The sequence below is a fragment of the Phyllostomus discolor genome, chromosome 6, assembly GCF_004126475.2.
Source record: "Phyllostomus discolor isolate MPI-MPIP mPhyDis1 chromosome 6, mPhyDis1.pri.v3, whole genome shotgun sequence".
NCBI classification, from domain to species: Eukaryota; Metazoa; Chordata; class Mammalia; order Chiroptera; family Phyllostomidae; genus Phyllostomus; species Phyllostomus discolor.
This window is the reverse complement of record NC_040908.2, coordinates 30,217,373-30,483,385: the sequence shown is the minus strand read 5'-3', so window position 1 is coordinate 30,483,385 and position 266,013 is coordinate 30,217,373. Positions and strand designations below refer to the sequence as shown.

The following is a 266,013-nucleotide window of genomic DNA, read 5'->3' as shown; positions in this document are numbered from 1 at the left end:
ACTATCTTGGTTTCATTACAAACTATATAATTATCTATCCATTATTTATCCAAATGATGCAAAAATGCATCATTTCTGGTGCATTTTAAAGTAAGTTGCAGATATTAGTACTTGTCATCCCTAAACACTTCAGCATGCACGTCATTAACCAAGGTTCAACATTTGTTTACATTTTCAGGTTAAATTTCTATATGGTAAAATGGACACATCCTAAGCATACCATTTAATGAGTTTTGAGAAGTGAATATACCCATGTGGACCCAAAACCTCTATGAGGATATAGAACACTATTACCCTCAGAAAGTTCCCTCATGCCCCTCCCTAGTTATTCCCTCACCCCTGCTCCCTAGAGGTAACAATAATTCTGACTCCCCCCCCACCGTAGGTTAGTTTCATCTATTGCAGAACTTCATACATAAATGGAATCATACAGTATATACTGTTTTGTGTAAGGCTTCTTTAACTTAGCCCAATGTTTTTGCTATTCATCCATGTTATTGCCTGAATCAGTAGTTCACTCCTTTTCATTGCTGAATAGGATTCCACTATATAAATATAACAATGTTTTCCATTCTCCTCTTAATAAATAACTTTTCCTTGACATTTTATTAAATAAATGTACAGTCATAACTAGACTCTCTACACATTTAGCCTGCTTTCAATCTTTATGCCATTGTGCAGTGACCCTAAATAAGTTTATAAAAGATTACAAATGTTACAAATATCACTTCTCTGTAATATGCTTTTCACATTTCTGACATTTTTACTCCATAACTAGTTACATTTCTTTACTCAGATTCAGTCCTTTCTCTTGTAAGCTAGGGTTCTAGAATTTATCTCAGTGATGTGAGAGAATAATAATTAGACATGTTGCTATATACATATACAATAAACTTTTTGATTCATACATAAATCCCAGAACCAAAACAACTAAGTAAACAAAAAGCAGAAATTGAAACAAAAGAAAAAAATAAAATATATCATTGTGGAGACACTACTTAAATTACTTACTTTTAAATATTGTTTTAGCCCAAGGTGATTGTACACATACTCTAAAAATAACTTGTATGTCCTTTTCCATAAATATTAATCTTTATTTTCAACATTACAAGGTTTTTAAAAAGATTTTATTTCTTTTTAGAGAGGGGGAAAGGCAGGGAGAAAGAAAGGGAGAGAAACATCAATGTGCGGTTGCCTCTCATTCACCCCCTGCTGGGGACCTGGCCCACAACCCAGGCATGTGCCCTGACTAAGAATCTAACCAGTGACCCTTTGGCTCCCAGGCAGGCACTCAATCCACTGAGCCACACCAGCTGGGGCTCAACATTACATGTTTTAACATATGGAGTTATAGTTTATTATCTCTCTCATTCTCATATCCTTTCATTCACTAAGACCTACCAGTTATTCCTTTGAATTATATTCCACATCATTTCTTCATTTTGCATTCCTACAGCCACACCCACATCTCAGGTCATTTCCCCTTACCTCTGGAATACTACTACATCTCCCTCACTTTTACTCATATTCCATCTTTCCATGTCCACACACTTATACTTACCACCACTGATAAATCTGCCTAAAATTCTATTTCATCTTATTACACACTGGCCAAAAATGCTGAGTGGTTCATCAGTACCTATAAATAAAAGTTTTATCTCCTAGCCTGATATTCAAAGAGCTCCAGAATCTACCCTCAATATGCTTAACTTTATCTCCTGTTTTCCTAAATGAAACAAATTGTTCCACTTACTTTCCATAGCCATGCCCTGTGCATCTCCATTCTGGTGCCCATGCCACTCTCACCAGGTGGAATGCCTACTTGCTTACCTGTCCTCTTTCTGTATTCTTTAAGGCGCCACTAAAGGTTTATTTTCCTTATCAAGCTCTCCTTAATACCCCCCCAATACACTATAGTTAAGACACCTCCTTTACCTGAAATAAAGTAGGTCATAAATAATACATAACCCACAATGGCTTCTCCCTTTGGACTTCTTTAGCACTTGTCATCTCTATTATCCATTTGTCTTTTATTGTACACTGCTGGATATTATTATCTTTACATATACTATATATCTATTATTTCACTTATGTTGTAGATTTCTTTAGTAGTACACTCATCTCTTTTTTGTTTCTCCTACTATATCTACCCTAAAGCCTTACACGTGGTAGGTAGTTAATATTTTTTTAGATGATTCACTTTTATAACTGAAATATAAAACAATCATTCCCCCTAAGATCAGGAACAAGACAAGGGTGTCTGCTTTCACCACTTCTATTCAACATAGTACTGGAAGTTCTAGACACAGAGGTCAAACAGCAAAAAGAAATAAAAGGCATCCAAATTGGAAAGGAGGAAGCAAAACTGTCATTGTTTGCAGATGACATAGTAGTGTATATAGAAAACCCTATAGACTCCACTAAAAAACTACTCAACCTAATTAGTGAATTTGGCAAAACAGCAAGATACAAAGCCAATATTCAAAAAATCAAAGGCATTTTTGTACACTAATAGTGAAATACTAGAAACAGAAAATAGGAAAAAAATCCCATTTACTATAGTAACAAGAAAAATAAAATACCTAGGAATTAACTTACCCAAGGAGGTAAAAGATCTGTACTCAGAAAACCACCAAACACTGAAATTAAAGAAGACACAAATAATTGGAAGCATATACCATGTTCATGGATTGGAAGAACTAACATCATTAAAATGTCCATACTACACAAAACAATCTATAGATTCAGTGCAATCCCTATCAAAATATCAATGACATATTTCACAGATCTAGAACAAATATTTCAGAAACATACAGAACTATAAACAACCCTGAATAGTCTCAGCAATTCTGAGAAAGAAGAACAAAGTAGGAGGGATCACAATAACTGATACCAAACTATACTCCAAGGCCACTTTAATCAAAACAGTCTGGTGATGCTGGCATAAGAACAGACACATAGGCCAACAGAACAGAATAAAGAGCCCAGAAATAAACCCATGTCTCTATGGTCAATTAATATTTGACAAAGGGGGCAGGACCATAAAATGGAGTAAAAATAGCCTTTTCAATAAATAGTGTTGGGAGATCTGGTCAGGTACATGCTAAGAAAATGAAACTAGACCACACACTTACACCATACACCTAAATAAACACAAGATGGACAAAAAGCTTAAATATAAGATGTGAAACCACAAAATGCCTAGAGGAGAACATGGGCAGGAAAATTTCAGATATCCCAAATAGCAATATTTTCAACCAACACCTTCCCTAGAGCAAGAGATAAAAAGGAAAGAATACACAAATGGGACTACATCAAGTTAAAAAAGCTTCTGCACAGCTAAAGAAAACATCAACAAAATGAAAAGGGAACCAACCGTATGGGAAAACATATTTGCCAATGATACCTCAGACAAGGGTTTGATCTCCAAAATATATAAAGAATTCACATGACTCCACTCTAGGAAAACAAACAATCCAATTAAAAAATGGGCAAAGGACCTGAACAGACACTTCTCCAAGGAGGACATATAGAAGGCCCAGAGACACACGAAAAAAATGCTCAACATCACTAGCCATTAGAGAGATGCACAAATTAAGACCACAATAAGATACCACTTCACACCAGTCAGAATGGCCACCATAAACAAATTAACAAACAACAAGTGCTGGTGAGGTTCTGGAGAAAAGGGAACCCTAATACATGGTTGGTGGGAATGCAGACTGGTGCAGCTGCTGTAGAAAACAGTATGGAATTTCCTCAAAAAACTAAAAATGGAACTGTCTTTTGATACAGTGATTCCACCACTGGATTATACCCTAAGAATCCTGAAACACCAATCCAAAAGAACCTATGTGCCCTAATGTTTATAGACAAATGCTAAAAACAGCCTAAGTGCTCATCAGTAAATGAAAGGATCAAAAAACTGTGGTACATTTACACAATGGAACCTATCAAACCTATACTATGCCTATACCTAACAACCTATACTATGCCTATACCTAACAACCTATACTATGCAGCAGAAAGAAAGAAGGAACTCCTACCCTTCATGACAGCATGGATGGAACTGGAGAGTATTATGCTAAGTGAAATAAGCCAGGTGGTGAAAGACAAATATCATATGATCTCACCTATAAGTGGAACCTAATCAACAAAACAAAGAAGCAAGCAAAATAGAACCAGAGACATGGAAATAAAGAACAAACTGACAGTGACCAGTGGGGGTAAGAAAAGGGGATATCAGAGGAAACAGGAATAGGGGCAAGTCAAAGAACACATATAAAGGACTCAATCAATGGATAATTGAGTGGGGATTGACTGTAGGAGCAGGGGTGGGGGGCAGGGCAGGGGAGAGCAAAGGGGGAAATGTGGGACAATTGTAATTGAACAATAAAAACAATAATAATAAAACAATCAAAGGGAAGCCTTTCCCTTATGAGATGTTCTTATAGAAAGCATGTGCTATTATTAAGCTATATAATCTCTCATAAACAAATCATAAAAATATCAAATGCTCAGAAAACTTATATTTCTTCCTTGCATTTTTTTCCACAATGTTTGATACTATCACTGGTAGGTAACAAAATAACTAAAAAGGGTTAATCAATCTGGAAGAACTCATCTTAACTTACATTTTCAAAAGGTATTTCTGTCCTCCATTTATAACACTGTTTTAGTTTCCTCAAAAATGTATTCAGTCTACATGTAAATTAAGAATCTTTATGTCACAAAGATTTTAATAAATGTGTTCATAATTAAAAAAATCTTTTCTTTAAAAAGTACAATATTTTATTAATATTGAGTTTCTTCCTAAGAGTTATTGCCATGGGCTTATGATTTATAAGTTAGGTTTCTTGTTATAAATCACAAAGTTCCCACCTGGCTTAGAGTACATTTACATGAAAAACTACATAATATTAACCTACTAGCATGAGTCAAAAAAAAATCCCCCACTAAATTCCCCTGCTCACCACTCCAATTAACTATTGCTATTCAAACTAAGGCTATTAGTTTTCCTACACAACTTAAGTGACTAAAACTGAGTGCCTCAGCCAGAACTGGAGTCTCACTGACCTATGAAGTCAAGGCTATGCATACGATTATTTACACATATTATATAGTATATTAAATAAAATAGGTAAGGAAGGTATTCTAGGCAAGGCCAGTTGGTCAGTCCCTAAGACGCTAACTATGCAAATTCAGTATGATCTTCTTAGCCTACAGGGATAGGTGGAAAGTATATAAGAAAACACTGTAGGATGTCGGCATAAGAAAAAGTTTGAATTGGGAATTATGATACATGATACTTGCACAGATTTCACTTAACACAGCAAATTGTAACCTCTATAATTAGAAGTCTACCTATAAAAAGGTATTGGACTACATTTGACAAGAAATTGTATTTGTAAGAACTCAGAACCTACTTTTGACATTTTGTTATAATATGCAACAAGAAATGTTTAGCTTGGACATGGTGAAGAGGTTTCTAAAAGGAAAAGTAATATCATAACAAAGCTAAGTCTTGGATAAACTCCACCAACTCATAGGGCTTCAAGAGTAATTTTCTCTTTTGGAATGAGATTTGTCTCACTCTATCTTTAGCACATACATTAAAAATATCTTTTAACTATGAATCATGACCCATCAGTACGTAGTAAAATCAATTTATTAAGTCAATACCATCATTTTTAAGTGCAATAGAACAAAATCAAGTAGAAAATATAAGATGCTATCTTGTGCTAGAGACAAGCATGATTTTCTGAAATTTTTGTTTCATTGGTTATGTGTATCTATGTACATGCAAACATATACTTGTTATTAAAGTATATTATATAACAATTGTGAAAATCACTCATATAGACAACTTCTCAAGAACCAAATTTTTTTCTAGCATTATTTGAAAATAATAAAAGCATATGATGTCCAAAGCATATGATGTCTACATAAAAAGCAAAAAGAGGGTGCTTATTTTTCGTGTCTATCCTTGAAAGTAACCCTGCCAGGGCTGAGGATTACATTTTGTAGTCTGTCTTCTTCCCAGGCTCATCCAGCTACTCTGTATGTGCTTTAGGTAACTCCTGTTACCTGGAGTAACAGGTCTTCCTGTTGCAGATAAGATTAGGCAATCTCATCTGCTCAAAGCAGAGGAGTGCGGTCCTGGAGAGCACGGTTTTATGCATCATAAAAGCATATGATGTCCAAAACAATTGAACAACTCCCTCTCTGCAATCACCATGAAAAGTATCATATATATTAGCATGCAAGGTTAATTATTATTATTGGACTTTGTTTTATTTTGTGGTAATCCAACTTTTAAATTGATTTTTTGTGTGTTTTTAAAAGATCAGAGGCATGAAGGCATGCAGAGACTCAAATGGAACAACTGTGACTTTTGTCTCTAGTGATAAAATGCACCACATAAATAAAGACAACCTATGTAATAGTAGTATTTGTAATATGCCACTAAAAAAAAATCACTGAAGCAAAGTGTCATTTTAAAATCCACGCTGGAAAAAAGGAAAGGAATTTTAGAAACAACCATCACTGCCTTTCTCAAACACTGAAACTAACATATTAAAGGCCAATTCCCAAGTGAATTCACCTTGTCAATAAATTCAGTCCTTAATTTACAATAACGTTTGTCTAAAGCACATACAGAGTAGCTGGATGAGCCTGGGAAGAAGACAGACTACAAAATGTAATCCTCAGCCCTGGCAGGGTTACTTTCAAGGATAGACACAAAAAAAAGCACCCTCTTTTTGCTTTTTATGTAGAAAAGATGACCATTTCATAGTAGGCAACATCCAATGAGAACCCAGAGCACCTGGAAGTTCTCAACAGATAGAGAAGGATTGGGAATAGCAGTGGTGGTAGGGTAAAGAACAATTGTGCTGAGGATGAAGAGGACACAGCTGGAAAATCTGGTTAGGGGACCAGCTTACTTACTAGTACAAACTGAACCTCATGCAGCTGCCAACTTCAGACCAAAGATAGTACCCCACATATGTTGTCCATGACCCAGAGAGATTTATCCAGATTTTTAAATGATCTGCCATAATAGCTGAGTCCCTTGGGCAAAATAAAACAAGTGCTACAATAAATAAAACTCTCTAATTGGGGTTGCCTTTGAAAAGGAAATGGGGAATTCACCCTGTGACCTGCCAGACCCAGGATCCAATCCTTAGGACCTTTCACAGACTATAACCCACTCATCCCAGCACTGCTTTGTGTGTGAAGAGTGTGGTCCTGGAGAACACCGTTCAGAGCAGAAACTAGGGATCCTAACTTTAGAGAACATGTATACTCTACCCCTTAAGAGAAGCTGAAGGATGAAGAAAATATTCCTTTGATGGATTTGAATCTACTAAGGGAAAGAATATTACAGAATAATTTGGGAGACAATTTGCTTTGTTTTTATCAGTGCAGGAAAATGAGAGTTGTTTGTGTTTTACATTTTTTTTCTATGATTTTAAAACAGTTATCCAGGTCTTCCTGTTGCAGATAAGATTAGGCAATCTCATCTGCTCAAAGCAGAGGTTCCTGAAGAGAATGTCTCTTCCTGACTGATGTTTTAGAAAGCCTAACCTCAGTTAGGAGGGAATTCCCCGTTAGAAAGAAGGAAGAAAGGGAGTATCTTTGAGAGAGAAATAGTTTGCAAAGGGGCTTTGCACTGTAAGAAAAATAGGACAAGATTAAGAAGAGAGGGAAAACCCACCCTGGCTAGGAAGAGGACAGAAGTGTGAGGTTTCAAGAAGTAGAACAGGAACCTAATCCATTCCTCCCTCATAATTCCCCAGAGAAACAGGAGGATACAAGAATGACCTGGGTAAGCTCAGAGAGGCTGACTCTTAGATCAGGAACCCTTGCCTCAGCAAATTTACAGGTTCATGTATAGTATGTGCTTAGAAGAGGCATCTGCCTCCAAGGGACCATCTGGGCTTGCTCAATCAGCAAATCACTAGCAAGGAGTGTAGACTAAAAGACCCAGACAGGTCTTCTTGAATATCCTGCTACTTACTTGGTGGGAGGCAAGAGGAACACTGGCCCCAATCTAATAACTGACATTGACTTCACTATGAATGGGATTTAAATTTTACTTCAAGATGAAATAAATGTGACATTTCTTCATGCTCCATCACACCTAATGTATCTATATGCTTTGTAATGGTACAGATAATGAGGGTTTTTTTTTAAAGAAACTTTTAAAATTAGTAAATGAAACAAATATAAAACTGAATATTTATATCTGCATCTGAATTACAACTTTATTAAATTCCATACAGTGAACTAAATATTTGAGCAGCTCTGTGGACTATATTTAAATAAAAATAAGTTTCACAATACATAATATAGTCCCACTGATGTTTATGATGTATTGAGCTCATAAATTTTACCACTCTGCATCACCAATGGCTTTTGCAAACACATAGTCTCTCCCTCCGAAACACATAACACCATCTTTCAAATAAAATTTCCATTTGTTCTTGCTTCGGTGAATCTGGAGGGAGAAAAATAGCCTAAATTAATTAAATTTAACGTCAGAGGATTATTTACATTTCATTGACTATCACGTGATTATTCTAACCCTAAATGGGAATTCTTTAAAAATAAGGCCTCCTCAAGAGAGTTCGTTCATTCATTCAGCAAATATTTGAGGTTCCTATGTGTCAGATATTGTTTTAGGCACTGGGTATATCAATTTTTAAAAAGATATGTGTGGATATATATATATTTTTTTTTCCATAAACAGAAAAGAATCCTATCTTTGAAAAGTTTACATTTTAGTTAGGATGGGAGAAATAGAAGCCTAATAAATACATAAATTGTATAAAATATTAAAAGGTGATAACTGCTATGAAAAATAGAGCAAGAAACAGAAGATCACAAATACTAAGGTAGGGTTATAGTTGAAAAAAAAAAAAAAAAGAGTGGGCCTAACCTATTAGGTAACACTTGAGCAAAGACTTTCACAAGGTGAGCGATAAACCAGGAAGATACTGACTGGAGAGCACTCCAGAGAGAGTACAGAGAACAGCAGAAGTCCTGAGCAGGGGCACGCCTGGATTGTTAAGAACAGAAAAGAGTTCAGGATGTATGCAAACGAATAAACAGAGAAGATGTAGTTAATATTTTGAGAAATTTTTAAAAGTCGTGTTTCATCCTGAAGAAAAAGGTCACAATACAGCACTGAGCAAAGTCAGAAGATATAGCTCATAATCTATTAGATTCTATCAGCTGTTATTTGAATTTAGTAAGTCAGCCTAGATACAGACAAAATAAAAACTAGGAAAATCTACTGTTTCAAGAGGTAAGAAATATAAAATAACTGTTACCCCTGAGTAAACCGCAAATGACTACATATTTTTAAAACCTTAGGCATGTGTGATTTGAAATCAAGGTTAAAAATTAAACCTAGTTGTTGACCGCAAGTAGTCAAATGAAGAAAGAGAAGTCTATCACTACTATTCAGATGCATTTTGCAAAAGCATAAGAAAATGCAAAAGATAAACCCCTATTTTGTGTTGGGGGAAAAAGTCCTAATAATGGAAAATTTCTTCTCAGAGACTGACTCCCAAATTTTCACTTGCATGTATGTATGTTACAAAGTCTCAACATGATAGTAACAACTGAATCCTGAACTCAGCAATGGTAATAAAATTCAACCAGAATTAGGAGAACAATAGCAGTAACAACTCATTCAAGTTGCTTTATCAAGACTACATTTATTCTAAAAATGCAGCACAGGTTCAATATTAGAAATGTATTAATATAACAAGCATATTAGAGACAGACTCATAGATAGAAAGTAGGCTGACAGCTCTGAGGAGTGAGTTAGGAGGTAGAAGGATCAAGTAAAAAGGAAAAAGGACTCATGGACATGGTCAATAGTGTGGTGATTGCAGGATGGAAAGGGAGGATAAAAGGGATAAATGGTAATGAAAATTATAATAAAAAATAAAGTTTTTATAAGAAAAACTATAAGCCCTAGCTGGTGTGGCTCAGTAGACTGAGTGCCAGCCTGTGAACCACAGGGTTGCTGGTTCAATTCCCAGTCAGGGCACATGCCTGGGTTGCAGGCCAGGTCCCCAGTAGGGGGTGTGCAAGAGGCAACCACACACTGATGTTTCTCTCCCTCTCTTTCTCCCTCCCTTCCCCTCCCTCTAAAAATAAATAAAATCTTTTAAAAAATAAAAAAACTGGACTTCCGGCAAGATGGAGGAATAGGTGGACGCACCGTACCTCCTCGTACAACCAAGAACAGAACAACAATAATTTACAACAATGATTTGCAGTCATAATATCAGAACTGTCAGAGGATTTATCTAAATGGAAGTCGGACAGCCAAGAAGTTGAAGTAGACCCGTACATCCAGACTGGTAGGGGACGACGAGCCGAGCAGGCGCGGGGCTGGCGCGGGTCGGCGGCGCACATAGGTCAGGGGAAGTTTGGCGCAGGATCGGCACGACAGTCATCCGGGGCGCAAGAGCACAGCAGTGATCCCTGAGTAGGCAAGCAGCGGCTAGGGGAATCAGTGGGGCAGCGACTGTGGACCAGGGCAGAGCTCATGGCCCAGAAGCCCAGGGAAGTGTCTGACTCCAGGAGAACGGAACTGTCGCCATTGATCCCTCCTGTCCCCGCTCCCGCCCCCACCCCCACATATAACGTCACAATCTAGCGACTGGGGCGCCCAGCCCCGGTGAACACCTAAGGCTCCGCCCCCCACCGTAACAAGAGCGACCAGACCGGAGAAAAAAAATAAATAAATAAAATAATAGGAGAGACAGGGAAAGACATAAGATATGTTTCCAGCAGAACAGATCAGTCCCCCAGGACTCATCCTTTTGAGTGACCAAGAAATAGCCAATCTATCAGATGCACAGTTCAAAACACTGGTGATCAGGAAGCTCACAGAATTGGTTGATTTTGGATGCAAATTACATGAAAAAATGCAGGTTACCATAAAAGAGATGCAGGAAGATATACAGAGGAGAGCCAATAGTGAAAGGAAGGAATCTGAGTCTCAAAACAATACAGTGGACCAGAAGGAAGATAGAATCAACCAAGCAGGAAAGCATGATGAAATAAGAATTCATAAAATTGAGGAAAAGATTAAGAGCATCCAAGACACCTTTAAACGTTCCAACATCCGAATTATAGGGGTACCAGAAGGGGAGGACCAACAAGTGGAAAAGTTATTTGAACAAATAATAAAGGAGAACTTCCCCAAACTGGCAAAGGGAACAGTCTTCCAAGAAATCCAAGGAGCTCAGAGATCCCCAAAGAAGTTGGACCCAAGAAGAAACACACCAAGGCACATCATAATTACATTAGCCAAGGTAAAAACGAAGGAGAGAATCCTAGAAGCAGCAAGAGGTAAGGGGACAGTCACCTACAAAGGAGTTCCCATCAGACTGTCAGCTGATTTCTCCAAAGAGACCTTACAGGCAAGAAGGGGCTGGAAAGAAATATTCCAAGTCATGAAAGACAAGGACCTACATCCCAGATTGCTCTATCCAGCAAAGCTCTCATTTAGAATGGAAGAGAAGATAAAGTGCTTTTCAGATAAGGTCAAATTAAAGGAGTTCATCATCACCAAGCCCTTACTTTATGAAATGCTAAAGGGACTTATCTAAGAAAAGAAGATAAAGAAAAGACATGTATAGTAAAAGGACAGCAAACTCACAATTATTAACAACCACACCTAAAGCAAAACCAAAAGAAACTAAGTAAACAACTAGAATAGGAACAGAACCACAGAAATGGAGGGCACATGGAGGGCTAGCAGTGGGGGGGTGGGAGGAGGAGAGAGGGGGAAAAGGTATAGAGAATAAGTAGCATAGAATGTAGGTTGAAAATAGATAGGGGGAGGGCAAGAATAGTACGGGAAATGTAGAAGCTAAAGAACTCATAAGTATGACACATGGACATGAACTAAAGGGGGGGAATATGGGTGGGAGAGGGGGTACAGGGTGGAGCGGAGTGAAGGGGGAAATGGGACAACTGTAATAGCATAATCAATAGAATATATTTAACAAATAAATAAATAAAAATAAATAAATAAATAAACTATATTTCTAGAGCTAAGGAAATAAATCATATAATCATTTCCAATGATACTGAAGAAGCACTGGATAAAACTCATGAATTTTTTTTAAATTTTTTACTCAAAATAAGAATCAAAGACTGTGTTCTTCTCTCCTCTCCCCTCTCCCCTCTCCCCTCTCCTCTCTCCTCTCTTTCTCCTACTTCAGCCTAAAAGCTGTTGTCTTAATGCTCAGAGGGGAAAGCCTAACGGTATTCCCACTAAGGTCAGGACATTATCAACGATACCCACTATTATCCTACTTTTCACTCTAGAGAAGCATCTTATTGCCAGTGCAATAAGACAAGAGGAAAGTATAACATACTAGCCAATGCAATTAGACAAGCAAGATGTCAAGATATAAAAATTGAGAATGATGGAATAAATTTGCAGGTGCACTGACCACATGTATGATAAACCTAAAATAATCAATTTCCAAAATAACTATATATAAGAATTCAATACTGAATACTGGGGACCTGGCCTGCAACCCAGGCATGTGCCCTGACTGGGAATTGAACCAGCAACCCTGTGGTTCACAGGCCGGCACTCAGTCTACTCAGCCACACCAACTAGGGCTTATAGTTTTTCTTATAAAAACTTTATTTTTTATTATAATTTTCATTACCATTTATCCCTTTTATCCTCCCTTTCCACCCTGCAATCACCACACTATTGACCATGTCCATGAGTCCTTTTTCCTTTTTGCTTGATTAATTTTGAATACAAAATTAATGTACAGAAATTCATAGCCTTTATGTATACATGTACCAATTTAAAAATACAAAGAAAGAGCCCACTTACCACAGCAACAAAAGACATAAAAGAGCTAGGAATAGATTTTTTAAATAATTGATCTACTGGCACCATTTAACACACTCTCTTCTTTGAAATATTTACCTCACTTCACTTCTAGAACAGTCCTGGCTTTCCACCTAACTCTCTGGCCATTTCTTAGCTTTCTTTACTGATTCCTCTTCATCTCTCTTACCTCACAATTTTAGAATGTACCAAGACTCTTATTTTGTTTATATTCACACTCTTGGTGATCACAATTCATCTCATGGCTTTAAACACCATCTATATTCTGATGACTCCCCAAATTTATATCTCCAGTTCATACCTCTCCCCTAAATTCCAGATTCTTATTCAACTGCTTCAACATCTCTTCCTGAATGTTCAATAGACATCTCAAAAAGTTTAAAACTAGGACACTGATAACCTCACCCCCAAATCTCACAATCTTCTCCATCTCAGTGGGAATGCCCATGCATTCTTCTAAGTGCTCAGGCCAAAAATTTTACAGACATTCTTTATGCCTCCTACTCACACCCTATGTCCAGATCCATCAGTAAATGTTAGTTCTACCTACAAAGCATATTCACATCTCAGCCACTTCCACCAGCTCCACTACTACTACTATTATTCTTGTCTAAACCACCATCCTCTCTCACCTGGATAATATATGCCTTACTAGTTTTCTGGTTTTCACCCTCATCCCCCTTCAGTCTACTATAAACATGGTAGCCAGGGGAGGTCTTGTTAAAAATATAAACCAGATGTCATTTCTGTGCTCAAAACTCTCCAATGACTTCCCATCCAAAACCAAAAGTCCTTGAAATAGACAAAATCCTGCTCTTCACCTCACTTACTGCTCTGACCTCTTCCCTGTTCCCTCTGTCTGAAATGCTTACATCCAAGGAGCCTCATGGTTCCTTCTCTTACTCCCTTTTGATCTTTACCCTGTCATATTCTTCAGAACGTCCCATCTTAAACTGCAACCTATTCCTTCTTAATTAATATCATTAAAATACCAAATTCTAATCATTTAATGTGATCTCAAGTAAAATACCAACAGGGTTTGCTCTGAACATACAGGCTGATTCTAAAGTCAGTACAAAGAAATAAACGATAACATCAAGGAAAATTCTGGAAAAGGACATCATGAAGAAATACTAGCCCTACTAGATACTAAAAACCTCAATACCTTAAATAAATGTACTGCAGGCCAATGAACAGCCAAGAAAATATAAAATCAAAAAGTAGACCCAAATATATACAGAAATTTAGTAAATGATAAAGAAAGCATTCACTTATCAGTGTAGACAAGATAAACTTTTCAATAAATGTTAGGAAAAATGGGTAGCCACCTAGAAATAAAAAGTTGGAACCTTATGTCAAATTATACACTAAGATAAGCACCAAATCAATCAAGACTTACATGTTTAAAAAGAAACCAAAGCAATACTAGAAGAAAACATGGGTGACTCCCTTTAAAATCTTGAAGTAAGAAAAAACTTTCTATTCATGACTCAAAATTTAGAAACCAAAAAATAAAGATTGACAAATTCACATCTGCTTGAAAGAAAGTATTGAAAGCAGAGGGGAAGTATTTCTGCATATAACAAGACCATTTTCCCTCAAAATAACAGTGCTCTTATAAATCAATAAGCAAAGGTTATGAACAAGCAATTCACATAAAAGTAAATAGTAGTGGCCCTTAAACAAAAAGTTAAAAATGTCACCAAGATATCATTTCTACTTTTCACAGTAACAAAGATCCAAATGTCTTATTATACTCAATTGACAAGGCTGTAGGAAAAGAAAAGCACTCTCAAACACTGCAATGGAAGTATATACTGGAACACCCTCCAGGAGAGCATTTTGGCAAAATCTAACACATGCATTTGCCTTTGACCCAGTAATCTCACTTCTGGGGATTTATTTAGTAGGTACAACCACACATATGAAATGTCTTATGTACATGGTCATTCAACAGCAAACAACTCAAAAATAACTCAAATATTCATCAGTAGGGGATCAGTCAAATAAATCTTAATAATTCTACAATAGAATATTATACAGCTATAAAAAAATAATAGCACAAAGATCTCCAAAATATATTGTTACTCTCTTTAAAGGACAAGGTGCAAAATGCAGTGTCGCCTGTGCTATCTTTCAGGCTTATACTTGAATAAAGAGACTCTGTAAGTATATTAAGAAACTAATGTAACTAGTTACTTCTTTGTACACAAGTCAGGGACAGGGAACTAGTGGTAGGAAGTACAAATGGTAAAAGTAGGAACCAGATTTTTCATAGTATACCTTTTATAGTGCTTTGTTGTTTTTAACGATGTATATGCTGTATCAATTCAAAAAACACACAGGAGAGAGAGATATTATGCTACACAATTAGCAATTATTCATTGTACTAGCATCTAAGGGACAAAGCCAGCCATAAGCAATAGTTTGATACTGTTAAATGAAGATGCAACATATTCAAATAGTTTCACATTTAACTGTAAACAGTATCCTATTTATAGCATAAAACACTCTCATCTATAGTAAAAGGTTTCATTTCACCGTTAATCTTCCCTATGATATCCTTACTACTTTACTCTTTATATTAACCTTAGACATTCCCTAGACTTCTGAAATAACATGTCCATACACTTTAAGTAATTCTCACTCAGCATGTTGACCAGTAACCTTCATTTAACCTTTTCTCATTGTACATCTTAATATTTGCAAATTATTTTCCCAATTGTTAACTTATAAATTTTAAAGGTAAGTTCCATATGTTAACCAAAACCAAATATATATATATATTTTTTTTAAAGTATTCCTCGAAGTCTAAAGAGCATGCACATCACCAGGGGAATCCTGTTAAAATGCACATTCTGATCCAGTAGTGTAGGGTAAAACTCAAAATGCCTCATTTGTGACTCCCAAGGGGAACTGATGCTATGAGCCCTCAAAACACACTGAGTAGTAAAGCTTGTAAAAGAAAAGTCTGAAAAGTCTGTTCACTTGAGTCTTTCAATACTACCTGAAACAAGCCAACTAATGACCAGAACTGGGAAGTTACTCTTTTATAAAAACTCACTTCTACAGTGGTCTTTCCCAGTCCAACCTCAGAGATACATTCTCTTTGCAAGCTATCTTTTGAGTTCATCACTCCCTTTAAAAAACTTTTCAATGACTCCCCAATGCCCTTGGCTCCCATTAAAAATTTTAGTACTTAAAATGTTAATTAATTGAAGAGTACCCTCAGCCAATTAGCCTTGTTAACACTACACATCTAAAATCACTCCTCCCATCTACCCCACAAGGTTGTGGTAAGAAACAAAACAAAACAAAAAAAGTATAAGAAAATGCTCTGAAAAATACAAAGCACTAGGTAATTAATTACAGGCTATTCACCATGATGAAGTACAGCAAAGAATACTCTACCCATAATGGTCTAGAAATTGCTCTGTGCCTCTATGGAAGGCACATATAATTGCATGCCTTATAATGTTTTCTTCACAGAAGGCAATATATTGTTTATAAAGAAGTAAACTAAGTTTGGTCCCTTTTGTATTACCTATTCCTTCTTGTGTTTCTCTTTACCAGCATCTGAATTGCCATTTTCTATCTGTATAAAATGTTATAGGGTAGAAAACAAACTTATTTTCAGAGAAAAGGACTTAGATTTTCAATTCTAAACACCATCCTGTTTCATCTGACTATATTGAAATTGTTAACAAGGAAAAGTCAAAGATGTAAACATGCATTAGTGATCAGGGAGATGCAAATCAAAACTTCATTGAGGTACCACTTCACGCCCACTAGGATGGCTAAAATCAAAGTCAGGTTACAAGTGTTAGTGAGAATATGGAGCACTCTAAACCCCCATACACTGTTGGTGGAATGAAAAATGGCACAGCCGTTTTGGAAGACAATCTGATGTTTCCCCAAACTATTATCACATGACCCAGGAATTCTACTCTTGAAGAGAAATGAAAATATACTTTCACACAAAAACCTGTAAGCAAATGTTTATAGCAGCACTCTTCTTAATAGCCAAAAGATGGAAACAACCCAATGTCCATCAACAGAAGGATGAATAAACAAGATGTGGTATATCCACTCAATAAACTAGTATTCAGCAATAAAAAGGAAGGAAGAACTGTTATATGGTACAACATGGATGAAACTTTAAACATTGTATGAAGAAACCAGTTACAACAGACCACATAGTACATGATTCCTTTCATATGAAACCCCAGAATAGGAAACTCTAAAGAGAGAGAAAGTAGATTAGTGGTTCCTCAGGCCTAGTCACGGGGCTGGGAGGAAATGAGTAATAAGAACTAATGGGTATGGAGCTTCTTTTTGAGGCAATGAAAATGTTCTACATTTGACTGTGTTAATAGTTGCACATATCTATGAATATACTAAAAACCACTGAACTGTATTCTTTAAATAGGTAAATTGTATAGTAGGTAAATTGTGTAGTATGTGAATTATATCGCAAAACTTTCAAAAAATAAATATGTAAATATGCATAAATAAGGACAAAAACTGGCCATTCTACTACATAATCACAGTTAAGTGTCCTTTAAAAAAGAAAAAAAATACATATTTTAGTTGCTAAAATTAAAGTGCTACTAACTTAATTTCTAGGCTTGAAACCTGAGAGACACCTTCAACCCTCCCTTGTTAATCATTCTCTAAAATCCATCTAATCACACTAAGTCCCACTGATTCTTCCATCACAGTCTCTGAAGCTTCTGTGCTCTACACTGCCATCCTTAGCCTGGGCTCTGGTTACTTCATGTCTGTACTACCCCTGTTCTTACTGTTTTCCTCTCTCAAATCAGTAAGCACTTGTAATTGCCAATTACAATTTTCTCAATAACATTCTTAGAAGACTAATGTCCACCAAATCTGGATTTCTCCTACCAGGATTCTGGATTTTCCAGTCTGCTCCCAACTCCATTCCCTACCCAGCCTCATTTCCTGACACATCCCCAAAGAGAACAGTTCAGTCAAGACAGAGCTATCTCTTCACTGTCCCTTGAACATTCTACATGCATCCACTGTTCTACCTTTTATTAGGCTATTCCACTGTAAATACCTACTCTCCACACTTATCTATATCCTACAAATCATTCAAGACCTATTCCAAAGCCCCATATCACCCATGAAGGATTTGTGGAGAGCTCTAACTACAAATGATTTCTTGTATCTCTAGCCACTTTTAGGACATATTTATATGTGCCGCATATCTTAGCATTTGATTTACATGCCACTCATCTCAGCATCTGACTTACCTGTCACATATTTCAGCTTTTAATTTACCTACCATCTTATTGTATGAAATTCTATTATTCCATACAGAAAAATCTTGTTTCAATAAGACTGTCACCTCCTTGAGACAAGGACTACCACTCTTCTTGTATCACTGAGACCACAGTATTATACCCAAAATACATCCCCAAAATTTATACAATTAATTAGCTATTTCAAAGATTTAACTAAGATTAAGTTAAAGATTTAAGATTTATTTAACTGTGAACTAGAACTTACCATCATATTTCCCATCATTTTACACACTTTCTTACTGTTAATGCAATTAATAAACCCACAGTCTAAAAGGGGAACACAGTACCTTGTCGTACTGACAGACAATCACATTGTCCGTGTCAAACAGGTCTGGCACGTCCTGCTCACTCACATCATCTCCAGAATTTAAAGGGTCCTAAAGGCAAAAGATGGTCACATTAAGGAATTTGATGATGTTTTCAATTTTTTAAAGGGAGGCATACGTAAATAATGGGACTTGGAGAGACAGAATAGCAGTGTACTTAAAAGTCAAATAGCCTGAGTTTGAATCCCAACTTGGCCACTTAATAACTACTGATCTTGGGAACAAGTATAAAGGACACATGGACAAAAACAAGGGGGGTGGAAACAGGAGGGAGATTGGGGAGGGCTGGGGAGTAGGCTGGGATGGGAGTAAAAGGAAGAAAACTGTACTTGAACAACAATTAAAATTTTTAAAATAATTTAAAAAATAATTACTGATCTTGGGCAAGTTATTAAACTCCTCATATCTCAGTTTTCTCATCTAAAAAAATGAGGACAGCAGTAAGACCTGTAGAGCAGTGGAAATGTCAAATGTAAGGCAGGTAAGACTTAAATATGGTAGCTGGAACATATGTAAGGACACCATAAATGGTAGTTAATACTACTTACATGCTTCTTAATTACCATATTCCACAAAGATCTTAATATATTTATTAGGATTAAAGTAGATGCTATATGCCTCTACCCTAGCTGCCTCCTTCCCATATGCTAAACTTCCCACAATCTTTAGTTAAGACCAACAAATAGAGTAGCTAATTCCTAAATAATTAGTACTGGTTCAAATTACAGTTTAAGTTTAAAAGTTTAAATACTAAAGTACTAATAAGACTCTATTAGTCTTATTAGTACTTTACACTAAAGTACTAATTTTAACACTAAAGACAGAGTTAATCTTAATTGTTATTCTTCTTGGTTCCAAAGTAAAGTACAAATGTTATAAATTTAATAAAGAAAGTTTCAGCTCAAATGTAATTCCCACCTCTTCCACAATGTCTATTTGAGGGTCTTCATTATCACTGCTGTTAACAGTTGAATTTCCACTTGATATATTGTCGACTTCTCCTGCAAGTACCTTCAGGTCTCCTCCATCAATAATCCCTAAAAATTCATTCTCATCTACATCCCTTGTACTTCCTAGTTCATCATTGGAAGATGTATCACCAGTTCCATCTATTTGAATTATTTCATTAATATCATCATCGGTTACTTGAATGCTTATACCTGTCTCAGAATTATAATCCTAAAATGAAAAAGAAATACAATAAAGTTTTTCAAGTAAAACAATGTATAGAAAACACTGAATCACACAAAATATAAAATTACTCAAACATCTCACAAGTGGTCACTTAAAAGTGTTTCTTTCCTCTAAGATCATGTTCCCTAATTTTGAATTTTAAGACACCCCTAGCATTTTTATGAAACATAGAAGTAATTTTAAAATTATAAATAAAGTAAACCCACTTATAGTCATACATAGACAACAAATGAGTTAACTGCTTTAAGATAGTATTTACCAGTGTTTATATACCTTAAATGCATAGAGTACCTGTTAGATTTTAATTATTTCATATTATTTTAAACAATAGTTGAATGAAATGGAAAAGGACAAGTGACATAATGCTTAATGGACAAATAAAAAATATAAAGAATAGTAACAACTGAAATAAGCAAAATAGGAAAGGATAAATATAAATCAAAACTGATGTAACTGAAAAGAAACAGACAATCCAAAATTATAGTTGGAAAATCCAACATTCTTTTTTCAGTAATCAAAAAAAAAAAAAAAAGACTGAAATTCAGTAAGGATGTAGAAGACCTGAACAACCAAATTAACCAATTTAACCTAATTGACATTTATAGAATACTTCACCCCAAAATGGCCAAATTATACATTCTTTTAAAAAGCATATTACAAGGGTGTCAAACTCATTTTCACCAGGGGCCACATCAGCCTCGCAGTTGCCTTCAAAGGGCCAAATGTAGTTTTAGGACTGTATAAATGTAACTACTCCTTAACTAAGGACAAGGAGCTTGGCACTGCTGATTTCTCAACAGAAAAATTGCAGGCATTGGCACAAAACACTCCAGATATGAAGAACAAGGACCTACAACCAAGACTGCTCTTACCTAGCAAAGCTATCATTTAGAATTGAAGGACAGTTAAAGAGTTTCCAGACAAGAAAATGTTAAAAGAATTCATCACCATCAAACCAGTATCATATGAAATGTTACATGAACTTCTCAAAGAAGAGCAAAATGTGAATAAAGTGGCAAGAACTGCATACCTATCAATAATTACTTTAAATGTAAATGAATTAAGTGTTACAATCAAAAGATACAGGATGGCTGAATGGGTAAGAAAACAAGATCCATACATAGGCTGCCAAAAAGGGACCGACTTCACATCAAAAGACACACACAGACTGAAAGTAGAAGAATGGAAAAAGATAATTCATGCATATGGAAACAAAAAAAAAAGCTGTAGTAATACCTACATTAGACAAAATAAACTTTTAAACAAAGGCTATAGCAAGAGACAAAGAAGGACCCAGCAATTCCACTTTTGGGTATTTGACTTAAACAAACCCAAAACACTAATTCAAAAAGACATATTCAGCCCTATGTTCACTGCAGCATCATTTACAATAGCCAAGATATGTAAGCATCCTAAGTCCATCAATAGATAAATGGCTAACAGAAGCAGTACATATATGTGATGGAATATTATACTACCATAAAAAAGAATGACGTCTTGCCATTTGTGACAATATGAATGGACCTGGAGAGTATTATGCTAGGTGAAACAAAGAAAAATACCATATGATTTCATGTATATATCAAATCTAAAAAAGTGAACAAACAAAACAAACAAACTCATATATGTAGAGAGTAAATTGGTGGTCTCCAGATGGGCAGGTGGTTGGGGAGATGGGTACAACAGGGGAAGTGATTAAATGTGCAAATTGCCAGCTTTAAAATCAGTCACAGTTATATTAATGTCTAATCACTATGTTGCACACCTGAAACTAATATAATATGGAATTTAAAAACTAAAAAATAGACTTCCAGCCAAGATGGAGGCATAGGTAGACATGCTACGCCTCCTTGCACAACCAAAAGGACAACAATAAATTTAAAAACAAAAAACAACCAAACTGACAGAAAATCAAACTGTATGGAAGTCCAGCAACCAAGGAGTTAAAGAAGAAATTTTCATCCAGACAAGTAGGAGGGGCAAGATGGGCAGCCAGGCAGAGAGGATTCTTGGCAAGGCAAGGTGGCAGCTGGAGGACCCAGTGAGGCTGTGGCTTATGACTGGGCAGGCCCACATTAGTGTGCAGATAAACCAGGAGGAACAACCGGGGAGCAAGACAGACCATGCAACCCAGAGTTCCAGTGTGGGGAAATAAAGCCTCAAGCCTCTGAGTGAAAACACCTGTGGGGGTTGCTGAAGTGGAAGAAACTCCAAGCCTCACAGGAGGGTTCATTAGAAAGACCCACAGGGTCCTAGAACATACACAAACCCACCCACAGGGTATCAGCACCAGAAGGGCCCAATTTGATTGTGGGTGGCGGGGGAAGTGGCTAAAAACTGGCAGAGAACTGAGCAAGTGCCATTGTTCCCTCTCAGACCCTCCCCCACAGACAGCATCACATACAGCCACATGGGTTGCTGTGCCCCTTACTACTAACAGGCACACTGAGACCAAAAAAAAAGAGAGAAAGAGAGAGAGAGAGAGAGAGAGAGAGGGAGGGAGGGAGGGGAGGGAGGAGGGAAGGAGGGAGGGAGGGTAAGTAAGGAAGGAAGGAAGGAAGGAAGGAAGGAAGGAAGGAAGGAAGGAAGGCCGGCCAAATGAAAGAACAGCTCAAAGTTCCAGAAAAAATACAATGAAGCAACAAAGAGATAGCCAACCTATCAGATACAGAATTCAAAACACTGGTAATCAGGATGCTCACAGAACTGACTGAGCTCAGTCGCAAAATGAAGGAACAAATTAAGGCTACCCAAAGTAAAATAAAGCAAAATATACAGGGAACCAACAATGTTGGGAAGGAAACCAGGACTGAAATCAATGGTTTGAATCAGAAGGAAGAAAGAAACATTCAACCAAAACAGAATGAAGAAACAAGAATTCATAAAAGTGAGGAAAGGCTTAGGAACCTCCAGGACATCTTTAAATGTTCCAATATCCAAATCATAGGGGTGCCAGAAGGAGAAGAGGAACAGCAAGAAAATGAAAACTTATTTGAAAAAAATAATAAAGGAGAAGTTCCCAATCTGGCAAAGAAAACAGACTTCCAGGAAGTCCAGGAAGCTCAGAGAGTCCCAAAGAAGTTGGACACAAGGAGGACCACACCAAGGCACATCTTAATTACATTAGCCAAGATTAAAGATAAGGAGAGCATCTTACAAGCAGCAAGAGAAAAGGAGACAGCTACCTGTAAAGGAGTTCCCATTAGACTATCAGCTGATTTCTCAAAAGAAACCTTGCAGACAAGAAGGGGCTGGAGAGAAGTATTCAAAGTCACAAAAGGCAAGGACCTACATCCAGTATTACTATATCCAGCAAAGCTCTCATTTAGAATGGAAGGGCAGATCAAGTGCTTCCTAAATAAGGTCAAGTTAAAGGAGTTCATCATCACCCAGCCCTTAAATGTTAAAGTAACTTATCTAAGAAAAAGAAGAGGAAAAATATGAACAGTAAAAATGACAACAAATTCAGTTATTAACAACCAAACCTAAAAAAAAAAGCAAACAACTAGAACAGGAACAGAATCACAGAAATGGAGATTACATGGAGGGTTATCAGCGGGGAGTGGGACAGGGAGAGAGGGGGAAAGGTGCAGAGAATAAGTAGCATAAATTGTAGACAGAAAATAGACAGGGGGAGGTTAAAACTAGTATAGGAAACATAGAAGCCAAAGAACTTATATGTATGAGCCATGGACATGAACTAAATGGGGGGAATGCAGGTGGAAGAGGGTGTGCAGAGCGGAGGGAAATAAAGGGGGGAAATGGGACAACTGTAATAGCTTAATACATTTTTTTAAAAAGATGAAAAAATTATGTGTGTGTGTGTATATATATATAGAGAGAGAGAGAGAGCGCGCGCGAGAGAGAGAGAGAGTCTCTCCAGAAGGTATCCAGTCACTTACTATGAAAAATAGAGACATTTATTGAAGAAGATACAGGATACAAGGAACATTGTACATAGGACAATGATGACTCACTCCCCTTCAAAGTAGGCACCTTGGGACCTGACACAGTTCTCCCAAATGCCAACAGCTGCCCCGTCATATTTTCCTGAATCTCACTGATAGTCTGAAATCTCTTCCCTTTCAAGGGTGATTTTAGTTTTGGGAAAAGCCGGAAGTCACAGGGCACCAAATCTGGGCTGAAGTGGAGCTGAGTCACTTGGGTGATTTGATATTTCACCAAAAATCTCTGCAGGAGACATGATGCGTGAGCAGCCATGTTGTCATGATGAAGCTGCCAATCACCAGCTGCCCATAGCTACACCTTCCCAAATCATCCAAATAGTTTCCACAGAGGAATGTTCAAGCTTAGCACAAAATCTGATGCAGATTCATTGCTCTACTCTTTCAGTCATTTTGAATGTGATGGCCACAGAGTACACATGCTCATTCAACAGTATCTACTGCCCCCCACAGACTAGTATAGTGAAGTAGCCACTGTTCACACATGCACATTTCAGTCCACTCTCCTCGGCTGCCAGCTTACATCAATGTCATGCAAACCATTCTCATTATATTAACAATTGTTGGACTTTTCCCAGGTATCCAATTAACTGAATTCTGAATTCAAATAACTACTGATACGATATTTTACCTTTTAGAGGAATATAAGAATGGATTTAAAAGAAAAATAAAAGCTCTTACTTGAAGTTATATATTCTCTTATCCCCTCACTCCATCCATTTCTCATTCATATATTGATTTTGAGCTACAGAAGTAGTTCTTAATCTTCACTACATATTACAGTCACTTCAGAGAGCTCTTAAACACTGAAGAGTGGAGCCCACTCATGACCAATTATATCTAAATCCCTTGGGGTAGACTTGAACATTATATTTTTTAATGCCTCAATGCTTCTAACATTTAGCCAGGATTGAGAAGTACTGAGCCAAATAAAGAATCATAAATCCTGTTCTTTTAAAGCTTATATTCTAGCATACACAAATGTGTATATATTTTTAAGTGTTAGATATTCAGATTAATAAAATGTACCTCTTAATGCAAATAGGACATTTTAGTGTATATCTTTTACCTGCATTATAACAGACACATGCTTAAGTTGCTATAATAACATAGAAGAGATGCATCCAATCCACTAACGAAGGGAGAAGGGTAGATATTGAAGATTTCTGGAGGAAGTAATAAAGGGATAAGTAGGAATGGACCAAAGGAAAGGATGGCAGGAAGAAAACCCAGGCACCAAGCAGAAAGAATAGCAGAAGCAAAAAAGAGAGGCAGGAAGCAACAAGGTTAACACAGAGATTTGCTTATAGTTCATTTGGTGTTCCCAGTAAAGTAGCAGGCATAAAATAAAGGAAGTGCAAGTAAGAAACTCTGGCTGAGAAAGAACACAGAAGTCCTTGCATTCCACATTAAGGAGCTTAAACTTTATCCTGGAGGCAATGGGTAGTCAGTGATGTATTAAGCAAACTGCTTTTTGGGTAAATCTCTGCTAACCATGAGGAACAGAGACTAATAGCTAACATTCACTGAGCACTTACCATGTGCAATGCACTTGGTAAGTGCTGCTGAGCACTTTACACTGATTATCCCATGTAATCCTCCCATCACCACAACTCTGTGGTAGATACTATTATCTTTCTTTTACAAATAAGGGAATAGTAGCTTGTCCAAGTCACATAGTTATTAAGGAATAGAGAAGGGATTCCAAGTAATTCTGATCTCTGAAGCTTAACCTCTTGAATGGATGGACTGGGCCAAGCAGAATGAGAAACAGCAAAAACGATGGGCTAGTAACGTAGGAAACTATTATGTTACCCCAAATGAGAAACAATTAGGGCAATGGCAGTAGGCAGGAAGAGGGACCAGATTTCAGAAATATTTAGCTTTAGATGTTATCAAAATCACATGATTCAGCCTTAAAAAAGGAATTAAATTCTGACATGTACTACAACATGGAAGAACCTTAAAAATATTATGCTAAGTAAAATAAGCCAGTCACAAAAGGACAAATATTGTATGATTCCACTTATAAGGTACCTAGAATAGCCAAATTCACAGAGATAGAAAGTAGAACGGAAAATACCACAGGCAGAATGGACAGGGTAATGGCGAGTTACTGTTTAATGTGTATAACATCTCAGTGTGAAATGAAGAAGTGCTGGAGATTGACCATGGTGATGGCTGTACAACAATGTGAATGTCCTCAATGTTGCACACCCAAAAAAGCACTGAACTGTACAGCTAAAATGGTTAAAATGACAAATATTGTGTTATATATATCTTCCAACATTTAAAAATAGTTGTTAAAAAGCCCGTGATATAAGGAGAACGAGGAGGAAAAAAAAGAGACAAACGGTAATTGTAGTCCTTAGCCTGCAAGAGAAGGTGGGCAGCGGTACCAGGCCGTATCTCTCATGAGGAACAGTGAATTACTGTGATGTTCTGGTAGATCTATCTAGAAAGCACATATGAGCATGAAGCTCACAGGAGTAATGGGGTTGAAAGTGTAGTCATCAACAAATAGGTGGTAGTTAAAATTATGATAATACATGAGATTGTCCAGGGAAAACATGGAGAATATAAAGGAGCTGAGGATGGACCCTTAGGAAACAGGAGGGGCAGATATAGAGGAGGAGCTGATGAAGAAGTTATAAGAATACAGTCAGAAAGGCAAATACTTAATATAAGGCAGCAGAAATGACAATATCTGGAGTTGGGGCAATGAGAATGGTTTGGGGGGGCAGGCAAGAAATAAAAAGGAGTTAAAGATATGCTACCACACCCACTTCTCTCCCACTTTTTGGAGTTCTAATAAAAACCTGAGTTTCTAGTTCTCTGTGGCTTTATAAGATTAAAAAAAATTCCTATATTGAGGAAAAACTTAACATAGTAACATAGACTTTAAAATAGGAGCACATCAAAAATTGCCAGGAATATATTTTATGACACAGCAAGACTATCTTATGGAAACTTAAGATTTGTGCTAGTCTACACAGGAAAAGTAAACAATTATAGCTAATTGTAAATTGCTTAAAGCAAAAAGACTTTCTGAAAAGCTATTTATAAAAAAAAGCTATGGTATTTATAAATTTTTAAAATTATATCAGTACAAATGTTACCAGATTAAGAAGTATTTTAAAGATATCCTACAGTAAATTAATTTTAAAAATTGATAAAGTAAGTTTTGAATGTTTGGATTATGTTTTAAATATAGATCTATTTTAATTCTAACTGACAAGTTATATAAAAAGTTACCCATTATATCACATAAAGCATAACAGCACTACTATAAAGCTTATTATGGCACCAGAAGCTATTAAAAACTCTATACATATCATCTCTGATAATTCTAAAAAAAAATATGACATTGGTCTTATGCCCAGTTTACAGAAGATAATTTTAGAAGTCAGTAACATTATATTGCTTGCTTGTAAGTAGTGAATCTGGAATTTGAACCTATTATGGCTCCAAAGCTGAAGCTCTCAACCACTATCCCCTAAACAATCCTTGATTAATCCCCCTTAACTAATCTACTTCCCCATATCAGGACAAAGTACAAGGTGACATCTAATAAACAGTCAAATGAGTCCTTGAATCATCACACCAAAAATCTGCAAAGTTCATACAGAGTCCAGGAGAAAAACACCTCCAAAAATTCCAAGTGATGAAAACAAATACTTACTTTAAATGTACAGTTAAAAATAACTCAAAACCAAATGCTTCATAATTATTTTAGCCTACATTTCTTATATTTTGTGCATTATTTGGGAAATACCAGAGTACTCAAAAAACATTTTAATCTTAATACTATATACCAAAACTAAACTAGAAACAGACTAGCTAAAAGATTTTGAACAAGCTTCATCAAATATCTGAAACATTTTAAAACAGGTCAAATAGTTTCTTACAGTCTTTTTCTTTGTTGGTTATCCTTCACTGTGGCCCACAGACTTCCCCCTCTACCTATGAAAATGTTCAGGTGGCACTTAACTATCCATGGTGACAAATCTGTACAGAAGTTCTAAAGGACCACTAAACCATTTAGCTTGAGATACAAACCTTTCATTATCTGCCATATGTCACTAAAAAGTGGAGAAATGGAGTTAACTATAAGACATATTTTACATTTGTAAAAAGGTAACATGATGTTTTCTGTTTTACTATCCAAAATTCCCAATAAATTTTTCTGCCATCACTATGAATTCCCTGGAAATTAATAATTAAAGCCTATTTTCAATATGGAGAGTTAATTAGAAACTATTTTTTAGTGGTTTTAAATTCCAAAAGAAATTATGTTAACTAGTATTTTAGCAAACAAGGAGGAACAAAATATCTATTTGAAGGTAATTCCTCATGTAGAGAAAATTTTCATATGGGAGTTTAGGAAAATTAGGTAGAGCAAGAAAAAAAATTTTGGACCTCTTTTATATATTAAGTATGACAATGAATTTACCTCAAAATATTCATTTAATTACTAGGATGGATTTCTGGGTCTTTTATATTTTATCTGCAGACAAAAACAATTCTCACAATGTTAAAGAAGAGGTAAAATGGATTACCTTAGAACAAATGCATTTTCTTTAAAGAAATATTCTAATTCATTAATTGAAATTAAAAGTTTAGAAATGCTGAGCATGAATACTTTAAAAACTGATAGTTACAGTAAAAACAATTAAAAAAATCTTCTAAAGGGAAAATCAAAACATATATACTTTAAGTAGCCTTACAGCTTAAAAAACAGAATATCTAATTACTGGCCATTATTTATCCCTAATACCTTCTCTGAAACAGGTAAGCTGCTGGGCTCCTCTATCCTTCTTGACTGCTTTACAGAATCACATCCAAACATTCTATTTTGAACAAAAGGAAGTTGAACGTCAGACTTGTGCTGGTGCTGAGGCCCCTGAAGGCCCGTGGAGAAGGGTCCATGCAGGTTTTGAGTTGCGCTCCCTGAAACACTGCGCAAAGTCTCCGCGTTATCATTCGTTTGAGAAACCCGTGCAGGAAATACAACACCTGGAATACGGATATACTGAGAGCTCTCTGGCTGACTCAACAAAGCTTCGGACGTGATTTTATGCTTATTTCCAGGAGGTGCAAGTGTATCGCTGGTGGCATTTTCTAAATGTTTCCTGTCCACTGTTACAGAATGAAGAACTGGGGGTTGTTGGAGCACAGTTTCTGTTCCCTGTGACTTTTCGCTAGATGCCTGAAGAGAACCTGGGCTCGGTCGTGGAACACTGGTCTGCATCACTGAAGGCTGCCCAAGCTGCTGAAATACTTGCTGAATTGGATGCTGAAGAACACCTGTTCTTCCAGAAGTCTGTGTCACCATAATTGGTACATTGACTTTATAAAGGTGACCTTAAAAATGAGAAATCAAAACTGTAAGAACAATATAATACCGATTTCCTTTCAAATAACGTCATGTACAACAGGATCAAGGAAAATATGTCTGTGTGTCATTAGTAGTTATCTCTAGGAGATATTTTCTTTTAGTCTTCTGATTTTTTCTATTTTCTAAAATAAATATGTATTACTCATTTTTAAAAATTAAATGTCTTGCTTTAACTTTAGTTTTTTCCCACTGTTGCTTATATAGCACATTTTGAGGTACATATAGGCCACCAATATTTACTCCATAAATCTCTCACAGTTTGATAAATTACAGTGTTACCAACCCAAATTTGGGATTTTAACAAACATAATCATGGAGGATACATTCCATATATTTAAAATATAAGATACTACATAACAACTATAAGACAAGGCTATGCAAAAAGAGTTTACTAATTTTAAAAGTTACCGAATTTTCCCCTTCCTTCCTTTAAAATAAAATCATAAAGACAAAATTTACTTTTTGAGCACTGTGTTAGCTGCTCTGCTTAAACTTTGCAACAACCCAAAGAATAGATATCATTCTCTTTCAAAGTAAGAAACAGTCCTCTTAAAAGCAGAAGTTGGTTAATCTCTACACATTTTGGATATTTTTTCTATTATGCCATACAATCTCCAATAAGAAAGGAGACAAAAATTGATCAATCTAATCTTTAGTTCTTCTTGATTAGAGGGACACAGGGATGTTATTTTGTATTCATCACAATTTAGAGAACTGACTTGAATTAGAGTAAACATATATGTAAAGTATCTTAGGCAATGTTGGGGAAGAGAATTGAGAATGAAATACAGGGCAGGGTCTGTCATGGGAGACTGTCTCCATAATAATAACCACCATTTATCATTACATTTATATTAAGGTTTATTAAAAAGTTCTTATAACTTCCGGCATGATGTTTATTAAAAAATCATAGAAATTAACATCCAGAAGTGAATGCCAATGCTGAAAACAAAACATCTTCAGGCTATATTCTTACCAGATGCAGTCTGTAGTGTCACACCTGCTGGTACATGAATAGGATAAGCAGGAAAAGTAAAGTTTGCACTGGAGTTTGAGGTGCTCTAGATATGAGAAATTTGTATTAGAAAAAGGCTTTACTTGGATCTTTTTTTCCCTGGTGATCTTAGAGGGTCAAAAAATCTGAGTAAGGACACCAGTTTGATAACACGTACATTACATTTGAGTTCTTTGAATTAAACAGCCTTTTTATGTTTGATTCAAATAATCTCATTATGACAAAAGTAATTCTGTTCTCTGGCTATTAGCAATGAATCCATTAAGTCTTAACAGTACAAACAATGACTCACAAAACTTGCTCACTACATAGCCTTGCCTGGGCCACTGATCTTCGAGATGACAAATATAAGAAACAGTCGTTTATAGGAATCCAATAGTCTGTAAGTTGATCACTAATGGTATTTTAAAGTAGATAATACAGCAATGTATATTTTTATTTTGAAATAATTAAACCATAGTTTTAAATTTTTTTAAAATACTAAATCAAAGACAAAGAAACATTTTTGCCTATCAGACCTGCAAAAATTTAAAAGAGCAATTAGTAACATTCAATGTTGGAAAGGATGTGATTAAAATCAATTCTCTCAGACCACTGCTTATATGAGTATATATGATATAATTCTCTTGAACAATTTTGCAATTTATATCAAAATTTCAATGTATACCATGCATGATCTTTGTCCCAGAAATTCTACTTCTAGAAATTTATCCTGATTACCTGATTATCACACAAATATACAAAGACATATCTACAAGTATAATCAATGCAATGTTATATTTTTAAAAAGCTACAAATAAATTAAATGTCCATCAACAAGATTGATTAATTAAACTGGGATATCTTTACCAAGGCTAATCAATATTTTACTGGCATTGAAAAGAATCCCTCCATATTGTTAATTTTTAAAAAAGTAAACTATAGAAACAATACAGAGAATGATCTTACTTTTACTTTGAAAATTAATATTACTTTCATAAAAGAAATCTAGATGGTATACGTTAATTAAAACAGTTATCTTTGGGGTATATTACTGCGTGGTCCTTTCACTTTTTACTTTATAGATTTATTTTAACTTTTTAAAAGTATATTATTTCTTTAATCAGAAGAAAATTTATTTCTAAGAATTTCAAAGGCAGAGATATTTCTTCATTGGTCTCCTATCAAAAACAGCACCATTCTTCCCAAAAATCCTAGAAGGGATATGGTTATTTGTTGAAATGGAATAAATAGCCCACTAAACCTTTAATCCTAGAAAAGTAGCTCATGGGCTGAAAGAAAATGAAAATCAGTGGATTATATACCATTCGTATATAAGGAAAAAAGGCAAAAGAGAAAAAGTGCTATTTTCCCCAACAAAAACTATTCAGTTTATACATATTAAGTTTTTAATTTTTTTCTTCCCTCAAATCCTATGTGTGGGGAATCTATACTTTAACCTCTACTACACAAAAGTAAAAAATGACCAAAATATTTTGCCTAAATAAAAGGAATAGCTATGCTGTGGCTCAACTCTGGGGAGAGCAAAATCAGAAAAAATACCATATCAAAATTATATATTTAGAATCCACTAAGTATATAACATTATACATCATATTAAAACTCCATACAATGTAACTTCAAAGATTTTATAGTCTTGTAGGTACAGTCTTGGCAGACACTAACAACTGCTATGAAAGAGAAAAAGTTGGTAAGAAAATGTCCATTTTGTAACTCCTGAGTTTTTGCAAGATCAACGTTACAGAAGCTATTTTACAGCAGCTATTTACAGAAGCTGTTTCCCATCCTTTACCACATCTTTCCTATTCAACTGGAGCATTAGGAATTACATTTATGCCCAGCCTTCTGTTATCATTCACTAAGAGTGGGGCATATCTTTTAAAATAATATCTTAAATAAACTACATACCAGTTCTGCTGAGGTAAAACTGGGAAGACTTCTACCAGCAGGGATAACTAACGACGCTGCATAGAAAACAAAATAATTATACAATTCATTAGAATTTACCAATTGAATAAAATTCCTAAGTATAGCTTATTTAAAAAACTGGTTTCCATCACTCACTAACATGTTTGACCATGGTGAATTCTAAACTGCCTGATCCCGAGAGGTAAAAGTATTTAACTAGATTTTTTTTCCCAACAACTTTAAAGAATTTACAACTAACCTACTTTAAATTCCAAAAGAAAATATTTCATTGTAAAAATGTATACTATATTATAGAAGTCCATAATAAATACCTAGATTGTCTTCAGTAAGTCAATGCAGCACTAAATCTACATCACAACATTTCACAGGGAGAAAAGGTAATATTTGTTAAAGTGCCTATTTCCAAAAGACAATACTATTGAGCAAAAACATATAACCCAACATAAATCTTTCTAAATTTTACAGGTTCAAAATAAATTTCAATTCATTTTATGAAAAATTATTTACAGGACTTTAGCCAAGTAAGGCAAGCACAGCTATACAGTTTCAAAAATACATGAATAAGAATATGCCTCCTGATGCCCTGGTCAGTGTGGCTCAGTTGGTTACAGCATCAGCCCATCAACCAAAGGTTGTGGGGCTGATTCCCAGTCAAGGCACATGCCTATGTCACGGGTTCAGTCCCTAGTTGGGATGCAAACAGGAGGCAATCGATTGAGGTTTCTCTCTCACATTGATGTTTCTCTTTCTCTCCCTTCACTCCCCTCTTTCTAAAATCACTAGGCATGTCCTTGGATAAGGGTAAAAAAAAAAGAAGAAGAATATGTCTCCTGAAGTCTTTGCATAAACAGGTATAACTGCTTAGAAAAAATATAAGAACAAATTAAGAGAACACCAACTCGACCTGTATTAAAGCTGCAATCTCATACCTTTCCTTTATATCTACCAATTTTCTATGCTATCATTCCATTTATAATATACCTAAAAGGCTGGCCAAATAACTGTAAACATAATCAGTAAAAAATCAGTTTAAAAAACAAAGACTAACTCCTATAATCTTAATCCTTAAACCTTACCTCAAGGTTCATTTTACCTAGCTGAACATGACTGTAAACTATCATTTTGCTGTTTCTTTAATAAAACAAGAATGTTCAGCATGTTCATGTAGCACATAGGTATTAAATGTAACATTTACTGTGGCCTTTTTCACACACCACATTAAGGAATATTGTCCCAAAGATCTGCTTCTGACACTAGAATGGTTCCATCATATACAACAAACAGCTAAGAGCAAATATTTTTTAAACCATTTTTCCCACATTAAAACAACAGAAGTGAGGCTACCTAGATTGATGGCTAATGAAGCACAAAATTATTTTTATCCTCTGTTCATCTATGGCTTTGCTTACTAACAGGCATTCTTTTAGAAAGGCTAAATTGGAGAGAATTGAAGTGAAAAGAACACAATGGTATTAGTCTTAATTAGCTGAAGTGAGCAAAGCTTAAGCTGGTACAGCTTAAGCCATAGCCTGAGAAGAAACAAAAATATGTTAACACACTATCTGAAGAAATTAAATGAACTAGTTGAGGGAAAACAGCAACAATGCTCCTCTTTTAAAGACTTTGCAATAAATCCTAAAGGATAATTCCCTATAGTTATATAAATCAAACAGAACTGTATGAGTTTTAAGGGTTTCTTTATAGCCATCAGAATAAAAGCATAAACAGAATTTTATAGTAAAGTTTCATGCAGCTCCTTCTCAAGATTGATACTAAATTCACAAATTACATGCACCATTTATATATGTTCATAAATTTTATTTATACATACATAAATATACCTAAAACACATTTTTTATTTTTTTAATTTATTGATTTTAGAGAGAGAAAGGGAGGGAGGGAAAGACACACACACACACACATCAATTTGTTGTTTCACTTATTTATGCATTCATTGGTTGCTTCTGGTAGGTTCCCTGACCAGAAATCAAACCCACAACCTTGGCGTATCAGCTGATACACCAACCGAGTTATCCCACCAGGACCCTGAAACTCATTGTTCAAAATATTCAAGATGGTTTCAGTAACCAATTAAGTTTTAACTGAATAAATGTTTTTACATAAACAAATTGTCAGAATTCTGGTCTTCATGTATATATCCTAAAATATGAAATTTCACAACAAATAGGCTTTAGAAAGAATTCAATCCTACAACTGTTCTAAAAAAATTAAGTCTTAAAAAAAGTAGGTTATAAATTATATATAATCACCCTAAAAATAGAAGAGTTCTCAAAGTGTAGTGTGCAAACCCCTAGGAATCTGAGACCCTTTCAAGGTGTTCACAAGGTCAAAATAATTTTTTATAACAGCAAGGCAATATAGGCCTTTTTCATTTCTCATTAAATATTTTATTGATGTTTGCACTGATGGCACAAAGCAATGATGAGGAAAACTGAAGGCACCTTAGCACTAATTAAGGTAGTATAAACCTTAATAGTGGTTCCTGTATTTACTCTCCATTGCCACTCACTCACAATGGAAGGAAGGAAGGAGGAAGGAGAAATGGAAGGGAAGGAGGAAGGAAAGAACAGCAACAAAACTGTTTCACTTAAGATGGTCCTTAATGTAACTACAAAGAATTATTTTTACTAAATTTCAACTCTCAAGTATACTTCCTTTTAATACCCTGTGATGAAGTGGGAGGAGCACACAAAGCACTTCTGCAGCATACAGAAAGAAGTCAGCACAAGGAGTATGAGGAATTGGTGCTACTGTTGAAGTTGGGAGCTGACCTAGCCTCTCCATTCAAGAAACACTATTTTTACTTTAAAGAATAACTGACAGAAACTATGGTTATTCGGAATATTAGGTTATTGGCAGATATTTTTTAAATGTGTCCACCACTTCAAGAAAGCAAACTGATAGTTGTTTGGCAATGATAAAATTCAAGTTTCCAAGCAAAAATCAGATATTTGGAAACTTTATATCTACCACAGTGGGCATAATGGCTTTCTAATGCTTTTCTGATATGTGGTGATATTTATGAATATGATTTTTTAATCTTATATAATGAATAATGTATGAACTACATAATTCAGTGACCCAATATTTTCCAAATATCAACATATGTCATAAAATTACAGATGGGTTAGAGTCATTCAAAGTGCAAAACACACTAGTGAACTTGAACATCACAAAAAGTCCACTGCTGTGGTTTCAGACTCCACCTCGTACTACCTCTCAGAAACTACCACTTGTTGAGTTTTAGTGTAATATTAAATTATCTGAAAATGCTATTAAAATACTCCTATTTTTCCAACTATCTATCTGTGTGAGGCCAAATTTTCTCCATATACTTTAGCCAAAACCACATAGCACAACAGATTGAATCTAAAAATAGATACGAGAATCCAGCTGTCTTTTACTAAGCCAGACATTAACAAAATTTGCAGAAAGGAATGTAATGTGACTAATCTCACAAAAGAATTTTTGCTCTGGAAAAGAGCTTTAGTGATATATTTTAACTCCTTTTAACAAATATTTGTCATTATGTAAACATAGTCATTTTTTAAATTAAACCAACATTTTTTTAAATTTCTCAGCTTTAATTTCTAATATGGTGAGTAGATACTTAAAATCAACATAAAAGAAAGCACTTTGAGGTCCTCAATTTTTAAGAGTGTAAAGAGGTCCTGAGACCAAAAAAAATGTTAGCAACTGAAGATATTATTAACAAGAGTTAACAAGAAATTATTAAATAAATGGATAATACAGTCTAAAACTATAATAGCGCAAACAAGTTTTAAGGGCGGGACAAAGGCAAAGACTTATTCCATTGTAGATTGAAGTTGTTTTCAAGGGATAAAAAGGTTGTAGAAGTTAGTTTAGGTTGTTTTAATCAAGCTTTTAAAAGTATACAATGAAGTACATCAATTTTATGATGCTATTTGCTTTAAGAATCTTATTTTAGGGTACCTAGAAATGAAGAGGAATAGGAATAATGCCTAAATGCATTTTTAAAGGATATATATACTTTCTCTTAAACCACTTCATTATAAGTGATGTAGAAGAGAATGAGAAAATTGTCTTGTTTAAATATAATTGTTTCTATTATTCTCACTTCTAAGACAGAGAATAGAAGTGCTGAGTGAAAGCCAACTAGATATATTAGTTCCAAGAGTATTTTGTGGTTTAAATCACTGGGAATATTACCATCTTGCGGCAAAATCAAGTATTGCAATTTTGAATAACAAAGAACCTGAAAAGTGTTAAATATACTTTTGGTAAAAGACAAATATTTTACCCCTCTCACACTTGCCACCCTCCAAGCTGTTCCTAAGTAAAAATCTGTAAATTCTTTAATAAAGAAAAAATTCAAAAGAATGTCACTTAAATAGAGAAATAAAAGGGATATCCTAATAAAATAGGAAAGTTAAAAATCAAATCAGCTAAAAATCCAACAACTGATGGAAAATGTTTCGATGCTATCAACTTAGTAATTAAAACTTCCATGGCTAATTCTTATAGAGAAGAGTTAAACAAGCATAGCATTAAATAAAAGTTGTGTTTGGTAATTCAATACTCATTGTTAATTTATTTCATTTTTATACACTATAATTGCTGCCACACTTAAATTCTCTCATTTTGTAATAAATGAGGTACTAGCCTCCTTACCAGTTTTCTCTTCACCTTGGTTCATGTGATTTTCATGTGAATGTTCCCAACTATGCAATGAAAAATCTAGTTAATACTGACAACCTGATCTAAAATCAATCCTCACCTCTTGCAAACATTAATCTGCTGAATTTCAGCTAAACTCAATAAAACTCATAGGTGTGTGTGTGACTACATATATATGTAGTCTGTGTACATGCATGTATGTGTATATATGTATACATATGCTCATGCACGTGTATGTATATACATGTGTGTATATGTGTGTAACATTTATATATCTACACAGACATACACAGAGACACACACAAAATGGAGAGTTAACAAGAGTATGGAGATTAATCAAGATACCTCACTGTTTTGGATTTATACCATGATGGCTAGAAATATACACATTAGGGGAGCATAAAGATTATAAGAATCAGGGCAGAAAAGAAGGAATAAAGGCCAGAAAAATATAACAGAATAGCTTTATCATTCATTAACTAGTCTTTTCCAGTTTAAATTGGTATAAATAATACAGATGAATACAAGGGGCACCCCCCCGAAGGAATTTATTTATAAAAAATTGTGCACTTATTTTTACATGTTTAAACTTTAGTCATCTTCAAAGTACTCTTGATTTGATGCAATACACCTATCAAGATGTTTTTCCCACTGCTCAAAACAGTTTTTGAACTTGTCGATTTTGATACCTTTAAGTGCTTCTGCCATTTTTTAAGGATTCACTCTGAGGACTTCTTTCATCAGGGAAACAAAAATGTCACTCTGGTGAAGATCCAGTGAATAGGGAGGGTGGGGCATGGGGTCACGGCATTTTTTTTTTTTGCCAAAAACTGAACACTCAACACATTATGGGCAGATGTGCTCGTAAATCACCCATCATGAAATAGGCTAATGCATTGAGTCTTCAAAAAAATTCAATAAAAAAGCCAAACACAGCCTCTCACAACAGCTGATACACTGATACACATGGGTTCCTAGAACACTCACCTAGCGGGGTAAGCCTGTGCTACAATGCACCCACCCTCCAGAAGGTAAGTCTGGGTTTTCTGATCCCTCCCCCCCATATTTCTCTTAAAAGTAAAGGTCTAGATTCAGGAAGTCAAAGAATAAAGATTAAAGACATATGGTCAATTTCTAGCCATCATCGCATTTTTCCAAAACAGTGAGGTAGCCTGAATAATCTCCATATTCTTAGTAACTCTCCATTGTGCTTTCCTTTCTAAAAATTTTTTTTATTGTTCAATTACAGTTGTCCCCATTTTCCCCCATTACTCTCCCCTGCCCTACCCACCCCCACTATTTTGCTTTCAATACAGTAACAGATGTATAATATATACAGAAACCAAGAGAGAGAGAGAAAGAATGCACAAGTATGCAAGCATGCTCTGCTTCTTCAGCAAAAGTGGCTGGAGTACTCGACTAGACCTAACCAAATTCTCTGAAATTATCAACGCACAATCCCAGTAGCCCACAAATTATATAACTTGTTCCTCTAAAGTAAGGCTTTGTCACCTTTGTGAGCTTTAATATTTTAAAAACTAGTTGAATAACCCAATTATTTGTCAATAGTTACATGGAGTAACTGTGTTCACTTAATAGTAGTGATTTTGAGGTCCAAACCCTCTCATCTTAAGAACATTACCCTAATTCAAAACCACCATCACATGAGAATTTGTTCTGAAGATCCACATGGTACTAATTTACTAACTGTATCCAACCTGCTGGTGATTGCAACGTTTGGTGCAAGCTGTGTGGCAACTGAAGGGTGAACAGAGGTGAATGGATGCTATTTCTGAAGAAGTCTTCTGTTGCTTTAGACTGCAAAACCTTTGTCTCCCAGAGCTGCAGACAAAAGAAAAATTTGCTTTTTAAAAAATAAAATAAAACATTTTAATATTTATCTCTATTTTTTACTTTTAAAAATTAAACTGTCAGCAGGTGGCACAATGAATGTATTAAACTGTAATTAAAGAGACAGAACTATAATCTATCAGTTTTATAAGGTGAAAAACAAGACAGAAACACTTGTATTGACAAACCTGCTTCAGGTCTTTTAACACTTGTTCCTCTACACCCTCTTCAGCAAATAGATCCCGCACTCCCTCAATCACATCTTCAATAACAGATCTGTAGAGTTTAGGCTACGTAAAAGCAATTGTTAAAGTTTTAAATTCTCAAGTTTGAATGTATTCAGCCTTGAAAGACATGCAGTATACATTTTCCAATCCTACAGTTTAAAGAAAACGCACCATATGAATTGTAACTAAGTGCACCCTACTGCTGGTATATATAGTCTTCGTTTTCCATGTATTATTTACTTCAAACCTATAGCCTCAGTCTACCTACAAGGCTGAATTACAAGACTACAATAAAATGTGAGATAATATTCTTATCAAGATGCATGGTTACTGTTAGGTTACTTGGCTTTTGTGTCAATATTTAATCTCCCCACTCCTTTTAAAAAGGGAAATTAATTTAAGGCCAGTGGAAATGAACCTGTTTTTAATTTACCTTTTTCTCAGAGGCCAAAGGAGCTTTTTTTTTTTTACAGTTCACTATATTAGTTCCACAAATGTAAGTAAGTAAATTACAAGCCATAAAACTGGGGCAAGCACTTACAATACAGTAGCCAAAGCCTGTCCCACTTCCAAAATAGACAGAGCCCAGAAAAATAATCTGAACCATCATCAGGTGAAAATACAACTGCACCAAAATGGACTAACAGAAACTAAGAAACGAATGAATCTTTTATGCAATCTGCATACCGCAGAGACTAAGCAACATCCTAAAATGCTCCCTAAGAAAAACATGCCATGACAATAATATTAAGCAGATTTTCTACCCAGATTAAACTTTGGTCATTATCAATAGAAAAAATAGCCCTGTGAGATAAACTCAGCCCTATAAATTTATGTAAACTGTGCTCCACTCTCACCCCAGTGTAAAATGGCAATGCTAAGCGTGGTGACAATACCGACATAGTGGAAGTTCCACTAATAAGGAATGGCAAAACAGGGATTTAGTTGAGTTGCTCTTACTTCAAACTGTTTAATCGAGCCAAAATGAAAATTGTGGCATTCTAGGATTGCTCATTCATATTACTCAGTAAGTACTCGAAAAACTCCTGCTCACAAGAATAGCCAGGTTTTAAACTTATTCTTCTAAAGATCCAGGGTAAGCCTATGAATAGGTCAATTAGTTATATTTAAATAATGTTATTCACAAGCATATCCATTAATTAAGGTTAAGTGCCCTAGATTAGTTGCTTCTTCTAAAACAGTTTACCCTGATAAAGGCATACTAAACGGATGCTTCAGTGTGATCACATTTAAAGCTGAAGGAGAAAACTCCCAGGGCTAAACACATCTTTAAGATCTGCCCTCAGAATATAACAGCAGCCACCAACAGTAACCTATTGGAACACAATTTTTCAAAAGTCTAGTAGGCATTAAACATACTTTCTGTTCTAGGAATACAGTCAGCCTTTATATTCTTTCCCTATCTGGTATCTTTATTAAAACTACGTATAGTCCAGGAAACCTATCTTAACTTCTTCTCTATGTAAAACACACACACACTCTTTCTCTCCTTGGAGTGCACCACTAGATAAAATAGTATACATGGTAAGCTCATACTAAGGTAAAGATATTTTATATATCTTAAAACGTTATCATAAACCACATGCACATTAAAATGTCTCTAAAAGTAGACCCTTTCATACTGCATATGCATACATGGAACTCATAAAGTAACAGATGTGGACAAGCACACAGCCTTTCACGAAATGTGAAATCTGTTGAACTGAAAATGAAAGTGAATCCTTGATTTTTTTCTTAGTTCAGGTTTTTAAGATTGACAGAGGGTCTCACAAGTGCCATTTCACCTGCCAGTTCCCATCCTGAGACCTAGGAACCCCCTTAAGCAGAGCCATGTTTGTGTTTTCCCATTCCAATGGTACAGTTAAGTATAACATGCACCGTTTGGAGAAGTGAGGGTGGGGGCGAACTTTCAAAATATGTGGTGGGGTAACATGAAATATCATGTTACCTGTTACTTTGTGTAAATATAGCTTAGAATCAACAATAACTGTACTTAAGAATTACAACTAGAGTAAAACTGAACTCGGGAACTTTCTGAACGCAGGCAACTGGGAGGGTTAAGCTGAGTGCCACCCTAAACCCTCCTAAATGTCTCGTTCCAGACGACCTCGGTCGGGTGCGAAGAGAGGCGAGGAGGAGGGGTGGGTCCTCTTCCTCTAAGGTGGGCTATGGGCCCTCCCACTTCCGCCCACACAGAGGACAGCCAGAGCCCCTACAGGCGAGGGTTTCTGCGAGTCTGGACGCCAGGAGAGTAAAGGGTTTGCAGAGTTTGGCTGCCATGAACGCGGAGCAGCACGCCCTCTACTCAGAGCCCAGGCCGGAAGGCCAGGCTGCGCCTCCTTACCACCGAGTTGACACAGGCCATGGCGCCCGCCGCAACGCCTCGCTCCTCGCGCCTGCGCAGCACGCGGGGCCCTGAGGACGGTCCCCTGCGCGCTTCCGCTGGGCTCGCGGCTCGCGCAGCTCCGCTCGGCCCACCGAGGGCAGTAGAGGCCGGGGTTGGGGGACAGCGGGGCTCTGACTGGAGCTGCGGGTGCTGCAAATGTGGCGGCCTGCGTAAGCAAAGAGCCAGCTGAAATGGGAAGGTTAAATCGGATCTAATCAGGTTTAGACTGTTCACATGACCCCTGATTTTCTCAATCTGTGAAATAAAGACTTAAAATAGGTGAGGGGCAATGCAGTGGTAGGTCCCAGTACACCCGCAGCCTTCAAGGGGGTTGGGCCTGGAAAGAGGGGAAGCTAGTGGTATCTGTTCTCTCCTACCAGTTTTCATTCCTCCCCCTCTGCCCCACTTGCAGCTGAACTCCAACAGAAATATAACAAGAGCCAGACTCTTCTAAATTGGTTCTCAAAGTGTGGGAGCATCAGCATCATCTGGGAACCTGTTTAAAATGCAAATTAATGGGTGCCACCCCATCAGACCCACTGAATCAAACTCTCAGGCAGGGGGGCCTTATATTAACTTTTTTTTAACCCTCATGCAAGGACATTTTCTTTTTCATTGCTTTTAGAGAGAGAAAAACAACAATGTGAGAGAAATGCATCATTTAGTTGAGTCGGGTAACTGAAATCGGGGATCTCAATAGTCGCCCATACCGGGATCGTGGGAGTCTGGGCAGGGTTCGTGGGTGCCTGCATCTGGACGCTGGCAGGGAATGGAATCCGCAATCAGGCATGTGCCCTGACTGGGAATCAAACCTACAACCTTTCTGTTACAGATGATTCTCCACTCCAGCTACACTGGCCAGGGCCCTTCTGTAATTTTAACATGCTTTTCAGGTGATTTTGATGGGCACTGAAATGAGACAAAGATTCTCAGCTTTGGCTGTATATTGAAATCACCTGGAGAACTCATTAAGCTTTGGCACCTAACTCCAGCCGAAAGAATCTATCATGCAGCCAAGGTGGAGAACCACTGCTAAAATAAAGTCAGTACCCGGATACCACTCAGGGTCCATTCTTCCTCAGGCAGATATCACTGTCTCAATCTACAATGACTCCCTCGCTCCACGGAAGGGTAGAACACCTACGGAAGGGTAGAGCATACCTTGCCTAGGGCAGAGGCTAGATGTAAGAGCAAATAATCTGCTTGATTAGAAAAGGGAACAAGTCATCCATTGCCACTACTCTGACTACCCTATTAAACAGCTTTCTAGCCTAAGCAGATGGCTTATTTAATGATTAAAAATCCTATTAGGTTTAAAATTGGCTGTTTATTTATTTATTTGTGCATGTAAGTTCATTAGAGCTATTTATGCCCTACCACTTTTTATTTGCTTTATCTCGGTCAAGTGCCTTACGGTTTGTGAGTTTCAAGCAGCTGATTTATATGAAGCCCCATGGAAGACTTTCCTAAATTGAATACTATCTGGAATTTCTTTTACAAAAAGCCAAGGATTTTATGTAGTAATTTTTAATTATTGTATCTCTACCTGGTAATTTACTACCAGAAGTATTCAAAGTGACTTATCTTTCACCCAAAATAGAAAAGCTAGAAGCAGGCATTGATTCCTACTGATATTATAAAATCCAATGAAATTATTCAAGCTCTAAAATAAGAAAGTTTAAAGGTCTCTTGTTTTCTATCTTTTCATACCCAAGTTTTAAACCTTTATTCCTAAATGCACAGGATTGGTAATCACCTAACTTTTGTGAGAGCATACTATTTTATATTACTTCATTATATATTTTACCCTTCTAAGGCTATACTGTAAACCAAGCACACTTTTGAAATTAAATTTGGACCTTGGTACCCGTAAAAAGTGTGACTGAGAGTTAAATTGTTACTGAATATACTTAGTAGTCTCAGGTTATATAGAGATTATGTAACTTTGGCAAAGCGGTGTCAGGACACTAGAAGACTTAGATGTAATTTCTTCCCAAGAGTAGACAATGTCTTTTAGAAGACGTATACTTTAACCCACATTCTAGGTGAATCCAAGTTGCAAATCTGCTCTGGACCTATGGTAGCTAGGTTCCAGGATGATCCCCAATGATCCTGACCTCCTGGTATTTACAACCTTGTACGGTGCCCTCCCACATATAGGATAAAGCAGAAGTTATGGTGTATCGCTTCCAAGACTGGCTTATGAATGACTTCCTTCATTGAGATTCCTTCAGATGACACATTTCGGGAAAGAAAAAAAGCTGTCATGTTATGAAGACACTAAGGTAGCCTATGGAGAGGCCCATATGGCAAAGAGCTGAGATTACAGCCCATGGCCAGCAAGAATCAGAAGTCTGTATAGATGGTCACATAAATAACCTTGGAAATTGATCCTTTCCCAGATGGGCTGTCAGATCATTGCAGTCCTGAATGGCAACTTGACTACCTCCTTTTGAGAGGCCTTGAACTAGAATCACCCTCCAGTGATGTCCCAGATTCTCAATTCTCAGAAATTGAGTAAGATAAGAAATATATCATTTTAAGCAGTTAAGTTTGGGGATAATTAGTTACAAAGCATGAGATAACTAAGTCAGGGCCCATGCTCTGATTGGACTGGCACTAGTGAAAGCATGGTTTTTTCCTCTTTGTAATCTCACCATCTTAAAGTTTCTTGAATACCTTCATCTATCACAAGAGCATTTGAAAAGTATGTAAAGGAATCCTTATAGACTATCATTAGATAGCATTGACATCAGACTATCATCATACAAGCAGACAGTTGTAGTCATGTAATGGGCAAATTTCTATTGTCAATATTTCAAACTCAATTAAATTATGAAATTTAAAATATAAGGGAGAAAAAGTGTGTTGCATACACAAAATACGTTTGATACTAAAATTGAAATATCAAGATATCAAAGCCTCAGTAAAGCAATTTTACAGTGACTGTTTTTTTATGTTGGTAAATAGAGAATAAAAAAGGAGTGCTGAGTTTTGGGTCCTGCTTTGAGTACTCAGTTCTTTGAAATTAAACCTGTGGCAAAGCACAAAGCTCTTCCCCAAATGCCCATCATAGTTCAGAGCATCAGATTTTCATTTCCTCCTGCTTTGTTTAGAGACTACAGTGTATATTTAATATATCATTTATAAGCAATACCAGTTTTGTAACATTTAAGCAAACCTTAATAATCAAATTAATTTCTTTGCATTCTGTATATTCTCATTACTTTTGCCTGGAGGTTACAGTGATACCATTACAAAAGTAAAGAAACAATTTCACTTTGCTTATTGTGAGAAAAGGCCATATGCATGAAGTCCTTTCTCTGAATAAGAATGTTTTTTTTAATGTATTTTAGAGACAACCCATTATCTTTTACATATTAAATTTTTTAATCAGAGCATTTCAGTAACTGTAGAGACTCTCTATAATATATTTATCAGTAATGAAAAATACAAGTTAGTGTATGAACATATGGCTTAAGGCAGCAAATATTCATAATTAGTTTCTGAACATTTTGCAGCCAGTGCACTACACCCAGCAGTATTGTGATTCTCCACCTTTGTTTCATCTTTCACATCTTCCAGGAAATGAAAATCCAGATAATTTCTGCCTCACCTTGTAACTTTGAAATAGTTACAATGTTAGTAGTTCTGATTTATTTATACTCTGCACTTTTGTAACATTTTCCATTTTCTAATACAACTGCAAAATCAACTGACATTATCTGAACATCAGATACGATTTCACCACAATGAATCCCTCCTCCTCCAGCCCCAATAGGATTTCCATTAAAATGAACTTGTGACACAACAGGTTGGCTAGCTGGCAACCTTACCATACAGGAGAATACTCTTAATGATTGCGTTACTGACTATTTTAAACTATTTTAGTATTAAATAGATGTATGCATTGTGTACATATGAAAATTGGTGATTATAATTAAGTCACTTATTAATTATAATAAGTAATTATAATTAAGTAGGAAGGGTGACTTCAAACACAATTTTCTCCATGGCCACTTTTTCAATATTCTTCTCATCAGGGTCTTGATAAGGGTTCAGTAATTTCCTAGCTAACAAATTATTCCATTTCATTTCTTTAATCACAATGTGTATAATTATACATGAGCATGAAATATTAGTAAGGATAATGTCTATTGTCTCCAGTTAATTTTTCAATCTAAATTTTTACTTAGGAAAGATAGAGGTACAGACCTGGAGAGAACCAACCAGCTTAGTTCTCACAATAATTGTACTCTACCTTTTTCCTACCTGGTCTCATTCTATAAGAGGTAAACAGAAGCATCTTGCATATTCTACATCTTAGGTTGTCTTAGGTGCTTTGAATATCAGGAGAGGCAGGGACAACATGGAATAGATGCTTCTTCCTATCCCTTCTGCTAATTACAGCTAAAAACTCTGGATAGTACACATAGAACAATCATAAGACAACTCTGAAAGGTGACGAGAAGAATATAGAGCCGTTAGGAACCTTACAACCCAAAGAATGATACAGCAGTGAATCTCCTGGTTTTCTTTTTGCCTCATATATACTAGACTGAGTGCTGGTGAAGCTGGCAGCCCAGACACATCAATGATCACAGACCAAAAAAAAAAAAAAAAGAACAAAAGCCTTTTTCTCTAGCCAAAGAATCCAGAAAGGGGCAGCAAGACAGAAAGCTTTGAGACAGTATAAGTGTTCTACTCCAGTCCAACACCACAGAAAGAACAGGCCCCACCCAGCCCTGTCAGCAAAGGCAGAGTAGGGAGTTTAGAATTCAAGTCTCACTCAACTGCTATGAGGGGCAGCCATCCCCACAATGTCGCAGGAGAAGTGATGTCTGGATTTGCACTCCACTCAGCTATACTGAGGCATCCTCAGGCACCCCGTTCCGCTGGGGTGGTGTCAGAGAAGGCCAAGACTCTCCTGTTGGATGAGAGTGAGACATTCCCCTTGCAGTGGCAGTGGAAGCCATGTGAGAAGGAATAACAAGTTACCTCGCTCTGTCTTAGCCAGGGTGATGTCAGTGAAGACCTACTGGGGGGTGGGGGGGGGCTGAACTTCCACCCTAACCATGGTAATGAGGGGGTCCTCCCTCCCCTAGGGCATAAACAGACACTGAGCCAGACACCTGGCCCTTCGCCTCCACCTGGCAATGACAAGATGGCACTTTCACCATCTCCACTGGCCTGGTTTCAGAGAAGATCCCCTAAAACAGAAGATTTAAATAAGATACAGAGTATCATCATAACCAAAATGTCCAGGATGCAACTGAAAATCATTTGTCATACCAAGAACCAGGAAAATCTCTACTTGAAGGAGAAAAAAATCAATGGACACCAACACAAAGACCACTAAGATGTTGAAAGTACCTGACAAACACTTTAAAGCAGCCTAATCAAACTGTTTTGATGAGCAACTAACCAAGCAATTTAACAAGCACTTTAAACCAATGAAATAATAGAAAGTCTCAGCAAAGAAATAGAAGATATAAAGAAGAATATAAAGAAGAACCAAATCGAAATTATATACTGCAAAATTCAATGACCAAAATTAATCATTCGATGAATGGGCTTGTTATGGGTTGAACTATGTCCTCCCAAAAAGGTACACTGAAGCCATAATTCCCAGTACCTCCAAATATGGCCTCCTTTGGAAATAGGGTCTTGCAGATGTAATGAGCTAAGATGAGGTCGTACTGGAATGGGCCCCTAATCCAATGCGACCAATGTCTTTATAAGGAAAGGACAAAGATACCAGAAAGACAGCCATGTGACAGCAGAGGCAGGCATCGGAGCAATGCATCTATCCACCAAGGAACGCCAACGATTGCCAACGAACCCCCGGCGCCAGGAGTGGTGAGGCAGAAGTTCTCCCCTGCAGGTTTCTAGCCAAACTTCAGACTCAAAGCAGTAAGTCTCTGTTATTTTAAGTTACCTAGTTTATGGTAATATGATATGGTAGCTCTGGGAGACATACAGGGCTCAACAGCAAAATGGAGATGGCAAAGGAAAGAATCAATGAATGTGAAGACCAAACAATAGAAATAACCCAATCTGAACAACAGAGAGAGAAATAGACACTTCAAATATAAGTGGATTTCTCATCAGGAACCATGAAGGCCAGAAGGAAGTGACCTAAAAGAAAGGAACTGCCAACTCAGAACCCCATACTCAGTGAAAATATCCTTCAGAAAAAAAGGGGGGGCAGGGATCAAAACATTCTCAGATAAAACAAAATTAAGATTATTTATCATTAGCCAAATCACTCCAGAATGACTTTGGAATTTTTGAAATAGAAAAGAAATGGTAAATGAAGAAATTATCAGGAAAAAGTAAAGAAGAAGAAAAAATTAAAATGTGGGCAAATATAACAGACTTTCCTTCTCTTGAGTTTTCTAGTGTGTCTGACCATTGAAGCGGAACTTACAACATTGCTTCCTGCTTCTCAAATTCTGATATCAGTCAGGGAGGCTAACGTATGATGAGGTTTCTTCACTTCACTGGAACTGGTAAAAATGCTGACTCTGATAAGTTATGTATGTATAATGTAATACCTAAAGCTACACAAAAATACACTAAAAAATACTACAGATAAATCAAAATGGAACTCTAAAAAAAATGTACAAGTAACCAACTGGAAGGCAGGAAAAAGAAAAGAGATACAGAACAGAGGGAACAAACAAAAAACAAAAAGACAGGCACAGACCAGTGTTGGAAAGGATGTGAAGAAAGTGTAAAGTTGTGCAGCCACTTTGGAGGACAGTTTTGCAGAGTTTTGAAAATTGAAACATGAATTTACCATATGACCCAGCAATCCCACTCATCCCCAGGAAATGTGAAAACATGTCCACACAAATACTCATACATGGATGCTCATAGCAGCCCTGTTGATACTAGTGAAAAAAGGGGGGAAACCCAAATGTCCATCAACTGAGAATGGGTAAATAAAATGTGGTGTGGTGTACAATGGAATGGAATGTTATTTGACAATAAAACACAATAAAGTTCTGATGTATGCATGAGCCTAGATGAATATGGATGAACAATGTGGATAACCTCAAAGACATTATACTAAGTAAAAGGAGCCAGAGACAATGGGCCCCCACTGCGGAATTCTATTTATATGAAAGGTCTAGAAAAGGTAAATATAGAGAGAGAAAAATTAGATTAGTGGTTGCCTGGAGCTGGGATGAGAACAAGGAGTGGCTGAAGATGGACCTGAAGGATCTTTTGGGGTACATGGAAGTGTTCTAAAGTTGACTGTGGTGATGGTGGTACAATTGTATGAAATAATAAAAACAATTGAATTGTATGTGTAAAACAGGTGAATTCTGTGATATTAAATTAGTCTTCAACAAAGCTGTTAAAATGTCAAAAGAGCCTCTCTTCTTCAGAGTAGACCTAATTTTTTTAATTGTGGTGCAATACATAAAACTTGGAATTTGCCATCTTTACCATTTTTAAGTACAGTTCAGGGACATTGAGTACATTTACATTGTTCTGCAATCATCATGACTATCCACCTCCATACCTCCTTTCATCTTGTAGAACTGAAATTCTATGCCCATTAAATAATAACTCCCCATTTTAATCTGGAGTTACATCTCCTCCTTATGTGAACAAGGAAGTGAAGCACCTTCTTCAGCTACAGAATGGGTCCAAAATACTTTTAACAAAAGACAGATGCTCTCTTCCTAGTGTTGAGTTGTGTAAGTTCTTTAGATGTATTGGAAATTAACCCCTTATCAGATGTATTGTTGGCGAATATGTTCTTCCGTGCAATGGGTTCCCTTTTCATTTTGCTGATGGTTTCCTTTGCCGTGCAGAAGCTTATAGTTTGATGTAGTCCCATCTGTTTGTTTTTTCCCTTGTTCCCCTTGCCTTAGGGGACAGGCTGGCAAGAATATTGCTACAAGAGATGTTTGAGATTTTACTGCCTAAGTTTTCTTCTAGGATTTTTATGGTTTTGTGACTTACATTTAAGACCAGTTAAAAATAGTCAAAAGACCTAAATAGACACTTTAGGTGTCTATTGGAGACAAAGAGGACATACAGATGGCCAATAGACATGAAAAAATGCTCAACATGACCAATCACCAGAGAGATGCAAATTAATGACTCAATGAGCTATCACTGCACACCTGTCAGAATGGCTACCATCAATAAATCAACAAACAACAAGTGCTGGCAAGGATATAGAGAAAAGGGAACCCTCATGCACTGTTGGTGGGAATGCAGACTGGTGCAGCCACTGTGGAAAACAGATGAAATTTCCTCAAAAAATTGAAAATGGAATTGCCTTTTGACCCAGAAATCCTACTCCTGGGTATATATCCTAAGAATCCTAATACATCAACTTGAAAGAATATATGCACCCCTATGTCCATAGCAGCATTATTTACAACAGCCAAGTGCTGGAAACAACCCAAGTGCCCATCAGTAGATGAGTGTATAAAAAGTTTGTGGTACATTTACACAGTGGAACACTGTGTGGCCATAAGAAAGAAGGAAATCTTACCTTTCTCAGCAGCATGAAGAGACCTGGAGATTATTATGCTAAGTGAAATAATCCAGTCAGAAAAAGACAAATACCATATTATCTCACTTATATATTGAATCTAATGAACAAAATAGAAACAGAAGCATTAAAAAAACATGGAGCAGGCTGAAAGCTGTTAGAGGGGAGGGAAGAGGGAGGGCCGGATGAGAGAAGCTGAAGGGATTAGCCAAAGAACCTATTTGTATGACCCATAGACACAGACAACAGTGGGAGCCAGATGGAAGGGGGGCGCTGGGTGGAGGGGAGTGGGGTGAGGGAGAATGGGGACATCTGTAATGTCAACAGTAAAAATAAAGTAAAAAAATATATACTATCATTTCATAACCAAAAACAACACTGACTTTATCAGATGTTAGGTGTTAAATGAAAAAACACTATCCCTGGCACATAGTAGGTGTTAAAACGCTAAAGGTGTGTATTCTTGACTTGAGTAGCCTTCACCCACAAGATTAAATCAAATGTAAAACAAATATTGTAATCTTTTCAACCCCTTGAAGATTTGTGTGTGTGTTTAGTAAGGAAAAGTATATTTGTAATTGTGTGATAGATTTTAAATTTCTTAAGGACTGAGTCTGTGTATTATTTATTCATCTTTATATGCCCCCTGAGTTTTTAGCACAGTTCTTCCAATATAGAAAGCATTCATTAAAAGTTATTGATTTGAATTTATTGTTTAACTGCTATAAAATGGAATTTCTAGCCCATTTGTGCAGAAAAAAATTAGAGACTGAGATGAAATTATCCTTCAGAGAAGTTGTACATTGATCTAAATTCACCCTGTCATGTATTCATCCATTCAATATTTTTTACCTGACATTCATGCCATAAGCTCTGGCCAAGGGATCGGCCCTGTAGCACTAGCATCGATACTGCCACCACCTCTGTATTTGGGCCTCTTCCCGGAAAATGGGAAATCACTGTGGGCAGAGCTACCCCACTCAAAACTCCAGATGGGGAGGAGGAAAAGAAAAATACTCAAGCAATTACCATATAATGGGATTAGCACTAAAAATCACTTAGAGGGGGCACCTAATCTGAATGGGGAGAGTCTGGGAAGGCGTTCTGTGGTGGGATCCCTACACTTCAATCTGCAGAATGAGTGAGGGACAGAGGAAGGGGCCAGGAAGAGTGTTCCAGGGAGAGAATGCTGAACAAGACAGAGCTTAGGGCACGAGAGAGAACTTGTTGGCTTGGAGGAAATGAGAGCAGCTCGGTTTGGCCAAAGGACAAAGAACCAGGCAAGTGTGACAAAGCTAAGGATGGCCGTGCCAGGTGCCTGACTGCAACAGAGCAGGGATTGGAGGATGGCCATGTCAAGCAAAGAAGCAGTAGGAAGCCTGTGGGGTGAGGAAGCATCAGCAGCCCTGTATGAAGAGCCTGCAGCAGAAGCAACATCTCCAGGGAGGAACAACAAGATCTACGTTTCAGATATGTATCCTTTCCTGGCACTCAAACAAATAAGGCAAACAGGAAGCAGGGGTAAGACCCCCAAGGGACTTGAGGAAGTTTGGGCTGGGTGGGGGAGGGGGTGGAGGAGGGAGGGGAAAAGGGATGAAGCATCCACTGACGGAGGAAAAGGCAATGAAAAGAAGGTGACAAGCATCATCCTGTTCACAGTTTTATCCAAGGCCACTTCTGATCACAGTGTGAGTTTAATATAGAATCTGTCCTTTTCCACATTGAGTACTTAGCAAAGCCTTTGAAAAGTGTTTCAGAATATCTCAAAATTATCCACTGGAGAGGCAGGCTCTTGGCATTTAACAATGCCACTGTTCAAAGATGCTCTTTCCTTGTCCTTTTCATGGCACTTGACCTTTCAGTGGAATTCTCTCTGAGCAGTGTGAAAATATCAAAATCAAACCCTACAGAAAAGGACAAGCACTGCAACTAGGTGTCACCTCCCACCCACCACACAGCCACTCACAGACTGGCAGTGTCTCTCAGAGAGGAGAGGCAGAAAAGAGATTAAACTCTACAGTGTCCTCAAGTGGGTTTCCCAAATCAGAACATTCATTCTCTGTTTCAGGGAATTAACAACCACCCTCCCAAAATCCCAAGAGTGTCTTCATGTGGGTCAGTATAGTTGATATTCAATCAAGCGTTAGTATCAGTAAAGAGCACATAAATTGAAAGACACGACCAAAGTATTCAAGAAAATAAAATTAAAGTCAGCCACAAAGGGTCCTTAAAGGGAGCCCACGGACACCCACCCTCGGTGAGAGGGTGAGAAGTCTCTGAATCCAATTCCATTTCTGGAAGAGAAACTAAGATATAATACCTTGGATGTATAGGCCTGCCTGCATCTGTACCCATAAACTTGTCTTCCCTCCTATTGCAATGGGTGAACTTTTCATGCCCTTGTCTAAATCAGTCCCTCTGTTAGCACCTCCGATCCCATCCCCTCATCTGCACAGAGATATAGCCCTAGTATTTTCTCTCTCTGTCTTCTGCATCATCAGTTTTCCTTTTACTACTGGATCACTGCCAACATGCAGAGAGAGTCACCATCCAGCGGTATACAAGGATGGGTGAGGGGCAGTCGGTCCTGGGTGCAGGTAATGATGGTATGCATTGTCTGTTCAGAACTTAAACACAACAATGAAACTGACTAAAGTCAGTCTGCTTTCTGTAATCACCATGTGCTGACAGTTCTAAGCCCTGTCTGAAGTAAAATGCCCCGCTTTTTAATTAGCATAGTGTTCTTTCTTTGTCTATTTATTTATTTATTTATTTATTTTTAGAGAGGGGAATGGAGAGAGAAAAAGAGGGAGGGAAACATCAATGTGTGGTTGCCTCTCACATGCCCCCCACTGGGGACCTGGCCTGCAACCCAGGCATGTGCTCTGACTGGGAATCGAACCAGCGACCATTTGGTTTGTAGCCTGGCAATCAATCCACTGAGCCACACCAGCCCGGGCTAGCATAGTGTTCTAAATAATTGCTGAATTACTGTTGAGTTTCAACAGTGCACATGTAAGCTTCAAATATCACATTTTAATGTCTCATCATTTAATAAACATTGTCTTCTACCCAGAAGTTAATTTGGAAACTCCCAGTTACACAGTTGAACCTAGGATGTAGGTGGATTCAGACACACACGTGCATTGGGGAAGTACCTAACAGTCCAGGGTTGCTCAGACTTGTTTCAGCTGCAGTTCTTCTCCGCATCCCCTCTGCTACTTCATGTTCCTGGGTTTAAACCATGGATTCAAAGTAAGCAATGATTACAAACACAAGAAACAGAACCTGAGTTACTTCAACTCTGTCATTCTATGTAACCATTTGGAGTTGCTATTTGTGTCTTTAAATTTTTAAAAAGTAATTTTCTCGCCTATGTTCTCCTCTAGGAATTTTTTGGTGCTGTGACTTACATTTAAGCCTTTTATCCACCTTGAATTTATTTTTCTGTATGGTGTAACTTGGTGATCAAGTTTCATTTTTTTGCATGTAGCTGTCCAGATCTTCCAACACCATTTGTTGAAGAGGCTATTTTTACTCCATTTTCTGCTTCTTCCCCCTTTGTTGAATATTAATTGACCGTAGAGACTTGGTTTTATTTCAGGGCTCTCTAATCTGTTCCATTGGTCTATGTGTCTGTTCTTATGCCAGTACCAGGCTGTTTTGATTTCACTGATATGTCCCCTAGAGCAAGGGACATAAAAGAAAAAATAAACAAATGGGATCTCATCAAAGTAAAAAGCTTCTGCACAGCTAAATAAAACAGCATTAAAATGAAAAGAGAACCAAAAGTATGGGAAAACATATTTGCCAATGATACCTCAGACAAGGGTTTGATCTCCAAAATATATAAAGAACTCATACGACTCCACTCCAGGAAGACAAACAACCCAATTAAAAAATTGGGCAAAGGACTTGGACAGACACTTCTCCAAAGAGGACATACAGAGGGCCCCAGAGACACATGAGAAGATGCTCAGCATCACTAGCCATCAGAGAGATGCAAATTAAAACCACAATGCGATACCACTTCATACCAGTCGGAATGGCCACCATAAACAAATTAACAAACAAGGGCTGGTGAGGTTCTGGAGAAAAGGGAACCCTAGTGCACTGTTGGTGGGAATGAAGATTGGTGCAGCCACTGTGGAAAACAGTATGGAATTTCCTCAAAAAACTAAAAGATTGAACTGCCTTTTGATCCAGTGATTCCACTGCTGGGACTACACCTTAATCCTGAAACACCAATCCAAAAGAACCTATGCATCCCAATGTTCATAGCAGCACAATTTACAATAGCCAAGTGTTGGAAGCAACCTAAGTGCCCATCATTAAATGAATAAATCAAAAAAACTATGGTACATTCACATAATGGAATACTATGCAGCAGAAAGAAAGAAGGAGCCCCTACCCTTTGTGACCACATGGATGAAACTGGAGAGCATTATGCTAGGTGAAATAAGGCAGGTGGCAAAAGACAAATACCATATGATCTCACCTATAAGTGGAACCTAATCAACAAAACAAACAAGCAAGGAAAATATAACCAAAGACATTAAAATTAAGAACAAGCTGACAGTAACCAGAGGGGAGGAGGGAGGGGAAAATGGAGGGAAAAGGGAGAAGGGTTTTCAGAAACAGCTATAAAGGACACATGGACAAAACCAAAGGGGGGTAAGGATCAAGGGTGGGAAGTGAGGATGGCTGGCATTGGGGGGGGGGGAATGGAGACAAGTGTACTTAAACAAGAATAAAAAAATAGAAAATAAATAAATTTTTAAAAAGTGAAATAGAATATGAAGGGCAAGGTGTAATATTTTTGCCTGGTAAGTTTTGTTTAGTTACTTTACAATGAAATACTCATTGTATTTGAGTAATAACATTTTTAAATTTAAATTATATTCTTCCATTTTAATCACTGTTTTAAAACTAAAGAAGGAATCAAGAAAATAAAACATTCCATTAAAGTTGCTTAAATTGTACCTTTTGAATATATTTTTATTTTATTAAAATGCAGTTATTAGCCACTGGGCAACTATTTATATAGAATGTTATTACACCAAACTGTAGCAAAGAACCGAAGTACAAACTGTTAGGTAAATATAAAAGCTATTGAATAAATAATTGTGGTTTTCTTTTTATCCTGCAAAAACTTGGAGGAATTTGCAAGTGTTTGCAAGATTGTGAAACCAGCAACTCGTTCATAATTATTCTAAATTTTGTAACAAAATCTAAAGTGAGACCTCCCCACCAACATGAAATGACATTGACATTATAAATTTTTTCCTGGTGGAGCTCTACCAAGAAAAAATTTCAAGGCAAAACAAGAGGTGGTTGAAGCAATGGCTGAACTTGTAATTAATGAAAACTCTGAAGAAACACAAGCTGGCACATCCAAAGCACCTATGATAGAAACAACACAAGATTCAGATGACATGAGACAGAAAGATGACATAGTCCCATTTTCTGTAATCATTGACAATGAGGAAGAGAAGGGAATGTTCAGCAGGAGTCAACATCAATAATATTAAAAGGAAAAAATGGAGGAGAGACACTAGTAAAGACCAAGACTTTGATCTTAAGCAGGGGAGGGATGTTAAAAAAGATCTCATCCTCACCAGCTACTGTCCCAATATTCGTGTTTACAATAAAGCCCCTCAGAAATGCCATCTACTATCTTCACACCCGCTTGAGTTGTCTGTCAGGGTCACCAACGACTTGCATGTTGCTAATTTCAGCAGTCAATTCTTAGTCTTCCTCTTGCCCCATCAGCAACAGTTGAGGCAGCTGATTACACTTCAGCTAGCTACTCATCTTCAGTCTCTTTTATTGATCATCCTCCTTTTCCTGACCTTTACACTTCAGAGTCCAAAAACTCAGTTCTCAGACCACTTCTGCTCTTTATATGCACTCAGGTGAGCTCATTCATTCTCAGTTTTTAATACTTATATCTCTAAATGCTCCATCTCCAGCCCAGCCCTCTTTTCAATTATACACCCAATTGCTACCTCCTGTCTCCTCTTGGATGTCTAATAGGCATCTTAAAGTTAACACATCCAAACCTGAATTTCTGACTTTCTCCCACAAACCTGCTCTTACAACAGTCTTCCTTTCTCCATAAAAGATAGCTCCATTTTTTAGTTGTTCGGGCCAAAAATCTGGCAGTCATTTTTGGTTCCCATATTTCCCTCATTCTGGAAATCCCATCCAATCCATCAGCACGCCTATTAGCTCTGTATTTCCAGTGGGTTCTGAGTCTCAGCATTTTTCATCTCCCATCACCATTCCTAGTTACCATCTCCTCTCACTTGAATGATTGCAATTATTTGCTATCTGCCCTCTGTGCTTCTGTTGCTGAGCCCCTTCTGTGGCCATGGGACCATGTTAACATGTAGTTCAGTTCATGTCACCCCTTCACACAAAACCTTCTAGTGATTCCTATCTCACTTGGAACAGAATCTAAAGTCCTTACCATAGCCTACAGAGCCCTGCGTGATCTGCTTCCCTCACCTACCCACAACCTGTCTAACGCTACCTCCCAACCATCCTCCTTGGTTACTCTGCTCCTGCCACCCAGTCGCCAGTCTGCCCAACTTGCCGTTCCTCTGATAGGCTAAGAGCACTCCAATTTAAGCACTTTTGCATTAGCAGTTGCCTCTGGGACACACTCTTCTGTGTGTGTCCTTGGTGGCTTTCTTTCTCACTTCTTTCAGGTCTCTGCTAGAATGTCATCTCATCAGAGGACTTCCCTGACCAGCCTACCTAGAATAGCACTCTTCTGCCACTCTGATGCTTACTACACCACCCCCGCCCCCATCGCACCACATTACAGTCTGTCTACTCATTTGACATCTGTCTATTGTCTGACTTGCTCCACTAATATATCCTCTACAAGAATAGGAATTTACTGTTTTGTGATTGCTTAACCTCAGTACCTAGGAAAATACAGGTGCATAGTTGGCACTCAATAAACATTAGAATCAGCAAGACAACTAATTGGAACAATGCATTTTAAGGTGATTCAATTTGGCCAAATAAGGCAGCCAATATCTTAAACAAGCTCCATTCTTCAGTTTGGAAAACACCTTTGGGAGTACCTCAGGTGTCTAGCCACATTCACAGACTTACTCATGCTAGAAGATTTGGGGAACTATATTATTCTAACAGTCTTTATAAAAGAGGACAACGCCCAGCCGGAAATATTTCTGAGAAGACAGTGCCGATCTTGAAAAGACAATGCCCATTTACTGATTTCTAAGGACTAAACAGGGTGAGAAGCCTCTTTCCTGAGTCAAGGTGGCATGGAATATTCTCTTGAAAGCATGTATATGCTTGTTCATACCTAAAAATCTGGAAGAAGAATCCTAGGCTGAAGTTTTTGAGAGACCACATTGACCCTGATACACACACCTGAAGCTCAGAAGTCAAACAGGATGGATTCATTATAATATTTTACAAATCTTTTCAAGTAAGCTCATTAGAACCAGTTTGTTTGATACCTTTTAAAGGTACTATTTTCCTGTTTCCTAGTACTTAGAAATGTTTAGAGACAAGCATGGTTATTTAAATCTTCAGGACGCGTAAAATTGTAGTTAACAGCATTTTTAGACAAAGCATTAAGAACACTTTAAAATGTTTGTCTAGTGCATTAATTTTAATTATACTCCACTGGACTCAAAATGCTTTGAGATGCTTTACACATTGCCCCCAAGATCTTGTATTGATCGTAATACAAGCACCACCTAATTCAAATGCGTTTCTAAAACTAAGTAGTAGCAGCTTGCGTGCGAGCGCCCTCTTCTGTTTCCAGAGTATACTGCAAAATACCTTATATAGAATTCACAGCAATTCTGGGTAGTACAAAATGGGCTTTTCAGGACAATGCCCACACACACAATTAAATTCTTTATGTAAGTTACCCTCCCACCTGAGGTTTGGAAGGCTGTTCTAGAGAAGATACAGGGGGGAATATGAAGGAAAAGTTGCAATCCCATAAGTCTAATTAATGGCAGTTTGCTTTTCTTCCCCAGGAAGTCTCATAGAAATTAACTTCAATCTTTTAAAACATAAATTTTAGGTGGTGAGTATGCAACAGAGTAAACCAGCGATTTTCAACCAGTGTGCTGCAAGAGGCACACTGGAGTGCAGCAAGGATTTTTACAACATGCAGTACCGGACTATTTAGTCAAGCGCACTTTCCTCTTTTCCCTTTGTCAAAAAAAATGACAAAAGTCAACACAATAGCCTTCTGGTGTAAATGAATCAAAATTATACCTATTTTTAAAATCAGATTGCAAAAAATATGTTTTTTGGTATGCCACAGGCACCATGAGATGAAATAGGTTAAAAACCGCTGGAGTATACAGATTTTGTATTATAAAGTCAGACCCCTAAAATCTCTATAGTTACTAAACAATGTTACCACAATGAATTTTTTTAAATGCGGCAACTAGTTTAATCTGTTTTCCTTTTCCTTACAAATGGAACATGATTTTAAAGGCATAATAGAATTACCTGCAATTTTTATCTAAGTTATTTTTTGTAACTCAACTATTTGCTTTCTGACCAACAATTCTGCCTTGCTTTAAAAATTAATTTACAGCCAAATTCATATTTAGATGTCAGTTTGAAGCAGGAACTTTTAAATACAATTGTAACAAGAAAAATCTTTTGTTTCATATACACTGGGAAAATATGCAGGTACTTGCATTGTGTTCCATGGAATTGCCATCCAGAAACTGCCATCATAAGGTTCAATGCAATACACCCAGCCTTGTGCTGTAGGACCCTGGCTAAGGGTGTAAAAGATCCCTGGAGTAGCTCCAGGGAGTGGGGAGGGGTGAGGAGAGAGCAAAATCTAGCAGAAACACCACGTGTACACAAAGTGGGTGAGGTTGACACAAAACAGAAAAGAACTGGTGGATGAGAATTTCAGGAATTTTTTTTCAAATATGATCAGTTTATGACACTTAATCCTTTACTGTTTCTTAGGAATTAGAGCCAAGCCCTGTTAATTCCAATAGTAGCTAAAATGATGCTTAATGATCTGGACTCTATGAAGTTTTATTTCCTGCTGCAGTTTTGAAATTTAATTTTAATAGCTTGATAAAAGTTGAATTTCAACACTTGGCACTGAGAGGAGCAGAGTTTGCTACCCCAAAACATGCCTTTTGGGAGGATATTATTTTAAGCTGGTTATTTTTAAGACGTAAAAGACTCAGGAATAATCTTTGACCCTCCCCTTGCCTAAAATAATTTAAATAGAGGACCTGCTCCAAGAAGGGAACTATCATCGTGTAGGAGGGTACAGCCAGGGGACCCCCAAAAGAAGAATTTGTAATGGGGACCAGAACTCAACATGTCCAGGAAATATTAGAAAGATATATAGGGTGTCCTCATCACCACCACTACCCCCCCTACACACACACAGGTGTGAGTTGGGGGAAGGGACACATGGAGCAGAGCCATTGTTTTGCATAGCAACAGCTTTGCAGCTAACCTCTGGCATGGTTATTTAACATATCTATAACCTTTAACTGGTTTCATGGATATGTTAAATAGCTGTGGGCTTGCTATGAGCCAGGGAGTGACTTCCACCCAAGATATAACTGGGAGGCAACTCCCCCTGGTTACAGCACCTGCGTGGGAGCTTGGAGATGATTGGCTCCACACCATGGGACCATGCCTGCCCAGACTCACTGTGGTAGCCTAGTAAAGCTGGAAGGATATGAGAGTCCTGGCAAGTGTAGCCAATTGTGGGAGGAATTGGAAATGGGGCTGCAGAGAAAGATTGGCAGGGGAATTTAAACCCAAACACAGCAGCCATTGAAGAGAGGATCATGCAGCTGTGGCCGTGAAAAGAACCAAGTGCTTTTGACCCCCACAGCCAAGAGAAGAATCACCATGCAGCTTTAGCTAGAGATCCTGGTAACCCAGCTGATGGTGCCGGTAACCAAGGGAGGCCTACCAGCTGAGCACAGATTACTGGGAAGAACCAGGGGGCTGCCTGAGCCACGGACTCCTATTTCTTTTCCTGAGATACAATACCCAGACTGGGCAAAGGAGGGAAGGACTGTGTGTTTTTGTGGGTGTTTTCAGGGACTCTGGGATTTTGATGAAGACATTAAGTCATTACTCTTAAGTCTGTATAACTTGAATAAATAACACCTTTCCTTTTCACCAATCTTTAACATGGAGAGCTATAATTCTCTGGTGGAGGGAAAGGTGAACCTAGTAGAGGGGGACCCCAGGAGAAGCGGGGAAGGGGGGATCAATTCAGTAACATTGTGGGACCCCCTTCCCTGGCAGCCAATCTGGGAAAATCATGGGAGACCACATGTGCAATAGCTTTAAAGTAATACAAGTACTTGTACTTGTATTACAGTACAAGTCCTGTACAAGCGCAGTAAAATCCTGCCAAAACTAGCCAGGAAGAACCTGCCCTGTAAGAATGGAGTCCCTCCAGCCCATGAGGTCAATCTCTGCTTGGAGTTGGCCTGCTCCCATGTTCTCTGCTATAAACTCTGGGTGTTCGGTTCAATTCTTTGTCCCAATCACCAAGAACCTGGTTACCTGTGCCCACCTGTGACGATCGTAGATAACTGGAGTTTGACTGAACTAAGTGTGATGAAGAGGGAGGAACCCACCAAGGCCCACTGGATCCCAGTCCTCTGTCCACCGTTAAAGATGGCCCAGCAAACACTTGTTTACTAATGTTTCCTTTTTATTTCCATGTGAATTACCCTCCTCCAGTTTGGAATTCCAAACCACTCCCTCCCCCACTTACAGAATTGCTGCATGCACATATGTGATAAACTCGGTTGTTTTCTCCTGTTAATCTGCCTCATGCCAATTTGATTAGAACAACTTAGAAGAATAGGGAAAATTATTCTCCCCCTGTCCCCACAGGAGCTTTCTCATAAAAACAGTGGGTAGAGAGGTTTGTTAGGTTGGTTGATACTAGGACTGATTTATCTTCAAATCTCTTATGGCCTCTCCCCTCAGCACACACACCTATCTGAAATATATTCTGTACAATTATATAAAAATAGTTTTCTAAATTTTAAAAAATTGTGTTACATGTGTATCATATCTTTACTACTAGTTGCCAACATTTGAAAATTCCTTAGGATTCTCATGCAGACAAAGTTTGTCCTACTGTCAAAAAAAATTGTGGAAGACTGAGTAGTAGGTTTCCCCTCAGCTCACATGTCCAGGTTACCAACACCTTTCCTTGTCCTTACCTTATGCTACAACTCTGTAAGTTTAGAAAACTGGTGACACACATAATACAAGTCTATACAAATGCACATTAATCGTGGGGCAGTAGGGGAAATTGATTATTGACCATTGCCTTGTGGATAGATCCATTTTACATGTATTTGTAAATTCATTTCAGAATTCCTTATTTCTCGCAATGTCTCTCTGCTCTTCAAATTCTCCTTGGAACCAGTTGTAACATCTTAACCAATTCTTCATTAGTTAATGAGTTCAGTAAAACACTGGGCACATACTCATATTATTCCTTTAGGAGAGTAATGATTATATCCTCTTTTAAAAGTCATCCTTTCACATCACAAATCACAGTGTGGTGGTGTTATTCTTCTAGGACATGTCAAGCTGCCATGTTCACTGACTCAATAGTGAAGCAGCATACATTTGCCTGACAGAGAGTCGATTGTTTAAGGTTATTGAAATTGATTTCACACCTTTAAAGAATAGCCCCAGACCTTGCAAAAGAAGATGTAAGTCCATCGCACAGCCAGAATCATTTGAAATACATCTTTAATTTTTAAAAACCAATATGCAATCTACCAAATACTTTGTTACACAATTATTAAGGCTCAATCTGTTTTATATTTGTGTTGCTATGACAAAGTAATATTTTAAGTGCGATATAATACTTCATCATTATTAAGGAAGGCCTGCTAACTGAATTTATAAGAAAAGGGTACTATCATACACACAGCTTCAGAATGAAGGGACTAAACCCTAGAACTAATATATAAATCAGGTTTTCAAAACACATCCAGCCTTTATTTATGTGCTGAAAAGTATTTGTTCATACCTTTTTAAATGAATACGCTATTTCTATTCCCATAGAAAAAGAAAATGTCCTTAAATTCTGATCTGTACAATTGATCAGGTAATTAATCATCAAGCCATGAATTCACTTACACAGTTAATATGATCCTTTGACTGGTAAGACGACCAGACCTGAACAACCGGAGCAGGTCAGCTAGTCAGACACTGGTCCAGTCCTTGGAAGCAGGCCATGCGTCAGTCACATGACTGGCCCCTGAATGGTCAAACTCAGAAAGGGTTCATCTACATTACCTAAACTAAAATCCTGGAAAGGAGTAGTTCCTCCTTCACTCTCTTCTGTCCTTCCCAACCTTAAAAGCAGGGGTTTATGTTATTGTAGTTGTTGTCTCTAAGATCATCGTTTACTTTCTAGCAAAGGAGAGTCTACTTCTTAATGTGTAAGTCTAAGTGGACCCTACCTGATTTTTCACTTATAGCACATTTGACCTGCCATTTCTGAGGTCAGAAGAATTGTATAAAAAAGCCTCTCCTCCCTTAAAAGAATGTTAATTTAACGTTAAGTAATGAATATTTAAGGATCCTAATAGATGTGCAAATTAACAATTATGCCATAGTACCCCGCTGTTAATGCTATCAACCTCTGCATTGCAGTGGAAACTCAATTTGGGCTTTAGTCAGCGGTTTGTTACTGTGTTTCCAACAGTGAATCTTGAGATGCTCCTGAAACCTGGATGGCTGAGAAGTAAGTGACCCCAGCAGTGAGGCAGCCACAGATACCAGGCAACCTGTGCAGCATGAGGGGTAATTAATTGAACCCTTGGCTGAAATTATTTTGAGGTGTAAATATTCATTAAGTTCAAGTGAATCAGAGTCTGAGTTGTTTATAGGCAGGATGCCACCAAACAGATTTGAAAGCAATGGCAGTAACTAACCCCGCTGACTTCCCTGGGAGCTGGAGCAGCATCACCTCCAGACATCTCCGTGCTTGTGTTGAGCAATGAGCAAACTGAAGTCGCTCCAGAATGTGCTGCAGCGGATGATGGAGAAAGATGGCAGATTTTTTTTAACATAATGTACATACAGATGTGCCCCTCTATACATCAACAGTGAGTCTCAAGCATATGATATTATGAAGAATGCATCAAGTAGAGTTAAAAAGAGCAATAACAATTCATTTTAACAGTCAACTTTTGCATTCCTTGCTGTTACAGCAAAATAATGAAAAGCAATAAAATCTGCTGATTGATACAAACCATCATACATGTTTGCTTTAATCTGGTTTTGGAACACAGTACAATGAATGTAACACAATATTAAATAAAACATAAGACATAAACTCTGGGCTGACAAATAAATGTTGTTTGGGAGAACATTATTATATCAGGTTGATTCAAAACAAATCTGGTAAATAGAGAAAAATACCTCCTAATAATATTTTAGAGTCAACATAAACTAAAGGTGTATTAATACCAAATGGAAGACTTTGTTTTTCAGGCTAAGAAATATCTAGAATATAGATTTCATAAATTTTTTAATTTGACCTTTTGCTGTAAATATTGAAAGGAAATTATAAGCAGAATTATAACTGTGAATGCCATTGGATTTTCATTAGAAACCAAGCATTTAGCTAACTGAAGAATAAAATGTCACTTCTTAAAAATCTAGGGAAAATAATCTCGTGCCTTTCCTTTTTCTTTTAAAGAAAAATACTCTAAATTTAGTAGAACTAGCTTAAAATAATCATAATATGAGTTAGACTTCTACTCAAGAAAGGCTTGTGTTAATCACAAATAAAACTTTATCAAAACACATTCTTAAGAGTCTGTACTTTGGGGAAAGATTCATGAACTTTAAAAACTCATCTTTAATGTACATAAATATTTTAACTAGTGTCCAATACTGAGATTCCATTTTTAAAGAAATCTGTCTTAGTGAAAGGCAATAGGTCTTAGTGACTTGTACTAATATATATATATATCAACAGAAATAGATTTTTGCAACACACATCAGAATACTAATACATTTTTTAAAACAATAATACCACAAGGGAAAGACAGGTACCAAACACAGCTGATGATTACTCACAATGTGGTAAGAGGACAGGAAGATAATCATTCAAAATCACAGACACTGCCACATCTCCTCCACTTTAGCTTGTGGTTTCAGCATCATTCTGCGCCTAGCCACATTTCAGAGACGAGCAAGAGGGAAAATTCAGTATTGTGGTTTGTTTCCTCTGATTGGCTCACCCTCCAGGACAGGTGCGGACATAGCAAGAAGAAGTAGGGACTACAGGATAATAAATACGACACCCGGGTAATCCAGAGCACAAAACAATCAGCCACTGAGTAATCAAAACCCAAAAACCCTTTAGCCAAGCTGGCTGTTGGGCCACACATTGAATAACAGCACCTTTGAGTTTCAATAGGAAGCAGAAACATCACACAAATTATAGACACAATTTAGATCAAATGTGTGGGGCACAAACATATCAAAAGCAGAAAATATGTTGTTTGGTTTCAGGTCTAAACTTCTCTAAACACAGCCACTGGACCTGTCCTTAGCCCTCTATTCAGAAGTCATTGCCACTATGCGGCAGCAGAACTGTGTGTGGTTTCTGTAAATTAACTGTATGAAAAGTGGGTCGTCATCATTCACTCTTGCTACTCCTACTGAGTTATGCAGTCACTGGCTTTATCTGGGTCTTCTCCGTCGATTTTAATCCATTTCTTTTCTATTTCAACCTGTTATACAAAAGCAAAACATGGGCAGCATTAACAAATGCAACACAACTTGAACACGTGCTCTGTCCCGATTCAAATGTGAGGCAAGGACGGTACCCACAGCGCCCTCTGCAGGCAGACACAGCCCTTTGCCTTCTCATGCGAGCTCCACAGTGCGGCAATCCCCTCCACTTTCAGGCAACAGAGTCCCCCACCCCAAATCCTTCCCTCTAGCGTCAAATCTTGAAAAGAACTAAAACTCTCCTGTCTTCTAAGTCAAACATAGTTTTTATAAAATGTATTCAGAATACATATATTGATAAGACAGACACCTGGCTATGTATGCGATCAGTGCCAATTCACAGCTCCAGGCTTTGACGCACCTGAGGTTCTTAACCCCCCACCCCCGAATCATCTTTCTGATAAACTAAAACAAACTAGTAGTTTACAAACTAGTAAACCAGCTGGGCCAAATCATCTGCCTGCCCCTTATCTTTCCATCTCACCTCAGGTGTCACCTCCCCCTGGAGGCCCTCCCAGAACACTCCTGATAAGGAGGCCCCCCATCACTCTCTATCCTACTTCCTCATTTTACTCTCTCCTTAGAATCTGTCACTATCTGAAATTATATTACTTACCTGTTTGCTAGTTATTTTTTGTTCCCTCACTAAAAGGTGAGCTGCATGAGGACAGGGACCTATCTCTCATTCACTCTTGTGTCCCCAGCATCTACAACAGCACCTGGCACTTTGAAATTGCTCAATAAACACTTATTAAATATAAGATGATGTTCTGAAACTGACTGCCACCAAGTGCAGCTCAATTAGGAAATGCTATTAAAGCTAGGGACTTTGTTACATAATTGGAGCTGCCCTCGAAAATTATGTGAAACTGGTGCATCCCTTGAATAGGAAAGTAGGTAGGTATAAATGAAGACTCTGTGTGCACTTGACCCACATTTCAGCCACACCTAGTACTTATATACCCAGTGATACAGTCAGGTTCCCCAAATGCAAACTCTGAGATGGAGACTGGTGTGCAGAAAGTTTACTGGGGAGTGCTGTTGGGGTCGACACCTGTTGAGGAAGGGGAGGGAGAGAAACACCAGTGTGTGGGTGTCTCTCACTTGCCCCCTACTGGGGACCTGGTCCACAATCCAGGCATGTGCCTTAGACTGGGAATCGAACCAGTGACCCTTGCGTTCACAGGCCAGCACTCAATCCACTGAGCTACACCAGCCAGGGCTGGAAATATTTTCTAATGAAATATGTTTGTAAACAAAATCAGTAACATGTCACCATTTCAAGATATTATGGGAAATATATGGCAGAGGTTATCTCTACATCTATTAACTTTGAAGATGAGAAGGAAAGCCAGGTTAGAAACAGGTGCAAATGGATGTCACTCTTTAATTCATCTGGCCGAAGAATGCAGAAGCAATGATGGTGAACATTTAAAATTGTCGCAGTAGAATACAATTCCAGAAGATGCCAACACATATTTAACCTAATCCACAAGTTGGGGTAAACTGGGTTAAGGTTAACAAGTTTCTTTAGTGCAGGACTTCCAGAGCCTTCATTTAACATTAATTTTATGTACGGCATTCCCAAACTTATTTTTTTCTTGGATACATGTTCCACAGAACACATATTGGGAAATGCTATTCTAACATAATTTTTAATATAAATATGCTTCTGAAATGTGAATTCATTTTTAATATCCTGTGTTTCATTAAGAGTTGAATTAAGTATGTGGCACTGTGTGCTCGGGCTCCTAATATTCTCTAAACCTGAGGGGATAAACTAGGCTCGCTAGTGACCCTCAAATTTCCATGGTCAAGCTCTTTTCTAGGTCAAAAAGATACCAACACACACACACATTCACACACATACATGGTCACATAAGAGAGCAAAGCAAATATTCAAACCAAATCAGGTCACAGCTGTAGAGGCCCCAGCACAAGCCAAAGGGGCTTAGGGCGTACATACCTGGATGTTGTAGCAAGCTCTCTGATGAACGTGTTTCTGCGGCTGGACGTCACTCTCCACCCCCAGAGACCTGACCTCCGTCCTCGAGGCAGAGGTGTCAGGTACCCCAAACTGAACAGTAGCAAATGGATACCAATCGGAGGGGATTTCTTGGTCTGACCCAAGTTCCAGTTTGTATGACAAACAATGGGGATGATCCGGGCCTTGAAGAAAAAATCACACTGTCAGTCGAAGCAGTTCAATGGCCACTGAACATTTCTCTCTAATGTGAGAGGCACACATCCGTCTCTTTAATAAGCAATTCCATTAGCACTGGGGCAGTGCAAATTCCATTTGAACAAAATACCATCAAAATCCACAATTCTGTACTAACTAGGGGAAAATCTGAGATTTTTAAGTACTAGCTTTAAAATAAATACAGTTTTATTACTGTGTACATACATATATTAATGCCTAAAAATGTTTTTAGTTAGAAGTATGCTAAGTTTCTTTTTAAAAGGTAAGTAACATTTATGTTAAGTATCATTATTTGGCTACAGTGTGTGTAGGATCAGTACCAAAAAAACTCTTAAGTAGACTGAATAAGCTTTTACAATAATTCTTAACTTATTTTCTTACCACTCTTCTATTGACAAGTTAATGCAAAGGTAAACTTTAGCCTAAAATAGTTCACATTGTAAAAAATTGATAGTTTTTTTAAGACTTTATTTATTTTTAGAGAGAGGGGAAGGGAGGGAGGGAGGGGGAGAAACACCAATGTGTGGTTGCCTTTCGCACGCCCCCTGCTGGGGACCTGGCTGGCAACCCAGGCATGTGCCCTGACTGGGAATTGAACAGCAACCCTTTGCTTCACAATCTGACACTCAATCCAGTGAGCCATACCAGCCAGGGCAAAAATTCTGATTTTTTTTTAAAGTTAAACTTAATGAAATTTTTATTACATTTCAGAAAATATTCTAGGCCAAGAATTCCTTTTTCAGTAGAACAGGACTAAATCTGTATTTTAGTGCATTAATTTCCACTCACCCTTCTTAAAGCTTTCATGGAAACAGATGTACAATGTAGAAAAGATGGTCTTATTAGTTTTCAATGACTCAATCTAATGCTTGTTTTCACTTAATTCAATCTGTCATTTATTGAGCATCTACTCTGTCAGGCCAGGCTCTGTGCCAGACCTAGGGATATCAAATAAATGCAAAAATTTTAAGTGTGATCATGTAATGTGTATGTGTGTGTGATAATTGAGTTTAAAAAAATATTTTCACTGTAATCACCGTAGTAACTCTGAATGTCCCATGATTCTGTGGCATTTTGCACAACATCTACATATCCGATGAAGCTATCTTTACTTCAATAAATGTATGAGGTGACAGTAATTTCAAAGCCATATTAAATTACCATAGCACTGACATAGCTTCAGAAAGAACATTTCCATCAGAATATAGCTTTAGGCACAAAAACAAGAGTTTAAAGGATTTCACTTAATTCTTAAAAGATAAATTGCCTTTCATTCCTTACAACCTGTTTCTTGTAGAGAGACTAATAGAATTCTAAGGCTGTAAAAGGCCTTGAAAAGTCATCAATCAATTAACCAACAGAGGCTCATTACCATCTCCACTACTTACAGGTAGGGTAGGACAACAGCAGCCTCTGAGGTGCTGTAAAGCTACCCAGATCACTGCAGGCAAGGGATAACTTTATTCTCACACACACACACACACACACACACACCCCCGGGGAGATTCCACAATCCATTACCATTTCTAGTCTTCAGCCTACAGTAAGGATACATTAAGTTCATGTAACTTAATTCAGAAACTCTTACATCCTTTTAAGACATACAGTGCATAAGAATCAAACACTGAACCCAGGTTGCCAAGAGTCCAGTCCCAGTTGTGCTGCTTAATAGCTGTGTAACCCCAGGCAAGTTATTTGATCTGAGCCTCCATTTCCCTACCTGAAAATGGGGGTGATGGTGCTGATAATAATAATATAAACCTTACAGGGTTGTTGTGAGGGTTAAACAAAGCAGTCAGCAGACCCAGAGAGCAGTGGTGCACTGTTGAAGTGGTATAGATGGATGTCTGGGAGACATGATTACTTTGCAAAATTAACCCAATTAGATTATAAATCCAATTTGTTATTTAATTACTATAATTTTGCTAATGAAGAGACTGAACTCTACATTTTTAGAGCTGAAAATTATATTGGAGATGGTCTAATTTGATATTCACATTTTAAAGGCAAAAAACTCTTTTGGAATCTTTTGCAATCAAAATTACCCAAGTTGAAGACCTAATATTTTACAAAATATTAGAAACAAAACCCTTCTACTTGCTTTTCTAAATAACCGCTCCTTTAAGTTTTCTAGCATATTTTCCCTGGCTTTTAAAAACTCTAAATACTCTACAGTATTTGATAACACACTCCCTCTTTAGACTTGGATCTATGAGGAGAGGTATCAGGTCTATCTCTAGGACAATGTCTGGCACATTTGGAGCTCAGCCAGTATTTGACAAATTTACAAGTAAATGAATAAAACACAGAGGAAAATCATGTAATTTATCTCAATACTGACCAGCAGGGGGCACTCTTGGGCTTTGGTAATTGTTATTCTCTCACCATAATTCTCAAGGGAGGAGGGGACGCTGCAAATTACATCTGCTTAGGTCTACTACAGTAGAGATCTGGTCTCTCTCTAACCAATGTATTTCACGTCTGAAACAGAACAGTTGAGAGCTGGTGGGTATGAATGGAGAAGGATACAAGTGGAGGAGAAAGCAACCAATGTGCTGGTGACAGAAAGCAAAGAGAAAAAGTAAAGGCAAATTACATATACTAAAAACTGGTAAAATTGGGAAAGCAAAGATATATTTGTTAATTGACCCTCTACCACTCTCACTCCCCTTTCTAATTGTGTCACCATCTGCACCTCCCTTGACTAACAATGCTTTCGTTCATTCCCCTCTTTTCCTCTCCCTTTCTTTCCCCAACCCCCTCTTTCCCAACGCCCCCACTCCTCCCACCCCACCCCTAACCCCACCAAAGTCTGTCCCAAGAAAAAGCTCCTCTGCTCCTTTGCTGTCCTTCACACCTTAGTCTGAATGACCTATCCAAGCTACCCGCCCAAGCCCACCTTTGCTGTACAGTGAAAGACCCGCTCACTGTTAAAGGAACACTGTGCTAGTAGGAGACATTTAAGGGGCCAGCAGCCCCTCCCACCTCCCTTGAAATCATGTGTAAGTGAAAAAGAAGTCAATCCTGATCTCAAAAATCCACAGGAAGGCATAATTTTTTGTAAATTAGCACCTAGTGCACTAGTTCTTATATTCTCTTTCATTTTCCATGCTTAAATATTTTTTCTAACAGTATAGGTTTTTCAGGAACTAACTTGGTAAGCATAATATTTTAAAGGCTTTTTAAAAACCCACTGTTCTCTAAACACTCAATTGATTTAAAAATCACATAGAAAAATAGAGATGCAGTCTCAGACCCTGTTATTCTGCGTGTGGTCTGTGGGCCAGCAGCATTGGTATCACCTGAGAACAGGCGGGAAACACAGCTATCAGGCCCCACATGTTGAATCACAATCTACATTTAACAAGTGATTCAGGTACACACACAAGTTTAAGAAGCACTGCTTAGGACAAAGATTTCCTCTGCAGCCCAACCTATTTCTATGCTTCTCCAGAGGCAAGTGGCCAGGCACCCTCTCACTCTCTGCACTCACTCCCCCACCCCCACAGTGGTGAAGCCACAAGACAGGACCACGGGATCCCATCCGCCCTCAGAGCCATGCTGTGCTCTCCAGACTCTACCTGCCTTTTCCCTGAGCCTCCTCTTCACAGGCAGACCTGATCTGAACAAAGCAGCTTTGATCCCAAAGCATTTGCTCTGTCAATTATCACTGGAATGCTTGCAAAATGTTGTTTTGTGTGGGCCTGATGCTATGAAAGTCTTTAAAAAGAATCCTAAAGACCAAGATCAAGTCCAGCCACCTTTCCAGGAATACCCACTATTGTAATTGTTCTTAGTGAGCTCATCTGCTAGTAAATACAGGCATGAGGGCAAAACAGAGTTCCAGGAGACACAGGGATAGACAGTGCTGGGTGTGATGATCTCTGCCTAGGGGACCATAATAGGCTCCATAGGTCAGTAGTTCTCAACCCCAGGTCAGTAGTTCTCAACCCTGGCTGCCTGGGAGAGCCTTGCATTAGCACCCATACCTGGGCCTCCCCCTACCAGACAGTCATGGCTGGGAGGGGCCCTAAATATGGGTATGATGATTTTAAAGCTCTAATGATACTATGGACTCTTGACAGGCAGCAGGGCTGGGAAACAGACAGATTTTAAAAAGAAGAGTGATGACAAGGATCCCAGGCCACCTCAGCTAATGGCACCATTGCCCACCTATTCCCCAAAGCCAGAGACCCGCCTCCTCCTACCCCCTTCCTTTCCCCCAGGCCCACAGGTTATCTGTCATGGTCTTGGGGGCACCTCTTCTGAATTTCCTCACCCATCCCTCACCTCCCCAGTGAAAGGCAGTCTTTTCACAAACAACCCAAAGCAAAACTAAAGGAAGAAGAGGTACTGGCTAAGAATATGGATGACAGATCTTTAAAGGTTAATTAGGGAATCTGATGTGAAGAAATGAACTACAAACTTTCCCTTGGTGCCACCCTAGCCTAGGATGATATTTATGATATTAAAAAAAATTTAAGTTAACTTATCTGGTAGAAAAAAGCACAAGAGGATGCAATAAGCCAGCTGTTTAACTAAATGTTCCATTTCCCACCAAGCAATGTATAAAGTATGTCCTCAGCTGACTGAAGTTACCATCTGTCTCAGCCTGGTTTCAATCCAAGGAGGAGGGTGAAAACACTGAAGCTATTTTACATAAAAATCAACTTGGGGTGTTGAATATTTACTTGAATGTTTATCAGGAAGCCGGTCTATCTTCCATACCACGGCCCGGTAGGCACTCTCATATTTTGCTGACCCCAAGGTGACCTGGATGACAGGTTCAGACTCAGGTTCATGCAAACTCCCCAGACATGCCCGGCGGTTCATTTTGGCTTTCAGGGACTTCTGCCTCTGGAGGTTCATAGTCCAGAGAGCCTTGATCCACTGTGATGGGACAGGAAAGTGTATCATTATGTTGTCACAGGACCTCAAGGAACTGGCCTGGGATGATCTCTGAAGCAGGGGGGCCATGTTGACAAAGGCCTGAAGCTCCACATATGCCCCCTGGACAACCACTACAGACTTCAGGGAAAACGGGAGATCCTCCCCGCCATACAAAGTCTTGAAGCGCATCAGCTCGAACCGGCAGGCATCCAGGGGTACAAACTTAATGATTCTCGATTGCTCAAATTCTTGTGCTTTCACACACTTATGAAAATGATATTCCAGAATATCAATCCCCTTCTTTTCTGGGTCTGCTTCAAAATAGTGTTCATTTCGCTTCTGCAACTCAAGATCATTCAACGTTAAAAAGCATTCCGTGTTCCCATTCACAAAGCAGAGGCAAGAGATTTGAGTTATCACAGCACTTTCAACCAATTTTCCTTCTTCTTTGGTGATTTTACCCCAAAAGTTGTCCACAATTTCAAGGGAAATTTCTTGTTCCTCATAATTCTTTTTTGGTTTTGAAACAGCTGGCAGCTTCACCAGCTCCTCCTCCACAGTAGTCAGAAAGTCGAGGAAGTCATGGTACTCTGTGGACCCCAACTTTAGCATCTGTTCTATGTCTGGCTCGTGAACAACTTCTGTCTTAGAGTGGTATTTTCTTTTTTCTGTGTAAGACACATGTTCAATCTTCACAGTATGGATTTTTCCTGTTACACTAAAGTTCTCAATTTTGTGTTCAGAAAGTCTGCACTGTGGATCAAGTTGTAACTCTTTAAATGGTTTTTCTAACCCCTTCTCATAATACATTTGCAAAATTCCTCCAGGCAAGACTTTTAAAAAAATTGGTCCCCACTGACGGGAGGACATCATGTTCTTCTTCTCAGGAATTCTCAACATGAAAGACCATCCAGTTTTGGGCTGACTCCTGAAAAGAGTGAGGGGAACAAAGGAAGAGGTGGTGTCTTCAGCATAGAGACATTGCATGGACAAATTTCCAAATGAATCTTGGTTCTCAGCTGATTGCAGATGTTCAAGCTTCTTACAGATGTAGTTGAGTGAACACTGGTTTAGGCTTTTTTGATCGATTGTCATTTCTTTGTCTCTTGATGGGAACCCCTTTCTGCTTCCTGGAGGGTCAAAGGTGAACTGAGAAGCACTGCCTTCTTCTTTCCAAAATGGACTTGAAAAGGCACAGTCTTCCCGGAAATACTGAAACTGGAGAGCATCACTTTGGAACCCTAGGCTTTCAGTTTGCGGAGAACTGACTTCATCTGGAAGACCCACTTTGGGAGCTGGATGTGGACATGAGAGGTCACTGGGAAAGGGAGCATGTGATAAACAGGTTGGTTGAGTAGGCGATAAGGAAGAATCTGCTCCAGGTGTTGTGAGTGGACTGTTTGAAGCTAATTCTGGAATAGGATAGAGCACATGAGTCCCTGCTTTAGGGATGCCAGGAATTCCTGGGAAGTCTTTGGTAGGTGTAGAAAGAGGAGAGTTACTTGGAGGTCCTGGACTGAAGTAAAAGTCTATGATGGGTGAGGGGAGAGGGGTACTACTGGTGGAGGAAGATCCACTGGGAAACTCCTTAGGACCAGAAAGGTTCAGCTTAAGTCCATTTGGCCTACAGATGCCTTGATTTTCCAGAGGTAAATTCTTTGACCTTTGAGAAGTCTGAAATTCGGGGTCATCATCAAATGTGACCCAGTTGCCTGGGTTTGTAGAACACATCTTTGAAATCAGATTGTGATCTTGTCAATGAGCCAGATATGTTGTCTCTGTTAAAGGAGAAGAAGAAAATAAGAATATAAAATGAGGGAAAAAATTCAAGTGGCTAGCGGTCTTTAGTGCTGAGAAATACTTGGATTTAAAAGCACCCAGATTTACAGATTAACTGATTTTAAAGAAATGCTTTAAAACTATAACACTTTTGATGACTGAATGGATTTAAAATATAATATCTAACCATATACTGTGACAAGAGACTCATTTTAGATTTCAGGATACACAGGCTGGAAGTAAAAGGGTAGAAAAAGATATTTTATGCAACTAGAAATCAGAAGAGAGCAGGGATGGCCATATTCATATCAGACAAAATAACTCAAAGTCAAAAACTGTCATAAGAGACAAAGAAGAACATTATATAATAATAATAGGGTCAACTCACCAGAAAGAGATATAACAATTGCAAGTATATATAAACTTGACACCAGAGCACCCAAATATATAAAGCAAACATTAAAAAACTAAATGGAGAAATAGATAGGAACATAATAATAGGAGATTTCAATACACCACTTTCAATAATGGATAGGAAATCCAGACAGAATATCAATAAGGAAATAGAGGACTTGAACAACACCATAGATCAAATGGATATATCACACATATGCAAAACATTCCACATAACAGCAATAAAACATATATTCTTCTCAAGTATGCACAGAACAATCTCTAGGATAGATCACAAAATAAGTCTTAACAAATTTAAGATTGAAATCATGCCAGGTATCTTTTCCAACATAAGAGAAACAAAACTACAAGTCAACAGCAGAAGGAAAACTGGAAAATTCACAAATATGTAGAAATTAAGTAATACAAAACGTGTCAAAGAAGAAATCAAAACAAAATTAGAAAATAAATATCTTGAGACAAACAAAAAATTAAAACACAATATACCAAAACTTATAGGATGAAGCCAAAGTGGTTCTAAGAGGGGAGTTTATAGTGCTAAATGCTTACATTTTTAAAAAATTTCAAAAATAAACTAACTTCTATAGTTCAAAGAACTAGAAAAAAACAACTGAGCTCTGAGTAAGCAGGAAGAAAAGAATAAATATTAGAGCAGAAATAAATGATACAGGCCATAGAAAATAGGAAAAATATCAATAAAACTAAGAGTTGAATTTTTAAAAAAAATCAAAATCAACAAAATTGACAAACTTTTACCTGGATTGAGGGGGAAAATACTCAAAATTGGAAATGAAAGGAGACATTACAACTAATGTCACAGAAATTTGAAAAATATCATTATGAGACTATGTGAACAATTATATTCAAACAAGTTGATTATCCCAAAAGAAATGTATAAATTCCTAGAGACATAACATCTACCAAGATCTGACCAAAAGAAATAGAAAATATGAGCAGACTTATACCTATAATTAGTAAGGAGGCTGAATTGGTACTCAAAACCTCCCCCAAAAGAAAAAGCCTAAGTTTTACTGGAGAATTCTAATTAAACATTTAAAGAATTCTTACACTAACTTGTCTCAAACTCTTCCAAAAAAAACTTCAGAGGAGGAAACATTTCCAAACTCATTTTATAAGGTCAGGATTATTTTAATACTGAAGTCAAAGACACTACAAGAAAACTACTATTTATAATATAAATGTAAAACTACTCAACAAAATACTAGCAAACCAAATATAGCAGCAGATTAAAAAGATCATACACCATTATCCAGTTGGATTTATTCCTGGGATGTTCAATACACAAAATATCAATCAATGTGATATACCACACTAACAGAACAAAGGATAAATATCACATGATACAGAAAAAGCTTTTGACAAATTTCAACACCTTTTCACGATAAGAAACTACTCAACAAGCTAGGAATAGAAGGAAATTACCTCAACATAATAAAAATCACATATATAAAGCCTACAACTAATATAATATTCAATGTTGAAAAACTGAAAGCTTTTCCTCTAAGGCCAAGAACAAGGCAAGGATGTCCACTCTTGCTACTTCTATTCAACACAGTACTGGAAGTCCTACCCAGAGCAATGAGGCAAGAAAAATAAAATAAAAGGCATCCAAATCAGAAAAGAAGTTACATTGTGCCTGCTTGCAGATGGTATGCTTCTTTATACATAGAAAACTCGAAAGATTTCACACACACACAAAATGTTACAATAAATGAATTCAGCAAAGTTGTAGCATACAAAATCAATATCCAAGTATGACTTGCATTTTTACACACAAGCAATTAGCAACCCAAAGAAGAAATTAAGAAATTTACCCCATTCACAATAGCATCAAAAATAAATAAAATGCTTAGGAATAAACTTAACTGAAGAGGCAAAGGACTTGTACATTGAAAACTACAAAATATTATTGCTAAAAAAATTAAAAACACAAATAAATGGAAATACATCCCATGCTCATGGATTGGAAGACTTAATATTGTTAAGATGCCCATACTACCCAAAGCAATTTACAGATTCAATGCAATCTCTATCAAAATCCCAGTGATATTTTTTGTGTGGAAAAACAATCCTTAAATTAATGTGGAATCTCAAAGGACTTTGAATAGTCAAAACAATCAAGAAAGAAAAACAAGCTGGAGGCCTTGTACACTTTGAAAAGAAAGCATAGGGGAAAAGCTTCATGACATTGGTGTCAACAATGATTTCTTAAATTTGACACCACAAGCACAAGCAACAAAAGCAAAAACAGACAAGTGAAACTACTTCAAACTTAAAATCTTCTGTATACCAAAGGAAAGCATCAACAGAGTGAAAAGGCAACCTATGGAAAGGGAGAAAATATTTGCAAATCATATAACTGATAAAAGGTTTAATATCCAAAATATATGAGGAATTCCTACAATTCAGTAACAAAAAAAACAAGCAAGTAACCCAACTTAAAAATGGGCAACAGACATTCCTCCATAGAAGACACACAAATGGACAACAGGTACGTGAAGTGATACTCAACAGCACTAGTCACCAGGGAAATGCAAGTCAGAACTCTCTTTGCATCTATTAGGATGGTCATTACTGAAAAACAAGAAAAGAAAGAAAAACCACAAAACAGACAAACAAACAAACAAACAAAATCCAAGTTGTTGGAAAAGATGTGGAGCAACAGCAACCCCTATGACTTTTGGAAAATGAAAAACCACACAGAGGTTCTTCAAAATTTTTCAAATGGAACTGCCATATGATCCAGCAATCCCACTTCTGGATATTTACCCAAAAGAATTGAAACAGGATTTCAAAGAGATATTTGCACTTCCATGTTCATAGCAGCATTACTCACAATGGCCAATAGGTGGAAACAACCAAAATGCCCATCATCTGATGAATGGATAAAGAAAATGTGGTATATATACATACAATGGAGTATTACTCAGTCTTAAAAAGGAAGGAAATTGGGACACATGCAACAACAGGGATGAACCTCAAACAGAGACATTATGTAAAATAAGTGATGTAAACCAGTCAGAAAAAGACAAATATCGTATGAGTCCACTTATGGGAAGTATCCAAAGTATAGTCAAGCAGCACATACAACAATTTTTCAGTCAATGGCAGATGACATATATGATCGTGGTGCTTTGATGGAGCTAAAAAATGCCTAGCGATTTGGTAGCTGTTGCAACAGATTATAACAGATCACCATGTGTTGGTGGTGATGCTGGTGTGAACGAACCCACTGTGCTGCCAGTGGGATAGCACATACCATTATGTAGTACAGTCCATAACACTTAATAATGACGAGGAACAACTATGTTATTGGTTTATGTAGTTGTTGTCCTACACTTCTATCATTATTTTTGAATGTACTCTTTCTACTTATTAAAAAATGTTTATTGTAAAACATGCCAGCAGCAGGCTCATACATCTCCGATTCACCATGACTCTCGACTGCGTGATTTTCTGTCGCGCCTGATTTAACCCTGTGTTGTTGTGTGCGGAAATGCGCCGTACAACCCTGCAGTCTAGCAGCAGTGGCTCCACCAGATGGTGCAGGGGTGCAGTAGGCTGTATCATCCAGGTACTTGTAAGTACACTCTACGATGTTCACACAACAATGAAAGCACCTAACATTTCTCGGAACACATCCCCATTGTTAAACAGAGCATTACTGTAGTCCAGTTTACAGAGGCAGCGAGTAGAACGGTGGTTACCAGGGGCTGGGGGTGGGGAGAGGAAAAAGGGATGTTGCTGTTCAGTGAATATGAAGTTTTAGTCATGCCAATATAAAAAATGTAGAGATCTGTTGTACAACAAAGTGCATCTAGTTAACAATACTCTACCATACACTCAAAAATCTGTTTAAAAAATTGTTTTTATTAACTGCAACACTTTTAAATCACTTCAGAAAGTCTTATTTGAATGATTATTATGTAGCCAGACCTTGTTAGTGCTCTAGAAAATATAGGAGGAATAGGTAAAACCCAATGTATATGGAACTTTAAACCGCTGACAGCCACCAAGTATGTGATATTTATACTTTAAAAACACTTTTAAATTAATGATCTCATTTATCAAAGCAACCCTGAGAGGTGTGTATCATTATTCCGATTTCATAGCAGAGATTACTTGGGTTTAGAGTCATTACCTAAAGTCACTCAACTGGTTAAAAGGCAGAACTAAGATTTTTTTTTAAGTAACAGCTTTATTGACATACAATTCATATACATTAAATTCACTTTATTTTTTAAAGATTTTATTTATTTATTTTTAGAGGGGGGGAGGGAGGGAGAAAGAGAGGGAGAAACATCAATGGGCGAAAGACACATGAATCAGTTGCCTCTCCCACACCCCCAACTGGAGACCTGGCCCGCAACCCAGGCATACGCCCTGACTGGGAATTGAACCGGTGACCTTTCAGTTCACAGGCCGGCACTCAATCCACTGAGCCACACCAGCTAGAGCTAAAATTCACTTTTTTTTAAAAAAAGACAATTCAGTGGTATTTAACATTAACAGTTGTGCAACCATCACCACTATCTAATTCCAGAACATTTTTTATCGCTCCCCCCCAAAATCAACCCTATACCCATTCGCAGCTACTCCCCATTTTCTCCTTACCCCAAGCCCTGGAAACCATTAATCTACTTTATTTTTCTGAATTTGCCTAGTCTGAACATTTCACACAAATAGACTCTCTACAACATATGGCCTTTTGCACCTGGCTTCTTTCACTTAGTGTAATGTTTTCCAAGTCCATCCATGCTGTAGCACATATCAGACAGTACTTCATTCCTTTTCGTGGCTGACGAAACTTCATTGTGAGGATACCCCAGATTTTGTTCATCAGTTGATGGGCATTTGGTTTGTTTCTATTTTTTGCCTATTATAATACTGTTATGAGCATTTGTGTGTAAGTTTTTTGTGTGTAATTGTTCCTCTAAGGTATATTTACCTAGGTTTGGAAAGAACTCGAATTTGAACATAGGTCACTTCATGCAAATCTAATACAACATAAATTATTGAAATTATTCTACTGACATCGGAGGTGATGAGCTGTACAGAACCAGCAGTGACCCGGGTCGGGTATGACCCAAACACTGGGCACTGCCCTGCCACTCGCTCCGGACATTCAGTGATTAGACTAGAATCATCTCTGAGTTTCTCTCCAATTCCACAGCAACTCTACAGTAATTGGCATCCAGTTGAATTTCTTTCAAAAGCAGAAATTGTGTTACCACTGGGATTTTTTACCAAACTTCCAAACTGACAGAAAGTAAAACTCCATAAGATCTACTGGTATGAAAACTCAAAACCTGCTGGAATAAAGGCCATGAGAAAGGCTGTTTTTCTCCCTCCAGCCTGCCTTCTCGCCTCCCCCTGTGGATAATGAAGGCTCAACCAATGCAATCATTCAAGCTTGGAAAAGAGCCAACACAAAGGGAGGGCTGGGGAGAGGGCTTGTTCAGTGCTGTCATTTGCTAAATCCGCACATTCCTGAGGGCACAAAAGCACACAGTGGAGCAGCAGCCCAGGCCAGCTGGCTCTCCGGAGGGCATTTCACTGTCACTGCCCTGGGGCTGGAGTTGCCATAAAGCACTTTCCCTTCGGGGCAGGAAGAGCAGTGAGGAGGGGACTCTGCCAGCAGCCTCAGAGGCTGGAAATCAGCAGCAGTATGTATTAACCCATCCCATCTCACCCTCTTCAGAAGAAATCCAGCCAGAACAACTCTTCATATAGGACAAAATATCATATAAATGTTTCCTTTAGGTGGGAAAAAGAAAAAGAATTAAAAACCAAGAGAAGAAATAATGCAGCTTCAGACTGACTCCTGTTCTGATCTATACCAAACATTTTACCCCATCTTTTCCATTGGCAGCTTCAAAATTTGGAGTAGGGATATTGGTTTCTTTGGGGCTTTTTCTTATTATGAGAAAAAATGATTTCCATAAACCAGATAAAGAAATCAATCTCATTACTTTTTAAGTGACCCCTGAACTTTAGAAAGCACAACTTGCAAAATATCTCCAATCTTGAGTGCAAAAACCTACGCAAAGCGCTCTTCCCCCTTTGCAATACTCTTCCATAGGAGGCACTCAGCAAATGTTATTTGAGTTAAATGCAACCAAACAGAACTCTGTATTGTGCCCAAGAGCCCAAACCTTTGACTCTGTTTAAAAGGCAGGACTTAGATGCTGTTCTGAAGTGAATGGCTGAGACTACAGCTCCAAGGTTAAGAGCAGATTTGTTTCCTGCTCTGCTCCTCTTTCTCCTTTTCTCTATCCCTCTTGCTCTCCTTCCTTATCAATCCCTTTTACACTAATTTCCATTTCTCTCTTACCTCTTTTGCCCCTTCCTTCTCTATGACCTCATCTTTCTAGTCTAGTCTCAAAACAGCAACCAGTCAGTTTTCTGAAAGTGAACCAGAATCAATTCTATCCAGCACTTTCCTTTCTCTTTCTTTCCCTCCTAACCCACCCCCATCCCCAGCAGGGACAGAGGGCCACGTCCTGTCCAGATCCTTGGTCTGTCCAAGGTCCATTGGGTTTCAGGGAGGGACGAGAAAGCTCAGAGTCTAGGGGTCTAGAATGTGTCTTTTTTCAGTCATCTGCAAATTCACCCCATCTACTTCAAGACTTTGGAATCTAAAAGTATTCAAGCAGCAGCGTCTATTTAACTGCAGTATTATTTTTTTCTGTACTGCAAATGGGGTAAGATCTAAATACCTGTGCCTCCCAGAGAGCCCTGAGTCCTACCACACAGAAAAGGAAAATGGCCCTGGCTGGCGTGGCTCAGTGGATTAAGTGCCAGCCAGCGAACCAAAGGGTCACAGGTTCGATTCCCAGTTGGGGCAGGAGCCTGGGTTGCAGTTAAACTGGGGAGTAGGGGATGCATGAGAGGCAACCACACATTAATGTTTCTCTCCCTCTCTTTCACCCTCCCTTATCCTTTCTCTAACAATAAATAAATAAAGTCTTTTTAAAAAAAGAAAAGGAAAATGTATTATGGTAGAAATTTCTGGAAATCAGTTTCTGAGGCTTAAAGGTTTCCAGGGGAGTATTTGCTTCCTCTTAAGACTATTAGATATTCTTTTTGCCTCCCTATTTTCAAAGTGGCATCAGAATACACAAACTCAAGGTCAAATTGAAAGCAAATGCACATGCCTAGGCACATGCATATATCCTTGTTATTGGGAATAACAAGGATATAGGTAGACCATGGTTTTCAACCTCTTGTCTCAACACGTGACAGATGGCATCCCAAAACCTACCACATTCTCTTGAATGTACCCAGAGTTTAACAACCCCCCAAAATGTTTAGGGGAGCCTTAAAATAATTAATTATCCCCACGTTCTAACTGTTGGATCAGCAAAGGAGGGGCCCAGGCCACCACCAACATGAGAAAGGCTGCACTTGCATGCAATTACTGCATTCCACCCCTTTTCTCCACTTACAAAATCATACCAGAATTCTTTAAAAGTATTATGGAGATTATAATAAACTTATTCTAAATTGTTTTAAAAATGAAATCTTTCACAAATAGCAATACTTTCACTATTGATAATACCGCAGATTACTTGCAATAAGCCTTATGAATAAGAAGCACTGGTTTGAAAAAATGATCTCACCAAAAAGAATTTTGGAATAAAAATTTTCAAGTTATCATAGAAAAACTTTCATATTTGAGAATCAGAATTTTTCAGGGTGGAATCATGTCTCATTTATTAGGGCATTTTCCACACTGCCTACAAATGTCTGACATGAGTACGCAGCTCAATAAATTTTTGATTGAATAATTTAACTAGTCTATTCAGTTTTCCATAAAGTAATTCATACTGCCCTCCCCAGTTCAAAGAATCACTGAACTTTAGAGTCAGGCAGAAATTGGAGGTATTCTGTTCAGTTAACCACACCAACAAACATTCGTCAGGTACTATGTCCTCATGGCATGCTAAGTGCCACATGTGCATGGTCTCATTTAAGTCTCACAACCCCATCATTTTGCAGAAGAGGAAAATAAGGCTCAGAGGGATTAAGCTACTTGCCTTAAGTCACCCCTTTGGTTAGGCAGACCTGGACTCTGACTAGGTCTGTCTGACCCCAAAACCCATGTTCAACACCATCCATCACCCCAAAGACCCCAAAAGATCTGATGACGGACTGTGTTAGTGCTCTAACTGCCACTTGCAAGTCCTTTCCACCCTCCACACTTTACTAAGGAGGAAGCTCCAGGGTACAGACCACCATTTCCTGGTGCCAGGAACTCTCTAAACTAGAAGGGTTCTGTTCTCACCTGAGAAGAACCTATTTCTTCACAAAGCCCAACACATGTATCTGCCGCTTGGACACCCCAGACTGTGGGGAAGGCAAACTCTGAGACAGTTGTCCCCATGAGTGCTCAAGCACAACAGCAGCTCATTATCAATTTGGGTCAATTCTAAGACTGGCTTTCATCACCCAGCCTGCTCTATTTCCTGTCCCTTCTTGTCTGCGTCCACTGGCCAACCACTGGCTAAACCACTGGCTTAGTGATGAACAGCTTTTCAGACTTGCTGCCCAACAAATGCATTTCGGTGCCACCTGCTCTTCAAGTGGCAGTCTTGGTAGACTAATTCCCCAAACTTTGTGTGACTCCCTGCATTGTCCTTCCTCCCATGCCAACCCCCAAGCCCCAGTATGCTCAAGTGTCCACTTCTGCTCTTTGCAGTTTTCCTTTGCTTTTCTCCAGAAACCATTCAAACAAAGTATAAATATCAAGTTCTACCTTACCCTGCAGATTGTCAAAATCAGATTAGATGCACTTGGTTGTTGAATCAGCATTCCAGATTATCTGCAAATGAAGGCTGTCCTACGTCATCATGTTACCTGTGCAAAACAACACCCTGTGGGATGAGTCCAGGGTCTGGCTTCTCTGCGCCTGCCAGGCTAGGGGAGGCCTGATGCCAGAGGAGTGTTCAGCAGAGAGAGCTCAGGGAAGCATCGCTTAGCAGCAGTCTCCTGGGGTCAGCCCCACCAGAGCTGTCGTTGTTGAGCTGACTCCTACTCAAGCCTCATGAACACATCTGGACCCTCAGCAACGCCCTCGCCTTTGCAGAAGCTGAATTTGGTCCTTTATGCCCGTGACTTTTTTGCTCTATAACAATGCTGCATAATCTAGAGAAAGAATGTCTTCCTGTCAGTATCTGTGTGGTTTCTTTGGCTGTCCCCCAAATAAGGAATTCTCTGATTCTCCCCAGGGCTGGACTCCTTAACCACCACACTGAAACTAGACTGGAACTATATTTATAAAGCCTCCCTATTGTTTTGTATGGTTAGAGGTCTGCAAAAGTTACCCTCCTTGTTATTCTGGGATGTATACCTCAGAAACAAAGCCAAAGTCAGGGAAGGCCCAGTGTGCACAATGCATCCATGAAGAATTTTCTTAAAGGTTTGCTATGAAAGTATTTAAAATATCATTCCTACAGAAGGCTTTCCTTTAAAGGGGAAACTAAAAGCTTGAAACAGAAACAATCATAAGACAACACAAAACCCTAAATGAAGTGAAAACATTTGCAAAGTATGCTCTCAACTTAGCTCACAGAAGTGCCCACTACATGTACTGGATGTATTATTAACACATATGTTCTGCAATCCATAATATTTAATCACAAACATGTGTGGCATTTAGTTCAGCTATGTGACAGGAAATACCATTTATAAAATATTAAACCACAGCAAAACCTACCCATGCCTTCAAATATTATTTGTGCTGGTTCTAGTGAGTTCCCCAACCTCACTCCTCCCATGCAATATTTAACCTCCACTTTTCCAGGATGCATTTGGCTCCCAGCTATAATTTTAACCTTGTTTTAATAATCTGCTCATTTTCTAAAGTTAGAGAGGACTATGAACAGATACCAAAGCAAATTGGCCAGTCCCAGAAGACGGTCTTTACATGAACGGAGAAAAGATTGAAGGCTAGGTGGGCATCCTGATTTCAGAATCTTATTCTCCTCACCACGACAGTTTTGTGGAGTATCCATAGCAGGTTCATGTCATTGACACAGATGCTATGGGAATTTGCTAAACAGAGGTCTGTGAACCTCTGTTCCTTCATCTGTAAAATGGTCATAATATCTGTCTTACGTATAAATTGCCTCATAACAGGTACTCAATAGATAGAGTAACTTTCCTTCCTCTTTCTCCCTCGTTTCCCCTCTCTCCCATTCTAGTCTTCCTTTCCCTAGTCAGAAAGAAATTAAGGAGCCCAGATTCTGGAGTCTGGTTTGCATCTGGTCAACTTGTTACAAATCCGTTTCTAGAACTCTGTCTCCATTCTGCCTGGCACATGACCATGCCTCTACCCTGCCCTCCAGACGTGATCTGTTTCTATCAAGCCCTATCCATGTGCCTGAATCCCTGCTCATGACTTCTCCTTGAAGAAAGCATCTCCCAAAGTGGAGAGAAGTTAAGAGTATGAGAAAAAAGACCCATGGTCAAAGGCATTTGAGAAATTCTGGTTGAACAAGGGTATACAGGTTCCTTCAAGGTAATTCTTCCCAAAGCCCATAGGCTGCTAATGTTTTCATGGGCTGCAGGAGGGAGTAATAGGCAGTTTTCCTTATGGAAAAGCCCCATATGGAGTGTGCTTCAGAACATTCTGGAACATGCTAGTCTAGAATAAAGTACCTGGGGCTAGAGAACACATAATTTACCTTTAACTCTGTATATCTTGGCCGTTTCATTCTGTTGCCAGTTCTCTGCTCTGATCATGAGGATTGGGTATTCGGAACCATCCTACCTGGTTTCAGAAGCTGTAACCACACCAACAGGTAAAAAGACCCCACAGCTAGGGGACCTTGGGACCATAAGCCACCAAGGAGATAAAATGTATCCTCCTGGCAGGGGCACAACCTTTGTCCCCTTTACTTCACCCTGCTTGGCTCCTGGAGGATGGCTGGATAGTCAATGACAGGTAAGATTCCTTACAGGAGGAACAACCTAAGATAGGCACAGTCTCGAAGGGGCCATCAGGGAAGGACTTAGGAGATTGTAGGGGAGGGACAAAAGACCCTCACCCCTCAGCTTTATCACAGCCTGAGTCCTCATTGTATCTGTAAAACGTCTCCTAATCTCTTGGCTGCCTTGCTTCCCCCACCTGATTCAGGCCTCGAACAATGCTGAAGGAGGGTGCAGCCCTGTGCCAGAACAGGCAGTTCCCAGCAAGGGGCAATCAGGCCTAAAAAAGAATGTACAAAGTCCTGTGAATATGCTTTGCTAAGAATATCCTCAATTTAAATGTTAAGGGTTCAAGCACAAAGTTTGTTTCCCCAGGTCTTACAGCCAATTGGCATCACCCTGTCTACCAGAACCTGACTCAAAAGGACCCCTGTGATCCCAGAAATGTTATCTGTAAACCGTATCTCCTTTTTTCTGATATGTATCCCTATGCAAGCTAAACTCAATAAAAGCCCATTGAGAGAGGGGCTTGACACTTTTCTCCCCTGAGAGACTGGTCAGCCTTTTCTCCCCAAGCAGATCATGTCTTGGTAGACTTATTCTCATCCATGGTGGCCAGGAGAGCTCTGATGGACAAAGCTCCCCCACAGTTGGGCCAGACCTGCAGGGCATGCAAGTTAGAGTCCTGTGGTGCCTGTCCAGTGGTGAACTGCTCTTTCACTCACCAGAAAGAGAAAATCAAGGTGCAAGCCCTGTGTGTGCTGAACTGAGGTATCAAATGAAAGGCATTATGTAAGCAAGTCAGCACAGCACCTGGAGATGCCAAAGGTAATCAAAAAAAAAAAATGATGGATCAAAAGTGGCACAGTTCCAAAACACAGCTTGCCTCCTCACACAACCACATCAAAATTACAACTAAACTATAGAGCAACCATCATTCAGAGCCAACAGAAATCAAGCTGGATGGAAGTCCTATAACTATAGAATTAATGAAGAAACCACATCGAGACTGGCAGGAGGGGCAGCAATACAGAATGAGCTGGTCCCATACCCACGTGTGGCAGACTAAAATCATGAGAGGTATCTTAGGGGCAAGGGGTCCTAGCCCCACACCAGGTTACCAGTGCCATGAAGGTTAAGTCTTCATAACTCCTGGCTGTATAACCCAGTGGGAATTGAGGCTGTATGTGGAGAGTGGGACTGAATTAAGATGGAGTCAGTTCTGTCAACTGAGATGGCATTGAGGGAGGCCATGTTTACAGCACGTGCAGTAAAGGAATGACCCTAAGGGAGGACACAGTACAATGTAGTAGACAACATGTGCTTATCTGAAGGGTAAACAGCACCCTCTCTGAGCAAGCACAGTACATAAACCACATGCGCCTTTCGAGGTTGTACAAAACAACATGTGTTAATCAGAGGCTGATGCAACATTGCATCATACAAGAGTATGAAAGCAAAGGTCTTCGAACAGACTGCTGAGACAGCTGAAAGAAGCTGAGATGGCTGAGAGACAACCCACTGCCCTGATCGACCCTCCTCTAGCTGACTCTGAAGCCACTGTGGACTGCTTTGCAAGACGCTGACCAACTGCCTCCCAGACTTGGACCTGATCTGGATTCCTGGGACTCAGGTTTATTAGATTGTTACTGGGCTATTATAGATTTGGATTGAATCTGCATTAATAAAAGCTAAGTGAATAGCATAGTCAACTGTGTTGACTCACTGTTATTCCTTGATGCTAATGAAGCCTATAGGGCTGATGGCTATATAGGTAGCACAATGCCTCTGGTCCAGGACAAAGGCTGGAGGCTGAATCATAGGAAACTATATTGTGAAACATTTGCTCATGACACTGTAGAAGACACTTCTGGAACCCCAGGCAATTCCTCTTAATAAGTCCAGGGACAGACTTACTCAGACTCACTCCCTCTGAGCTCCAGCACTGGGGCAGCATATTGAAATGCATCAGACATATGGGAAGGAAATGAACTGTTAGACATCAGGGCGAGAAATTGGGAGTAGGGGTAAGGCAGAGCTTTCTCCCAAGCTGAAGTGTTGGCAGAGGCCATTATTCCTTTTCTGAGCCCTCCCCCAACAAAGCCACAGAGCCAGCAGGCAGGTACCATATCTGAGACTCCATCAACCTAGCTCACACCATTTACCCTGGTGATTCCCTGAGGCCAACCCCACCCCCAAATTTCAAGCCCACCGAAGCGGTTTCCAGTGGCTTTTTCATATGAATGACTTGTCTTGGCCCATCCTACAGATATTTGTAAATTCTCTCAAACAAGCAGCATCTGGCCTCAGTGAGCCCTGTACCTCTCGCTAAGTTGCCCCCTGCCCATCGCTAGCAGAACCTGGCCTTGGTTCACAGCTTGGCCTTGCCTGGCCACCTCCCAGCCCAGCACAAGAGGCAGCCTTCTGCAGATCACTCTATAGTTTATGCCATGAGGCCCCGAAAAGAACACAAGCAGTGGCTGACCTTGGACATGCCAAAGGCAATCAAAGATCAACTACAATGGGAGGGTGTACATGGCCCACACAGTGGGCACCTCTTGAGTACCCAGCTTGGTTGATACGGTAGGCTGTGTCACTGGACTCTATAAGAAACATACTACATCAGGCTACTCTACCAAGTCTGGGAGATGTAGCAGCTCTACCTAATACATAGAAACAAACACAGGGAAGCTGCCAGGATGAGGAGACAAGGAAACATGGCCCAGATGAAAGAATAGGACAAAACTCCAGAAAAAGAACTAAATAAAATGGAGACAAACCAGCTACTAGATATAGAGTTCAAAGCACTGGTTATAACCTATTGAGAACCTCAACAGCATAAAAAAGATCCAGTCAGAAACAAAGGATACACTATTGAAATAAAGAACAATTTACAGGGAATTAACAGTAGAATAGACGAAGCCAAAAATCAAATCAGCAATCCAGAATATAAGGAAGCAAAAAAAAACCAATCTGAAGAGCAAGAAGAAAAAAGAATCAGAAACAAAACAAAGATAGTGTAAGGACCCTATAGGATAACTTCAAGTGACCAACATTTGCATCATGAAGGTGCCAGAAGTAGAAGAGACAGAGCAAGGAACTGAAAACCTATTTGAAAAAATAACCACAGAAAACTTCCCTAACTTGGTGAAGAAAATAGACATACAAGTCCAGGAAGCACAGAGTCCCAAACAAGATGAACACAAAGAAGCCCACACTAAGACACACTATAATTAAATGCTAAAAGTTAAGTACAAAGAAAGAATCTTAAAAGCAGCAAGAGAAAAGGGAGACCAAAAAACCCCAGAATTTATTAAAAATTGTGTGTTTAAACTTCAGTCAACTTGAAAGTACTATCCATTTGATGCAATACACCATAGGGATGGTTTTTCCACTGCTCAAAACAGTTTTTGAACGTGTTGATTTTGATGCCTGTTAGTGTTTCTGCCATTTTTTGTTTAACCTCTCCTACATGGGCAAAATGTTTCCCTTTGAGGACGTTTTTTATTCAGGGAAACAAAAAAAAGTTGCTCAGGAAGAGGCTGAGTGAATTGGGAGGGTGGGGCATGGGGGTCATGCTGTTTTCAGGCAAAAACTGCTGAACTCTTAGTGTGGTGTGAGCAGGTGCACTTGTAAATCACCCAGCATGAAATGACCCATGGATATGGACAGTGTTGTGGGGATTGCCTGAGGGAGTTGGGGGCGCGGGTAAGGTAGAAGGGAAGAAAGGGGGGGAAAATTAGGACAAGTGTAATAACATAAACAATAAAATACAATTTTTTAAAAGTGACATAGCTTCTTTCTACATGTGGCTGACATGTAAGGTGAAAACCTGAAAACCTGGGACCATACTCATCACCCACAACCCGACTCAGCATCATCTCTACCACTGGCTCTCACCTGGCGTGACTTCACTCCCAGGAGGCATTTGGCTGCATTTGACATTTTCAGTTGTCATAATTGGGGGTTGGGAGTGCTACTGGCATCTGGTGCATAGATACTAGGATACTGCTAAACATCCTACAATGTACGAGACAGCCACCACACAAGGGATTATTCAGATCAAAATATCTCTGGCATTGAGGATGAGAAATCCTGTTGTCTGTTGAGGTCAGTGAGCTGAGTGTGCCAAGCAGAGTATCCACCTGAAATTGGAAAAGTTGGTGTCCATCACCAGCAGAACCAGTAAGCAGAGACAAGTATGGAATCTTTAGGGCACCTTATTCAGATGGCTGACGATCAGAGAAGACAGTGGGTTATGTGCCCTCAAAGAACCATCTTAACACCTCATTTCAAGCTGACCTTTTTGTAAGGAGAAGAAAAGGTAGGTAAGGAGTTAGGAAAAAAGGTTAGGAGATGAGTAAGAGATGCAGTCTAGGTGGAGATTTTCCTGGTACTTCTTTATCTGTCGATCAACAATTCTGTATCTACATCACCCACTTCCCTCCCGGGAACACAACGGCTCAGATAGTATCTCCATTGCTTGCAGACCTTCCGGGGCACAAGGTTGAATCGCTAGTCATCCTCCTGGAGTCACATGGTCACACATTCCAGTTCCTGGAATAACAGCTTTCTACGCATTAATCACTTAAGCCTATCAACTAAGGCTAAAATCTTTAACTCTTGAGTTCCCTTATCACAGCTTTATGCTTGGGTCTACTTAGTAGCCAACTGGAGGCACGAGGTCAGCAATCTTCCTGTGGTAGCAAACCCAGGAAAAGGTACTGACAGAACTGGACCCTGGCTCAGGCCCAAATCTCATGTTCTTCCCACTAAATCGCAATGACTACCAGCACAGGAATCACAACAGGAGAGAGTGCACATAAAGGAGTATTTTAGAAGAACATTTGACAGGACTTGAGACACCAAAGGTGATCTAGAAAACACATGCAAAACAGGAGACTGGCACTTAGAAAAGCAGAGACACAGGAGAGGCAGGAAGAGGAGCAGGTCAGTCACAGATTGGTCAGGTCTGAGGTACCACCCAGTGGAAATATCTAGCAAGTAACTAAAACACAAAACCATGCCTGGAAAGAAAACCATACACTACACAGGTAGAGCTGGGGGTCTTTATCAGCCAGATGAGAGCTGAATACAGGAGAGAATGGGAGAGTCCACAGGGCACCCAAAGCTAAGGGCCCTATCATTTTACAGGAGGAAGGAAAGGAAAGGAGAAAGCTAGTCAAACTGAAAAGGCCAAAGGAAAACCAGGGGGTGCAAGGGCCCCCAAGACAGGAAGGAGTGTCCTCATAGGCCCTTGAAGAGCTGAGGAGGGTGGACAGAGTAGAGACAGATGCCTTCTGGGTTGAGTGATTAGGTCAAGTGACAGGGTTGGGGGCAGCTTCAGCTGAGGGTGGGGGTGAGCAAGGCTGCCAGTCTGGAAGCAGGGGAAGCAGGGATCTGGGGCCCACAGACAGAGGCCAGGCTCAGCTGTCCGCAACTTGGCAACTCCATCCCTACTCCCCAGGTTCTGGGTTTCTGCTGCTCTGGGACTGCGTTGTTTCCCAGCGGATGGTGTCTGGCAGGCCTAGTAACCACCAGCCTCTTACCTTCTGGTCTCAGGAGCACAGAGAGGCCCCAGGGCTTCCCACTCTCCGAAAAATCCAGCCCACCCCCCACGGAGGAGGAGGGGGAAGGAGGCAGACAAGTGAGCCTTCGTGCAGGCTGAGAGGCTGCAAACAAGGCCTGCTTTCAGAGCTGCCTTCTGGTATTTATATTCCCGTGGGCTCTCTCGTGGGAAGAGCAAGGCGCGCAGAGAAAGAAATGAGAAGGCATTATCTCCTCAGGGGCCCCTGAGACTGGGCTGGGGTGCAGGGAGGGCCCTGTGGTTGTTAAATGGCAGCTCCTGGATTTGGATTCTGAATTCTCAGAGGGAACTATGAACAAGATGTGGGATAGTTAGCTGAAGCGGCTGGGCTCACATCACACATCTTGAATATGCAAGTCTCCTTCCCGTCTTTTTTTTTTTTTTTTTTTTTTTTTTTTTTTTTTTTTATAAATTTTTTTTTTTCTCAAAGATTTTATTCATTTTTAGGGAGGGAAGGGAGGGGCGCCACCTGGGGGGGAGAGAGAGAGAGAGAGAGAGAGAGAGAGAGAGAGAGAGAGCGAGAGAAACATCAATGTGCGGTTGCTGGGGATTATGGCCTGCAACCCAGGAATGTACCCTGGCTGGGAATCGAACCTGGGACACTTTGGTTCCCAGTCCGCGCTCAATCCACTGAGCTATGCCAGCCAGGTCCTTCCCGTCTTCTCTGCAGGCCCAGGGCCCTCCTGAGGATGAGCAGCAGAAACTCCTAGAAATTTAAAGAACTAGAAAGAAGATCTCTGTCTGGATTTAAATATTTAGTGGGGGAAAACCAAACTTGGCCACTTTGCTATGAACATTGGTCAAGTAATTTATCTTAATTATCATGTAATTGCTTTTAGTGTTTTGAGAGGAGGCAGTAGCTAAATGGCACAGAAAGAGTATTTAACACTTTAAAATGTGATTCCTACCCAGGCATTAATGGCGCTGCATTGAAACTGGAATGGTCTGCATGAGAAGTTAAGGACCTGCATCCTGGGGAAGAGCCCCAGGATCTTCACAGTTGGATGCTGGGCTTTGGGGGATGTCTTTCAAAAGTTCTGGTACAAATTCTTGTATTACACACTCGCTGCTCATTCATTCAGTGAAGAGCCACATTGTCTTCGGTGCTGAGTCCTGAACCAAGCACCTCGTAGACCACAGAAACAAGTAAGACTCAATTCACTGGTGGTCCGTGTGCTGGAGGAAGAAGGGCTGGGAAGTGAGGCCGTGTGTAAACCCCAGCCCTGCCACCAACCTACTGAGCAACACGGGGCAGGTTACTTTAATTCCACGAGCCTCCATTTCCTCAGGTGTGAGACAAGGACAATACTAATTAGCTTTTGGGGTTTGTTATGGGCTGAACTACATATCCCAAAATTCAGCCCTAGCTCCCAGTACTTCAGGATGTGACTATATTTAGATGTAGGGCCTCTAAAGAGCTGTGGAAGTTAAGATGAGGCCATTAGGCTGGACCCTGAGCCAATCTGTCTGGCGTCCCCTAAAAAGGGGTTAAGACATGGAGAGAGACACCAGGGAGGTGAACACACAGGGAAAAGGCTGTGTGAGGACACAGTGAGAAGGCGCCCAACTGCAAGCCTAGCAGAGAGGCCTCAGAAGAAACTAGACCTGCCAACACCTTGATCTTGGACTTCTAGCCTCCAGAATTGTGAGAAACACATTTCTGTTGTGAGTCACCCAGTCCAGTATTCTGTTATGGGGCCCACGCAAACTGAGACAGGGTCGTCACACATACTAAAGTAATATCTGTAAAAGACCATTGCAGAGGGACAGCATAGAGGCTGTTGTTACTCGAGTCCTGCTCCTCAGGTGCTTAAAACCTGGTAGCAGAGACCACAGAAAACAACAAATGACAGGCAGATGTGCTGTCTCCTGTGCAAAAGTGCACTGGGAGTTTCAGAGAGGACAGCCCTCCTGGCCCAGGGGTAGGGAGGCTACTTGGGGAGGGGGCATCTGCTTGCACGAGGACATAGGGCAGTAGATGAGACATTAGTGCATTTCATGCTTCTGTGCATTTCAGTCAGTGCCAGTTAACACCAGCATAAGGGAATTTCTCCTGCCTGGCTTCATTCCCGCCCCCCCCAGAGAACATAATATCCAATCATGCACACACTGATCATTGCTAAACAGGTCTCCTCTCTGGCTGCCCAAACTTGGCCTCAAGCCACAAAGACAACCTCGGATCAGGGCTGTGTGCATATCCCAAATCAAATGCATTTTGGTTCATCTGTGGCCAGTCAGCTGTTACTGACCACCAAGCTCACCTGGAAATGTTCACATCATTGTGAAAATGGGGGCAGGAACCACTGACTTACAGAGAACAAAAACATATTGGCTTTGATTCCAGACATTCCTGGAAATTCCATGAATGTACATGTATATAAATATAAAACAATTTTTTAAAATCACTTACGAAGGTCCTACTTACAAACCAAGTATAGAATACTAACATTTGCTTGGACTCTTAGTCTCAAATGTAGATATCACACACAACAATATTTGTATCGCTAAGTCGACAAGGAGTGAATGCAAAGTAGTTGTGAATGTCATTGCATTTTGAAAGTCACTAAAGACCTTACAAAGAATTTTGCACTTAAAGCAAAGTCTGATTAGAAATGTGTTGGAGTAGATGCAAATGAATGGATTTGCCAACTGACATTCTCGGCAATGGGCATTAACTAGCTTATATGGAAACCTACAGATCTCTAAGTCTCAACCTGGGGCAACTGAGCCTAGGGCAGACTGACTTCCTTTATCCCAACTCTGAGAATTAAATAAGTAAATTCTCAGCCTCCTCATAGAGCACCCCAGGTGCCTCTGCATAGCCCTGCCCAGCAAAGCCCATGAGCTGAGCTCCAGACAGATCCAGCCCAGCCTCTCAGAGCTGGTGGGTCTCCACTGGATACCACCCAGGGTTCTGCACTCTCACCACACCCATCTCTCTACCAGACCTCTGTACCACTGCTCACAATACCCAGAGTTCCACTGGGTGAGGTCCCACAGCTGTGTGTCCAGCCTGGAGCCAGGAGGCCAGGTTCCAGTTCTTCGTGACTCTGGAAGTTAACAAAAAGTCTAGCAAGCTTCCAAAGGCCCTTCAAACTCTTAGCAACATAGGATGATTTCTCCTAAAAAGGGTCTGCAGGGAAGTACGTGCTTGCCTGAAGACTTTCCCATTCAAACTCTTTAGGACCCCTGCAATCATGCTTCAGACATTTTCTGAAATGTCACCTTGTCCCTCCTCCATTGAGAGAGGGGCTCCATTTCTCCTCCCCTTGAATCTGGGTGGATCTGTCACTGCTCTGATGGCTACAGTGTGGCAGAAGTGATTCTGTGACAATTCTGGGCATAGGCCTGAACTGACCTAGAAGCTGCCATTTCCCGCTTGTCAGAGCTCTGAACCACCAAAGAAGAAAGCCAGTCTGGACGAAGAAGCCACATGGAAAAGCCACCCACGGCCACCAACTTGGACATCAGCCAATTGAGCTTTCAGTGACTCCAACTCCAGCCACCATCTGACTAACACGACATGAGAGACCCTGAGCAAGAACCACCCGGCTGAGACCAGTCAAACCACAGAACCAGCAAAGATAATATGAAGTTGTGGTTTTAAGCCTCTATATTTTTGTGCATGTGGTAAAATATACTTAAAGATAAAAGTTACCCTCTTAACCACTTTTAAGTGCACAGGTCAGTGGCATTAAGTGTGTTCACATTATTGTGCAACCATCATCCCACTCTGTGTTTCTATGAATCTGACTACTCTAACTACCACCAATAAGTGGAATCATTGGATATTCGAACCTTTGGGACTGGTTTATTTCACTTAATGATGTGAACAAGTCACATCATGTCAACAAGGTTTATCCATGCAAAAGCCTGTGCCGGAATTTCCTTCCTTTTTAAGGCTGAAATGTTCCACTGTACCTGTATACCATATTCTGTTTCTTCAAGCGCCCATGCATGAAAACCTCTGCATCTGGAGATGCTGATGTAGAGCAAGATGTAAGTGGAGCAGTGGGCAAAGTGGCCCTGAGACAGCAGAGCACGGCGCACAAGGCAGATGTCGGGACCTGGTGAGTCTGGCAGAAACACAGAGCGCCACGGCACTAACCCTGAGCAGGAGACTGTCCAGTGATCTGGGCTGCAGGTCCCAATAGCACTTGTGACACCAGGCTGGGTGCCTTCTGGGGTCTACATTCTAGGCTGGGAGCAATCCCAGGACAGGGACTGGCAGGATCTTATTCCCGCCTGGATGCCCTGCCCTGGTACAAGCTCACAGGCCCAAAAAATGCTCAATGAATGAGTGAAAAATGGACCTAACACTGAAGCCAGGTTCTGACTCATCCCAGAGTTTCTTACAGGCTCCTTGTAGGACAAAAACTGTGCCAAGGGAAGCACGGCAGAGTAGCTGCTTCTGGCTGGAAAGAAAAGGAGGCAGCAGCAGCAATAGCAGAATAGTCTGATAGGGAAAAACTCATGGCCAAGCCCAGGATTCCAAAGAAGCTCAGAATCTATTTCAAACCACCCACCCTGACTCAGGCAGCCCAGCACAGGCCTCACCTGGAGGTGAAGAAGTCCCATTCGGAAGGGTGTGCCAGGCATCAGGCTAAGCCAACAAGATGAGGCCTGTTGGGAACCAGCCTTGCTCAGTTTGTTGGGCCCAATTCCCAGGGCTCAGGGTGACAGAGCCTCGTGAGCCCATTATAGGGGCACAGGCACGGTTTAGAGGGGATCGACCCAGGGTCACAGTACAAGCCGTGGGATGTAAGACAGGGAACTTGAGCTGTGAGCTGAGTCATACAGTTGAGCCCTGGGTGCTTTAGGACAGCAACCTTCCTCCACGGCAGGAGGACCTAGGCTGGTTGCCCTGTGACCCATCCCTCTAACCCATAACCACGTTACCAAGGAAACCCAACCTATTCTTCCTGCTGCTCCCCTCCACTTGGCCACATAACTAGGGAGCCCCCCGCGCTAGTCAGGATGCAACAGAGCACAGACATTAATTCCAAATCTACGAAGAGGACTTGTTCCTGGTTGACTTAAAGAATGACTGCCAACAACACAAATGCCCACTGGGATTTTAACGAAAAGGGTTCAAGTTGTATTTCAACTCTCATTTAGGTTTTCCAGGACCTAAAGATAAAGGCCCTGGAGTTATGTAATAACTCCAAAGGAGTTTTCCTCTGTTTCTCTTCAAAGCACATACCTTAACCGTTAGGAACTGCTTACCATATGGGAAGCTTTTAGAAACACCAGTAAAAGAACTCAGAAAACATAGATTTGGAACTTGGCTCAGCTTCTAAGTAACTGTGGGACTTTGAGCAAACCAATTATCCTTGGTTTCCTAATCCATAAATAGAGGAAAATACTTTGTATTCCCACTGATTATGTACATTAGTAAGAATAAATATATGTGAGATGATATAGAGATAGAAATATAGTTATACACACATATGAGGGTCCTCATAAGAAAACCTATATCTTAGAGATTGATTTATACTTATATTTGCTGAATGAACGATGCATAACCTGAGATTATAACAAGACTCACGTTAGAAGAAATGTCCCTCTCCACACTTCAGAATCCCCAACTAGTATATCCACTAGATCTTAGAATGCCACCTCTCCCCCAAGGAGGCTGAAACCAGCTCGCTCATGTCTCAACAACCAACCCACCAAGCCTCCATACTTCCATCCCATCTGGCCTTATATTCCAGCTACCGCAGAAGCTGGCCTGACTCCCAGGGTCAGAACCTGCCCTTCTGTCCCCTGGCCCGGCTCCCACGTTCAAACATGGCATGAGACTGCTCCTTAGGCCAACTGCCAAGCCCAGAATGTTGGTCTGCATTTTCTTTGACATCAGGTGGAAACAACCAATGTTGGTCTGCATTTTCTTTGACATCAGGTGGAAACAACCATTCCTCTTTCCTGGTTTTCCTGAAGCACAGGCCAAATGGAAGATTTATGGACCAGGAGATAGTATGTCTGCTCAGGGCCTCCTCCGCACATGAACTTCACCTGCAAAATGAGGCTCACGTGGGTTCTTCCACCTCAAACGGCTCCGGGGAACATCATATAAAATGATGAACTCCGAAGTTTCTTTGAAAAATGGTAAGCACTCCATAAATTCCTTTGCTCTCAGTCACTCCTATTTACTTCAGTGTGATTTCAGACTAAGATCTCCAGAGACCTCATATGGCCCTTGGGTAAATTCTTTCAGGGTCCAATGACCCCGCACACAGAGAAAAGCTTGGTGATCTCCCTGACACCAGTGTTCCGAGCACATGCACGTTATCTCCAGGATGGGGCTGGGAGGGAAGTCAGGAAACCTTGGCTCTGCCAGTAAATTAAGCGCATCACTTAACCTCTGGGCATTTTTCTTCATAAACACAATGGAGCTGACAAGCCACCCGCATTCCTATTCACCAGGATACCAGGAAGGCAAAGATTTTGAAAAGAGAACCACTGAAAAGAAAAAACAAGTAGGAATGTAGTCAGTGAGCATGAAGAGTTGAGAAAGAAGAGAGGAACAAGAAAAATGAAAGGGGAAAAGAAACAAACAAGACAGAGAGAGCATTTGGGGTGAAATGTGACGCTCTTGAGAAGGCAAGGATGGAATGCCACGGAAGTTCCCAGTACAGAAAATGTCCCCCAAGCCTGAAAGGCATAGTCTAGATTAGAAGATTTACCGCAAAGGCATCAGAAGTTCAACTGCAGTGGAGAAAACCAGATAAAAGGAAATAGGCTCTGTCCATCTCTTGAGGTGGCAGGCACACATACCAGAGGAACCCAGACTTTCTGCTGTTTGCTTTTATAGCTCAGCTCAGAGCAAATTAGATGAGTAATTAATAGGTCTGCTATCTGTAAAAATTGCGTAATGTCCCTAAAGAGGCCCTGGCCAGGCCACATCCTGGCCTGTGAGGTCCAATTCAGGGTGCTCCACTTTAAGGGAAACATTCAAAGAGTTCCCAAAGTGTCACTGCGCAGAAACGTTATTTTTTTAAAGATTGTATTTATTTATTTTTAGAGAAGGAGGGGAGGGAGAAAGAGAGAGAGAAACATCAATGTGCGGTTGCTGGGGGCTGTGGCCTGCAACCCAGGAATGAGCCCTGGCTGGGAATCGAACCTGCGATACTTTGGTTCGTAGCCCGTGCTCAATCCACTGAGCTACGCCAGCCAGGGCTTAGAAACGTTATTTAACACGACCCTTTCTCCTTTCAGTCTGTCCACGCCCTTCCTTAATTATTAAGCCCTTTGGACACCAGTTCTGGTCAGCATCAAACTGTCTTAAGAACAAAACCTCAGGTCTGTTGACCCCTTGACTCCAGCTGTGTTTCAGCCCCAGGCCCACGAAAGCAGAACCACGCCCTCAGGAAACAGAAGGACTCCACGGCTGACCTCCAGACTGGACACAGTGATCAACTACCCCCTACCCAGCCCCAACTGATCAGTAGAGCCCATGACCCCGACTCCTTTAACCACCGAGATTCATCATTTTCCCCCCACGTAACCCATCCCCTAGAAGCCATCAGGGAGCCAGGTCTTTCAGTACAAGTTTACCTGAGACTCCAGGCCCAGTGCCATTTCCTTAACTAATAAACCTCTACTTTCTTTGCTGCAAACTCCTGTTTGTTTTTGACTGGACTTTGATGCGCATGGGTGAAAGGACCACTTTAGTCCAGTAACAGAAAGGCTGGTCACCAGGACAGCAGGGTGTGCTGAAGAAGGGCTCTGGAGTCTGAAAGTGTTTCCTTAAATAAGATTTGGGGAGGACCTAGGATCAGAAGAAAACTTTAACCATCATCGAGTCCAACCTTCCCAACTGAGGGACCCTGATACATCCCTGCTGAGGGATTATCCGGCGGCTGCATAAACACTTCCAGTAGTGGAGACCGCATTACTTCATGAGCAAGTTCATCTCATTATCATTTGGACAGAATTAAACTCTTCACCTTCCTATTTACCCCAAATTAACTTCTGCCTGGTTTCCATCTATGCTCTGGGGGGACACAGACTGAGTCTGAACACCTTTTCACCTACCTGTCCTTCAGACAACTGAAGCTGGTCTTGATGACTTACACCAGGTTCTCCCAAGACTCTCCTGGGAGGAGGACCCATTTCAGCACACCCCTGAAAGCACGCTGTCCAGCTCCCCTGCATGCTCCTTTCCTGGGCATCTCTGGCCAACTCTGACCTCAGACTGACATGAGACACTGACTGCTGCTCCTGCCTGACTCGGGGCATCTTACCCCGTGTTTGCGTTCCAGCTAGGTCTTGGCCTCCTGCCACAGTTTGGGAAAACTCTGGTCCATCTGTTGGTCTCAGCTTTGCAGCTCTGCCCAGTGCTGGAGGGCTTGTCATGAACGTGCTCCAGGATGGGCTGAAAATGAGTCCCACATGCGTGCCACTTAATGGAAAACAGCTGGTCGTCTGACTTGAGGCCATCTAATAAAAATGGAATCTAGACTATTCAACAGGCATTAAATACCTTTTCTAACACCTCATATGACAGATGAGGAAAAGGAGGTACAAAGAGGTAGAATGATTCACTCAGGGAAACACAGCCGAGAGAATGAACATGAACTCTATAACCTTCGATTTTCCAGTCCACATTCTTTCTACAGGTAGTTAAGAGGAAACGGGGGTGGGGAGAGGAAGCGGGGCTACATGGTGGCCCTCTTCTTAAGACATTTTGGAATAAATTTTCCATAGTTTGTATGTTTGTGCAACTTATTCTTTCTCTGATTCAACAGACATTCACTAAGCACCTACAATGTGCTTTGTAAATAAATACTCTCAGTAAGATTTAAAGTGAGCCCATAGGAATCTACATCTTGGTGTGTGTGAACTAATTAATTCTTTCAGCATGCAAACATTCACCCGACAGTGATAACTGAACACCCTGAACGGTCTGCCTCACTCTGGTACAAGTGCAGAGCAGGCACAGTCCATTACCCCAGGCATCCTCTGTCTAGCAGGGATGATTCCCATATGTCATGTTAATGTGATAAAGCCAAATGTGGGGTATTGTGGCACTTCATTAATAAGCCGGATCCTTAATTAAGATGGGTGACAGTGATGGTGGCTGCGTCCACAATTGTGGTAGGAGGAAATAAAACTGCTGGTCCTGGTGGTTTGAAAGGACCTCAGGAAGAGTGGGCTTCTGAGCTGCATCTCGAAGGTCAATGTGAGTTGATCAGGCAGAACATAGTGGAGGGAGGTGCATGCGCAAAGACAAGGAGGCAGGAGAGAGCCTGACGCTGCAGGTAGAGGGTGTGGCTGGAGCCAGGAGGTGGAAGAGGCAAATAGATGAGTGAGGTACAGAAGCCCTTCTGTATTATGTTAAGGAGTCAGACTGTATCCTAAAGGCAACAGGATTCAATGAAAGAATTGAGAGAGAATATACAGGATCAGATAGGGATTTTTGAAGGAAAGCTCTGACAGTGGGGGATGAACTGGAACGTGGTGAGGCCAGAGGCACAAAGAAACCAGGATTGAACCTGGTTGTTCCTGCCCACACACACTTAGTTTTAAAGTCTGAAATATAAAAGGAGAAGAGATGGTTTTTCATGCACATCTCTCATGGCACGAGACAATTTCTTCAAAACATTGCAGAACGACATCACCTTCATCATTTTCCACAGTCACGTGATGGCATAAGAGTGATGTTAGCTGTGGCATCATGACCAATGGTGATGTGTAGGAACCTCAAACAGGGCAGCCATTCGGTAGGTGGTAGCTGAATGCATGAGCCCTTGTATCAAAAGGGAATAGGGGAGGATGAGCCCTCAACAAAGTAAGGTCAGGGTTCAGAAGCACGGATAAGTCAAGACCAAGCAAAGCAACAATTCAGACGCAAGACAAAACAAAGTTCCAGGACAGAAGGAGGTAAAGACACCAGTTTTCCCCAGGAATGGAGGTTTAAAAGCAGACAGACTAGGAAACCAGCAAGGGAGCCAGCACCTGTCTCAGTTGGGGTAGTCCATACAGTGCCCTTATGAGGATCAATGAAAGACACGCCCCCTGGCCAGACCGGGCGATGAGCAGTGGAGTTTGCAGCAGGGGTCCCAACCATAACTGGCCAAAGCCTGAGCACACGCGTGGAAGGGTGTGTGCAAGCAGCTAAGAAGGAACATCTGGTGGGAGAGGGGAAACGTGTGGGTGGGGAGGAGGTAGATCCCAACCAGCGAGGGCTGTTTAAAGCTGGGTAAATCCCATCACATGTGCTACAGAGCCGTTCCTACTGGGAGTTTACAATCAAACGACTGATACAGAGGATGAGGTCAGAAGGCTAAAATACTCTCTTTCCTTAAGGGGGAAATATGCTCATCTAGGCAAGTCTGAGTCTTCCAAGAACTGAAGGATTCTGACATTATCCCCCAGTTCCAAGGAAAGCCCGATCTTTTTTCCCCAAGATAAGTGGTCTGAAAATCAAGAGCACCTGACTGCCAGCTTGCTACTTCGAATGACCCCAGCGAGGCACCTTCCACTGAATCCAGGACCAGCAGAGGAACGGGCAATTTTCACAAAATTTATGAGGTTCTGCTTCAAGCCACAAACGAGCAACAGGCTTGAAGCTACGTTAGGGGAGGCTCTCGGTCGTAAAGACATAAAATTAAAACAATTTCTCTACGTTTGTATTAACACTAAGCTGAGGCCAACAAAAGCAAGGTTTGTAGTATCAATTACCATCTTCTAGGCCCTCCAAACTGGCCTTGAATACGAGTTACCATGAGCTAGAAAAAAACATTCAAAGGGATGAACAGAGGCCAATGTGACAGCCCCGTCTCTGAATTTCTGGGCCACGGCTGTTTTAAATTAGATTCTCAGTGCAGATTCCATGAAACTCTTGGCTTAGCTCTCTAATGGAAAAGTTATTCTTGTGCTCTGAGCCACAGATATTTATATGGAGGTACATCCATAATTCCAATTACATTTTGTTTTCATGATGCTCTTTTCCTCTATATAAACACAGTGATAGCTTTTGTTACCATTTCTGATAAGACACTTGCAAAAAGCTCTGGGCTAAGTGCAGATTCCATAGAACCCAGACAGATGATTATAAAATAGGCAGATTTTAGGTGTTGGGAAGTCCTCAAGGAATACTTTCAGCTCTTCTACTCAATGAGGCATTATGGCTCTTCCTTGTCAAACCCCTACCCTGTCTACCCCTCAATTGCTCAGGGATTTCATGGTCCCTCCTGGGAACACCTAGTCCCAGTAGTTCTGTTATTTACTCCTTATATTCGCTCTGGGGTCTTCCCATTGAACATATTGTCTTCAAAAATAGTTTTTATCTTCTTAAAGGAAGGAGCACCAACAAATAAAGCAAAGAGATATTTCTGATTAAAAGGAGCATAGTTCTTAAGTAACAACATAGTTATTCTATACAACGGTTTGATTAACAGCCTAGGAGAGCTACTAAGAAGTGGTATAGATAGAAAACCAAAATGGCAGTCCAAAGCTTTGAGAAAATTCACCCAAGAGAAATCTAAATTGATTACAAAGAAAATATAAAATATTAGGAGGTACACCCATGGCCTCTTCCTAGAAGTCTGTCTGAAGTACAATCCTAGTTTGAAAGAAAGAGCAGGGCAGAGGAGATGATGGAAGGAAACTAACATTTGTAAGCATTAACATGTTGGGAACCGCCCTGACTGGTATCAGAAGCTCAAACCCCCACCTAGGCTAAGACTAAGGGAACGCCCTTGGAACCGTAAGCCAGCTAGGAGACAAAAGTTTATCTCCCTAGCAGGAATGCTGCTTCTGCTGCTTTATTCATAACTGAACCCCAAAAAGCTTGGTCGCTTAGCCAAAGACGGGTAAGATTCCCCAAGGGGGGAACGACCTAAGACAGGCATGATCACTTTGGGAGGCCCCCCAAAAGAAGGACTTGGGGGGCTGCAGCAAAAGGGGGTGATGGACCCATGCTCCTCGGCTTTGACATAGCCTGAGTTCTCTTCCTCTGGGAGAAAATCTCCTTATCTCTTGGTTGCCTTAGTTCCCTTGCTCCACCTAAGCCTGAAACAATGACAGGGTGGTGCAGCTCTGTGCTGTAAAGGGCGGATTCCCTGGGTGATCAGGCCTAAGAAAGAATATGCAAATTACTGTGAAACCTTCTTTGTTTAGAATGCTCTCAGTTGAATGAGAGGGGTCCAAGGTGGAAGTTAGTTTGTTCCTCAAAGTCTTACAGCTCTTTGACCCCGACTCAAAATAGACAGGCAGAGTTCCTTGTTTTCTATGGTTCCTTACTTCCCCCTGATAAGTACTGTACTTTACCTGAATTATTATGCAAAATGAGCCCAATAAAAACAGGTATGGATGGTAAATCAGCGCACTCCCCACTAGGCGGGGGTGGCCATTTCGTCCCTACTTCCCCACAGAAACTAGTTTGTCTCTGTGCATGTTTTTTCTCGCGTGTTTTTCGGCGAGCCATCCACAGCGTTCCGTCGTCACTGCTGGCTGGTGACCCACACAACATTAACATATGCCAAGCATTTGGTCCATATTATTTCTTGTTATCTCACTTAATCTTCAAAACAATTTGGGTGGATAGGTTTTATTATTACTATTTTATAGAGAAGAAAACTTAGCCTCAGAGATGTGAAGTAACTTGCCCAAGGCCACTGCTATTCTCTGACTGCCTGTGTCCCCCCCAAAATACATATTGAAATCCTAACCCCCCAGGGGGGAGTGATTAGGTCCTGGGAGTGAGCCCTCGTGAACGGGATGAGTGCCTGTATAAGAGGAGGCCACCGAGCACTCGCTCACCCCTTCCCCCACATGAGCACACAGAGAGAAGATGGCCATCTGTAAGAAGTATCCTCACCAGAACCATGCCAGTACTCTCATCTTGGACTTCCAGTCTCCAGAACTGTGAAAAATTAACGTTTGTTGTTTATAAGCTACCCAGTCTGTGGTACTTTCTTACAGCAGCCCAAAAACACTAAGATAGCCACACATCTAGTTAGCGGCAAAGCTTGGATTCAAACCCAGACGTGCCAGACTCCAAAGTCCACTTTTCCATTATCACATAGGGCTGATGTGAGGGCCAGAGGAGAAGGCCAAGGATGATTCCTAGTCTGGTTTCCTTAAAAGAATGGGGTTTGTTGGGAGGATATGGGACAGGTATATTTCTGTGTAGATTTCTTTATATATTATAAACAGGCTTTGCTGATATGAATCAACATTCCCAGAGATGTTGTCAGCCATGAGTAAAGGATCACGTGTTGAACGTAAACCTCTCTGCACAGTTAGGAACACATGTAGACACACACACAAGCAGACAGGGAACATGGTCTCCATGACCAAAGGGAACAGGAACCTCTCCATAGAGGCTTTTCTTTTCAACACGAATGTGAGTTAGGGCGCTGGCTGGTCATGAGGAGGTGTTAATGTAATACAGAGAATCTGAAGGCCAGCATGTGGGGACGGGAGCAGTTGTTTTGGACATTCAGAACTCTTCTGCACTGAGAACAGAAACCCAAATTCATCAGTAACTGTTAATAAAAGTGAATGATCAAAAACCTAACACACATAGCCTTTATAAGCAGTTCAGATGATTTTACAATAAATTGTACCAAATTTTTAAGGAACAGATAGTCTATCTCTTACAAAGTGTTTTAAGAAAAATATTCATGAAACAGGAAAAACTACCCAACTTCTTTAATGAGGCTAATATAAACTTGACACCAAATAATATAAAAATAATATTCTTAAGAGAAAATTATAAACCAATTGTTTCACTTAGGAACATTTGCAAAACTCCTAAATAAAGTACTAGTAAATTATTGGGTTGGCCATAAAGTCCGTTTAGTCTTTTCCATAAAAGACACATTTTTTTCATTTTCACCAATAACTTTATTGATGTGGATACTTTGAGTATGTCGATTATTTCCTGTGTGGTAGAACATTGACTGTTCTAAATTGATGTCTCAATTCAATCACTACCAACTTCAACTGGTCTACCCAACCATGGAGCATCGTCCAGTGAGAAACCTCCAGCATGAAACTTCGCAAACCACTTTTGACACATTACATCAGTCACAGCACCTTCTCCGTATGCTGCATTTCAGTTGTGTTTCTATCATTCTTGAGATAATAAAGCATAATATGATGAAAATGTTGCATATGTTCTTCCATCTTCAATATTAAAGTAGCTACACAAAAATTCACCATTTTGTTTTTTTAAAATGCATAGTCATGATACAATCAACAAAATTGTTTTGAATGAAGTTAAAGACAACTAAGTGCTACTAGAGCCACCTTACAGAAAAAAAACAAATGCAACCAACTTTTTGTCCAACCCAATATATCCCATAAAATAAAAGAATGTATATGTATATGCATATATATGCAAGCATGTCTCCACATAGGTAAATATACTCATATTATTTATCACATTTTAACATAAAGAAGAAAAATATATCATCATTTAATTCACATAAAAACATTAAGGCATTACATAAAACCAACATTCAGTCATGATAAAATTTTTAACTTGCTAAATAATGTTAATACAGGAAAAGTCCTTAATTTAATAAAGAATATATACCAAAACTTTAAGTAAACTTCATGGAGAAACTTTAAGAGCACTTGTTAAAGACAGTAAGGAGATAAGGATGCCCACTGTTGTTACTGAACATTGTGCTGGAGGGTCTATCCAATGCAATAATAGAAGAAAAAGATATGAGTAAGAAGGAACAGAAAAAAAAGACAAATTATTGTTTTGTGATTATCTACTTAGAAAATTCAAGAATAGCTACATATAAATTCTTAGATCTATCTAATAAGGGAAGTCAGCTGGGATGCTGGATATATAAGATCAAAATTCAAAAATCAGCCAATGTCTCTATGAGCCAGTAAATTTGAAAATATAATAAGAAAAAAAGACATCATGTAAAATAGCAACAAAATCTATAAGAAATAAATACAGCAAAAGTTGTATAAGATATTTATAGGGGAAATCACCAGTCACTCACCTGAATAAAAGAAGACCCAATATTGGAAAGGTGTCAGTCCTCCTGTAATATAAATTGAAAGCAATTTTAATAACATTCCCAAAAGGTTTGTGTGTGTGCACACATGCATGTAACCTGACAAACTAACACTTAGATGAGCTAGTAAAACCCAAAAAGCCAAGAAATTCTGAAAAAATAGAATAGTAATCATCATAGTTAACAATTATCGTGTGCTTCCTTAAATAGTAGGCACTATTCTAATATTCTGTACACAGTATCTCTTCATAATTATCCCAGACGTGGGTACTATGGTCTATTTTATAGACCAGGAGACTGAGACATTAGGTAACTTGCCCAGAGTTACCTGATACTCAGGAGTAGCAATATGGAGAAAATAATTGAGTCCAGAATTCTACACTCAGTCAAACTCTCATTTGTAAGTGCAAAATAGAGACATTGCAAGAAATATACTTTAAAGTTTACCACATACCTTTAATGAAAGAACTTCTAATGTATGTTGGCAAGAAGAAAAATGAACTCAGAAGGAAGGAGTGCCGTGTCAGAGGAGAAGCCTCCAAAATGCATTAAATAAAACAAAACAATGTAAAGTAGATGAGAAAATTGGGGCTCAAGGACAAGTATAGGTAGGAAATAAAAGGTATATAATAGTGTTATTAGTTATTGAAAAATAGAGTCCTATACCTATGCCAAAGTGGGCTACTGAGTTGACTCTGTGATACCTTGTGGCCAAATAAGAAAGGAGAAATGTCAACTAAAGGAATCACATCATCCACACAACAAAACAAACAAGTTGCTCACAAGAACTTCTCTTGACACTGACCAGAAAGACATTTCTGATGTGGTTAAATGTCTACAAGATCTGGGACACTAGTCCGAGTATGATTATTTGGGAAATAAGTCCTTGACTTTTACAATTTTTTTTCAACAAGGAGGTGATTTACATGCATCGTCCTTCCAGATATCGCTTCCTTATAGAATGGAAAAATAAATCCTCTCTCTGAAGGCGTATTATTTGGATGGCCACGGGTCATAGAAAAGCCCATGCTTCTGGGATATTCAGGTGGATTTCTGCAAGAGGACGGATAAGGTCCTGGCTGCCGGTGCGGGCTTGTGGTGGTATAGGATGTGGGCATCTCCTCCCCAGGGCTAGCCCCAGAATCACTCGCACTGACTATTTCCACCTCCACTAAAACAGTTCATCTTGCCAATGCATGGGATCACCCAAGTAGCCAGTCTTCTAACAAAGTAGTTTATTATTGTAATTTCACAGTAATAAGCATCAAGAAGCAATTAACCTTCCTTTCTCTTTGTTCTGTGGTAAATCCTTGACCTGCCTACCCTGACATTCCACATAACATGTAGGTAAATGGGAGCCTGGGAGCTCTCCCTGGGTCTTCCTACCCGTCACGCTCCCCTGACAATGCCAAGAACTTTGTAAGCCCATATTGGCAGAGCTCTAAAGGCATAATTTGTCTGATCTGCTTAAAAATTCTGCCTTCTACCAGGACTGCTCCAGAATCCCATGGGGTTCCTCAAACTACAGGCTGGCTGGGAAGCCTCCAAGGAATGCTGGATACTTTTCGGTGCAGTTGGCTCCCAAGGGAAGGTGATTTACCTCTGGCTAAGTCTAGAGCAATTCCCAAGGACTTCCAAGGAGAAGTGACAAAGAAAGAAAAAAAGAAGTGGCAGTGGGAGATGGGGGAGATGGGAGGCATTTTATAGTTAATTAAAATACCAGTTATTAAAGCAGAAAATATTCTCCCCCTCCCTTTTTCTATTTTTTAAAAAGATTTTATTTATTTATGTATTTTTTAGAGAGGGGGAGGGAGGGAGAAAGAGAGGGAGAGCAACATCAATGTGTGGTTGCCTCTCACGTACCCCCTATGGGGGACCTGGCCTGCAACCCAGGCATGTGCCCTGACTGGGAATAGAACTAGTGACCCCTTGATTTGCAGGCCGGCACTCAATCCACTGAGCCACACCAGCCAGGGCCCTTTTTCTATTTTTTTATAAGTAAAATGATAATACATGTGCAGGGAAACCACAGACAGTAGAATTGAGATACACAGACTTTGGAGACTGACCTGAATTCAGACAGCACATAGTGGCTGTACAGCCTTAGAGAGTTATCCCTCTGATTCTAGTTTCTGAATCTTGTATCGTGAAACTAACAATAATGGTACGTATCTCAAAAAGTTTATAAATTAAATACCATATCCATGTGTTTTGTACTCAATAAATCTGAACTATTACTATTGTAAAAAAAAGTTGAGAAATACAGGCAAGCACAAAAAAATCCAAAGCATCTATAATTCCACCATTCATTTCAATGCATATAATTCCAATATTGTTGAATGTATTTTTAAAGAGTAAAATTACAGTGCTTTCTATTTCATAATCTGCTTTTCACATTTAACACCATACCCTAAGCATGTCCTGTATAATTTGGTATGCTTGTACAATATGATTTGAAAAGGCCACATCCTTTTCCTTTGGGTTATTCTACTTCTTAATGACCCCTGCCCTCCTTCCTCCCTGCAGGCCCCACACTTCACGTATTTACAGCTCATCTGACCCAGCCCGATGATCACTGGCTGCTTTCCATTTGGCTCACTGGGGATGCAGCCTCATCTCACCGTCCAGAACACCTGCTCCTTAGGTAAGAGACAATTGCCAGCACTCATTATACCCCCAGCGTCCAGAGCAGCCTACCTGTGACTGCACAGCAAACTGTGACTGATGGCAAACCACCCAGTCTAACAAGATTCCATAAAGTGTTGGTTCAAAAGCTGAACCAGGCAGAAGGCGAGTTCTCTCCAAAAAGCATAAGGTTGATTTCTGGGGCATTAAATGCACTATTAAAAATTCTCAGGAAGAGGAAGAGACTGAAGATTTTTATCTGAGTGCATTGTTTTTCTAAGTAACTGGGCCAAACAAGTTCAAAATTTAAGGGCTTTTTTTTTTTTTTGGAAGGACGTCACAACACTTCCTTTATCAATCACACTTGGAGACCACAGTAAAACTTTACTAATCGTACAAATGGGGAATGGTCCAACTGAATCAGCAGAGAAAAATGAATTATGTCCTTTTCAAAATAAAGAAGTTTATTTCTAATGAAATTCATTTTACCAAAAATCTTTATTTCCAAATAGTTCAACATCTTGACCTGTTCTGATGGGTCGGTCAGAACCTGATCTAGTTAGCACATATGTTACAATCACACTAATTGTTTGTATAGAAACGGGAAAGGCTAAAGTTCTCAGAAGTGCATTCTCCCTAAAAACAAAAAGTGTAATACCTCCTAGAATCCTGCTCACACAGCTCACTCCTTAGGAAAGCTTTTCCCTCCTAGTTCAGGTGGAAGCAAGCTCCAGCTCTGGCTGCCCCCTGCTGCTCCATCCGAGGGGCCAGGGGCAGCAATATCAATCCAGATCAATCCTGCCCCCCTCCAAAATATCTCCAGATTCCAGGCGTGACCTGTCCAGACCCATCTGGGAATTAACAAGCTCCTTCTAAGCACCAGGAGAACGAGGCCTGTCATGGAAACACTGATTCAACCTTAATGAGAACTGACATAAAACCACACAATGAACTAAACATTCTTCCACCCAATCAGAGTCAAGTTAAGCAACAGCCTCAGGAGTAAAAGAAGTGAGGCCGTTTTTTCTTTGTGGTCCTGCTCTTTTTAGCTTATCCCACTGCCTTATTTTCACAACTCCTGTTTATGAGAAACGGGGAGTGGGGGAGTTGGGAGAGAGGTGGAGAGAAGCAGGAAGGGAGAGAAATGCAGAGGGAATGTGCCACAATGAGGACTGCCAACGAACACTGCGGTTTCTGTCAGGCCAATTAAAACTTCTGGCCTCCAGGAGGCCATACCGGTCTGTTGGGGCGGTCTGAGAACAGGCTACACTGCACTCCCGTCTCCCACTAAAGCGGTTCAGTGAGGAACAAGTCTTCACTTTCCAAAGAATGCTTCTGCACAGCAAGCATTCTTTTTAGCTTTCTTCTCTCCTTTATTATTTTTTTCTTGTATTCCTTTTTTTTCCCCAGAATTAGAAAGGCTAATTACATGAAATACCATTATTATGCAGAGTTAAAGAGGAGGGGAAAAAAAGCAGAGTTGAGGTTTCTAAAAAGATGCTCAACCAATAGAAATAGTAAAATCCTAAAAAGCACTACACAGAATTTAATTTCCCCTTGGACTCCAAAGGTACAGTTTGTGGGTCCACGGGACCCAACACCAAATCCCAGTGCCGGTCATTCCTGCAGGAAACGTCTTCTGGCTGTAGCCCCTTGACCTGGGTCATCGCCTTCTGCCGCTGCAGAGGACACGGGGCTGGAGACACCGGTTGTGGTGGGAGCCTGGGGGACAGGAGCCTCCCATGGAAAGGAGGGACGGGGCGGCTGCAGCCCGGAAAACAGGAGCCTGGGGAAAGGAGGGGAAAGTCTCGGAGCCCCCCCGAGCGGAGAGAGGATGAGGCGCGGAGACTGGTGGCCCAGGACGGGAAGGCCAGGACCGTGCGCGGAACGCAGGAGCCCCCAGCCCCGCCCTCAGAACCGAGTCTGGATTCTTTGCTCTGCTCTCTGAGTTTTCTTTCTGTTTAGAGCCGGACCCAGGTCGCAGCAGCCCCGGAGCTGAGGTGCGGAGGGGAAGCCCCGTCGGGGCCACCCCGCGGGCCCTGGGCAGCTCCGGAGCAGCGAGGGCGGGCAGCGTTGGGGGGCCGGGGCATGGTACTCCGGCACAGCCCCGGGATGCCCGAGTCCTGGGGCGCCCGCACTCCCCACCCGCAAACTTTCCCTACCCTGGAAAGGGGGCTCCCTGTGCCTCCCCGTCTGTCCCCCGGGACTGGTCACTCACCCACAGCGCCACTGGGGCTCCGACTCCAGCCGACGTCCACAGGAGTAAGAAGGGTGGGAGGAAGAGGGAGAGAGGCGGAGAAGGGGGCGGAGGAGGAGGGGGAGGAGGGGGCGGAGGGGGAGGGAAGGAGGGGAGGGCCGGGAGCCTAGGGGAGGAGAGGGGAGGGGAGGGGAGGGACGGCTGCAACTCGGAGACGCTGCTGTGCACCCCCCACCTGCTCCTTCCTTTGACAGGTTCCCCCTTTTCTCCTCACTCCTTCCCTACCTTGGATTCCCTACCTTGGATCCCCTTTTTGATTCTGATCAAAACTGATTCTCCATTCCCTTCCTTCCCTTGAATCTCAGCCCCCAAGAGGGGAGAGGGTGCTCCCTCCAGCAAAAGAGAGGGGTAAGGGGTGCAGTGGGCGTTACCTTTACAGGCCTTCCAGAAGCAGGCGGCAGGGACCCTTGGCAGGTCCGGAGACTCCGCTCCCTGGGACCTGGTCGTCACCCCTGAGTGGTGACATGATGGGGTGGATGGGGGAACTTTGTGGCTGTTTTTTCCACTTGGCTTGGAGATTTCTTTTTATTTGGATGGTTTTGTTTTGTCTTGTGATGAGAACTAAAGAATTCTTTTTGAAGATTCTGGGTGGTGGTTTTTTTTTCTTTCAGAAGTGGGACGCGCCCTGGTTGTAGGGTAGGATGGACGTAAAGATGAACCCTCACCTTCCTGGGAGAACCAGTACCCAGGAGGAGGAGGAGGATGCAGGACAGCTTGGTGAAGGGCCTGGCTGCGTGCCAGGGGCGGGAGGTAAATATTTACCGACGCCTGTTGTCTGCGAGCGCAGAAGAGGAGTCCTCTGAGGAGAGGTTAGAGGGTGGCTTTTAGTCCCTGCTTCATCTGCTGGCAGGTGATTCCAGGCAAGGCGCTTGGCATCTCAGCCTCTTCCAAAAGTGGGGCTCCTCAGGAGTAAGGAGTCAGAATGAAGAGATCTGCCCGTGCCTTTTACCCTGGAAGGGCACGCCGCCCCAGGATGGGAAGCCTGAACGGGGCTTGAACAGACTCCGGGGAGAAAGGAGGGCATTCTGGGCCCCGCCTGGGTCATGGGGTGCTTTGGAGGCTGGCTAGACTGGAAGCCTTCGGAGAGGCGGGAAATGTTTCGATGGGAATGTGTGACGACATGAAGCAGAACAAAGGAAATCCATGAAAGCTTTTAAGCAAGGGGATATTTTGACCCAAGTGGTGTGCTAGTCACTTTTGCGCTCCCAGAGCCTGGTATACAGGAGGCACCAGTAAGTCCTTGTGGCCTCAGAATGGTGACTGGGGAATGTTGGTGTTAACAGCCTGAAAGATGACTGTCTGGGAAGAGAGGGCTTCGGCCCAAGGAGGCGCTAGTGAACATCTGAAGTGGACGTGCTGTGTCCCGTTGGTAGAAATAAAATGAGGGTATTCTGACTGAATACTTCCGTGTGTTTGCATGACAGTGTGATCCTCTTTTAAATGCTCTTTCAGGTATAGTCTTATTTTTGGCTTTGGAGTCCCTTGGTGGGACAGAAAAGATACTCGGTATCCTATTCAACCTCCACCCAGAGTTAAGAACCTGAGCCGAGGGCTGTGAGGAAGGAAACATTCTGAAAGGACACGGGAGTGCCTGAAGGCGCACAGCCAGGACCTACAGTGTTTTGCCATGTGCTCCTGTGTGTAATACTCACCATTTTTGGCCCAAAGTTTCAGGAAAAAATCTTGTTTTAATTTTTTAATTCAATTTTTAATTTATATTTAGATACTTGGAATTAGTACTACCCATGTATAATGTGCATCCTTATTTCCCCTCAAAAATTTGGGCAAAAGTGTGCATTATACATGGCAAAACACAGTATATAGAACACTTCTCTTCTCAGATAAAATTAATAATTATGTTTATCCCTGAGGTCCTCTAAACAAACAGTAAAAGGCACCAGGTCACCTCTTCCTCATTTCCTCCAGCTACCTTCCTGGGGATGGTCATCGGTTGAAGAAGGGCAGGAGGGAGACTAGAAGACAAAAGTCAACTGACTGGTAACTTTTCAGAGACTCTTCTATGGAACCAGACAGGTGCAAGAGGGAAGGGGCGTTGGCAAGCCAGGCTTCTTGTAAGGAGCTGAGAGAGGTGCAAAACAAGGAGTAAGGCAGAGGAAGGAAAAAAAAGAGGTGCCTTGCCCCCAGGCCTTCTGGTTAAAGCTCCAAATTCAACCTCCTGTATCCTGTGTCCACCCAGCGGGCCTCCTAGGGAGGCCAACCCATCTCAGAAAATGCCACAGGTAACAACTGGAGAAAGGACTGACTCATACAGGAAACAATAAACTTGACAAATGGCAATTTTCATTGCATTTAAATAGAGTACAATAGAGTACCTTTTTAATTCTATCATCTTTGTATGAGCAGTATGGCCTTGATTAGTAGGTAGTCCACCTAGTTAATAAATCTCTGTAAAGTTTGACACTACTACAAAGCAAATAGGCCCATAATTTTCTAAAGAACACATAATTGGTTGAAAACCACTTATCTTTTGCAAGGGAAGCACCCCCACCACACCACCACCTCTTCTGTATGACTCAGCACTGCCCCAAAGGTTGTTACTTTCATGAATGCAGATTTATTTCTCGTAACTCCATCACGTATTTCCAAAGGACCCTTTCCTGGCACTGTTCCTCTGTACCAAAATCTGCTGGTAAACTGCTCAGCCTGCTTAGCCTCAGTTAGCTAAGCCACCACAGCCACCAATCGTCAGCCGTGACCTTGTTTTACTCCAGTCCCTGCTCTTTTCCTTGCTCTACACTAAGTAGACCTTCAGATGATAGCATTCTCCTTTGTATTAACAGTTCCCTTTCCTGGCAGCCTTTTCCTCCAATTTAGAAATGATTTAGAACTTCCACACTGTTTAACAAGAGGCTCCCGAAGTGTCTATAGATGTGACCCAGCAGATTAATGTGGAATTCCTCAAAACTGAAAGCAGCTGAAGCTGTTGGGATCAATTAATAGAAATTCAAACCAGTTTGCAGAAATGCCCATTTTGGTCTATAGCCATACCACCCTGAACGCGCCTGATCTTGGCTGATCTCAGAAGCTTAGCAGGGTTGGGCCTGGTTAGAACTTGGAAGGGAAAATGCCCACGTTGAAAGGGGATGTAGCTGGGAAAAGTGAGGACTTCAGAGTTAAGACAAGCTTGGCCCTAAAGGGTTGTTTAAGAACATTCCTCTCTAAACACTTTACAACAATTAAGTCTCTATCTATATTGCAACATTCATTCAAGAAAGTGAAGGCTTTGGGGAAGCTGTACTAAAAAAAAAAAGATTACAGTGTATGGATGGCTTTTACAAAAGTAAAAATAAAGTAGGGAAAAAAATCACCATTTTAGGTTCATGAAACATTCTGGCCTAATATCTGAAGCACACACTGGTTTTAAACAACCTTTACCACAAGGAAACTGAATATTCTTTGGATAGAAATTTCCAGACATAAATAAAAAGCCCGTATCTTCACTGAGCATGCCAACTGAAACCAATGACATTTAAGGGGATGATCACGTAATTTAGAATGGCCCACGATTGGCTATCCTTTGTCCTAGAAATGGGACACTCTTAGGTGTGGCTTGAGCTACACTGACCATTGCTATTGGCTGGTCCCTTAGCCTGCTCCCTAAAATGTATCCAATTAGTATTTATTGAACACCTACTATGTACAGGACATTCCACTAGGCACTGTGGAGGAGTAAGTATAAGGCATGGTTCCTGCCTCACACATCTGAAGTTGCTTAGGGAAATGGCATACATGGAAATGACTACATGAGATGTGCTGACAGTTTCACACAACAGAAGTGTCCTAAAATATGGGAAAGCTTAAGAGAGGGAGAACATTCTTTACCATCTGAGCAAGATGTGACTGATAGTTTGTTCTTTGCTAATTAGCTGAACTGTGTTGATTCTATTTTTGGACCTTTGTGGTGTCACCACTTAGCTATTCCTCTGCTGTTTAGGGAGAAGTGGGGCTGAGTTCAGAGATCATTAAAGCTCCCGAAAAAACAAACTGCAAAGGTTCTAAGTGGAGAAGTTGCCTTTTGAGGCCCCTACACCAGCAAAGCAGAAAATAGCCTCCACCATGTTTTCACCTAGGAGTCAATTCTTATAATCCTCTCCTTATGAAAACAGTTATTCTAATGCTCCATAACCACTGCTTTCAAAGATTTGGAAGAGCTATAATGGGTTTTCCTGCTCTAAAGCTCTGACTGCCAGTTAATTTCCTAATTTGGAGCTAATTACTAAACTGCTTAAAAATTTAAGGCATGGGCAACGGCTTACTGACAAGCTTTCCATTTATCACCATGGTGTCTGAGGACATGGCCCTGAGCCAAGAACAGAAGTTTCTTCTTCTGTCACAGAACAAACTAGTCCTTGTCAGTGTGGCTCTGGCAGACGCTTTCTTAGCCATCATCAAACAAGTTGTTATCTTTACGTGCTAACGTTACACAGTCTGAAGGCTTTCAAGAGCTGGGAGCAACTTCCAGGGTTAATGCTCCAAAACACAAAATGATTAACTGCACATTGTTCTCTCTTGAGGATTTTAATGATAAAGAAGGCTTTAATTCATGTCATTTGGAAAGAGCCTTTTGCTCCAACTTTTCGGTCACTTTCTTGGCTAATTTGTTCCTCATTTTACTTCCTTTATCTAACATTTTTGTTTGGAAATATGCAGCTGAGTTTTGTTGTTTTAATGGATAATAAATTGGGGAAACTGGTCTTGTTGTTAAAAAGTATGTGAGTTGAAGTTGGTAGAGTGAGTTTCTTACCAAAAGCAATGAAAAATCCAATTTTATCAGCCTTGAAAAGTGAGCAGTGTTGCTTGTAACAAGATAATCGGGGGGGGGGGGGTTGTTTAATAATGCTACCACAGGACACATGCTATTTATCACAGCCTCACAGACTATGCCTGGAGGGTCACCCAGTGCTGTTACAGAACATAATGGAACAGTGACCCTAGAGTTGTGCAGCCATCCAACCATTACCCCCATCCTATTACAGAACTTTTTTTCCTCATTTGGAATTTCTTATAAATTTCAATTTTGATTAAAAACAAGTATTTTATATATGCATAAAAAAGCAGGAACAAAAATGTTAATAGTTGAATCTCTACAAAGAGAGATGTGTGCTCTTGATACTTTTCCTCATTCCCAAACTTTTAACAAGCCTGTAGTATATAAAAAAAGGAAAAAGTAGGAAATGCCATTTCAATAAGTTCTGAAAATTCCATCTTCTCCAGGAAACAGTGTATGATTACTTGAAAGTCCTTTTTTTCCCCCCTTTCATTCCTACGTGGACTTCAAACAACTGTCCCTATTCTGTGCCTAGACTGAGAATGATCTCTTATTTTTCCTTTCCATGCCACAGAGGATCAAACAGAACAGACAAGTCTTTTAGAGGTGGGCTGCATGGCAAGTAGGGGACAGCACAGTCACTGGAAGGGCCGTGTGAGAGGGTTATTTTAAGAGTGGGAGACACGTGATGCCCAGGGTGATGAGGAAGGGAGTTCCAGGACGGCAGTGGCACTGATGGCCCAGAGCAACCAAAGCAGCCCAGAGCAGGTCAAAGGGCTCCAGGAGAGACTTCTCGAAGAAGATGGAGTTGGCTGAAGACTCAGTTGAATCTGACCACACTAAAAGGAGAGCTATACACCTGCGAGAGAATTTAGAAACAAAGTAACACAGAAAATGTAAGTAAATTTTTTAAAAATGCAACTATTAACACCAAGGAAAAACAAAGAGTTGTACAGAAAAGGGAAAGAAACCATAGCACATTATATGACTCGGCTATGAACAGCACTTGAATAATACAGTATATACCGAGTAAGGACCTAATTGAAACATTGATATAACTAGTTTAAAGACAGGAAAAGAGAGTGTGTATATGTATATATGAGTGGTACAGAGCGGGGCATAGTTGAAACACAGGCAACTCCCCATCTTTCAAGTGTGAAGTCAACTGATAGTGCCCAACAGGAGAACACTAGTAACATGCTGTTTGCAATGAGGGAGACAGACACCGAAACAGTGAGTGCAAGCGGTCCCTCTGGGGAGCATGAAATCAGGGCAGGGAGGTGGAGGTCAGGGAACTATTTTTGTTGGTTTGTTTGCCTTGTTTTATTTTTCTTTGTAGTACTTGAAATACAGCTTGAAATATAGGCATTTGATTTTTAAAAATTATAGCCTTCACACACTCTCTCTCACTTGCTGCTCTGAGACAGTCCCAGGGCGGGATGACAGTGTGTAAGGGTGTGTTTCCATGATCACTTTGTCGTCTCACTAGCGGGCTCAACGCTCTCGGAGCAGCCAGCATGTGTTTCGCAGTCTTCTTAGGACGGAGCACACAGCAGGCACTCCATACATACTTGTTGAATGAATGATGAAATGGATAAGACGGAGTCAGAAGTCAGCGCTCACCATTTTTACAAGGATGTGCATAACTGAAGTATTTGCAGGCAGAGTCAGCCAATATCTGGGAACTGCCTTAAACTACGCCAGGAAAAAAAAGAAGTGTGGAAAGAAGATAGAACGAGATTGACAAATGTTCACAACAAGCGGTAGGGAGATAAGGGTTTGCATACATCTCTCTACTTCTGTGTATGTTAGAAAAGTCCTTTAAAGAAAAGAGAGGTAACAATAAGGTTTGTACAGAAAGAGGACTATAAGGAAGGGGCAGCATTGTGGCATAAATACATTCAGTTCGGAGTTCAGTAACTAGGAAGGTTCGTATAATAGTTAATATATAAATAAAAATGAAACATCGGGGAATGAAAAAAGCGTGCTAAAGGCTAACACTGTGCTTGGCCATTACTAGCCCAAGAAGCTAACCAGAAGCTGACTGAAAGAAGAGGTCAGGGGTGCTTAATAAAGACATGGAACGAGAGAGTTGAATGAAATACTGGAGTTACTGAGAAATTAAATATATTTCATCCTCCAAATACTATATATACAGCCTATAGGAACAAAACTGAATACCCCAACTGAAAGGTACAGCAGGGGTGTCCAAACTCATTTTCACTGGGGGTCACATCAGCCTCACAGTTGCCTTCAAAGGGCCGAATGTAATTTTAGGAATGTGTAAATGTAACTACTCCTTAACTAGGGGCAAGGAGATCACCGCTGCCGCCGGGTAGAAACAAGGTGTCGAGCCAGATAAAACAAGGTAGAGGGCTGGATTTGGCCCGTGGGTCTGGGGTTTGCCACCTGTGCTCTACAATAAGATAATCCAGGCTCTGGAATCAGACTAACCTGGTTGAATCCTGGTTCAACATGTACTAGCTATGTGACCATGAGAAGCAGTTATTAGAGGTTTAAATAAAATATGTCAAGTCTTACCCATGCCTGACATATGATAAATGGTTAATGAATGGTGGTGGTTATATGCCTTGGGAAGGGATTCCACCAAGAGAGCAAAAATCTGACCAAGTAAGTTAAAAAGGAGCAACTTTGCCAGGAAACCAACTGTACCCTTTACAGCCCTGCCCTGTCCTCCAGACTCAGGAAAACTCCCAAGGGGCACTGACCCTCTCAGAAGGGCCAACCAGTCCACAGTTCTTGCCTGTGAGTCTATGGGGCCAGACGCCATGCAGGATAACAGGGGTGGCTGTTTTGGGAGCTCTGGCAGCTCACAGCTGGAAGGAGACACAACTCTCAGCCCCAAAGCAGAGAGGGAAACAATCCCAAGATTCACAGTGTTTCTGAGGGAAAAAGAGGCCCATCGTGCAGGAGAAGTAAGACTTTTCCTGACCTACTTAGAGTTTTGGGGGTTTTTTAAAGATTTTATTTATTTTTAGAGAGGGGAAGGGAGGGAGAAAGAGATGGAGAGAAACATCAATATGTGGTTGCCCCTCATGCACCCCCTACTGGGGACACAGCCCGCAACCCAGGCATATTGCCCTGACTGGGAGTCAAACCTGCGACCCTTTGGTTCACAGGCCGGTGCTCAATCCACTGAGCCACACCAGCCAGGGCTGAGAGCTTTCATAAAGGTAGAGGGAAGTACACTGGATGCATGGAGAAAAATGAAGAGAAAGGGAGAGAAGGTCGGCTATACGTGTCTTACATGCACACAACACTGCCAGACAGTGCCCAGCAGGCAATGAGGAACCGTGGGAAGGCCTTCTGTCAGGTTCTGCAGAGATTAAGCTTTAGAAAGATGCTCTGGTAAAAGGGATGGGAGGCCCGGAGTACGAGAAAGAATAGTCCAGATATTAGGTAGCCAGGGCTCAATTTAAGGTATCAAGTGAGCAGCAGTTAGAATCAAGAGGTACTGCCAAGGGCAGGAGGACTCTGTAAGACCAGTAAGATGCGCAGAAGAATTAAAGGAGATGGTTCCCAGGTATTCGGCTTAAGTTACAACTAGGTAGCCAGTTGCTTCTCCCTCACTCTTTTCTCTCAGTCAGGTTTGTTCAGACCAAAATCCTTGGCTGCATTTTTGACTCCTCTCTCTCACGCACCACATCCCATCCAACTGACGTTCATTCAACATTCACTGAATGCCAGGCTATGTTCTAGGTACAGGGAATACAGCAGTAAAAAAACAACCAAAACTCCCGCCTTCATGGAGCTGTATCTTCTAGAGGCTGAAACAGGCAGTAAATATGATAAATAGACAAAACATACTGTCCATTAGATTATGATAAGACTTAAGCAGTAAAATAAAGCAGATGACAATAGAAATATAGTAGGAAGGAGCTATAATTTTACATAAATCTGTCAGTAAGTCCTGTCAACCATTTTTTCAAAAGAAATCCAAACGGACTCCACATAACTCCCACTGCCACCAGCAGGGCCCAGGCCACCATCTTCTCTCAATAGCCTCCTGTTCCTGTGACAGCCTCCTAACGGGACCCTGCTTCCACCACTGCTCCCCGACAATCCATCACAGCAGCTGACAATTCCATTAAAAAGTAAGTCAGATGACATTCCTTCTTTGTCCCAAACCCTCCAGACGAGGGCTAGGAATAGACTAAAAATGCCAAAAGGGTTGTCAGGAAGCACTGAAGGCCTGGCAGGGCTGGAACCCCTAAGTTTATGATGGGGCCAATCAGCGAGGTTATTTGATGTTTCCCTTACAGTGCCTGGGGGCCTAGGCACAGCTGCAGTGAAAACAGCTGGTTCAGTTGATAGAGAGCTGGAAATGGGCAAGTCACAGAACACGAAAAGGGCAAAGGGGCTAAGGACTTGCAAAGCTAAGAAGAATGGGGCTGAGCTGACTCACCCAAGATCCCCAAAGCAGGATCCAAACACTTCATTACTGTGAAGACCGGGCATAACAACCAGCCTCTCTGTGACAGGCAAAGGAGGACCTGGGGCCGAGGCCAAGGGGTTGGCTTATGTGCGGAGCACAGAGAGAAGCCACTGGTGAGCTCTCGGGCCAACCATAATAAAGCATTTTGGAGGGTGATTAGCAACTGCCTAGAGAAGAGGCTCAAGGGAGATGGAACTGCAGGCAGGGAGACTGGGAGGAAGGGAGGAAGCGGTTCAGCAACATCTCAACTAATCTGGGGACTTGGGCCTGCCCGGGTCAAATGGGCCTGTGAAAGTAACTCAGAAGAAAGGAGCAATCACTATCTTTAGAGAGGGAGAATGGGGGTCCTGGGAGAGACTCCTCTGAAGTGTACATTGAAATGACACAATGTTTATAAAATAAACCAAGAGGAGCCCCAAAGGCCTCATGGTCCTAGCCTGAAGTATGATTACAAGTACCTCTCAAGGCAAAACTCAAAGCCTTACTAAAGGATTAACCATACAATTATTCCAATTTGGGGGATTGAAAAGATTATATCTAAGTCAATTGGGATTTGGTAAATTTTGTAAAGCCTATTCTAATAGGTTTCAGTTTCCTTTATCAAATTTTCATAGAGAGACTGAAGGTTTGATATAAATATGAATTTATTGACATCAATTTCCTTAAGCTATTATTCCAACACAGAGAGGGTCCTGAAGAGCTGAAGACAATGATAAACCCACAAGATCTGAAGTTTGCAAGGCCCACTCCCTCCCAGAAAGAGAGAGAGACAGAGAGGAGACAGAGAGAGAAAGCGGGGAGGAGAGAGGGAGAAGATAAGAGGGAGAGGGGGAAGGGAAGATTAGAGAGAGAGAGGGAAGGGAAAAAAATCTTCAAAAAGAATCTGGAAATTGCTTTCAATTACAGCAAGAAGTAATGAGTTTGACAATGTAAGCATTTTATCCAGAAACATATCTATTCCATAGATACCAAATCAATTACCATATAATTGAGTTTGAAAATATACAAAATATTTTTGTTCTTACATACTGAAATTAAAACCTAATTTTAAAAAGTGCACGGTAAAAACAGCGTAAGGAAACCTACAATATCCATGGTATGTGTATAGTTTTCCATTTTACTGTCAACACCAAATTCCGTATTTGCCTTACTGGTTACAAATATATTTTGAGTGTTTCAAGGTCATTTACAACACTGACTAGTTTACTAGGTCCAACGACACTGCAGCTTCTGAAGGCGGCCAGCACTGGTCATGGAGTCTGGGCCCTGCAGCTCCCTGCAGCAGCAGCAGCTCCCTGCAGCAGTAGCAGCTCTGGAAAGAAGTCACCAACCAGCTATGTGTAAACTATCGACTCTTGTTCTTTTTAGAATTTCCCTGTGCAAAGAAAAATATCAACAGTAAGAACACGAACTTAAAGAAAAACATTTCACATAGTTTATAGACCAGGCTGTCTGGAAGCCATATTCCACTTTGGACTTTAATTTCCAAGAGAAGATAAGCTAATAATTTTGCATTGCTTTCATTCAGTAATCACAGAGCAGTTTGTTACTTTTAACTCTCCCCACCTCTAAGTTCATGGGCCCTTACACCCCTGGGGGCTGAGGGCAGGCAATAAAGAAAGACATTTTAGCCTAAACATGTTTCTTTGCTATTTAAATAAGTACCTTTGAAAGGTGTTAACAGATAATAATTTTGCATATGTGCCAGCTGACACCCAAATGGCAATGGTTATCATCAGAACGGAGCTCTGACACTGGTTGGAAACAAGCTGGAGAGCAAGATGTCTTAACTTATTCCCAATTCCCTCACATATGGACATTTGGACTTTCCACTTTTGCATAACTTTTCCTCTTTCTGGAGAAGTTCACTTTTTAGAAAAATATTCTAACTAGATTCCTATACTTAACTATTAGATACAAATACATTCTTTTCATGTAAGTGGGAAAAGCTTGCAGAATACAAACATTAAGAGCAAGATAATAGCAAGCAAATGGTTTCAGGATGTTTACTTGGTATCCAGTGGAGATAATGTCAATTCAGCCATAAGATTATGCTTTGGCAATCTGAATTATTAGTGGACAGGGAGGAGGAGAAAGCAATAGTGATTATAGCATAATCAAAGAAAGGTTAACAATATAGAGTACAAAGTGAAGAAGGATCTCTAACTCAGGACTTTATCAATGACGGGTATTTTAAGGACTAGATTAAAAAGTTCTTTGAGGGCCTGAAAATTCTCTAACTTCTAAAGTAGCTATAATGAGCTCTACTGTACTCAACCCTTTTCCCCTTTTCCACTCAGAATCAAATGCATTCTGCAGGTCTGCAGTCTGAAGTTTTCCTGCTACTTTCTTTCATATGTTAGGTGCTAAAATAGGCTTTCTCATGCTGCTCGGACTAATGTACGTTCTTTCTACATCAGCTTTTGCCCTGCTAGACTATCAAGAGGCCAAAAGGGTTAAAGGAGGCATTCTTTAAGAGAACCAACCCCCACCCCCTACCTCCAAGCTCAAGTTTCCTGAAGCACAAGTAACTGGAGAACCATAATCAAAACCACATTGGCTGGTTACAATCATCACAAGATGTCCCAGAAAAACATCACAGACACTCTCAAAGTAGCCAGAGGCCAATCAATATCATGAAACTACCCTGAGAAACAAAACTATATAATGCAGATTCCAATACATTAACACAATATACTTTCCAAGGAGACGCCAATTAAAGAATGTTGCCCTGCACCACCACTGGCAGATGATAAATAAAGCTATGGTTTGTTTATCTCTGCTTCCTTCCCAGTGCCAGCACACAGCAGGAGTTCAGCAAGAGCCTGCTAAATCAATAAGGGGCAGCAGTGGATTTCAAACAGCACAGGATGGAGACAGTAAATCCAAGCTGGTGGTGGTACAGTATTGTCTGGGTTATCAAAATGTGCGAGGCATCTGAGACGATGCATGGAACCAAGTCCCGGGCCTCCTGAAGCCTCCTTTTCATGACACATGGAGATGCATTTCGACATAAAAATAATCCCAGTATCTACTGACCCCAGCCTGGAGGCTTCATGTGAAATGAAATCAAAGGAATATTTTTGGAATTAAAAGGACAAGATATTCTTAGGTTATATGGATATATCTGAGAATACATTTGCTAAAGAGGGTTACTCTTCAACAGCACCATTTTAAATTCATATGAAAACAGCCAAGTCCCATGATACGCCTCCTAAGAATCCCCCAAACTTACATAACATAGCAGAAATGCCAAAAAACAAAGGACACAGTATTAGGGCCTTAGAGGTCAGACCTCCTCCCAACTTATAACTCAGCCAAAGAAACTTAACTTTACTTTTGGATAATAGGACAAATTATATACATAAAATGATTTATAAATGCTTTAAACCTCTTAACCTTTCGATCCTGACATGTACAACAATGAAATATCTTATATTAAATACATTAAAAATTATATTGTACAGAGACTATGCCCCTCCTCTTTTTACCTTACTGGACATCTTTAGTGTGTCAATCTCCTCTCTCTGTTTAGACAATGTCTCATTCATGCTGCACAGGTGGTCACTCATCATACTTAATTGATCCTCATAACTTCTCTTGGTAGTTGTCAGTTCATCCTAAATGGCAAAGGAAAAGAGGCGGGGAAAGGGGGGGTCAAAAACCCACTAGTCATACCACTCTAAAGCTTTTTAAATTCATTTTTTAAAAAGTTGGAAAAGCCACTTATCCAAATGACCTATATGATCAATTAGCATGAAGGGTAAGTCAAAGGCTTAACAGAGGACAAAGTTAAAAGACATGAGGAAAAAGTTTTTCTGAGCCTTCAGAAAGTTCTGAATGTGTTTAGAAAAACATAAGCATTTCCTTCTAGGCCAGGTACAAAACTCACAAAAAAAACAAGAGCTACTTGATCTTTCCAAGCCTTTGGCGAGGTAGGGGAGTCCGCCTCCGGTACCATGCCACACCTGGATGGCCCGCAGACCTTCCAGGCAGGACCGTCCTTGGAAGAAACACCTTCCCTTCTTTCCCATCCCTTAACTCTGCTCAGCCCCTTCCATCAATCCTGTGCTCCCAGCTAATCTCACACACCAATCTGAAGCCAGGAGGAAGTGGGTGTTGCTGTGCTAATGTGTTTTTCTTTGCCCATGTCATGTTTATATTTAATGAGAGCTTTCTGGAAACAAGGCTTTAAAACAAAGCAGTGAGTAAGGAGAAATATTTCGCAGCCCTACCTTTCAGTTTAGGTCAGTTTATGAAACAGTAAAGAGAAGGAACAGAATGAAAGTAACGGGACAGGGAGTAACAAGGAGGAAGAAAAGAACGAACTGTGGGTAAACAGGTACTGTTTTAAAGAATGCTTTCGCATTGACATCACTGTGGATCACACTACCATATTTGGAATGAAAACATTTTACAGAAGCTCAGTGCTACTGTAAATGAAGTAATTACTGGTATTTTAACCCATAATTGGCAACTTTGACATAAGCTGATAAATATTCTGTTGACTCAGCAAAGGTGACACTTTGTGATTAAAATATTCATATTTTTTAAAATAGAGTTGAAAATTTTGAGAAATACAAAGTAGGCACATGAAGGGTATAAAGAGATACAACTATCTGCTTTAACTTCTGCGCACATTTCATAATTCATTTAAAGTGGATAATGACAGCTAGCATTCTGCTAAAAGTGTTGTTTGTATAACGAATTATCTTTTCATTTATAAAAATAAAAGTAATTTTACTTATAGAAAAAGAAATGCTAACTACAAAACTATTTAAAATTAAAATCATGTCACAGAAAAAAACAATATAACCACTTTTTGTCTTATATAAGTGAGATGTTACGTTAAAATGAGTTAGAGCTCTGGCTCGTGTGGCTCAGTGGATTGAGCTCTGCCCGAAAACCGAAGGGTCTCCAGTTTGATTCCCAGTCGGGGCACATGCCTGGGTTGCAGGCCAGGTCCCCAGTGGGGGTCATAAGAGAGGCAACCAATTGATGTTTCTCTCTCACATTCATGTCTCTCTCTGCTTCTCTCCCCCTGTCTTCCTTTCTCTCTAAAAATAAATAGATAAAATCTTATAAATAAATAAATAAATAAATAAAATGAGTCAGAAATAAAGTGGTTAGAAAGATGTGTGTCTAGAGGTCAAATGCTACTACTTTATTTTATTTTCTCTAGACAAAATAGACTTCACTTTTTATTTTTTAGAAGTATATCGGACTTCCGGCAAGATGGAGGAATAGGTGGACGCACCGTACCTCCTCGTACAACCAAGATTAGAAAACCAATAATTTACAACAATAATTTACTATCAGAATAACACCCAGATCCGGCAGAGGATTTATCTGAATGGAAGTCAAGCAGCCAAGAAGTTGAAGTAGACGCGTTCATCCGGACTGGTAGGAGAAGACGAGCCCGGCGGGCGCGGGGCGCAGGGCTGGCTCCGGTCGGCGGCGCGCAGAGGCCGGGGGAAGGTTTGGCGCGAAATCGGCGTAAAAGCCGTCCGGGGGCGCAAGAAGGCAGCGGTGATCCCTGAGTACGGAAGCTGCGGCTGGCAGACCCAGAGGGGCAGCGATTGTGGACCAGGGCAGAACTCGCGGCCCGGAAGCTCAGACAAGGGGCTGAGTCCAGGGGAACGGAACTACCGCCATTGTTTTCTCCCGCCCCCGCCCCACCCCCACATATAACGTCACAATCTAGCGACTGGGGTGCCCAGCCCAGGTGAGCACCTAAGGCTCCGCTCCCACCGTAACAAGAGCAACCAGACTGAAAAAAAAGAAAAAAAAGGAGAGATAGGGAAAAAAAAAAACTATGTTTTCAACAGAGCAGATCAGTCCCCCAGGACTCATCCTTTTGAGCAACCAAGAATTAGCCAATCTATCAGATGCGCAGTTCAAAACACTGGTGATCAGAAAGCTCACGGAACTGGTGGATTTTGGACGAAATTTAGATGAAAGAATGCAGATTACCATAAAACAGATGCAGGAAGACACGCGGAGGAGAGCCAATAGTGAAAGGAAGGAATATGAGTCTCAAAACAATACAGTGGACCAGAAGGAAGATAGAATCAACCAAGCAGGAAAGCATGATGAAATAAGAATTCAAAAAATTGAGGAAAAGATTAAGAGCATCCAAGACACCTTTAAACGTTCCAATATCCGAATTATAGGGGTACCAGAATCGGAAGGGGAAAAGCAACAGATTGAGCACGTATTTGAACAAATAATAAAGGAGAACTTCCCCAATCTGGCAAAGGGAACAGTCTTCCAAGAAATCCAAGAAGCTCAGAGAGCCCCAAAGAAGTTGGACCCAAGAAGAAACACACCAAGGCACATCATAATTACATTAGCCAAGGTAAAAACGAAGGAGAGAATCCTAGAAGCAGCAAGAGGTAAGGGGACAGTCACCTACAAAGGAGTTCCCATCAGACTGTCAGCTGATTTCTCCAAAGAGACCTTACAGGCAAGAAGGGGCTGGAAAGAAATATTCCAAGTCATGAAAGACAAGGACCTACATCCCAGATTGCTCTATCCAGCAAAGCTCTCGTTTAGAATGGAAGGGCAGATAAAGTGCTTCTCAGATAAGGTCAAGTTAAAGGAGTTCATCATCACCAAGCCCTTATTTTATGAAATGCTAAAGGGACTTATCTAAGAAAAGAAGATAAAGAAAAGACATGTATAGTAAAAGGACAGCAAACTCACAAATATTAACAACCACACCTAAAGCAAAACCAAAAGAAACTAAGTAAACAATTAGAACAGGAACAGAACCACAGAAATGGAGGGCACATGGAGGGTTAGCGGCAGAGGGGTGGGAGGAGGAGAGAGGGGGAAAAGGTATAGAGAATAAGTAGCATAGAATGTAGGTTGAAAATAGATAGGGGGAGGGCAAGAATAGTACGGGAAATGTAGAAACTAAAGAACTCATAAGTATGACACATGGACATAAACTAAAAGGGGAAATGTGGGTGGGAGGGGGGTACAGGGTGGAGGGGAGAGAAGGGGGGAAATGGGACAACTGTAATAGCATAATCAATAAAATATATTAAAAAAAAAGAAGTATATCTCGTCTTAGTATATTTTATAGATATTGTGTATTTTTACACACAGAAGGTTTACAGCAACCCTGCATCGAGCAAGTCTACCATCACAAGCCTCTACTTTAGAAAGCAAATGCTGACTTTGTTGTCCAAGAACTCTGAATGCAAAAAAATTTGAAAATGGCTTAGGTACTTATGAACTCACCTGAAGTCTGCTGATGCTCTGACTGGCTACTTTCATTTCTTCTGCCAGCGTCTCTTTGGACTTTTCAGCCAAGGCTAGTCTTTTAGAGAGTGCTCGGCACTGTTAAATCAGAGAGCATTCCATTACCACAGAGGGCATTTTCCAAAAGCACATTTACTTCAGGGAAGATTATCAGAAGACAGTCCCCCAAACCAAAGCCCTCCCTCCCTTCACAGTATCTGCAGAATACCTGCAGGCCTCGTACCAGATGCTACAGTACACATCAGGAAAACGAGGTCCCACTCAGATTATTTTAATAAGCAAACAAAATGTCTACTAACCCAAGCTCATCAATGTTTTTTTCCTAGCTCTGGTCCAATGACCAATGGTTACAAAAAACATAAAAAGTTTTTACATTTACCCAGGATTCATTTATACTCACACTGGACAAAAAGGAAGTGGTTATTTCAAACATTGCCAATGGCATCTGACTAGGCAATATGGATCCTAAGATACTTTTCTTGAGCTTTAAGTCCTTTATGAAGGACCACATTACAGGATCAATAAAAGCTTTATAGTCTACTCTATGTACATGGAATCAAAAAAGTGAGGGCAGGATTGTAAATATCCCAGCTGCTTTCTTTAGGGGTTTTACCAAACCTAGGCTGTCCAGAGACAGAAGAAAAAAGAAAAAAATTCTATCTTTTATCTTTTTCAAAGATTTTTTTAATTTATTTACTTCTAGAGAGGGAAGGGAGGGAGACAGAGAGAGAGAAAAAGATCAATGTGCGGTTGCTGGGGGTTATGGCCTGCAACCCAGGCATGTACCCTGGCTGGGAATCGAACCTGTGACACTTTGGTTCGCAGCCCGCGCTCAATCCACTGAGCTATGCCAGCCAAGGCAAGAAAAAATTCTATCTCACACTCTTGTTTAAAGAGAGTGTGCCAGTGAAAGAATCACTAAATTTCCTGATGAGGCCCAGAGACAGATGAGGAGAATCTGCTGAGACACATTCAAATGCTCTGTCAACATGAGATGCTCAGACTAATTATTCCAGTAAAGTCATACAGGGGGGTTACCATTTCCTGTTTACAGATGAGGGAAAAACTAGGACAATTTGATAATTCTTGTATCACATTTGTGTTAAAGACATTTACTAAGAGAAGCAATGAAACAGCCTCCAACATCCCCACTCATCTCAGGGAGGCTCAGCCAGCCAAATCAACCCCCCTCTATTAACCAAGCATCTATGTGCTCAGCACTAAACCTGAAAAAGAAGGAGAGAGTTTTACAAGGCTCAGGTCCTCATGAAGATAACAATCAAGTCTGGAACACCAACTCAGAAGGCAGTTAGGGATCCAAATAAGGACAAGATTTTGTACTGCACCACGTGTCTCAGATGCTAAGTACTTCAGCAGGTTTGTTGTAAGTCATCCAGTCTGCAGTCCTCCCTGTTTTCTAGGGCCCTTCAAGCTGTCAGTACTGACCACTCATCAAACAGGTATGTAATGGTTACTTATGAGCAACACGGAGCTAGGTACATCATTTACTTTAGCAGGAAAAAAAGCAAAGCCCCTCTCCACTTCAGCAACTGGCCTCCTATTCTCCATCTCTGCAGTTACTGGACAAAATCACAAAGTAAGGTCCCAATAAAGGGTGCTGTCTTTTAAATAAAATTCTTTAACAATTAACAGCATTATAATTCTGTCTGACATCCCCAGCTGACCTTTTAATGTAAAGTTTCAAAGGAGAGACCTACAGAGATTCTTAGGTGTTCTACCTTATTTGTTTCTTACTCTTTGATACTGTACTTTCTTCGTTTTCATCCTTCTAATCAATGGGATATAATTTTATTGATTACCTTGCACAGTGTTCTTCCAGTTCTCAAGAAAATTAATTATTTAGTGAGGAAAGAAGAAATTGTAACAAAAGTAAGCTTTTTAATCTTTTAATGGTTGAAAAAGGTGGTTTTTTTAAAAGATCGCATTTATTTTCAAAGAGAGGGGAAGGGAGGAAGAGAGGGAGAGAACCATTAATGTGCAAGAGAAATATTGATCAGTTGCCTCTCACACGTGCCCCATCGGGGACCCAGCCTGTAAGCCACACATGTGCCCTGATAGGGAATCAAACCCACAACCCTTCAGTTCACAGGCCAGCGCTCAGTCCACTGGGCCACACCAGCCAGGAAAGAAAGGTTATAGTTTTATCACTTACAGTAACTCATTTCAATAAAATGTCATTTAGAAACTGAAAAATATTTTTTTAAAAAGGAAAAAGGTATATTTTGTTTTCTAATTTCCCTATATGAAAATTCTTTGGCCTATGAATGTTACCTGCATATAGCTCTCTAGAAGTAATCTATAGTAATAACACTCTAAAACATACATGACCCTAAGGAAAGCTACCTGTAAGTCCCAACTATTTTTCATCAACTTAGAAATGACAAACCAGTGCTGTATGTATTGAAATGAAAAATTGGGGTTGGTGTACACACACTGACTTCTCTCTTCTGGTGAACAGCAGGAGACCAGGACGGTGACCCGGTTCCTGAAGGAGTCAGGGAAAAAACCACCAAATCCAATCAACTCTCCACTCACCTCAGCATAAAAATGCACTGACTTACTGTCAGCCAGCTGCAGTTGAGACGTCAGTTCTACTATCCTTGCCATGTAGTGATTTTTAATTAAGTCTTCACGAGATTCCACATCTGGAAGCTAAATAGAACACACATAACTAAATAAATGAATGCCAGTGAGATGAAGCAGTTCTAGAAAAATAAAAAGGAACTCATGTTAGGGGAAAAAAGACACAATGTTTTGTACACTTTCATTTGAAATTTGTTGGGGAGTCATTGTTTTCCTACCCCTCAAAGAAACTTCAGACAGGGCAGGAAAAGGACTACTCTGAATGTCTTGATATTCAACATCTGCCCATCTCAGAGTGAAGCTGTGGCTTCCAGCACAAGTGAGGTACTGGGAACCCCAGGGCCATGTCCCTCCATCAGCTTTCATTAGCCATAAACCTGACTTTCAAAATTTCCATCTGACTTCTGTGTCCTTCTCTAACTGGAAAAGGGGAAGAAAAAGGGAGCATGTACTGGAACCCCTAAAATCTGAGCATTCTTTTTTCTTCAACATTATCTTAACACAGCTTTAATGCTCTTAAAGATACTGATCAATTAAACTACTGCTATAATAAAGTTATGACCCTTGTCCCAGACTAGTAGTTACTTCTAGTTACTCTAGCAATGATGCACTATTGAATTTAGTTAAAAAATATATGCAGAAGTTCAAGATTACCTAAAGTATATAACCAATAAGGAAATCAAAGAATTTATCAACCATGTTGAACTATATTTACCAGCTCACTGTACTGAGTGGTAATTTAAATGACTTTAACGTCCTTTTAATGGTTATTTATAAAGTTACATCTCATAATATTTCAGAACAAATTTGTAACCCTACGTGACAAGCCAAATCTGACCTGGGTTCACTCACTCAAGGGCTGGAGACAACCAGCAAGCACACTGTTCGTCAGCCCCTGAAAAGCCCTGCGTTCCCAGCCTGCCCACGGGGCGGGCTGACGGCGCTCAGCCTCACCCAGCATGCCAGCGAGCTGATGGCCGGCTCAAGCCACACCTTGTCAAACTGCCAACTCAAGTCATTGAATGAGGCATTTACAAAACAGGCTATAATTTGTTGGGACAGTTAAAAAAGAACCAGAGAGAAAAGCAATATGGACCCCCTGATAGAGGGAGAAAACACTGGCTCCATATTTGCTAGAATGGTCAGAAAACACAATTAGACAAAGCTGGCATTTGTAAGGCTTTGTCAACAAACACACAGCCAGATATTTACTAACAAACGATATGATGCCAAGTACACATTACCTCACTGTCAGATGTCCTGGTTAAAACCCCAATCTGGAACATAAGGAAAAAAAATTCTTTAGAATAGACTGTTTACATTTCAAACACAATAGTTTAAGCACATGATATTTTCTCTTCTCGGTTCACACATTTAAAGAGCACTGGGGCTGGAATGCCAGATTACCCTGGGACTGTGTTAAAACACAACTGTAGTAAACTGCAAGGACGCAGTACCTGCGGAGAGGTACCCGCATTTGCTATTTCTCCCATGAGGCAGTAATGAGTTACGATCACCACTATTTCCTCTATCAAAATGCTGTTAGTCATTTTCATCACTGAAACCAACAAATTGTGAAGAGAGAGGAATAGCTTTTGACTCCCCTTGTTGTTTCTGTGCCTATTTCCAAAGCAGCAGCGAAGATGATGACCATTGTAACAGAACATTCCAAACAGGTAAAAAAAAAAAATCCACTGGCTGAAAATTAAAAAGGAGACAAATACATTTTTGATGCAATGTTATTATGACATCAATAAATACATTGATGTATTTATTTGATATGAATATCAATATTGATATGAATATTGAAATGAATATCAATAAATATTCATTTCAGATTTGAATCAATGAAAATGTAATTTTAGGCACATTAAAGTGCTGCCAGGTTTTAAAGCTTGGTTCTGTGGATCGAGATGCGGAAAACAGAATGTTATGATCACTCAGGTCATGGTTCGGGTGCTTGGGTAGAGTAACTTAAAAAGGCTATTGGAATCTTAGTTTCAATGTATTCTGTTCGTCAGATGACACCCAATAAAGTTTCCACAGGTTCTAAATAATATGCTCAAGAGTAGCACTCTGAACAGTGAGCAGATCAACTGAACGTGTACTAAAGAATGTTATGCCCACCTAGCTATGAACAGTCTTTTATACGACTTCTTTTTTTAAAAAAAGAAGAGCCATAATTTTCTACTCACTGAAGCAGGAGTAGCAATTAGTCTTTCCCTTTCCGTTAAAAACTGTTTACAGTGACCAATTGTTTAATTTTATATATTCAAATATGACTACGTTGGTATCCATTCTGCCTCCCCACTCTTACCCCCTCACTCCCCACTTAGGACTTGAGAATGTGAGACAGCACAGAGCTCCTCCGTACAGATGTCTATCCAAGCTCTTGTTCCACTGAAAGCAACTAAGGGAAAGGAACAGAATCAATCGCATGAAAAATGAAAGGTGGCCAACCGTATCTTGGGTCTCTAATCCTGACTATCAAAGACCATGCCCAAAACTGGGGCTCATGGAAAATGTGGTAAGTGAGGTAATCTCAACTGTACCTTAAATGAGAGGGAGTAAAAAGAAAGACTGAAAAGCAGAAACACCAAAGACAGAAAACACCATCTCGTTTTATCTGTTATCTCTAGGTCACTTTTGGCAGGAATCTGTGACAGGCAGAGGGCAAGCAAGGTCTGTGGTGAGTGCCTTCTCCCTCAAGCACTCTTCTCCTGCCTTGGACCCCCACTCACTCACTTGGGCAGCGCACTCAGGTTACCTCCCTATGTGCTCCCTGAGCCTCCAGAGACCTCTCTGTGACCCCACAGCACTCTGTGCGGGGCTCACTGTGGGATTCTTCTGTGAGCATGGCACCCATTCAGGTCCAAACACTGAGAAGTTTCATTATGTCTTTCGCCTTTCTAAAACTTTTCTTTTTCTCTCCCTTATATTTTATAATAAAAAATTTCAAATATACATAAAGTTGGGGAAGAAAGTATAAAAAACATCTTTATAGCCACCACCTATACTCAATGAACATTTTACACTTGCTTTATTTATCTGTATGTATATATTTATTCTGAACAATCTGAAAATAAACTATAGACAATATAATACCTAACCGTAACAACAGTGGTACCTCGGTACTTATTGTTATTCATTCCGAACTCATTGCAAGTACCAAGCAAACATTTCTTCTTGAGGGGCGTCCTCGTGACTCATACAAGTTCTAGCATGTGTCCTGAGTCCTGAGCTAGCACTGAGTGCCAAAACATTTTTTTCTCGCCAAAATGCGACAAGTACAGGGTTTGATGAGTTCCGAGGCCAACAAGTACTGAGGTGTGACTGTACTTTGGCATTTAGCTCCCCAAAATTAATTTATTCTCCTAAATAATCATAATACCATGATCAGACCTAGGAAAATTAACAATAATTTGAGTTTCTGATATTGTTAAGCGGCAATGAGGTCAGTATACATTCTGAAAATAAGCTGGGTTGCATATTTTACTATTAGGTACGCTCTGATGCAGGTGCAAGGTAAATGTGAGAAGGACCAGACTTGTTCTTCAACAGCATCGAGGAGCTATGGGATAAAGTCACACACCTCAGGACAAGGACTTCAAGAAGAACCGTGGCTTGTCTCAAGTTCCTTAAGAAATGCTTGTAAAAATGCCCTTAATGAGACCTTTCTGATTATGAAGGGGTTTTTTCCCCTTCCTGATTTCTCTCCTACTAAATTTTCTAATGTGTTTTTACATTAGGCAGAATAGTATAATCAGAAAACTTCTCTCAAAGTAACTTTGAATTTTATACCTCCAAAAGAGATTTTTCTTCACTTTCTAAATCACTGCAATTAAATATAAAGTTGCAAGACAACCTGCCAGTCTACTGCCTTATGAAATAAAATTAATGTGATGGATCTTTGTATTAAATGTATGCCATAAAGCTTTACAGTGTATAGAAATATACCACATAATTGGTTAAAATTGTATTTGTGGTCATTTCTATAAAGAACTAGGCATTTAGCCTTTGGTCAGAAATATAATTCCATTTAATAAATATTTGTATGGAAAAACAGAATCATCTTAAATTTGACTTGCTATATCTTTTCCAGGAACACAGCCCTCACCATGGGAAAGTCTCAGGTAAAATCAAAGGGAATTTAATGGAGATGCTTTCTGAAGGAGGCATCTGCTTACTAACTTGCTTTTTCTGAAGCACACAGATTATTCCTATTATAAACTGACATGTTTATATGGTTAGTTAACCTAACTAACATTAGGTTAGATCCTTGCCATTAACAGGAAAAAAAGACGGCACTCACCAGGCTGGTGCTGTGAACTGGCTCCAGCACGGCCTTAGCTGAGGCTTCTTCCTGGCCCAAAGCATTCACCACAGAGGCGTTTTCCTGGGCCGGCCCAACTGCCTGTCCAGGGCTCGTACTCTTCAGCTTATCTGCAATTCGCTGGTTCTCTTTCTCCAGCTTGATTTTGGCTAATTGTGCTTCCAACATCCAGTGTTCTTTTTCCTGCTCCAGTTTAGAAATCTTCTCCAAACTCTGCTGAACCTTGAAAGCAACAGAGAGTTCTGCACCTTAGAGGATGATGAAGATAAAACTTAGTGGCCAAACTAATACTTTACAGAATGTAAAGCAAAACTACCTCACAGAGGCAAACCAAAAAGCTTGACCATGGAATAGGGAACAATTTATTCAACAGGATGCAAAAAAAGGACACCCAAAAGTTAAGAAATTGAGCTATAGTAAAATAAAATCTCTATTCATCAAAAGGTATCATTAGGAGAATAAAAAGGAAGGCCAAACAGTGGAGGAACAAACATGTATCTAATAGAGGACTAATATCCAGAACATATTAAAGCATTCTACAAGTCAATAAAAAGATAGACAACTCAAGAGAGAAACAGAAAAAAGAAAAAAAGACTTGAATAGACACTTGAACAAGATTATAACCATAAAAAAGAAAGTGCTTGATATCGCCTTTTATCAAGGAAAAGCAATGCAACATCACCAAAATGACTAAATTTTTTTTAAAGGTGAAGGGATTAAGAAGTACAAATTGACAGTTACAGAATAACCACAGAGATTTAAATTACAGCATAAGGAATATAGTCAATAATATTGTAGCAACTATCCATGGGGCCAGGTGGGTACTTGAGATATCAGGGGACCACTTTATAAAGTATATGATTGTCTAACCACTATGCTATACATTTAAACTAATACAGAATACTAAATATAAACTGTAATTGAAAAAAAAGAAAATACAAAGGTGGGCATGTTTGTGGAGTGAGTAACTATAATAATCACAGTATAGTGCTGAGAGGAGTGGAATTTGGGACAAACACTGAAAAACTGTTTGGCAGGATCTTTTAAAACTGGACATATGATATCCTATGACCCAGTAATTTCCCTTCTAGGTACATAACCAATAGAAATGCATGCATGTTTACCAAAAGACACACATGATAGCCAAACATTTAAAACAGCCCAAATACTCATAAGCAGTAAGAATAATTCATGTATATTCACATAATAAAATAGTCAACAGCAATGAAAATGAACAGATTACAACTATATATAACACGGGTGAAGATTACAAATATAATGTTGAGTGAAAGAAGCCAGACCTGAAAGAGTATTCACTACATAAGCTCATTTATAAAAAGTTCTGTATCAGGCAACAAGCCTCATCTATGGTGTCAGAACGCAGGATAATGGTTTTCTCTGGGGGAGGGGACCACAGCAACTGAAAAGGGGCAAGAGGAAGGCTTCTGGGGTCCTAGCAACTGGCTACATTAATTCATTGGGATATCGTATATTAATGATTTGTATACTTTTCTTTATGTACATTACACTTCAATTAAAAGTTTAAAAAGCTAATTCTCAGGACAAACAAAAGCCTGAGAAATACATAAAATAAAATCTTATAGTGACTTCCAAATGCTTTACCAGCTACCAGGTTGAACAGTCACCGAGCACCAGGCACTATTCCTGGCACTTTCCTCCCGTTACCCCACGGAGGCCTCCTAACAATCCCTCTGTTCGCATTTCTCAAAGAGAACTAAAGCTCCCAGCAGCTAAGCCACCTGCTAAAGCTAACAAATGGCAGAGCCAGGATTTGGGACCCCATCTGTCTAGCTCACAAGTCTGAGTCTTTTCACTATATCACACTGCCTCCCATTGGCTCAATTAATCCTTACCAGACCTTGAAAGGAAGACATTATCCTCACTTTAGAGAGGCAGGAAGTGAGACCCAGAGTATTTATCAGACTAGCCTGCAGCTGGTCAATGGCAGGGTGGGAAAAGCAATAGCTTTGAAGCCAGACAGTTCTGCCACTTACTAGCTACTTTGGGTAAAAGGTGCTTCATTTCTTTGAGCCTTACTTTCTTCACATAAAATAAGAATATTCAAAATCATTTTTTTAGATATTCCACATTTTATTGTTTGTCTCAGGAATTCCGTTTTTCAGAAATTATTCTGTGGATGAAATTTTTAGTTCCAACATCAGAGCATACTAATATTGAAAAGATAAGTGATTGTGTGTGTGTGTGTGTGTTCAGTGAAAATAAGGTCAGCATAGACAAAATATCGTCTCAGATTAATGCATTTGTGTTGTCTTTAAAATAAACATTTCCAACACTGAAAGCAAGCCAGTGTTAAAGTGAATACATCTCTGACAACAGCTAAACTGGTATCCATTTGTACCAACTTATATAAACATAGTACCTCCTACCTACTGCCTCAAATTGAAACAACCAATTGAATATTAAAATTTTTTATTCCTGTTCATAAAATAATTGAGTCTCTAGCCCGTTCCCCCGGCCTTGTTATTCCAGACATTGAAATCTAGTGCCCAAAGAAAGAACTAATCATCAAGCCCAAAGTGTGTTGATATTACTTCACTGGCAATTATAACACCAAATGAATCAAGAGGACTTTAAATTTAGAGTACAAAGAAATGCTTTTCAAAATGAATTATGCTTATGGTGCTTTTCAGCATGTGTTAAACAATTAACTTTACATGTTTATTTATATAGCCTTTAAATCACCCTATGAAGGTTAAAAACCTTTTCCAGGGGGTTCGACATTTATGCTCTTTAGCAAGTGTGATTTCCCAGGTGCCATACCTGTTGTGCAAGGCCCTCTCGGCTTTCAGTGGAGCTGAGAAGGACGCGGCGGTTCGCCAGTGCTTCTTCGTAAGGCACAGACTCCGGGAGGGGCTATGGGAAAAGCATCATAAAAATTAAAGAAAAAGATCATAGCATCTTCCTGATTCTACATATACAAATTAGAATGCTAAATGGGACTTGATAATAAATTCAGAGGTATGCCAAAATAGACTATTTCCTTTAATACACTTGAAAAGAAATTTCTTTTCAAAAAAAAGAAAAATAATGAAGAAGAACTTGTCATCCAAGTTACAAGCTACACTAATTAAAACCATATTGACCTGCACCAAAATACAGAGATAAAGGAAAAGGATAGAAACTCTAGAAACAGACAAAAGCACATGCAAAAATGTATTATGTGACAAATGTTGCATTTTTCACTCAATGGAGAAACGTAGCCTTTCTCCAAGATAAATGGAACAACAACAACCAGCTAATAACTTAGGAAAATAAGTATTTATATCTCTATTTTTATACCTTTTATCAGAATAAGTAATTTGAAGATAGATTAAAAATCTCAAGCCAAAAATTTAGACCACAAAAATACTGGAAAAAAATATGTGACCATGTCTACAATTTTAGGAAGTGCCTCAACTTTCTAAGATCTCCCTCAGAATCACCACCGTTAAGAAAAACACTGGTCTGATGATATAAAAATTAAAAATTCTATTTTGGAAAACTACTACAGCAAACTGAGGGGAAAGTACAATATAAATAAGACGTTTAGTTAGATCCTTAATATAAAAAGTGCTTTCAATGCTATTAAAAACATTTATTTAAAAATAGATAAATGCAAGCCCTGGCTGGCGTAGCTCAGTGGATTGAGCGCAGGCTGCGAACCAAAGTGTCGCAGGTTCGATTCCCAGTCAGGGTACATGCCTGGGTTGCAGGCCATGAACCCCAGCAACCACACATTGATGTTTCTCTCTCTCTCTCTCTCTCTCTCTGTCTCTCTCTTTCTCCCTCCCTTCCCTCTCTAAAAATAAATAAATAAAATCTTTTAAAAAAATTTAAAAAAAATAGGTAAATGCTTTGAATTGGCAATTGACACAATACTCGTGATAACTTTAAAGATGTTCCACTTCAATAAGTAAAGAAATGCAAATTAAAATAATATAAGAAGCCTCTTGTCTGAGGTTGACAAATACTAAATTTATGGGCTAAATTTACACTTCCACTGATAGTAAACTGTAAATAGATAACCCTCCTAAAGTGTTTCAAAGTGTGAAAATATGTCAAAATATCAAATACTCATAAAACTTTGAGCCAGCAATTCCTTTTTAAGGAATTAATCTTAAAGATATCTTAAAACAATTAGACAAATACAGGGAGACAGCCTTATACATTGCTAGAAGTGTAAAACAGTATAGTCACTTGTAAGGGCAATTTGGCAGTAAATATTAAAATTTAAAATGTGCAAACCACATGATCCAGAACATTCCACTTCTTGGTATTCCATACACATGCCCAAGGAGGCATTTGTAAAACTATCCACTGCAGTATTATCACAACAGTAAAAAAATGGAATCAACCTAAATGACCACCAATAAGGGAATACCTAAATGAACCATGGATCACCCACATTATAGAATTCTATGCCTTATTTAAAAGGAATATAGTGGCCACCATGTGTAAAGATACAGACACATCTCTAAAACATTTTAAATGTAAAAAGGAAGTTGCACAATAAAGCATGCACTTATGTTCAAAAAAAGAAAATCCTATATATTGTATATTGTTTATAGGTTTATATAGATGCATATAAATACTCAAAAAGAGTCTGGACAGTTATATATGAAACTGATAACTATATATATAACTGATAACTGATACCTCTGGAGCAGAACTAGAATTAGAGATTGTAATTTACCCATAATGTCCTAATGTGATATAAGAATGTATTTATGCATTATGTATAAGTAAAATTTAAAAAGAAATAGAGACGGAAAAGTAAAAACAAATGCACAGAGTTGCATGTGCAAAAGTACCCCCTGTAATATTGCACATAACAGTGGAAAATAAGAAACCACCTAAAAATCCACTAGAAGTAGATTAGTTAATTAAATTATCACACATTTATATAATGAAATACTATAAAGGCATTAAAAAAGAATAATTTATATTTCCAGGCACACATCTTTTGATATATAAAGATATCCACACTGTTTTATGAGGAAAAAAGATTCTAAAACAGTATATTTTTCCAAATATAATGCTTTCTACACAGCATGTGTGTCTGTGTGCACACATGCATTAAAGTTTTTTTGTATGTAGAGATACTCTAACAAAGTTAAGAATAGCTCACTTTGGGTGGTAGGATTTGGGGTGACCATAATTGTCTCCTTCATCTTCTGGTTTATTTTGCAATGATTGTGTATTCTTACTATATTCATATAAAATTTATAAATGTATTCCAATAGTTTTTCTGCTTCTATATGTTAAAGATTTTCTGAAGTTTGACACGTGTTGGCTGCCTGGCTGCCTCGCCCTACACAGTTTACCAGGTGCCAGGGACAGGAGTCCAACATGAGTGATGCATCTATCACATGTCAGGTGAGGTTTGGGTCTCTATTACCTCCTCCTCCCCAAAGAACCCCAACACCCACCGACCACTTATGCCTCAAAGTTGGGTACAACCTAAATAATTGTAGAAAAACTCTTGCCATTTTCTGAATTATTCCTGGTTTGTCCTCTGATTTAAATGTTAACAGAAGCTCACAAACCTTTCTCAAAGCCTTCATATAGGCAGAGGCTTTTTTCTTGTACTGTAACATGCATTCGGCTGAAAGAGGGCTAATGAATCCACTTGTTGCCTTAGGCCCATAGCTCAGTGAGGCAATGAAGTAGTCCACATTGTTGCTGAAGAAAGATGCAACCTAAATGAAGTGTGACAAGAAAATAGATTTTGTTTTCCAATACTATATCTAATATATGTATGTAATAGCTTTTAAAGCAAAGTTGAAGATGCTAGAATGGAAATGAAATTTCAGCACCTGCCCGAAAGCCAACATTTATTTGAGAATGCCTAGGCAATGATTTATAATAAAAAGACAATACCAGTTTAAATATTGAGACTACACTTTTGACAGGTCTTAATTTAGACATATTTTATTCTTCCTGAAAACCAAAACTGTTTCTGATTTGTTCAGAATATCCCTAGATGATGTTCACAACCTATTGACCTCATTAATTCTGCCATTACTCTCAAAAAACACATATTTGGGTTATATAGTCCATTTGAACTTTAACTATAAATGTTTCAAATTCCAACATAAGACATGCCACAGGCATCTTGAATATGCAATCTCTACTTAAATTTAATTCCGTAAAGCTCAATCTGTATGTCACAAATATATTGGGTTGGCCAAAAAGTCCATTACATTTTTTCTGTACAATGGCTCTAGTAGTGCTTAGTTGTCTTCAACTTCATTCAGAACAATTTTGTTAGACTGTACTGTGACAGCTGTCATATCAGCGTGCATTTTAAAAAATTATCAAAATTGGTGAATTTTTGTGCAGCTATATTAATATTGAAGGTGGAAAAAGATATGCAACATTTTTGGCATATTATGCTTTATTATTTCAAGAAAGGTAAAAACGCAACTGAAAAACAAAAAAAGATTTGTGCAGTGTATGGAGAAGGTGCAGTGACTGATGGAATGTGTCAAAAGCAGTTTGCAAAGCTTCTTGGTACTATTGACATTTTAGCCAAATAAGTATTTGCTGTGGGAATGGATTATGCATTGGAGGGTGTTTAGCAGCACCCTTGGCCTCTACCCACCAGAAGCCAATAGCGAGAGATAGCTGACACACTCAAAATATCCCAATCAATAAAGTTATGCACAAAAATGAAAAATGTGTCTTATTTTATGGAAACAATGTAATGAACTTTTTGGCCAACCCAATAATAGAAAAGACTGAAAATTAAGTAGACCCTTGTCACTTTCCGATTTAACCTTTATTAAGTCTACATGAGCAGTCACAAAGCTCCTTAACTGTAACTCTGCAGAGCCATGATTTGTAAACTACAGTGATATATGAAATGGTGGTATAAATAAAAATGTCTAAGAAAGTACTTAGCCAGGAAAGTAAAATCTTGAAGACCTTAAAGAGTATTTATTTTATTTTGAAAAGTAAAATATGTGACATGGAACAGAATATCCTACATTGGCAAAAATTGCCTAAAAAGTAGCCAATTAATTGCTAGTGGTCTGAACATTTTATTTTTCATTAATACTTTACTTTGTCAAATGAAATTGTTAGGGAGTATTCAAGAAAATGAGGACCTAGACCTCTTGAGCTACATATTCCTCCTAAATGACATAGACAAGCACACACCCAGTGTTTGCATTTAGGTTGTGTTAGTATACAGTGAGGTTTATTTTCTTTCCTCTTTCTAATGTCTACCTTTCCCAAATGTTCCTTCATATGCATGTTACACTTTCCAACCGAGTTTCTTAAAATTACAAACAATAAAATTTATTTTAATCAAAACATATTAGCTAAGTATTAAGCTACCACACACTACCATTAGTTCAGACACTTATTTTAGTTAAAAATCATTTGAAAAATTCAGACTAAAGATCAAATACCTTTCCTTGAGATAACATTTCAAGGTTTCAGGCAAAACTAATCGAAAATAAACTATGAGTATACAGGTATTTAATATTCCAGAGTTCTCATTAAAAGTGGCAAATGCAGACTCTAGTAAAATGCAAACATTCTCTTTTTCTCAAATGTCTTAACTGAATCAAAGTTAGAATTATCCTCAGAAAGCTTCCAGCATGCTTGTAGATAAAAGCATTGAAGTGGGAGCAGTGGGCATGGTCTTCTGGCTTCTACAGGATTCCTTAATTCCGTAGACACAGGTCTCCTGACAGAACCTGACAAAAACACGTTTTTAATCACGTCCCCAAACTATAACAAACTGACACAAAGGCCAGCCTCATGTGAGTCTGGGAAAGATGACACTGAATATCTGACATAATCTGTGATCATTTCCGATTAATTTTAATCACTGGAAAAAACTGTTTCTATCGTAGTCAACCTGTCAAAAAATAATGGTGTATAAACATGATAGAAATTAGCATTTCCTTGAGAAATTATGTTGAGTCTGTTGAAATAAAGGGGCTAAAATATAAAATAGCCCTGAATATTGTCCTTTCAGCTTTATACATATAGGTAATTCTCACAGAAATCTTAATCTCTAAAGGTGTTGATGATAGCCAAATGAACATACATTCTTAGAACGTGACTTCTGTTGAAACTAGGCATCCAAGATAAAATGAGTTTTAAAGAAATTGCACTTTTGTCATTTTATAATAATAATTAAGTACTTAATGATCCAAATGAACATTATCCAATATTAAGAGTTCAATGAAAAGATGTATGTTGAAGGCACTTTAAAAGTACTTGTTAAGGTACAAAACCACACAGGTAGTATTACCACAAATATTACCAAAACGCAAACAAAAAAACTTGGAGGGAATATAACAAAATGTTAACAGAAGATTTTTTTCTTTTTATGTATCCTAATTTCTAAATAGCAGACCTCTGATATACACAAGGGTGTATATTGAGACCATCTAGAATCTTCAAATCATCAAATAACTCATTAAAACATAAGAGTTGAGTGATTCCCTTACTCATCACAAATGCTTAGCAGCAACTACCATATTGTTTTAAATATTGGGCAGGGAGAAGGAAAAAGGAGACAACTTTACTTTACAAAAAGCCTGATATTCCGATATCCTTTTACAAGTCAATTTTCCTGTATCATTCAAGGAAGGGAAAAAAAGGAGCATATTTTAAAACTGAATTTAATGTCAATATAAACCAGAGAAAAATTACCTTTCCTGCTCCATTTGTTAATGCTACTACTGATGACACGATACAGTCATTCGTCGTTATGAGCTTCTGTGTTGCTATTGGAAGTTCATGCTCTATTGTAGCTTTTTGACTATAATGTTTGGAAATATCTGTAAAAGCAATTGAATAAAAACTCATTACTATCTATACACAACTGGCACATAGATAACCAGCCTGTTATCTTCTCATGTCTACTCTTACAAATTTACTCAAAAAACAGTCCTAATATCAGGACTGTGCTGAATATCAATTAGGTCACAATCCATATGGAAAGAACAGAAAGGAGTAAGGGCCGCTTAACACCGTCCTGGCATCTCTAGTACAGCCACCAGCTAGCAGTTCCTCATCTGAATGTTAGGCCTTAATCTAGTGTCGTGTAAGTAACCCTGACCAGTATTTACCAATTAAAAACCTTAATTTGATAATCCAGTAGGCACAAATGAGAATTTATCTTGCACTTATATAAGCAAACCATGAGGTTGGAACGGAGCAGCCAAGAGAGGCAAAATGGCCCACAATCCTCACCAGCTCTTAGCTAGTTAGCTAGAAATAATGAGAGATGTCTACACAGCCAAACGAGGACTGGGTACTCATTTGATTCTAAATATTAGCTTTGCTGGGTAGAATAATCTTGGTTGTAGGTCCTTGCTTTTCATCACTTTGAATATTTCTTGCCAATTCCTTCTAGTCTGCTAAGTTTGTTTTGAGAAATCAGCTGACAGTCTTATGGGAACTCCCTGGTAGGTAACTAACTGCTTTCCTCTTGCTGCTTTTAAGATTCTCTCTTTATCTTTAACTGTTGGCATTCTAATTATAATGTGTGTTGGTGTAGGTCTCTTTGCATCCATCTTGTTTGGGACTCTCCTTGCTTCCTAGATTTGTATGTCTATTTCCTTCACCAAATTAGGGAATTTTCTTTCATTATTTTTTCAAATAGGTTTCCAAATTCTTGCTCTTTTTTTTCTCCTTCCAACACCCCTATGATGTGAATGTTGGACCTCCTGAAGTTATCCCACAGGCTGTTTACACTATCCTCATTTTTTAGGATTCTTTTTTCTTCTTCTTGTTCTGATTGGTGTTTTTTTGCTTCCTTATGTTCCAAATCATTTACTTGATTCTGGTTTAGCCCACTCTGCTGTTAATTGCCTGTAAATTGTTCTTTATTTCATTAGTATATCCTTTTTTTCTATCTGGATCTTTTTTATGCTGTTGAGGCCCTCACTAAATTCCTTGAGCATCCTTATAACCATCCTTTAGAACTCTGCATCTGATAGATTGCTTATTACAGTTTTATTCAGTTCTTTTTCTGGAGTTTTGTTCTGATCTTTCATTTGGGTCATATTTCTTTGTCTCCTCATTTTGGCAACCTCTGTGTTTGTTTCTATGTACTAGGTAGAGCTGCTATGACTCTATCTTGGTACCTTGGCCTAATGTTGTTTGTGTCCTGTAGGGTCCAGTGGCACAACCTCCCCTATCATCCAAGCTGGGTACTCAAGGTGTGCCCACCATGTGGGCCGAGTATACCCTCCTCTTGTAGTTGAGACTTCATTGCTTTTGGCAGGTCAATGGAAGGGATTTACCCAGGCCAGTCAACTATAAGGACTGGCTATGACTACTGACCACCAACCTCTGCCCTCTGTGGAGGATCAGCTGTGTTGAGCCCACTCCACAGCACAGGACTTACTTCAGCAGGGCTCTGGTGCCCACTGAGTCCACCTCTGAGTGTGTTGCCTGTGCAGGCTGCTGGGTAGTGGTGCTCTGAAGTGGTGTGTAGCTGTCCACTGGGTGTGTAGGCTCTGGAGTTTCCCAGGAGGTACAGACCAAGGTCAGTCACTGCCTGTGCTCTATCTGGGACCACTTGACATAAGCTATAAAATGATCTGCGATTTGCTGCTACTTGTGCTAGGTTTAGAGGTGCCCAAGCATGGTGAGACTGTGAACCAAGGCCAGCTGCTCCTAGTGCCAGGCCTGAAACCACTTAGCAAGAGATATGGAGGCCCACTGAAGCCAGCTGCTGCTTGTTTGAGAGGATTTAGGAAGGTATGAAGCATGAGCCAAGACAACCCATTCGTATGGAAAAGCCACTGTTAACAGCTTGAGTGGACCCGTTAGTTGGGCAGAGCCTCAGAGAATCACTATGGCAAGGAGCAAACAGCACAAGCCAGGTTGACAGAGTCTCAGATATGGTGCCTACTGCTCTGCTGCTATGGAGGGGAGGGCTCAAAAAAGGAACAATGGCCTCTGCCAGCAGTTCTGTCTGGGAGAAAGCTGTCCCCCAGCTCTCGCCCTGATGCCAGACACTTCAGTTCCATCCTGTATGTCACTGGTGCCTTTCATGCCACTTCCCCAGTGCTGGAGCTCAGGGTGAATCTGAGTAAGTCTGTGAGAGGGCCCCTTAAAAGGAACTGCTTGGGAATCCAGCAGTTTTTTCTACCAACTCAATCCCCACTGACTTTTACAGCCAGAAGTTATGGGGACTTAACTTCCTGGCACTGGAACCCTGGGCTGTGGGGCCTAGTGTGTACATGGGACCCCTTACTCCCAAAATATCACTCCCAATTTTGATCTACCACACATGGGTGTGGGACCATCGCATTCCGCATCTCCATGTCCTCACCTGTACTACCTGGATGGATGTGCTTTCTTCTTTAGTTCTGTAGCTGTGGGAGTTCTACTCAGCTCAATTTCTGATCATTCTGAGTGATGGTTGTTGTATGGTTTAGTTGTAATTTTGATGTGGTTGTGTGAGGAGGTATGGTATATTTACCCAGGCTGCCATACTAGAGAATCTCCCTCATTTAATATAGTTTAAAATTTATAGAAAAGTTACAGCCAGTTTTCCCTATTGTTAACATTTTATGTGACTACAGTATAGTTGTCACAACAAAGGAACCAACTAATTGGTGATTATTATGTTCAACATATTTTTAAAAATAAATAATTCTTTTCTATATATTCATAAGATATCCAAGTGAATAACACTTCTACTAGAATGCCAAACAGCTTCTCTATATGGGACTTCCTAACCTTTAACACAGATGTTTTCTTTCTATACACCACAGTAAGTTCCATTTAAAATATTATAGGAAATATACAGTGCTATAATACAACCTGGCAGGTAGACACTCCTGGTTGATAGGTAGGTGACTGAGATACTTATGAAAGACATAAAATAACTATGTGGCTTCTACTGGATCAATGCTACTATAGTATGACAATAATTCTCCCAATCTAATTTTTTACTCTTTATTCAGTCCAAATATTTTCAATATTTAGGGTGTTCCTTGACATTATATTTTAACTCTGAAAGAACAAAGAAAACATGTGACCTAGTCCAGAGATTTGTTTTTCTTTTGTTTCCTATGAGACTACCTACTTTAGATCTGAGACTAAAGATGAATTCTCACTCGGAATGGCCCTTGTTAAAAGGTTAATTCACTATTTTAAATCCACATAGGATACACTTTTTAATAAATCTCTATCTCTCTTTTTATACCAAGACCAGCCAGCCAGCCTGCCTGCCTTCTTTCCTTCCAGCTTGAATCAAGCAATTACTCAGGGCAAAGCAGGAAGGGAAGAGGACTGAAACACAAGAGTTCTCTTAAACACGAAGCTTCTCTTAATGCCAGTTAATGCTCACCATGAGTTTTCATGAGAGATGTACAACAGTCCTCCAAGCGAGGCAAAGAGATTTGAACTGTAAACCCAACAACAGGACTCCATAATCCTGCCAATAATTCTTCGTGTTTCCCAATATTCTCTCTTTATATTGTGTTCATTTTCAAGGACAGAAATAAATGGAGGCACAAAGGGGTCTTAGGGAGCCTCTGATCCTCCCATAATCTCTATCAGTTCATGCCAAACAGTAACAGTAACAATAACATTCTTGGATTTGGACCACCTGGCATCTTCTCAGTTTTATGTAATATATGAACAAAAGCATATTTAGAAAACCTTGTAAATGAGATTAAAATAGAAATATAAATAAAATCAAGATTTTTTAATGAAAATAAAGCTTTAAGACCCCTCTCATTGGACAGCTACCTTCCACCATTCTAGTCCCCCATTTACGGGAATGCTGGAGGAAGTTACTAGCAGGAACAAATCATAAGATCAGCTTAGGAAAATTTAGAAAACAAAACCAAAAAAAATTTAGCCACAGAGGCACCTATAGTTTCAGTGGCCTAATTCTGGGTTAAGTACCATTCTTGAATACAGGACTACAGCTAAATCTGAGCTCCCCAAACCAAAGCTGCACAAGAAAAAGGGACCAGTCCCTTAGGTTTTCTATACACCAGACTAGGTTCTGCAGGGTTGGATTGACTACTATCACCTGCCACCAAGACTGTCTATTTTCAAGCTCTGTTTCTTGCAACCAGGGCTAGCTCCAGAAGTAGGGTGACTTTTAAAGTTCCTTATAATTGAAGACAAGCCACAGGAAGGACCATTCTCCAAACTGAATGGTAAGGTGATACTGGACAACACAGCTGAGACTAGAACGATTCTCAGTGCCACAGCTTATATGCCAATCTATAGAAGGGTTGCAAACACACCCATCTTATGCATGCTACCACAATTCTAAGCTTTTAAAAATTATTTTCTGTAAAACTAGCAACTGGTCACTAATTGTTAACTAAACACCACAATAAATGATCTAGGCACCTGGGCTATTTCCAATAGTCCTTAATTGCTCCCTCCCTCTCCTCCTTTTCCTACCCCCAACAGTCTTCAAAATGAACAGAAAGAAGAAAAAACCCTACAAGTCACACAGAGTTACAGATTAAAAATGTTTAGGACTCTGAATAAGAAGCACAGGAAATACTTTTCAGCACACAAGCAAATGAAAACTGACCAAACCTTAAAAACAGAAATTCATTTCTTAAGGTTCTGCTGAACAAAATAGGACTTGATATGGGGACTTTGCACATAAAAATGCACAGGTTGATGGAAAGTTAGTGCATTCTTTTGGGGAACTTTAAACCTTGGTTTCCTCAAAATTTCTGCATGCCTAGGCTCTCTAATAAGTTGCAGTGTATTTTGCTAAATGCCTCTGAATAGCATGTCTGGTTTGATAAAATTCATACACCTGCCTTAAGTCAATGTAATGTATTTTTGGCTAAAGTACTGTGCACAAGGGTTTCTCTTCAGCACTTTGTTTACCTTCAGAAATGAAGCAGATGGGAAAAGCAGAAGGCAGTGAGCTTAGGCACTTCAATGGAAGCCAAATGCTACTAAGCCTCTATCTGGGGTCTATTAGCCTTGGCAGTATTTGTTTAACTCTCATTCAGGCAGATCTGAGAAAGTAGGATGAAGGTTTTAAGCTTATTTATGTTCTTTTCCAAGCCTCACCTTTCATGACATCATGAAATCCATGCAGAGCAGCACCAACATTTGTTAAGACGGAACTGTAGTTTGTCCGAAGGAGTCCATCTGGCTCCGTACCTAGGAAACCAAAATCACAAGCCTAAGCATTCTCCCAGAAGACTTTACTTGAAAAACTGACAGCCCACCATCTCCCTCTACTTTTAGGAAGAGAAAGAATGAAGACCACTTGTGAGATGTTGAAAATAATAGCTCTTTAAGTCATTGCAGACATATTTAGATATAATGGTGATAAATATAGAAACATCTAACTGATCTACATCTCCCATGTCCACAAATATTTTTAATGGTTAAGAATCAAAATGAAATTTCTAAACAGGATTATATCTTTCATGATTCTTTTGGAAATGAAAGTCTTTGTGAATTTTTACCTTGTTATTATGTAAGACATTCTTTCATTTTATTCTTTCCCTGTACATTATTTTTTTATAAGCATCACTAAAAACACTATTATTTAAACATCACAGAGTTCCACTTCTGGATGACAAAATGAGCAGCTAGCTGTATAGACCTGCTCTCCAGCACAGCTGGTGAAAATTATTAAAAAAGCAAGCATTCAAATCTCTGGAAATGATCCTAGAAACTTACAGCAAATGAGGAGACATTTATTCAAGAAAATCTATAATAATTCATAAGAACAGTGAGTCTATGATACGAACCAAGACCCAATGCCTCCCTCTCTCACTGCCCCTACCAGCTCATAAAGCAGAAACCCCACTCCAGACTGGCACAGCCGAGAATACAGGACTCCCTCTCCCTAAGACCAAGCTGGAGAATTACAGCTCTCCTCATGACCCCAGGTACCTACTGCTGAGCAAAACTGAGAGATGGGGGCTCCCTTCTTTCACAGCCCCAACTCATGAAATGGAGGCTCTACCCAGGCGTGGTGCTGCTGAGAACATGGGACCCTGATCACCTGTGCCCAGGTCAGCAACAGGAGTTCCATGCCCAAACAGGGAAGGCAAGGATACCAGGAACTGCGGCCCAACTCCCTCTACCAAGTGCTCAGCTACAAAGTGCAGGGGTGTCGCTCTGAAAGGAGGACATCCCTGTCCCTTCCCCCAGCACCAGAACCATGGCTCAGAGATTTAGCCTAAGTCAGAAGCAGACCTTAAAAGAGAAAACTCTAAATCTCTTCTGAAAGGAAGTGACTTCATTCGCAAGAGTATGGAAGGGTTCAAGCCTAAGGATAAATGCTCAAAAAATGATGAAGCTGGTAGCAAAAGGAGGAAATTGGTAATTCATTAAATTAAGAGGAAATTGGTAATTCATTAAAGATATAATTTAAACTGTAGGCTAGCTAGTTTACCAGAGAGAACCAGAGAAAGAGACAGCTAAGAAGAGCCCTCCTGGTTTCAAAACAAATTTCAAACACTATCTCAAAAATTATACCTGCTTGGTACATACTAGGTCTATAACCAACTATTCCTACAAAAGAACCCAAATTTAATTAGATCAGTCTCTGGAGCAATTTATGCCCCACAAGGCATTGTTGAAAACAAAAGAGCCATCAGCCAGCATCGGTGGAGCTTAAACCTGGGTGTGATTAAAGAAGGAGAGAGTGAAAGAGAGTCCTGTCAAAACCACTGTCCTCCCCGGGGTGACTCTGCATGTTAGGGTGCAAAAATTATATTCTGAAAACTACAAAATAATGTTTAAAACATTGAAGAAGAACTACATAAATGGAAAAAACATACCATGTTCATGGATCAGAAAACCACACTGTTAAGATGACAACCCCATATTAGTTTCCTAAGACTGCTATAACCAAGTACCGCAAATGGAGTGGCTTAAAACAGCAGAAATTTATTCTCTCAGTGTTAACAGTACCACACTCCCTCCAAAGGCTCTAGAGAGGAATCCTTCCTTGTCTCTTCCAGCTTCTGTTGGCCCCAAATGTTCCTTGACTTGTGGTAGGATAACTCCAATCCTTGCTTCTTTCCTCATGGCTTTCTCCCCTGTGTCCCCATCTCTCTTTAAAGCTCTCCTTAAAAGGACATCAGTCACTGTACTGGGAGGACTCTCTCTAAACCAATAAGACATCATCTTATCTTGATTACATCTGCAGAGATCCTATTTCCAAATATGGTCACTCACACAATTACTGGAGATGGGAACTTCAGATATCTTTTGGAGAGACACAGTACAACCCAAAAAACTCCCCAAAGCAATCTACAGATTTAATGCAATCACCATCAGAATCCCAGTTAACTTCTTTGTAGAAACTGACAAGCTGATTTTAAAATTCATATGGAACTGCAAGGGACCCACAAAAGCCAAGACAATCTTGAAAACAAAGAACAAGGTAGTTCTCCTCTCACTTCCTAATCTCAAAACTTAGTACAAAGCAGCAGTCCTCAAGACAGTATGGTGCTGGCATATGATAGATACAGAGATCAATGAATTAGGCTAGAAATAAACCGATACATCTATGATCAGAGGAGTCTTAACAAGGGTGTGAGGACCATTCAATAGGAAGAGAATAGCCTTTTTAATGAATGGTGCTGACACAAGCAGATGGCCACAGGCAAAAGGTAAATTGTACCCCTGCCTCTCACCATATACAAAACTTAACTCTAAATGGATCAAAGACGTAAGTGTAAAAGCTGAAACTATCAAACTCTGAAGAAAACAGGGGTTAAGTCTTCTTGACCTCAGGTTTGACAACAGATTTTTAAATATGACACCAAAGGCACAAGCAACAAAAAGTAAATAAACTAGGCCTCACCAAAATTAAAAACTTCTGTGCTTCAAAGGACTCCTTCAAGAAAATGAAAAAATAACTCACAAAATGGCAGAAAATATTGTAAATAATATATCCAATAAGAGATTTGTATCGAGAATATATGAAGAATGCTTATAACTCAATAACAATAAAAAGACAGCCTAATTGAAAAATGGAGAAAAGAGCTGAATAGACATGTCTCCAAAGATTATATACAAATGGCCAATAAGGACATGAAAAGATGCTTGACATTATCAGAAACAAGAGAAATGTGAATCAAAACTACAATAAGATACCATTTCAAAAAGTCAGATAATGCTACATGGCTAAACTAAAAAAGTCAAATAATAAGAATTGGTAAGGATGTGGAGAAATTATATGTTGCTTGTGGGAATGTAAATGATGCAGCCACCTCGGAAGATAGTCTGGCAGTTCCTCCAACAGTTAAACAAAGAGTTACCATTATGACCCAGTAATTCCACTCCCAGGTATATACCCCAGACATGTGGAAAAATATGTCCACTCAAAAGTTGTTCACAAATGTCTACAGCATCATTATCAATAAGAGCCAAAAAGGTAAAAACAAGGCAAATATCCATCAACTGGTGGGTAAATAAAAGTGGTATATCCACATGATGAAATATTATCCTTCAATAAAAAGAAATGAAATATTGATACATGGTACAACTAAGATGAATCTTGAAAACATTACACGACATAAAAGAAAGCAGTCACAGAAGACCACGTATGATTTCATTTACAGAAAATGTTTGGAATCGGCAAATCTAAAGACAAACAGCAGTTATTGCTTAGTGCTGAGGAGGAGCAAAAGGGGAAGTGAGAGGGTGACAGCTGAAGTGCACAGGTTCCTTCTTGAGGCAATGAAAATACTGATTGGAGTGATGGGGTACAAATCTGTGAATATACTACAAACAACTGAACTGTATGCTTTAAAAGGGGGATAAGTTGTATGGTATGTTAATTATACCACATTAAAGCTATTACAAAAAAAAAATCCCAGTACCAGGAAAATCACAGCATTTAAAAAAAAAATCATTTAAACTGAGGTCCATCCAATCCCTTGAAAATACTTTTTTGAAATAAGACCAAAGGGAAATGAATGGCATTTTTCCTCCCCTACACTACTTGTTAGAAAGTTACTATAACTCTTTGTCTTTGTTTTTGGCCACCTCCATATAAAAAAAAAAAGAAATGAAAGGGAATTAACATTTAATGCATGTCTTCAATGTCTAATACTATACATTCTTAATTTAACTTAAGAACCATATTTGCCTCCATTTTATAAATGGGAAAACAGGTATAGAAAAGTAAGGTTATTTGCCCAAGTTCATGAATGTGTAAGGGGCTGGAAGGTTTGAATTTGAGTTTTTCTGACTCCAGGTCCTCAGCTGGTCTCACTCAACCAAGCTAAACCATCTCCCTCCTCTGGCTTCTTGTTCTCTAAGTTTTTCAAGTTGAACAGTGAAAAACAAACATACTCACTTGGCAAGGCGAGAAGGCTGACGTAAGTCTGCAGCTTCTCAAACACAGCTGTCATCTTTTTCATGTCCTGAGACAACTCTAGATTCCTGGCTCTTAATGCAGATGTACAAAGAGAAGACTCACATTCTTCTTCTAAACTAGGAATGGGCAGATATTTAAAAAGTGAGCATCCTGAACAATTTTCAATTAGCTGTTAAAAACCATCTAAATCCACAAACAACTTTATTCAAAGATAGACTTTACAAGAAAAAATTGATCTCACTTATAAGGTTTTATTTTTTATGCCATGACATATACACCTGCTAGTTGCAGTGTCCCTGGAGTAACAGAGGACTAAATGGATAAAAGATAAAGGCACGTGTCCATTATCTTTCCATCCTGAGCAGCACAAAAATGCACCCCTTAAAAATATTTTCAGGAGGAAAATATTTCATGGACTGAAGTTCTACAGAGAATTAATTAAATAGAAACTAACAGAGAGAATCAGGAACTCTTCTTAGTATGTTAAGTTGCAAAAGCCATACAGATTGGAAAAAACAATCTATAGACTCAAATCTAAAAGTAAATGGTTAATGTTCATAAAATATATTATATCATTTTCAATTTTATATTGTTACTGTGGAAAACCCAATTATTAGTTTTTAAAAATCCATGTGGACTCAATGCTATAAAGAAAATGTTGTAGGTGATCAAGTAAAATGCTTTTAAACAACTAGAGAAGTGATTAGTACAGGAGTGATAATCATATCCTTTTCTTTGACCTTGCCACTTATCTTCCTCTACTTTATTGATAGCATACAGCTTCATTCGGTGCAAGCCCGTTCACTACTAAAGAACATGTCATCTTGTCAATTAAAGTGGTATTTAAACCAATGACAAAAAAAAATTGCCTAAAAACACAAATACCTGATGAGGTAGTGCGAAAAGCATACGAGACAGAACATTCTAAGAGCAGGAATCTTAGATCAAGAAGACCTTATCAAGTCTTTCTAAAAATGTAATAGTGAAAAATAAGAGAAAATAAAAATACATAACTGTTTCAAGTAGTAAATACCATTCTGCAATGGTTCTTAAACAGATTCTTCTTAAAAATAAGCCAAATCAATAAGGTATATTGACTTTAGTGTTAGTTTAAGTCATAATTCCCTGATTTCCTAAAATTCTTTCATATGCATAAATCATAGAATTTACTGAAATATCTTAATAGGTTAGAATTAAAAAATAAGATGGCAATGAAATTTTATATTTTTGAAAACCTAAAACCTACTACCTTAATTTTTTGTAAGAACAACTATAATTACTTGTATATTTTCAAAACCTGTAAGTAACTCACTTATATATTTTCTAAGCCTTAGTTGGCAATATACTATAATACATGTATGTTGTTATTTTTCTATGTTCCATTATTCTTTGGTATTTTTTTAAAGGTTAAACCTTAGGATGAAAAGATTTAGAAGAATTAGAAGTCTTGGTAGTCTTAGACCATAAGTATCAAAACTTTCAAGCAGTATTATCAACTTTCCAGTTATATAAATTATTCTCACTTGCCTTTCCAAAAATATTTAAGATGGAACATTTAAGGTTACTAAAACACATATCCTATAAGGGCTAGAGTAATAAAGTTTTTAGTTTAAAACTTAAATAAATTAGTAATAATAAGAATATACCATTTCAAAGAAACCTAAAGATTATAGATCCAAATGTAGACATTATTATAAACGCCACCTAGATATACATATATTTACTGCAAAAAAATAGTAAATACCCCAGAATGAAATATTTCTTGCAATAAATGTGTCATTTACAATCACTGAAAATAATAATTCATATAGCATTATGTGGTTATAGTAGTAGTCATAGTATAGAATTAGTAAAAAATATCCTAGCTGAAGAACTACAATTCTATTTTCTTAAATACAAGTTTATGCTGCTCAAGCCATGGTTTCCCCATTTCACAGAAGTCCAAACTGGTTGTGGTGCAGAAAAGTCAGGCAAATCACAAGAGGCCATGTCACTATTTCATTAACTCCAGTGCAGCCAGGGGACACCCCACAATTCCCCAAGCTCCCTGGCCTAAGGTGTAAGTACCTTTTTAACTGATAAGGAAGAATCTTCCTAAGAAAACATATGTAAGAGGTTAAATGCTCTGAGAAAGTTTTCAATTTCACAGTTGTCTCCTGGAAAAGAAAAACAATTTCAAGATTAACAGTGTTATTTGACAAAGAGGAGCTCCCACTCCCAGAAGTAAAACAGAAGAAAATTACCAGGACAGTCACAGTATCTTCAGTAACACTTTCAAACAAATGAAGCATTCCTTCCTCAAGAGGGCGGACATAGGACGCATTTTCATGAAGGTATTGTGAGAACTGAATAGAAGGGAAAGAATTTAGTTAGATCGCTGGAAAATAACAAAAGCCAACATATTGGTAAATGGACTCACTGCATTATAAACCTAAATTCTTTTAGAGAATTTTTTTGGGGGGAAATTGGCTTTTATACAGAGATGCTCCCCTCTAAGAGTCTCAGCTACTACCCCAAGTCCCCGCCCAGTGCAGAGGCCGGAGAAGAGGGTGACAGAGTTAACAACCAGGCAGGAGGCACTGCACTACAACCAGCACCAACAGACCTTTCCTAAACACTTGCTTCTCTCCATAGGGGTCCCCACTTTAAAAAAAAAATTGAAAATCAAAACTGTGTGACATATTTTTGTGCTATGTGCTTTGTTTTTAAACAAGTCTTACTGAGGACAGCTTCTTATTTTTACTGTATACAGTATTCAGAGTTACAAATTCCAGGAATGTAATTATCATCAAAAAGAGGATATAAAAACTTCATCACTGATACTTTAATATTTACAAAGAATTAATTCAGTAGGAAGAATAGATTCAGAAACAATCCTACAGGCATTTAAACAATTTAGAAGTGAAATGTTAATTTTTACTCATGAAATACTTCAATGATATAAGTATTACATAATGGCTCAAATTTTGATGTCTCAGTAAAGAAATAGAAAATCTCATTCTGCAGAAATGTGATTCATTTAGCCCTGCAACCAACTACTCAAAACATATGGCCCTAGACAATTTACCTAAATCTCTTTGGTCTTTGATCTTTAAAGCTGTCAAGGATGAACTCTAAGCTTGCAGGTGTAAACATCTACTTTAAGATTCTATAAATAAGTCTGAACACTCTGGTCATCTTCTAACAAATGGTGTCTGAATCTCCTTCAATATTACAGGCTTACTAGAAAATTGCATAGGACCTTTCATAGGCCAAAGCACTGATGGTACAATATTGAGAAATATATAAATTTTTCAAAGTACTGAAGTATTTCAGACAAATTAAGATAAAATTGCAAGGACACATGGACAAAGCCAAAGGGGGAAGGTTCAAGGGTGGGAGGTGGGGATGGGTAGGGGTGGGGGCATAGTGCGGGGAAAATGGAGACAACTATACTTGAAGAATAAAAAAATTATAAAAAATTTTCCATAAGCTAAAATTCCAATAATGGACAGAGAACCAGTATTGAATAGAAAATATTTTTGATATTATAGGAAGTATAAAAGAAAATATAATTATAATTTATATATTACATATATAAATTTATATATAATATTTCTATATTATTTGTCTTACTTATATATTACATATTATTTATGATAACAATTATAATTATAAAAGAAAATATATTAAAATGTTGCGGTACTGTTTTCCAGGTCTTCTGATAGCTTTTCCCAAGAGTGATATTAAGAACATTTCGAAGACCCAAAAGTTTTTATGAACTTCAATTGATTTGTGGAGTCACACCAAAACTGATGAAACCAAGCACCTACTGAAGCTTCTTATGTGTAAGACATAATGATAAGGATGATGACAGCTAACCTTTATTAAATGCTGTTCTTAGTGCTGTACATGTATTATCTCATTTAATTTTTATATATACATGCATACCTGTAAGGTAGGTACTCTTATCCACCATTTTAAAGATGAGGAAACTGAAACACAGTTTCAGTTGAATAAATTAAAGGGCTGAATAAATTGCCCAAGGGGTCATAGAAAGCAACAGAGCTAGACTGGAACCCCGAAAGTCTGACTGCAGAGGCCAAGCCTTTGCAATGCTCACACAAATGGTACTTAGGGGATCCACGGACATAACACAATTCAAACCATGTGATGCAGAAAAGCAAGCTGGGGTGAAGACTCAGGGAAGTAGGAAAAATGGTATGACTCATTTCAGGCTGGCACTTAGAGCACATTTATGGCAAGATCCCTCAACTTCCTCCCTGTAGGGACCGCCTCCCAGAGGGACCTGATGGTCTCTGCCTCCTGCTAGTTGTGGCTTTGTGCCGCCCCCTCATGTCCTGCCCCAGGGTTGGTCTGAGTGACCAACACAAGATGGCAAACGTGATGGTACAGGAAGACACGCATACTCCCTGTGCTCTCCTACTCCACGAGTTGCTCACGTCCTTCCCTTTTCCAGGGGGAAGAACATGTAACCCACTTTTCTCCTCCTATTCAACTCATGTTCATTTTTCAAAGCACATTCAAATCACCACGGACTTTCCCAGACACCAACCCTGACAGCAATCTCTTCCCCTAAATGACTTCATGTTGTTTATGGGCCATAACCACTCACTCACACACTAAGGTCTTTTGACAACTCCCCTAGGATTTAGCTTCTTAAGAATCTCCATGTTTGCACAAGTGTTGGAGAGGCTGTGGTGAAAAGGGGTCCCTAGTGCACTGTTGGTGGGATTGCAGACTGGTACAATCACTATGGAAAACAGTATGGAATTTTCTCAGAAAACAAAAAATGGATCTGCCTTTTGACCCAGCAATTCCACTGTTGGGATTATATCCTAAGAACCCTAAAACACCAATCCAAAAGAACCTATGCACCCCAATGTTCAAAACAGCACAATTTACAATGGCCAAGTGTTGGAAGCAACCTAGATGCCCATCAGTAAATGAATGGATCAAAAAACTATGGTACATTTACACAATGGAGTTCTATGCAGCAGAAAGAAAGAAGGAGCTCCTACTCTTTGCAACAGCATGGATGGCGCTGGAAAGCATTATGCTAAGCAAAACAAGCCAGGCAGTGAAAGACAAATACCATATGATCTCACCTTTAACAGGAACCTAAACAAAACAAAGAAACATGCAAAATATAACCAAAGACACCGGAATAGAGGACAGACTGACAGAGTTCAGAGGGGAGAGGAGAGGGAATTTCAGGGGAATTTCAGGGGAAAAGGGGAAGGGTTTACAGGAACGAGTATAAAGGACACATGGACAAAAACTAGGGGCAGGTGGAAATGGGAGGGAGGAGAGGAGGGTTGGGTGAGTGGGTTGGAATGGGAGTAAAAGACAGAAAATTGTACTGCAACAACAATTTAAATGAAATTTAAAAAAAAGAATCTCCATGTTTGCCATCTTTTATCTTGAGAGTAAAAACTATGACTTACAGTTTTTTTCCCATGCCTTCCACAGTACTTGGCTGATACACAGAAGTGGTATGAAAATGAGTAATATGTTTCCCTACTTGTTTAGGGCAGACAAAAGGTATCTTGAGTTACATTTACCCTCTGATTCAATGGAGATATAGTGTCAATGGCAGAATCAACAGGAAAAATCTGAATCCTCTGTTCTGTGTAGGTGTGGAAGTTCAGGAGAGCCGTCACAAGATCTCGAACAAAACCCAGGGCCTGCCCAGCTATGTCCCGCATCTTCAGCTTTAAAATGAAAAATACATAGTTAAAGTCAACTATCAAAGTCTCATTCTCAAACTACTTTATTAAGCCTGCTTTTGGAGATAACATTTGAATTCTAGTATAATTAATTATTCACTAATTTAAATTTATTCACTCCTACTTGGATTTTAATATCCCCATCTAAGTAAATTATAGTAGAAAGCCACCAGCTTTGGCAAACACACCTCCCCCACTTAACCTAGACCATTTAGTTGCAAGGTCCACTAACCTAGAAGAAAGGTATGTATCAAAAAATGAGTGCATCCCACAATTCAGCTCTAACGTTATTGGACAAGAGAGACAGCAAAAATCTACACCTGGAATAAGTTCAATAAACAGTAAGTTACAGAATTTTTATGAAAACATAGGAGAGCCCTGGCAGGCAGGTCCAGTGGTTACAGCGCGTTTGATCCCCAGTCAGGGAGTATGCAAGGGTCAGCCAAGGGATGCATGAACAAGTGGAACAAGTTGATGTCCCCCCACCCTGCTCCCTTCCTCTCTCTCTCTAAAATCAATAAATGAACATTTTTTTAATGTTTGAGGAAGTAAAGCACAAGTTAAATACGATGGTTCAGTGGTTTAGTGCACTAAAGAGAGGCCCAAATCAGTGATCCTTGTTTCTGGAAACTGACATGCATGTCGCTGAAAAGAAACATGTATTTCATCTTTACCTGATGTCTCCTATTGTGGACTGGAACATTCAGAGCATTATACTGACTATATTCTACAAAAAAAAAAAGTACATTAAATCTCTCATTTTACATTTATAGAAAAGCAGTTTAACTGCAAAATAATAAATTATTTGCAGCAAAATTGGCTTTACACAAGAATTTAAAATTATCAAAGTCACAGTCTAGGAGAATAATGGAATTTACAGTCAGTTGTTTCTCAGATGAAGTAATACCTCTAATATTATTTTTACCTTTAGAATAAAAAATACATAAAATATTTAAAAACACCCTGTTTTTCTGTTTCTAAGAAATTCTTTCAAAAATTGCTTTAGGACCTGTCAGGATTACTTGCAAAGGCTCATGGTGTTCATGTTATCCCCAGTCATTTTTCTAAATACCCTGCACCCAGCTGCCACACCAGTCTTCCAAAACACCACAGTTTTCACAACACCATAATATTTGAAAATCTATCACTGTCTGCTACAACTCATCCAATGACTCAATCCTAACTTTTCTGGGCCAGTTTTCCTACCTTTCTCACGGTGCTCCTCTCTACCCTAGAGTCTGTCCTCAACCTCGGACAGCTTCCCAACACCTGGCCTCACACTTCTTGGACCTCCGCGCTTTAATGATCTTTGTCTCCCCTAACCTCTGCACACCATTTTGACCACTCAAACCTTCCCCCCTCTGCCTGTTTCCTCAATCAGAAGGACCCAGAGCCAAAATCCGATTCAGAAAGTCCTTACACCGTTCACATCCAATTCTCTCTTATGACCCTATTTCTGTTAAATCAGCTTGGTCTCCCAATCACAACCGCAGTCTCTGCTTTCCTGTCACATCCTTTCTGAGCCTTGCTTGTTTTCCTTCCCAGCCTGGTCCGTCATTTTCAATAATGTTCTTGCTAACTCAGAACCAGATCAGGGTCCACAATAATATAGTCTAACTAACTAAAGGAGGGCTTCAATGCTACTGAACAACCCATGATTTCATGGCTGTGTCCCTGAAATCATACTTCCCATGATTTCTACTCCAAACCTTTAACATTCTAAGCCCCTAATACCATTCATCCTCTCTTCCTCTGCCTCATGGATGGCTTGGCCTCCCCGCATGACGCCAAGAAGGCCAGAGCCAAAGCACAAGGGCTTCTTAGAGTCCTCACCTGCCACCTCAGTCTATGCGTTCACATATTCTTTCCTCAGTTAACCTTCCTCCTGGCCCCTACCAGTAGGTCCTTCTCGGTCTAGTCCATCAATCACCTCCTCCTTACATCTTCAAAATTACCTCATTACAAAAACAACAACACTTATTGCAGCTTGTTTGACTCTTTCTCCACTGTCTTTTCCCCCTTTACTTATGTCATCTTTATTCTCTGCCCTTGCCCATTCCCTGCACACACAACATTCCTTTCACTCTGCTAGAGTAATAAGCTCTTATCCTTTCCTATCTCCTTCATTCCCACTGCCCCCAAAACAGCCTGTCTGCCTGTTTCCTCAGCATCCACTCCCCTCTAACTCTTGTGGGGGCAATCTGGTGTCTCCTGCATGGGAGCGCTTCTCTCAAAGCCACCAAACCCACTGCCTTTACTGTCATGACCCTCCCTGACCTCTCCACAGCAATGTGCAGAACTGGCCAGCACCACCAGGTGGAGCACTCCCTCCTCTGCTTTTATCGCACCTTTACCCCAGCTCCTCTTCACCTCAGCCCCTCCCCCTCCTGATCGCTGTGATGGAGAACTCTCCAAGGACACTGCACAAGTCTCTGGGCTTTGTACCCCTCATTTCCACCATTCCCAATAGGGGTGGCAGCCTCATCCATCCCAAGAAGGTCAACATCATTTGCTCTCCAGAGGTCTAGGCTTTTATTTATAAATACATGCACCAATAGGTAATAGATACACAACAATCTATCTATCTGAATATTAAACAAAGCTAACTTTATCATCTTCCGCATAAACCTGTTCCTCATCTGCTTTTTGATTTCTGTCAATTGCACCACACCTTTCTGCCACACTGCCTCCTCCCTGTCTCTGGCCTCCTTGCCCTTCCCTGACAACTCAGGCTCAAGCCTCCATGACAGCACCCCAGGACTATCATCACAGTAGCCTGGGCCCCTTTCCCCACTCCAGGGTGGTCCACACTCTTGCCAGATCTCACCATGACATTCCCTGGATCAAAAACGTCTCCAAAAATCCCACTGCCTTGCCAATTAAGTTACAGTTCCTCTCTGCCCACAACTTTGGGTCCAGTCCCACCCACCCTTTCAGCACTTATCTGTCATTGCCCTCTTCGCTTCACTAACTATTGGTCAATAGACCATGACAGCACCTTTTGTCCTTTGCACCACACTCCACGACTTCCCTGGTTCATTCTCCCTCATCTCTGCACAGTAAAACCTCCCCACACGGCCAGTCCCCACTCAAAGCACACTTCTTCCAAAAGGCTTCTCCAAACAACCCCACCAGCAGTAATCTGTCCTTCCCTCTGACTCCCCAGGAGGTTCTCTATGGAATAGTTTAACTTGTGTTTTGGGCATTTCTATAATATATGTTATCTCTCCCTTACTGAACTATAAATTCTCTGATGGTAGTGATTTTTATGTTATAAATCTCTGCATCCCTAATGCTCCCTACCCTCCAGGATATTGAGCAAATGATCTCTAAATACTTCAGAGCTAAATGAAACAATCCACAATGACATAATGATCTAAAGCAGGGTGACAACTAGTATTGGAAAAGAAATGATAAACACAAAAGTGATTCAGAAGGAAATTATTAGAACCTGATGACTGATAAAAAATGAAAGGAAAAATGAAATGCCAAGGTTTCAAGTCTTAAGTATCGAAATATGCTCCTGCTATTTACATTAATGTAGAAACTGGAAACAGGTGCTGTTTCCAGAGGAATTTGGGTTTTTGATACAATAATGGCATAATGCTGATTATAGTGTTAGATCAAACTGCTGTTTTTCTTTGGTGTCTTTTCCTTCCTCTTTTTTTCCATCTTCCCTTAGAAATATTTAGAGGAAGTAAAAAAACTGGTTCAATCATGTGATTATAAAAAAGGAAATGTGTAATTTTTTAATGTAAGTTTCAAAACCCAAACAATTAAACATTTACTTTGTGTTCAAGGTTCTGAATTAATTCTTGTCTAAAGGTTACAGAATCAGCACCTATTATACATGTAAGTTGAATTTGTTTTAAAGTCCTTGTTGTTGCTCTTGGCTGCATAAATGACCAGACAACTCCCAAAAGGAACAGGAAGCAGGACTTAGCCTGAATCAGCTCCCTAACAACCGCTGGGGATCATCCAAGGACTAGGAGATACCAGGCTGAGAAATCTACCTCCTACCCCCACCCTTCTCCATCATGAACAACTTTTCTTGTACAAACTTTTGGGTACTTTACGTGTAGGCTGATTTTTACCTTGGGATATACTAACTACAATTTTAAAATGTGTATTTGAGCTTTTTCCAAAGAGGCTAGCTTTGGAGTAGTTATATGACAATTTAAAATCTCCCTATGAAGAAGAAAAAATGAACAAAAATTTAAAAATAAATAAAATAAATTTCCCTATGAAATATAAGGGCCAAACCTGATCAAAAGCAGAAAAACCACCCTTCTGCTGAACCAATGAAGTTTTGTGCCAATAGACAAGAAATAATCTTAATTAGTTGGCTACCACAGAGAGGTTCAAAGCTACAAATAACGAAAAGTGTACATAATACCTACTTGTATCATTAAAAGGTACTTTTTCATTGATGACTGATAAGGATTCCTCTAATCTACCTGACAAATCTTCATGAAGATTCTTTAACTGTAACTGGCTGAAAGAAAAAAATACAAAAGCACATTATCACCAATCAAACAGTGGATCCTCATTTGCTTGTTACCTCAAAGGCTAGTATCAGGCTTTCAGAGAATTGTGCCTGACATCTGGGATACTCTTGGTGGTACAGAATTATTAAAAGACAAAGATAAGAAAGATACCAAGGCTTGATTCTAAAGCACCTGGGACTTTTGTTCAACAATGTTGAAGTTTGGAAGAATTTATCATTGTCTCAGTATCTTCAATAATTTTAAGTTGATTTCCCTAAGCGTAGAGTAATCTCAGAGTCATTTCAACATCACACATTTTCTCTTTATGACACATAAATATTTGTTCAAGTATGAGGGTTAAATTCTTTGTAAGATTTTATTTATTTATTTTTAGAGAACGGGAAAGGGAGGGAGAAAGAGAGGAAGAGAAACATCAATGTGTGGTTGCCTCTAGCTTGTCCCCTGCTGGGGACCTGGTCCACAACCCAGGCATGTGCCCTATACTGAGAACAGAAGCAGTGACCCTTTGGTTTGCAGGCCCACGCTCAATCCACTGAGCTACACTAACCAGAGCAGGGTTAAAGTCTTTTTTAGGCATTCTATCTTTTTTTTCTTTGGTTCAAAATCTGATTAAGTTTCTGAATTTGATTCAATTATGATGCATACATCTAAACCAAGCATGTAATTCTACCAAAGTAACTACTAAAGAAACTCACTTGACTGATTCTATTAAAACCTAAACTATTAAGTCATTTATCAAATAAATGTTGGAGAATGCTTTTATCACCCATAGATATATAATATTTTAAGATTTAGATATCTCCAAATTAGATCATATAACCTCTAGTTTATTCAAAATGGACTATTAGCTCTGACTAGTGTGGATGAGTGGACTGAGTACTAGCCTATGGACCAGAAGGTTGCTGGTTCAATTCCCGGTTGGGGCACATGACTGGGTTGTGGGCCAGGTCCCCGGTTGGGGGCGTGTGAGAGGCAACAGATCCATTCTCTCACACATTGTTTCTCTCCCTCTCTTTCTCCCTGCCCTCTCTCTAAAAATAAATAAATAAATAAAAATTTTAAGTGGACTATTAAAAATTTGCCATAGTGATTACTAGCCAGTTTTCCTGCCTGGGACTACCAAAAGGCTCTCTCTTTACCGTAGTCTAAAACAGAAAGCATCTAGTCTTTCGTCAAGGAGCCCTGGATCACTATCTGCCATGGCCCAAAACATCTGCAGCTGAGGACTACTGCACTGCCTCTCTACCACAAACGCAGGAGGCCCCAGAGATAACAGAACTGAAAAGGACCTACTCCCATTTCATTTCAATCATGACAGGAGCTGCTAAACCAAAACTCAGATCTTCTAATTCCTACTTTAGGGCCCTTTGGAATTCACATTTTCACATACCATTCTTCTGTTCGAAGCCGACATTCCTTGGCCTCCTTTTCTAGAGCCTGGGATATTACCTGAATTTTAGAAGACAAAGAAAAGCAGATGGCTCGGACAGCAGATGAGAGCACACTTAGGAGACACTGCAGGCAACATCTCACCTTAAATGACTAACTTTATGTTCTATAATGTACACAAATAATGTCCAATAGCCTTGACTATTTCTTAAAGTACTCTCATTTTAAGCTTGGGCTTACTTCCAGTTTGGCCTTGTCATTCTGCAGTTTCTCAATGGTTTCCATGTACTTCCGCGTCAGACCATCAACCACGGCTTGGTGCTGGGCTGCCTCTGTCTCCAGAGTGGCCAGCCGACTCCTCAGCTCTGCTTCCACGTGCTTGTGCTGCTCATCGGCTTCAAAAAACTGAAAAGAAAAGATCACTTTCTCTTCTCATAATATCCTAATATGTACAAATGAAGAGAAAAACAACAGCAATGACTACTGATTGAGCAACTTCCGTATGGCTCCGCGTGCTCACTGTGCCAAACTCGCACAGGCACGATCTCACTGAACCCTCACGGTCCGTCGGAGGTAGTGTTACTGTCAGCCCTCCCTTACAGATGGGGAAACTGGGGCTCAGAGGGGCGCCGTAACTTGTCAGATGTCTCACAGTGGGCATGTGGTGGAATCGGACTGGAGCACAGGAGAGCTACTCCAAAGGCTATGCCTCCTTCCTCTGAGTCTCTCAAATTTCTATTTCAATTTCTGGCACACAGATAATTCAACTGCCCAGTGTACAACTTTTCTATTGGGTTACCATCCATAATTAAATAATCACAATGCAAATAGATGTTATTCCTAAAACAGGTAAAGCTCTTTTCCTTAATGAGAATCCAATACTAATTAACAATTATGAATACTTAACACAAAATGCACTAAAGTCAAAAGTTCACTTTTTTAGCACTGTCAAAGACTGAGAATTAATGGATATTTACTTTCTACTGTTTGACTCTGTCACCATTTCTCACACACAATAAAAATCAGAAAGCAGCCATGGCTGGTGTGGCTCAGTGGATTGAGTGCCAGTCTGTGAACCAAAGGGTCACTGGTTCAATTCCCACTCAGGGCACATGCCAGGTCCCAAGCAGGGGGCATGCAAGCAGCAACCACACACGGATGTTTCTCTCCCTCTCCTCCCCTTCCCCTCTGTCTAAAAATAAATAAAATCAGGACGTATAGTTGGATACACTACACTATGACTGTTACAATATGCTGACTGGAGGCGAACAAAGATTATTGAACATTCCATAAATACTTGGGGGCCTGCCATGAGTGCGACCCAGTTTTGGGCCTGGGTATACAACACTGACATGATCTGTACCCTAAAAGTCATTACAGATTACCAGATAAACAGTAATAAATTAAAAGGTAAACACTACTTATTCATAAGCCCCCATCTAAATGATCTAATGAATCATTTCCTAAATAAAATAGTGCTCAGTATATTTCTATATTGTTAAGTTATAAAGTTACTCTACTGTCCTCTAAACAAATGTGTACTTCACATATCCATATTAAGACATGAATGAGATTTAAGAAATGAATGACAGTGACATAATACCTACCAGCCACAGGAAACATTAAAACACCCACACATACACAGAACACTCTATCCTGCATTGATTTTTCGACATTCCAGATCATATGACCCATTTTTAAATTCATATGGAAAAACAGAAAGATCTCCTCACTTGTATGTGCAACCGTTCATTCTCTTCTATCTTCTTCTGCAGATCTTCGTCGAAGACACTCTTCTGCTCTTGACTCAACTGAGAAGAAGAGTCTCCACTTTTCTGATGGAAAGAATAAGTTATGTCCACATAACTTTCATCCTTTAGAGAAACATCCTAAGGCACACAGATTCTCTATCACCTTAGTAGCTTGTCTCTTCTACGTGTTCATCATTCTCACACAATCCTGCAAAAGGTATACAGTCCATCATTTAACTTTTCCTATGTGACAAGTTGGAACTGCAAGTATTGCAATGGGCAGGAAAGCTTAAAAAAAGAGAGAGAAAAAAACAGATAAGGATTGCTATTCTTTGCAGATGAATTCAGGAGTAGTTTTGTTGGAAGATAGAGAAGACCCCAAAAGCTAGTGATATAAAAATAAATATGCTAAGAAATATCATTTCAATTTGATTTTGGGGTTTGGGAAATGACAGTTTTAGCAATTCCATGAGTCTGAGTTGTTAAACTCCTCTAAGATAAACTACTTAGCATTCATAAAGATAAGATACAAAAGTTCACATAAATTTCTAATTAAAAAAAATAAAATAAAGCTGTTATAAATGGAAGAAAAAGAGCTCAAAGATTATGAAAAATACCTTTCTTTTGCTTGTTTTGTTTAACCAATATCAACTTTTCTACATAGAAGAATAGTGCTATTTAAAAGAGCTAGTAATGAACATTTGTTTTCATGGAATACAAGAACTGAGGCCATTCAAGTGACAACCTAACAATAAAACTGTGTTCAGACATCAGTCACCACCCTTCTCTGCCTTTCTTGTGCCCTCACTCCTCACTTCAAATGAAGTCACTTACTGATCTAAGATAAACCAATGATTAGAAAACTCTGAAACAGAGTGGCTATATTAAAAAAACATATTAAATATCCATCCTGTTTGGAACACAGAAAGTACACAGGGAACTGCTAAATTACATACTCTGTGTCCTCAGTGCTTCCAAGTTTGGATAGCTTTAATTAACATGATCTCAGGAGTGTTACACCTGAACCTCTGCTGAAACAGCCCTGGGAGGGGAGGGATCTCACTAACCTGTGGCACATGTTTCAAGCAACGATGGCTATCCTTCTGCAAGGGTCTTTCGAATTTCCAGAGCATGTGTATTTTGACAGTTTCCCAAGTGATTCAAATACATACCTGTTTTGCCAACTCTGTTCCCATTTGAAACTCACCAATCTCGAGAATTCTTCCATGTAAAGGAAATGCATATGGAAAGTACTAACACATAATTATGTGGATTGCCCATCGTATGGCAAATGGAGTCCCAGACACTTTTACATAACCCCATGATCACAAAAAGAGTACCATTCCTATTTAGCTGACGGATAAACTGAGGTTGCAAGGCTTAAAAATTTGCCTGAATTCATAGAACTATAAATGGCAAAGAATCCAATCTTGTGCTTTCCTCCAAAGCCTGCATTCTTCCTGCAACACTGTGCTGCTAGAGTTACTGTGAGTCTTCCTCTTCCCTCCCTGCAAGTCTACTATGACTGCCTCATATCTGCACATTTGGGGGTGCTGTTCTATATACACACAAAGACTTAAAGATTCAGTCACTAGCCTTACCCTTGAAAAATGCAACTTCTCAAAGTACCAGATCATCCGTATCGGAGCAGTAAGAATCTTGCCTCACTACATTAACCATAAGGGGAAAAGTTTATTTTTACATCTTGAGACAAGAATACCAAGCTGACCTAAGAATAAATACTATGAAAAAATATCTAGCTCTGTTTGATGTGGCTCAGTGGGCTCAGGCACTGTCCCACAATCCAAAAGGTTGCTGGTGCCCTGGCGCATGCCTGGGTTGCGAGCCAGGTTCCTGATTGGGGCATGTAAGAAGCAAGAAATAGATGTTTCTCTCCCTCTCTTTTTTCCTTTCTTGCCCTCTCCCTAAAAATAAATAAATAAAACCTTAAAAAAAAAAGAAAGGAAAAATATCTTCAGCAAACTTACTAGCCTAACGTATATAGCTGCTACTTTCACATGAGCAGTTACACTTTTACAATATTTCTCTTTTTATTTGCCCTATCTTCAGTTAATGGCAACTTAGTATAACTGAAAGATATCAACAATTTTGAACAATATGAGATACTCCTTTCACTTTTCTCAGCCACTAAATCAAGCATGTGCATGCTTGCTCTTAATAAATTCCTTTAAATTCATGTTCTTATGAAAATGCCTCTAATACCTAGAACACATGAATAGTAAATATCTGTTTTCTTGACCCAATACCCAGGTGTAAGAATGAAACATTAGAGAATTTGGAGGTGGGGCCTTCTGTTACAGGCAGTATGGCCCATCGCTGTCTGTAGCGAACGACAAGGTTGCACTACCTTGCTTCCATTTGACCTACCTTGTTCTTCTTGCCTCGGGGTTCACTCAGAGCCAGTTCATCTTGAAGCAGTTCTACCCTCTTGGCAAGCTGCAGGTTTCGAAATGTCAAACTGTCCATTTCCTGCTGTAATTTTCTCAGTGACTGATCCTTCATTTTCAGTTGTTCCTACATCAAAGTGAAAACAAACTATTCTTTATAATTTAGCCTGAAGGTTTAAAAATGAAAAAAAAAACTATTCTCGTTTCACCAAAATATAATCAAAACCTCTTGCTTTAGGAAATTCAAATTGCATGTTTATTATTCTGGTTCCTATGTTTTTAGCTCTGTTTTGTGGCAAAATCACTTTTTGATCAAACCAAGTAAATTTAAAAATAAAGAGTATATATACTAAAGAAACAAGACTGTCATCAGCTTAAAGTAAAATGCCCACAACAATCCGTTGTTTGTTATATAATGTTGCTATATGTGTGTCTGGCAGTAAGGGGACACAACGCCTGAGGTTACAATTTTATGAACTTGAATTTTTAAAAGGAATCTCAGACTCAACTGATGATGCCCTTCGGTAAGCAAGAACAGCCAGAAATATATTTGTATTCATTTTTTTCTATAAGTCTTCCCTGAATTTAAGTCAGTCAAATGAAATCTTTTCAATACACTTAATTTTAAACTACTGTACTCTGATGTGTCAGAGATAAAAATCATTGTTATCCTAACATAAGAATATTTTCAGCTACTGTTCTACATTGATTCCCTTTAAAGTTAAGTGAAAATAGAAACAAAATCTAAAATCCAAACAACCTAACTTCTGCTGTCCATTCTGCGTTGTTTATACCATAATGGGATAAGAAAATAGGAAATTAGAGAAATATTTAGTTTCACTCTATTGTTAAAAATATTATTCTAACTACATTTCGCTTACGATGTTCTGACAACTTTGTATTCACTGTCAGTCAAACACAGATGGTCATATGCTACTGTATATTTACAAAACTGTACTTTTACTACTTTTACTTTAAAACCACTTGTAAGCTAAGAAGAGGTCATTTGAATGAATAAGTGATTTAAATGTATTGAAACAGCAAACTAAAAACCACAGGCTGATGTCTGCAATCTACTGACATTTTTATGTTGAAAGCAGGGCTAGAGTGATAGAATAATGTTTCCAGTAAGAAGAAAAACATTGTTCTATTATTTGTTTAATAGCCTTTGATTTTTACTTGAAGTTCAATGGTAAACTTAGTTCTATTCCATGTCTAAATTATCACACTTCAAATTAAAGAAACTCAAATCAATGAATGCTTATTGTATCCACAACTCACTGAAGAGGCAAACCCAACATAATCAAAAGCCTACTATAACAGAAGACATCCCAGCATTCCTATTGAGTAGCTGTCATATTTAACTGTAATTATAATGACCACTGCAATGAATAGTGAAACAAAAGTAATTTCCTTACATCCTTATAATTAGCTAATCACTAGCTGTCTAATGCTCCAACTCTATTAACTAATCATTAATTTCAGATGACATCTTTCCCAACCTCTCTGTAAATCCTAGTTTGTGCAATGGGGATGATAATGTTATCTGCCCTCATACAGTTACTGTGAAGACTGAGATCATGGATATAATGTATTTAGCAAAATGCCCGACACAATGTGAGTGCTCAGTAAATAGAACCTGCTGTCAACATCAGCACTGCCACTGCCACTATCACAGAGCTAATCAAACACGACCAGTGACAGGAGGGTGTCAAACCAAGAGTGGGCTACAAAGACAAGGCAGGAAATACATTCCCCAGTAATAGGTTTTAAACATTATTAGGAGAGATAATGATCATTTCTTCAAAGATTTAGGCAAAATAATGACTAACAACTCCTGACTATAAAGCTTATTTTTCATCATCTTGGCTTGGGCACAGACAGCTCTGGAAGTATAGGTAAGGTATCCTGACCCATCCCAGCCCTGGGTCTGCGGAATAACACCTGAGGAGGGGGCACTCTCAAAAGACATATTTCTCTAGCGTTGGGTTCAACACATGCTAAGTAAAAGGACACACTTCTGGGTGTCAGTTAGCTGAATGGAGCTATGGCACTGGTTAGCGGCTACTCCCGAAAGAGATAAGGGTAAAGGGGATCCTAATCCCTCTGGTCTAAAGAAGGAGTAAGGAAGAGAGCCAAAGAACGAGGTAGGCAGTATACAAGGGTGGGCAAAACTACAACAGGTTTTTAGATGTAATACTGCAAATAGTGGGTTGGCCAAAAAGTTCATTTGTTTTTTTCTGTTACAGTCAGGCTCTAGTAGTGCTTAGCTGTCTTTAACTTCATTCAACATAATAAAATTTATATTGTGACAGCTGTCATATCAGTGTGCATTTAAAAAAAACTTACCAAATTGGTGAATTTTTATGTAGTCATTTTAGTTATTGAAGCTGGAAGGAAACATGCAACATTTTCGACATTATGCTTTATTTCAAGAAACGTAAAAGCACAACTGAAACGCACACAAAAGAGATTTGTGCAGTGTAAAAGGTGCTGTGACTGATCGAACACATCAAAAGTAGTTTCCCAAGTTTCATGCTGGAGATTTCTCGCTGGACGATGCTCCATGGTCAGGTAGACCAGTTGAAGTTGATAGTGATCAAATCGAGACATTATTAAGAACAATCAACATTATACCGCTCAGGAGATAGCCAACATACTCAAAATATCCAAACCAATAAAGTTATTGGTGAAAATGAAAAATGTGTCTTTTTATTTGACAGAAAAAATTAAACAGACTTTTTGTCCAACCAAATAATACAATAATTTGGACTAAACGATTCACACTTTCAAATCCATTTATTAGGACACAACCCTCTAACTGAATACTGGGGATATAAATATGAATATAACCTTGTCCTCCTCAGAGTATTGTCTAGTGGTCCAGATGAATTTAGCTAATAAAGGCCCTGAAGTATAAGAGAAATGCATTAAAGTCAAATAATACTTTTCAAAAAAATTTTAGCCAAGAAAATCAAAGCATGTAACATTCATCCTGAAGGAAGTAAGAAAGTTAAACACACACACACACACACAAAAAAGAAAGTTAAACACAAATAACTGTATTACTCATCACTATCCCTAGTGAATTAGCATCAGAGTTGAGACTTTAACCCAGAAAACCAGCCAAATTCCCTGCTTTAGGCACCACCAAACACTTGCCTCACCTCACAATACAAATCCCCTGTTGCATACCTTTAAAGCAGCAGAATTTGCTTGTTCATCCACAACACCTTTTTTCAGAACCTGATTCTGAGCCCGAAGCTGAAAACAGAGTAAGTGATAATTAAGTTTTAATTTAAAGTATTACTTATAGCAAAAAAATCACTTACCATTACTTTACAGGAATCATAACACTGAGTAACTATCTTCTCACATATATATGAGAACAAAAATATTAGCCCAGGGGAGGATAGAAAGTACCATCATTCTGCCACTTTACAGATAAATGCACAGTACCTTAGCTGCCCAATGAAATAAAACACATCACTTGTGGCAAAATTGCAACTAAAATCCGTATCTCTCAACTTCTAGCACATGGTTCCTTCTATGAAACCAAGTCATCTCCCTAAATAAAAACTACTATTTTCCTTGAGACTCTGGCACACCATTCACCTGTGAAATATATACAATTGGACGAATTATGGAGTAATGATTCTATAGAAAATCAAAGTGTAAGGCATCCACGTACCCAGCAAGACACTGCACCTAATATTAGTTGTAAAAAAGTCATCAAGAATGGCAAAGCTGTTATCAGGCATCAGCTGAGACAGTGAGACCAAAAGCAACTAAGAAGCAGGCTCAATTTAGAAATAATAATAATAGCAGCTAACATCCTAATGCTCATTACATACCAGCACTGTCCTAAGTGCTTTACACATAATACTTCATTAACCCTCCCAATCCTGTGAAGTAGGTACTATATTACATCCATTTTACAAGCAATGCTGAGATTCAAGCCCCAGCAGTTTTATTTTTTAAGATTTTATTTATTTTTAGAGAGGAAGGGAGGGAGAGGGAAAGAAATATCAATGTGAGAGAAACACATGGATCAGCGGCCTCTCATTCATGCCTAGGACCGAACTGCAACCCAGGCACATGCACTGACCAGGAATGGAACCAGCAGCCCTTTGCCTTGCAGAATGCTGCCCAACCAAGTGAGTCACTGGTCAGGGCCTACTCTGCCATTTTACTGGACAATACAAACTTGGGGAATTCACTTAACCTTTCTGAGACTCAGTTATATGGTCTATAATATGGGTAAATACATCTACCCGATCTTCCTTCTTCCGAGGTTGCTGTGAGAACCAGATCAAAAATATGTAAAAACACTTTCTAAACCATAAAGTGTTCCACAAAGGAAATAGAGCTCTCATTTGAGAATAGAATACAAAAGAGAATAGATATACTTACCGTAGTTTGCCTGGTACAAAACAATGCCTTAAATGATGTGGGGGAAAGAAAGAAGTAAAAGAAGTAGCCCCTGTCTTCAAAGAGCTTACAGTTTAAAAGGGAAGATGAAAGATAACTAGCCATCCTAGAATTTTCTGTTAAAAAAAAAAGCAGTTTAGACATTAAATTCTCTAAAACGGGAACTGGCAAACACTGGCCTGCCATGGACAAAACTGGCCTGCAACCCGTGGAACAGTTTGACTGGAACACAGCCACGCTCATTAGTTATGTATTGTCTGTGGCTGCTTTGGAGCTTCAATGACAGAGACAAGCAGTTAAAAACTGTACAGCCCGAGCCTAAAATATTCACTATTAGTCTCTTTACAGAAAAAGTTGGGGGACCTCTGCTCTAAAAGTTCAGAAGAAAGAAATAACACTGTAATGTTGACTTCTGTCATGTAATATTTTACTTTTAAGCAATATCAGCATACTCTTGGATAATGTGTTACCTACATAGCAAAATTCAATAAATACATTCAAACCCATCTAGCCAAAAGGCAGCAATACCACTTAGGTAACTAGTCTCATTTCATACCCCTGTCCTAACATTGATCTATGATGTCTTCTTGGAGTGGTTTTAGAAGCTCCTAGTGACTGCTTCAAAACCTAGAGATGAAGCTTGAAATCTGAACTGTAAATTTTCTGTAGGACCAGAGAACTACAGTAATAAAAAAAAAGCAAAGAACCTCACCTTTCACTTCTAAGGCACATTTAAAAGCTACCTGTAGCAAACTGAACAGCCTACTTTGTTAAAAAGGAAAAAAAAAATCTTTCAAATTACTGTTGCTTGGAATTTAATCTGATTATAATGAAAAATGATTTGGATTTTCCTTTTGAAAATAGTTTGCTAAATTAGTAATAATTCAAACATAGTTTTACTATATGCATAGAAAACGCAGCTTCCAGAAATATTTATCTAAAAATACCTTTATTATTTAGTAGGTAGAAAAGGGTGACATGGGATACTCCATTGCCACGTGAATTACACTTTGTGGCATTTGGCATTTTCCTGCCTTCCAACAGCACACTGGTGCATCACTGAACCAGCAGCTTGTCAAATGCTGACACTGCTGTGATCAGCCTGGTCTTTCACAGTCTATTTCTCCTCTCCAGCATTCACCACCGTAGGGAGGCAAACACGTATTATTCCTGCTTCAGAAATAGATATGATGACCAAATGTCCCTAATGCCTCTGAGATAAGCATGGAGACTCCAATGCACGTGGATGTATCTGAAGTCTCTGTTATGACAGGAAAATGCTCCAGAATACGGTACTGTGTGGTTCCAGCAGCCGTGCACCAAGCTCTTCCATCCCATTCAGTACACGGACAGTACCTCTGAATCCCAACTCTCAAGCCCTCTTAGTCCTTTTACACCTCATTTTTCATGGTCTTGTAATTTTCGGATTAGCTTTACCTTTACTCTGAAAGCACAGCCCTTCCTCTTTTTGACCAACCACATCCCAACTGTTGTTTGATGAGCTTATTTCCTACCTCTGGTCCTACCTCTTCCCTAAGCTTTTCCTAACCACTCCCTGTGGTCTTCCTATGGCCCACGGTGAGCTTGCACCCTCAGTTCCCCTGGCACTTACTAGTATAGTAACAAGACACCTCTTATTAAACTGTTCAGTTTTAATTTTACTTTTAAAGTAGTAAATTTTACATTTATTAAGTCACATATGATCTATGATTAATTTATAATTTCTCTACTCATCTCCCATCTGTCAACTAAACTATCCTTCATGGCAGAGACTACAGCATAATTCCTTGTATCTTTTGCCAACAATGAAAGATCAATGCTATGGATAGAGAAGGCACTCAATAAATTTTTAGAAAATCAACTTAAATAGTGTGTACAAAAGGTGTTTAAATGTAATGCATTATATACTTGTAAGAGACCGTCCTTACTGTAACAGTCCCTAAGACCCTTCTCCAAATGATTTGAGCCTCCTGGTTCTCTAAGACCATGCATCCTCAAAAGCCCTGACCAGTGACCAATGCCCTGGCCTGTTCTGTGGTTCTGGAACAGCCCAGCCTCAGTCAGGCTTATCACAAAGTTTCTCCAAGTTCAGAGTGTAGTGGTGAGCCAACTATGATCTCCCTCATGCCACTTTGACAAAATCTGTGATGGGATAACTGGCCCAAGATTAGGGATTTACTATCTTCAATCACAAACTGTTGGAAGTTTGTGGGGAAGAGAGGCGAACTGTCTATATGCATTTTCTCATCTAATTCTCAGCAATCTTCTGTGTTAGAACTACTCTCACATGGCTACCTTCATACAACGAACATTTTGAGATCTGTACATGTTTTACAACTCTGTGAAACTCATCTTTAAGCATACAGCTTTTTTTCATTACAAATCAATGTGTGCAACAGACACCCTGGAGCCCATTCCTAAGTTTCACCACAGCCCCGGCTTGCAGCTTCAGGATACTGGAGTCATCTGCAGACCCCAGCTGCAGTATCTCTGGCCTCGATGATCCCTAAAATTCCCTCCAGATCTAACATTTTAAGTATTCCAAAGTGCCAGGAATACCACTTAGTCTTTCTACCTACTCACTTGTTTCTCCCTCTGGAATGAAATAAAGTATCGGTGGCTGGGTAGTCTGTGTACCAGTGGCTGAGGTTATTTGGTCACTGAGGCAGGGAAAAAACCTTCTCCTCTCAGACCTGCCCTCAAGTAGAACTCTTTCTCCCGCTCCTGCTACCATGTAAGGTTCATTACAAAACTCCCAACCCCAACCCTTGCAGTCTAGTTGCCCCATCAGTCACTGAATGTGCAAGTCAAGTGAACTAAAGAGGAAGAGTAAGACAACCCTTGTCTTTCCAAAGCCCTGCTATTCAAAGTGTGGTCTGTGGACGGCTGCAGCAGCATCCCTGGGAGCAGAATCTGAGGCCCCACCCCAGGCCTACCAAACCAGAATCTGCAGTTTAACAAGGTCTGCAGATGAGTCACACGGACATTTACATCGGTGATGCACTGGTCTAGGGGCTGAGCTAGCACTGTCCAACACGTCCCTCCTTAAATTATTTGAAATGAAATAAAACCTAAAATTGAGTGCTTCAATGGCACTAGCTGCTACATTTCAAGTGCTTGACAGCCTCACATGGCTAGTGGTTACCCTGCTGGGCAGCACAAATACCGAACACCTTCGCTCTCATGCAACATTCCAGCTTTAGCAGTCAACCCTGCACATCAGCGTAAAAATTTAAAAGTAATAATATAATAACCCTGTTTCTCTTACAGGAGGGGGTGATTAATCAGGTTTCCAGGCCCCACTACCTGGAAAGCAAACACAGACTCACAACTGACCTTTCCCCTATATCAGTAGCTCTATATCTGACTCGTTCCCAAATGCAATATCCTTCATAACTAAGAGAAGCATCAACTGCAAAACAAACTGTTGTAGTAGTAATTTATGCTTGGTTTTCCCATGGGTTATTATTGCCTCAAAAAGAGTTCTTAAAAGATTATCTTTGAGCAAAAGCTCCTATACTGGTATCGTTCCTTGAGCAACAGTTCTCAAACTGATGTGCATCCAAATCACCAGAGAGGTTTGTTTCAGCACAAACTAATGGGTTTCACCACCAGTTTTAGTTTCAGCAAGTCCAGGGTGGACCCAAGAAGTTGTTTCCAGCACATGATGCTGACCCAGGGGCAGCACTTTGAGAACCAATGATCCAGTTAGAACTTGAAACTTTACACACACAACTCGGTGCCAGACAAGAATGCAGGAGCCCCTGCGGAAAGCAGGCTGAAACCCAACAAGCCAGGACTGCGTGCACTTAGCCTCCCTTCTCCATAATGAGATATACCGGAGCCTCAGAAGCAAAGCAGGCCATGGAAGAGACAAGAAGTAAGAAATGCTCTTGGAGTCTTCATCAACAGTGTAGTAACTGAGGCCTTGATCAGCTTTCCTTCACACCGCAAAGAGGCAGCTTCATGTATTAACTTCATGAGCCTCTGAAAATCAGCTTCTACACACCTTTCTCCTCTCCAAACCCTATTAAACCTGAAATTTTAAAAGCCTCCAGTGATAACCTCTTAATTGCCCCCAACCACCAGGGTCTTACACTCCACTTTCACTTCATGTTTTGGCAACTTGCCTGCCTCAGCAATTTCCACCTGCTTCGGCCTCTATGGTTCACCTTTTACCTTGCTCAACTCTCAGTCTCCTTAATGCGATCTCCTCAGACTTTCTGCCTTCTCAGAAAGAAAGACAATTATGACCGCAGTTCTTAAGCAAGCAATGGGCTCCCTCCTGGAACACAGGCTGAGATCTGATTTATGTAAGAATGAGAAGATCCAATGTGGCTCAGTTGGTTGGAGCGCCATCCCCTACACCAAAAGGTTGGCGGTTCAATTGTCGGTGCTTACAGGTTCGATCCCTGGGCAGGGTGAACATGGGAGGCAACCAATCAATGTTCCTCTCTCACATCAAGGTTTCTTTCTTTTTCTTTCTCCCCCCCTCTCTCCCCCTCCCTCTCTCTCCCCCCCTACCCTCTCCTCTCTTCTAAAATCAATAAACTTCTTTAAAAAAATTTTTTTTTAAAGAATGAAAAGATTCTATACATGTTCTTGCTTTAGGAATCATGTTTGTTCCTCTTTTAATATGTAGGTCTCCTTATACAGATTATAAAAGGAAATCTTTTTTTCTTTATATACTAACTGGATTTCAACAACAGCACACAATTTCTCCATCAAGTAAAGTAATAAAAAGGTAGACTACTCCTTCCACGGAATCAGAGCTGAAGGTAGCATAGCTCTTATCTAGAAATTCCTTGACATTAGAATTGGCAAGAAATAAAAAGCACGTGAGACTCTAGCCAAGCAGCTCAGTTGGCTGGAGTGTTGTCCCAACATGCCAAGGTTGTATGTTCAATCCCCAGTCAAGGCACATACTCCAATCAACCAATGAATGTATAAATAAAGTGAAACAATAAGTTCATGTTTCTTCCTCTCTTCCTCTCTCTCTGCCCCCCTCTAAAATCAATTAATATTTTTTTAAAAGGCACACAAAATCTTTTGACCAATCTTTGTTCTCTTGTGTTGAGATTTCCATCACATTAAAATTAAAAGGATGAAAAATGGCCTGGCCCAAGAAGAAAGAATAACCTCTGTCCCGCTGATCTGTAACAGTCTCCTTAGCCTCTCCTCCTTCTCTTGTCACATCCTTCCCACAAATGTCCCTCAAAGAGTCTCCCTAAAGTAGTCTACCCTGATTCACTCTTAAAGTTCAACTATCATTTTCATGGTAATTATTCCAAAAGTTCTTGCTTTTATCCTGAATTTTAGCCAGTCCATCTTCACTAGAAGTTTTCAGCAATTACCCAACATCAATCACCTCAAGCTATTACTTTGTGAATAACTTTAACATGACTTTGAACCTCAAAATTCTATGATTGCATCTAAACTTTAATTTACCCTTTCACTTCAAAATGGCTCGCCTTTCAGCCCACCCTCTGCTGTCAGTGGCAGTCATGTTCCCTCATCTCAAAACTTCAAGGTCAACTCTGTCTTCTTCCCTCACTTACCACGGCCCACAGAATGAATGAGACAAAAGGATGACCATCTCATACATTCCATATACCTGTCATAAGTGTAGTGCTATGCAAAAAGCAGACGCTCAGACAAGAAGTAAGCTAAAAAGTACTTTTTAACCGTAATTCCTAAATCTAGGGCCCCTCTCCATCTCACTGTCACTATCTTTATTTAACCCTATGTTCTTCTCCCTCAAACTATTCCAACAACCTACAGTCTGGTCTTCTTTTCACTACTCTTTCCCTACTTAAATCCGTCCTCCAAATAGTTACGTTTCCTTCCTAAAAGTAATGTTATACCCCTCCCTAAAAACCTTTGGTTTCTCTATTACTCAAAAGCTAAAGTTCAAATTTCTTGACATCCACATCCCCTGATAATCAGGTCCAAATGACCTCTCCAGCCATATCTCACCCTCTCTGCCACGCATCTTAACGTGCTTTCATGTCAGCGAACAGAACCTGTCCCTTTGACTGGAACGCCACCATCCTTCCCTCCCTCTTCCCTACTCCCCAATCTGAGTAACTCCTACCCTTACCCTCCATCTCTCCTGTGCTCCCACTGAACTAACACTTCTCATAGTGTATTATAATTATGAGCAATGTTTGAACATTCTATTAAATGGATCTCCTCTAGCTGGAACTCTGCCTCACTCAACCAATTCTGGCAGACTGTTTACAGGGCGCACATAACAAGTATCTGTTGAACGAAAGAGCTTAAACATCCCCCCAAAACCCTCAAATACGTCAAAGTTTGTATTACTTTCTTTAGGTTATTCAATTTTTCATCAATACAGTCACTGCTCAAAACAGTTTCAGAACTTCCCTTTGCCATTTGGTATTGCCTTCTGAGTTTGTTTACTTTCTGGAGAAGAAAATCAGTCCCCTTACTTTATACTCATGAATTGTTTTCACGCCAAAACAGTAGAGCCAAGTTCGTGTACTCCTGCCATTCTCCACCCACCCCGCTCCATCACACGGATTTGCTCCAACTTCTGGCCCTTCCAAACAACAAAATATTCCTTCAAAGGATGAAAGCTGTCACCACTGACATTGTGTCACAGGGTCTTAGGACAATTTCAAATGGAAATGCAAGAAACTGTGTCACTGGCAGCACCGCTGGAGTTAAGTATAATGTCTCAAAAGGCTCCCATTCGATAGTGAAGACTAATGTGCATGTTTAGACACTGGTTTGATTTTTTCATTTCACCTTACTGAACATTTGTTAAATAAAATCATTAAAAATGTCTCAGTTTCTCCAAATTGTAAAAAGGGGGCTAAGTTTTTCCACTGCCCTCATGAATGCCACTGTCACTGAAAACTAAGGTTAATGACTGCTAAATCGTACCTTTCCGCTTTTATAACTTCAATAGGATATTTCTTAAGACAGAAACACCCTCCCCAGAAGCAGCCCTTTTCAAAGGGAAGGGTACCATCATTTAAAAGACTGATACCACAAATATGACAAACAGGCCTAATTTAACATGTACTGAACACCTGCTGGGTGCCCTGCCCCACTCCAGGTGATGGAGGGAAGAGAGAGAGAATGCCACAAGCGTAGAAATCAAGCTTTCAAAATCATTTCCAGACATCTTGCTTATCACTGAACACATCATAACCACCATGTCTGGTGAAGCAGTTTACACCCATGACTCTATTTACCCTTCCGCATTGAACGGGGGCAGATAAATCTCTTTATGGTAACACCATCCCTCTGGGATGGAAGGAATCTTGATCTCCATCACTGGGCTGGGAAAATTGAGGAAACAGCACCCCCCCGTCCAACACTGAGGCAGAGGCCAGGATTTCTGACATCCCAGTTCCACGCCCGCTAGTTCAGTGAGAAGGAAGAATCAAACTCCTGCTACTTCCCGCAGAAACGCACACGAACCCAGACACCACCAGCTCCATCTCTAGGGAGCTGCAGGTGGAGGATCGGTAACCGTGGGCAAAGGAGGCGAAGGAGAGAGGTGGAGTGTCCTCGCGTGCTCCTCCGCGGTATCCCACCGTCCCGACAAGTCAAGGCAACCCGAGGCCGCAGGGCCAGGGACCCCCTAATCCCCGCCCATGATGGGTACCTTCGAGTACTCCTGAGCCAGCTTCTGGTACTTCCCCTGCAACTCTGCCGAGGCCATGGCCCCTCCCGCCCTGTCCAGGCCGGGCTGCCCAGGCCGTTCAGCCCCCGCCCCCCGCCCCCAACCCCAGACACGCTCCAGTGTACGGCTCAGCCAGCGCCTGTCTGCTTCGCCACCGCTGCCGCCGCGCCTCCTCCTCCACTTCCGGGTTCGCCCAGGGGTGGAGCGACTGCCGGAGGCGGGGCGACGTCTGAACGTCACCGCCCCACCCTCTTGCGCCCAAGCACGTGCGCGCGCAGCCTCTCTGGCTCGCCAGGGTTCAGTCTTTGGGAGCAGAGGACGCCATCTTGACGCATGGTCCAGGATGGCAACTTGGAATGGAGAAGGAGAGTCAAGAGGGGAAGAGAATGATGAGTCCACAGAACGGGCGGGGAACCAAGGAAAGGGGCGGTGGTTGCGAAGAGCCGCGGACCGGAAGAAACATTCTAAGCGTAACAAGAATTCTGGCCGGCCCACGCTTCCCTCCCCCTCTGGTTCCCATGGCAACCGTCTGGCACTTGATGGTTCCATCTTTCAGAATCTACAGGCAGAGAAAGACCTCTGTATTCCGCTATCTCTTTATCCGGATGTGGTAGCAGCACTGGTCATGCTCTGAATTGTAAACTCTCAGACCTCTCCTGAATTTATAACACTGCTCCACACCAGACAAACCCTTATTGTTTTATATTTTGACATTGAGATTTCTTTGTGTTCTTTCTCTACCCAGTCCATCCGCTGCCCCTATACGCAAAACACATCAGAGCCTTTTTCAGTGTGTTGGTTAAAAAGCCATTACAAATTTCAGGAATGGTAACCTACGCATGCAAATAGGATGGATGTTAATGACAAATAAGTGGAGAATTGAAACAAAAAGTATTTTGCCTGAGCTATTTTTATACCACTTTTGTTTCATTTAACAGCTTGCCTCTACTCATTTATTAAATAAGTTTTGAGGACCTATTATATGTTAGATGTTCTTGGCATTGTGCTTACTGCTAGACAGAAATGTTCATTGGTAGAGGAATGAAATAAATTCAGAGTATATGTTTGCCATAAATTACAACACGGCAGTTAAAACTAATGACCTACAATATATCTGTATATATCAACATGATAAAGCACTATATTTAACATCAAATTGTCAGTATACTATAGCATGAAAACATACATTTAAAAAGCACGAAGCAATACTTGTTACTGAAAACAGAAACATGTACAAAAATAGAAAAACAAAAACTCACATTTTGGATAGTGGCTTCCTCTAGTAAGAAAAGGAGAAAGGAATGAAACAGGAGAACAAAGGAACATACACTGTTAATTTTATTTAATTTTTTTAAAGTAAATAGAATGTTAAAATTTATTATCTAGATAATAGGTACAGGGATGCTAGTTACATCGGCAATTTAGAATGCTTGCAATTTACCATGATTAAAAAAACTACTTGTGCTCTCCCAGGTTCTTGTTTGGCTATGAATATACCTGGGATTTTATAGTGAAAGGCTAAACCTATGTGTACTTTTCAGCCACTGTAATGTGTAAAAAGATTACAAACTTTTAACATGTTTATATTTTTCAATTTAATAACCATGTAGTATTGTTCAGCAAACTTTAAGAACAACAATTTTATTACTTCCACTACTATTACTGTTATTATTATTATTATTATTAGTTTTCCATTGCACCACCAAGCAATGAAATTAAATATTGCACATGCCTTTCTGTGGTTTGTAATGTAATGGAATGTTCAATCATTTAAAAATAAAATGCCATCTCAAAAATGACATCCCAAAGAAAGAATGTGCAACTTTGGCTACAGGGCCTGTATAAATTCATTTTACTGTATTGAGAAATTTATTTTCCATTGCTTAATCTAGTGATCCTGTCAGATACATTGTTTCAAGTCTTAATTGATAAGTCTGAATACATTAAAATTAAGACTCTTTTCCTCAAAGACACCATTGAGTGAAAAGGCAAGCCACCGAGTGGGAGATGTTTGCAACATATATATCCAACGGAGGTCTCATCCAAGTACATAAAGAGCTCTTACAAATCAGTAAGGAGAAAGGCAGGCAACCAATTAGAAAAGTGGACAAGAAACTTCAACAGGCATTTCACAAAAGAAGATACACAAACAGTCATTAAATGTACAAAAGGGTATTCAGTTTCATTAGTACTCAGAGGAAGTGAAATTAAAACCACAGTGAGATACCATGCACACCACACTAACGGCAAAAATTTAAAAGACTGACAAGGGTTAGGATATGGAACAAGAGAAACTCTTGTAAAATATTGGTAGGAATATAAACTGGAACAATCATTTACAAAAAGTATTTGGTGAGGGGTGGGGTGTATGGAGGTGGGCAAAGGGGTAAAAATTGTGACAACTGTAATAGAATGACAATTTTTTAAAATCTTAAAAGAATTTGGTATTATTGACTCACCTGAAAACATATATATTCATCAAACTAAACAGCAACTTTTGAAAAATGGAAATACAGCTACAGTTAGCTGTATATGTTAACAGTTAACTATTAAATAGGTAACAGTATGAACTAGGTAAAAATGAAAAAATGATTCAGAGCAAAACAAGCCATATCCCAAAACAATTACATTGTATGACTCCATTCGTGTAACATTCAAAACAAGGCAGGATTCAACTAGAGGGAGGGTTCAGGGATGCATGCTTGGGTAATAAAACTAGAAAGAAAAACAAGTGAGAACCATGAAAGTCAAGCGCTTGATTACTTTTTGGAGGGAAGAGGGAGATAACTATTGCGCTTCAGACATGTTGGTAATGTTCTAATTCTGTGTAATAGTTATACAGGTGTTAACTTTGTGATAATTCCTCATAAGATACATTTTTGTTTTGTGTACTTCTTTGTATGGGTGTTACATTTCACAACAATAATTTTTTTTAAAACCTTGATCGTCTCATATGCTTCCAGCAATAGTTCCCAACCTGTAAGTGGTGTGAGTTAAGGTGGCTTTGAGTTATTATAAATATGCGAGTTCTGTGATGATCATTAAAGCATTTAAAAACATACTGTCTTAGGTTTTTCTTTTTCAGTTGCAGGTGTCAGAAACTGACACTATTTCACCCAAAGGTGGAAATTTACTAAAAGGATGTATGGCTAGATTATGGAACAATAGGAAGACATGAGGAGCTGCAGGACCTCAAGAACAACTTAGACCAGGGACCATAATGCTCCTGCAACTTTCATCCTCTCTGTCTATGCTGCTTCCTGCTGCTGGGCTACCTCCTCTTCTGCTGGTGGCAAGCATAGCAGCCCTTGGGTCCTGGGCCTTGTCTCACAACTTTCCCTCCAGAGATGAACTAGGTTGCTTAGTTTCAGTTTACAAAAACACAAGGAAGAGCTCTGCTGGCCCACCTTGGGCAAGGTACATCCCTGGGTCAGTTAGCTCTGGCATGAGGTCTCAGTCACATCAGACAGGCAGGGCAGCTGGGAAAATCCCTAGGCGATGAATAAACCAAGAGAGACTATGCTCTCCTCAAATGAAGACTTCTGTGGCGGGTTAAGCAAGGGACCATCACTAGAGAGGCTGTGAGGCCCAGAAACCTGCCTGATGCAGATCTAAGATCCCCTGCCCTGACCTCAAAGGCACTGTACACTCTCCACACTCCCAGACACGATCTAGGAGGTGAGAGGGAGAGGACAACACTCAGAACAAAGGAGCATTTTGTGAAGGGAGGGACTGTTATACACTAAAAGAAAACTGTTTTGACTAAAAAAACTGGGAAATTATTAACCGATAAAGTAGGCTTTCCCCTTCCAATGGATAGAACATTGAGGAAAACCAGATCTGTCATAGAAAAAGAAATTCCTTTCTTTTCCCTAGGAGAAAGGTTATTCAGTAATTCAGTGTTTGTGGTGATTTTATCACCACAACTACTGCAAATCATGGGACTCAACTATATATAGCTAGAGAAAAGTGTGGAACTTCCCTTGGTCACACAAACAGTGATCAGGTGTGCCATTGGCTTACTTAGATGATATTGTCAGTCTCTGAGTGAGCATTATTTCCTGGTACAGCAGAGACGTGTTTTCCATCCTTGTATGCATTGGAAAATCAAGAACTTCCTTTAAGCTTCAAAGCTCTATTTTCTGAAATCATAGTCTACTTCACAATAACCTGTGGGTATGTAGCAGACACCACAGTGACGTTGAAAGGCCAGCTAGCCCCACAAGCGTCTGCCCTTGAGGTCACTGAGATAACTAAGTTACGGTTTTCTCTGGCCTGGTTTCACAGTCCTCAAGGCTGGTCACCACTCTTGATTATTGAGATAATGGACAACAGAGTTTATATAAGAAAAGGATTAAAGAAGGCAACTTATGGGCCTTATATTATGACATATTGTCCTTGTTGTTATTTATATTTTTAATCCAGTGGGAAACACCTATCACTCTACTATGAAATTAAAGTAAGATGGGGGGGAGGGCACGGGGAGGAAACACTTTCCTCCACATGATGTTCTCTTGAGCAGCTAGCTCCAAAGTTCAGGTTTTGTAATGAGTAGTCAGTGAGGAAAAATCTGTAGATATGCAACTTTGAGGAACTCTACTAAAAACAGAAATTCTAGACTTTGAGGTTTTGCAACTTCTTCCTTTGGCCATGCCCTCAAACTTTGCCTGTCTCCACCTCAGCAAGAAAGGATAATAGATTAGGCACAGAGCCCTGACAAACCTTGTCCAGAGTCACATGGCAGACAATGGCAGAAGCAAAACTAGAACCCAGGTCCCTTGCCTTTACTGCAGACTGTATTTTCTCTGTTAAGTGCCACTTGTGGGAAACCTTGGCCATTCAGCTTAAATGATCAGAAGGTGAATGAACCCTAGATTAGGAGGGAGAATGCCAAAGGGTGGATTACACTGCTTGATATTTGTTTGGACTTGGTCCTTTGTGAAACAGATAACATTAGAGCTGTTTAGGAGAAAGGGGCAGAAGTGACCTGTTAATGTGGATCATCTTGATAACCTATTAGAGGTTAATCTTGATAACCTGTTACACTTTGATAGTAAAGAGTTGTGTTTTCTTAAGCATAGAGCCTTCACTTCTCTCCCTTCTCCTGCCTGTGAATGCTGGTCTTGCCCTTCCTGCTGGAGAGCTGGCCTGCTGTGAAACAGAGGATGTGTACTGAGGAACAATGGGTGATAAAACTAGATATGGGGAGACAGGACGTACTGGCTTTTTTATTTTAATAGTTCCTAGTTTATTGTATTTTTTTTCATTACCATTTATCCCCCTTATACTCTCTTCCACCTCCACCCCCTCCCCATCAGCAACTGTTGACACTGTTATCTGGCCCATGAGTTATTTTCTTTTTTGCTCAATCCCTTCACCCTCCACCCCTCCAGAATGGACCGGCTTTAAATCTGGCCTTTTGGCAGGGGGTTGGGGGGAGGTAGAAGAGGAAGAAAGTAAAGATTTAACTTTCACATTTCTGGAAGTCCACTGTGAATACTACGATGTGGACATCCTCAGTGTGTGTTGGGGGAGAGGGGGTGCAGAGCAGGGAGGGAAATGCCTAACATAAAATTTACCATTTTTACCTGGCTGGTGTGGCTCAGTGGATTAAGTGCTGGCCGGAAAACCAAAGGGTTAGCAGTTCAGTTCTCTATCAGGGCACATGCCTGGGTTGCAGGCCAGGTCCCCTGTGAGGGGCATATGAAAGGCAACCACACATTGGTGTTTCTCTCCCTCTCTTTCCTTCTCCCTTCCCCTCTCTCTAAAAATAAATAAAAAGTAAATAAAATCTTTTTTAAAATTTACCATTTTTCCAGTGTCATTAAGTAGATGCACATTGTTGTACAATAATCACCACCATCCATCTCTAGAACTTTTTCATGTTTTCAAACTGAAACTCCTATTATTAAATACTTACTCTTTATTCCTCTTTCTTCCCAGCCCCTGGCAACCATCATTCTGTTTTCTATTTCTCTCCATTTGACCACTATAGTATCTCGTATAAGCAGAATCATACAATCTTTGCCCTTTTGTGCTTGCTTGGCTCATATCATTTAGCATAAAATTTTCAAGTTTCCTCCATGTCGTAGCATGTATCAGAATTTCATTACATTTTAAAGCTGAATAATACACCACATTGTATGTATTAATTCACATATAAATAGACATTTTTTAAAACAATAGTCAATCTTAAATGGGTGCAAAGTAGTATCTCATTGTGGTTCCAATTTGTGTTTCCCTCATGACTTGTGATGTTGAACATCCTCTCATGTGCTTATTGGCGTCCTTGATTTCTAAAGATGCTTTACCACTACCCATTGCTTATTTGCTTTCTCTATGGCAAATTTCACCTTCTCATTCCTTGCCAGTATTATACAGAGGGGCAGAGTAAGGGCACAGGCCTCTGACTCCGTAAGGTTTTTGTAGCCTTTCTCCACAGCTCTACAAATAGTACCCATTTTCATTCAGGCCTCCCCTGAGGCAACAGGTCTACCAAAGAATGGACTCCTAACTGTCTTCCATGGCTCCAGGCAGCTCCTTTTCTTGCCAAGGACTGCTAGCTTCATAGGTTAAAAACAGCCTCTGTGTTCCGCAGGAAAACACCTGGCCCATTTACCTTCCCCACACTCTGCTTCCCTGGTTGTGATTTTCAATCAGCTTCCCCAGCATGCCTCTGTCTCTGAGCACACCCCCCCTCCTGCTCACTTTAAATGGCTTCCCTGCTCCACACTGTCTGACAAATGCTTTTAAACCCTGATTCATTCTTTTCTCTCTGTTATCCTTTTTCTGATGTCATTTGGCATTTTAAAAATCTGAGCCATTATTGATAGTTATTTTCTTTAAATTGTGAAGGATTTTTAAAAAACATATTTAGGCCATATTTAGACATGTGCCCTTAACTAAACTGCAAAATCTTTAGGGTGAGAACTGTGTCTTATTCAGCCCTTCAAGGCAAAAATCACTTGAAACCAGGAGATGAAGGGATGCTGGGGAAGTTTACGCTGCAGGGGACAAGGCTGCCACCACCTGTGTCTACAGATCAGGCTCAGCATCTTAACTAAGAGGGGCAACCGTACAACATGAGCTTTCCAGTGAGATGTAGGATAAACTACACAGCACCGTGTCAGAAGCATCCTTGTCAAAACATTTAAAGTGAATCTCATCCAGGTTTTAGATCAAACTAGTTTATAAGAAACACAGGGTTAGAGGCATAAGTTAAGAGACACCACAAGGAAGCTGATGGATATATGCAGAACCCAGAACTGCTGGACAACTAGAAAAGTGGAAGAGCGGGGAGTGCTTAAAAGAGGCTTGGGGCTTTCTTACAAAGTTAAACATACACACTCACTGTGAGTAGTTATTCTACTCCAGGGTATTTACCCAAGAGAAACAAAAATACATGTCCATGTAAAAATTTATAAAGAAATAATCATGGCAGCTTTTTTCATAATACTCCAAATTGGAAGCAACTCAGAAGTCCAACAACAGAACTGTACATAAGCAAATTTTGATACACACATACAATGGGATAGTATTCAATAAAAGGAACATGCAACAATGGGGATGGACCTCAAAAACACTGTGCTGAGCACAAGAAGCTTACTCACAAAAAGGAACGTACTGTATGTTTCCATTTCATATGAAATTCTAGGACAGGCAAAATTTATCCGTAGTGAAAGAAATCAGAGCTGCGGTTGGGGGTGGAGACAGCTGACAGTGAAGGCACAGGAGGAAAGTTTCTGATGTGATGGGAATGTTCTCTATCTTGATAAGGATGTAGGTTGTCTGGTGTATGCTTCGATCAAAACTCACTGAATTGTATGCTTAATACCCGTACAGTTCACTATACAGGGTGGGGCAAAAGTATGCTTTCAGTTGTTCATATAGAAAGTAATACAATAATGAATAAGTAATAATACAAAAATAAACTCTGGGTTTTGCATACTCACAACTGCAAACCTACTTTTGGCCCACACCGTGTATAAGGATAAGTTAATTAAGAAGGAAGGAGGAGAAGGAGAGAGAGATGGAGATAGATGCCCCCAAGGGATTATACATTTTTAGATGTGATAATGATAAGTGGTTATAAAAAATGCTTAGTTTTTAGAAATGCATTCTTAACTACAGTACAGTATGTAGGGCAAAGTGACATAATGTCTGGGCTATAAAATTTAAGGGACAAAGCAACTAAAAATTAGTGGTATATACAAAGCAGGAGTGACAAAGTCTTGATAATGCCAGGACCTGGATACGTAGCAAATATATGGGAATTTATTCATTTTGCCTGTTTTTGTGTATATTTGGAACTTTTTGTAATAAAAAATTGAACTGTCCTGTATGAACACAGAGATAATACCCAGAATGTAAAAGCAAACAGTATATGGAAACTCTCAAAGTTATGTTCTCTTTCCTCCTCAGACCAAAAATCAATTCTTCCTGTTTTTTCTCTGCTTTGGCATACTTTTCACTGTTGATTAAATTCACACATTCCAAGATCATGATTACGAATGGATTATACTAATCAATTTAATTTCACATTTCAACCAACAAATATTTACTGAGAAAGAACCATTAATGTGCCCCGCTGAGAACGTTCCAAAACACCACCTATTCTCAATTATCCTCCTGCCCAGAGGAATAGCTCACTGGGCTAAAATGGTTCTTTCTACCTTGTATAGTTTCCTGTTGCCAGCAGGGGGCGCGCCCTCACCGAATTTGCTTTCTGGAACGATTTAAAAAATCAGACCCAGAGCTTGAGTAGCTGGTTACTTCTTGGTGCTCCCATGACCAGTGTGTGTGATTGTTTAGACACGTCTCTGGTGACCTCATCCCACTACACTTGGGTCTTTTTGAGGAAACAATTAGCCTGTTTGAACAGAACAGGTAAAGCAAATTAGTAACTGGAAAATTACTAAGTCGTTCTACAAGGCCTGTTGGGACATCCTGTATCTCCTTGAGGCTTAGGGTTTGGGTGTGGACACTTCTTCCTTACTTGATGGCTGAGAAAAGAGCGAGTCACTCCTCCCTGCAGAGTGCAGCCTCTTTTTTTGTCCTGCGTAGGCAGAGTGGGTGTGGAGCAGCCCTCCCTGGACCTGGGCTTCCCTGGGGCCTCAAGATACACGTTCAGAAGCCTCTGTGGCGAAGGCTCCCGAGAGGTGGCAACTGCTTCAAACTGCCATGTGCTCAGCGAACCCCAGGAGCTGATTCTCCCCGGCCTTCTGGCCGCATTTGGCCATGTGCTGAGAGACCAGTGGATTCCAGGAGTGCCAGTGGGTCCCATGAGCAACGTGCTTGAGAAGACACGGCTTGGGGGAGAGGATGGCAAAAGGAGGAATCTCTCTTATTCTCTCTTTGATCCTGCTACTCACAGCTCAAGGAAACCCTTCAGGGAGAGTGGGAAACTTTTTTTAAGTTTAATTTAATTTTAGAGATCGGGGAAACTCTGATGTCTCCCTGTGGCTTTCAGGGTAAGAAACAGATCCTTGACGTGGCCTACCGGGTCTGCACAATTAGCCCCTCCTACCTCCTCAGTCTCGTCCAGACCACGCTCCCCGTGTTCCGTGGAGGCCAGTCAGTGTGGCCTCTCAGTTCCTGGGCTGCGCTGTGCCTGCCAACACGTTGCTCCCTCTGCCTGACACGCCCCTGCCCGTGTCTCCTCCACTCTCCCAGCTGACTGCCTCTGGGAAGAACTCTTCCTGGACCTGAGATTTTCCTATAAAGCTTTGGCCACAAACCATAATCCCATCCTTCTGATTCCCCCAGTGGTCTCTAAGCAACCTGTAAAGTCTTTCCATAATACTTCTGGGAAAATTAAAAACACTTCAGACACATCTCTACCCCAGCGGTGAACCAGTAAGTGAAGATATGAAAGGTTCCTGCCCGGCCCTTCCCCCAAAGACCCCAAGGAGACTTGGAAACAATCTAAGTGTCCCTCATCAGATGAACAGACACACACATATGCACACACAGTGAGATACCACACCATTCAGCCGTAAAAAGGGGAATCCTGCCATTTGTGACAACATGGATGGACTTTGAAGGCATTATGCTAACTTCAGTAAGTTAGAGAAAGACAAATACTTTATGATCTCACTTACATGTAGAATCTAAAAAAAAAGTCAAACTCATAGAAAAAAGATTAAATGTGTAAATAGCAGAGGTAAGGGGTGGGGGCAGGGGAATTGAATGAAGGTTATCAAAAGATACAAGCTTTCATTTATAAAATAAGTACTAGGGGCATAACATAGAACATGATGACTATAGTTAAATTGTCATATAGTAAATTTGAAATTTGTTAAGAGAGTATATCTTAAAAGTTCTTATCACAAGGAAGAATTTTTTTTGTATCTCTATGAGATGATAGATATTAACAAAACTTTTGTGGTAACAATTTTATATATTTTTTAAAGAGTTCATTTATTCATCCCCAGAGAGGGAAGGGAAGGAGAAAGAGAGAGAAAAACATCAATGTGCGGTTGCTGGGGGCCGTGGCCCACAACCCAGGCATGTGCCCTAACTGGGAATCAAACCCGAGATACTTTGGTTCGCAGCCTGAGCTCAATCCACTGAGCTATGCCAGCCAGGGAAACAATTTTATATTATATGTAAAACAAGTCGTTATGCTATACACTCTCCAAAGCCATGGTGGTCTGGTAAATTGGGTCTCAAAAAAGAAGCCCTGGTGTTTTATCATTTGCCAATTTCTGTGGTGTAAATACTCCTACCTATTCCAAGCTCCCCATGTGACTGGGCTATGCACAATGCCCACATCTTCTGACTTAAGTAACACTTCAGTTAAGGTGTGTGTGATGTAATGAGAACGGACTGGGCCAGTACTTGGAGACTGGCATAACACAAGCCATGCAAAGCCCAAATTTGTCTCTTACCATAGCTGTGTGGGACCTTTCCAAGATGCTACTTTTTATAGTGCCATAAACCCCCTGGTCCCAGACCCTGGTCTACCCATCCTGGAGAAAGATGACTCTTGCTGTCCTTCAAATCGTCTCCCACCCCACAAATGCCTGCTCTTCTTCTCCAAGTCCAGGATGTACATGTACATCTTCCACATAGTCCCATAGACTGTTCTAGATGGATCATGAAGTCAGACCCCACCTACACCACTGCATCCAGTTTTACTTATTCAAGTGAAGACTTCAGTTGTATTTCATACTTGTAAGGTTTGTTTCTCCAGTGAGCCCGTGCATGAGCTCAGGGGACACCAGAGCTGGACTCTCAGAGGCTCTAAGGGATACTTGCAGTTCTCAGATAATGATCCAAACCCCCAAAGCAAAAAAGAGACGATCACCTTTCATGCTATGATTCTAAAGACAGCATTCATCCATTTCCTTTAGAAATGGACTCTCTGTAAGAGAGCTGAGCCAAAACAGTGTGTGTGTGTGTGTGTGTGTGCGCGCGCGCGCACACGCACACGTGTGCCTGTTTGTAGGTATGTGTCTGTCTGTAGATGTGTGTCTGTTTTTGAGACTATAAACATATATGACCATCATTTACTAGATGCCTCTGGGCACCAAGAACTTGATATTCTCACTGAATCCTCACTACAGCCCAGTGAGGAAAATGTTACAGTGGAATCTGATTAATAAGTCTGCTACAAGCTAGTCGTGGGAATGACATGCGACTTTTTGATTCATTTTCTCTTAGGAAATGTTCAATGATTTTTAAAGCGAAGCCAAATTTTTCCACTTTGCCACTTTTATGAGATAACACTGTGCTGTAATTCAGACTAAGCCCTACATGATAACCAAGCTTAATAAGAAAACTACAGATGCATTGCTGCATTGAAACATTTTTAATGAATGATAACATTAGCTATGAACAGCTCTAAGTCAAAAGGGTTTATGAAATTAGAGTGTTCACTTCAGTAACTATAGATTGTGAAAAATAACTCCTGAGCAAAAAGCAAAAAAATAATAATACCATCTGTGTTAAATGGGTACGGGTGTGCTTTGGTAACTTGTACTAAACTTTCCTTTAAGAATACATGTTACTGAATGTTTCAGTCGCTACAGTGATACTCAGGGAAGCAAAGAGACTTGCCCAGGGTCATACAAGCTTGGTCTCTTGACTCCCTTTGTCTGCCTGTTGCAGGACAGAGAAAGTCATGCAAGAAGCACAGCATCTCTGCCCTGCATGTGGGCATGAGCTGGGGCCTGGGCTCCTTGCAGTTCAGGTTGGAAATCCCCAGGAAACAGTCATCATAAACCAACCCTAAGCCAGGAGCAAATGAGGATGAATCTTTCCAAAGGAGCCGTTGTTCTGGAGCTCACTGACCCTCACTTCCTTTCTGGACCTGAGCACATTTCACAGCTGATTCCAAAATGTAGCTGGAAAAGGGCCCCTGGCAGTCACAGGATGGTCATCAGGCAAACACTTCACTTCCCACATCCTCAGAAATGATGACACCTTCACTGGTGTTTGGTTTCTGTTGCCTGGCAACGGCCATCTCCAAGCAGTCCCTCTCCACTGCATCTCTTAAAGACAGGCTGGGGAAGGCGGTTGACCAAGATATTTCCTAACCCAAAGTGGAAGTTGCTTGAGATTTATCTGGGGAGAAGGTGAAGATTTAAAACACTCTGCGAGGATTGTTTACATTTGTTTGTTTTACACCCATCTCACCCCCACAGGGATTCAAGGAAGCAGGCATAGCTCCTGGCAGGGTTCTACCCACAGAGTAGGCATTCAGGCAATGTCTGTGGATTGGGTGGAATGGAGTGACATGATTATAACAGCATTGTAACATTCCTCCCCTTGATTGTTTTACAGATGAGGAAACAGACATAAAGAGGTTAAATTCCTAGCTCAAAGTCACAAAGCAGCTTGACCGCTGAGCCCAGCCCCGGAGCCCCAGACCATCATCTGCTCCAGCTATCTTTCCAGGAGGATCCCACGCGCCTGCGGGTATGCACAGGGCTCTCCGTCCCCACGCTTTGCTGGGCCGGGCTCCACAAGGGACACTGCCTCTTTGTGTCGCCCTCCTTGGCACAGGATGAAATCAGGTGGTCCCCATTCTTCCTGTTCCACTCTGCCAAATCCATCTGAACACATTTCCTGTGCACAGAGCCAGCTCGCCAATTATCTGCTCCAATTAAAGAGTGTGAGATGTGGTTAATTCAGTCACTCCAGTGGGGTGACCAAGGCGAACGGTGGGCTGGCCATGCTGCGGGTCCCCTTGGTAGCTTGGGCTGTGCTGTTTCCCCTGGCACTCTTCCCCCACCCCCAGATGGCCACGGCGGTTTCTTCACCTCCCTTCTCCTTTCTGAGTCCCCGGAGTCCCAGAACTCTGCCTTGCTCTGCCTCCCCCTCTATCAACAGACCATTCTGTCCTAATTCTGTGTCCTCTGATAAAATAATGTACGGAGTTGTCAGTGGTTGAGGAGGGACTAACACTCAAATTTCTCAGAGGTAATTAGCTGTCAAATGACATTGCATGAGGCATCTTCTGCATTGATGCCCAAAGCCAGGCTTGCCACAAATAAATGGAAAAACCATGCCTGTTTTGCTTTCACAGGCAGACCCCAGACACTCAGCTCTCTATTGCCAGGCCTCTCTGCCTCTCAGCACCACAGCAAAGAGGCAGACAAAGGCTGAGGGTAAGTCTCATCAGTTAGGACAATGGGCACTGTCAAGATAAATGCTCGCCCTCCTCCTCCTGTTTTAGAGCAAATATTATGATACTATGATGAAATACATGGATAATAAGCCTACACATATGTACCTTCTCAAAAAGAACATCAGCATAACGTCTTGACTGTAAAGAGTCAAAGTAGAAATAAAAGGAAGGTAATTTATTACAAAGTATTATTACATATGTGTTAATAAAGTATAATAAAGTATTATTACATATGTATTTCAGTATGAAAATGCTTGGGTCCAACTACCTTAGAAAATAAAATGAAGGAGCCAAATGCTGTTGTTATCATACATTCACTATGAATGGGACAACTATAAACATAGATCAATATAGGTGTGTTATATTGTATACAATTAGTGCTACCGTTGGTGATGTAATTTTGTGAATGCTGAACAAATCTTAGTAAGTTCCAAAACAAAGAGTACAAGATTTCTTTGTTTTACATGGCAGTTGTAATCCTGAAAAATTGTTTATATGTTAGGTTCAAGACACAGGTAATTATAAACATTTTATTGTTGTTTTATTGAATAAATCTGCATGAACATCTGGAATAGGACATCTGAGGCTCTTGTCTACTAAATACAAGTAGTGCTCCCATTTATTGTAGCAACAAAAAATACAACCCCCTACCCCCCAAAATGAATTTCCAAAACATTCCCAGATGGTAATACTGTGCCCTTAACCCCACAGAAAGTCATTCCACTAACAGTGACCTTTGGCCTCTACTAAAAGAGTCCTCAAATGACAAGATAGCTTAGACAAGACAAGGGTTTGTTTTTCTCTCAAGTAAAATAAATCTGGAAGCAGGCAATCTTGGGCTGGTTTGTCCAAGGCTCCTATCTTTTCTGCTGTAACATCCCTAGTATGGATTTCCATCCTTAAGTTCATGGTCACAAAATGGCTGCTGGAACTCCAGCTATTGTGTCTGGGATTTAGGTAAGAAGAAGAAAGAAGGATGGAAGTCAGGAAGAACAAATAAGCCTCCTTTAAGAACTCCCTTTATATCTCATTGGCTACCCCTATCCTCAAAGCAAGCCTGGAAATGTAACTTTAGTTAGGTGCTTTGCTATCTCTAACAACAGTGGGTTCCCTAGCGAAGAAGCAGAGTGAATGGACATGGGGTAGGCAGCCAGCTATCTCTACCACATAGTTTCACCTACTGACAATGTCCAGCAAACCTGCTGAAGTCCAAATGCAGATTCAACGCATAGGTCCTAAGAGAAGTACACGGTCTTTTGGGTTGCTTGGCTCAGGGCCTCTAGTGTATATGGGCTTCGGGGTTTTGTCTGCCATTTCATGCAAGGGAGCAGAGTAAAGCCTCATGACAATGATCTGTTCCGACCAGATCCTGGTACTGAACAAATCTGGGTCAGCAGGCCCATCTGAGAACAGGCGCAAAATCTTAAATCTACCTGAGCTTCCAGTATGAGAGATCAAGATGAGAGTGGTTTAGCTTCTTACATTTGACATTAGTCATTCAAACGTGTGTATGTCTGTATGTTTTCCACAGTTCGTGTCAAACCCTCTAGAATTTCCCTAGGGGAATTCTGTTCAGTTTCACAAAACTGAAATGCAGTTTCACAAGACATGCAATAGATTCAATACATATTGAATCTATTGCATGTCTCCTGCTGTATGCCAGGGATGCAACATGAAGCCGACAAAGGCTCTTCCCTGGAGAGTCTGGCCATGGGAGAGCGGGTGAGGGGAGGAGAGGCTGTGGGGGAGCATGCGGAGACAGGCCCCCGCACTCCGAAGTGGTCAGTATGGTGGAAAGGGACGTGCAGGCACTGTTTGTCCACGACAGCCAACGAAGTGCCGTACTTTGTAGGTGCTCAGTAAACAGTTGCATTTGGACTCGTAACTCTTCTCTGTGATGCTTGGGGAGGAATCTGCTCCATTCCAAGCAGAGAGAGGCTGGGCCGAGGAGTTACTCACTGCTGCTTCTGTTGCTGTTTTCCCTTCTGTTTCAGTCAACTATGCCCTAAAACAGTTTCTGAAATATGTTTTTATTTTCAACTTTGCAGAAATCCTTCTTGGGTTGAAACTATGCCAAAACTCTTGGAACTGGGAAATATCCAGAAATATGCAAAGATGATAAAAATAATCCCTGTACTTGGAAATTCATAATTCTTCCTTAGCCTCAAAAATCCCTCCAGAAGGAAATCTGACAGTAGTTTTTAAAGTTTCAATAGAACATTCATGGCCTTTGACCTAGCAATTCCTCTTGTAAGAACTTATACCAAGAAAGTAATTAAGGATATACACAAAGATTAAAAATAAAGATCTTTGTTAGGGCCTGGTTTATAATCATGAAAGGTTGGAAAGCACCTAGATGTGGTTGTTTTCAACATATTCTGGCCAATAACAGGAGATCAATGAATAAATATAGTACATTCCTTAGAGCAACACATTTCATCCACTTGAAAATGATTCATTTAACAATTGTATATTGATTACCTACTATGTACCCGACACTTATGAATACAAGGATACATTAGCGAATAAAACTGTGTGGATCTCACAACTGGTTATGTGCCATGATTGTATTGATTGACATGAAAATACATTTAGGATATACTGTAAAATGAAAAAGTCAGTTTACAAAATTAATAATGATAATAATAGCTAACAATTATATATAGTATTCATTATATGCTAAATATCACTTTAGAACCTTCACATACATTAAGTTGTTTTGTTTATATAAGAACCTGGGTACGACCCAGAACTTGTTTAAAAATAGTTGCTATTCATGACTATTTTGTTGAATGAGACGGGACACGAGTGCAACAACGAAGCAAGTGTTTCCTTTCTCCCACGTCTGCTTCAAACCCGCGCTCTGGATTTGTCCTTTCCCTGTCCCTGGATGGAATCTCAGGCAGGTCTCAAAGATTTTCTGGTCCCTTTCAATTGGCTGGACAGTCTTACTTTTAAGATTAGAATGACCAATCTATTCTGAGCTACTTTCCATTCAAAGGGAATCTCCTCCTCCAGGCCAACTTGCTTCCAGCTTAGAGTCCTGGAAGGGTCAATGGTTGCCATCCCCCTCCCCTAGGTCCTCCTCTTCTAAGGCTGGGACCCTGGCATGGGACTGGGGGAAGACTGTCCTGTGGGTGTGGCCAATGCAACTTTTCAGCTTCTTCACCCAGCAGGTATCTTTGCAGGTTGCTCCCAAGGTTCTTTGGTAAGGATGCTATTTTTCCTTAGCCCACACTAACCCTCTCCTAGGCCCTCTGCCCTCCCACTCAGGAGTCCTCCTGTGTTGTTCCCTTTAAAAACAACCCAGACCAACCCCCTCCTCACGTCCCATGGCCCCTGGTGAAGCACACGCACCTTTGCCTGCCACCGTGGAGGCGCAGCCCCTCTTTCTCCTCGCTGGCAGGCAGGCTGAGGTCCTGCCACCATCCCTTGCGTGTGGGCTTCTCTTGGCTGACGGGATACCAGTCCCCAAACTCCAGGGGGCACATGCTTTCTGAGTGGGTCTCAGGAAGCCCCTCTCACTTGGCTTGGGATGCAGAGATGTACCCCTCCTTGCCCCCTGGGAGCTGGGAGATGTACCCCCCTTGCCCCCTGGGAGCTGGGGCAGGGCGCAGCCCGCCAACAGGCTCGCTAAGAAATTTTTCTCACTGCTGTTGAACTCTCACTTGTATAGGCTGGAGGAGTGATTGCTTCATGCTGGCAGAACCTGTTTCGTAATCTCTCAATCTACCCTTTGTAGGTTGCATAGGAAACATAGCACCTCAGTGTAGATGTTTAGGATGTAGGGCCCTTGGGCACCTATATTGTTATCAGCCTTTAGGGCACCAGCCAAAGGGAAGCAGAAAGAATCCCATTTTAACATCCTGTTACATACCTACACATGTGCACATATTTGAAAGTTTCACTTCAAAATGTTATCAGTTATTTCAGGCCGTGGAGTTATTTTCCTATTTTTTGTTTATCTGTACTTTATTTCTACCTGTATTGCAAATATATTAAAAGAAAAAGAATTCTTAAAAGAAAAATATGTTTCCACATGCCAAAAAAAAAAAAAAGAAAGAATCTAGACCCAGACCTTACACCCTTTACACAAATTAACTCAAAATGGATTGCAGACCTGGAAATGTAAACTGGAAAACTGTAAAACTCTTAGAAGATTACACAGGAGAAAATCTAGATGGCCTTGGGTATGGTGATGACTTTTTAGATACAACACCAAAGGCAGGATCTGTGAAAGAAATAATTTATAAGCTGGGCTGCATTAAACTTAAAACCTTCTGCTCTGTGAGAGACAATGTCAAGAGAATGAGAAGATAAGCACAGTCTGGGAGAAAATATTTGCAAAAGACAATCTGATAAAGGGTTGTTATCCAAAATGCACAAAGACCTCTTAAAACTCAGCAATAATAATAAGAACAATCTAATTAAAGAAATGATCCAAAGACCTTAACAGGCACTCCAAGGAAGACACAGAGACAACAAATAAGCATATGAGATGGTGCTCCGCATCATGTATCATCAGGGAAATGCAAGTTAAAACAACAAGATACCACTACACACCTATTAAAATGCCCAAAATCTGGAACAGTGACAACACCAAATGCTGGTGAGGATGTGGAGCAATAGGAATCTTCATATATCTAAGTGAGAATGCAAAATGGTACAACCATGTTGCAAGACAGTCTGGTGGTGTCTTACAAAACTAAACATACTCTTCCCATATGATTCAGCAATTGAGCTCCTTGTTGTTTACCCAAATGAGTTGAAAATTTATGTCCATACAGATATCTGCATGTGGATATTTGTAGCAGCTTTATTCATAATTGCCAAAATTTGGTAGCAATCGAGATGTAGGTAAATGAATGAGTAAATTGTAGAACTTGCAGGCAATGGGCTGTTGTTCATCACTGAAAAGGAACGAGCAGTGACAAGACAAGGAGAAACCTTAACTACATATACTAAGAGAAAGAAGCCAACCTGAAAAAGCTATGTACCTTGTGATTCTAACTATACTGCACTCTGGAAAAAGCCAAACTGTAGAGAGAGTCGAAAGCTCAGTGGTCACCAGGCATTGGTGTCAGGGGAAGGGATTAGTGGGTGAAGAACAGAGAGTCTGGAGGGGAACAAAAATACTGTGTATGATACTATAATGATGGGCAGATGTCATTATTAATTTGTCCAAACCCACAGAATTGACAAAACCAAGAGTGAACCCTAAGGTTAGTTACGGACTTTGGGTGATTACGGTGTGTCAGCGTTTCAGCATGGGCTCATCAGTTTGCAACAGGTGCACCAATGTAGCAAGGGAGGTTGGTAGTGGGGTGGCCTATGCACATGTGAGGACATGGGGTATATAAGAAATCTCTGTCCCTTCCTCCCAATTTTCTGAGAATCTAAAACTTCTTTAAAAAATGAAGTCTTTTTAAAAAGGAAAATATTCTTTAAGAAAAAATGTTTGCACACACATCTATTTTCTGTTTCTTCTTCTTGAGTCAGTTTCCGTTGTCTTTCTAGAAATATGCACTTTTCATCAAAGTTACCTAATTTGTTGGCATACTGCTGTTCAGTATTTCTTTAAAATTCTTTTAATTCTATAAGGTTGGTAGAAATGGCCCTATCTCATTCCTGATTTCAGTCATTTGTCTTTTCTTTTTCTTGGTCAGTCAAGGAAAAGTTTGTCTATTTTCTTGATCTTTTCAAAAAACCCACTTTTGATTTCATTACATTTCTCTATTGATAGTCATTTTATTTATTTGCACTTTTATCTTTATTTCCTTTCTTCTGCTCCCTTTGGGTTTAGTTTGCTCTTCCTTTTCTAGTTTTTGTTAAGTTGGAAGTTTAGATATTAATTTGAGGCTTTTCTAATATAGGCATTTAGCTATAAATTTCCCTCTTAGCACTGCCTTAGCTGTGTCCCCTAAATTTTGGTACACTGCGTTTTTGTTTTATGCATTAATTTTCCTAGTTTCCTTATAAGTTTCACTTTTAAGAAAGGTCAGTTGACCATACTCAAGTGAATGAAACAGGGGGATAGACTAGATTCAATCCACCTGGTAATGCCCTTTAGATGGTATCCTACCTTGCCATGACACTGTGGCTGTCTGGGAATGGTTTAAACAATGAATGCTGTTTTATGTATCTATTTGCTGCTTACAACTGCTCTCAGAGCTTCAACCACACTTCTGTTCATTGGTTCACATGGATGTTGCTAGCTACCTCTTCAGTACTAAATTCTAGGTAAATCTCCCATGTAACAAAAGCTGTGAAGATTTAAATGCATTTTTGTGTCTATTCTTTTATTTTACCCTTTTATTCTCTCAACAAATATTTATTGAGCTAAGTACTGCACCAATCCCTGAGACACAAAATTCTCAAGACCGGTTTTGTTTTTGTTTTTCTTTTTGTGCTTATTTTTAACATTGGAGACCATATTAAAATACTTAAATTAATGAACTTTAAATACATAGCACATTTATCTATATTTCTACATGTAGAAATTTGGAAAAATTCTCTTCCGCCTCTCCTCCAAAGGACTCTGGTAAGTTACACACAGCACAGAAATTAGTTTGTCAATTACTTTTCTCATACTTGGTTTTGGCTATACAAAAGTGAAAAGTTTTATTTAGACATCAGTAATCTCAACATTCTACAGATATACAAGGACATCAGATTCAGATTCATCATGTACACCTATCCAATTTACAGAAGTTACACGCAAACGAGGGGTGTGTGGACCAGGAAACAGATCAAAAGTTCCAGTGTGACAGCACCATCTCCAGGTGCTGAGGGACCGTGCAAGCGGGGTGCCTCGCTCGAGTTTTGGGGTTAGAGAGGAAATGGCCTCTGTTGAGTTCTGAACACTGCTTGGAAGTCAGCCCCTGGAAAAGGCCAGGGGTGTGTAGCCTCCAGTGCCACAAAAGAGGGTCACTCGGAGACAGTTCAGTGTGACAGCTGGACTTGTCTAAAAAATACACACTGTTTATTTTAGAAGCTCACACAGTGATTGAACCCATTGGACTCTGTGACCCTGCAGTATTTTTACCCTTACTGTCATCTTTTGGTGAGCAAAATTCTAAAACACTTTTTGTTTTTCTAGAAACAAACCTAAACAATTTGAATGTGACGATTGTATAAACCTGGTTTGGAAATTATGCCACCAGTCTCACCTGCGTCTGTCAAGCCCTGTGCTAAATTCTCTAGCGTGGTCAAGTGAAAAAGAGGAGGGATAATATTGTAGAACTTTCTGGGTAGTTGGAAAAATAAGCTGTATTCCCAGGGTCCCCCACCCAGAGCTCATACAGCAAGTTTGTGCAAATTGGAAAAAAGCACCGTCTCCAGCAAATTACAAAAATTACATCTCATCAGGGCAACAAATTAGATACACAAGGATACCTTCTAAAGCCTGCCAGCAGAAGGGTGTGTCTCGGCCCGTGGAGGACTGGCTGATTTCAGCCCTACTCACCACCAACCCTCCCCCAGCAGCGTGCCTGTCCAAGGCTCAAACCACACACCTGCGTGACAGGCTGGCTTCTGGGGAGCAATGGATAACCGTTCTAAACACACAGAGGAGATCATCGCATCACTTGTTCTGTGATCCACGTGAAAAAGAGGTTTTAAAATGTTCTCAATTTGCCAATATTTTCTTTTTAAATTTTTTTCAATTTAAGTTTACATTCAATATTATTTCATATTAGTTTCAGGTGTACAGCATAGTAACTTTGCCAATCTTTTCAAACTAAGTAATGTCCTGAACCCTAAACAGAATGACAGCCCTAAACATATTGTCTCTAGAAACACAGCTTTAGGGGAAAAAAGCTACATTGTTCATATTAGTTCTTTTGTCCCGAGATTACTGCCATTGCAGTGACAAGAAGCCCTGATGGCGTGAGGGTTAAATGTTTGAAAATTCTCTTCCACTGAAGGCTGGATCCTGTTGCCTAGTGACTGCTGCGTTGCTTGCTGCTGTCACTCACCTTGTCTCCAGAGAGTTATCCCCCACTCTCATAAGAAAGGTTATGATTGGACAAAGGTGACATCATAGCACATAGAGGAAGGGCATCTCTTTGTCAAGAGGACACCAATGACTCAAGAGTTGGTAGCAACGTGTTTTGGTTCCTTTGTTTTGTTTCTTTAATATAAAACTAACAAATGAAACATTTCTCAGAAAGCCAATTTTACAAGTGTCAGTAGTGGATTTTTGCCCATAAAAATATTTCTTGACAGGGTGTGGATTATCCTCACATCCATATAATCAGCGCTAGCCCAGCCAGAGCCTGTTGCCCCTCGAGCACTTGGTCAGCACTCCTGAAGCTGAATAGATTACCGGCAGTAAATGACTACCCCTCTGCTCATTATCACACCATTGGTTGCAGAGTGGAATTTCACACAAGGCAGGTTCTTCTTGGTGCTTATCTGAGCGGTACCTAAAGTGGCTCCAAAGCATCAGTTTCAAGGACAGTCCTATAATAAGACTTCAGGGTACACACATAAGGCTTCAAAAGAATTTTTCAAAAATTCGATTCAAGTCGAAGGCACATCTACTTTTAAAATCAAGCAGTTGGAGAAATCTCACTCATTTTAGATAATAAACAAGCATAAATGTTTTGATTACTTTTGAAATTTACATCACATATGTTGACACTGCTTTGAAAACTAAGCGTGACAGTCTTTATTTTACTTTTTACACTGACTCGAGCATCCGGTGTACCCTTCAATACGGTAGCCAGTGAAAACTGGCTATGCGATCGGAGTGTCAGTTGCAGATTCATTACGCCAGGCTGCTATATTAAATCATCTGTTAAATGTGTTCTTTTCTTGGTAAATATTCATTATACAACATAGTCACAGCTGGTATAATTGGATAATTGCTTCCAATTAATGCTCTATTTTGAAAGCTGCAACTCCATATAAAGCTTATAGTTGAGCTGTAACAAAGGCAACCCCTCCTGGGAAACAGAAGAGGAGTGAGAATTCCTTTCTGCAATTCTACTGGAAAGCAATTAGAGAGAGAGTACTAATAAATTATATATGGCCCTACTTTTACCTCCACTGATAAAAGAACCTATGGTGCGCCAGCCGAAAAGTGTAAGTGCACCACTGCCTCTCCCAAGAGCTGATTGCAAGTATTTGGATATTATAATTTTTCACTTGAATAACCCACATTATTCTTTAAGTCAATTAAAGCTGACCATACATTTCCTGGGAAAAATTCCTCTGTAAGAAAGGAAAGATAGTATTTATACATAATGAAGTTTCAGGGAATCACTCATTCTCAGAATTATCATCAAACACATTCAGGAAAAACTGCTTTCATAGAGAATTTCCTTTAAAAACTCAGACTGGTGTGCAAGGGAAAGCAGAGAGTGGGTGGGAGTTCTTTACATAAAATCTGACTAGATGTGAAGGAAAAGCCCTGTTCCTGACCTGGCTCTTGCTCATTTGACTGGGAAGATACTGAACAGCTGGGTTCTTAAAGTGTGTGCTTGGTAGCACTAAATTGTGTTGTTCTAGAATCACTAGTGTTGTCATTTGATCAAGATTCAGTTTTATCTTTACTCTGACTTTACCTAGTATGAGGTTCAGTATAGTAAACAATAATATGATCAGGTTGCAAGCAAATATGTCTGACCTTTGCCCTGGAGGGAACCATTATCTTTATTGTCCTGGATATCAAACCTGTCCTCTGCTCTGGAGGGAGACACTATCTCTGTCTTCTCCGGCTGTTCACTCTATAGGCACCTTGAAAATATATATAGTCTGGAAGAAAAGACTGGCAGTGCCTCTGTTTGCAAGGCATGGAAACTATGGGACACCCTACTTCAGCCCCAGTAGGATAACTACTATAAACAAAAAGGAAAGAAAATTGTTGGGGAGGATATGGAAAAATGAACATTTACGTATTGCTGATGGGAACGTAAAAGGGTAAAGCAGTAGGGGTGGCTCCTCAAAACAAATTAAACATAGAATTACCATATCATGCAACAATTCTACTTTAAGGTACATACCCAGAATAATAGAAAGCAGGGATTTAAACAGGTACTTGGACTCCAGGAGGTACCCATACCGAGCAGTTCAGTGCCTTAAAAATTCTCTGTGCTCTGTCAATTCATCCCTCCCTCCCTCCCCTGAAATTCCTGGTCACCACTGATTTTTGGAGTGTCTCCGTAATTTTGCTTCTCCAAGAATGTCATATAGTTGGAATCACAGTATGTAGCTATTTCATGGGCTTCTTTCACTTAGCAATATGCATTTAAGTTTCTTCCGTGTTTGTGTGGCTAGACAGTTTCTCTCCCTTCTTCCTTCCCTCCTTCTTTCTAAATGTGGTGAAATACATTAACAAGAAATTTGCCATTTTAACCATTTTTAAGTGCAGTTGTGTTAGGTACATCCATATTGCTGTGCAACCAACCAATCTCCAGAACTTTTTCATCTTGCAAAACTCAAGCTTCATGTTCATTAAACTCCCCATCTCCCTCTCCCTCCAGCCTCTGGCAGTCTCCCATCCACCTTCTGTGTCTATCAGTTAGACTACTCTAGGTGCCTCATATAAATGGAGTCACACAGTATTTTTCTTCTCATGGCTGGCTCATTTTACTTAACATAATATCCTCAAGGTTCATCTGTGTTATAGTATGTCAAAATTCCTTTTCTTTTTAAGACTGAATTATATTTCTTTGTTATGTATAATACCATTTTGTTTATCATTTATCTACTAATGGACACAAATTATTTCCTCTTTTGCTATTGTGAATAAGGCTGCAATAAACATGGATTTAAATATACCTTTATGGCACTGCTTTCAATTCTTTTGGGTATATACCCTGAAGTATAGTTGCTGGATCCTATGGTAATTTTATTCTTTATTTCTTTAGGATACTTTCCAGAGCAGCTGCAGTTTTACATTTCTACCATCAGTGTATAAGTGTTTCAGTTTTTTCACATCCTTATGTGAGGTGGTAGGTATCTCATTGTAGTTTTCATTTGCATTCAGCATCTTTTCATATACTTGTTGTCCATGTGTATATCTCCCATGGAGAAATGTCAGTAGATATTTTTTATGGCTGAATAATATTCCACTGTGTGGATATAATGGCTTTTTATCCATTCACATACTGAAAAACATGTCGGTTGCTTCTGAGTTTTGGCAGTTATGAATAACGCTTCCATAATAACTGTGCACAGGATTTTGTGTGGGATTAAGTACTCAACTTATTTGGGTAAAATACCAGGGAGCAAAATTGGTGGATCATACAGTAAGAGAATGTTTAGTTTTGTAAGAAACTGACAACCTGTCTTCTAAAGACGCTGTACCATTTTCCATTCCCACCAGCAGTGAATGAGAATTCCTATTGCTCCACGTTCTTGCTAGCATTTCATGTTGTCAGGGTTTTGGATTTTGACTTTTTAATAGATATATAATGGTATATCATTGTTCTTTAAATTGGCATTTCCCTAATAATATATAATGTTGGGCATCTATGCATAATCCGTATTTGCTGTGTTTATTTTTGGTGTCTGTTCAGATATTTTTGCCCATTTTAAAATTTGTGTTGTCTTATAGTTACATTTGAAGTTTTTTTGTATATTTTGATGCTAGGATTATTTTGTGTGTGTTTTTCAAATATTTGCTCCCAGACTGTGACTTGTTTTCTCATCCCTTAACAGTAACTTTCACAGAGCAGAAGGTTTATTTTTATTTTAATAAACTGTAACTTAGTATTTCTTTCTGTTTTGTGGGTTGTGCTTTTGGGGTTGCATCTTGTTGGAAGATTTTTAATTACTAATAATTATTAATTCAATTAAAATAAGCTTAAGATTATCCAGATTTCTTCTTGATTTAGGTTTAGTAACATGTCTTTTGAGAAAACTGTTCATCTAAGTTGTTGAATTTATTGGCATAACATTCTTAATAATATTCATTTATTGCCCTTTTAATATCCATAGTATCTGTCCTTAGGTCTTATCTCATTTTTGGCTTATCTAATTCCTGTCCTTTTTTCCCATTAATTAATCTGTCTAGAGGTATATCACTTTCTTTAATCTTGCCAATAATTGCTGCTTCATATAGTGTTTTGTCCAGTTTTCTAGTTTACAGAGGAGCTTAAGTCTGGTCCTGCCACTTAATTATGGTTACAAGCCAAAGTGTCAGAATAATCTCTTAAACCGTGTATGCCTTCAGTGTCTTGCCTAGGCACTGAAAAAAAAAAAAAAAAGCCCAAATCTATGATCCACATAGTTTTTGCCAAATCTGCTCCAGGTCGTTGCTTTGGAGCCCCACTAGCTTTTTAGCTCATTGAAAAATCTCATGTTCTCCCCTATCATAGGGATCTCAGTGCATGCTGTTACTCCCACCCAAAACAATTTGCCGTACTTTTGTAGTAGGTAATTAGACAGTAATGAGCAGAGTAGGAATGATAGGCCAGGTACAGAGGGTCAGGGTCACAAGAGAAGAGAGCCCCAGGTGCCTAACAATGGGCAAAACTACAAGCCCTTGCTTGATCACCCCCTTAAGCATTAAACCCTGGAGATGACATCTGAGGCCTTAGCTGTGTTTCAACTGCAGGCTCAGAGAAATGGCAAAAATCAGGCAAGCGATGCCATGGCCGATGTCAGGACCAGCTGCAGACTAATGATCCCCAGCCCTGGCACCAACCAATCAGTGGAAATGACGACCCTGAGGGGCACACCTGGAAAGCTGATATTCAGTTGCGATCCTCCCCCTGAGGCCTCCAGATAAAAGCCCTTAAGACAGGGACCCTGCACCTGCTCTTTTTCCCAAGCATACCCATACCTTTCCTCCTTTTGTCTCCCAAGGTGTGTATCTCTGTCTCTCTCCTAAGCTCCAAGGGCCCTTCTTTTGCCTTTGTAACTCATTTCCTGAGTCCATTTCTTCTATGGTTCACTTCTTCTACCTGTGGTTTTCTAAATGAACTTTCTCTTCTAGTTTGAGTCTTGGCTCTGAATTCTTTCTTAGCCAGAACTCAAGTACTGAGGTTGCTGAACTGAGGTCTAACACCTGGTGCCGTTTTGCTGCCAACTTTCATTCCCAAGTTACCTGTTTCAGATCTCAGCTTACATCATTCCTCTGGGTAGCCTTCCCTAAAACCCTAGATTCAATGTTAATGTTTTTATAACTTCCTATCTTTTCTTCATGGCAATCACCACAATTCATAATTGTATTTACATTTTTAAGAGAGGAACTGTCTATTTTTTGCTTCTCGGTGCATATCACATGCCCAAACTTAAAGCCCAATGCTTGAGTGAAAAGGTGCTCAGTTAAACAGAATGTGGAACTTTTTCTCAATTCCTGTCCAAACAAACATACAAGATTATCCTATTAGTTACATTGCAGAGTTCTTTAATTTGGTTGCAGTCTCTCTTTAGAATTCTGAACCAGTAGACAGTAATTTTGCTTGATGTTCTTAAATCTCACCTAAGTTAATGTTTTCTAACAGAGAGAGACTCTTTTCTGTCAACTCCTAGTTTCCTACTTTATTAAATTTTCCCAACAAGTATGATCTATAAGTATATACTTAAACCAAAATCTCAAGGCTGAGGAAAAGTTTTGTATAAGAGTCACTTTCAATTCAGAAGGGATGGTTATTTACTACATTACAAGATAAATAGACTTTATAACGTGCTTTGAAGTTCAGTGACAAAGCTATCTTTCAACAATGTACTTGTAAACAACTTTTGGAACACAAACTATCCCTCAGTACACGAGTTATATTCTGTATGTAGAATATAACTATTCTATTCAATGCTATTTAAATTTTCAGTGGACAGCTTCTAAACATTCCTATACTTAAAAATTCATGGAGTATAATATGCTGTTATTTTTTAAGCTTAGTAATTGTTTTCATTCTTAGATTTTCAACTTTTACAAAAAAAGATTTAACACTTTTACATCTAAGATTTTGCATTTTTTGCTAATTTTAAAAATTATCGAAGTAGAATATCCTAAAATTCTTGAGGAGAAAGCTAAATGTTTTTAGCCCATATTTTAATAAATTATTTTTCTAAAAATGGTGTACCTTTCCCCTTCAGAATCAGTATGCCCTAGAAAATGGTGATTGCAATAGAGAATAAAGCTCTCATGTGAAACAAATACATGACTCCCCAAATGGCTATAATTAAAAAAAAATTTTATTGACTTTATTGGAGTGACATTGGTTAATGAGATTATAAGGGAGACTCAAGTGCACAATCCTATAATACATCATCTGTATATTGTATTAATGTGTTCACCACCCACCAAGTGGCAATGATTTTAAATGGCTTTGTATTTCAAAGAGATGCCTTGGAAGGAGGTCTTGGAAAGACTGATGGGTAGTTTAAAATGAAGATGCCGGTCTCACATGACTCATTTTTAAATAGACAACCCTATGCAGAACCTCAAAGGGAAATCAACGGGGGAGTGAAATAAAAAATCAAGATGTAGGCTGTAGATTATTCATTTTACAATGGATGCCCTCAATATTTAAACATATTGTGTTACTGGCATTTAAAAATAATCTTAATAATTTCATATTCTATTTAATTCTTCCTAGTTGTATTTCAAAAATCTCACATATATGTATGTGAAACAGAAAAGTTCAACTTTAGGAAGAAAATCACTTAACTGACACTACTTTAGCTTTCAATGATTAACATGACATGTAAAAACCAAGAAAAACAATACTTAAGCAAACTTTAAAAATATCTTGAAATTGAAACTTTATTTTTTGTCTGTATATAATTCTAACTTTGTAACACTAAAATGGAAAGTATGTGTGTATATAGGATTATGAGTCACCTACATCTACACTGCTCACCCCAAAAGAACAGAGAAAACACAAAAATGTTATAAAACAAGGTTTATTCTGTAATACCTTATCATAATGAATTGCATCTCTTTGGTAAAAATAAACTTTATAAACATTTTAATAATCAGAGAATACATACAAAAACTAAACTTTTGTTAAGTTGTTTTTAATATCAGCAAAGACTGGCAACTGAGAAGTGATTCACTTGAACTGTTCATCTACTGGTAGTTAAAAAACTCAAACTCAGGGCAATTTTTATGCTGCATTAGAAAAGAGGATAAGGAAACAGTATAATTCAAATTTATTGAATCAAATAGCATTCTTACACTTTCATTAAAATAAATAATAGTTACAATGAATTGGCAGTTATACATTTTTATACACTATATGATGGCCACATAATACTTTAAAATTAAGCACTTAGTTTAATAACTGTACAACACTTTAAAAACAAGTGTTGACAATGGCACTGGCAGTTAGATGCAAAAAAAATGTGCTTTAAGAAAAAATGGCAGGTATAACATTAAAATACTCTGTTTTTCAATAAATATTTTGACTACATCATTAACAAACTGAAGTAAATTTTGTTTAATCAAAGCTTACACATTTCAAACAAAAAGTATAAAATATAGGTAAACCAGAAAGCCTCAACATTTCTTATTTAAACGCTATGGTCTTCACAAAAGAAGTTGTTAAGTTACTGTAGTATTTAAGACAATCGTCTTTACAGATTTGTGAAGTATTCACCTATGTTGCCTAAACTGCTGGGAAAGGCTTCCTGGTCTACCAAGACATACACATTCCCTCTTTAACATTTTCTCTAGCTTTGAATTCGTGCTAATGCATGTGTAACTGGCCATCTAGTATGAAACCTTTACCTAATGTCTCAGAAAGTAGCAAAGAAAAAAAAATATATATATATTCTAACTTTACTATCTACACAGAAACCTAAGTTAAGAAAAGTCATGCTGGCTATAAGGAGAACAGGAAAGGCTTGAAGGTGGAAAAAAGGAGGTGATCCACCAATAATTAGCTTTTCCATGAATACAAGTAATGTTTTCTTTATCTGAATTTGAAAATAAAATATTAATTTAGTAATATATTGCACAAATAAATTTCAAAAATATATAGTAGTCAAGAAACACTGATTCTATTTGGGATGTGAAAGATAAAGATTGTGTGAGGCAAAACTCTTCCTAGGGATCTTCTATTTATAAACTGAAATTGGTTGTAACAAATTATATTGATGTAAGGCAAATTATAAGTTAGCTCAAATCACAGTTTTAAAATCTGTTGGAAAATATGTAAGTTCTCCAGGATTGTTGTTTTATTACAGTAAAATTTGTTGATGATATATTATTGGAAATAAAATTTCCAGTCCATAGGACTTCAAATGACTTTCCTTAACTGAGTGGTTATTAGCCATATTTTTATCTCAATACACCTGAGAAATGAGATCATAATGTCTACGGAAGTAATAACGGGGGACCATAATTAAAAAGGCTCTTCCCCCTGAAAATAACTGTGTTGGTAAATCAGCAAATGGAAAGTTAGGCACTAAATTCTATATAAGAATTAAGTGTAAAATATCGTGTAACTTCTTCCTGTTAGCTTTTAGTGCAAAAGTGTTTATTGCCCTTGCTAGTGATAAACTTCAACTTTTAAATTTGTGGGAAGAGTACATGAAGAGAAAAGAAAATCCAGCTTAAAGAATTATTAAAACAAAATAATTTGAAGATTACTATTGAAACTTGGAACAACTGTCCCCCCATTCTTGTTTTAGATCATTTTACATCGCTTACAAAGAATAATTATCTAATAGAAAGGAACTAGAGAGAACATTTTTGGTGCAGAATTTCAGTCGAACAAAATAAACTGGACCCAGATCATTGAAACACTGTTACTAAGGTCTGTTCGCAAGGCCATGGTAAATAGTTTTAAAATATTGTTACTAAAATGATTTTATACTCTGTGTACTATTTTATACTGTGGGAAAGCAATTTTTGGTGTTATATTCACTATCTAAAAGATGCCAACTTCGGTTAGCCACTTTCTGTAGACCATGACATATATGAAGACCGAATACCTCATCCTGCATGCTTACGGACTATTTTTCAATAGCAGACTTAAAAATTACCAAATTTCAACAGCACTGATTCTGTTAATGTAGCTAACCAGGTTCAATTACAATTAACATAGAAGCAGAACAGATTATATTATTGTTGTTCTCCCTGACTTAAAAGTCTTGCCAATTAAAAAAGACATTTTCATTATGCTTCTCATTTGACAGTTTTGCTCTAGTAAAACTTAGAAGTTAAAATATTTGTCTCAAAAAAAACAAAAAAATGCTTTATAGTCATAAAAATAGCTGAAAGTAACAAGTCAGAATCATAAACCTATTTATCTGTGTATATGTATTTATGTACAGGGTCCATCACAAATAACATTCCCTTTTTATTACAAAATTGTAAGCATGTAATTCTGTAACATAATAATACACTCAAGCACACCATATGACATTTTAGGTGAAATGTTCCAATTAAAACTGTAAGTTATTATAGCCATATTATTACCCTACCAACAACCACACTCCAACAGGCATTACTTCTGCCAGACCCTGTATAAATGAAATCATCAGAAAATGAAAACAAGGTCACTGCCTATGAAATAGGATGTTGGAAAGTTTCTTCTGCCATTATAAAAAATATATAATGAATAAGTTTAGTTTTATTAGTATCCCTTATACCTTCTAAATAATATGAAAATAATATGAAAAAATGTTTCATACAGATTTTTTTCAAGTACTTAAAATGCCTTAGTCAATGCACATTTGGAAATGTAATATAAGATATTTTAGCATGGATTAATGGCACATAATAGATATTACACCGCCTCCTCAAAAGGGTGTATTTTTAAGATTTAATTTTATATACTTTTTGAGATCCATGAAGGTACTTTGTCTCTATAGTCTTGTTAAATCCATTGTAATTTAATTGGGTATATACAAATTTAATTCATAAAAAGCTTGGACAGAAGTTTTTTTTTCCTAAATGATGACATTCCTTCCTTTATTTATGACATAAGTAGTATTATTCAAAATATTTGTATTAGATTATACTCCATTCCTACTGCAAGTTTCTCAGAATGCAGTACATTTAACTGGCAAATGAAAAGATTCCCTTATTGCAAAAGTGTGTTAAAATGGGTGTTAACTTCATAACAATCTATGGCTATATCCTCTCATTGGATAATTTTCACTGAACAAATGACAGCTAGTGGCTAATATTTAAACATTGGTTGCAAAGCACTCTGGGAAAGAACAGAAGGCTCCAGTAAATTCTATGGAGTATCTGGCAAATAAAAAATTTTCAAAGATAATATTGTAATAGGAATTGGAGTGCTCTTAGATGACATTACACCACAAAATTGCCTTTTTAAATCTTATAAATCTTTGCTGTACTGTCTGTGTAACCAAAAAGAATTTTCTGGACATCTAAGGTCTTTTCCAATTTATATTCAACTGTGTTATGCTTTGACAACAAAAAAATTAAGACAAAAGAAAAAATTCAAATCTTATCCTACTGGATTGCATATGTCAGAGAGGAGTATGAGAAAGAAATCAGCAAAATTTTTAACTGGATCAGCAGTTAATTACAGATTAAGGAAAAGGAGTTGCCAATTAATACACTTTGACATATTAATAGAATAAAAGACTTCTCCTACAAGTTTAAGACAGAAGCTGTGGGTTTTCTTATATAAAAATTTCAAAATCTTGAAGACACATCACAAAAATTATGCTTTTAGGACTTCACATCATATTTATGGTTGGACATGATCCTAACAGCAATTATTTAATAAAACTTAAAACACAAACAAAAATGTTTTGAAATAAGTAATTGGCATCCTTTCCCCACTCTAAAACAAAAAGTCCATATGGCTTTGATTCCCTTGTAAAGAACTAAGTAGAAGAGTATTGCCACACTTTAAAATAATTTCACACTAATAGGTATTTCTATTTTTTCCGCTGCTTTTGATTTTGTGCCTTTGCAGTACTTATTAGGGAACCCAGACATGTACGAATTCCAGCAAGGTGGAGCAGAGACCCAGCTGCCTCTTTGAGCTCCTCATCAATTTCTTGACATGACTGTTTTCGCATTTTTTTGCCTGGCTGCCCCTTTGCAGAGGCATCTGCACAAGCCTGTGATGCATAGCCACTGTCTCCAAGAGGATCATCTTCGTAATCAACGTCTGTATCTTCTTCACTGTGAAATCCTTCACTGCCATCACTTCCCACATGACTACTCTTTGGGATAAATTCATATACCTCATCCACAGAAGACAGAGAAGACACGCTAGATCTGGATGCACAACGCTGTGTTGCAATGCTATTTGCGCTGTAATTGTGATCTTCTTTTGGATCAATGCTGGTGGCTAAAGAATTACTTTCTTGTAATCGCATAGCACTGGTATGATTAAATGCATTGCCATAACTCCTTTTTTTTTGCATTGCTGTTTTAAGAGAAAGAGGCTTCTCACCTGTGCAAAATAAAACTTCCAATAGGTTAAATGCATTTGATTGCAAAAACAGGCCATTTAAAACAACCATATAATTCTTGAAAAGCAAGTGCTATAGATTAGTAATATTTTGTAGGTGGTTCTTCTTTTTTTTTACACAAACCATATCATCCTGTAGGTATTAATCTGAAACATTTTTAAACCACTTAATGGTATGTCTTGACCTTCCCAAGGAAAATATGATTATTTGAACTGATCGCACAGAATGCCTGAATATGCATTCACTGTATTGAATTCACTGTATTGATATGTTATCACTGTATTGAATTATTACTACAGTGGTTTGCTAACCATTTCCTTGTTGATATTTGTAGATTCCCAATTTTTCACTACTACAAATAACACTATAATGAAAATCCTTTTAGATGCCTTTTCTCACATATGAAAATACTTTTCTAGAAAAAAAAACAAGAAGTGGAATTATTAAGTAAAAGGAATATACACATTTAAGCTTACAGTTCGTATTTTCAAATTGCCCTCCAACATGGTTGTGCCAATTTATATCCTACAGTTTATGACAACACCCAGTTCCCATAACACTTAATATTATAAATCATTTAAATTTTTCATAATCTCATGGACAAAAAAAGTATCTCAATATTGTTTCATACTGCATTTCCTTGATTTCTAAAGAAGTTACATATTTTTTTCAAATGCACATTGTCCATATGTATTTCTTCCCAAGATCCACCTATTCATATATTTTGCTAGTTTTTTTAACTGGTTTCTTATTTCTTACTTGTAGAATCCTTTAAAAATTTCAAGCTTAATTTCTAAATATGCTATTTATTTCTTAATTACTTGTTCAATGTAATATGATATATCTTAGCAATAACCTCTCAATCTCTCAAATGCTCACTAAATTAATGAAAAAACAGTAAAAGAGAAACTAAGTTATTCGGATAAAAACACAATTTAGCTGGAAAGAATATTTTTGCTATAACATTTAAATATCTTGCACTCTGAATTATATTTGAAAAGTCACTCAAAAAATGTATTTTACAAAGAAAAGCATGATGACTTACATTCTAAAATTCCTTGCTCTATGGAAGTATTTAAAAGCATCATTGCAGTGGCAGCATCAATATCAGATTCTGAAAAAGGAAAGAGTGATAATGTTAATGTTTTTAATCATAAGTATTTGCACGCACCCAAAGGTAACCAGTGTTAAGGTTTTGGTGCATATTCTCCTACTTAAAAAAAAAGAATGGTGATGGAAGGAGACTTGACTTCAGGAGGTGAACACACAATATAAGATATAGGTGAGGAATTATATTGAGTTGCAAACCTGAAACCTATATTATTTTATTAACTAATACCACCCCTATAAATTCAATAAAAATTTAAAAAATTAAACAAACTGAGGCACATATTTTGCAATCTGCTTTTGTTCACTTAAAATTATGAACAGTTTTGTGAACAGTATCATATAAAGGAGGACTGAGAGGTATGAGAGATAATAAAAGTTCTCTTCTTTAATTATTTACAATGAAAACAAAAACCTGAACTGCATTTTAATAAGATTTGCTGTTAGATAGACTAAGTTACCTAAAAATGTATTATTACTTTTTAACATTTTTACCTGTTTGGTATTTAAAAAATACCCTTACCTATGCATATGTGCAGTTATAAAGTCCTGCATTATTACTCGTAGGTAGTTACAAGAAATAAAAATATACATAATTGGTCAGTCTAGATCATGTGAATCTACAAAAGCTAAATGAATAATTATTGCTGGCACAAAATATTAGTACTAATGTTTTTAGTCATAATTATATATAAGTCTGTAAGTACTATAGATATGTAATACTCAAGAGGTCAAACATAATTATGAATATTCCATAAGAAAAATGGGCTTTAAAAGATGATAAAATCAACATGTTCTACTCCAGATAAGGTCATTTTGCTCTCATGTCTATTTTTATACTGGAAGTTCCTTTCCATCTGAATAATTGTAGTTGAATAAAAGTGAAATTGTAGCCCTGGCCAGGTAGCTCTGTTGGTTAGAGCACTGTCCAGATATGCCAAGGCTGCGCGTCTGATCCTGGGTCAGGACACATACAAGAATCAACCAATGAATGCATGAGAATAAGTGGTACAACAAATTGATGTTTCTCTTTCTCTCCCTCCAAAATCAATAAATAAAAAAGTTTTTAAGTGAAATGGTATAACCTGTGAAGGAAAAGTTAGAAAATAATTAAAATGTTTAGGTTATAAAGGATACATTTAAAATAAGACTGATATGAAAATTCCCATTCCTATCTCAAAGCTAGAAAATTTTTATCATCCTAGTTTTTAATTTTACTTGTAATCTAATTATAAAGTTATTTAAAATAATAAAGTCATTAAGATATTGACTTGTTTTCTCCCCAATGTGACTATAAGTTCTGAATAGGCAGGAAATGTTTGTTATTGACTTTAATAAACAAGCTTAAGTAAATCATAAGATGGTTGCTATGGGGGAGCACATAATATTAGAGCTCTTTTCCCTTGACTTCATGAAACAGAGTCTCTACATGAATGTCTTTCCAATTATGTCAGCTTCTTTAGGGTAGGAACGGTATATTATCTGTTGTCTTCCATAATGTCTGGAACAACAGTAGGTCCTTAATAAATGTGTAAAGAGTAAGTGCCTCCCTTTCCTTACATAAGCTGAGTATCACCAAATTACTAACACTGAGTACTTTCAATGGTTTCGGCATGTGTTAAGTATTATTAACTCATCTAATCCTCACAACTTTATGATATGGGTACTATTAGTATTTCCATCCTAAAGATAAGAAAACCGACGCAGGAGTCTCTAGGAATGACAGACATAGGATCTGAACCTCCATAGACTACTTCCAGAACCCAGGCCTTCAATTTGTACTCCATCATCATCCTTTAACACTTAGTAAGGACTCATGATTGGAGTAGGAAATTCTGCAGAAAATTACAGAATATACTGGAAATCATTTATTCTGTTATTCATTCAATAAATTGAGTGTACTGCTATGAGTCTGACATCATTCTAGGCTGTGGGAATACAGCAGAAAACAAAACAGGAAAAACCCTAATCTCAAAGCACAAAGAAATAATTAAAACACAGTATGTCAGGGAGTGATAAGCACTAGGAAGAAAAATTACTATGAGGGAAGGGTGATACTGAGAAAAGTGGCTGCAATTTTTAATACAGAGGTTAGGGAAGAGGAGAAGGTAATAGTTGAGCAAAGACCTGAGGAAGGTCAGAGAATGAAGCCATGTGAATATCTGAAGGAAAAGCACTTCAGAAAGAACAGCAAGCAAAAAAAACAACAACTAATCTACGATTCACACATGTCATAGCCAAGAAGCTTGCAAAACAAAGACCTTTCTTATTCCTATCTTTTAAAATGAGACCAGAAGACAACTTGATAGAGTTCAGTATTCTAACACATCTTTAAAGACAAAAAAGTACAGCCGGGAGCCCATATTGTATCTCTGTGTGAATTGGAAAAGAGGCAACTCTCCCTCCAGGTGGATGCTTTCCTGTATCAAGGCACACAGCTTGAGGACTGGAGTGTGGGTTGGATTTCAGACCCCACTCATTCCTAAGCCAGTTGTCCTTGTACAGGGCACAACTTACATGGCATTATGCAAAAGCAGTAACAGAGATTTTGCTGCTCCATGAAATAATTTTTCTTTAATAAAAATGGTTTTCCTATTCCCAATTATATATATAAAGGAGGTGGTGGTGAGGGAGCAAATCCACTACTACTGACATTCATTATAATGAGGAACTAATTAGAGAAAATTGTAATCTTATAAATGAAGCAAATAAAATCTTACTCAAATTCAGTATATCTCTAATTTGACTTCCTATAGCAAACTTCCATTACAATTCAAGGAGCTATATTTCTGAACACTAGACCTAAAACTAAAGAAAACGGGTAACATGCTTATCCTGGCAATATAAGTAAGCTGCATGAACACCATTTCTTTTCTTAGTTTTCAAATATATAAAGTGATAACAAAATTAGGTACTATTTCTGTAAGAACAGAATGATAGATGTGTTCCTTAAATACATTTATTTCTTGTAGAAGTTATTATAACCTCATTAATTTGGCTCTCCCATAGAATTAACTTTATGCAACCAAGACTTTGCAAAAAGGATTTTATCTACATCTGGTTTGCTTGATTTAGAACATTTGTAAGTATGCTTCCCACAATGGCTCATCAATTAGCTCTAACGCTGGTAAGTTTAAATTCAATGTTAAAATATGCATTAGAGAAATGACTTACAACACTTGGTAATCAAGAATACCTGGTTATCACCCTGGTTGGTGTGGCTCAATGGACTCAGTGCCAGCCTAAGAACTGAAGCATTGCTGGTTCAGTCTAGGGCACATACCTGGGTTGTGGGCTAGGTCCCCAGTAGGAGGTGCAAGAAAGGCTACCACACATTGATGTTTCTTTCCCTCTCTTTCACCCTCCCTTCCTCTCTGTCTAAAAATAAATAAAATCTTTTAAAAAACCCTGATTTTCAATGATTTATCCAAGATACAATCTTGAGCTTCTTTGAACAATAAACTCTTCCTGTGTAGGCTTCACGATAATTTTTATTTATAGTAACCAATCTGTCTTGGTATTAAAAATAAACTGAAGACTTACCTTTTTATTGTCACAATAAAAACACCTCATAATGTTATTTTTTCATTAATAAGTACTTAACACTATTTTAAAGGTGGCTCTGTTTTTAAACACTATTAGCTATATTATTTACCGTATCCAGTTTATGAAGAACAAAAATTTTGTTTTTTAAAGTCATTTGTATGTATTTTTTCTGACACTACTTAGTAGTTTCTGTTATCTCCTTCTCAGCCCATTTGCCTAGGGCATGATATGAGAACCACAGAGGCAGAATTTAAATAGGTATAAGCTCAGCAATAACTAAGAGGATTTACTGCCTCTATCAAAATTAACATACACATTTACAGAGCATCCAAATGGAGAAGCTGTCTCCTGTGATTCTTTAGGAGAGCAATTTCAATAAATTACCAATACTTTAAGCTGCTTGGACCATGGGTTTACTTTCATTTCAATGAAGATACAAATTACGCTCATTTGCAACCTTAAAGTTGAACTCAGATTTGCACTTAGCCTCTAATGTTATCACTGTCTAAATTTTATATCTGCTTATAGTATATTATAGTGCTTATGTATAAATACTGAAATCTACTAACTAGTATGTGAGTTCCATTTTTGCCTGCTTTGTTGTTCACTGATGTGTCCTTTTAAAAAAATTTATTGGTTGATTCTTTTATGTGCCCTGACCAGAGGCTGAACCTGCAACCTTGGTATCAGGATAATGCTCTACCAACTGAGCTACCCAGCCAGGGCCTTCACTGACATATCCTTGGTAGCCTAGAATAGTGCTGAGCACACAAGTGTGATCCATAAATATTTTTAGACAGATGAATTTACCACAAATACACAGCAAACCAAAGATTGACAAAAAAGGTTTCCTTTTACTATCTCAGTATGAGATTCCTATGCCTCTTGCTACCTGTTACACAATATTGTAACATAGAGACTAATACATAAAATTAGTCATTTTAAGGTGAACAAGATGGACAACTATACTTTAAACAAACTGCCATACCTGTTTTGGCTGATACTGGTTTCTGAAGTTCCTAAGCCTAACTTCTGTTACTCTCATATGTGTCTAAAGGTCACTCTAATATAATGATAAGAAAGACATTTCCATGAAGTGATAAATGATTCTACTATTAGACTCTAACATCAAGCCCAACAATGACACCTGAGTAATCTTTACAAAACTGATGTCACCTCATTCTTTAAAAGCTCTAAAGCAGCTCCCCCAATGTCTCATATCAGGTAGGAGTGCAGGTTCCAAAATCAGAGTTCCTTCTATTCTATTTACTAGTTGTGTCACCTTGAGAGAGTTGCTTAATTTTTCCCAACTTTAGTTTCCTTATTTGGAAAAGAATACCAGTATCTCAAATAGTTGTGAGGATTAAATGAGATAATGCATGCAAAGCACCATAGTAAGCAACTCCAGGCTAACTGATGTTATAATCATTGGAAGAAGTTCAAACTCATGTTAACTAAGTTCTCTTTGATTTGGTTAATGCCTGCTTCAATTTCTTCATTGGTCTTGTTCATACAAAATGATAACATCTACAGCCACCAGACCAAGGCTACCAGTTTTCTTCTATATTCCTAGGCTTCAGCCATATTCATCAGTCTGCAGCTCAGCAACTGCACAGGTTAACCAAACCTCTACCCAAGGTTAAGAATGCTCCCAACTTTTGAGTCCAGCTCAACCACCACTCTTTCTTCTCCTAAGATGCCTTTCCTAACTCATCTCTAAGCATAATTTGGCATTCACTTCCTTTTCCCCCAGTGTACTCTACATAATTCTAGCCAACCTTCTTTAAATAAACTCAATATTTTCTGAGACCAGAACCTGGGTCTTTCATCTGTGCACATGCAAAACCAACCACTACACTACAATGCCTGGCACTATGTAGGAACTCAACAATTACTGGTAGAATAAATAATTGAATCATTTAGTGTTCTCTTTTTCAAACTTTTCTTTAGAATTCATATCAAGAGAGGTGAAAAAGCAAATTTTTCAGAAGTCTATGAAAATGCCCTAAGGTAACCTGATTTAAATATACATTTTTTTACACTTTTGTAAATTTTATGTTTTTCTCTTAAAACCCATGAGAACTTTATATTCTATTCCAGGACAGATCTGCATTTGTTTTACCCCAGAATACCAAACACCTTCCCCACCAAGTTAACTATTAGTATGAGAATAGACTTAAGACTTAATTGTATAGAAATGAAGGGAAGTAAGGTGCTAGTAGCAATGGGGAGATCATGCATAATATACAGAAATCGTTAAAGACAAGTACCGAAACTTTAGTTATAAAAATGGTGATTGAAACTAGCAGGAGAAAGTTGTGAAAGTATCTGCTCTCCAAAAAGAAGCAGCAGAATTTAGATGAAATGGAACAAGAGCAAGACAAAATTCTAAATAAGCTCTGTAATTCAAAAAGAAAATGTTCTTAAAGTGTATATATGAACTCAGCTTAAAAGACTATGGGTCATATATCAATGAGGTAATAAAAAATAAAGGAAGTTTCAACAATACATAAATGTAAAGATAAACCACATTTATCCATCAAGTAATAGAAAAATGGACACTTACCTTACATTACCCCAGAACATATCTGAAATGGACTCCATATCCCCTTTTCTTTGCAAAGTTCTCTTAAGATTTTTCACATTCTCTCCCTCCCTTATTTTTACAGACCATCATTACACTGCTTCCTATGATCAGCTTATTGTAATTCCAAAGAGCCAATATGTTTCTGATACATGGAAAGACTCTTGGTCTGAGAATTTCTATTTTTTAAATAATTTTTGTCTATTGATTTTTAGAGAGTGAGAGAGGAAGGGAAAGAGAGAGAGTCAGAAACATCAATTTATTGATTCTCTTATTGATGCATTCATTGGTTACTTCTTGTGTGTGCCCTGACTAAGGATTGAACCTACAACCTTGGCATATCAGGATGATGCTCTAACCAACTGAGCTACTTGGTCAGGGCTGAGAATTTCTAGTTTTAAAAATCATAGTCCACCCTAGCCGGATAACTCAGTTGGTTAGAGCATCGTCCTAATATGCTAAGGTTGCAGGTTTGATCCCTGGTCAGGGCCCATGTAAGAATCAACCAATGAATGCATAAATAAGGTAAGTGAAACAACAAATCAATGTTTCTCTTTCTCCCTTCCTCTCTAAAATCAACTTAAAATAATTTATAAAAATCAAAAAAATTTCTCCAGGCTCCAAAGCAACAATGCTAGAAAACTTTATGTTAATACACTAGTCTGTAATATAGATTATATGTAGAGAAAATAACCCACTAATTCGAAATTTTGATATACATTCAAAAATAAGATTACAAAATTCTAAAAGTTAACTTATTGCCTTCTTAAAGTTCTTTATACTTAAATAAACTATAAAAGAATTTTCTGAACTATATTTAATCCAGGACTTGGCAAACTGCTTCTGTAAACGGTCACTAAGTAAATATTTTAGGCTTCATGGGCCAAGAGGCAAAACCAAGGATATACTACAGAGGTCTCTGGTGCAACTACTTAACTCTGCTGTTGCAGCAAATTTTTACAAGCCTCCAAATATTATTTTTTCAACTATTTAAAAGTGTATTTACAAGTGTAAAACCATGCCTAATCTATAGGCCATACAAAAACAGGTGACAGATCAGATATGGTCCATGAGCCATCAATTGCCAACCTTCTGTTCTAGCCACAGATATACTTGAAAAGATATGTGATGCTCTCCTGATGATATTCCTGAGAAATATCTTCCTATTTTGAAGGGAAACTACACAAAAAAGGAAACAAAAAAATGGGATGTACAACAGTGTATATAGTATAAGTCCGGTATTTGGAGAAAAGATAGGTTTATGGGCGTGTCTGTGCATGCATGCAAAAATGACCTACTCACATAAAAAGCACAAAAAGAACCAAAACAATTCTATCAAAATGTTAACAGTAGAATAAAGGGAAGTTTTAATTTCTCATTTATAAGTATGTTTATTTTCCAAATTTTCAATAAACATATAATGGTTTTATAATTAGAAAAACAAATTTAAATCCTAATTTTTAACCTGAGTTTTTAATGATTTAAAATACTGATCTTACACATACCTTTGAGGGTTCGCACCTGGCTCTGCTTGAGGACAGAGCTTAAGTAGTGAGATGATAAAGAGCCACTGAAAAAAACAGAGAAGAAAATGTACTTATAAAAACCTTAATCTCACTTTCTACAGAACTTAGTCACAAACACAACTAATGTGTACCAAAAAAAAAAACCAAACAAACCCAAAAACTATTTTTACCTTTTTTCTTTGTTAATACTACTCAGTTTAAGAAGAGTATGCCAAAGCAGAAAGAACATAAGATCCAAGATTAAATCATAGCTCTTTGGATGTTCTTAGGCAAAATAATCTTAGTTTCTTCATCTGTAAAATAGGAATAACTAAACCTCCCACATAAGGTTACTCTGCTAATTAAATAAGGATAATGCATTTAAAATGGTTGGAACAATAGGCAATATATAATAGCTACCATTTGGTGTTGCAATGCTGAAGTTTGACATAATATCACTGTAGTTGTTACTACAGAAATAAAAGTGTTTACCAAAACAAATGTTTAAGGAGTACTGTATAGTAATGATGCAAAATAGGTAAGTCCCTGATTTTATTAATAAATATCATTATCACACTAAGCTTTCTATATTCATGAAGAGACCAGCAATTTCTTTTTAGTTCCAAAAATTAAAAAATTCTGGAGACAAACTACTTCTGTTTTTTTGAGCTTGTGATATCATTAAAAAACTCTGGTTTTCCAACTAAATTAAAAATCTATTTTCTATTCACAGTTTTATATACACTGTCTCTTATTCTCTTCCTCAGAATTACCAATTATGATATGAAAGGGGCTACACAAAGGCATGTCAAATGAAATTGTCATTTTGTCAAACAATGAAAAAGATAAAATGTTTCTAAAAATATTAAGATAATGTCTTAAGGTCAAAGATTATAACCTTTATGCTGTCATTGTTTAATCTACTTAATTTTAAATCATAAAATCATCTTTATCTACCTTTAAACATATGATAAAGTTAACAAATATAAACATGAAAATGCAACAAATGAAAGGTACAATAAAGTGTGGTTTTGATGATATAGTGCCAAATCTCCCATTTAATCTTTAATTTTAAAAAATAGCATAGCTAAATAGAATACATAAGTGACCATCACAGAACTTACCATTAGTTTCTAAATTATTATTGTTTTTTAACTGGAACACAAACACCAACATTAACTAATAATTTTTTTCCAGATTTCATAAGAATAAACCACTCAGTTCTTATTATGATGATCCTTTTATCTATAATATGTTAAACAAGCTACAGTGATTTAGACATACTAATTTTTTTACTGTATTTCAGCTACCTCTAAAAGTTACCTAATACTACTTTAAGAAACTACCCAATATATGAAATGGTGGTAATTGTTGCAGCTGGGATTTCCTTATAACTTTCTCCCTACTTTTGTGTATGTTTGAAAATTTCCATTTATTTTATTTAAAAAGTTTAAAATTTTTTCCCAAAAATCAGATTAACCATTATACACAACACTTAAAAGTATCTTGACAAAATCTGACATTTTAAACTCAAATGAATATACCGTATTTTTGGACTATAAGACATACTCCCCCATTTGGGATAAATAATGGTTGTTAATGCTGCTGTTTTTTCTGTTTACATTTACATTGGTGAAATATCATTTATGTTATTAAATATTTTACCACATTTTTTGCCTCAAAAACTTTTTTTCTCCTATTTTCCTCCTCTAAAACCTAGGTGTGTCTTATGGTCCGAAAAAATATGGTACATAATAGAATTCAAAAAGATTCTGAAGGCTTCTTTATAAGAAAACAAAACATTATCAGATTTAAGGAGGTCATACATTTTCAGATGTGACTTAAAATGGAAAGTTATAAGACCAATAGGAGTCACTGAGTTTGAAAACAAAAGGCAAGAAAATACATTACAATTATATTTACCAGCAAAGACAAACAAAAATCATGTTTCTTTAGAGATTAGTTATAACATATTCAGTATTAACTACATTTCCCAGAATTTATATTCTTACCTATCCAATATCCTGTTTCCTAATAACACAAGTTAGACTCTAAATAAAACTGCCCAATGTCTTATCCATATATAATTCTTTATACAATAAAAAAAACCCCAAACCCCTACAACTTTGTTGAGTTTCTCCACCTCACACAAGGAAATCTCATAAATCACCACTGACAGTTACATGAAGACCCTATCTATATACCTTTGCGGAGATGTTAATGCTGAGGGAAAAGGTTGCTTCTTCAGTGCTTGCATAAGGTTGGGTTTATACTCTGGATCAACACACCATAAGGAACCTTTTCCATTAACCTGGAATGAAATACACAAGAATTAATAACCTGGAACTTTAAGACACACACAATTAGTATCTGAATGCTTTTATAAATGTGAGGGGGAAAAAACCTCCTATAGTACCTTTTTAGTACAATGCAAAGGTTGAAGTAAGCTTGCTAGGAATACACTTTGTGATTAAAATCCCTGAAGGCAGACTGCCTGGGTTCTTATCTCCTGCTCTGCCATTTACCTGCTATGTGGCTGACTAACTTCTGTCTCTCTGGGCCATTCTTCCCTGGCTTGTAATGTAGGCTAATAACAGTACCTACACCACAAAGAATTGTTATGTGGGTTAAACTATGCATAAAGATTCCTGCACAGTGCCTAGCCCAGAGGGTCACAAGGCCGCACAACTCCAGAACATGCCATTCACATCATAATCAGTGAGAATGATACAACCCCAAGTTATGCCGTGCACAGCATGGAGAAATGCACAACGTGGCCCTCCACATGTTAAGATGTCACGAATGCCATTATTATTGTCATAGAGAAATTAAAAAGAAAAAAAATACTTTTATGCAGCATCATTTCCCCAAAACTGTTAGAGAATATGGTATTAAGTGAGGCATCAAAAAATTTAAAAATTTTTATTTTTTAATGGCATTAACAGAAAATAATTTAATAAATGGAATGGTAAAAGTCTCAAAGAGCAGGAAGTCAGTGATTGAGGTATGGAAAGGACTCTTGTAAAAAATAAAAAAGAGGGAGAAGCATCATTCCTTCCCTCAAGAAGGTTAAGTTTCAACATTTGAGTGACTTATGGGTAACATGGCAATGAGTACACAAGCCCAGATGCCATTAAAATAATCAAGAAAATCTAAAATCATGTAATTTGTATGATTACTGGAAACTAGAGAAAATATAAATAAAATGCCTACTAAATTACAAATGGGAGGTGCCTAAAAGAAAGAACTGTCTGATCCACAGTTCCTATACCATGGAGGAACAGTTTATCAGGAAGGTAAATGAACAAGATACCCAAAGAACCTCACTAATATTATCCAACATGCAGGGGAAAGGCCAGGCTATGAGATAATTCCTCTGAGTAGGTTTAAAAATGCTGCACATTTCACCACACTACATATCAGCTTAAGGAATCTACATAGTCCTGCTATAATTAAATCTGCTTTACGTGGTTTCCAAAGTTATATGGCACAGAACCTCTTTCTCTCAGGTAACATTTACAGAGTTAGTGTTCTGTGGAATACCTATGAGAAAAACTGATGTGATCAGTGAATTCTTATAGAATATGCTTTCCAAATATTAATGGAAAAAACAATGACAAAATCAGGTAACTACAGGCACCTTGTGTCTCTCCCAGAAGTCCAAGGCTCTGGTAAAATTTTAAAGGCGCTGAGTACCAGAAACTACTGCATATATTCCATGCAGACTGTCTGCCCCTAATCCTGTGTTTTCATTTTCTTGTCATACCCCGCAGTTCCTATAAGCCTTAGAGGCTATATCAGGAGAGAAGAGGTTTTTCTAGGCATAAAAAAATGAAAAAAAAAAAAAAAAACAGACTTAAAAATTCAACAATTGAGGAAGTGCCTTTTCTAAGGACACAAAACCAAATCTCTTATGGAGCACAGGATTGCATATATTTATTTAACAGTGGTGCTGTGCTGCCTGTTGCTCCCAGCAAGTATTCCCTAGGGTACCATGTACACATGTGACAGTGGGTGCCGGTCCATGTCACACACATGATCTTTGCTCCATACTAACAGCTCCATACTAATACCCTTGCTGCTGTGAACTTGACACTCTGGGGAGAAGAGTAAGGAAGTACCAATAAACATTTCCTGTTACCAAACAAACAATTTCAAATGCTGGTTAGGCATGAAGAAAAATTAATTCCCTGTTAAAGGTCACAATTTTTTTGCCCTGGCTGGTGTGGCTCAGTGAATTGAGCACCAGGCCGTGAACCAAAGAGTCACAGGTTGGATTCCTGATCAGGCGACATGCTTAGGCTGCAGGCCAGGTTCCCAGTTGGGGGCATGTGAGAGGCAACCAGTTGATATATCTCTCACACTTCGATGTTTCTCTCCCTTTATTTCTCCCCCCATTCCTATCTCTCTAAAACTATATAAATAAAGTCTTTTTTGGAAGATCGCAATTTTAGACCCTGATACAGAAAAAAAAAGAAAAAACAGTTAATCCCACAACAACAAAGTTCTCTGACCACTTGGAAATTTATAAACACTCTTGGTTTAGAAAGCTATCCAGCCCTGGCTGGTGTAGCTCAGTGGATTGAGCGCAGGCTGGGAACCAAGTGTCGCAGGTTCGATTCCCAGCCAGGGTACATGCCTGGGTTGCAGGCCATGATCCCCAGCAACCGCACATTGATGTTTCTCTCTTTCTCTCTCTTTCTCCCTCCCTTCCTCTCTAAAAATAAAATAAATAAAATCTTTAAAAAAAGAGAAAACTAATAAAAAAAAGAAAGCTACCCAAACTACAATTACAGATTACCTAGTAATGAAAGGGTATGAGAAACATTGTTGTATCAAAACTACGCAGATGTGGCCATAGCTCTACTTAAAGGCAAATTAATATCCCCAAACACTCTCCTTCTTAAACAAGAAATGAAATATCTCACACAAGCTTTTGTTGCATCTATGGGGGAAAAAAAGAAAAAATAAAACTATATATTTTATAATGTAAATATGTAAAATCATATAAAAAGAAAATAGATAAATATATAAACTAGAAATGAGGAAAAGAATGGAATTGATAAATACATTTCGGAGAGTATTTAAAAATATATTTTTTATCCTTACCCAAGGACATTTTTCTCATTGCTTTTTAGAGAGAGAGGGAGAGAAACATCAATGCAAGAGAAACATCAATTGGTTGCCTCCTGTATGCACCCCAAAATCATATGTACCCAGACCAGGGACTGAACCCACAACCTAGGTATGTGCCCTGACCATAATTGAACCCACAACTCTTTGGTTATGGGACGACATTCCAACCAACTGAGCCACATTGGCCAGAGCAAGAGAATATTTAAAAATCATCAATATGTTATTCACACTAGTTCAGCTAGTCAAGTCAAGTGACTGAAGGACTTTAGGAACTGTTGTATGCCCCATTAATTCTAACTTCAAGATAAACCTTTCCTACCGAACATCCCAATGTGCATATCCTGAAGAGAAACCCAACTATAAGCATATTCTACAAAGGCACCACATCCATACACAGGTTACACACAGAACTCCACAGCCACACAAGGAGGGAGTCCAAAGGCAATCTCATCCCACTGTGCTGGAGCTAAACACTATCTGTATAGTGGTTAAAAGTGGAAGCCTTGGAGCCAGACTGCTTTACTTTAGAAAATGGCTCTACTACTTAACAGCTGTGTAACCTTCAGAAAAAATATCTACATTCTCTGTGTATTAATGTGCTCAAAGTATATCTCTATATAAATTGCACCTACTTCAAGAATTACTGCGTTATAAGTCAATTCATGTAAATTGCTTAGTATATTGCCAAATACCTAAGCACTCAATAAAAGCTGGCTACTAGACATTTCTTTCTCTACAAATGTCAAAAATCGATTACCGGTGTAAGTATAACCTGTCCCCTCTCCAACCATGTGATGTACAAAATTTCCTCAGAACCTCAGAACACATGAGATTAGTGAAATTCAAACTATTTAATTTTTTATAATATACCTTTTCTATCTCAAAAACCATTTCTTTAATTTGAATTACTCTAAAAGCACATTAGCAATTACTTAGACAACAATAACATTTATGTTTTCTGTTCCCCTGCTCTTTGTTGTTTGTATAAAATCCTGTATTATATAAACTATTATGACTGTTGTTGATGTGATGAATTCCAGAGTGCTTGCATTTCCCAAAATCTTCCTGAAGGTAATATTGGTCTATTACTGAGGCTCGTTTACCTTACAATATCATGTGTTAATTATTAAGGCAGAATGGCACAATGAAAGAACACTCAGTTTAAAAACTGAGGCCCTAAACAATGCTTATTGATTGGCTATGTCATATTGAGCAAATATCTCTAATAATCAGTCCTCATGCATAATTTACCTATAAAATAAAAAAACAGGCCATTTGAGTTGTGATGAGATTCAGAAAAGTAATTTACATTTAAGTGACAGAGATACAAAATAAGTGAATATTAAGGGCTTATTCTGAAATTAGCATATGTATATTAGAGTTTATATTATAAAGTATACATTCCTACATCTTCTAAGAAATGAGAGAATTTAAAAAAATTAACAGTAAGAACAAAATCAATTAATTCTGCATAACAGACAAAAGTTAGGTAGTAAAGAACAAGGAATAAACTAAAGTTAGAAGGGAAAAAAGCTCATCTGAGGAAAAGTATGGTAATTGAGTACAAAGCAGTATTTAACATCCTCACAACTTAAAATATATAGGGAAAGAAAAACATGGGTGGCATGTCACACTATGATATAGGAAGTAATATATCATATATATCAGGTAAAACTTTTCTAGCCTTCTGTGGCAAGATACCACATAACTGTGCCAAACAAGTATTTGTTATTTTTTTCCCAAAGGAAGTTTTACAAGTGTATTTTTAAATTAAATGATGAAACTTCTTAAATTATATATTCAGTCACTTGGCCGAAATAATTGTTTTGATAGGGAAACAAAATTATAAAATGTTAGCATCCACAACATCCTTTGCTCCCAAACCATTCCTGTTTCACAGAGAAAAGACATGCATATATTATTTTTCACATATTGACTAAGATAATCATTATAATAATTCTAGCCATATTTTATCTTGGTATTGCTGAGATTATACTCCTAGAAACTGTTTAGTTCAAGTCTACTTTTCAAATTCTATCATAAGAGAATTGTAAATTGTTTTGGTAGTGGTAGAATTGCTGTTTCCTTGAAATAGCAAATTAGAAAATCTGGTACTGAAAACTTGCAGTTCGGGGCAGTTAAGTATCCTGAATAAGGTCTCCAAATAACAGTCTGGTTTATGTTACCATGGCAGCACTTCCTTTCACTAAGTCTGTTCACAACTATCAGTAACAAGAGATAAAACTATCTTTTTAGCAAATTAACATTTGCTAATCTATGTTTTTTGAGTCCACAGCAAAAAGGAACTAATTTTTAACTAACTCTCAGGTTAAAACTTTGCCTCTTCATTAATGTGCTTATGATAGAACACAATAATAAAGAGCTTTAGAAGAACTGTTTTAAACTAAATTTGCATAAAACAAAGTGATTTTTTTTGTGCGGTAAAAACAGGAAATGTGCATTCTCTCATTTACTGTTATGCATTTTGGAACTCTAAGGCTTCTGGATTTATTTGGTAGAGAACCAATGAAGGTTTTGAAGAAATGAGCTGAATTTTTAAAATACTTACCTTAATGGAAGTTGTAAGTAATAGACTGGGAGAAGAGGCAATGTTCACTATTCTTGAAATGCTTTTATGTACTTGCCCTATACATTTTAGTAGAGTTCCCCTCTTGACCACCTTTTTCAGTGGTTTTTAGAACCACTGAGTTAAAAAGAATTAACTAATTAAAAACCGCATTCATGACTCTTGCTTATAGCATGAACTTTTATAGCAATGAGCATGATTTTTTCTGCCTGAAATTCAGCCATTGAAACAAGTCATCATCATGCAAATGTACAGAATAAAATTGTACTAAACCAGGTAAAATGTCAAATTTTATATTTCCCAGCTAAATTTTTTTCCAAAGGAAGTTAAGTTTTACCAACGTATTTTTAGATTAAATGATGTAACTTCTAAAATCCCACTTTGGCTTTATAAAAAGTTAGAAAAATAGATATAAGGCTTGGATGTTAATGTTTAAAATATAAAACCAAAACCAAAAACCACCATATCTAACTTTTGTAATTTTAAAATCTTGAAGCAGAAAAATATCAAGCCAAGATTTTTAGACCTGTCTTTTGAGAGTAGTAACTATGGTATCAATGACAGGGGAAAATCTAAATAACAGGTATACAAACTGATTGGACATCATCACTGCTTTGTAGTTTGACCTGGACTTTGCCATCTTGCCTTCTTTTGAGATTATCATCTCTACATAACAACTAGTCATCAGAAAAGTACCCTCAAGGTTGCCAACATTTAATGGAAGTAAGTATACCCTACTTGCCTTCTGCAGATTAGAAGAGAAATACTGTCATCTTGAGGCATCGATTCAAGAATTATTTCATAAACTAAAATATCCATAAAGTTTCCCAATCCTACTTCAATCTATCACTTTCTGTGTCCAAATTTCAGACATTTAAGCAAAGTGGTCTACTGATTTTTGTGAAGACCATCACCTGTGAATTCCTCCCCTCACACCCTCTGACTTGTGATAATAGCTTGATATTTTTTGTCCCAATATATAACAATTTCTGTATTTATTCTCATATTCTTTACTATCTCTGAACACAATTTCTTTCTCTTTATCACACTGTCCCTGTACTCTGGACGTAATGGTCTCCCATTTGCTAGCTCTCACTTCCTTAAATTTCTTTCTTTCTTGAAGCATTCAAAAACACTTCAGTTAATGGGCATAAATAATGCACACATTTCAAAATTAGAGACAAAAACAACTTCCTTTTGATCATACCACATTGAACATATTATTTTACAACTTTATTACAAATAATACCACAGTGAATATTCTTATATACATTACTTTCTATGCAAGTATAAATGTTACTGTAGGGGAGAATCAGAATCTGATCCTTAGAACTAAGGGATATGCAGGATATGCACATTTCTAATTATACTAATTTCTGCCAAGTTGCCTTCAAGTTTGGTCATATTTACTGACCATAATTTACACTCTTTTGTAATCAATAGTGTGAAACTATTGATTTTTTTATTTCCCCAGGTCCTCCTCTAAGTTGATGCTATCAAACATTTAAAATTTTTTATACTCTAATAGGTAAAAATGTGGCCTTTGTTTTTTAATTTGTATGTCCCTGATTATCTATGGGGATGAACATCTTTGCATATGTTTATGAGCCATCTGTATTTCTTCTTCTGTGAACTATTTCTTCTTATGTTCATATTCTTGGCCCATTTTTCTATCAAGTTTTCTTTTCTTTATTGAATTATGAGTTTCCTTATATACAGTGGTGTGTGCTGACCGTAAACATCAACTTCACATTTAATGTTGTTAGCTTGAAACTGGCCATGATGGAAGTATGTGTACCATGAAAATCTGTAAAAGCTACGTCCTCGCCTTCACTCAATTGTTAAACATTAACCAGCACACCACTGCTTATATGTTTTGATCCTAAATCTTTTCGTTGTTACTTGTCTCAATGACTCTTCTTGGCTATGTGATACATAGCAATTTGTTTACATGGCAATACAATAACTAATTACAACCTCCTCTAAGTTTAGCATAAGATGATGATATGTGCTAATGTCTGATACTCAGTGTGTCCATGGACTAGCAGCATCAGGATTACCTGAGAGCCTCTTAGAAATAAGAGCCTCATCCCCGCTCCTAGATTTGCTGAATCACAATCTGCATTTTAACAAGATCCTTAGGTGATCAGTTGGTACATTTAAGTTTGAGCGGCACTATCCTGGAAAATACTTCAGTTACCTAAAAATATAATTACTTACTCTTTTAACTCTTATTTCACATAAGGATAAACTCCTTCTACCACTTTGGGTATAGTAAACCATAAGAGAACATCACTCTTATACTAACAGGGAAAAAAACCACAAAATAATCTACAAAATCATCATTTTTTATGGGCCTGTATGAGAGCTAAAGCTGCAAGACAATTGAAATAACTAAACTCTAAACTGTGACAGGGCCCTGTGAGTAGAGATGGAACATGTAGGCTGTTTTACCTTTGGCAGAGCATGGAAGAAGTGACAGTCATAAAAGAAAGAAAAAAGACTCATAATTTAACAAATTCTTAAAAGCCAAGTGTGAGCTAGCAAGATAAGTTAGCATCCCTGGCACTCCAGACAGAAAGAGTCTGCATCGACTAGCCAGCATTTTTCCATGGGCCTCCATCCTGTGCTCTAGAGGAAGATAGTAGGCAGGGAAGGAGATCTAAGAGACACCCTTGTGTCTCTTTAGATACGCTTCGTCTAAAAGAGACGAAGACAGATGCACAGAATCTACCAAGGCAGAACTCATCCACGCTACAGGCCCTGAATGAGCATAAGGTGAGATCAGGTGCCACTGTGGGCAGGCACACAACCTTCCTACACTCCGGACAAAGCTCCAATATGAAGCAAAAGCTGTCTGCTACTGAGAGATAAAATACCCTACACGCCTCAGTCCCATGCAAATGATGGCTGCTGGGAGAGAAGTACCAAACTGAGCTATCCTGATACTTTACTGACACTAGGCAGTGTGCCATGTGTCATTAGGAGAAGGGCACAAAATCAGCTCATGCTGAGATTCTCCAATGACACAAAGCACAAATCTGCTACACTGAGAAAGGAAATGGTCATTCACCTATACTTAAGACATCCCACTCATATTAGCCAGTTTACCTGCCACAATGGGAATAAGCAGGAAATAGGCCTGAGCTCTGGAACAGTGTTCTCCAGTAGGACTTTCTACAAGGACAGAAATATCCTGTATCTATGCTGTCCAATATGCCAGCCGTTAGCCCCATGTAGACAATTGGCTGTTGATGAATGCAGCTTTAGACTCCATGCCTAATAGATGGGACAGACTGTCTGCTCCTGGGCAAGGCATGAAAAGAGCCTTTTCTGGGGGTACAAGCATATAAGACCTGCGTAAGACTAAAACTGGAACAAAAGAAAGAAACCCACCCTACACAAACTCTTGTACCAGATAATAAGCAATGACAATCTATTGCCATGGGAAGGGCAAGAACATAAAGGAAATGTCCAAACTCCTCCCCTGCCTCCAAATGTGGCACAAGCTGAAAGATGAAGGTAAAGCAGAAACACTGAAAAAAAAATCATCTGATACACCAGTTCTTATTTTTTTTAAGATTTTATTTATTTATTTATAGAGAGAGGGGAAGGGAGAAAGGAAGAGATACAATGATGTGTGAGAGATACATTAATTAGTTGCCTCTTGCACAACTCCTAATGGGGGCCTGTCCCACAACCCAGTCATGTGTTGTGACTGGGAATTGAACTGGTGACCTTTTGGTTTACAGGCCTGCACTCTATCCCCTGACCTACAACAGCCAGGGCTGATACACCAGTTTTCACACTAAGCCCAAAGTATTGGCAGTCCATCTCTGTAGGAATGTGAAGCCTGTGGTATGCTGAAGGTAACTATGACAACCACAAAACCCAATCCTAGTTCAATTATTAACTACATTGACTAATACCTGTTTGTACTATCAACATGACAGAAGTAGAGGCATGCCTACTTCTGGGTGGAAATATTATTTACTTCAATCTCTACCATTGTTTTACACTGACATTCAATCTAAAATTATGAAACACACACAAAAACAGGAGATAAAATAGTCAAACTAGACCCAGAGATGGACCAAATATTGAAATGATCAGATAGATACCACAACTAAGATTGTTTATGGATCTAGTGGGAAATTTTAGCAGAGATGGAGAGTATTTTTTAAAAGGCAAATGCAAATGCTAGAAATAAACATGAAGAATCCTTTATCAGGCTTATCATCAGAATAAACACAACAGAGGAAACAGTGAACCTATGTAAAGAGTAATAGAAATGACCCAAACTGAAACAAAGGGAGAAAAACAGGAAAAGGGCCAGAGCAACTAAGAGGTGAGACAACAGCAAATGGTCTAACATTTTTACTTGGAGTCCTAGAAGTAGAAAGTTAGCCAAAAGAAATATTTGAAGAGATAATGAGCTAAATTTTTTTTGAAATTGGGTTTTTGAAAAACAAATGCAGGATAAAAATTAAAAATAACACCATCAGACACATCATAGTCAAACTCCTAAAAAGTAGTGATAAAGAAAAAAATCTTGAAGACAGTTAAAAAAGAAACATAACAGAGGAACAAAGATAAGAATGGCAAGAGACTTCTCATTAGAAATTATGCAAGCCAAAGACAAGAGAGCAGCATCTTTAAAGTGCAGTAGTTCCCCCTTATCTGTGGGTTTGCTTTCCACAGTTTCAGTTACTTATAGTCAACCGCAGTCTGAAAATATTAAATTTCCCCAACCACTGACATTGTCTGCTGGTGCTATCCAAACGCCAGTATCGTCGTGGTTCGATGATCCAGGATCACCTAAAGCAGATGATCCTTTTCTGATGTACGGTCAGAAGGTCAACAGCAGCCTAACACAAAGTTGCAATGCCTACATCATTCGTCTCACTTCATCTCATCCCATAAGCATTTTATCATCTCATATCATCACAAGAATAAGGGTGGATTACAGGACAATGAGATGTCTTGAGAGAGAAAAACAGAGGCCATAATCAACTTTTATTGCAATATATTATTACAATTACCCTGGCTGGTGTGGCTTAGTGGACTGAGTGCTGGCCCGCGAACCAAAGGGTCACTGGTTCAATTCCCAGTCAGGGCACATGCCTGGGATGTGGGCCAGGTTCCCAGTTGGGGGTATGTGAGAGGCAACCACACACTGATGTTTCTCATCCTCTCTTTCTCCTTCCCTTCCCCTCTTTCTAAAAATGAATGAATAAATAAAACAATATAGTGTTACAGTTGTTCTAATTTATTATCAGTTATTTTTAACCTATAACTGTGCCTAATTTACAAATTAAACTTTATCATAAATATGTATATATAGGAAAAAACACAGTATAGATATAGATTAGATATAGATATAGATATGGTTCTGTACTATCTGCATCCACTGGAGGTCTTGAAACATACCCCAGCAGATAAGGGGGGGAAATACTATACTTAAAAATTGCCAACCTAGAATTTTACACCCTTCTTCCACAAAATGGTTAAAACAGTACTTCATTGCTAACGGAAGTGAATTATAAGAAATGTTAAATAAACTTCTCCAGGGAAAAAAAATTGATCCAGATAGGACATCAGGATTAGTCAACTTTTTCTGTAAAAGTCCAGATAATAAATGAAATGGTATAACATTATTTAAAGGTAGACTGTGATAAAGAGATACATTGAAAATTTTATGATAGCAAGTAAAAAAATAAAGCAATAGCTAATAAGCCAAAGTAGTGATAAAACTGAATCATAAAAAGACACTCAATCCAAAAGAAGGCAGGAAGAGTGGGAAAAAGGAAAAAAACCAAACTAAGCAAATGGATAAAAACAGCATAGTAACAGATTTAAATCCAACCATATCAATTGCATTAATGTAAATGGTCTACATTTCAATTATAAGGCAAAGGTTGTCAGACTGAAATAAGTAAGAATATACTGATACACTGATAGAAACACTCTAGAAACTAATAATAGAAAATCGGAACATTAAAAAAATCTAATTTATGTACCTATAGTAGAGTGAAAACAAATGATGGATATAATTAACATCAAGCTGAAGCAATCTGACTTGGCTATTTTTGTCTTCCTTTGATTTCCCCATATTTTAGGGTCTCCATGTTAACTTTCCCCACTTCCCCAAATATAGTAATGTTCATAACACTGACCTTGCCATGGCTTCTTTCCACTTTCTGAAAACATTTATTCAGGGACAGATTATGTCGAACAGAATTCTTCCAGCCTGTTGGTGCAGTAGCAAAATATGGAAAGCGGTCCAGAATCCAGCTATAAATTTCTTTGACAGGCAAACATTTATTTGGAGAGTGTTCTATAGCCATATATATGAGAAGACTAAAAGAGTATGGGGGTTTCGAAGTTGCTGATTTTTTTTCCGGGTTCTGGTAGCAAGATGGTCCTAATGGTGGCACATCATCTCCCTCTATGTCATACAAGGGACTAACAATTGGAAGACCCTCACTTCCAAAGCTGAAGTTTGTTAGAAGATTAGTACTTTCATGAAGCCAGTTCAAGTTTGTGAGTTCATCATCTGCTGATTCATTGTCAACTACAGTGGCCTTTGGCCTGGCAGCATCAACAGCTTCAGGCAAGCTTCCCATTTTGTAAATCTGACTTAATCCTGCAACCTTTTCAACTCCTGGAGTTTCAGCTCTCTTTTCTGGAGTCATTCCAATTACCGGACCCATTTACTCTTATAGTTCTGCAACAAAAGAAACAATTATCAATCAATGTAATACTTAAGATTCTTAGGCTCATGGAAAAATAAAATACATATTTAAATATCTCTAATTGGAGAAATTTTGCAATTATCCCACATAATATTTAAACACTGTATTTGTATAATGAAGACACTAAAGGTTACAATATGAGTAAGAGAACTTATCATATTATTTGAAACGGCTGTAAATAAAATGCAGCATTATAGTACCATATGTCTGGGTGATATAAACAAAATAATAATGTATTTTGAGTATTTATTAAAGTCCCTAGCCCACAGTTACTACTTAATAAGGAATGGTTGTTATTAAAAAGGAACAGACTATTTCTAAGGATCTACGTTTTTACTATAATAGTCATATATACTGCTCAACACAGAAAACAAATTTAAAATATTGCTTAAACAATAATCCTAAATAAACCCTTTCCTCAAATCTAAAATATTTACTACAAGGAAAAACCATTTTAATATTATTATAACATTTCTTAATCACTATATTTATTATCAGTAAAATTATATTTACTGCAAGTTATTTCTTTTGTAAATTCCAGTATTTTCCATCTTCATTGTGTATAATCTCATCACATACTGATACTGAAAGGCTGACATTCTCTTAATAAAGTTTGAAGTGTCACTGTGTTGCTGGCACTCAATTCACTGAGCACACCAGCCAGGGCTGAAGTGTTACTGTATTTTCAAAAAGAAAAAAACTACTTCTATACCATCTGTTTTTATTTATATTTTCTCAAATGACTTTTCTTTTGCTTTCTAAACACACTTCAATTCAAAACACTTAACATGGGAAAACAACTGACCAATGTTGAAAGGGACAGAATATATTATTTCATTCATTTAATGATTCATAAATGTGCCTCATTTCTGAATTCAGTGAAAAACCTTCTATGTTTTCCATTATTCTAGTTAATCTACTTATAATCCCATAACTGAAATATGCAAAGCACCATATTTTGCCATGTATAATGTGCACATTTTGCTCAAATTTTTGAGGGAAAATAGGGATGGGCATTATACATGGGTAGTGCCTGAAATTCCTTGTATCTGCTCTTGTGTTTTGTAATTATTTGTTACATAAAATTTGTTGAACTATAATGTGTTAAAAAATAAATGCTAAAATTCCTTTATAATGCAAAAACCAAGTATCTAAATACAAATGAATAAAAAATTGAAAACAGAAGCCTTTTTTCCTGAAAGCTTGGGCCAAAAACGTGAGTGCACATTATACACAGGAGTGCATTATACAGGGCAAAATACAGTACCTCCAAAGTTTTACTTTACTTAGAATATAGCTGGCAGGTTAGCCCAAGATTTATGAAAATCAGTAAATTTTAGATGTAGAACAGAGACGTTTGGATTCTGGTAGCTAATAGCAGATTAGTCTCAGGGCACTCAATTATCAATAGCATTAGTTATTGATAATAATTTGGGGCCAGCCATTGTGTAAAACACGATTTTAATCATCAATTAAACCCTATAAAATAGGAACTATTATTAGCCCAATTATTCTAGATGAAAAAAATGATTCACAGATGTTAAACATCCTGTCTGAGGCTGCCTGGCTAATAACTGAAAATGCTAGAGTTTAAAATCAGGCAGAGTGACTTAGAATCAAAACTCTAACCATTTCATTATCCTGGTAACAGTACATATACATCACCTGTGAGTATGAATTCCAATCCTATCCATTTTAAATTTTATTATTGTTCTCTCCATCCAGCTCTTCTCTCTCTCACATACACCTATATCTTTAATTTCTTACACTAAGACAGTATAAAAAGGAAAAGATCAAACTATAACAAATTTGTTGTCTATTTCAATCAATAATGAAACCACACATACATAAACATATGCACATATGCTCATATGTGCACACATATTTCAGAGATGACATCCTGTTCTATGTAACTGACCAAATTGTTCACTTACCACTAAAGTTTCTCTACTCATAGAAAACTTTAAAAATGTAAAGGTTGAGAATTAATTGGTTGAAGAAAGTCTTGTTCCCTTTTTTTAAAAAAGCTTAGCATTTAGTGTCCAAAGAAGGAAAGAATTTCTAATGGTCCACTTTTGTCTTTTCACCTATGTCTTCATTTATTTCCTTTTTTTAGAGATTTTATTTATTTATTTATTTTAGAGATAGGGGAAAGGAGTAAGAAAGAGAGGGAAACATCAATGTGTGGTTGCCTCTCACATGCCCCCAACTGGGGACCTGGCCCGCATCCTAGGCATGTGCCCTGGCCAGGAATCAGACCAGCAAATTTCAGTCCATAGGCTACTGCTCAATCCACTAAGCCACACCAGCCAAGGCTTTATTTTCAATTACATATAGAAATTAGGGAGTACCAAATAGCACTGGCTAACATTTACTGTGATTTTACTATATTACAGACACTATGCTATGGGCTTTGAAATGCATTGTCTCTACTTACTCCTCCATACTACTTAGCTCTATGTACCATTCTTCTTTCTTTCTGACTGTGAATTCCATAAAGGACATGAATCTTTTACTTTTGTATTCCTAATGAATCTTAACAAAAAGTTGGGTGTGAGTAATCAATCAAATCATAATTATTCCAAACTGAAATTAACTAATAATCAACATGCATGTCTACTCTGTACCAGGTGCTGTGCTACCCACCTTTACTAGTTATTTATTTTCGAAACACATCCTTAATACTAGTAAATACTGTCACTGGTAACAACCAGAAAATTGAAATTCACTGTTTAAAAATAAGGAAATGGAAGTGAACTAAGCCATCTGTCTAAGATTCTAAAGCTAAAAAAAGGAAAGCCAAAAGTATAAACCAGGCTGAGTCCAACAGTCTAGTCCTTTGTCCATTCAAGTACACTCAATCTCTTAAGGAATTTATATTTTAGCAATACTACTTAAAACAAATAGATATTGTTGACAGACATGAGAAAATAAGGTGACATTAACTAATTTAGATAGTTACAACTATGTTACTCCTCTGAATTACAAGTTTAGAATAAAGTCTTATTAAGATAAAAACCAGTATTATATCATCAAATTCGTTAAAGATTACACAAAGTACACAGCCAAGCAAAGTTAAAAAAATCAAGTACTGACACTGAAAGGCTAACATACTCTTAGTAAGGTCTGAACTTTCATTTTCAAGGAGAGAAGAAGAGTGTTTGTAAACTATCATTTTGGAATACTTTAGAATACCATCCACTGAGAACATTAGAACACTAAATCCATCAAAACAAATAGGCAAATGATCTTTCTCACAAGTAATTGTAAAAATAGAGAACGAACATACTAGAAAATATTCAACTTCACTAGTGATTAAAGAAATGCAAAACAAAAATGTTATATTAAATGATAATGTAGCACAGTACCTAGTCTTGCACTAAACACAAATACTAGTAATAAAAGTAACAGTATCTATTTTTGCACAAATAAGCAATAATTTAAAAATATACACAATAATAATTCAGGGTGATGACCTCAGATCATTTTGGGTAGCTACCTGGCAATATGCACCCAGAATCATTAAAAATGTCATATTTCTTGACCCAATAATTCCACTTATGAATCACTTCAGTGAAATAATCCTCTGTAGGGAAAAGATTCTCTCTTCTCTTTTTATTTATTTATTTAATTTACAAAAATTCTCACCTGAGGATATGCTCATTGATTTTGGAGGTGGGGCGCGGGTGGAGGAGAATGAGAGAAACATCATGTGAGGGAAACATCAATGGGTTGCCTACTGAACACGCCCCAACCTAGGATCCAACCCACAACCTTTTTGGTGTATGGGATGATGCTCCAACCAACTGAGCCACCCAGCCAGGGCTCCCTCTGTTTTACACAGCACACACACACAGATGTCCATCCAAGATTAATGAAAGGTAACAGACAATTATAAACAACATATATATCTTATTACAGAAGAAAAGGTAAACTAAAGCACATCTATTCAATGTAATATTTAAGTCATTAAAAATGACTGTTGTAAAGACTGTGAGGTAAACAAAAAAGCTTTATTAAAAACTGGTAAATAGAAAATAAAAAGTGAACAGTGGTTTATATTAGTAACTTGGTAATTTTTCTTTGTTTCTTCTATTTCTAGTATTTCTTTAACATGTTTATCCTTTTTATAGTTTAAAATTAAAAGAAACTCAGCAGGAAAGGCTGTGCTAGATTATGTTACTTGTAGTAAGAGGGGGGATCAAAAAGATAAAACACAATGGAATTTATTTATTAAAATTGTGTCTTTATTCTTACATGTTTAAACTTCAGTAACCTTCAAAGTACTCTCATTGGACGACTTTTTTTCCACTGCTCAAGACAGTTTTTGAACTACTTGAATTTGATGTCTTTATACTACTATCTGCCTTTCCATATTGGCAAAGTTTCCCTGAGGACTTTCTTTATGGGGGGGGGGGGGAGAGGGGAGAACAACAACAAAAAAAATTGTTTGGGGCAAGATTGGGTGAATAGAAGGGTGGGACACAGGGGTCATGACATTTTAAGTTATAACTACTCACCAATCTTTTTATCATTCCTTCTTGAATTTCAAATTTCTGTGACCACTTTCCTTCTATTTAAAAAGCCGTCTGCTGGTAAACTTCCAGATTCATTTCTCTGAGCAGGTGTTTATTTAAACCTTTGTTCTTAAAATATATTTTTGCTAGCTATAGAACTCTAGCTTGAACTACCATGAGTCATAGTTGTTAGATTTATTTTCACTATCATCATTTCATAGTCTTCTACTACCATTATTATTATTGAAACCACAGTCCTTTGAAGGTATTCTGTGTTTTCTCTAAAAATTTCCCTTTTATTAACCTCTTTTTATTTTCCATTTATTGTCTCCCCATGTTGCATTCTGGATTCCTTCAGATTCATCTTTCATTATATTAATTTTTCTTCAGTGGGGTCTATTTGCTTTTATCTATCCCTTAAATTTTAATTACTGTATTATTTTCATTTCTAGAACTTCCGATTTTTTACATAGTATCTGTTCTTTTCCTCATTTTTAAGCTTTCACTGAACACATTTTATATTTTACATCTGATAATTCCAAGAAGTGAACTATTCTCAGGTCTGATTCTTCAGATTCTTCTATATTGTACCCTGTTTTCCCTAGATGTTTACACATTTTTATTACAAGTTAATCATTTTCATTAGAACTTTACCAATTGGAATCATTTGATGATGATGATTTGTGATGCTTCTGTCAGGCTTCTGGGAGTAGTCACAATCCATGATCCTTTTAAATTCTTAGCTTGAGGGTTAGTATGAATTCAGGCTGTAAACCAATAAGAGGGCTGGTTTGTGGTAATACATTTTCAGCAGAGATTTTATTTTTTCCATTAGCAGAAATAATCTAGAAAGATCATCTTCTTTGTTATCCACTGGGACACCAAGGAAAGAATTTCTAGATCACTCTTACACCTACAATGTATAGCCTTATAGAACTCCAAATTACTGGGAGAAGTCTATTTCCTGCTTGATGTTCTACTTTGGCTGGGTCTGGGCTTTGCTTCATGATCCCTGAGCCCTACATAGCAAGGAAAACAGAGTTCACTTAATTTGGTAAATACCCTCAAGGCAATAGCCAGTTTCAGCATTCAGCTTACCTCACTAGGGCTTCAATTAGTGGTTGGGCTAAATATTCTTCACTTTTGTGCCAGGCCATTGATGCATTTTTATCCAGTATTTTAGGTTGTTTTCAGCAGAAAGGCTGTCCAGGTGTTTAGTTCACCATGCTGCTGAAAACATATTTACATTGCTTTCTGATGGCAACATCTCTAACGTGCATTATCCTCTATGTTAGAGCATGTGTTCTTAAGTTTCTTCGGCCTCAGCACACTTGAGGAATTTGACTTAAAGTACTTATGTCTGTAAGGAGTTGCTCATTATGAGAGTGACTTCCAACTGGAATTAGGTAGAGAACATTTCCTTGGAGGTTGAAGATGGTTATCAAAAACTCGGTGCAGATTTTTAAAGAGGGTGCTTTCATCCCTTTAAAACACCATGCTCCATAAATGCAGTAAAGATATTTTAACCCCTTAACTATGATTCAGGTGCATCATTATACACAAAGACTTGATAAAGAGTAATACTTATAGGAGCTACTAAAGTATACAGGACTATTGGCCACTTTATCAGTGTTTCCCAAATCAGGATGCCCCAAGGATATATTTATTCCAGGGATCCCAAGTCCTGTAATTTTCGTTTTTTGCTTTCATTTCAATAATAGTATAAAAATGCATTTGACCATTTTCTTTGTTAAATTTTTATTTAATGATTTTAGAGAGGGGAATTGGGGAGTAGGTGGGGAGAGAGGGAAAGAGAGAAGGAATCATTGATTTCTTGTTTCATTTATTCACGCATTCACTGGTAGATTCTTACATGGGCCCTGACAGGAGATCGAACCTGCAACCTTAGCATATCAGGATGACACTCTAACCAACTGAGCTATCCTGCCAGGGCCTATTTTACCACTTTCAAAGATAAAAATTAAAAGACTTAAAACTACTTGAGGACCCAGGTGGTGTGGTTCAGTTAGTTGGAGCATCGTCCCATAAATCAAAAGGTCAGGACGCATGCCTGGGTTGCCGGTTTGGTCCTGGTCAGGGCACCTGTGAAAGGCAACTCTCACATTGACGTTTCTCTCCCTCCTTCCCCCTTTAAACATGTCCTCAGGTAAGGATACAAAAATAATAATAATAATAATAAAACTACTTGAGGAATTAAAGTCAGTGTTTCTCAAAATGGGATCTATAATTTATTTTTGCTACATAAGGGACCCACATAATTCAAGTTGAGAAAAATTGCTATGCTTTAGTTACTGGATTAATCTTCTTAGTTCTATATCCTAGTCCTCATTTGTACTGTAGTCACTGTACCTGATTATATGGGTATATGACCCCTTATCTAAATTCTTTGAGTACACTTCAGAATTCAGAGTATTTGGATTTTAGAAAGGAACTACAATGCAAAAGAGGGTTACATGATGTGACAGTGAAGTCTGAGGCAGCACCCCATAATAAACATGTTCATATTTCTGCAGCAAAACATATGTTCACACTAAAAGGTAACTAAATAAAGAACATCAATAGTCTTACATCAGTTCAGATCATGTTTCACCAATAAATAAAATGGTTTTCAGAGCATTTTTGATTTTTAAATCATGGGGATGGAATTATACAACCATTATTTGCTATATCTGTACAACCATTATTTCCTGTAAATTTATTAGGAAAGCAGATCACAGTAAGACTGGATAAGGGTAACAAGTTCACCTTAAGTACATAAATTTAATGCATAAACTTTGTAACTTTTCTCCTAGCTACTTAGGAATCTCTTTTTATCTATTCGTGGTTTAATAGTGGAAGATACAGAATAAGTAAGCTCCTGATAGGCAGGAAATATATAATGAATTCTAAAATGTCAGAAGTACCTAAATGTATACAGAAATTTAAAATACATTCCAAAGCCAACGTATTAGCCAAATTAGATTATGATTACAATGTCTCTTCAGCTAGTAATGTAGATAAAAGATAGAGAAAGAGAAGTATACTATTCAGAATAACCTCTCCTGGTCCTTTTCTAATAAATTTCAAGAAGACACCTCTTCTACTAAACTAATGGCTTTGTTGTCATAGTTGTTAGATTCCATAGTGAAATAGTGTACAACTAAAATGGAAACCTTTTTTCTTGAGAAAGAATATACTGTATCTTGCCATGTATGATGTGCTCCCATGTATAATGCATACCCACGTTTTTGGCCCTCCCTTTCAGGAAAAAAATCCTTCATCTTAATTTTTTATTTATTTAGATTTAGATACTTGTTTTTTGTATTATAAAAAAACTTTAGCATTTATTTTTAACATATTATAAGAAATTTTACCCTGGCTGGTGTAGATCAGTGGATTGAGCGCAGGCTTGCGAACCAAAGTGTCACTGGTTCGATTCCCAGCCAGGGTACATTCCTGGGTTGCAGGCCATAACCCCCAGCAACCACACATTGATGTTTCTCTATCTCCCTCCCTTCCCTCTCCAAAAATAAATAAATAATTTATTTGTAACAAATAATTACAAAACACAAGAATAGATACAAGGGATTTTGGGTACCACCCATGTATAATGCACACCCTTATTTTTCCCTCACATATTTGGGCAAAAAAGTGCATATTATATATGGAAAAATATGATATCTAATACTAGGAGATATTAAACAGAAACTTGAGGGGGCAGTATATTTGAACTTATAAAGAATTTCATATTATTGCCCTGGCTGGTATGGCTCAGTGAATTGAGTGCTGGCCTATGGACTGAAAGGTCACTGGTTCAATTCCCTGGTCAGGGCACATGCCTGGGTTGCGGGCCAGGTCCCCAGCTGGGGGCATGCAAGAGGCAATCAACTGATGTTTTTCTTCTCTTTCTCCCTTCTTTCCCCCATCTCCAAAAATAAAAAAATATTTTTTTTAAAAAAAGGATTTCATATTATAAAAAAATAAAATCTAAATCATTACTCGATGTTATAATCACATCTGGATATAGTGAAGCAGATGGTTAAGAGCATGAGCTGTGAAGAGATTACTGCTTCAAATCCCATCTACCACTCAGTAGGATTCTAATAGTATCTACTTTCCAATTTAGAATTCTAATAGTACCACTTTCATAAGATTGTTAGTACAAATTAAATTAGAATAAATATAAAGCACTTAGAACGGAGGTAAAGTATACAATAAATACTAGCTGTTGGGAACCATCCTGCCTGATTTCAGAAGCTATAACCCCCCATGGCTAAGGCTGAGTGAGAGACCTTGGGACCCTAAGCCACTAAGGAGACAAAGCTTATCTCCCTGGCAGGGATACTGCCTCTGCCCCCTTTACTTCACCCTGCTTGGCTCCCAGTGCATGACCAGTTAGCCAATGACAGGTAAGATTCCTCAAGGGAGGGACAATCTAAGACAGGCATGGTCACAAAGGGGCCCTCAGGGAAGGACTTGGGGAGCTATAGAAAAAGGGGGTGGTGGACCCTCCCCCTCAGCTTTGACATAGCCTGAGTCCTCATTCTGTCTGCAAGGACTCTCCTAATCTCTTGGCTCCCTTACTTTCCCTGCCTGACTTAAGCCTGAAACAATGCTGGAGGTAGGTGCAGCCCTGTGGTGGAAAGGGCAGGTTCCCCGAGGAGATCAGACCTAAGAAAGAATGCATAAAACCTTGTGAAACCTGTTTTGCTAATACCCTCAATTTAAATGATAAGGGTCCAAGCATGAAATTAGCTTGTTTCCCCAAAGTTTTATGGCCCTTTAGCTATCTGACCCTTACTCAAAATAAGCCCTCATAGTTCTTTGTATGTTATCTATTGTTTGATCCTTACTGCCTGACAATGATTGATGAGCTTTCCATATATGCCCTGTATTCCTATGCAAATGAACCCAATAAAAGCCCATTGAGGAAAAGGCTCTTGGTCCTTCTCCTTTGGGAGATTGACCACCTTTCCTCCCCAAGCAGATCACATCTTGGTAGACTTATTCTCATCTGTGGCAGCAGGGGCCCTGGGGGCGGAGGCCCCCACAACTAGCTATGGAGACAGTGATTATTAATGTTATTAATTCTTTAAATTATCGCTAGCTTTCTTTTTAAAGTAATAGATTTATAAATGTTGTATCTTTCGAATAAAAAATATGGTACAAAATCAGTAATAATACTTTGTTTTGAAGTTTGAAAATTAGAAAAAAATTCCAGTGTTAAGGATGGATCCCCTTCATGACCAATGACACCCACTGACAAAACAACCAACTGAAATTAGGCCTTCTCAGAAGAGTGCTGCAATCAGTTTCATCATTTTTTTATGATACAATTTTCACTTCCTTATTCTATTTGTGCCTATGAACTTTATTTGTTAGGTTATGTCAATATCTTACCCAATCATGAAACATGACAGAATCTTTCAAATCTTTCTAATTTAAATAATATAAAAGCACTTAAATCATATAAACTTTCGGAACATTTCTTAGCATTTTATTATCTAGTGCATCCCTCCCCCTCTAAATTCCTTCATTAACAGCTCTGGCTGATAACATTCACATACACACACACACACACACACACGCATGCACGCACACACACACACACAAATGAAAATAACTATACTACCTCTGAAATAAGAAATGTTTAGTTTTCATTAGTAATGACATTGTCAATAACAAAAAGAAAAGATAATACTATATATAATGCTAATTATATGCACGGCCAATATGCCATAATCAAAACAGGACAGAAATACCAGCATATGTAGTTACACTCATTTGTAATCAACTAATTCAAAATCTATCTTGTTACAAAATTCTTATCAAGTTAAAATATTCAAAATGATAATTTTCCCTACTTTCAAGATATTATTTATATTGTAAACTTCAGCATACATCTATAATACTTTAAAAATATGAGTTCATGAACATAAAATTTAATGACAAGAACTCAAGCTCTCAGTCCAACAATTCTCATGAATATAAGTTTTTTAGTGTATACTTTCCTAAGTAACACAGCACCATAGCAAATAAGAAATAATTTCAATTAACTCAGTTCTATTAATGATGTTTAATACTTTTAAAAATTGCTTTTCAAATCATATTATCAAATCTTTTCATGTTACATTTTTCTTACATTATCTTACACATATAATTGTCAGAGCCCTAAATCTGTTATTTGCAAGATTTTTAACTGTTAAAAATTTACATTTAACCCATTACACTAAGAGTTCTTATTAGAAAATAAAAAATAACACTAAAAATGGACTCAGATCAAAATAAAATATGATAGTCAATTTTTGATATCCAAAGCAAATTTACTCCAATTTACTTTTTTTCTTGCACCACTAAATATTTCTTTCCTCATTACCTGGAAAGCGTAATAAGGAAAATCAATTTTGCTGTTTCTAAAACACTTTTACTATACTGGTATGAAAAAGAACCATATCACCTGTTATGTTATACTAGAATTGAGAAGAAGATGAAACCAACACTTGAGCAATGGTACCGAGAAGCCCTGAAGACTTGCAGTCAGTACCATGCTTAAGGGATGATTAACCATGACCTATATATGGCAGCATCTGACTTAACAGATGAAGTTGTTTCTCATCCTTTTCACCCTATAGGTCCGTCTTCCTACTTAAACTCAGTTTCATTATACTTACTTTATACTTTTTCACTATACATTTCACTATACTTTAAAATGTGAATTCCTGAGGCATGTGACAAATGATCATGATTTTGGGGGGTTATATTTAATTAAGTGCATTTCCAACTGCCAATTCTGTCATTTTACATGGTCTTAAGACATTTGGAGATTTTATTCTTATTGACTTGTCATTTTACTTCCCACCAAGAGCTTAATGTCATCGGTAAGTAAAACAATCTTATAAATGTCAAAAGAGCAACCAGAGACTAGACCTCCCACCTCAAATTTGGGCTTTCCTATCCAATCACTTTAAATTAACTAATATTAAAAGCCATTTGATTTGGGCTAAGACATCCTTGCAAAGGGAAATAGGCATTCACTTAACTCAGATCACTAAACAATGTTTTTCTTAGGAAAAAAATCTATGAGAGAGCAATGGCATGCCACAGAAATATCAAATGTTTGTGCACTAATATTAAAACTACCTGGCAATTACCTGATTTCTCTCCTGTAATCTAAGCACTGTACCTGATCAACACATACTATACCTAAGAGGAATTTCCACTGAATTTCCCTCTCCTTTCCTCACCTCCAATCTTCTTAGGAATGAACTGTTTTATTTGTTAATTACAATAAGGTACCATTTCTCAAGACTGGAAGCCACTGCATTATATTTCCCATATTTATTCAACAGTATAAAAAGCTTATTATAATAAGCTCAACATAAAATATTTTAGCAGTTTACAGCTACTAAGAATTTTCTAAATCTTGTGAGTTATTCATTTAAAAAAATTTTCTTCTCATTAATTTGTCACATTGGGTGAAAAATATGAAAGGATTAAGCAAAAAACAAACAAACAAAAAATCTCACAGACACAGGCAACAGTATGGTGATTACCAAAGGGAAAGGGGGATGGGAGAGGGTAGAAGAGGGTATGGGAGGGTAAATGGTGATAGAAGACTTGACTTAGGGTTGTGTACTCACAATATAATATCCAGATGATGTATTATAGAATTGTATACCTGAAACCTATGTAATTTTATTAATCAATGTCATCCCAATTCAATAGAAAAGAAAAAAAATTTACATTGTTAGCAAAACCAAAATGTAACATTTATTGAGCACATAATATTTGCAAGGCATTGTGTAATAAACCTAAGAAATGCTATAACTTTAAAGATATTCTATTAACTTAAAATATCTGTTAACTTTGGTAACCTTCAGTAAGAAAAAAAGACAAAAATGGAAAGAACTCACAACTTTTCCTATTGAATTAACAATATATGCTTTGTTTTTATTAGGATTCTTGATTATAAGTACTGCCCCTCCCATAAAGTCCAATACTGAGATTAGAGGGTAGATTCAAATCCCAAATGTACTGCAAAAAGATGTATGTTTGATTATAATGCTACATGATGTCACGTATCCAGGACAACAGAAGCATTATGGTCTCTTAGGAATAAAACTGCCTCTTCGTCATAGATTTAGGTGACACAGCATGTGATCCATTGTCTCTAAACAAAAAATGTGTGCAGCTGCATTTTCCAGTTCAGAAAGGGGGTTGGGGAGCAGAATACAAAAGGGTCAAAGATGTCTCATAGAAAAACTGTTTCTCAAATAGGATTTTAAAAAAAGAAAGTAAAATGAGTGGGGTGGGGGAAGCCTTTCTCCAACTCATGCTAAAAGCAGAAAACACTAAAATCTGGGGCAAAAAACATCTGTTGTAGTAACCTTCCACTGAAGCCACTTTTCTCCTATCCTAACTTGCCCAGATACACTGTGTAAACCATGGCTCAAATGCCACTTGTATCTAGAAAATTGTGTACTATTTGTACACAGTATAGAGTTACCCTATACATTGTTGCAGCACTTGCCTAAAAAAAAAACAAAAACTCAATTGTTCATCAGTTTCTAGGGGAAGTTAAAATGAAGCAATAGCTTTGTAAGTTAAAAAATGAACACATTGGCTTCTAAACAGTAACAAACCTGATGTTTTCTGCATAAAAACCAAACACTTCCCTTTACAATGAGTCTCTAGCACAAAACCCTGCCTTTCACACAGTAAGTTAAAAAGCAAGTAGTCAAATCTAAATTGAGTGAAAACTGTTTTCTCTAGTAAATAGCTATGTCTAATAAATGTTTAAAAAGTAGATGACACAGTAACTTGTAAGCTATCAGTATCTAAAATATCACACTTAATTACCTTACATGTTATTAAATATAATGATAGAAAAGAAGCACTATGAAGAAGCACAAGTAGCTCCAAGAATAATCTAGTTTTAGAAACTCATCTTCTCAAACTTTGAATAGCAATCAGTGTGGGGTCCAAGCAAAACTATGCTGCAGGCTGAAAAAACTGATCACACAGAAATAAAAAATAATAATAATAATCACTAATGGAATTAGAAGTAATATCACCTGTGCAACAAACCATATAGTGATCAGTTAGCCAATCAGCACTGTCATTCTTTGATGGTCCTGTACTGCACTTGAAGAGTAATGTGGAGAGGAACAAAGTTACAGAAACCTGAAAGTCAAGAGAACTCATGTCCCCAATTACAAAGGTAAATTTGGTTGCCATTTGAATACAGACAGCTGGTATTCTTTGTTGTCAAGATTTTAAGATGATTTTCAATACTTTAAATGTAAGCCATAATTAGTCAGCCATGGAGTAAATTTCTCACTGAAAATAAGCATTTTTAAAAAGCACACTCATGATCAGAAATACATTTATTAAAGGCATAAACTGGTATCTTCCCAATAAGCCCCTGGTGTCAAATTTGGAAAGCAAGAGTAAAACTGAGTATAATAAAGCTATCCTGGTTGATTTAATGTACTGATTTTTTTTTCTAATGTGCTGATTTTATACGTAATTCCCAAAACAACACAAAAGCATGATTAATTTAACACAGAATTAAGTCCATTTTACTTTATTTTTATTATAATTTTTAATCCTCACGTGAGGACTTTTTTTCATTGCTTTTTTAGAGAGAGAGGAAGGGGGAGAGAGAAACATCAATTGGTTGCCTTCCCATATTTGCCAGACGTGAGGGTGAACGCACAACCTAGGTAGGCATGTGCCCTGACCAGGAATTAAACCCACAACCCTTCAGTTACAGTACTATGCACCAATCAACTGAGCCACACTGGTCTGGGCAAAATTAAGTCCATTTTGAATAGGGCTAAGCTAACCCTATAAGTACACTTATACTAAAGTAAATACTTAAGTAAAACATTTTTATACTAAAAATTATTAAAGACATTTCTGCTATAAATAGACCCCCAGAGCATTTTAGAAAATAACACTTCACCCTAACAAACTCTCAAGTTTCTAAATAAACTCACATGTCATATAACCTAAAGTCTAAGTACCCATATTAACTGCAGCTATGTACAGCTAAGTAGTCTAGTTTTCACAATGAGGAGACAGAATCAGCAAGTGAGTGGATGTTAGTTCCACTTGATAATATAAAGAATATTGAAAGGGATAGTGCTTGGTTTTTTCTTGGAGGTAGATCAACGTTTGTCATGGGTTTTTATTCCTTTTGTTGTTGTTGTTTTGATCTGGTAAGTTTGAGATGCTTATGAGATATTCAAGTAAAGGAGGCATTTGGGATAGATGTGATCAAAAGTTAGGAGATATGTCTGGTCTGGAGATAGATTTTGGGGGTAATTTTATCTTAAATCTGCCCATCCCTCTCTCCATTTTCATGGTCACAGCTATAGTCCAGGTTAACATCATATCTCATCTAAACCAACCACAATAGTAGTCTACATAAATCGTACCCACTATGGTTGTGTTCTGCACAAACACACAGTGGCTGTGACAGTATCTTCCTAAACTAGTTTCCCTGCATCTACGCCTGGTCCTCTTAATTTGTTCTCTAAAATGTAACTAGAGGACCTTATAAAATGCAACTCAGACAATGTCCTTTTCTTGTTCAATATATCTAGGGGACCCTTAGATCAAAATCCAAAGTTCTTGACATGGTATATGAGACCCTGCACAACTTAGCCCCTGTGTAACCTCCCAGTCTACTCTTTTACCACTCTTTCCCTTGTTCTCCCCACTTTAGATTCTGAACAGGCCATGCTTTCTCCTCCTCCAGAACCTTTACAAATGCTACTTCTTTTGCCTAACATTTCATTATACCTAGCCCTGGCTAACTATCATTCACATCTCAGCTTTACAATCTTAAGGGAAACCTCCTCCTACTTTCCATATTAGAGGGTAACCCAAATTGCATTCTTCTAGAATATCCTGTACTTTTAAAAAAAAGTTTTATTTATTTATTTTTAGAGAAGGGAAGAAAAGGAGAAAGAGAGGGAGAGAAACATCATGTGTGGTTGCCTCCGCATGCCCCCTACTGGGGACCTGAACTACAACCCAGGCATGTGCCCTGACTGGGACTCAAACCCATGAGCCTTTGGTTTGTAGGCCCATGCTCAATCCACTGAACTATACCAGCCACGGTGATATCCTATACTTTTCGATAACACTCATCACACCTAGAATGGTGTGATACACATCTTTTCCTGACTTACTAAAATCTCCGTAAGGCAAATTTGGTTATCTGTTTTGTTTACTGCTCAAATATTTGTTGTCTGACATCTCAGTTCTAGCTATGCTACTACATAACTTTGACGTCTATTAAATTAGATGGTTGGATTTTCACTCTACAATAATCTACATGCTATTAAAAACTGAAATTCAAATACTACTAGTTTTCCTGCAGATATATACATGGTAAGACCTACATGTACATTTCCTAATGCCTGAATGTGTGTCTAACTTTTGCACATAATTAATATAAAGGTGAGAACTAATACTTTTTTATATTTATTAATTTAAGTGTTTCAGAAGTACTAACTCCTTCAGTCTTTATAACAATCCTACCAGGTAGTTGCCATTATTAATGTCCATTTTCTATCTGGAAACAGATATAGAGAAATTAAATGATATGCCCAATACCACAAACCTTGAAGTGGCACAACTGGGACACAAGCTCAGGGAGTATAGCATGAAAGTGCATACCCTTCACTACTACACTAGCTGCCATCCTGCCTAGATTGCTTTGTAAGTATCAATACAAAAGAAAGAATTTCAAAAAAAGTACATACTATCATCAATAAATCTGACTCAATATCTACATCCTCAAGCAAATGCTCTTCTGCTTGAAGTTAGTCCAAACTAGACTAATCCTGTTCAAATACTTCCTGTGCATTTCTCTGTTTATATGTTTGCTCCTGCTATTCTAACATTGGATTGTCTACCTTGCCTACCACTATTTAGCCAAAGCCCTAATATTTGAGGCCTAAGTCAATGACAAGTCCACTATGTAAATCTCACCCAAACATCTTTTACAGATTTTTCTCTCTCTCCTACTATGTTCCAAATGCACTTATCTATCCTCTTTTTTACTGTAATTTTATGTCTCAATAGCTTGAAAGAAATAGACATAAACTGCCTTATAAACACTAAAGTTCTACACTTTATAAAATACTTAATCCAGACTAAATTTTTATAAAAGACAGAGAAGGAGAATAAAAAACAGTGGATACAATACTCCTAATCAGATTGCTTCAAGCAAGAAGAACCTGGCTCTAACTTGCTGCCAACTAGCTTAAAAATGCAAAGGGAAAATCACACCCAAATTACACTATGCCATTAAGTTTTCTTCAACCAAACAATGGAGACATTTTTACCAAACTATACAAAAAACTCAAGTAAAATATGATATTTATTTTAAAAATATTTACTAAGTATTTAATATTCAAGTACAAAATACTGTATTTTCCATTCTACTTTGTGATCTTTTCACTTCCTAAATTTCAGTTCTCCACTTAAGAAGTATTACTGATACACCATAATAAATTTCTATTACAACTGTAAAATCTACCCCACCCAATCCCACTGCTTGGGAAAAGTTACTTCCTACTCTCTGTGTTCCCACAGTACTCATGAATCTATGTCTAGAAGAGGATGCCTTACACTGCTATTATTTACTCACATTCACCCGATTACTAACATGTAGTAAGCATTTAATATTTGTCAAATGAGTATCTTCACCTTGTACAAATTATTTAAATTTTTGTTCTAAACATAATTTCCTATTGAGCTTTCTAATTATTTTCTATCTCTGAATTATCTTTACATAAAGGAAAACCAACAAACAAAATTCTCAAAACTCTAACCAATCAATATGAAGCTGTTAAACTCAATTCTAATTCCATAATTTAAGAAGAGTCCTAGGTGTACATAATACAGGTTAGCTTTTTAATACTGGAAACAGCTAAGGCAATAAATGTCAAAGCACCCAACACGTGTGTACTTGCAACAGAAAGGCAATCCCATGACCCTTTATTGTATTCTCCTCTACTCCTTTCTGGGGACAAATATCCATTTCTCAAAGACGTCAGCTTCCAGTTCAAAGTATGAATTTTTGACTCCCAGTCACAATGGCAGCATAGGTAAATAGAGCTTGCCTCCTCACACAACCACATAGAAGTTACAACTAAAATATAGAACCATCACTCAGAACCTGAGAAATCAAGTTGAATGGAAGTCCAACAACTACAAAATTTAAAAAACCAGATCCATCCAGACTGGTAGTGTGGGGGAGCTTTGCCCACAGGGCCCCCACCACCACAGATGAGAATAAGTCTACCAAGACGTGATCTGCTTGGGAAGGAAAGGTGGTCAATCTCCCAAAGGAGAAGGACCAAGAGCCTTTTCCTCAATGGGCTTTTATTGAGTTCAATTTGCACAGGAGTACAGCTAAAGCTCATCAATCACTGTCAGGCAGTAAGGATCAAACAATAGATAACATACGAAGAACTACGAGAGCTTATTTTGAGTCAGGGTCTGTTACCTAAAAGGCTATAAAATTTTGGGAAACAAACTCATTTCATGCTTGGACCTTTATCAGAAAATTGAGAGCATTCTTAGCAAAAGCTGGTTTCACAGGATTTTATGCATTTTCTTAGGTCTGATCTCCTCGGGGAACCTGCCCTTTTCAGCATAGGGCTGCACCTACCTCCAGCATTGTTTCAGGCTTAAGTCAGGCAGGGAAAGTAAGGGAGCCAAGAGATTAGGAGAGTCCTTGCAGACAGAATGAGGACTCAGGCTATGTCAAAGCTGGGGGGGGGGGGTCCACCACCCCCTTTTTCTATAGCTCCCCAAGTCCTTCCCTGAGGGCCCCTTTGTGACCATGCCTGTCTTAGATTGTCCCTCCCTTGAGGAATCTTACCTGTCATTGGCTAACTGGTCATGCACTGGGGGCCAAGCAGGGTGAAGTAAAGGGGGCAGAGGCAGTATCCCTGCCAGGGAGATAAGATTTGTCTCCTTAGTGGCTTAGGGTCCCAAGGTCTCTCACTTAGCCTTAGCCATGGGGGGGGGGGGCGGGGGAGGCGACAGCTTCTGAAACCAGGCAGGGAGGTTCCCAACGTTAGGTAGGAGGGGTGGAGATGGAAAGACACGCTGGTACCACACCAAAGTGTGGCGGATAAAAACTCAGGAGAGAGATCATAGGAGTGAGGAGTCCTAGCCCCACACCAGGCTCTCCAGTCCAGCGTTCCAGTGCCAGAAAGATAAGTACCCATAACTACTGGCTGCAAAAAAACAGCAAGGTATGAGCTGGTGGAAGAAACTTCTGGAGTCTCAAGTAGTTATTCTTAAAGAACCAACATACAGATTTACTTAGATTCGCTCTCTCTGAGCTTCACCACGAGGGTAGCAGGTTGAAAGGTACCACTGGCATACAGGGAGGAACTAAAGTGTCTGGCATCATGGCAAGAGCTGGGGGACAGTTTCAGACACAGGGGTAGGCAGAGGACATTGTCCCTTTCTGAACCCTCCCCCACAGAGCCACAGAACCACAAAGCCAGCAGGCAGGTGCCATATCTGAGACTCCATCAACCTGGCCATCAGTGTTTGTCCCTCCAGAGATCCCCAGAGACTCCATCCCACCCAAACTGTTAACCATGACTTTTCCACATAAATGGCCTGTCTTGGCTCATGCTTCATAATTTCCTAAATCCTATCAAACAAGCAACAGCTGGCCTCAGTGAGCCCCCATTCCCCATACCTCTTGCTAAGCAGCCCCAGGCCCACTACTAGCAGCAGCCAGCTTAGATTTACAGTTTGGTTTCACATGGGAATCTCTAAGCCCACCATAAGTAGCAGCCATCTCAGACTGCTTTATAGCTCATGCAGGCTGGCTCCAGGCAAAACACAGGTGGGGACTACCCTGTCCTGCACCACCTGGGAAATCCCAGAGACTGCATACCAAATGAACAACTACAGACCATATCAGAGCACCACCATCCTGCCCCTGCACAGCTTGTCCTCCACAGAGGGCAGAGATTGGTGGTCAGTGGTCATAATCAGTCCTTGCAGCTGACTGGCCCGGGTAAATCCCTCCCCACTGACCTACCAAAAGCAATGAAGGCTCAACTACAAGAGAAGGGTGTACTCAATCCACACAGTGGGTGCACCTCATGTACCCAGCTTGGGTAATAGGGAAGGCTGTGCCACTGGACCCTATAGGACACCTAAGACATTAGACCATGCTACCAAAACATGGAATCAAGGCAGCTCTACCTAATACATAGAAACAAACACAGGGAGGCTACCAAAACATGGAGACAAAGAAATAGTGCCCAAATGAAAGAACAGATCAAAACTCCAGAAAAAGAACTAAACAGAGTATCACAACCAGGATGAACTCTGGGCCCCATTCTGAGGACAAGGTGACTTTATTTTCCTGTTGTTAAGACATAGGAAGACTCAACTAAAAAGAAAAAAAAAAAAGAAAAAAAAACTAAACAAAATGGAGATAAATCTATCAGATGCAGAGTTCAAAACACTAGTTATAAGGATACTCAAGAAATGTGGTGAGGACCTCAATAGCATAAAAAAGATTCAGTCAGAAATGAAGGCCACACTAATTTTAAAAAGAACAATTTACAGGGAAACAACAGTGGAGTGGATGAAGCCAAGACTCAAATCAATGATTTGGAATATAAGGAAACAAAAAAACAATAATAAAAACAAGAAGAAAAAAGAATCCAAAAGAATGAGGATAGTGTAAACAGCTTCTTGGACAACTTGAAGAGGTCCAACATTCGCATCATAGGGGTGTCAGAAGGAGAAGAAAATGAGCAAGAAATTGCAAATCTATTTGAAAAAAATAATGAAAGAAAACTTCCCTAATCTGGAAAAGGAAGTAGATATGCAAGTCCAGGAAGCACAGAGAGTCTCAAACAAGATAGACACAAAGAGGACCACATAATTACCAAGACACATCACAATTAAAATGCCAAAGGTTAAAGATAAATAATCTTAAAAGCAGCAAGAGAAAATCAGTTAGTTTCCTACAAGGGCATCCCCATAAGACTGTCAGTTGATTTCTCAAAAGAAACTCTGCAAACCGAAGGGACTGGCAAAAATATTCAAAGTCATGAAAAGCAGGGACCTACAGCCAAGATTGCTCTACCCAGTAAAGATACCATTTAGAATCAAAGGGCAAGATAGTGCTTCTCAGACAAAAAAAAACTAAAGGAGTTCGTTATCACCAAACCATTAATGTTAAAGGGACTTAGTCAAGAAAAAGGTCAAAACTATGAACAATAAAATGGCAAAAATACTTATCTATCAACAACTGAATCTAACAGAACAAACTAAACAAATAAGAACAGGAACAGAATCATGGATACAAAGAACATTTTGATGGTTGCCAGATGGGAGGGAGGTATGGATGAAGTGGTGAGGGGATTAAGAAGTACAAGTAGGTAGTTACAGAATAGCCATGGGATATAAAGTACAGTATAGGAAATGGAGTAGCCAAAGAACTTATACACATGACCCATGGACATGGCCAATGGTGTGGGCATGGCCTGAGGGAGTGGGGGAGTGCTGGGTAGAGAGGGGCAACAGGGGAAAAATTGGGATAACTGTAATAGCATAATCAATAACAAATAATAAAAAAAAAATGTATGAATTTTCATAGTCTGACAAACTTGGGTTCAAATACCCAGCACTGCATTTAAATAATGTCTCATTATCGATTTCTTAATCTATAAGAATAAAACACTTCCTTAGAGTTGTTATGGAAATTAAATTATATACTCATATGACTAGTATAATACCATGACAGGACATAGTAGGCACTCAATAAAAAGAAGTAATTATTACTGTGATTATTAATAGATGTTCAATCAGCATAGAGGAAGTAGCATTTAAACTTAACTTTTAAGGATGGAAGAGTTGAACAAAGGCATAGGACAGGTAAAATGAACAGTAAAACCTTAATTTACAAGAAATTTCTTCCTTTTTTCTGTGATTCCTCTTTTAAGATAAAGAAAAAAAACTATAAAGATATAGTTATCAATTTCCTAAATTCTCTACCTCTAAAGTTATGAATATAGTTTAAAATTTTATATTAACTGTGTCAAAACTGTAATTTAAATATTAAATTTTGCTCAGTGGTCTGTACAATATAGTGTGAGATGTATAAATGTATTAATACATTTTAAAAAGAATCAGTAAGAGTTCAAGGTAAGATTGTTTTGTAGTTAACCCAGTTAACTAGAAAAAAAATGAACTGAAACCCTTATTCAACAAGTCATTACTCAGGTTTTATTCTCCAATAAAATTGGTATTGCTGTATTAGTAATATCCCAATAACATTCCCATTGTTAGAATGGCATCACTCTTTTCTATTAAGTGACTTTCCTCCAAATAAAGTTAGTTTCAAAATTTTGATTAATGTTCTTTATTTCCCACAACCTCATTCTCTTTTCCATAAAAAAATAAACAAAACCTCTCACAAAAGATAGCTCAGGATCTGTTCTTTTCCCAGTATACCTTTCAAACCACTTCTCAGGGAAAAAAAAAACAAAACTTTTAAGTGGCAAAAGTACTAAATACCTATGAAAATACAAGAATTTTCTAGTGTCCCAGGTTCGATTCCCAGCCAGGGTACATTCCTGGGTTGCAGGCCAGAACCCCCAGCAACCGCACATTGAATCTTTCTCTCTCTGTCTCTCTTTCTCTCTCCCCCTCCCTCCCTTCCCTCTCTAAAAAAATAAATGGATAAAATCTTTAAAAAAAAAAAAAAGAATTTTCTTATATAACCTGCAAACCTTATTAGATATGAAGATAACTGATGTAATTAAACTGTCCAAATAATTCAACAATAATACATCAGCTTAGGGAAAATCAAAGTAATTTTCCATTCTGTTTCAATAGCAAAAAGGTGGTTATTTTTATGGTACATAATATTTAACCTTTATGATAACAGCGTATCTTCTGAGTGACTACTTAGTTACAGAGCTTTACTTAGACTTTTAGGCCTCACAGTAATACTATGTTTATAACTGCCAGTGAAATTAAAGCTTATATCGGTAAGGGGATAAATTCTATTTCATGTTTATATCCAGCGGGCTCCAGAAGAGTACAAATGAAGTCTCTTGTTCACCACTATATTCTTAGCACTTAAATACAACAGATGCTCAATAGATGTCCAAGTTTAAATTCTTATTTATTAAAAAGAAAATTAGGTTGAGGGAATTAAAAAATATATGAATCAAAATTGGGTTAAGGTCTAGGGCATAGGCAGTGCTTAGTGATTCACTTCCAGAGCAGAATATGGAATGGGTGGGCCTGGGGGGTGAAACCTGGCAAACAAAGACCTCAAACAGGTGATCAAGGTTAATATAATGTTATCATATTGTTAGTATGTATGTATGTACCTTTGATATAATGTGATAAGATGTCACTTTACCTTTGTTGTCTTTAAAAAAAAAAAAAGGCACGCTTAATGATTTTAGAGAGGGGGAAGGGAAGCAGAGAGGGGGAGAAACATGATGTGAGAAACATCCACTCGCTGCCTCTTCTACACACCCCGACTGGAAACGGAACCAGTAACCCATGTATATGCCCTAATTGGGAATCAAACCCACTACCTTTTGCTCTAAGGGCAATGCTGCAATCAACTGAGCCACATCTGCCAGGGCTCACCTCTGTTGTCTTGCTCCCTAAAACCCATGACCCCAGTCTAATCATGAAGAAAACATCAAACATATCTCAAATGAGGGATGTTCTATAACATTTTGACTAGTACTCCTCAAAACTATCATAGTTATCAAAAATAGGAAAAGTATGAGAAACTGGAATTCTGAAACAGAAATAGGACACTAGGGGAAAACTAGTGAAATCTGAATGATGTGGTTTAGTTAATAGTAATGTAGCAATTCTGTTTCCTTAGTTGTGACTAATGTACCACGGTATAATGTAAAAAGCTAACAGGAAAAACAGGATGAAGTATATACTGTGTACTTTTGGTAAATGTAAACTATTCTAACTATTCTAAAAGAAAAAGATTATTTAAATTAAAAAAAGTTAAGGTAAGAGAAGGAATACTTGAATCAAAATCCCTTGGAAGCAAATGATAACACTCTTTTGGTCCCTTTATATTTAGCAGTAAGACAGACAACATTCTCATACAGTGGAGATAAAGTTATTAATAAAACAATATCATAGGTATTATACAAGCCTACAGTATTAATTATGAAGTCACATATGGACAAAGCAAATACCCCTTGAATTCTACTTTTCTAAAATACCATTCTTAGTCCTCAACATTTCAATTAACTCCACGACAAAAATTCATAATGTTAGCTGTCAGCTCTACATTGACTGAACTATCTTACACCTTTAACTTCTAGTCACTAAAGTTCAAATTCACCTTGATAGCTCTCACTCACTTTACACTCACCTAAACTTACCATCTTCTTTGTGATGTTCCCCTTCTACATCTCCTTCTCAAAGTTATTTAGAACTAAATAACTCTATAGAACTCTAATAAAGTTATTAGAACTAAAGTTCCTATAGGTTAGTACAATGCTCTCTTTCCCACTCCTCTTCATTCCCACCGTTAATAATTAGTCCTGTACATGGCTATTAAATGAACCTTCCTCAAATAAGGGTATTATCATTCCCAGGCTCAAATGCCATCTTTCTGGGGGACTAAACCATATTTAAATTCGGAAGTGGTGTCTTCAAGGCCATCCATAATTGGTTATTCTTTTGTACCCCTCACTTGTAAAGAAAGACCTTTCTATCATTTTTCCACTTCATACAATAAGTCCTGCCTTTCCTTTATTCAGAAAATAATCAAATATTCACTAAGAAGATAACACTCTTCTGGGTAGTCGACTTTATAATCTTCTTAGGATGATAAAATCTAAAAAGATAACTAAAACAAAGGATATGGGAATTTGATCAAAGCTGTATCGTCAGTTCCTAGTGCCTGCCACATGGTAGGTATGGAACAAACATTGATTAAATGAAAACAAGGTGGTATAGAATATTACAGCCGAAAAGTAGTATATACTACTAGAGAAGAGATTTTTGGTTGGCGAGATAAAGGCAGGTATAAAATTGTATTATTCTAAGGCTCTCAAGGGAATCGAAATTTCAGCCAAGCTTCAACCTTGAGTAGATCTTCTGTAGTTAAGAGGGTGTGTCCAAGTGTATTTTAACAGAAAAATCTCATATCAGCAAAGGTAAAAAAGAAGCAAAATTGGTATACCATGCTGAAGTAATGAATAAAAAGTTCCTATAGGTTAGTGGAAGATAAGATTGAAGAAGACAGGAACCAAAGATTGAAAAGTCTTCAGAAGAACTTTGGTACTCATGTTTCATATACAGGGTTTTGGTCATTAGAGCAATATAATCTTCAGGAGGATTAATCTAATGGGAGTAAAATAAAGGTTGACCTTTAGAAAGCAAGAGCCTTATTTCTTCAAGAAGCTTCCCCTATCTTTTCAAACCCCCTAGTTTTCTTCTCCTCTTAACTCTTAAAGAACCTGCCTGCATCATACAACTTAACTCCTAACCATATCTTCTCACATTATAAGCTCTTATTTTCATGTGTGTTAATCTAGTCTCTTCAACCTAAGAATAGGGATCAAATCTTATACCTCTTATCTTCCCTAATAAATCAGCAAAGTATTGGCCTTTCAAAACTTTGTTTTTGGAGGACCTTTTTGCATTTATGCAAAACCCAGTTATTAAAATGACAACAGTTTAAAAGCAACATACACGTGGCTAAGCCATAAACTGTTAGGATGGCAGTTTTTTTTTAAGTTTCACTTGATAGATCCCATAACTAATAATGTATACAACAATTAGCTTCCAGTGTATGTTTTCAGTGCTTTCTGTTTTATATAAGTATATCATAACCTCATTTCCTTTTCTTTCTCACCTAAGCATGGGCACACATGCTCATTTCTCAGTCTCATTATCTTTTCTGCACTAAAGACTCTCTGATATTTTTACCTGTTAACCTCATTGATTAAGAACCATTGTTATGGTGTAATTAAAATTCTATTAAGTTTTACCATAATTTCTCTACACATCCTAAATGTTTGCTGTGGTTTATCACTCTTCAAGTAAAACCAATTCAAATAAAAACATATGTTATGGAAATAATTCAAATCCACCAAAGTATTCACAAAATGGAACATGATGCATTAGTAATCAGGGATTGTACTTAAATTCTAAAATTTTCCAAACACTACAAAAGTTTGGATATTTAAATTTTTAATCTTTGACATTTAATTTTTACATATTCTAAAAATTAAACTTCATTCCTTTAAAATAAAATCCATTTGTTGGCATTCATATCTTTTAATACCTTCCTCCCAAAAAGCTTCAGAAAGTACCTACAGTAATCAAACGACTATTTATTTCATCCCTAAACAAGTATTTTCAATGGTAATATATACCTTTTCAAGTCACGACTTTTAGGTAAAAATAAACAGATTTTTATAAAACTATCAAAAAGAAATCCTCCAGAATGTGATTATTTCTGATTATGTCAGAACCTCTCATTAGTGGCTTTGAAATTCAAATGATTTCCCCCCAAACCCAGTTGGAAAACTCCATAATGTACCATTCTATTCCCAACCAATCTTTAATGGTATCTAATACTGCTGAGATTTTTAAAAACAATCATCAAAAAGGCAAAGGAGGGCAAAAATGTCAATATGTACCTTACAAGGACTGCAAGGAAACAAGTTAAGTCTTATGATGTGGACAAATCCAGTTCAACTTTTTCCACTTCCGCACCCAGAAAACACCAAAATAAATGTGGATGCAAAGCTACAGCACGGTTACAAAGCCCCTGGCTGCTAGTGAAGCCTCAGCCCTGGTGGCGCTAGGGCAATCTCTTACACTCAGACGGCCACGTGGCTGTCACAATTAGAAGACAGGAGAAACAGCATAAACTACCTGAAACAACTGCCCTCCTCCCCCATGTCGGAGTTCGGATAGCAGAAAGCATGTGACATTTCTTTGCATAACTTTTTTCCTGTAAGGAGAAAACTGAGTACAGAGGCTGCTTTAAAGAGACTTTAAATTGAAATCGGGTCAAAAAAGATCCCGAGAGTGTGCCCTCAGTGAGTTGGATACCTCAGAACCGTGAGCTGCGGTGAGAAGAGGCTTTCGGCTAAAAGGTAAAAGGGGTGGAGTTGTGTAAGATGGAGCACTGAGCACATGGGTTGGTTTACTCTGACTCCCACCACCCTCCCAGGTTCCAGACTCACTGCCGCTGCCGAGGGGCGAACAGAGAAGGCTGAAATGCCTCGCGCACGCCCTCAAACCTCACATCCAGGAGGGAGGACTAAAGAACAGAGTAACCTCGGCCCCCAGACAGCAAGCGAACAGGAAGTGTCCATATTGCAGCGCTGAAACGCCAACTCCCATCCTACCTAGACAGCCACCTTCAGAGGCCCCCAGGGCGCCCGCTGGAGATACCAGAGGGCGTCGGGGTCGGCCACCCCCACATCCGGGACCCGAACTTGTCCATCCAAATGCCCCGCCACGCAGCTGCCCGAAGTTCACTCCTGACGGCGCCCAGCGCCAGCGCCTTCACCGGCACTACTTGGCCCAGCTCAGCCACAGAGCGCCTGGGGCCCGACGAGGACTCCACGCTCGCACGTCTCACTCCACCACAAGCCGGAGGAGGGGGCGTTGCAAAGACTCTCCGGGGGGCTTGGGGCAGACACTTCCTCGAACAGCACATTCTCCCTGAGTCAAGCCCGAAGTGTCCTCCGAGCCTTTCGGGAGAGATGGCACCGCTCGCCGCAGTTTCCTCAGCGCGACACCCGCTCCCGGGTGGCCAATACCTTTCAGGAAAAAACTCCGAACTCCTCACAAGGGCTGCACTCTCCTCAGTTCGACACCCCGCTGGAGCCCACACACAATCTAAGCCACGCGCTGCGGAGACCCCCGAGCCAGCGTCAAAACCTTAGGACAAAAATGTCCGGGCGCGTCACGGGACAGCTGCCTCCGGGCCCCACGCCCGGCCCAGCCACACGCGCTGCCTCCGTGCCCAGGAGCTGCGCGGCGATCCGGGGCAGAGAGCACGGAAGCCGGGCGGCGCCGGCCAGGGAGGGCGGCGTTCCGCCCCGGACTCACCCTCAGCTTAGCCGCCACAGCGGGGAGGCAAGAGGCGGGTCGGGGGAGACACAATATGGCAGAGCACCGCAGCTACCGCCGGCAGCTTCCAGCAACCACCTCCGGGAAGACACGGCAAGGAGAAGGCAGCGGCAGCTGCGGTGGCGGCCCGGGCAGCACCACATCCCCCTCCCGCCAGCTTCCTTCAGCTCCCTCCGCCCCCCGCTGCCATGGCAACGCGGCGCCTAGGAGATTAGCCCCGCCCCCCTCCCGCTCCACCTCCCTCGTCTTTTCTGGAGGGGTGCTTGGTCGGCCCCTTCCCGTCCCCTCCCACCTCCTACAGAAGGGCCAGCCAGGGGCCCGGAGGCAGCCAAGAAAGACGAGTAGAGGAGGAAGGGGTGTCCGGAAGGGCGGGGCTCACACGGAAGGTAGGGCGGAGAAGGGGTGGGCCAGAGCGGGTTCGAGCTGAGGAGAGGCTGGAGAAGGCGGGAAAATGGAAAGGCCCTGTCTGTCTCGAGAAGGACCTATAGGAGTGTGGCGGGGCGCGGCGCAGCCGCTGACTGGCGGAGGAGTCGTGAGGGAGGGGCGGGGCGGGGCTGGGGTGGCCGTCCCAGCCCGTCGGACCGCGGTGTCGACCGCAACGACAACCCCCAACAACTCTGACTTCTGTAGGTTTCCCCAAGAGCTTTCCGCCAATGGCTAGGCTTTTTGAAAGCGCTATAGAAACGATAAAGCATTAATATAAACTTAATCGTCACCCTTGTTGACTGAAATTTTGTGTGGAAACTGAGCTCCGCGTATTCGTGGTAAAAAAAAAAAAAAGGCTTTGGAATCAGGACCAAAATTTAATAAGCATAGCATTTACAGAGTGCTCACTAACAGCTTGGGACTGGGCTAAGTCCCTTACATGCATAACGGTAGTGCTGACATGGCGTTGCCAGATAAAATTATAGGAGTGCTCTATTACATCTGAATTTCAGGGAAAAGTAGAATAATTTTTAATATAAGAATGTTCCATTTGGGATATTCTTTCTGATTTGTTTGTTAGATCTGCCAACCCTATCCTAACTCTTACAAATTCCCACTTTACAGATATGGAAACTGAGGCTTAGAAAAATAACCTGTCAGATATAAAACAAGTGGCTCTGTTTTATGATACCAATAAGTAATATCTATATCCACATCTTCAAAAACTAGAGCAGTGATAGTACCTCACAAATGTATTGAATGGATTAAAAGAAAAAGTATATGAAACAGACTGGGACTGTGACTGATGCACAGGAGGTGCTAATAGAGGTTTAGAGGTTTATCTCCTTCCTGAACAATGAATGTTAACTAGATATTCACTATGTGTCAAGCTGTGAGTATAAGTGAGCTGATACGGAACAAGCTACCTACTGACAATAAGACAAGTCAAACTGTGGGGATGACAGAGATACAGAAGGAGTATAGGCATCAGGATATATAAAAGTATGAGTGGAAGTTTGAGACCCTTGTTCTACAAATGAAAACACAGTATTCATATGATTTCTCCAGAGTTTTCTGTTAGTTCCATATGTTTTTCATTACACTGCCCTGAAGGGCCTCATGGCTGCATTCAGAGTAAGAGACCACAAGACAAATACGCGATGCCCTTCAACTGAAATGGCAGTTACTTCATTCTCTCCAGAACAATCACTGTTGTCCCCTCATATGGACAAACTGAAGGAAGTCCCTGTAGTAGAAAGGAAGCTGAGGAAAGAAGGAAGGGAAGATTGAGAGAAGGTAGCTTCTGGAGAACCACAGCCTCCTCAGACCTCAGTCTTGTTTTTATGTCTGCTGGCCATTGTAATGGTGGTCCTTAGCATAATACGGGTCTTCGTCCTCTTACTCACACATAAGAGTTTTCGAAAGTAGGTTTATAGTTGCATTATGACATTCTTCTGAGTTAATAAAGGTACCGTGATAATCATAATCTGCATGTCTTTTTCCATACAAACAATTGTAAACCTACTTTTGCCCACCCCTGCATTGAACTTTAGTTTCTCTTTTTCCTTCTAATCAATTTTAAATTCAGGTGGGCAAACAGTCCCCATCAACTCTGGAAGAATGATAGAATTTGAGAGCTGGAAGTTATATATATTTTAGAGGTATGTCATCCAGGAGCCATATCTATCATGGATGAGAAAACAAATCCAGAAAAAGTGTGTAACTTGTCCCAAGCCACATAATGGAGCTACAGCATCTTCATCCACTAAGTTCTTTGTACTGATTCT

General features: G+C 38.8%; 4 protein-coding genes and 1 long non-coding RNA gene across 12 annotated transcripts; 1 reads left to right on the top strand and 4 right to left on the bottom strand.

The window, feature by feature from the left end:
* Nucleotides 1-6,212: 6,212 nt before the first annotated feature.
* On the bottom strand, nucleotides 6,213-41,978 carry GTF2A1L (general transcription factor IIA subunit 1 like). The gene is made up of 10 exons (XM_028515258.2): nucleotides 41,937-41,978; nucleotides 41,185-41,412; nucleotides 38,781-38,882; nucleotides 38,460-38,583; nucleotides 32,041-32,096; nucleotides 30,094-30,178; nucleotides 28,497-29,083; nucleotides 19,479-19,739; nucleotides 18,522-18,611; nucleotides 6,213-8,500 (listed from the first exon to the last, which is right to left on the bottom strand). Exons 1-10 carry the CDS (start codon nucleotides 41,976-41,978, stop codon nucleotides 8,393-8,395), a joined length of 1,683 nt encoding a protein of 560 aa, XP_028371059.2. The 3' UTR covers nucleotides 6,213-8,392.
* Nucleotides 41,979-61,514: 19,536 nt separating this feature from the next.
* Nucleotides 61,515-110,281, bottom strand: STON1 (stonin 1). Of its 5 annotated transcripts, none has more exons than XM_036027940.1 (6): nucleotides 110,200-110,281; nucleotides 105,342-105,383; nucleotides 103,132-103,234; nucleotides 71,432-73,408; nucleotides 66,504-66,706; nucleotides 61,515-64,536 (listed from the first exon to the last, which is right to left on the bottom strand). In XM_036027940.1, exons 4-6 carry the CDS (start codon nucleotides 73,359-73,361, stop codon nucleotides 64,462-64,464), a joined length of 2,208 nt encoding a protein of 735 aa, XP_035883833.1. In that variant the 5' UTR covers nucleotides 73,362-73,408; nucleotides 103,132-103,234; nucleotides 105,342-105,383; nucleotides 110,200-110,281; the 3' UTR covers nucleotides 61,515-64,461. The 5 variants fall into 5 exon arrangements, with proteins under 5 accessions (XP_035883833.1, XP_035883834.1, XP_035883835.1 ...); XM_036027941.1 differs by lacking the exon at nucleotides 103,132-103,234 and adding an exon at nucleotides 82,608-82,703; XM_036027942.1 differs by lacking the exon at nucleotides 110,200-110,281 and adding an exon at nucleotides 105,811-106,124.
* A 107-nt stretch (nucleotides 110,282-110,388) lies between these two features.
* On the top strand, nucleotides 110,389-111,876 carry LOC118501088. The gene is made up of 3 exons (XR_004903665.1): nucleotides 110,389-110,586; nucleotides 110,850-110,988; nucleotides 111,691-111,876. It is a non-coding gene; the product is annotated as an uncharacterized LOC118501088 (long non-coding RNA).
* Nucleotides 111,877-120,103: 8,227 nt separating this feature from the next.
* Nucleotides 120,104-180,085, bottom strand: PPP1R21 (protein phosphatase 1 regulatory subunit 21). The gene is made up of 22 exons (XM_028515866.2): nucleotides 179,888-180,085; nucleotides 171,013-171,081; nucleotides 167,798-167,944; nucleotides 165,392-165,493; nucleotides 163,899-164,063; nucleotides 163,660-163,718; nucleotides 162,162-162,256; nucleotides 158,436-158,488; nucleotides 157,597-157,746; nucleotides 154,276-154,377; nucleotides 154,100-154,188; nucleotides 152,012-152,148; nucleotides 147,751-147,843; nucleotides 142,384-142,511; nucleotides 139,257-139,409; nucleotides 136,492-136,584; nucleotides 133,669-133,911; nucleotides 130,601-130,633; nucleotides 129,309-129,425; nucleotides 126,732-126,830; nucleotides 122,975-123,103; nucleotides 120,104-120,858 (listed from the first exon to the last, which is right to left on the bottom strand). Exons 1-22 carry the CDS (start codon nucleotides 179,942-179,944, stop codon nucleotides 120,829-120,831), a joined length of 2,343 nt encoding a protein of 780 aa, XP_028371667.1. The 5' UTR covers nucleotides 179,945-180,085; the 3' UTR covers nucleotides 120,104-120,828.
* A 28,296-nt stretch (nucleotides 180,086-208,381) lies between these two features.
* On the bottom strand, nucleotides 208,382-263,966 carry FOXN2 (forkhead box N2). Of its 4 annotated transcripts, none has more exons than XM_028515265.2 (6): nucleotides 263,780-263,966; nucleotides 235,542-236,092; nucleotides 223,847-223,953; nucleotides 221,643-221,707; nucleotides 213,946-214,014; nucleotides 208,382-212,881 (listed from the first exon to the last, which is right to left on the bottom strand). In XM_028515265.2, the coding sequence occupies exons 2-6, from the start codon at nucleotides 236,076-236,078 to the stop codon at nucleotides 212,358-212,360; spliced, it is 1,302 nt and encodes a 433-aa protein (XP_028371066.1). In that variant the 5' UTR covers nucleotides 236,079-236,092; nucleotides 263,780-263,966; the 3' UTR covers nucleotides 208,382-212,357. The 4 variants fall into 4 exon arrangements, with proteins under 4 accessions (XP_028371066.1, XP_035883831.1, XP_035883830.1 ...); XM_036027938.1 differs by lacking the exon at nucleotides 263,780-263,966 and adding an exon at nucleotides 263,488-263,572; XM_036027937.1 differs by lacking the exon at nucleotides 263,780-263,966 and adding an exon at nucleotides 241,736-242,362.
* Nucleotides 263,967-266,013: the final 2,047 nt, after the last annotated feature.

What these genes read in the sequence shown, in the direction of transcription:
- FOXN2 (XM_028515265.2), bottom strand. Translation starts at nt 236,078, where the DNA reads ATGGGTCCGGTAATTGGAATGACTCCAGAAAAGAGAGCTGAAACTCCA. An exon ending in TGGAAAGAAGCCATGGCAAG is followed by an intron (nt 223,954 to 235,541) that starts GTCAGTGTTATG and finishes ATTTCATTCCAG; the next exon opens with GTTAATGGAAAAGGTTCCTT. An exon ending in GCATTAACATCTCCGCAAAG is followed by an intron (nt 221,708 to 223,846) that starts GTATATAGATAG and finishes TGTTTTTTTCAG; the next exon opens with TGGCTCTTTATCATCTCACT.
- PPP1R21 (XM_028515866.2), bottom strand. Translation starts at nt 179,944, where the DNA reads ATGGCCTCGGCAGAGTTGCAGGGGAAGTACCAGAAGCTGGCTCAGGAG. An exon ending in AAGATACTGTGACTGTCCTG is followed by an intron (nt 154,189 to 154,275) that starts GTAATTTTCTTC and finishes TTTCTTTTCCAG; the next exon opens with GAGACAACTGTGAAATTGAA. An exon ending in CAGCCTTCTCGCCTTGCCAA is followed by an intron (nt 147,844 to 152,011) that starts GTGAGTATGTTT and finishes TTGGTTTCCTAG; the next exon opens with GTACGGAGCCAGATGGACTC.
- GTF2A1L (XM_028515258.2), bottom strand. Translation starts at nt 41,978, where the DNA reads ATGCAGGCACCCACGAACCCTGCCCAGACTCCCACGATCCCG. An exon ending in CCCAGACTCCCACGATCCCG is followed by an intron (nt 41,413 to 41,936) that starts GTATGGGCGACT and finishes TTCCCATTTCAG; the next exon opens with CTGGCTCTTTGCTTACGCAG. An exon ending in GACACTACAGACTGCATCTG is followed by an intron (nt 29,084 to 30,093) that starts GTAAGAATATAG and finishes CTCATTTTTAAG; the next exon opens with GTCACCTTTATAAAGTCAAT.
- STON1 (XM_036027940.1), bottom strand. Translation starts at nt 73,361, where the DNA reads ATGTGTTCTACAAACCCAGGCAACTGGGTCACATTTGATGATGACCCC. An exon ending in GCTTCCTGATAAACATTCAA is followed by an intron (nt 66,707 to 71,431) that starts GTAAATATTCAA and finishes TTTTTCTTCAAG; the next exon opens with GCCCGGATCATCCCCATTGT. An exon ending in GAGCTTGCTACAACATCCAG is followed by an intron (nt 64,537 to 66,503) that starts GTATGTACGCCC and finishes TTTGTATAACAG; the next exon opens with GTTGAAATAGAAAAGAAATG.